This window comes from Channa argus, chromosome 3 (genome assembly GCF_033026475.1).
Source record: "Channa argus isolate prfri chromosome 3, Channa argus male v1.0, whole genome shotgun sequence".
Lineage (NCBI taxonomy): Eukaryota > Metazoa > Chordata > Actinopteri > Anabantiformes > Channidae > Channa > Channa argus.
Window position 1 is genome coordinate 10,960,172 of NC_090199.1, and position 237,611 is coordinate 11,197,782.

At 39.2% G+C, this 237,611-nt stretch overlaps 7 protein-coding genes across 23 annotated transcripts; 4 read left to right on the forward strand and 3 right to left on the reverse strand.

Moving 5' to 3' along the window:
- Positions 1–14,450: 14,450 nt before the first annotated feature.
- si:ch211-194g2.4 (nephronectin) lies at positions 14,451–23,271 on the reverse strand. Of its 2 annotated transcripts, none has more exons than XM_067498331.1 (7): positions 23,184–23,271; positions 22,974–23,108; positions 18,763–22,836; positions 18,546–18,668; positions 17,934–18,114; positions 15,970–16,104; positions 14,451–15,080 (listed from the first exon to the last, which is right to left on the reverse strand). In XM_067498331.1, exons 5-7 carry the CDS (start codon positions 18,007–18,009, stop codon positions 14,839–14,841), a joined length of 453 nt encoding a protein of 150 aa, XP_067354432.1. In that variant the 5' UTR covers positions 18,010–18,114; positions 18,546–18,668; positions 18,763–22,836; positions 22,974–23,108; positions 23,184–23,271; the 3' UTR covers positions 14,451–14,838. The 2 variants fall into 2 exon arrangements, with proteins under 2 accessions (XP_067354432.1, XP_067354431.1); XM_067498330.1 differs by having other exon boundaries at positions 17,934–18,134.
- Positions 23,272–35,346: 12,075 nt separating this feature from the next.
- On the reverse strand, positions 35,347–67,966 carry hhip (hedgehog interacting protein). Of its 3 annotated transcripts, none has more exons than XM_067498327.1 (13): positions 67,105–67,966; positions 62,906–63,098; positions 58,119–58,263; positions 56,366–56,567; positions 50,594–50,745; positions 48,984–49,157; positions 48,718–48,861; positions 48,342–48,460; positions 46,995–47,118; positions 45,968–46,104; positions 44,602–44,683; positions 38,033–38,181; positions 35,347–37,786 (listed from the first exon to the last, which is right to left on the reverse strand). In XM_067498327.1, the coding sequence occupies exons 1-13, from the start codon at positions 67,387–67,389 to the stop codon at positions 37,590–37,592; spliced, it is 2,103 nt and encodes a 700-aa protein (XP_067354428.1). In that variant the 5' UTR covers positions 67,390–67,966; the 3' UTR covers positions 35,347–37,589. The 3 variants fall into 3 exon arrangements, with proteins under 3 accessions (XP_067354428.1, XP_067354430.1, XP_067354429.1); XM_067498329.1 differs by lacking the exon at positions 67,105–67,966 and adding an exon at positions 66,902–67,051; XM_067498328.1 differs by lacking the exon at positions 67,105–67,966 and adding an exon at positions 66,482–66,614.
- Positions 67,967–110,503: 42,537 nt separating this feature from the next.
- Positions 110,504–116,681, forward strand: si:dkey-27h10.2 (uncharacterized). The gene is made up of 9 exons (XM_067499098.1): positions 110,504–110,654; positions 110,996–111,256; positions 111,416–111,502; positions 112,120–112,158; positions 112,291–112,370; positions 113,011–113,107; positions 113,205–113,276; positions 115,662–115,880; positions 116,587–116,681. Exons 1-9 carry the CDS (start codon positions 110,621–110,623, stop codon positions 116,637–116,639), a joined length of 942 nt encoding a protein of 313 aa, XP_067355199.1. The 5' UTR covers positions 110,504–110,620; the 3' UTR covers positions 116,640–116,681.
- A 14,566-nt stretch (positions 116,682–131,247) lies between these two features.
- On the forward strand, positions 131,248–160,313 carry frem3 (Fras1 related extracellular matrix 3). Its single transcript, XM_067498612.1, has 24 exons — positions 131,248–136,435; positions 137,069–137,158; positions 146,413–146,559; positions 147,264–147,494; positions 147,583–147,708; positions 148,066–148,317; positions 151,676–151,825; positions 151,905–152,114; positions 153,002–153,199; positions 153,286–153,450; positions 153,545–153,727; positions 153,823–153,953; positions 154,944–155,102; positions 155,234–155,537; positions 155,625–155,756; positions 155,882–156,213; positions 156,478–156,670; positions 156,770–156,874; positions 157,129–157,256; positions 157,345–157,479; positions 157,744–157,870; positions 157,974–158,161; positions 158,257–158,403; positions 158,491–160,313. The coding sequence occupies exons 1-24, from the start codon at positions 131,407–131,409 to the stop codon at positions 159,055–159,057; spliced, it is 9,429 nt and encodes a 3,142-aa protein (XP_067354713.1). The 5' UTR covers positions 131,248–131,406; the 3' UTR covers positions 159,058–160,313.
- On the reverse strand, positions 160,065–168,660 carry smarca5 (SWI/SNF related, matrix associated, actin dependent regulator of chromatin, subfamily a, member 5). Of its 2 annotated transcripts, none has more exons than XM_067498613.1 (24): positions 168,387–168,660; positions 167,374–167,502; positions 167,097–167,263; positions 166,907–167,007; positions 166,709–166,809; positions 166,408–166,587; positions 164,837–164,992; positions 164,569–164,700; positions 164,181–164,249; positions 163,959–164,068; positions 163,611–163,837; positions 163,382–163,503; positions 163,111–163,263; positions 162,888–163,020; positions 162,557–162,705; positions 162,307–162,429; positions 162,110–162,217; positions 161,857–161,970; positions 161,629–161,760; positions 161,397–161,529; positions 161,186–161,304; positions 160,813–161,025; positions 160,599–160,709; positions 160,065–160,408 (listed from the first exon to the last, which is right to left on the reverse strand). In XM_067498613.1, exons 1-24 carry the CDS (start codon positions 168,456–168,458, stop codon positions 160,343–160,345), a joined length of 3,120 nt encoding a protein of 1,039 aa, XP_067354714.1. In that variant the 5' UTR covers positions 168,459–168,660; the 3' UTR covers positions 160,065–160,342. The 2 variants fall into 2 exon arrangements, with proteins under 2 accessions (XP_067354714.1, XP_067354715.1); XM_067498614.1 differs by having other exon boundaries at positions 161,638–161,760; positions 168,387–168,659.
- Positions 168,661–171,859: 3,199 nt separating this feature from the next.
- usp38 (ubiquitin specific peptidase 38) lies at positions 171,860–183,322 on the forward strand. 2 transcript variants are annotated; one of them, XM_067496616.1, is made up of 11 exons: positions 171,862–172,032; positions 173,458–174,148; positions 175,175–175,310; positions 175,565–175,694; positions 175,905–176,006; positions 176,406–176,564; positions 176,755–176,948; positions 177,025–177,118; positions 177,236–177,342; positions 177,561–178,893; positions 179,551–183,322. In XM_067496616.1, exons 2-11 carry the CDS (start codon positions 173,467–173,469, stop codon positions 179,713–179,715), a joined length of 3,102 nt encoding a protein of 1,033 aa, XP_067352717.1. In that variant the 5' UTR covers positions 171,862–172,032; positions 173,458–173,466; the 3' UTR covers positions 179,716–183,322. The 2 variants fall into 2 exon arrangements, with proteins under 2 accessions (XP_067352718.1, XP_067352717.1); XM_067496617.1 differs by lacking the exons at positions 177,025–177,118; positions 177,236–177,342 and having other exon boundaries at positions 171,860–172,032.
- A 1,227-nt stretch (positions 183,323–184,549) lies between these two features.
- Positions 184,550–235,484, forward strand: gab1 (GRB2-associated binding protein 1). Of its 12 annotated transcripts, none has more exons than XM_067496620.1 (14): positions 184,551–184,998; positions 185,148–185,285; positions 218,730–218,858; positions 219,074–219,239; positions 221,960–222,185; positions 222,356–222,448; positions 222,879–223,564; positions 225,262–225,356; positions 226,042–226,342; positions 228,216–228,308; positions 229,423–229,516; positions 231,154–231,229; positions 233,410–233,538; positions 233,639–235,484. In XM_067496620.1, the coding sequence occupies exons 2-14, from the start codon at positions 185,214–185,216 to the stop codon at positions 233,795–233,797; spliced, it is 2,319 nt and encodes a 772-aa protein (XP_067352721.1). In that variant the 5' UTR covers positions 184,551–184,998; positions 185,148–185,213; the 3' UTR covers positions 233,798–235,484. The 12 variants fall into 12 exon arrangements, 11 of the variants coding, with proteins under 11 accessions (XP_067352721.1, XP_067352729.1, XP_067352720.1 ...); XM_067496619.1 differs by lacking the exon at positions 231,154–231,229 and adding an exon at positions 230,130–230,253 and having other exon boundaries at positions 184,552–185,027; XM_067496618.1 differs by lacking the exon at positions 231,154–231,229 and adding an exon at positions 230,130–230,253 and having other exon boundaries at positions 184,552–184,998.
- Positions 235,485–237,611: the final 2,127 nt, after the last annotated feature.

Sequence of the window (237,611 nt, forward strand, 5' to 3'; positions counted from 1 at the left end):
CTTCAAACTATGAGCGCCCTTTGCAGCGATGCTCATTCATTCTTTCTCAAATAATCTTCTCCAAATCTGAGCCCTGATGTCATGCAGTAGTTTTAACTGATAGGCAGGCAACTTTATCTGTAATGAACTCCTGAACTGCGCTGTATAAATCCTGCCTCTCACTTCCCCTCTTGCTTTGATTCTGATATGATAAGCACTATTTATGTTGTCAAGATTACAAAAGTCTTTAAGAGCAGGGTAAGCACAGGAGCATGCTTACACATGCCAACATCTCAACTTCTCACCTCAAAACAATAACACACACACAGAGAGACATGATACAGGTTTTAACTCTGGTGTGTAGGCCATAGAGAGGCATATTTTTCCAATGTCAAGAGTGAAATTTCCAACAGGTCTTCAAACCATCTCATCAATATTGCATGCTAATGCATGAAAATAGCATTCAGGCAGGGAAGCAGCAGAAATGAAGTGTCATTTGAAGTGAGCTCAATCAAGCCACATTGTGAGTCATGCTTCAGAAGAAATAGATAAGCATGTGGTGTAAACGGTTATATTGTGTTTGATCAATAAGCAGATGAAGAGGTGAATTCCCTGTAACAAAAAATAAAATACTGAAGTCAAGAATAACAATGAAAAACATGCATGCAATTGACTGAGTTATTGTTTAGTTTAGAAAATAGGGAACAAATGTTGTCTAAGATGACACAAGCACAAAGCTCAGAAGTGAGCTCCATCAGTCCACATTGTGTCACACTCAAGAAGAATTTGAATAGCAAGAGGTGTAAACAGTTATATTGTATTTGATCAAAAAGCAGGAAAAGTGGTGAATTTCCTGTGACAAAAATAATCAGTCGATAGCAACAAGTTGCAGTTAACTGATTTATTGTTTAATTCAGATAAAAATATGCTAGTGGAAAATGTTTGTTTTGAAACAAACACGATGTAACGTTTCCATTTCCCTCAGCTACAACTAAGAAATGCATTAAATTCCAACATCTGAAAGGCTTTTTTTTTTTTTTTTTGTCATTTTCAACCATATCTTAACATCAATCATGGTTACCAAAATAGCTGATGATAAATTTCTTGTTAATTGGTTAATCAATAAATGCACTGATTGTTGCTGCTTAACATGTGAGTACAAAATAACATCTAAACAAAACAAAATACCCCAATTACACTATATGCACTATAAATATTCTTTACAGTAGTTATTATGTGACTATTACTGCAATTAATTAACTCAGGTATACATGAGATTAATACAGTAATATCATAAGAGAACACCTATGAAAAAACCCTGTTAAGTAGACACAGAACACAAACAAACTGATCTCGGCTTTTTGCGAGTTCATCAGTCAAGTTCAGGCTTGCCGCTGTGAGGGGAACTAGATTATCTCGAAGACCGGCGGAAGTAAACTGCTCGGAGCGGAGGAGGCCTCCGCCGCAGGTGACGTCACGGCGCTGGCGACAGAATGTCTGAGTGAGGCGGGACAGAGCTGCACGTGCATAAATCTGAGAAAAAGGGGAAAACGGCGCGAGCAGGGGGGAGGCAGGGCGGGTGTGGTTGTGATGATGATGAGGAAGAGGAGGAACAGAATGAAGGCTCACCTAACTTTTAAACTTAAGGATTTCCCTCTAACAAACAGACACATGCGCACAATGGGCAGCTGCACATTCATTAGACCACAGACATTTACGAGCCCACTGTTACAGAAGAGACTCCTGAATTTATAGCCACCCTTCTTTCAGGCTTCGTGGCTTTTTATGGCATCATAACAATGTATAATATTGAATTATTTCTATAAAGACACTACAGGTATACTTTAATATTTGCACAGCACAGCAATACTCAAGGTTTTAATTGTTGGTCTCCTGGGTCAGTTTCCTGATGTAGGAAAAACAAAAGCTTTCTTACATCTGAGAAGGAGAAACATGTGAATACTTTATTTTTAAAAAATAACAAAGAAATGATCACACTAATCATAGAGTACAGTTTGGTTTCTGGTTGGCTGAGGGGATAATAAAACTGCCACATATGGGACACAGGGGCCAAACAACACATTTTTGGTTTGGGACACCATGACAAAGTGCAATACGAGTACACTTTACAAGTAATTACATGTAGTCATTTGGCTTTTATCCAATGTTCATAGCCTGATGGGCAAGGGGTGCCTCACCCAACTTGAGTTTCACTCTCTTGCCCAGGGACACTTCAGCATTTGAAGCGGAGAAGTCAGGGGTCTACTGACGAACCTCCTATGCCTCCTGAGCCACGGCTGCCCACAGGTACTTGAACTTTAATGATCAAAGCATAAAATAGCATGCACTGATTTAAAGCTAACCAGTCTTTTTGCATTAGAGTATTTTTATCATATTGCAATTTCCTCTTGAGTAAATGCTTTACTTAAACACTTGTTTTCTATTGGAGTGGATTTTTTTCCTCAATGGAACTGAAGTGTTGCGCATACCCAGGGCCCTTCTCATGATGCCAAGTCCTGTGTTAAATAATCTCCAGGAATAATATTCTGGTGTAACAATAAATGTTTTATTTGTTTACTTTGTAGCTTGTACATTGAGTCTGCTATATGCTGGAAAAATAATCACATACCCACCAGTTTTATTTATTTGGTTTGTAATATTATAAATTATAACAGTCAGATAAATATCCAGTCTTTAGACTTTCATTTGAGAGCCATTGCAGGAGAAACAAATGCCTTGCAGATGCTCACAACATTTGATATTAAAAGTGATTGCTTGTCTTGGCAGGAGAGTGTTGGCCTTCCACCCTGTACACCACATAAAACCGGCACAATGCAAATATGCAATGCAATTTTAAAGTGGATAACACGAAGCAAATTACATTTTATATTACATTTTCACTAATTCAGTTGGTGCAGTCTGGTTTATATGGAGCACTAAAGTTGGAAATCAAATACTTTTGCGTAGGTTTTTTACTGTGCACCTATTATTGTAATATCAGTGGCAAGGAAGCTGCTCAAATAATCACACAGACAGGCCATGTCCTTTGTAGCAGTAGTGGCTATGACAGCTGATTCTGTAATGGTCATATTTCACTCTGATTATTCATGCTGAAAAAATAACATTGCTATCTTTGTGAAGCAAAAGCAACATACAAATAATGTGCTCATACATATTCTGAACACAGTTGCTATGATTTACTATCCTCAGACTGGTCTGTGGTAAGAACTGGAAGTGCAATTAGATGACAGTCCCCATTCAGGAGACATCACACAGCAAGACTCCGCACACTGAAGGGGAAGAGAAAAGGCCAGCGGAGCGGTCAGCTTATTCCCATCTCTCTGCTGTCTGACAAAATCACTTTTAGCAGACGTCACTTCACGATCCAACTTAGTTCACCAGTAGCTGACAGAGGTAAGCATGCTGTGAGAAAAGCAATAGGGAAAGGTAATAGGTATGTTCCCTACAACCATGTCATTTTAATATTGGCATTTAGGTGTTCCCCCAGAAAAAAATAAATTATAAAATAACTAAATCAATTACAAAATCATTGCAGATGTAGTCTGATCATCTTGAAAATGTGAAAATCCCTTAAAACATCTACTTCTGTCTTAGTTGCATCCTCCATCACACACAGCTGACAAGCCCTTATAGGTCAGTATAAACAATAAAAAAAAAAGGGGTTGAACTGAAACTGTTAAAATTTTACACTTATTTTACTGCACTGAAGGAACACTTCAGTCCCATAAATACATTTTTATTTAACATCCTGTTACCTCTCGCTCTCCCTCTCTTTTCACAGTAAGTCCTGGTTTACTGAAAACAGAATTCACAAGGACACATTGCTTCACCTAAGAGAAGAGCTCTGGATCTTGAAATAGTCAAACACGACCCTGCTCTTTCAACCCAAAAGGGGACAAGAACTACAAGGCCAACATGCTGCCTGTAAAATGTGAAGACAGGACATTAACATCTGAACCACTTAGTAGTAGGCTCTATTAGGTCAGGGTTCAAGCAGAACGGGAGCAATTTAGAAACCTTGGAGCGCTGCCTGTCTCTAACCAGACAGAGGAAGAGTAGACTCACGGGTTAGGATTGATTACAACATTAAATCCATAGACTCCCATGAATTAGCATGGGGTTGAAATGCTTAACGATGACTGACACACATGTTTAGATGACACTCCTTCACACATGCAATTCATTTTGCCATCCCGGGAGATCTTGGCAAGCCCATCAAAATTTTTGCAGCAATGTGAAGCATGGCAGCAGTACATCGGGCCAGCTCACATTTCAAACGGGTGGTTCATTTGGCACAGCTTTTGGCGAGTCCTTCTAGAAATAATGTCTGGGGTGGTAATATTTGAATGCTGTCTCCAGGGGCTCTTGGTTTACCTCTTCTACCTTCATTGCACAGAGACAGAGTATGCACCAATCAGAGGGTGCAGCGAGTGACACCACCTTAAGTTCTATAATCTCACTGCTTTCTCATTTTATGGCCAAGATATGTCTGTTTACAGTACATGCAGTGAGGGGAGCTGATAAGTCACATGCATCCTGGGCTGATTCTGTGATACTTTCTCGTATCTACCAACTGATGTACTTACAGGTCCTTTAGAGATTTGATCAGTTTGCTATCAGCAGACAATGCTGTTTTTTTTAATCTAATCCCACTGTGTAAAATGAGTCTCTCTTGAGAACAGTGACCCCCCCCCACACACACACACACACACACACACACACACACACACACCTACACACACACACACACACACACACACTCTTATCCTACTCATCCAGCAAAGTGACTCCCTGGGCTCTGTACAGAGGGTGGTCTTGCCCTGCTGCACTAGTGTGAATACATGTTCGAATCATGGGGAGGGGAAGTGTCTGACAGCAGCTGTCACAGTCACTTGTTAGATGGGACAGTTAACCCTAGACAGCGCAGCTGTCAGTCAAAGCATTCGTGTCACATTTTTCACAAGGGGGTGGTGACATGTTGAACTTCAACCAACTGCCGCCTCTTATGTGCAGGACAAATGGCGATGCACCTGTATTTTGGCCAGCTGTCCCTCAGTATACAGGTGCCCTCACAAAGGCTTTGTCACTTATTCTTCAAAGGAGTGTTGTTGTTTTTCGTCGTAAGAAAACACAATATTTCATGTTTTCCTATAAATCTCCTTAAATTTTGCCAAGAAATGTGTGTCGAGTGAAATCTGAGCCTCTAAATTGCCAAATGGCAGTTCAAAAAATCCAAATGGCAAAGGGTTAGCGTCCAGTCCAGGATGCTTTCTTGCTGGTACCTGCTAAGCAGTTTTTTTAGAAATCTTTTAAAGCCTGTCACTTTCACATTCACAAGACACAGACATATGAATTTGAAATATGAAAAAATATGAGGTAAAAAATAAATGTTTAGATAACAATTAGCGTGCTTTAACAGCCTGTCTCTCATTTCACCCACCTGCTGATTGAAGCAATCTACTATGTAAGGCTGGCTTGACCATGAGGAGCAATGCGAGTTTCAGTGTTTACCTTTGACATATTGACATGTATACCAAGTACAAAAAGCATTTGAGTATAATAATTTGCTTATACATATTAGTTGAGCCAGCTCATTGATCCTTAATTAGACCAGGACTGTACAGAAATCATGTGATAAATACAGCTTTATTCAAATTCAGCAGGAATAGGCATTCTCATGTTCAGGAGACCCTGGTAAAACACAAATTGAGAAAATAGATTTTCAGGCTTTATTAATGGCTACTAAATGTGTGCGTAGATTGAGTGGAAAAAAAAGGATGGTTAAAATAGAAACTCTATACATAATGCTTTTGTTTGATAGCATTTTTTTATTTTTATTTTTTACAGTGAATTGCATTTTCAATTGGAATGCGGCACTGAAAAACCTCAAGGTCACAGTTTCCATCAGTACCATGGTATTTTAAGATGTTTCCATGTTGTCTGGAACAAAAATATTCCAGCCACTAAAGGTTCCTAATCAGTTAGGGGCATTAATCAGTACACTTAATAATACAAACCAGCCTTATTTCTGTGTCAAGTCTGGTTTCTGATCTATTTGATCACAAATATTTCCCCTCACAACATACAAGAGACGTCTCTCCAGTGTATTGTCCTGCATCAAATCAAACCTGCATCCTGCTAACCAGATCATCAAGCAGATGTTCCCTCTCTACAGCCAGGCTGAGGTCATACCTCAGGAGAGAGGGGGGTCTGTACATCTGGAGCTAGCTGGAGCATTGTAAGTGATAGCCATCATGACATCACCTCTTCCTGGAGTGGCCTCCGAAGACAAATCTGCAGGGCAAAAATAGACCTCCTCAAACAAAGCTGATTACTGATTGTTTGCAGCAAAAATTATTTCTTGACAAACCAGTGCAGTTAAAGTCAAATTTGTTCGGATAATGAGATTTTACATATGTTTAAATCTACTAAATCAATAGTCAAAATCACTGTATCAAATGTGGGACACAGAAAAGCAATTTTTTAACCGTCGGTGGGAGTGCACAATTTTTCAAGGTGTGTGTACAAAAGTTTGGGACAGTTTAGGTTACAAATGCACGGCCAGCTGCTTCATGCCCTACATTATATATCACTGAAGCCCTAAAGAGAGCTTCTCTTCTGTGTATTTCCAGATAAAATTTTGTGGTCAAATTTTAGAAATCCATATATATTTTGCTCATATAATTATGGTACTATTATGGTACACTGGGTTGGCACTAGGAATTGCACCGTTAGTGTCTGTCCCTTCAGTCCTGATGGAAATCTCCCAAAAGCTATCAAGATTGTCATGACATTTTCATACTCTGCATCAGATGAATACTGATGAATACCTTGACTGTTCCTCTCAAGTAAAATGTCCCAAAAGCTATTGATTCAATTGCCATTCAATATAGCAGTTATCCATGTGCCCCTCAGAAGAAATAGTTTCACTCTGGGGATCCCTGGCAGGTTGTAGTTTTTTCCATCCATCCATCCAGCCATCCATCCAACCATCCCTCCCTTATCTTAACCACTTAGTTATCCTGTTCAGGGTCACAGGGGGCTGGAGCCTATCCTCATTGTCATTAGGCAAGAGGCGGGGTATAGCCTGGGCAGGTCGCCAGTCTATCTCAGGGCTAAGACAGGCAGACTGACAACTATTTACACTCACATTCACACCTATGGGCAGTTTGGAGGCACCAATTAACTTTACATGCATGTCTTTGACCTGTGGGAGGAAAACCATGCAACCATGGGGGAACATGCAAATTCAACTCTTAGACTTGTTAATTGTAATATTTTTACCCTGGCTTGATTAAGTTGCTTGTTAACTCATTTAAACATGTATGAAATAAACCTGTTTTCAGAAAAACGTTGTTTACAGAAGAAAGTGAAACCCTTAAATACAGAACAATAGTAGACTAAATTTGTCAGACTCTCTGGGTGGTGAGCTGATAGTGGTGGCCTCCTGCATTATCATGACAACATATGCAATGACTGTTGGCATTATGTTGCAAATTTGGCTACAAACGATGTGCAAATCATGTAATAGAGAAAGAGCCAGTGCTTACTTGAAACTAAAACAAAATCAAGTCACAAAGCGTTAAATGAAGCAAAGCACATATATGGTCAACCGGGGAATTCCTTCCACACTTGCACTTGGGAAGAAACTGTACCCAGACACTATGATGATGTCACCAGTTGTTAATTGATCCCTGTGGTAACAGCTGTCATGTGACCAGGACAGATGTGCATGTTTAATAGGGATAGGGGTTGATAAGTTTACCAGGGACTTGAACAGGATCACGTAGTTACAGAACAAGCTCACTTACAGTAATGACCAAACCTTATTAGATAATCCCCCTTCTCAACTCTCATTCGCTTCATTCCTGAGTAAACTAACAAGGCTTTGCTCGTGTGTGAGCACGATGTCATGTGTTGTGTTCAGCTGGCTAAGCGCACCACCCATCCTCTGTCCCCACCCCCTCCATCTTCAGTTTAAAGATTCTGCCCTTGTGGAGTTGAAGACCCATCGAGCATGACCATTTAAAGCAGTCCTTCCACTCAGGACATCAGAGCAGATTCACAGGCTTGCGCTGCAGTCAGTTGATACATCTTTCTCTCACCTGCTTTTTGTGAGTTCTGAACCTTCAGTTTTTTCTCTTGCCCTTTTTGCTGCCTGATAATTTCTTTGTCTTCACAATAAAAAATAATCTAAACATCACTTACACTATGAAAATAAAAACTATAGGCCACAATGTACATATGCTAACAGCCACCTTTAGAGCTCTGCTTATTTTTCACATATAAAATTACAAAGATCATAAATGCACATAGCGTAAATTAAAAATGGAAATAAAATCATAAAGCATTGCAAGACTGGAGACAAATTTCCTTAGGTGTGTCAAAAATCTTGACCAAAGAACCTCCAGCCATAGGATAGTCTAGAAAATGAGGAAGCTAAAGACTTCTGTAAGGTTATGTACCATATACAATAATTTAATACATGAATGCTAATGTAGCACTAGTAAAACAATCCATATATGGTATGTTTTACATGTTTATGGTTTATTGCATAACCCCAAAATTAATACTCTTTGGCCTATAATTTCTTATAATTAAGCGGCTTTAATAAAAGTGTATTGCTACCATTTTGCATTTGTAGTTAAAGATTTATTAGATAAATACAGAACACTAGCTAAACTAAAAATAGACTCTGACTGCCACCTAGTGGTAACGATTGGTCACTACAGTGTTGTCAAATATTCAGTGAAAACTTGTCTTTGCAAAAGCTAGTTTGTGTGCTTGAGCCCATTTACTATGGCATTGTGTAAAACTTGTTAAAAAGTTTGAACTTTTGAACAGCTGGTGCAGCTGTGTGCTGGTTCACTGACTGAGGCTTCACTACAGTGTTGCAATCATTCTCCCGGATCTTTGTAAATCCGTCCATTATCTGCCACTGATTATCCTATTTGGGTTGTGGTGGGGCTGGAGCTTATCCCAGCTGTCATGAGGCGAGAGGCGGGGTACACCCTGGACAGGTTGCCAGGTTGGTGGTGAACGGCAAAAACAACCTTTTCTCACCTTACCATCCTTTTCAGGTTGTGAAGGTTCAGTCTACACTTCCCTTTTCTCTTTTTATGCTACATATTTTAAATAGAGTTGTGAGGAATGCTCATGTTTCTCAGTCTCCAGCAAAAGTTGTTTTATCTTTCCACAGCATTTCAAAAACCATCAAATGTAATTATAACTTAGGCATGTTTATCCTTGTTTTGCTGAAGCATAGATACAAGGGATAGAATAAAAATTTTCCCCTACATTGATCCAAAAATAATACTGGTTATCAAAATGTGTTGTACATAAAAAAATGTACATATGTTTTTCTGTTTCATTTTGTATGCATGTCTTTTTGTTAACCATAAGATGTCAGTGTTGCACTTCAAACAGTTGCTGTGCAGCAAGAAGATGTATTTAAGGCACATTTGAGTCTATGAGTCACTGGTGCATTTGAATGCAAAATCAGTCTGACTTTTCAAGGAACATTTTAGGACAAATTTTTTCTCGGGAAACATTTTAACCTAAAATATAATTGCAATTTTTAATAATATAGATAGACAAAATAGACAGAGAAAAGCCTTAACTAAAACAGTATCTGAACCAGTGGTTCGTAACATTTCAGCGATGACCGGACTGCCAAAAGTGGTTTCAGTGTGGTCAGTCTGAGGTGAGGTTTTTGGAGTTGTTAGTTACTCTTGATGTTTAGCTTAAGTGGAAATTGAGGTTCGGTTTGGCACACCTATTGTGGGTTTAGAAATGGGGCGTGAACTGGCGAAACGTCTTCAGTAACACATTGTTTCCTTTGCACTGTCAGACGATAGACAGGACAGCAATTAACAGAACATTAAAATTAAAATGTATGTAATCTGTCTGTATGTAAAGACAGTAAATATGAATCGTCTTGTGTCATGTCCCTGTTCTGCACTGTCAGAACAATTAAGCAGCACATCAAATGAAGTACATGAACATGCAATTTGAATACTACAATAATAAAATAATTTCCACCCACTGGAGCTTTTAGCAGACCACACTGTTTGTATTTCACATTTTCACTCTGAAAATTTAGAGTGTGTCCCCGTGGATAGGGTGTGGTGGCGTCTAGGCAGAGTGAATGGGAAGGTATTACACAGCATGACTACAGTCCATCTCTGTGTCTATGTCTATGTTCCCCAAATACTGCCCTTGTGAGATCACCGGCCACTGACAGGGAATTGGCTGCAGTCTGCTCTCAGTGAGTGATTCCCCAGCGGGACAACCTGCCAAGGAACAAGCTTGCCAGCAATCATCTCATACATTCCTCAACATAGCGACTGCTGCCAGCTTGGCGAGTCTGGGTGGGTGCCACCCAGTGCTTCCTTAGCTGCCCCAGACACCTGAACTAGCAGAGGAGTAAAAGAGAAAGAGAGAGAAACAGGGATATCTGGAAGGGTGCAGAGTGAGAGCTCCGTTAAATAGCCAGCAAACAGCCACTGCAGCTGTTGTGGCCTGTTCCACAACGATTCCTCTGTTCGAGCTTCGAGTACAGCACTAATTAAAGCTGTGCCCATCTCTGTCTGTCTTCTTAAAGACTTGCCCACATACATTTAGATACTTGCTGTCTGAGGGAAACGTCCAAGACCTGTAACTAAACGCTGCGTATTTGATGGTGAGGTGATTTATTCAGTTGACGTCATGTTTGTGGCCATTTGCAGACCTACTTTTTAGGATTTTAACAGAGTTAAAATCCCCTTTAACTCTGTTTTGGTTTCTACCGACTCTTAAAGCAAATGTCTTGCTCTTCAGCTGCTGCCATATTGACCTGCTAGACAGCAGACAGATAAAGTTGGACTTTTCTGTCTGCTGTTTGGCGCTTAGCAGATGTTGGACAGTACTGTAGGTTCAGTCGGGCTGTGTCTGAAAGTGACACCCTGAGACGAGGGAAAGTGAATCAAAACAGTAAACGTGTGGTCAGTAAAACAAAACCACATTGAGCTCAAACACTAGAGTAGAAGGAAGTTCTGTGGTTTCATCATCACAGGTGACTTTTTCATCACCCTGATTAATCGTGAGTACATGCAGCTTTAATCTTTCACGTCACTTGACTTTTTCCCCTGATAGTAAATGTTAAAGCTAGTCTTTAACTGGCTTAATTTGCACATTGTAGCTTGAGGTAAGAGTGTTGGAATTTCTTCTTTTGTGTACTAAATAAGCAATAGGAAGAATTTCAGCAACTCTGTTGTAAGATGATTATTATGTAAATGTAAAAACTAAAAAAGCCAATGACATTTCCCTTTTGCTTATAGTGGCCCAACAGTCCAGACTCCAAGGATATTCAACTCACTGTGAGACTAATTGTTTGCTCTAATGGACTAGCACAAAGAAAACGTATCTCTGCACCTTTAAGGACATGCATGTTGTTAAAGAACCTAAATATATTGCTTTTCTCAGTAGTTGGGCCCTAATTGCTGTACAAAAGAATAATAAAAGTGTGTTGGCATCTAAAAGAAACCTTTGGTCCCCACCACTTCCCTTCACCTTCTCCAGAATGGGCATTCCTATATAGATTAGCAGGAAATCTTTCCTGTTCTATCGAGGATAATCCCCCGAACTGGGCTTCCCTGCTCTCATATTAAGAATGATTTAGGCACAGTGAATTCCAGTCAGGTCAACTCCTCACTTTCATGTTATGATTTGGCTGTTCCAGTTGTTACATGTAGCCCGTGGAGAGAATAGGAGCAGACACAAGAAAGGAAAGGAAAAGCGGGCAACTTTTTTTTTTACCGTTCAAACAGAGTTCAAAGTCATCATGTGGATTTGAAACCTGAATTAAGGTCATTGATGCACTGCAGCTCGGGCTGTTTCAAAGTGCATTTGTGTGTGCAGCTCGAACAAGGGTGTGTGGAAGTTAATTTTTTAAGACGTTTGAGGTCGCACGGTTATTTCCACATCAGGTTTTTCTTCAGCCTCACACACACTACCCTCCACATAGCAGAACATTCATAAGGACTGCATTAGTATGAATGAGAATTAAAAGAAAGAGTGGGTATGGGGGGGTGGGGTGCTTTTTTTTCTTCCCAGGGTCACACAGAAAAGAGTGACTCACATGTATTTACTCCACATAATGTGATTTAAAAGTGACAGAGAGGACAGTGCTGCTTTTAAGATTACAGGAAGCTTTAAGTATCCCCATGGCAAAATTGGGTATAGTGGTTTAGTTAGGCTGCTTGATGTGATTCTATTTTCATTTCTAAACTGAAACAAATGAGTCTTTTTTGGGCACCAATTCATGAATAAGGGGAATGATACGGCAACAAAACCAATAAACACAGCTTTATTTAGTTCGGCTGATTTTAGTCACATTCAATAGCGTATAAAAGAAATCTGGATAGATATGCTGTGGGCAATGAGCTGTCACACTTCCTCTACTCTACCGGAGATTTTGTAGGCAGAGGCACGGCAGAAAATGGCTTCCTAACAAGATTTATAATTTTACGCCAAGGTTTCAAGCTTTGGCTCATTCCCCTGAGTGGGATTGGTCAGCATTTATAATTTCAATTCATTCATGGAAATACTGCACTATGTTCTTCCTTATAGTGACTTTGTGTTAGAGGAGATGTGGTTCCCGTAGGAGCACAATACCAGAATTAGCCATGGAAAAGCCTCCTCTGATGGAGCACAGGGAGAAAAGACTGGCTTATTTCAAGCTAAAATGAAAAGGACAGTATGGGCAAGACAGGGGTTTTAGTGGTTTTACAGTTCAGTGGTGGTGTTTGAAAGCATGGTCTTTCAGCAACGTGGGTGGCACAGTTGTTTCTAGCATCTCTGCTATTGTATTGTCATTGGCTCTATGCACTTGTCAGCATCATTGCTCACTTTCTCAGGATAAATGTTGATTTTGCTTTATATAAGAAACGCCAAGGCAGCAGTCCTTTGATTTGTGAAATGGCCAAGGCCTCGGTGTGAGAGCTTGTGTCATTGCAGATGTCCAAATTCCTCTGACATGTTTATTGTTTTCTTTTATTTTGCGGAGGCTCTAGAGCCACTGTTCCTGTAGCTACTCCTCCATGCAAAATCTTGTGTGTGTCATGTAAACAGAGGACCAGAAAATAACAAGCACGAGAAAAGGGAAAATTTCCAGTCCGCCGTCATCCTCCTTTTTCTTCCCTCACTCCCTTCAGTGTACCCACCACTTGTTGTCCTTTATTTGTGGCCTAAGTGCTTTGGCATTAAATCTTATTATTTTTTGGTAAATAAACCAGTTTCTGGTAGGAATTACACACAACTTGGTGTGAGGTCCTTTTCAGAAAGAGGCCTGGATCCTTTTATCTAAAATGTTTTCTATTTCTGCTTTTGTAAGACACTTTTGACTGCTTTGAAAGAGAGAAACCAGGTTTTTCTTGCGTTTCTAGGGGTGAGGTTGGGGATTTTTCTCAGCATTGTGGTGAGATTTATTCGAAGAGGCTGCATTTTTTCCTGATTTCCCTCTTTGTTCTCAGTAAGTAGTTCCAGGTCCCCTCACACACAGATGAGGGTGTGTGTGTGTGTGTGAGTGTGTGTGTGAGTTTGTATGAGGCTCCATGATTTTGAACTGTGTGTGTGTGTGTGTGTGGGTGTGTGTGTGACGAGCACATGTGTGAATGTCTGCATGAGGGTGAGGCGGGGACTTGATGTGACACCTGCTGTTGGGATGAATAGGGTCAGTGGCAGGGCCCTTCAGCAGGCAGCAGCTGCTTGTTCTCACTGCAAGCTCAACTCTCTAAGTGCTCCAAAGCCTGCAGGACTACAACGAAGACCCCGAGACAACGCATAGTGCCCCCTACCATCATCTTCTATCATTACAGTTATTATCTTCAACTATTGCAATTCCCCCTCTCCCGGGGTCACGATCCTAATCGTTCGGAAGGAAACGTGAAATTGACCTGAGGAAAACATCAAAAACGAACTTCAATTTCCATTCTTGCGCTCTCTGAATGCAGGAAGAGCTTTCCAGACAGCTGCTGACAGACAAAGGTCCTTGGTATTTGGTTGGTCTGACCCGTCTCTGCTCTCTTGCTGTGTGGTAGTCTGCCCTGCGTGTGACTTAGTCGGTCTGAAAACATTCCCTGTGGCATAACAGAGGAAGAGGGCAGAAGAGAAACAGTGATGTATAAAAACATCAGGCTGTGTTTTTGCACGGTTTCAAATATCTCCACACTGTCTTTCTGATAGATTTTTAATTTGAAATGGCCTCATGACAAACTCATCACATGGTTGACTCACAAATCACAGTTAATGTCCTTTCACAGCCTTTTGTATGTTGCCATATCCGTCCACCAGAGGTCAGCCTTTTATTAATAAATTTTGATGAAGTAAACAAAACTCCTTTTTACATCAAGAAACGTCAAACTAATTGGAATATCGAAATAATCACAAATGAAGCACAAGCGATGCTTGAATATTTTGTGCAGCGTTTAGTTTTTTCGGACAAACCACATCCCACAATAACAGGGTTGGTGTTTCTGTGACACTAGTGATGCCAGTGCAACGTAAACCCTTCTGGCATCACAGAGCAGAAGCACACAACCAACACAACACAATCCTGTTGCACAGCATTTGCTAAATGAGGTTTATTTTCCAACAGTCATCAAACAGGCAACAAGTTAGATATTTTATGTCTGGCCATGCAGCTAAGGAAAGAAATAACTGGTCCTAATGGACGTAAGATTTTCAGTTTTAAAACTTTTTAACATTACCCCACAAAACATTTGATGACATGGCATGCTAGTGTTCTTAAAAGCTTTCTCAACAGTGAATGTTTTAATCCACAGAACATTAAAATATTTTCTAATGTTGCATGTCCTTTTTTGTGGAGCCATGTAAGTTTGACTGTTGAAAAGCTTTGGTCCTTTTGGAGAGTTTGTATTTCAAGTACATGACAGCCCTGGACTGTGGCGCTCTCCTGGGCCAGCAGGTGCGTCCGTTGCCCAAGTAGTCCTTCAAACACTGACAGGTGTAGGAACCATCTGTGTTGACACACTGAGCGTGGTGGCTGCACCGGTGAGACCCGGTTAAACATTCATCCTTATCTGTGTCGGAGAAGAGAAGCAGATTTGAAATGTTTATTAATGATTAGTTCCTGTCAATTCTCTTGGGGAAGGTAAGCTAAAGATGCTTTATGCGTCATATTAGATCAGTATGGAGAGAACACTTTCAAACCTGCTGAAAAGATAATGTTGCAATGTTCATTACATGGATGAAAACAGAAAACAGCTCGTGGGTGAGCCTACAGCTGAGTGGGTGAGCTATGAGTGCTTATCAAATAAACATGGGTTTTAGATCCTCTGCTGCCAAAGCACATCTTCACATGATCCTTCTGCCAATTAACACAGATGAGGAGAACATGTGGAGCTGTGCTGTGATCCATTTAGCCATTTACAAGGGCTGACATGGAACAGATCTGAATGTGGCTTAAAAAAAATCTCACACATGGGTGTCCCTTTGGCCTAGTGGTCTAAGATACATCCCATGTCGTCTCAAAATCCCTGGTTTGGTTTTGACAGTGAAGTTGTGTTCCAACATACCCTGTTTTTATTTCCCTGTTTTACTGCACTTGCACTGAAGCACATACATGTGCATCCTTGAATCCAGTGACAGGTTTTTAATGATAAACATGTGACAATTTTAGCAACAATGTGGATCTACTGAATATTTAAATGCTCCCAAAACACATTAAATCATCAGCTTTTAGTCCACAAGATTAGTTGTTGGCCTAAACGTTGCGAAGCAAAGGGAAGCTAGTTTGCAGAAAAGTTGCCACCCTGACTGTTCCAGTGGAGCTGTAGTTGGACGTCTTGGTGTGAATGTGTCTGTAAAAAAGAAAGGTGGCCTCTTACTGATTCTCCCCTAAATTAATAAAGGTTACACATTGGACAAGGTTAGAATTAAAGAATTGTAGCTTTTACTTTATTTTTGTACCTCGACACTGTACAGAGCCACAGAGTGTCCCCATCACAAAACCATCTTGACAAACACAGACAAAGCTTCCGGAAGTGTTCCTGCAGGTGCGCCATGGCGGACATGCACTAGCATCCTGCTGACACTCATTTACATCTGCAGCAACAAAAACAAAAGCACACAATGTTTTCACCACTTTTTTACCACCTTATCAACCAACACAACTCGTACACACACACACACACACACACACACACACAGCTGTCAGCAACATACCTCTCAAAGACAAGGTATTTAAATGTCCCAAAACAGTAATTACCTTCAAAAATATACAAGAGCCACAAATGAGTACCTTGACCTTGCTACCACCCCCTTGTACTAAAGCTTTAAAAGCTTCACTGTTGTTAAAAAAAAATATTATTTTACTTCAGGTGCTAAAAACCTCACACCATTCCTCTACATTTCGTCAGGGTACCTGAACTGGCAAAATGAGACGAGGAACAAACGTGATGAAAATAACAGTAAAAGAGTAGAAAAATAGAAACTGTGGAGTGTATCCATTATGATAAGCTGCAGCGATGCTACTATTTGATTTTGTGATTTTCTGTTTTTTGGTATTTAAAATAAAAGAACAATTGCTTTAAAATTTCCTCCTATTTTCATCTGGGTGCCAATAGATTATAATATTGGAATGCTTTGGATGTGTCAAGTGTAATTTTTAACCTTAATGTATGGAATTAAAAAAAAAATACCCAGAATACAGATTTGCCAGTCCACATTTCTTGTATTTGTTCCACTTTGAAGTACAAAGTCTCTCTGCTTGGGAGTCTGAAGTGCTCCCGTACTGGGATAATGTTTCTTAAACAACTGTGAGAGAGGACGGGGGAGACTCGCTTCATTACAGGACAGAGGGTGTCTGCAGCTGAGTTATTGCGGGGGACTTCAGTCATAAAGTTTGACACTGAGAGTCCAGTGTATATTTTTCTTAACATCAGATAGTTAAAGGCTTTTGACCACTGGGTGAATAGACTGAGTGTTGATGTACCATTGGTAAGTTTAGGTACTAACACGATGGGAACATGAGAATCTGTGGGTCTCACCTGCTTCGCACATAGATAAGATATGTGAGGACAGTGTACATAACTGTGCAAGAGCTAAAAACAGATGAGAACTCATTGCCCATTGCTTGTTTGGAGTCACAAGTGAGTAATATAGAGCTTCAGGGATGTCAAATTTATGTGTTAGAGCCTAACAACATCTGTAGCAGCTGTACAGGTTGTTGAAATTGAATTTTTAAAAGAAGTTTATTAAATTGGCATGTTTGTTGATCAGTATGATACACAGCAGTAACTTGTTTTTGACTACTTCATTGAGCAGAAACGCACATTTTATCTTAAAATATATCAAAACATTAAACAATATAGTAAAGTTCTTGCAGTTTCTATATATACATCCATCCAATACAGTGTATCATCATATATTTGGAGTCATGTTTGTGTCTATCTGAGGAGCATAGATGCAATGGTTCCTTTAAGTCCACCAACTCCAGGTATCAGAGGCTTTTTTTCCTAGTGCAGTGTAAGATAAAGTTTAAGTGGTAAGAATAAACCAAAGCAGTAAAACTGTAGGTCATAAATCCAAAACAACGAGCTAAGAGATTCTATACAGATCTAAGATATCTAGTGAAGTAATTCCTTTTACAATACAAGACTTCATTGAAGCCATGCTAATGGGACCTCTGTGTTGGTTTTAAATAACAGGAGCGTAAAACGCTTCTATGGTGTTTGTAAATTATGTTGACGCGTCTAATGCTGTGAATCACACATAATGATTAGTTAGGGGGAAATAAAAACCCCTCCCAAAGGCAAACTCAGTGTCCGATTAAATAGTGAATTACATTCAAATGGCCAAATCCAGAAGAAGAATCCCAGACTAAAACATAAAGAAACAAAAATCATCATAACGATGTTCGATAGAGGCACTACCTTCACAGGTCTTGTTGTCAGCGGCCAGCTTGAGGCCAGGGGGACACAGACAGCACACCGCCTCCCCCCTCTCCATCTGGCAACCAAACTGGCATCGCAGGGAGGAACATGTGGCCTCTCCTCGAAAACAGACAGGAAAACACTGGCTGAGTGTTGGTCAGGGAAATAGGCCACTGGATCGCTGCTGAGACAGCACACACACTGTCATACAGTACCAACACATACACACACAAACAAACCCCCCCAGACACACACACACACACACACACACACACAAGGTTGGTGTCCACAACGCAAAAATACAATTACACTACTTTAAAAAGACAATATCTTGACATGAACTATCACCACAAAGCTTTGTTATGATATCACTTTGTATAATATAAACTGTGATTTTCTGTCATAAACATTTACATTAGCCTAAAAAAAGTGTGTAAACTAAGTATCAAGTCCTTAGGCACTTTAACCTCCTATTATGGTATAAAGTGGGCAGATGGCTTTTTTTTTTGTGCAAAAACAAATCAGAAATGGAATCTGTCAGTACACAGATTTTCTTTATTTGGATTGTAAGATATTGTTTCAAATGTTCTGTTTAAAGAGGAAATTACTCACTGGTGCAGGTGTATCCATCTGCACCGAGTGTGTATCCAGGTTCACAGTAACAGCGATAGCTACCGAGTGTATTCATGCAGCGCTGGGAACATGGTCTCTCCAGCAAACCGCACTCGTTCACATCTGGAGTCAATATGAAACATTATTCAGGCAGCAGATAGAAATCCTTGCAGAAGAACACAGGTAGTGGTTAAGAAGTTACAAACACACTCTATACCTTCATTACACTGTGGTCCTTTATAGCCTCGGGAGCATGAACACTTGTCTGGTCTCACACATTTTCCATTTACACATGACTTGCAGAGTGCTGTGGAAGACAACAGGGACAATACAAACCAAAATACTACATACAACTAAAGTTTAATTACACTCATATACAGTCCCCTTCAAAAGTATTGGAATGGCAAGGGCCAGCCAATTTGTTTTTTGCTGTACAGAGAAGACTTTGGGGTTTAAGACAAAAAAGTGGTTATGAAAATTCCAGCTGGTTTTTCCTGGAATTTACATCCAGAGACAATTTTGTTAGCAAGTGGTTGTTTGCAGATGCAGTAAATCGAGAGCAATATTCAAGCAGTTTCTGGCACATCTGTTGAATGAAATTCTAATGTCAACTAAGAAAAATGAATGTTCAGCAGTTAGTCTGTGAATGTCTCTGTTTACCATTGAATGCTGGTCAGATAGTGTATGCTGGGTTTATTACCTTTTGCTGAAAACTGTTCTGTGTTGCAGCTTTTAAACAATGTTGCAACTCAAAGATGCTAAAATGCGTCATAGATCTGAGGGGAACTACAGAGTCAGTTAGTATGAGAAACATCTTTAACAAGTGTTTATTTGATGCTGTGTCAATATAACATATTGTACTAGCAAGGTAACAGCAAACAGGAGTAAAAGCCTTTAATTAACAAAAGAATTAAATCAAAGAATTAACAATTAAAGGTGTCTGCATTTATGTCCGTCTTTTCTACTGCTTGTTGTTTTTGCTGACATGATGAACTGATAATCTGTGAACTCTGGGTAATGTGTCAGTGTAGCTATGCTGTCACTAAATCCCACAGTGACCTACGCTGACAAATGCCATTAACATTCCTCCATCCTAAACAACAGGAAGTAGTTTGTCCATATCTGCAGAGTCCTGGCTGTGTACGACCCCTACTGTGCTCCAGCTCATCCTCCGCTGACCTGTGGAGGCTGGGACAAAAGGTTACTAGATCATTAAGTATCATCAGGCCTTCAGGGCTTCAGCTTCACAACAGAATCCACACAGACTTATGGCCTGGAGTCAGGCAATGCAGAAAAAGATAGGTGTTGAAAAACTAAAATAGTACAGGAACAACTCCAGTAGACGCTGTAGACACTGCTTAGACACTCTGGTGCTTTGAGCATAAAACATGTAGCTGTGTAGAAGTGTAATTAGGAGGCAGGGGTACGTCTGAGTCGGATCATGAATGGTTTGAGATAAAACTTAATGCAGATTTGAGAAACAGGGTTTTAGAAAGGTACGATTGTGTGAAAATTTCCTATTTCTGTAATTTTTCAGTTGCTTTAAATAACTGGCTTAGCTGGAGCAGAGATACAGTATATTATATTCTTTAGCTGAGTAATAAAGAAACACTGTTAATATCTCTGCTTGTTTAAAATGTTGATCCAGGGTGGTGTTATTATTTGGCCCCACTCTGCTCTGCTGTGTACCCACCCAGCACAGTTCTGGGCAGGAGACAGACTCACTTTAACTTTAACTAACCTAAGAGAGCAGAATAAGAATGTAGTAATTTCACGTGCAAACAGGGGCCCCCACATCACCTTTCTCTAACCAAAGTCTCAAAATTTTGATTTCTGACAACACCCAAATATTTTTTAATATTTGACTTTATTCACCATGAAAAAAGTTTTTTAAACTTATTGTTAGACTTTATATATTGCATTTTTTCAGTTATTTCATTTCAAATGCAGTTTATTTATTTTGTACTGTATCTTGACTCTAACAACTACTGTCTCAGCAATTAACCATTGTCAAATGTGTCGATTGCACAATGTTGTTTTGTTTTATCCGTGTGGTTATTTTTTCCCATGTGACTAAATCTTCTACATCCTCATAACTATCAGAACCACATCCATATAACATTTTGAATCTGTCGAGCACACTGGAGCCCATTTATTGCAGCTGTATATCATAACTACTTATGAAACACCTTCCCTATTCTTTTGAATTCACAAGAAAAATCTTCATAGTCTAAGCAGCAATAATTTCTCCCTCATTAAAATCTGCTGTCTTAGAGAACAGTGCAATAAACTACATGGCATACAGAACCACTAAACAAGCTTCATTCATAGTTGCAGTTAAATCTCCTAACACCCACACTGCAATAAGAGGCTATTAAATGATTAGACACAGGCCAAGTAGGTTCATTTCACATGCTCACACATAGTGGGGGAGGCCACCAACAGTTCATGTGAAAAAGATCCACAACCCCACTTTTTGTTAAAGATGCTGACTGAATCACACTGATTTTTAGTGGCATTGCAGTCTCTAGGTTTCCTATGTTTTCTTAAGTAAGAGAAATGTAAGTTTTTCTTTGTAAAAATCAACCTTACCTTTTCTGACGATAAGCCACAGAGAAAGTAACGAAATGTAGCATTACCACAAAGACCCATCGGCTTATTTCAATCATTTTTATTCCAGTGCGATTTTTATTGTAGGTTTTTAAACTCATATTAGCCCCCTCCCTTAAAAAAATGCCTCTGTAACAAAACACTTGTTTTATGCTGTGTGTTTAAAAGATAATCCCGGAGGTGTCTTCTGTGAAAAGGGTCCTTGAGTGTGTGTTTGTGTATAGGGTGGAGGGTGGGGGGCTGACATGGTGCGATTATAGGGTGCACAGAGTAAGAGGTGTGACAGCACACCTGTGCTTTGTGCAACAACAGATGAGAGGGACACGCAAAGAGACACCGGAAGAAAAACAAAAAGAGTGAAATATTAAACTAATTCAAAAGAATTCCATAAATACATGAATTTTATTATTGGTTCACAAAAATAATCCACGTAGGGTTCTATGTTTTTTCAACAATGCCACCTCCAGCCAATCAGATCATGTCAGCTTCCAGAAACGAAACCCTTTTATACTGTTTTATACATATCATTTAAACAAATTAGTAGTGAGTATTGAAGTGTGTTGCAGGATAGATTTTAAAATCTTTGGGCAGAGGGAGTCTTGGTGTTTATCCTGCTTCCAGTGTGTACATGTGCTAAGCTAGTTGCTAATCATATGGGTTAGCAGACAAGTAAGTACACTATAAAGTTTAAATGGGTTCTATGTAAAAAGAGAAGTCGGAGGGCTGCTTCAAAATTTAGCGTAAAGCAATTTGTTCTAACACACTTAAATGGTGTCCTGAAACTATTGTCTAAATTTGATTGATTTAGATTTGTTTGAGATTGAACAAGTTGATGCTGGTGTTTAAATTCAATCTATGTCAGGTTTATTTCAGAGGTCTGTTGTAAAAATCTGTCTTGTTTTATTGATTTATTATGTGTTTATTTACTGAACATTAATGTTAATGCTGTAAAAGTAAATACCCACTAAGGCAGGAATTATACGTCTGTGATCTGCACATACGTCAAGATATATGCGTTGCATTTAAAGATGCTGGCACATATATTTCAGTTTTACTTGCGCGGCAGATGTACGTGTTCACAAGGGGGCAGTGTCTCCTTCAGTGTATACTGAAAAAGTAGCAATAAAGAAAGTGAAAAGTAAAGTTACTCCAGCGTAGACAAACTACTACATGAAAGTGTAGAGAAGGACAACAAAACGTGCAAGTTGTGTTTATATTTTCTAACCTCTAGTTGCCTCATCTTCCTGTTTGTCATATTCTTGTTTTTGCTTACTTTGCGTTTTGCTCCCACCTTCAGACTCCATGGTGTTGAGCAATCAGCTTGTCAACATTCATCTCTGCACAACGCAGATTTGGACCCAATAAACACAAGCCACACATGCTAAAATTAACCCAACAACACTGCAAAACTGGTGATATGCTTCAAGTCCCTAGTACTGTGTATGTTTACCACTCCGTTTTACCAACATCCAATGAAGAGGATGGTGACATTTCCTTCCTTGGTTTGCCCTTCCAATTTCTACTGGGCTTAGACCAGCAATGCAGAGCTGGGGATGGGAATGGGCTGTTAGGGGTTCAGTGTCTTGCCCAGGGACACTCTGACATATAGCCAGGGATGGGGATCGAAGCACTGAGCCTGTGGTCCATGGACGGCTGCCTTTACCAACTGAGCTACAGCCGCCTGTTCAATATACAAAAAGTACTTTCATTAAAAACATTGCTCAGCTGGACAGTTGGTACCAAATTTCAGCATAAGCAGAACAGCAGACTGACATTAAATCCCAGGGAGAAAAGTATAAGGAGGAGTGTGTATTTTACCTTGGACGAAAATATCCTTCCTAGCATTACCATTTGCTCACATTACCTCCTCAAATGCTTTTTGGCCTAGGTCATGGGACAGGACTGGCTCATTGTAGACTTAAGAGCATCAAATTGCTCTACACAGCAACACACCTAAAAATTAGGTAAGTTATATAATATAAAACTAATCAAACTTTTATTAAAATACCAATGTACAACCAGGCCTACCTGAAGACCAGAGAGTTAAAATAACCATTTAGCAAATGCAGCCAGAGAACAGCTCCTACAATCTGTAGCGTGCCCACACCAAACAGTCTTACCAAGTTAGACACATTTGCCTTAAGAAGGGCAGCCCTACCTCCCTGGAGGTCCCACCCAACAGTGGGTGGTGCTTTCTGTGCTCTATGGGGTATGACCCTTCACATATAAAGATGTATTGTAGTAGAGCAGATACAAAACCCACATTATAGACTGTTCCCGGTCACTAAAATATTTTGTACAGGAATAGGGACCAAATTCACCAACCTTCATCTTGGTTCATACTTGGTTGTTATTGTGAAAATGAGGTGTATATTAGGTGTATAGGTGTATAGTACGGATATAGCAAGTTTCCAAGGCTCAAAAAAGAACAATATAAGAGCTTTGATTCTCAACAATGCATGCTGGGAAGTCTATCAATATTCTAGTTTTATTTTTTCTCATTATTTAAAAAAACTTCATTTGTTGTTTTTAGACATTTTAAGTTGAATTAGCTTGAAAACATAAAACGTAGACATTTATGTTCATTAAAAAATATTAGCTGACACCTCAAACAATCCTGAATGAGAATTTACAGTATGTGATATCATGTGTTCTTATTTACATCATATTATTTTTTTTACTTTTTATTAAAATGTTTTTGCTAATAGATTTTTGAGGTTTTCTTAACATTATACTTGGAAGGTGGGTTTTTTGCACTGGTTGATGGTTAAATATCGTTACAGTACTAAAACCAATCAAGTTTTAAAATGATTATTCATTATAAGATAGATATAAGACAGATAGATACAGAGGAAAGATAAGTATTTTGTGAAGGCTGGGACCACAATCTCCGGGTCGGAAATAACTGCTGGCAGTCTCAGAGGTACTGCCTTTGAAGCCTTAACCATTACCAGTGCTGATCACAGTGCAATCAGTTGTATTAAGCTCAAAGGCGGAGTCCATGTCTGGACGCCTGGTGGTCGGCTCACTAGGCAGAATGTCAACACACACACACAAACACACCGAATGCACACATCTTAATACTCTTTTATAAGGTGAGGTCATGCGTTAACGTCCCTACAGCTTCACTGAAAACCCAGATCAAGCTGATTACATGTCTGTGGAACGAGGCCAATATTATTGTGCTTGTTTAGCCCGTTTACTGCAAACCAAACGTTTCTGCTCTCAATTGACACCTCAATTTGTCTGACCCTAAACAACAAATGGCACATATTTGGAAACTCTCCCAAACCCATTTACCTAATTACTGTGGGCATGAGCCCACAGTGCCACGACTGCAGAGGAGACCATAGCAGAGAAGCACTGAAACTGCAAACCACGCAGTTTATAGATTAATGTATGAGGTGCTGGACGACAGAGAAGAGGGTGTGGGTAAGGGTGAATAAAAAAAATGAAAATTGCTGTGTGTCTCAGTTCATTTTCAACTCTGTCTCTTTCTATAGACACACATATACATACAGCTCCCTGCCCAAACCTCTGTCTTGGATGGGTTTTGTCAGATGTGTCACCACCACACATAAGCAAGCGAGGTGGAAAGAAACCATAAAATGACGGTCTGCCTTGAATTACGGCCAAACCTCACTCTGTATCTGTCATAAACGATACAATTAAACTTAATCCTGCCTGCCAGAAGGAAAAGCAGTGAGGGAAATGGAGAAAGAACGAAAGTGGCCGTCAACAGTCAAAGAGAATGATAAACGTTGTTGGTGCTAGCACAGTGTGTGGCAAGTGCAGGAGCTGATCAGAGAGTTGTGCTGTGCTGTCTTCCATCTGCCAACATGGACTTGGTGGGAGATGATCAAGATTTCAAGTATGCGTCTGCCCCAGATCTGCTGATCCTCCTCCTCGTCCTTCTCTTCTGACCACTTTAGAGGTGTAACACATTGGTGGTCTTTGTTTCCTCATCTTGAGAATGGAAGCCCCACAAAGAGATCAGATGTTATTCCCCACCCCCACCTGCTCAAAAAATATAACATATCCGTCATAAATGATGAGGTTGGAGTGAATCCCCCCAAGTGAAAATAAGATTCCTGGAACAATGTTGGTGGGCAATCACAAAAAAGATATAGACTGCCCTTCTGCTCTTATTAAATTTTACTTATTTATATATAAAAGTGACATGTGGGTTTACTATGTGACAATTAAGATGTATTTTCAAACATTTTTGAAGCTTATTTGAAATAACAAGACCACCAACACACTGGGAAGTGAACTAAAGTTAATCTCATAATGGCTGATAATGATTTTAGGGTTAATCACGGCTATTAATTTGTAATACGTTGTTAAAAGTCTACTTCCAAAATGAACAAGTGAGGTAATTTTCCAATTTTTTTAATGTTTTCTGTATAATGTTTTAGAAATTTGAACCGCTGACATTTTCACATTTATAAAGGTTTTAGTTGCCTTGCATGATAGATATTTATGGGAATAGAGTAGAAGCTGTCGAGTTATTTTAAGATTGTGAAAATGTATAACAACTATAAAATGCTACTTTGGATAAACACTGTTTTAAAAGAGACGCATTTCTGCTCATTTGACAAGCTTTGGCTGAATACTAGTGATCACAATTGTTAGGGAATACTTTATTAAGACCAGGAAATTACCGAAATACCACAGTAGCTATTAAAATAAACATTTAAAAGGTTAATTAAGCATTTTATTTCATGTTGAAAATGAATGTGGTAGTCCTAGTTTGAAAAGGTTACCATTAGGTAATAAATGTTCTGAGAATGAATATCCCTCTCTGCAGAACAACAAAGCTTTCTGTTACTTTGAGTTATTTGGAATGACAAAACCAAAGCACTGCTTCATGTATATCATATAAAATTGTGTGCAGCTGCTCCAGACGCAGGAGCTGCACCCAGTGGAGAAGGTTTTCTGCTTTGCAAACTTTCCATGAATGCTCAGTGCAATAGATTGTGTCCCTCATGGTATGCACAACAAGCACTGTGTTGATACTACAGCGCTTCCTTTTTTGTCTACATTAATGCATTCATATCTATGCATATGGACAAGTGCACATGGAAAGCATCAAAGTACATCTGTTTCTAATACACATGGAAGTGAAGTATGAGTGTACATGTAAAGCAGATATTGCTATAAGCATGTATGCTGTATTTTTTTCTCTTTCTCATGTGAAATGCAAGACATTCACTGCTTTTTAAAACATAAGGTAGTTAAAAAAAGGTAATAAAATTAATCATATTTACATTGCTTGATGTATACTGTGTGCTAGTTACATCCACGTGATTGTTTTTCCTGTGAAGATTATCAAAGCACAATAGAATGAAATATCTTCATTGCTTTAAATGTGCTTCACTGATTTGTGAGTGGCTGTGCCAAGACTTTTTTCCATTGTCTTTGAGTCAGTGGTTTTAGCAGGTCACCCAAGGATGATAAACAGTCTGGGGTCAAAGTTTAGAGTGAGTATGCAAAGTAGTTGCCCAGGTGTGAGGGATTAAAAGACAAAGGTCGGCAATGAGGTCAGCAGACAGGACACCTGCAAGGGCCTGATGAGGACAGCAGCAGGGATGGCTGTGGCAGGCAGGCAGTGAAACAGATTTGAAGGGGAAGATGTGGAGGAAGTCTCATACCATCCATCATCATGTTTCTGATAACCTAGATGTAGATGCACCTGATCCTCAAGTGCAACATAAGGCACATCCACACACTCTGTACTTCTTATTTGAGTCATCCTGTCACCTCAGATTAAACCAATGTGGAGGAATAGCATTAATCTTTGCATCATGAAGATATAGATTTTTCTAAAACTGAAGGAATTAAGTGACGTATGAGAGGATTAATCTGTCACACATGTATAAAGAGGTTTTATTGGTTGTTATTGTTATAGAGCATAATACTGACCAAATAATATTTTTTACACATTTATTTTATCTTAGTAACACATGCTGTTTATGTAGCCACAGTCTGATTAAACTTGAAGTTCTTGAAGAAAGCCACTGTCATCAGCACTGATTTAAGGAAAGAGGAGGTGCACTAATACTGCCAGTTTAGTTTATTTAGATAAATATCTGTTACATATTTCCAGCCTCTGGAGATCAACCCTGTGCATAGCCCATTGTCAGACTCACTATGTCACTGAGCATGATTGGTGACACGCGTCCTTGTTTGGACAAGTTGAGCTTAATAAACTACACTTGACATGTTAATCTCATGCACATCAGTGTGGTTTTGTGTTTTTGGGTCAGTAGTGTGTGAGTCTTGGCAACAGACATAATAATAATAACATGACAGATCAAACTGTGCTACGTCTGTGATTTCTAAATAGGTTTGACATTCTAAATGCTTTTTACTTGACATTTTGTTTCCTAATAGAATGTAAAAGGGCAAATCCATGGCATTTTTTGCAGTATTTCTTACACGTTGTTGTTGCAGCAAAAGTTGAAATCTTGAGGTTACACTGATATCTTTTATGGATTTGAAATCGGAGCCTGACTTAAGCCATAGCAGACAGCTGCAAATGTACAGGGACAGTTTTTTTTAACAGGTTGGTGCTGTGCAACAAACTTTCTACTAAAAAGAAAGCAGTTACTTTCTTGAAACAATTAGTTTTTTCCAAATATAAGGAAAAACCCTTTACTTGTCTAATAAATTGACTGTCAAACAAAAAGGCCAAGAAAGGCCTGGTAAACAAAACAGTTCTGATTATTTATGCATCTGCACACACAACAAATTTCAACAGTGCATGGCCTCTCAGTCAAGCCCACCGAAAAAGAAGGCAGGCCCATAACTTTGATGCACTCACACTCAAAATGAATTATAAATAAATCAAATATGTGGTATTTGTGGAATGGAACATTACAGAGAAAATATTTCTTCAGTAAAATACTGAATAAGAAATATTTTATACTCCTTCTTGGAAAATATTGCTCATTCATTCTCAAACACTCATGCAGTGGTACATAATTTTCCTTGGTGATGGCGTCTTTTTTATGGTTAAATGTTCTGCTGTGGTGCTGCCTCAACATTGGCCCTAATCCTTGTTTTGGTACAGAGACTGCCTGTGGTGGTGGTGGTGTACTGTGTGCATCCTAATCTCTCCAAAGCTCTGTGTCTAATGGGTGCGCTGCCTCTCTGTACACTGTGTACTTCCAGTTTAAATACAGCTTAACAGGGATGGCAAGTGGTATCAAGAGGAGATGGTTACACAAACAGGCTGGGAAGGACATAAGGAAGGGAGCATAGATGGAAAGAAGGAGCACGGGGTAATTATACATAAAATGGTAGTTTGATCGTGACTTTGAAATATGGAGTCACAAAAACGATGAATTTTTGTGTCAAAAGAATTGTTAGTTAACTATTATATAACTAGAATATGTGTTCTTAAACAGCCAAAATGTCTCTTGGAAAGAGTATTTTCTATGAGAAATAAAACAGTGCCTTTGTACAAGGTCAACCTAGAACTAAAGCACTGAGAAAAAGATGGCAGGGGATTTTGCATGGAGCTGCCATTTAGTGGTAAATGGTCTTCTTATATATTTATTTTACCAAAGCGCTTTACAGTGTTGCTTCACATTCACCCAAACTCCCACAGCGATGATGGCGACTGCCATGCAACATGTTCTTAGCCACCAGGAGCAAGTTGCAGTTTGTGTCCATCCTTCCTCAGTGTTGTTTGTGTCAATGGTGTATTATTACTTACTGAGCCTGCAGATAAATACTGGGCCACAAGTATGGTGCTGATAAAAACAGATATCAGCCATTGAATGACATGATAACATCTGAAGCTGGTGCATCATGAGGTTGATAGTCAATGATTTACTGTAGGACGCTAAACAGAAGAGATGGGTGGATAAACTGTTTTGTGTCAAGGAAAGTTAAACTATATAAACTCCCGTAAATTCACTAATAGTTAGTTTATGGTTAGGATATTTTTTAAATATAAGAAAACTTGCTGCTTCCAGTCTTAATATTAAACTACTGTATGTTAATCAGTTTCTCAAGTCTCAAACTTCATATTTATCACACAGACATGAGAATAATATCAAATGTAAACAGATGTATTTTCCAAAACGTTAAACTTATCCTTTACGTTTCTTTAACCAGCTTATGGGGCTTGTTACTTAATATTTCAACCTGGGTTGAAGGATCATGCTTGCAGTAGGATCTATATGCAGAGGTTTGTAATTGCTGACATATCTTTGCCTTCATGCATGACATTCTCTCTCTGGCATGTGTAGTGTGTGTGCTATCACATGTGGAAGACCCCAGTCTCTGTCACTGGTGTATGATAAACTCTGTGGCCCAAACAGCGCAGCAGAATGGCCCGTGCCTGTACAGATAACAAGGCGGCAGGCTTCTGGCAGAGTTCACTAGCCTGTATGCACACACACACACATAGGCAGAGAGCTGATGCAAGCTATGGCCACACTTCAGTCAGGGGAAACCACATCTTTGTACGTAAGAAAACCAGCTTTACTTTATTTTCCTTTTACTGTTCCTTTTTCTATTTATTGTAGGGCAGGAACATTCTGGAGGGAGGTCAGTGTTTGAAGAGCAAATATGAATGAGGACATGGTCATCAGAAAATTAATAGTGGCTACAAGCAGCCAGGAAATTGTTCCAGGCCATTTACTTTGTAAGTGCGAGATACTGAATTGCGGGAAATAGGCGAAGTTTGCCCTGCTGCAGTGGTCAGGTGCCTGTGAATATGCTAACCCTTTCTGGCTTTGCTCTGCCTCTTTGGTGAATGCACACACACACACACACACACACACACACACACAAAAAAAGACATGCCAACAGTGTTTGACCCCAGTGTTAGCTCTAGTGTTAGCAGTACGGCTGTGGCGGATGTCCCTCTGTTGACTCTAAAGTGATGGAGTCAACAGAGTGATGTAAGCTCTAGATGAGCTCTGCAGATTAAGAGTGAAGGCAAACACAGGACCCTGCCAAGATGAGCCACAGTGTATACAGATTAATATAACAATACATCCACACGAGCGCTGCCGTAAACCATTTGCATAACTCTTTTTAATGTGTTTCGGAAAATTTCCATGCTTTGCTTTGAGGAGATACCCCCACATGGAAACTTATACCTAGGTGGTCCATTCCAGCCAACATTAGTTGTTTACCTAGCCCGGCTGAGGATCACAGAGAGGGGAAGCAGACAAAAAGCGATGTGCTGTCATTGACATCCACACGCACAATCATATAGGCCATATACGCAGACAGAAACTTATGATATACGGAAAGTGCAAGGACCTGCATGCTACAGCAAACTCACAGTAGCACATTTCACTCACACACACGAGCTTGTTTTTGATAGTGTTTTCCCCCTCAATCAGCAAAGATACCAAGTTACCCCCGGGTGAACAGCAACGCTTTATATCAGGGGTTTTCAGACTCTTTGGCAGTTGCAGCTGCAGGCACAAAGCAATAGCATATTAAGCAGCAAAGTTTTGTGTCTTTTGAGTCATTGTTCAGAGCAGTAACACTAATAAATAGGAACAGAGTTTTGAAAGGATGAGGGAATTCACAAACCACCAACAATACAACCGACACACTACTGACATGTTCTGAATATCTTCTCCTATCAGTGTTGGACCAAATTTCCTTCCAGTCTTCTCTGTTCCATATCACTGCCTCTTCAACCCAGAACCCCACACACCCCTCATTTCTCAAATACCCCCTTTCGATCTTACCTGTCACCCAACCCTCAAAGCTGCTCCCAGCCCTCTGTCGGGGTTTAGCATGTGTTAACATGACAGATTGAGCCCCAGTGGGAACCTTAATTGCATCATTTCATGGATGCGAGTCAGTGCTGTGGTCAGGGAGAATAAACAAGCTCTCAAGAGGAGCAGTGATGGAATGGAGAGTGAAGGAGAGATAAAGATGAATACTGAAGCTGATGTAAAGAAGCCAAAGAGAAATTTTTCAGGATAGGAACTAAGTCAGATGAATTGAGGAAGTGTGAAATATGAGATAGAGGAGGTGTGACTACAGCACGATAAAACAAAACAAAACAAACAAAAAAACGCTCAGTGAACAGTTCAAATCTACTCAAACCTCCTCCAAGGTGGTCGCTGTGTGCGGTTTGTTTTGTTATGTGATAAACTGAGAGTTTAGTGAAGCAGAAGGAAAAAGGCAGCAGCCGGCTGGTCGGAAAGTGTGTCTTCATTAGTAAGTGATTGGGGCCAGGGAATATGAGATTTCAGCTGCCTCAGTCATGCGTTTTAGCAATAGTACTCACTGAGTAAGCCCAGAGTAAACAAATGAGGACACAAAATACACTACGCAATTAGGGGTGTGACAAAACCAGATACTCAGCTAGGGGATTGACATGCACACAGAAACTAAAAGATGCAGTGACAGGGAAATACTCACTTAAACAATCACCACAAATGTTTACATGGTTCAGATCAGTTCCAATATTCTCACATAAATCTATATGTTGAAGCCCACAGGGGCCACAATTTATATCCACAGTAACAAGAGAGCAGTGGCACTGAGGAGAAACACAGGTGTTAATGTACATAATAAATCAAATGTGTTCATATTTGTTTAGGATCCTTTCCAGACAAGACATCATGACTTCATTTATTAACACATAACTTCAAATGTACAGCACACATTTAACATTTCCACAGGGTCGTTGTATTGTGGTGAAGTTGACACGGTGGAAAGAGTTATTCATGGTGCCGCGAGAGACGTGAAGGGATGTCACAATCATAGTGAACATCAACACGTGTGTCCACAAAGCTGTCAAGAGTGGACATGGGTGGTATCAGAAAAAAATCGAATGATTTGACTCAAAGTTGGAATAATGCGTTATAACTTCTTTGATAAACGAGATGTGCCTGATGAGGAAACAAAATCTTAAAGTAGCAGTCTGGTTGTTAAAGTACTTAAAACATGGTGGGCTTCATTTTATATGATTAAGTTCTTTCAGCTTCACTGAAGCGGAAAATGTGTTTGTGCAAATCAACATTATTTATATCATATAATATGTATAAAATCTTGAAAAGCAATTAGTAAAGAAAATACCTCATTAAAACACAAGGTAGTATTACACAGTGTGTGTGGTTTTTTCCACCGCATAAGTCAACATACTACCTGCACTGGCAGAGTATGTTATGTTTCACTTCCATGTGCTGTCTGAACTTTACACCTGCAACATGGGAAATCTGTGGTGGTGACTATACAGTGACATAACAGGCTGATTGTAATGGATTACAGTATAATGGAGCATTTATCAGCAAAGAAATATATCTCTCAGGAGTTGTCAGTGACTAAAAAGTAATTTTGATGAATAAAGAAATTATTTTTAATGTTTTGTTTTCTTTTAATGTTTGTGAAGCAAAGATTATGTGGCCTAACAAATGTGAGTGCTGCAACATGGGAAATCCGAGAACATGGATGCAGTTATCTTTTTGATGTGACAGGATAATCATCTTTTTCTCATGATAAAGGATAAAATTTTCACATTTTTATTACACACACTTTGCTGACATTTAGAAATAAGTTTGAATAAATCGTCTTTGTATCACAAAAAAATTACGTTCGTTTTTCACGGAAATTCATCTCTTTATCAAAAGATAACAACATAAAAAACATAACTACATCCACGGCTGTTCCCAGCTTCTGTAGCTGGGGTCAAATATTGAGCTACTGTTTGTCATCTCTAAAGTAATTTAATTATGTCAGTGCTTTAGAGAATGCAAAAGGATAAAAAATGTGAAGCTATGTTAGGCTTTGTTAATTGTTGGGGGACCATAGATAGACAGTATGCAGCAGTTTGCTAAGTAAGTGCCACCTTAACTTTGCCCCGTCTTCGTGAGACACAAACATCTTTTTAACCAAACCAAAGATATGCAGGTAGCAGATTGTAACCATCATGATAGCCTGGGCACACCAGATAGCACCTCTGTCCCTCAACGGTTAAAATGGCATGAATGTACTTTATATAATTAGATATTAGAGAACAGATTGATGCATCATACACATTTTTTGCAGGATACTAATTAGCACAAGAGTTAAATGTGTTTTGCTCATACAGAGCACTAGTATTGTTGTGTGTCTCAGTTAATTTATTCCAAGGGTGGTGATATACACAGGAGATGGCAAGTATTGAAATAATTGAAGTTCCCAGAAGTTACTACAGAATAGGAATACAAGTAAACACAATATAAATAACAGTTTGCTTTGTTCTGGTTGAGGAGAACAATGACATATTTCTTCTTAATCACGAGGCTATTCTGTTTTCCTGCTGCGTAGGTCTCCTCCTATTACCCTATAAGTATTGCTTGGGCTGACTCTTTCACTCATGTATACAATATTATAGCATGCACTTCCAGCCATCTCAGTCCTACAAATATTTGGTATACAGGCTCCTCATGTTTATTCAAAGTACCGGGTTACACTGTTTGGGAAAGATAGGCAGACAAGGGCCCTTTGGGAAGGAAAAAGAAAACTATTCCAAATGAAAAGTAATGATTCATGCCACAGATAGTGTATAAACTCAAATATATACACTGGACCACGCAGCACTATTGGACAGTTCCACTTTATGCAATTTTGATTGGATCTGAACAGCACATAGACAACTTAGTATTGCATTACTCTAAATATGGCAGTGTGTGCACTTGTGTGTATGTGTGTGTGACTGAGACCAGAGTGAGGTGGGTGGTCTCCACTTGCTATCATTATACAACACAAAGCCTCATTGGTATTTTGAGAAGGAAATTAATATTGCCATCAGCAGTGGCTTTTGCGTGTGTGCCTCCATGCATGAACGTGTTTGTGTACTTCCGAAACACAGAGTTGAGAATTTCCACTTCACATGAGGAATTTTCACCCTGAACACTGAGTGATGCCATGACGCTGCATGACGACATCGCAGCCATCACTCGGTTCCCTCCTCACTGTCAATCCTTTAGCCAGCTTTTCCATCCAGGCTGGAGTTAAGGGAAAACCCTGGGCCTGTAGCCACATTGGCCCTAGCTTAACCTAAACATTTTCTCAACATCCCTTCTTTCCTCTTTTTACCTGGCTGGAGGAAAAATCATCCGTGGAAAGACTCATTTTCCCAGTATGGAACCATGACTAGTACAGGGAGCTTAATTACCATCCTGTTGTTTAGTGTGTGACTAAGATGTGTCGATAAAAGTTACTAACTGGTGTTAATTATATAAATAAGTACAACAGGACAATCCATGCTAGGCTAAAACAAATGATTTTGCAGTTCATGGTCAGCGTATCAACCCCTAGACTACAGTCCTACAGGACCCTGATTTAGAAGGGGAAGTCTCAAAAAGTCACACATAATCTCTTTCAACAAACTGGTGATCAATATTTTCCAGTAGACATAGATCACACAACCATGTGCAATGTTAAAAAAGGAGTTGCTCGGATGAAACCACAAAGAAAAAAACCTCTGCAGATCTGCAGAGTGTTGCGCCATTAACTAGGTTCTCTCACCTCTCAAATACATTCCCTAGAAAAAGTGATTTGGGACTACTTATACAGGAAATGTCTGTACATTTTTTTCCGCTTCCAATTAAAATCTTGATTCACAGCTGTTCAGCTCAACATTCAAAAACGTGAACTTTATCATCTAAAATTCATTTATTTTATTTATACAGCCAAATATCCAAATCACAAATTACCTATAAGGGGTTTTACAATGTGTACAGCATACGACGACGCCTGTCCCTAAATCTTAAAGCCTAGGATCCGATTAAACAAAACCTTCCCAAAAAACTTTGTAACAGGGAAGAAATATTGAGGAAACCTCAAAAAGCACAAAGGAGAAGGGATCCCTCATCCAGAAAAAGATGTTCTGTGTACACCTGAGACCAACATAGCGGATTAAGACCATGGGCCATTTAGATTTATCTAAAATCAAGCATACAATTTAACATATGTGGCGTACAAAGTTTCCAATAACATTGGAATAATGAACTGATATTTTCTTTAGCTTAAAATTGAGCTACATTTTCAGAAGCTGACTAGTGGTTAAAACAATTGTTTTACTTTTCATTACTACAAAATACAAACCTCTTTCCAGAAAATAACTGCAAACTTACTTAGCAATGCCAACATTTAAAATAAAGCATTACTATAAATTGTGGTCCAAATGACACTGGTAATACCAAAACAAAGGAGAATATTTTAGACATGCTATAAATTTTAATAGACATATTGATAATTCTGAAGAGAAACAAAGTTATCCCTACTTTTATTTACAATACAGGAATAAAAAATTATCACATACAGTACAATGGTAAAAACAACATAGAAACTTAAATAATTATTTATTTGTGTAACTACTTAAATAATGAAAATGGTTATTCTATTCACACCACGCCGTCTCAGCAGCTACAATGCAACTTTCACATTAAGTGCTAAAAAATTTATAATTTTCCATTTTACAGCATGAATTCCATTTTGACTCACTTCGACCAGGTAGAGTTGATTTATTTCAGCACACACAAACGAGGTGAAGACGAACAACAGATACATTTTTTATGCAAACTGAGCGTCAATTAACTAATTGTTGGAAACCGGTTTTTCAAAATCAAAGTTGGGGATGAAGCAAAATTAGCATTAATGTGCACATGCTGTCTGGCACGTTAAGAGGAAACACATTAATGTGGCTCCAGACAATCACAATCTGCCAACTGTTTTTTTAACTATACTTGAATCAGTTGCTCATAGAGCGTAATGTTCCATCTTGACATTTTCTTTTCTGATGTATCTCCATTAGACAGATCCTCGGGTGAATGTTAAATTTGCTCTCCACAGATAAGATCTGTCTCTGTCTGTGATTGACTTGGTGGCCTGACAGGAACTTTGATCATCTCACAACAGACACACATTTCTGACATGGGTGATCCACATGAATCCACGTGAGGGTAAAGAATCAGATGGACTCAATTACTGTATGCAAGCACAGACATGCATTACTTTTAACATTGGCATTAAAAAAGAAACATAATGAGAAATGTGACCTCGTGTGTCTTTCTTAAAAGTTGCATATGTATAAGGACAAAAAACACGAAATGGCATGAACTGACAGGCTTAGTGTAAAACTGCTTTCTATAAACACCATTTTCTCCCATATATTATTAAGCTTAAAAAAATAAAACCTCCTCTATGATAACAATAGTAATGCTATAGTTTTTTTTGCAATGCTAAGTAGTACTTAGGTAAGCTCTATTGGAAATGTACATCACATCATCTCTTCCCTTTGTAGTTTTGAGTTCAGGTTCAGTGTGTGACACAATGAAAGGAGTTTGTTCATCCACAGCTGTGCTGGTGCGATGGGTCTGTGTGAATGTGAAAACGACTTATTGCGCTTTTAATAAATGTGTAGATTTATTTTGAATTAAAAAAGTGAATGAAACTAAAATGAATACAGTGCATGGGAGTCAACAACTCCGTCCAGGTTGTATGAAACTGGCTTTGATAGAAGTACATTGTTCTCAGTCAGTCGTTCCTAATTCTGTGTAAGAGTCCTCTGTTGTAAATCCATTCTGCACACTGATGGAAAATGAGTGCTGCAAAACAAAGTGTACATACTGTAATAGCTTTTTACAACAATGCGCCCACAAACTTAATACAACACCATAAGCAACAAAATGTGTTTTCTTTTTTTATATTATTAGGGCTTTTAGAATAGTTGAGCACAAAGCACTGTGGGCTTTATGTGACTCACAACTTCTCTGTCATTTGTAGCTGAAGCTGAGATGCAGAGTGTCCCTTCAAAGTCTGCGTACTGAATGTAGACATTTATTTTGCTGGGGTTTGAATGGACCATATGATCGCAACTTGGGTCTTCGGCCACACCGCTCCTGACAATTTTGAATTTTTGCAGAACATTTGAAAAATAAACTGTCTCCTGCTGAATTGCCTCCAAAATGCAATTTTTTGGGGGGGTCTTCAGTAAAGTAACAGATCGCCCCTGATAAAATCCAAAGTCTTGGGTAACAATGGTCTGTTCCTGTAGAGTCAGCCTTATTGTGAGTGTTTTCTGAACGAGAGAGTCAATGTCTTAGTGGACCTTCTATAACTCTGCCATGCTTGCAGCTGTCTGTGTCTCCAAAATATGAACACGGCTTGGATGCCAGGCCTGGTGCTCAAGAGCAAGTAGCTTATAGGCAAAAAGAGAAAGAGCTTGGTGATGCGAGTGAAGAGCAGTCTAACGGGGCTCCTGCATGTATATTTGTGTGTGTGTGTGTGTGTGTGTGAGTGTGTGTGTGTGTGTGTGTTTGTGTGTGTACATGCCATTGTGGGCGTGAAGAAGATTAAGAGACCATATTGTGGACACCTCGTTAGAGTCTGCTGATGGTGGTAGGTAGATTTGTGTCAATTTGAGGATGGCATTGGGGAACAGCCCCCCTCTGCGTACCCCTATACAATATAGCTGGTCAGGTCCAGGAGATACGAGGTCATGTCAATGATGTGGTCAAGTATGCCGTCTTTCTCCTGGTCGTTGGGCATACCCCGCTCACTTTTCTCACACTGGGCGCCGGAGTAGCCGCTCTTACACAGGCACTTGTTAGGCTCCATGCACACTCCTCCGTTGCGGCAGGCTGGTTCACATTTGGCTACGTCACAGAGAGGGGAAGAGAGAAAAAACATTAGTGATAAAAAGGAAGGCAAGATGCATTTTGAAACCCAAAAGATCAAATAGGTTTTTGATGATTTATAGGAAAATTTGTTGCAGCCCTACAGAACATGTTGCACACATACTAAATCTCATTTACACATCTGGAAAGCAACACAACATGGATGTTTGTCCAGATGAAGCTACTTTGCATGCAGTAGAAGAAAATCTGGTAAAAGGCACTCACCGACACGGCAGAAGGGTCCCTCCCAGCCGGGGCTGCAGCAGCACTTGCCAGTAGGAGTGCAGTGTCCATTTTTACAGTGTCTGGAACAGGCTGTCATCAGCAGCTCTGGAGGCTCCACCTGACGCTGACACTCCTTAGGGGCATGAGGCCTGCAATGGTTGTCAAAGAGAAGGAAGTCAGTATGTGAAAGACATTAGCTTCACATGACATCAATTGAATATTATTGCTTAGCGCCATTGACTAAAGTCTCAAACAGACAAATAAAGGGAGACAATAGTACTCTTACAATTAACGGCATTTAAAGAATATTATTGGAAAATATCGGTTTTAGGACATTAGGACATTTAGGAGTTTTCCAATAACACAATTTTACATAGAGTATTTGTGATCAGTAGTAACAGAAGCCTATTTAACCCATTCCAAAAGCATAGATCAGTAGTCCCCAACTCCAGTAACTTGGACTCCAAATGCTATTTTAAAAACTAATTGGGTTTTTGGGGAGCAAATACAAAAAATGGCCTTTGCCTCTAAGGTCTCCGGGTTTAGTTATGCCCTCATTCCTTTAAATGAGGTTAAACCTTCAGCTTACATCAGATAGTAATGACTGTACTGGAAAGAGTTATAGATGTAAACACACTTGTATTAATGACAAGCAAAGTGTGGTGGTGTAAAGGGGTGTAGTCAGTCTGTTTGGATGATTGCATATCATGATGTATGAGTTACTGTGTGCCTGTTCAAATTCTACCAACTTATCTGAACTACATCCAATTACACTACATGATCCAAATAGATAAGTTTTCAGGGTTATTGTGCGCATAACACAAATGAGTTTTCCATTGTCCAAACATTGTTTGACAGGAGTAGTAATGAATAGTTTCCTTCTTCTTTTGTCTCTTTTTAGATGTGTTACATGAGTCTGTTTAGAAGTCTCCTTCAGAAGTCAACGTGACACCCACATCATTATATTATTTCCAGTACTTTATTTTCCACAACATTTCGTGCAAAATCCACTCATAACATTTTTGAAATATTCTGCGTACAGAGACACAAAAAGCTGTAAAAGCAAAACAAAACTCTTGTCCGACTTGTACTGGCTAAGTTACAGTTATACAATCCAATAGTTTGTGGTAATAATGTAGAAAATATTTCATGCTTACACTATGTCTAATGCTATGTTTTAATGTATTGTGATATTTGTAGCAAACAGAAGGTGGTTTGAAATTTCAAATTCTAGTCATATGATATGCTGATGATATACAATGCTTGAGAGCAATGTTTGTGAATAACATGTTTGTAAGAATGTATGTTTTTGTTAAATTTCATAAGCGGGATGGCAATTTTGAATAATAGAGATATAATATGAAGTAAACCCCATTAGCTAGTTAAAATGTGTTCAAATCCCCATAACTTGGATTTTTTTTCCATTTAAAGTGGTGATATTGTCATATTCACACTATGTTAATTCTTATTCTACTGTAAAGCAAGGACAAAATCTGTGTAAAGTGTGATGTTTTTATCATTTTGACCTATGTTTTTCCTAAATTCCCTCTATGTGAACAGCAATCCAAGGTATAGAGGGCTTCTGCAGATATAAACATAACTTGAAAAATGCAGACACACTCACACCACAAGCATCTCCACACCATATGTGTAAAGTCCGAACACCAAAGAGACATTTTTTTATTGTTCCATATTAAGACAAACATCCAGACACGCACATCAGCAAATGGGCTAAATCAGAATTATTTCATATCACGCTTTACAAATCTGGAAATAATACAGTGAGTAATAATACAGTGTAATGAAGTTCAAATGTGAAGTGTCTGTTAACGCCTGTTGCCCCCAAATCTCCCTTGAAAAAACACACACACACACATGCACACAGACACAAACACACATATATATTCACACTTGTGTGTGTATGTTTGTAAAAGAGTGAATGGGGGAAATACAGATGTGTAAACATTTCTGCTGTACTGCGTTAAAAGCCAATGAGGCAATGCAATTTGCTGGACACATACAGACACACACACAGGCATCGTCACTGGACTCCTGTGGAATGACGCTGGTATGAGGACAGAGAGGCCTGAGCTGTGAGGTCAGTGTGTGCACGTGTATATAGACTATGTATACGTAATGCTTGGGAGTCCATGGGAGAACTCATCAATCACTATCAGAGAGCAAGTGGTACATCAGCAGTAGAAAACAAAACTAGACTGAAGACAAAAGCTGCAAGCATGGTGATCATTTTATAAGTTGTTCATCAACAAATTACCACATTAGCCTACATCCATCTGTGTAGCTGAGCTGTAAATTCACTCTTAGACACTCTGCTGAGGGTCTCACCTGTTCTGACATTAACAAGTTGAAGGCTGCTGCTATTATATATCACATTATAGTAAAAATGTATGTTATTGGTGATAAATGTATTTCTTTACATTCTAGTTTGAAAAATGCATTGTACGTGTTCTGAACGACATGCTTACTGATAGAAGTGACCGTACTTTGATTGTGTGGGTGTGTTTGTGTGTTAAATTTTGAAGATGCAGGTTAAGGGGGTTGATTCCCATGCTCCCATCAGCAACCTACTCCAGAGTCTATCCGAACTGGCTTTTGTTGTTGCAGGCTGCATGTAGTTAAAAAAAGACTGAAGGAGAGAAGCAAATAGAAAGAGAGGGAGAGAGAGAAAGAGTAAGAGTCCCTAGGGGACTGGGGGGTCTGTAGCTAACACTGTTAATAGCAGGCAGGGGTCAGCAGCACTACTAAACAGTCTGTACGACTGCCAGGGTGGCTGTGAAAACAGCACCTGCTGGTAGCGCCACTTGACAAAGGCAGCTGGGTCAACAGCCACTGTGGGAATTTATCAACTTTGGGAGGGGTGGTGTATGTGTGAAAGTGAAGGAGTGGGAGAAGAAAGTTAGTACTCGCACATGGGTTACATTGACCGAGAGTGAGATGATGATAATGATAAAAATGTGATAGTTGTATGAACTGCAGATTACATAATCATTCAAATTCAAATATAGCAATAGGCGAGTAAAATAAACAGGCGCAGGAGCAACTGCTTGGCTGGAAAGATAAGACACAGAACAAGGATGATTGATGTTGGTTAAGGCTGTCATTCTGTGGTAAAGTCTGTCCTCCCTTCTGTCCTTACATCAGCTAAGCTTTAACATGTCTTAACACTGATGGTCTTTGCCATCAGAGTTGTGTCGATGATCTGCCTCAAACTTGTTGCTGATCTGTTTGATTATAAGGTTTGTATGTGTGTGTGTTTAGCTTGTTGGCTCACAGGGACTGTTTGACTGACATGAGGTATATGTGAGAAAAGGGCGGTGGAGTGGTGTACATTGTGCGTACCAACAATGGCTTAATCAAACTGCCCAGTGTGGTCTCTTTTGCTGTTTTGTCATCTGACTCCATTGTTTGGGGGCTTCTTTTGTAGCTTCATTCCTTGTTTTAATTGTGCAAGAAATTTACTGTGTATTGTAGGAACCAGGGCTATTCAGTGCGACTGGCAAGCAGCTTTGTCAAGGGGAGGACCACAGCGGCGATGTAGGAAGATTTAGAAGGGATAGGAAAATAAAGAAAAGGGCTTTTTTCTGCAGCATGCTGGGAGCTAGTGTACCACACGCTCGCACAGGCTGAAAGATGTGCATGTTTGTGTGTACCCACCACCCACACAGTTTATATCTGTACACACAAAACACTAAGAGACACACATTCAGATTAATATATCCACAAATGAGCATCCGCAGTCTCCTTCCCCTTCACACACAGTGCTTTGTGACTTCCATGGCTAATGCACTTCATAAAGGAGGTCTTAGGACCCCATTTGAAGTTCACTATGTCTTTTTAAAGTCTCTGCTCACTGCAATTCAATTGGTCCACTCTGAAGCTGACAAAAGCTGAACATCTGAAAAGTCGTGCAAATTACAGAATTTTCTTTTTCTCTGTGGAAAGAGACTATAACAAACAAAAGGCAGTTTGCATTTTACACCAGAAATCAGCAGGAGGTCTGTAGGTTAAGCAATTGCAAGATAGACATGCAACTTTACTGTATGCCAGTACCTTTGGTACTGTATGCACACACAGGGGCTGAAACAAAACCTTTGTCTTGCACCATATCATAATGGTTTTGTTTACAAGTTTTATTTCTCAAAAAGAAAAACTCCTTGCAGCATTAGTTGTCCCTGGCATAAACACAATGCTCTCACTGTATACGGAATTATTTTTAAACGCAAAATTAATGGGACAGAAAACTAACCAAATAGGCCAAAACTAGTCTATGGTATATGAGCATAGTCAACCACAATAAAAGTAAAGTTTCACTCAGTGTGCGGGCTACTGCTCTCTGTTTAATGCTCATAGAGGAAGTAAGATTGTTGCTTCTTTTGAGTTTTGACTCAATGACTCAAAGGTCCATTTACTAATGATTCATAGGGTTTCAAACATCTCCAGGTCACCATATAGTGACAGTATTATTGTAGATATTTCTATCCCACTGCTGTACTGTACTGTACCCCGTCACACACCCAGCATGGTTTAAAATGCATGGTGGCCTATTTATTATTGGAGGGGTACTCCAACTGACAAACAAATACCTAGAATCAAGTCATCTGGCCAGGACATGTTTACACAAACACTGCTGAGGGATTTTATGGCTGATGTTACCCTGTAAGCCTTTACCACTCTCCCCAACAATTCCTCTTTTCTCCCTCTATGTTCCCAAACACAAAGTTGATCAAAACACAGCGCTAGATGCTATACTGGACCACAAAAACCACTATACTCTAAATCAAAACTTTTTCTGAGGGAGTTTTAGGCTCCAGATGTCCCCTCATTATGGAAAGAAAAAAGAGGGGAGGACCACCAGACTTGATAACGTACTGAGGTCAGACACGTTAGCTACCCCCTTTACTCCCCTGTCATCCCCTCTCCACCCTCCCTGTAACAAGATCCTAATAATGAAGCCAAAATGTATTAGGAGTTAGGACTCCAACACCACAGGATCTGAACAGACTAAACAAGCCCAGTTGATGGTGGAAAGAATTGTTCTTTGGGAAAAATACATCCAGCAGCCATGCCAGAAAACATAAATATGAAGCAAGCCATCAGGGCCCCTTCAAAACATCTGTGGTGTAATTAATTGCATGGGTGGCACTGTCGTCACCCAGGAATGATCAGCTGCGGATACAATTTAATGTGATTTGGAGACATGCACATCCACTCTTTCTAAGCCTGCTTCTCTTACTTTATCTGCGTCTCATAATCAAATCTAACCTAGCCTAAAGAAATATTATTAGTGTGGAGCCTTTCCTGCGCATTCAGTAAGTTTTAATGTGGACACATGCCATTTATTGACCTTAGGAGACGGGCCTAACTCTGCAGGATCTTCCTCTCTCAATTTCCTTTAAAAGTTCTGATAAGAAGATAGGCAGAAATATGGGGGTTCAGCTTGAAACGTTAAAAGCCATTGGCTTGAATTACAAGGTCTGCTTATGTTTGCAGTGCTTTCTTTACTTCCAGAGTGATATATCAGACAGGGAAGTTTATATATCCATTCAGTGTGGGATAAATTCATACCCTGTCTGCATTTTTTTTCTAATCTTGAGTGACAAATGTTTTTCACATGTACTTGGTTTTGCACAAACAGTTTATCCTTCACTATCTGAATGATTTCTAATACTGAGATGCATATGGTAAGTATTATGACACAGTGACACACACACACACACATCTGAATTATGAAGTTGTACTCACGTGTGCTGCTTACACATAACAGTTGTTCAACATCAAGTAATTAAGCATTACACTGCACAGACACCACTATAAGAAAACCTGATGTGAGCATGTGCTGCAGAATAGTTTTACTCTGTCCACATAATGGCAACTAAAATGTTGACTATGTTATATGTATGGACATGTGCAAATGTTTCTTAATGTGCTTGCATAGAATAAGTGGAGGCCACTTTGCTTGACAACAGGTGCCTTTGTGTTTCCCTTACTCTCAGCGGAATAAACCCTGCTGCCAAAAGCTCTGAAAATAACCAGCAGGCAATAGCTACAAAGGTGAACATTGCCAGCTAGTCAATGTTGCTGTTAGCAATACTTTACACTAACATTTTGAAAAGCTATGGTTATTCTCCAGTTACTGCAGAGCATTTATTTTGGCTGAGGCAGGTGGTGATGTGATGACTTGTTGACGGGCATAAAGGTTCTGGTCACCACAAATGTGTTTGGAGGGGACTTAAGCCGGAAAATGAGAACGAAAATACCTCGCTTCTGTTAAAGGTGATTAACTTTAGATTCATGGTCGCACGAGTCTCTGACTTTGTGTGTTATATGCAGGATTATCTGTGCCTCATCAGACCCACCAAAACAAAACCAGCATGAAATTAGGATTTGAGGCTGAGTTTGTTGGAGTCTCATTTGACAGCATTTACAAGTGGAGGACCATTGAAGTATGACCAATTACATACAACTAAACCCTGAACACATACAACAGCTGCAATATGACACATTCACACCAACTCCTAAGATAAAGAAACTTTACATGTCGATTGTACCTTTTGGGGTCCACCAGCTTGTAGAGTTTCCCACTGTGTGACTGTGCCATGCTTTTACTACTTGCCAATATGTAGACTTCACCTGAAAAAGAAGGAAATTCACATGGAAATGATCACTTAACAAGGCTTGCCCTAAACAAACTAGTACATAGTACAAGTACATAAAATTAACAATGAGAAAAGGAGATAAAAGGACAGGACATGGGATACTACAAGGAAAATTAGTGTGGCTAAAGCTTCTGCAATGTTGCACTTGCCACAGGACTTTAAGAAAGAGTGTAATGGGACAATTGGATACTCATGACTGGGAACCAGGTGGATAATTTAATGAGGAACAAGCCCGCAAGAATATTCCACAAAGGGACAAATTGTAAACATGTGTCTGTGGAGACCCATACTTTGGGACACACGCCCACCCCCTTCCATGATTCTTGCACTGCCTGCAAACCATGATCAAATGCAGGAACCTTTAAATACCTCGTAAGATCTGGCAGAGCTACGATCAAACATTTTTGATGGCTATGTGAGCGATCCAAATCATGTGTTCATTTTAAACAGAAACACCAGAGCTGACAGTTAATAATTCTGCGAGTGTCTGGAGGAGTTCAACTTGTAAAATGTTCTGTATCATATTAGCCCACTCACCTCAGATAACCCTTTATCTTTTCTTTCAGTTCTTCAGTAAACAGTGACACACCTTTATACTCCCGCATATAATATAATACCTAATATTATAAGGGACTCTATGGGATATTGGTACTACTTATTAGAAATGACAATTATATAAATAAACTTCTAAAAAAATCCGGATAATCTGAGAAATGCATTAGAGTCCAGACCATGAGATAAATGCTTGGTAGTTGTAGGGAACCTTCACTTTGACCAATGGGTCTGCAGTTTTTCGAGTCATCTTGTGAGCTGATTACCTCAGCTCACATGAAACCTCAAAGGAAGTGATACCAAACAAATTACCAGGTATGTGGTACAACCCTAAAAAATGACGGAAAACCACAAAAGTGAAGTCAGTCTGAAACGGTACTATGGAATTTAACAACACTATTCGTTTCTCTGAGGTTTCTAATGTCATGTCATTTTGGCTAGAGAATTCTCCCAGATTCTTAAACATTTCTATGTATCACTCTGTGTTAAAGTAAAACATCACAAAAATCCTGTTAAACAGCCAAACAAACCAACACACTGACTCTAAGTCATGACTTTTCTATAGTTTTGACATCCATCAACTGAAGTCAAGGGCTCATGCTTAAAACCCCACACTATGTCCACACATAGTTTTTACTTGTATTTGTAGGTAGGAAGAGCAAAAAGGAAAAAACAAAGGGAAACACAAAATTTGTATCCTACTGACCTAGTTCATCTTCCCCGAAACCCAAGATATGTCCAACAAGCATAGAGCCACAGGGGTTAGCTGAGCCCAGACACAGAGCCTTTTCCAACCATTGTTCATCACTTGTTGAAGTCGACTTCTGGAGTATCCGCAGGTTACTGAGGTAAACAAAAGATGGGTTAGGTCAATTACTCAGAGCCACTGCTTTGTATGGTCTCATAAAGTTTATCAGATTGTGATATATAGCACAATATAATATAGTATAAATCGCTTTGCAGGTGAAAAATAAAATGCAATTTGTTTACAGCTGTATTGTCCAAATTACAGTTGAGATCTGTAAACAAGGATAACGTAATTCCCACAACACGTTTTATTGACCCATCTCCTTTTTTCACCGTGTTCCACATGGTGTTATTTAAGACTTTGGGTTCAACTTTCAAAACATACATCATGCAGGAGCCTTCAATTAGCCACAACAATATGTCCCCAAATTGTAACGAGGCACTGAATTAACCCAACACACGTTGTTTTAAACGCAGCGCCAACTCCTGATAGTGTACTTTCCCCTTCACTATTTACTTCCTTTGTTTACTCGAGTGTCTGTGTTTGACATCAGCAAAGTAGGATGAATTACAAACCAAAGAAAAGTGTGAACAGCATAGAGAAGAATGTCTAATTTCCATGTACACTGAATAGAATGTGCTGTGGTGGTGACAGTAACATAAAACTTGTTTCCCACCGTGTGGATGGAACTCTGTGTTTACTTTGGCACATGCTGATGTAAAAGACACATTTTTCTGTGTGAGAAGAGCAGGAAGAGTTATGTTGATCTTACTAAGAATGAAGATGTTTTTGATAACTCATGAATCAACTGAACTTAAACGCCAGCAGAACGAAGCGGATACAGTGTTTTCAAATATAAGGAGGGTCGAGCTTTTTGACATTGAGTATTTAGGGAGTGTCAAGATTTCACAACATACAGTGATTTAATGTTCCGTTATAGTTTTTATCTGTACAGTCTGAAAAGTCGGTCATTTTTCTTACTTACCCATTTCTGTCCCCAAACACATAACTGCCATACAGTCTTCTAGACTGGCAGCCCCTGTAGATGAACCCTCCCACAGGTGGTGCCCCTCCACTGGACTGCAGGTCATAGACAGAGGGCTCATTTTCTACAGAGTGACAAGGAGGTAAAGATCTGATTTAGAGACTTACTACCCTATGCCCTGTTAATCATAGAAACAGTACATTCTATCTTACCAAAATACAATTCACTACTATTCATCTATCTGTATTCCTCAGGGCTTGTGATTTACTGATTTACTGATTTACTTTAGGTGCTTACTATAACTTTGCTTAAAATAAGTGTTGTTGTGTTTATGGTGGAAAAAGATAAACCATGTTTATTTTCCCAATAGATCTTTCAGACATAATGGTTGCGTGGTTCCTATTAGAGACAACCACTCCAGTAAGAATAAAGAGGACAGAGTTAATCATGATTTAGATGAGAGAGCAATATAATTTTAAACTTCTTCCTTGGCAGCTAACTTAGAATTTATTTAGCCTTTATCAAAATCTTTATCTATTATTCTATGTGATGTTGAAGCACCCATGGCATGTTTTCTGCATTACAGTTGTCTTGGAAAAGGGGAATATGAATGAAGCTTTACTGCTTTTTAAAATTTATTAGCCAAGACTTGATGTGCTCATTTCACAACAGTAATAACTTTAGACTTGGGTAACCTTCTAGAATCAGGCATCTGGCCAGGTGAGAGATGCTCTACGACAAGATCCGGCTCTTCGCAGTGGTTGGAGGCTTTATATGAGTCAGCAAAGCAACACTAACTGTGGCAAAGACAACAAGCCCAATGTAATTGGGAACAATAGTATTTTTATTCTGAAAGGAAGTAGGCAATGCCAAAGTGCTTCTGTTATTCATTATTTTGGCAATAAGAGAAAAACTATACCCCTCCAGCTGTGTTTTCAATAATGCTAAACCATCATCTAGACAGTTATTGTTGTTGACAGCTTTAAATCCTACTTGTGGACACAATTTCACATTTCTTGGCAAATCTACACTCCATAAGGGGGGAATCTTTTTAGATCACATCATTTTTACATTTAACCTTCACTGTCTCTGTACTCAACTGGTGCGTTTTCTGGAATTGTTGCAAAAACACCATGTTCCCACAAAATGAAAGCCATTTGTAAGAACAGATGTCATTTTTTCGAAGAAAAGATATGAAAGGTTATCCAAGAGGTTAATGGATTTTCATTTCTTTCTAAAGATGTAATGCCATCCATCTATTTATTTCTTTATACTTATTTATTATGAGCTAACTTAGCATTGCAAAATAATAAACTCCTTTCAAACTTATAAAAGACTTTAACTGACCATAGTCTTTCCCCTTAGTAATCTCCAGGATTCTTCCTGCTGATTCATTCTTTCCACTTGCATCTGTACAGAGAATAATGAGACTCCCATTGTCTGTCTGAAGTCGATCCACCGCACACCTAAAACACAGAATTAAAAGCAACGGAAGTTATGTCTGGACATCAACTAACTAAAAAATAACAAGTTTGCGTAAGAACACTGAGTTTATGAAACACATTTCCAAAAACGGCAGTGATAAAAAAGCTTAGGACAGGATTAGGTTGTTAAAGTGATGGGAACAGTAAAGGTCTCACTCATAGCCATAGTAGCAGCATTTTAACTAGTGTATCTCTTTTCCCAGTAATAGATGTTAAGTTCTTCGGTTGTTTTCACTCACCTGCCTGGGTCATGTACTCCATGGGCAAAGATTTCAGGTGGCTGGTTGGTGCTGTTGAAGTATGGGTTGTCCCGTGGTATGGAATAGGAGGTCGTACAACAGTCAGTGTCCACATCTACCCTTAAAACGGACCCTGTGAAATCACTGCATTCAAAAACACAAACGAAAAACACCTTCACAATGGTATGAGCTAGGAGAGGATTTAATCTTGGAGAAGACAAAGGTAGTCAATCATTTATACATGATCTACAAACTTATAATCTCACCTGAGTCCATCCATTTCCTCCATGTCATCCAGAGTGATCATGCCATCTCCCAGGATGATGTGCAACAAACCATCTGGGCCGAAGAGCAGTTGGCCTCCGAGGTGCTTCCTGTGCAACTCTGCGACTTCCATTAGCACTCGGACCGTCCTGGTGTCCACCTGGTTTGGGTTTTTCCTGAGAAATACATAAAACATTATCATTTGGTTTATGTCATCATGGTGCAACAATACTGGTTGCTGCACATTAACGTCACTATCTGGAAGTTGAGTCATGTCAACTTGATCTCTTTCTTCTTAGCTGGAAGAATTTAGCTATTCATCCAAGTAGCTTCTTTAGTATTTTTTTTCTGGATTTGTAGCAAAATGTTTTCAACTAAAAAGAAAGAAGTCCAGTTCAAATTACTTAGCTTCCACATAATTACACCTGGATGACAGAAAGTTCACCAACATTAAAGTGACTAATATGTAGATTCTACATTCCAGACAATCTCATAAATATTCAAAGCTACACACTGTAAGATGCACTTGCTAAGTAGCTGTTGTGTGCCAGCTGAAGAACTGGTAGATTTCAAAGGGGAGTACACACCCTGATTATTTGTTATTACTTTAAAGAACCGCTGTGCTCTCATGGATAGGAAATGCTGAAGTGAGACAGAGAGTTTTGTGGTAACAAAATACAACTTTAAATGAGGTGAAATAGTTTGTTGTATGGCGACATTTTATCTAGATCTGTTGCCTTTCCTCACTAAGAAACTGAGTGGAACGCTAAAGATGAAATGCAGGCTATTAAAAGTTGCACAATTTCTAGTGCAAAGTGAGGATTTGGCTTCACGGTTTCAGCAACAAATATTTCATGAGGTGTTATTTTGAGTAGTCCTGTAATTTTTTTAAAAAAAGCTTACAAAAGGAAAAAAAAAATCACTCTGTTTAACTCCCGTCAAATACTTTTAACTGTTGGTGCTCTATTTTACCCTCAAATTAAGGAATATACACTGCAGTCACCACGACAGCCTGGAAACACTAGAATTACTGTATGATTAGACAATGAAGCCAAACATACAACTGTGATTATGCAAGTTAAAATGTAACACTTAAACGCGTTTGTGAGGAAAGACTATTTTCTTAATCACAGGCTATTGTGAAGGGAGTGTGAGGTATGGTATGTATACAGCAAAAGGTAAAATATTGCTGTTATCATGCTGACAATTGCACACATCACATATTCAGCTAAAAAACTTTTTGACTTAGATTCTAAATCTTTGAGCCTTTTATTTGTACTATGGGTAACATGGGTTCTGGCAAAAATGTATCAAATGTTTTAAATAGTTATTGACATCAATCCTCAAGCATTCTGAGATTAGAAATGTTAATTTTTGTTATATTTTTACTTATTCTTCAAAAATCAATCAATTAAAAAACACACTTTAAGAATTTTCTTCAGCTTTCATCACTGCAAATTACAGTACATTGAATGAGTGCATTTAGAATTTCCAGTCTATAATAATCCAAAGTAATTAATAGATAAGTGGGTATAATGTTGAGTTTTTTTGTCCTTTTGGTAAGTGAACAATCCACAATAAAGGTAGATTTGGCACACACTTCACCCATTACCTTGAAACGGTGTATTCAACCACACGGAGAATGTGGTCATGTGGTCCGATGGCCCAGCGCTCTTGGTTGGTGGTGTAAGAGACGTAGAGCTTGCCATTCTTCTTGTAATTGGGGTGGAATGCCAGGCTTAGCAGGCCCCTTTCATCTCCGCCCTGCAGTCAGATGAGAAATACAAAAGATCTAGGAGTTAATTATGTCTCTCTTTGGCTTCTGCTTGGCGGTGTGGGGATGGAATCACCTCCCTTAGCCATCTTTACCATCAACAAGACCGCTACTTACAACGCAGACACACCCATCACCTCTATCCCTTTTAATTCTTCAGCCGCTATAATCTCTTTTTTTTTTTTTCAAATTTATACATCGCATTCCCTTTCACACCCCTGTTGTTCAGTCATTCTTTATTTTTCTACCATTGGCTGTTTTTGTTCACACCTTCACCAACATCCTTATATAGCATTAGCAACCATTATAAAGCATTGACTCTGGGTAGAGTTGCACCTCCTCCACAACACCCCCCCTTCTCTTTCTCTTGCTCACACACACACACACACACACACTTGCCCAGTCTTCTCTCCAGCTTGGTTATGTGCGTCTGTCCTCAGGGTCGGGGGCCCCTGTGACGCCCAGGCCCTCCCGGTGGCCCCCATTGTGCAGTGATTTGTGTGTGTAATCTTTGGGGGATATCCGTGAATGCTACGCTGAGTGGCTGAAAGAATTTATTAGCTCACTCACAGTTCATAGAGAGCACAAAAGTGCAGAGTGCTTCAGTCTATGCTTTTTGCTCCTCGTCCCCTCACTCAAAATCCATGCAAAATTCGAGGCTTGGAGGGGAGGGAGGGACGGGGGAGCACAATAAAAGAGGAAAAAAGAAAACCTAAACAAGGAAGGAGCTGCCAACTCCCACTGTCTTGGCAACATGTTTAGAAAACATCTAAATTGCTTGTGTAATATGTAAACCTTTGTCTCACCCTGGAGGCAGCTACATCAGTTGTCACTACCCTGGTGGTCCTCCCATCATAGTTAGCTGTAGCATTTCATTCCCTAGGCAAGGCACAGCCAGGTTGGCCCTTTTTTATGTTGTACTCTCCCTCACTATTTCTTCTTGACAAAGAAATGAACAGAATGCTAGGCTTAGGTGTTCAGAATGTTTATGAAGTGGTCCCTGTGGGACTGTATCCTGCCCAAACAATTTTGATCAAGAAAGTGAAGATCATGAAAGGTTATCTTATCAAATGAGCACAATATCTACAATTACCAAAGCTGTCACATCTTTCATTCTTCACTCTCAAAATAGTAAAACAAAATACAAAATGAGCTGTCTTATATCTCTGAATAAGCTTAGACTATGTCACCCTCAAAGGGACACACTTAATAAATTGATGTACTGGATCTCCTAGTTCTGTTTGGACTGCATTACATTCAGCCCAGTCAAACATAGCAGTGACACAGGCCACATGCAAATGCAAAAGAGATGAGTCTTTGTGAAGGAATGTAGTTGAAGTAACCACGAGTAACAACAGGGGCCCACATGATAAGCCACAGGGGTTCTATCAATCTGAAAATAAAGTAAAATGTTGTGAAAGTTGACAAATAAATCTTCACCCCAAAAGGCAGAGTTCTTCTGCACACTTTTATGAGTTATAATAAATGACAGAGCATTGAAGTCAAATAAAAAAGGCAATATATGGCATTGGACAGAGCACACTATACAGCTGGATGTTAGTCGGAACAGATGTGACTGTACTTTGCACACAACGTTTCATCTTAGGGAGAGAAATTCTCCTCCTCACCTTGAAATGCTGGACCAATATGCTGGAATTGGGGTTGCAGTGACCCACATCCCCAGATAAAATCACCATAGAGAGTGGGTCATAAACCACAATTTCAAAGAGCCCTAGATCCAGAGCCAAAGGGGGACCACCAAGATACAAAGTGGTTAAATAGGCTGAAATATTAGCTCCCTTGCTAATGACTAGCTCCTTCAGCAGCAGGCGAAACAGCAGAGCTGGCACCAGAGCCACAAGAAACAAACACTGCACCACTGAGCCATTCATTGTTAAGCCTATCAAAAGGGATACCTTGATTGAAAAAAAGACTAAGTGCCAACCTGCAGTTCCTGAGCACTGATTATGGTAAAACTGCTGCCAAAACTGCAGAAGGTAAGATTTTCATGGCTACTCTGAAAAATGATTACACTGTATAAACAAATGGCAAGTTTTGTGTATATTTGTAAAGTTAATCTTTAATGGGTTTTAGGTGAATTGGGCATTTAAAGGCTGCACTTAAATTTAGGAAATGTATTCCACGTTTAATTAACCACTTACACGTAAACAGTTGTATGCTTTGTTATGCTGCATTTTTGTATAATTTAAACATTTGTTTTTCTACTCTTGTACATGAACATAAGGAAAAAAACATTTTGGGGGTATGCTGCAGGATTTGCTTTATTATAAAAAATGTACCTTTGTGTTTTAGCTCCAGGGCTGTTATGGGGACATGGTTTCTAAATTAGTTCTTCGTACATCTTACAAACAATATGCGACTGCTGTGTCAACTTAAAACACATTCCCTCCATTTTTCTTCTAACATATCTGGCTTTTTTATGACTGCCATCATTCTTCTATAGCCAAGACGGTGATTGAATCTCTCATGAGGTATTATCTCTTCATTTTTCACAAACACCTGCCTCTGCATTCCTCTTTTCCCTCCAATTCTGCTCTCTGGGGCTCCAGTTTTGGCACTGTCAAAGTGTAGGCGTTATTCCACAGAACACTGGGAAAGTAAAGTGCAGGGATGAGGAGCGATCGTTATCTCACATCTCATGGTGCATTATATGGAATGCTGAAACTATCTGAGTGGCAGAGGCAATGGCACACACAATGCTAAGGTTTGCACCTCTGCAGAGGAAGCTGTCTTTAAATCACAGTGGTGCATGTTTTGGCTCATGCATTATTACCCTGGCCCTTTTGATCCTCACTTGATTGTGGTCATTCCTCTGCCAAAATACATTCCACATGACTTGATTGGAGCACAACAATGTCTAGATCCTTCAATCAAATATGACCTGAAGCATGTATGCTTGCATGTCCCTCAAAAAAAGACAAAACTCATGTGCTGCTATTCTCTCGTGCAATGACAATCATGAAAAGTCAAAGCACCTCTTTAACCCCCGCACCTGCTGATTCATTAGGTTCTACCACCAACTAATAATATGTCATTCGAGACATATAACTCAAAGAAAGCCATTCTACATTTACAAGTACTTCAACTTTCACATTCCAGTCTCGGAAGATAATAGTAAAATTTACATGAGTACGATCCCATCCTTGCCATTAGGCAGAGTAAACAGTGAAGATGAGCAAAGGCCTGGGCCTCTGATTGCCTCTGAGAGTGCAGAGCAGCTGCCAGTGAAGCAGGGACAGAAACAATGACATCATGTGATTTATTTGTTCGAAAGTGAAATATTCAATGCAGGCCCCCTCACCCTGTTACACAGGTCGGTATACTATATGTCAGTTGACTGTCAGCTTTGGGGTGCCGCCCACAGATGTCTTCATTTATAAACTTACTGTCAATGTCACACATGCTGCACTGAAGTGTCTCTTCTGAATATACTGTGAAAAATATGATTATTGTTAGAGCATCTAAGAGAATTAAAACCACGACACACCACAGCATATAAGGAAGATTAATATGCATATTGAAGAGCATCAGTTCTGGCTTTAACCATTGAATCTTAGAACTAGCGAGCTTGGATATTGGATTTGTTAATGTTAAATGCAATTTTGATTTCTTGTAATCATGTACTCCTGGTGTTGGAGATAATTTGGTCTTCATTAACAACATCTGACTACAAGTTACCATCATGTTCGAGGCAGCTCAAACATGAACCAGTGCTGGAGACAGCATTATGATAATAATGACATTTGGTAGTGTGTGAACTGTATATATATGGTGTATATGGTGTATCATGGAGCCTCAACTATTGAGATTAAATTTTAGGAGAAGAACACCCACAACGCAGCTATGAACACACACCAATACAGCACAGCATTGTTTCTGTGTAGTTCAGCTTAATTGGCACCAGGGGGGATCCATGGAAGGAGGGGGATAGAGGAGCACAAGGAAGTACAGAACATTACAATCAAAGCATTTGCATGGGAATAATGATAAACCAGCTATCTACTCTCTCCCCTGGGTGCCTTGGTTCCTCCTTCTGTATAAAGGCAGCTCCATCCTGTTGATGCTGCCAGTAAACACCTCAGCCCTACCCTGGTCTTGTCCGCCCTATGTGGCTAGGAGAACGATATGGCAGCCAACATCATAGAATAGGACCCTTGGGACCTGCATGGGATCGAACCACATCTAATTGTCATAATGATCACTTTATCCACAATATGTTTGGATTGAACGATGATAAGAGAGCTGAGCAGAGCAAGAAGTGCATCCTGCAGGGGGTAATTGCATATTCAAATGCTGTGCTCCGTTTGACTCCTTGTAAGCAAAGAGTCTTGTCAATGGAGGAACAGGAGGCATGCGTGACAAATAAACTTCCTGTCTGGGAGTGTGCCCCCCAAACATTCCAGTTACTCCATCTCCTTGTGCAATCTCAACTATCTCTAAACATGTTTCAAATTCAAATTCTGAGATGCAGTAACTATTACGGAAAAAACAAACACATTACTGATTACTGATGATCAGAGTGTATTTGCAGTTGAAATGTCCATGGAGAATACTTTGAGCTAGAGTGTATGTTGTATTACAAACAATTTATGTCTATGTCTAGAAATACTTCCAGTCTCACAATGCAGAAATTAGCACTCGCACCACACCACAATATACATTTTGTTGAAAACAAATCTTCTGACACAACTGATGTAACAGTTCAGTGCTTAGAAGATATAAATAACAAAACATGCTTCATGTGTAGCTACTATACAGCCCTGTCTGTGTTTTTCTGTTTTGTTTTAGATAGAGCATTAAGACAAACACAATTAAAACACATGTTTACTTGCCCACTAACACCCCAATATCCAATCATGTCACTTCTTCTCTGCAAAATAATTTCTTTATGGTAGGTGGTTGAACACACAAGGAAAATTCTTGTCTTTTCAGCTCTATACCTGATTCACATTACTAAGCCTTGAGTATTTTACACAAAGAGAGCAAGAAAGCATTAAGGTACTTTAGGCATCTGATAAAAACCCTCATTACACACTAGACCAGGTTATATTTTAAAGCCAATTGTCATTCTTGTCATCTTGTTGGTATTGAGTTAGCTAATATGTAAAATTTTGGGTCAGTCCCCATGATATTAGATCCATTATAGAAACAATATGGGAGAAATTAAGAAAGCTATTAACCCATCTTGTGAGAATCAGCAAATAATTAGCAGTGAGCACAATGTGTGTGCTGTATGTACAGTTAATTAGCAGATAATGGCATAATGATTAGCAGCAATCACTTTTGATGAACGACTGCTTGTAGGATGTAATTATATAATTGAAAGCTAATAGTAAGCAGGCGCCTATTTGAAGGGATTTCTCATGGCTGAAGATGATCCGCACACGTTTACTTAGGTGCAGGCTGTTGACAAGTACTAAAGCTCCTACATCCTTACTTTACATCATTACTCCAGAAATGCATGAAAAAAAAAAACATTTCACAATTCATCAGCTAAGCTCTTTTCCTCTTCTTACATCTGTGCTCAAATGAAATAATTTAAAATACTTAATTCCACAGCTAACACTACATAGGCAGACTCATTCTTACCTTCAGGCCGCTCTGCACCAGCTTGTGGATGTCCAGGAAAGGCTCTTTGATTAGCTCCAGGTCATGGTTGAGTATTCTGACAATTCCCTCCCTCTCCAGGACAAAGAGCCGCTGAGATCCATCCCCACAGTGCACTACGGCCACTGGCTGCCTCAGACCACTCAACACCTCCTGGGCACAGTAGCAGTTGTGTTTGTGTTTCCTGGGAAGATACAAAAGGTTTTGGACTGATGTTAGTTACAAGTTACAAGATACAAGGGACATTAAACAGTATAAAGCATCAGTGCAATGAAGCATAAAATAAATCATTTTTTATGGCAAAGTGATCTTCCATTAACGGTGATATGATAAAGAAAAATCTGAATTAAATTTAGATCGATAGGCTGTCTCAGCCTGCATGTCTGGTTTTAGTTTCAGCTTTAAATTCACCAAGAGGAAGAGAGGAAACAGAGGAGCAAGGGTGTCACTGGAAAATCAAAACACTGTGCTATTTTCATAGTTTGACTTCAGGATATTGCAATCTTAAGAAATTTCTTATTTCACTTTCATTATACATTCTTTTTCTACTTCTGCTGCCATCTGAGGGCATCTGCTACACAGTGTTTTCCATCTGCAGTGTCTAATCTAAGTGACAAGGTCTGATTACATAGCCCATGTACTATGCATATTCAAACATCTGTGTTATAGATAACTCTTTCTTGCAAAAAATTGTCTAACTCAAAAGCCTTCTCACACAAAAAGCTTGATTTTAGTGAAGGGTGGTGCCTGGCCCAAGAATGCATGACCACAACATGACAGAAAAAGTATGAAGCATGAAACACAGTGTTTGTTTACAGCACATTGAAGTCATGCCAGTCAAAAATAAATACTCAGACTTTGTACTACGGGGCTTGCAGGACAATTTCCGGATCATCTGACTCAGACATTTGCCTTCTCACATGCAGTGTATGTGTGAAAGCCACTTCAGACTACAACCTCCATAGTATGAACGACCACATGACATCATCAAAACTGAAAACACCTCCAGTTAGCAGTTTTTCAGCAAAAAGCAAATGGGTATTTAATAGAATGGTAGAATAGATGTAATGTAAAAGGATGATGAATACCATTTATACACATACTCCCAAAACTAGAGCCATTGTATGCAAGTTTAAAATCTGTGAAGTTGCTCTTTACGGCTCTCCTACCTGTGAACATGATCACTTGGATGAAAAGGGCACTCATTTTAAAGAGGGTAAGAGAAGCTAATGTCATTGTACATAGTGGCCTCTGGCCAACAAGCACTTAACACACCCACTTGTAAACAAAAATCTTTTTGTTATTAACAGTTATTTGACTGAATGTTGGTTGATCCGATATAGGTGCACATACTGCCCAGTATTCTTGCCCTAGGGAGAGGGGCAAAGCTGTCTGTGATGTGCAGACCTTTGCAGTGAGGGAAACAAAGAGAAGGATGCAGGATAAGCACTTCCATTATATGTGCATAGCTAAGCAAAATCTAAGTGTACAAACATTAGGACTAGAGATGAAATGGCACAGCGTTTTTCTGTGAAGGTACGGACCAAAACAATATGGACCAATAAAAACCATGTGACACAGGATGAACATACTTCAATAAAAGCCTTTAAGTAATATTGAAGCCTAAAAGGTTCCCTTGCTTAGAACACATTGAAGAATTAGTCAAAACATAATCTAATATATAAACAATAAAATCCAATCCTGAATAAAAGATGATAAAAGTCAGACTACAAACCTGTTGATTTTTGCTATGTGCTCATCTTCAAAGTAGTTGGAATCTTGACTTTGTGGATGCTTTCGTTGAAAATCTGGAAAGCACATACTGGCATCTCTTCTCCCATAGTATTGGCAGAACTCATCCACATCAGCCTGGAACAGTTCTAACAAACACAACAGATACAAACATAGGCAGAAGGTCTTTACTCACTGTAGATACTGGATGTTTAAATAACTTGTTACAGGGGGCTCATGGCTAAATCGCGAAAATACAATTAATATTCTCCTCACACTGGTACAAAGTTTTTTTGTGTGCACAGCAGTACTTGTATTGGGGCAATGCTATGTGTGTGCATGCATGAGTATGCACAAGAAAGGATAAAACAGTGGGAGACCGAGAAGGAATATAATGTACTTGTTACAAGGGAGGGTTGGAGTCTGATGAGCCAAATTCTGGCTAGACTGGGCTGAAATAAACAAGTAAAGAGAAACTACGCCAAACCACATGGATCAAAATTTAGACAGGACTCTGCAGTGAACCATGAATCCACTACATTTTTGTTTATACTCATTATTTTGATTTATGAAATGATGCTAGTGCAAAACTAGACCCCTACTGGATTCATATGGAAAATAATATAAGAAGTGAGTAATAAAGTTACATTCCCATCAAATTGAGGATTCCTTCATTATATTCCCAGTTTAGACTGTCAAAACAACTGTATATTATCAATGTACATGAACTACTTAGGTTTTAAGAATTTTCAGTACCAGCTAATGGTGGAATTTGAAAACCTACTAGGAGTTGAGACTTTTAAATACATCTAGTGCATGACGAGGCCTGACCTGGACTTTAACGTGTTCTGTTTGGCATGAAAACTATATTAGCTGGCTCATGGTTGACATGAAACTTGGCTTGGTGTTTAGTTCATGATAAGGATGATATATCCAGAAAATAGATAATATAATGATAATATAAGCTCCACAGGCAGTATAACATTATTCTGAAAGACTTTAGATACAGAGCAAAAATATGTCTCCCTAGCAGTTTACATACTGTAAATTTAATTTAATTTACTCTAAGTACATTTTTGTATATACATTTTTACAAAAAATCTTATTTTAGAATGTCTGTTTCTTGCTGTGGAGAGGTGATGTTCCTCCTGTGATTCCTCCAGACTCACTGAACAAACCTGGAAGCAGTGCAGAGATAATTTACTACGAAAAGAGAGAGCGTCCTCCTTCTAACAGATCAGACAATTATTTCTACTTAATTAAATGTTTTGGGGTATTCTTAAGCTGGGCAGAGCACACCAAAGTGTAGTAGAGCACAGCAGAGCAGGAAGTTGGAGCACTGTGCAGAGCAGAGTGAATGGATTTTGAGTGGCATGCTAGCACCAACTTTGCATTTAATATTGTAGCTTTAACTGTATATTATGAAGAGAAAATAACTTTTGGCATTGTCGTAGTCATTTTCAGCTAGTCTTGTTTCACTTATATTATTGAGGCATGCATTCAAGTGAAACTCAAACAAATATTTACTCAAATAATTAAAGAGTGAGAAACTTTAGAGACAAATTTTGTCTTCATATTTTGTCATAAATTAGATTCTCACTCTTCACAGACTGTGTCATAGGTTTTTTTTGTTGTCTTACAAGATCACACGGAAGTGAAAAGTTCACTTCAGTGTAGTTAGGTGGGTGGTTTGTTTTTTCTTTTTTTTTTTGCAGAACTGCAAAACCGAAACACTTGTTCTATCCTTCAGGTCTAACTGTTTTGTATTACTGAGGAACACATGGACACAGCATGTAAAATTAAATAATCAACTTGTTAATATGGCATGTAATTCAGATAAACAAAAATATCTTCCGTGTGAGTGTTACTCTTTGCAAGCACTGGCAAGCAAAGACATGATGCTCCCAAATGCCGTCAAACTGCATTCTACTAATTTAACATACAAAATCAACGTAAATTGCAACAACATCATTCCTTTTTCCTCCTTTGACCTGTTGGTTTACCTAAAATGTTCCAGTGCCAGAAAAAAGTGGTCTGCATAAACAAAGCAATCACACACAGCTACACCTCTATTCACTGCAGTCACAACAGTATTCACGGCAAAAAGCAAAGTGTGCAGTGGGTCTCAGAGGCCCTCTGCGACCTAAAAACAATCTTTGCAGTATTGTTTCCTTTAGTCAATCCCTCAGAGGACAGAGGAGAGCAAACCAGTGATAAAAACACAAACAGGAGTCTCCCTGTCCCTCCTTTTCATCTCCCTCCCTTGCCACACACCGACCACAAGGGTTGACCGCACCAAGTACTGGAGGTGATAGGATATCCCCTCAAACATCTAAACACAACATGAAGATCAAACACACATATAAACACACACACAGCTCTTGCTATACCACCCACTCACTTGCTTCTGCAGTTATCTTAACCATGCTGGTTGGGGATCTCGGGTGCAGGGTGGGAGGATGAGTGAAGAGGGGAGGAAGATATAGGAGAAGAGGAGTGCAGAGAAGGTGGAAGGCCTCTCAGCAGACCTGAGCGTTAAGGCAGTAAATGTCTTTATGGAGAAATAGGCGATTACTACCCAGCCTAATCAGGAGCCAGTAGGAAGTTTCATGGGAGGAGGACGACAGTTATGGATGCTTTAAAGGCTTCTGTTTCATTTTAAAACCTTTGCCAGTGATTTTTGTAAATTTTAATGGGTTGTCATCTTGTGAGTTCATAATCCAGATTCATAATTGAAAAAATAAAATAAAATATTGTATATATGTTTACTAAATATTTTTAAATGTATACAAAATGTAAACTGAAATATTATTAAAAATCAATCTTACTAAAGTTGGGTGTATTTAATGTTAAAGTTCATTTTTAGGTATTGCAGATCCATATACTTCAAGAAAAAAAAAACAATATAGTACTGAAAGAATGCAAACGAAAGAAGACAAGAGAAAATGAGAGGAGACTGGAGACTGGAGAACTGGAGAGAAAGAGAGTGAGTAAGAGAGAGACAGAACTCTGTCCATATTCCCGGCTCCCCAGAGCTAAAGTTATACTTCCATCTGGTTATCTTCCAAGGCAACCTGGGTGGCCCACCCAAAGTACTTGACATCTTGATGCACTTCAGCAGTTTTACATACACACAACCTTTGTAGAAAAATAAATGTGTCATTCGTCACCACATATGCTGATCTGTGGAGGGCTGAGGGGGTGGGGGTGGGGGGCAGTGGGGAGGGGGGGATTCTTTTCTGGATTCCTCTCTTGAGCTTTTTTGGTTTGACTCTCTAAGCCCATATGTCTCTCAGCTTATGAGAAAGTAATGTAACTCCAGACAAGCTCAAGTGTTGACCATGATATGCCAGCAGGCCATTAGATGCAAACAAGGATGGACCCCAGGTGGAATGTATGCGTTTGATATTTTACTTAAGTTGCAGTATGTCATGTAGCAGGGTTGCATACAAATACGTTTATAAAATTTCTCTGTTTGCAAATCTCAGCAGATATAATCAGTTTGTGGAGACAGAGATTGGAAGAAGACTTGGCTGCAGGAGAAAAGACAGTCATAAAGTGTTTGATCATGTTTGGTATGCACTTTGGAGGCACAGGTACTTGTGATCTTGCATCGCTTCAAAGAAAACTCTCTTGATCATTAAATGATTTGAGACAGAGAAGGCTTCCTGTCATTTAATAGTAACACATTAACAAGGAAAACTGTAGCATCAATGGGTTTTTTCCCCCTTTTATAGTACAGAGACAACTGGTGCCAGCGAAGTAACATTTCATCTGTGTTTAGATTCATGTGAATGCTACTCAAATGAAAAAATAATAACAGCAGAGCATGAAAGAAAGGTTTTTAAGTGACAGTTTATGTCTGAGCAAGGCAGTGCCGGGCAGTCATGTCTAGACCACAGCTAGGGTGCTTATGCATCCCGAATACAGAATCAACCCCAGGAGTTGAGTCTGGTGAGCTGTATCCAAGAACAGGTCATAAAAGAGTTCATTCTGCTCCAGTCAAGTTTTCTGGTACATTGGTCAGGCCAGGCCTGCTTTTGTTGGTGCATATAAGAAATTTGTTTTCACGCCCACCTTTGCAAATAATAATATTTTCCATTCACATATCAGGAAATGTCTCAAATCTGTGTATTGTTACAACACTCAAGGTCTTCAAAAAGGTCACATTTTTGCAAATTTATGCTGCTTAAAATAAACTTGCCTGATCCAAACAAACTTAACACAGACAAGAGAACAAAACTTTCTGCACCTGGCGCCATAAACACAGCTTGACTCAATATTGCATCACAAAAAGTACAAATATCACTCTACTATTTTTGCTAGGCGAAATGTACTCCATCAGCCTTCAATCTAATCAGCAGACTGGTGTCCATATAGGCAGTGTGAGAAGAGTAATTTTACTGATGCATTAAAGTGCTACAGTAAAGCCATGAGGCAGGCAGCAAGCTAGCAAAAAGAGTGAGACAAGCTAAGCAACAAATGGAGGTGAGGTCAGATGAGGTAAGAACAGGATAAATAAATATTCACAGACCAGACTACTGACGCACCACTTCTTGCATAAGTCCAAAAATCTGCCAGTTCTGCATGTTCAGGCTTAGTCTTAATGAGAAATGAGGCCTGACGAGAATTTTAATTTATCACAATTACAAGTATCAGTTTCATTTCAAGTGTGTGAGAGTAAACTGAGCATCCACCTTCACTTCCTCTAACCATGTGTATATGTTTGGTTGCATATCACCAGGTAACACAGGGGCTGTCACATTCATGGTCATTATTATGTGTAATTACCTGGTATGTGCCCCCTGCAGGTGTAGTAGAACTCACGGCAGAAGTCCTGGCAGAGCCGCGGCAGATCTGGCTCCCTGTGTGGCATCTTATCCATGTCCAAGGAGTGGAACAACACCTGGGCATTGGGGGAGCAGTGAGCACACTTGATCTCCTCAAGGAGACGTCCACATTCAGTGTTGTTGGTGGAGAAAATCTGGAGACCACACACAACAATGACCAATGCCTGATTAAACTGGTAGGTTGTTAACTTTTACCTTTTACTTCACATTGCACAGACAACGTGTAGTTTATTATTAACTTGGTATATTAACATTATAAATCTTAACCTCTGAAGTAGAGAAACTCTAGATCGTATAACATACCCTATTTTCCAATCTTTATTATTGTAAATTCCTTACAGATAAAGACACTGTTGTCAGGTTTTAAGTTCTATAATAAATGAACTGCAGTGAATCAGAGTTACCCAATAAAGTTAAATATTAGTTGCTAAACATTTTTACATTGTTGTTTTAAAATTAGATGTGTACGCATCAGCCCGAATAGTCTGTATGATTAATGGTTTCTAATTAAAGGTTAGAATAGACAGTAAAAAAAAACAACAGAGATGCTTGTCTCATTTAACAGACGTAGTACAGAAGTGTACAGAAGTGTACTGTAAGTCTAGTAAAATGGCACAAAGCAAAACCACTTAGTGCCCAATATTTTACTTCACATGCTTGATTGTATGTTAAAAAATGGAAGCACGTAGTTTGTTTAAACACAACATTAGTTACAGAAAAAGTTTGTTTAGTAATTGGTAAATGGTCTGCACTTATAAAGCATTTTTCCACCTGTTTGGTATCCAAAGCGTTTTACACTGATTATCATTCACAAGGACACTTCAACATGGAAGGAGCTGGGGATGGAACCAACAACCCTGGGGTTGGTGGACAACTGCCTTACCTTGGGCGGCTGTAGCTCAATTGGTAAGGCAGACGTCCATGAACCACAGGGTAAGTGGTTCGATCCTCAGTCCCAGCTACGTGTCAAAGTGTCCTTGGGCAAGACATTGAACCACAAGTTGCGGACCTTGAGCCACAGCCATTGATATGTGTGTGACTGGGAATCAACATTATACATTGCTTTGGAAAATAGCACTTATAAATAAGTGCATCATACCATTTACCTCCTGAGCCACAGTCACCCCCTAATTGTCAGCATTGTGTCAAACTGTTTGTTCTCATTGAAACTTTTTTTTTTTATCTGTAGATTGTTTAATGAGGAGGGAAAAAGTTACTTGCACAGTGTGAAAGTCTGCATCATCTCTACCACAATCTGCTTGAACACACCACCATTCCATTCACACAGCAAAGACACTTCAAAATTTGTAATGTGGTATCACATTTACAGTATATAACATATATAGTATATGCTATGTTATGCTATACCCTATGATACTAATTTGTTAAACATTGAAGTTAGAACACCCTCTGTGTTTGAAGAAATAAACAAAGAAATCTTATCATCATTCACTGCCTACTTACCCAAGTTCACAAACAGTCAAATTACAATTTCTATGTCTGACAGATCTTGGGGCATGAAATAAATGTAGCCAATAAGAGCCTCAAATCCTGACTTGAGGTCATTACACAAAAGTATACAATAAGTTAATCCAAAAGAAATTAGCAGGATTATGTACATAACAAATTAGCTGTTATAAAACACAACATAATCTGTTTTAGGTCAAGAGCTGTGCTGTTTGGGCAGCCATGCAGGAAGGCAGACTGGTAGTGCTTTTCTCTGTGTGAGGTCCATGTGTAAACACCAATTTAGAGATAGACAGGCACATCATTCCCACTCTGGTATCAACAAATTATCAGTCTGTCGAAGTCAATTACACCAACGGACCCAAGGCCAACATATGGACCCCTTACACTGTGTTCTGACAGAACAAACTGCAACTAAGGAAAAGTTTTTGTGTTTACAAGTTGGTAAAAACAGGTGGCAGAACCTCTAGCAAAACCTAAGGGTTTATCTGAAAAACAAACTAAAGGTTTACACAGTAAATCTCTCATCGCAAAAGGCAATTGAAGAGTGACAACTCATTTTATTTGATCAGAGTTTCTATACTGTCTAAACACCTACCTAAATCTCATTTTGTTACACTTTATCCAACTGTTATCCTGACATCCTTGAAAAGGGAGCTCCAGGCTGGCTATGACCCTGTATGTGGGATGTTTCATTGCCTTCTACACTCATGCCATGTAGTGTTGTGGGCATGCCTGCCCTCCTGTTCTAAATTACCCATTGATTCTGTGTGCCATGGGCTGGCACAAGGTCCCGGGAGAGTAGCATTTGTGTGCTCTCAGCCATGCCCTGTGTCCATATGTTGCTGGGATGGGCTCCAATGTTGCCATCATCCAAACCAGAAACAAGTGAACCTTTGTTTGTTGTCTTTTGCTGAATCTCAGTCAATATGTTCCTCAAAAGCTGGAAGAAAATTGCAATGAAGCTCAGCAGTTGCACTTTTTCTGAGGACACACTGAAGAAAGTCAAGAAATTAGCCATAATCAGAAACATGGAGCTATAATGGATTAACTTTATCGCTGGCTATATCAGAACTGAGTGTTACGTTTTCTAAACAAAGCTGCCGTTGACAGCTTCACGTGAGAGAACAGCTGTTAGGGGGTTAAATCCCTCACAATTGACAGAATAAACATAATGTACAAAGCAACACTTGCTAAATGCAAGAAATCTGTGGTGCTCTGCAAACCTTTATGGTCAGAGAGAATGAGAGAGGGAGGGAGAAGGCATGGATGTAGGCCACACTAAGCTTTAACAAAACACTTGTCCTCAGGGAATAGGTGTAAGTTGGTTGGCAGGGGGACATAGTAAAGGACACACACCCTCTCAAAGGCATTAACGTTAACACTTGGACAGGGTTGATGACTGGGGGAGAGTGATGTTCTCCAGCTTCTCCCATTAGCGAAACCAACAAACACAATGGTGTTGTTGTTATTCTTTTGCCATAACCAGAAAGGGCTCCGTGTGTGGGCAGTGTAGTGGGGAGGAGGAGAAGTCGAGTTCGTCCTATTCAGTTTCCCCCCTCTTATTTGCATGACTTGAGCACATTAAATGATGCAATATGGCTTTTTGTCGCAACACAAAGTGAGATACCACCCAGCCACTGAATGATTCGAAGAGTGGTTTACATGAGAATGGCCCGCTGACGATCCAGCGGAATCCGCTACAAGTTTGGCGCATACAGTCGCATTTCCTGGCTTGCCCTACGGAAACTCCGAGTTTAAATCCTCGGAGACATTTTAACACTTATTTTATCACGTCGGTTGATACAATAACAGTCATTAGGTAAATGCGAGTGCCCGGTGCATCTAGTGAAAGTTTTCCGTCAATGCGTCATACGGACAAATTCCTTTACGTTAATTTCCGAAGAAAACACTGACGACGAATGCTGTTGGAGAGACGGCGAGGAAACTGACTGACATCAGCCCCCAGCTGTGGTGGAAAAACAAATAAATAAATAAAGACAGAAAAATATAAAAACATCTACGGTTGATTAAAAAACCATGGTCCTACCTTTTCGGTAGTTTTGTTAGCTCACTGCGCATTTCTCCCGACACTTGTAGCTGACTGTAGCGAGAAGTATCATTAACGTAAATCGTCGAGTGATTACCATGGCAACGCTCAAGCGCATTAGTCAAACTGAATTAGAGATTCACCCAATAATAACACGAACATTCAACATAGAAACTTGGAAATTAACTTAATTTTGAAGCTGGGAACCAAACAAAAAATAGTGATATTAACATAATAATAATGTTTATGTATTTGTAGTCTTGTATAATAAAGGATTGCAGGCTAACAACGATTAATCAACAGAACAGATAAAAGCACAAACGGAGCTTAAATGCAAAGTTTGGGTAATAATTAATAATAAAAATACACACGCACGCACAAACTCACGCACAAACACACAGAACCGTGAATTGCACCTACCGCAGATCTCACAATTTCCCCGTAGGACTGTTAAAACTTTCAGTGGGACAATCAGAGGCAGCATAGCCCAGAGCAATTTCCTCCAACGAATTCAGATGTCGGCACAAATGACAATACAGTGGCTGTAAATGCATCACCTGAGGCGTTTCAGTTGTAAATTCCCAGTCCCTTAAATGCAACGCTGTGGATAAACATTAACCTACCCTGGCATCCCTGCGGTGCAGGATCTGATAGGCGGCTCTCTTGGTGGGACAGCAGGACACACGGGGATACAACCTGTGGCAAATGTCTCCGCTGCTGCTGCTGCTGCTGCTGCTGCCGTCAAGCAACACTTTTCGCTCCCTTTTCTTCAGCCGCTTGGGCAAGCTTCCGTCGTAACATCGTCTCCTCCTGGGGCTTATTTCTCCCCTCTCGCCGAATTTTGCGTCTCCACATTCCCACACGTTGACCGCGATGGCCAGGACGAGAACAAATTGCAAATGCTTCATAGTTTAAAAAATCATAGAATAAAATATAAAAAGAAGTGGGGGCAAAACCAGAAAACACAAGAAATGACTCCCCTAGAAAGAAAAAAACTGGGGCTAACCTGAAATACAATATATATATATATATATATATATATATATGTGTGTGTGTGTTTTTTTATTCGGCCTGTATTAAAAGCCAATTACTAAAAGAAAATAACAATGCTGTGACAAGTGTTTGTCAGAGCAGGTGTCCTAAATTTCATTCACTGCCTCAAAGAAAGGTCTTTTAAAATAAATTATTGTTGCTTCTGTTTTTACAGTATAACTCAGAAATAAAAAAAAATAGCACAGCAATAACACAATTTATCCTGTTGAACAAAAAAGTCAAAACACCGTGAACTGCAAAAGAGCTGTAACGTTCCCTTCAAATGTAATTCCTTTTGAGCACAGCACGGCGGTTTGTGCATGTACGGGGTCCAAAAACATATAAGAAAATAAAAGTTGTCTTTCACTAAAGTCCTCAGACCGCTCACATGTTTTCCCGTGCTCTTTCCTCCTTCTTTTTAACCAGCGCGCGAGAAGAGGAGCGAGCACGGCGACGTCCTCCTCCTTTCGCGGGGGCGCGCATGTCGCCACAGTGGCGTCTATGTCGAGGTAAGCAGTCACCTGGCAGAGGAGGAGGACGGAGAGTAGAAGGGGTGGAAGACTCGCTGCCGTGCTCGATCGAGCGAAAAAGCGCAGAACATGAGTGCCACTCTCATCGTGGCGAAAGTATCTCCAGGATTATGTATTATGTAAACAAAATATTGCGAGTTATTTTCACTGGTCATCAGAAAGTAAAGTCCTGTCAACCGGTCGTTTTTTCCACAGCGTTGCCCTCACAGAAAGTGCAGTTGACAAACCTCAACTTCCAGAGTAGCCTGTTTACTTTCATCATTTTCTCTGACCAGTGTAATATTATTTAATAGACATCCTTTTCCTCTTTGCCCCTGTAGTCTACCTTTTCTCTTTGTATTACTCTGTAGGAGCCGTATGTCCCACATATTAAGTGGTGTAATGTAACTAAGTACATTTAGGCAGAAACTGTATTACCTCTGTACACATCTAAAGTGCTTGAATCAATCCTGAGATCCTGAGCAAATAACTATTTTACTTACATATCATATGGTGGTGTCTTGTACCGTAATAAGCTCCTCTGTGTACATTATTTAAAGTTTATGCATCAGTGCCAATATATAAAAATATGGACTATTGCATGTTCTGTGCTTTTAACTCTTGGAATCTATTTATTTCTATATTACTACACCAATAAGCAAATATAAGCTGATGGTAAATGGTTGCATATTTGACTCTTTTAACCAATAACTGACATTCTGGGAGAGCAAAGGATATTTGTGCAAGATTGTAACATTATGAAAATGGACAATTTGGTGTTACATCACAAACTGTGTCATGGATGTTTGACTTTGTTTCTAAATATGGCCTAAAAGGTTTACTTTGGTAACCGCAGAATGAAGATTTAGATACATTGTGGGCAGTGGAAAATCAGCATGAATCAATCACCTGATGCCCAGCAATTTGTTGCCCTGCATTTGTATACGCTGTAAGGCATCCAGATTTGGCTCCTGACCAAACCAAACATCGGACAAATCCTCCTTCTTTCCGCTCTTCAGAAAAGTCACACGATAGTCATCTGAAAGGGAATGTCCAACCAGGGCAATTACAGGAGAAACAACAGCCCCCTTTTCTGGATACTTAGAGAATCTGAAATCAGTTACATTACCGGCACCTGTTCTTACTTGGGGGTCTCTGGCACTCAACAGAGCCCCGGCTCAGCTTATCTACAGGAATCTGTAGCGGGTGGAATCCAGGAGGGGTTGGTTTGATTGTGGGCAATTATGGAAATGACTCTGTGTGCTATGAAGCTGTGGTAGACCCTGCCAGATCTGACCCCCAACCGCCCACCCCCCCGATTCTACATTCTTTACGTTACCCAACAGGAGACATTTCAGGACCAAGTATAGCCAAAGTGCCACTGCCATAATCTAAAGTAAAGGAGGGAAGGGACAGGACCACATGCACAGAAGTAATCTGCCACCACCACGACCTCCACCGCTGCTACCACCAACACTGGAGCTCCAAGCAAAGAAGCAGAATATAACTGCATTGTTGAACAGCGTGAAAACATGTTGAATGCAGCTGTGGAGCACAGAAGAGTACATCTGCTGGGAGAGATAGACCATTAGAGAGAATCACCGTCCGACCGACCGCAGATCTAAGCTGACATAGTCTTAGTAAGGCATGGGCTCAGACCAGACACACACATTCATGGAGAAATATGCAAACAGCCATAAAAAGTGTCAAGACATTCAAAACTTGCTCTTTGCGTTTTTTCTTTTATTATATTTACTGCAATATAATTAATTTTTTTTCTGAATTCTGATGCTGTCTCTGCTTTAACTTGGCTCATTAGGATCTAGCTTGTAACTCAATATTAATATAAATAAAGTATTTGAATTACAATTCCCTGCAAATAAACCACCTGCTTTGACCTTTTATTTCTGCATGGTCAGTGGGGGAATTCTTTTGCACTCAGCATCTGACCCTCTCAGAGGATATCCCAGAGGATCATGGTTAGGTTTGTGTGTGACCACAGAAGGATCAACAACATGAGTCTGGAGCTGTGTGAGCCGTCATTGCCGCCTCCACCATTTCCCCTAGTGGGGAGATGTTAAAGTTTACTCAGTTTTCTCTGTCCATTCGGTTTCTGCATTGTTTGCTTCATGAGTCAGCACTCATAATCAATTATAACAGGACTGATGACAGAACTCCGTTTGCGCTTTTTCAATTTTTCCATTCCAAGCATGCAAACCACTACCTCACACCTCACAGTTCATAAGTCCACCTAAACTTGTCAGAGTGTTGTTAGAGGTGGCCAATACTTTGGTTCCAGCAGGATTTTTGGCCATTGTTGTCATTATGGCATTATGTACATATGTATATATTATGTTATTATGTCATGTTTCAAAAACATTTGAACCAGAAGTTTGACATCTGTCCATGACCCTTCTGAAGTCAGTGTTATTTTGTCTGCCTATAGTGAATGTAAAATTGACATCATAATGTGCTGAATTTGTTTTCATGCAACATATTGTTAAGATCCCCTGTTTTTCTGCTGGCGAATCAGTCTGTTTTTCACCTCCCATGAAATGCTTCACCACGGTCAGTCAGTAGAGGTGTGCTCCCTCATCTTTCCCCCATTTTCATCAAATGTGAATAATTTAGGTCACTTCTTACCACAAAAGAACAAAAGATATGCCGGTAACCTGTGGTAACAAACATAACAGGCTGAACAAAGTCTACACAAGATGGCATCTCGATCCCCCAAAACATGACACAGTGTGACATACCTTAAAATTCTCTATTGAAATGTAATGAAATGTTTATTACATGTTTATTCATGTTTATTAATGTAATAAATGTGAGTTTTCAAGACATTATAAACTTTTTGTAAACATGGATAAAAAAGCTTTACAAACATATTGTTTAATGTAGTACTAGCTACAAGTACCTAATTATGACCGTAGTGTATTCCTGTCTAGAATTCACATACATAAAAATAAATTGCAGTATGCATGCAGTGTAGTTTTGCAGGGTTGAATTTTTGAAATTTAAATTTATCCTAAACTCCAGTTCTCCAGCCGTGAACTCACCACTATAACATGAAGTCATTAATGTCAGCCACTGCTGACAATGCAGTGCTAACCGTCTTTCAACCATGTGTGTACTTTTCTTTCATTAGTCTCACACCTTCTTTAATGGCCCAGTTTTGGCGATTATACGCCCGTAGGCATGCAGAGCTCAGAAAGTGTTCACAGTATCATTAATAGTCCAGACAACAGCCTAATGAGCCTCTGCCATTGTTTATGAAAGTGTCAGAAGAAACAAAGAGAGAAACAAGAAAATCAGATCCAGTACCAACTTCCACCTGCGTGAGCGCACCTGATTCCCACTGGAACAGATCGAAACACATGAGGACATTTTAAGTGTGGTGACTTATGCAGCGTCATCTACAGTGAGTCAGTAACTGAGCCTGGGCTGTGTGCCCGGTATCAACAGCCTCTAAATCACTGGAGTCAACCATTGGACCACACTACGTCGCCTTTAGCTTCCTTGCCCCCCCCTTCCTCTGTACCACCCTGAAGTGTCCTTAGGCCTTGTTAGGCTGAAGTATACACATGGTATGAGTAACTGGTGCCACCCAAGGCTCCCTGGCGTGGTGGCATGGGACACATACCAGGTTGCACAAGTCAAGAAAACGAAGTGTCCTGTTAACCGTTGATTCTTTATGCCTGATGCATACAAATACAATACAAAGAGGTGGCTTCGGGGAAATAAATACAGCAGCCCTGGCTTCTTTTGATCGTTAGAGGAAATATAGAAAAGTTTTAGTCAGTTTTTCATTATGGCGAGACCTCGTTACAGATGTTTAAGCACCAAAACCCCGCAAAGGGTTCAGAATTATTTGCTGTTAGTGTCAAGTCTCTCACTTACTTTTCCTCATCTTAAAGCAGAAAGAAGTCACCGGTCTGTCCTGTTAGCACTTTGCTAACTGTCCCTACATTCTGCATCGAAAAGGACCCTTTTCTCCCTGTTGCAGTGGCCTTGGTCCTTTCTGAACTCCATAATAGAGAATAGCACAAGCCCCCAAAGGCAAATAAGAGTTTAATGTGCAGATTGATGACTCTTTGTGGTCACTTGTTTGTAAATGTTTCCATCGGGGTTAAACAGATCCCAAAGTAGTACCATGTTAGGCAGTGTACATATGTGTGCAAATTGCAGATTCATTACAGTCGAGGATCTCTGTGCTGCAAATGAATTTGGTGGGATGGGATGAGGGCGGCAGGGTGGTGGTAAGTATAGTCTGGTGTGGGTAGCAATGATGGTGGTCCTTGACTGTCGATGCTCTCTCCCTTTCATTCCCTCCCTTTACTCCTTCGTTCTCAATACCCTGCTGTCCTCAGCCCATCTGTTCTTGCTTGGCCTCCCAGGCTCACCCCATCAGGTATACCCAAGCTATTAAGTGCCCCTCTCCTCTAATGGCATCGGAATGAGGCAGATAGAAAAGTGTGTGTGCGCATGCACACGTTCCCCTACACAAACATTTTTTAAATGTCATAAGCTGGCTATCAACTTGCATCCAAGCAGATCAGCTCAAGTGAAAATATTTAGCATTAAGAAAAAGTGAGCGCATGCTGCACTCTGCAAATACAGACAGGTAAGATAACAAGTCTGTTCTGTTGCAGATTTGCTCATTAAAAGATTCTTTTGGCGCCCTTCATCTAAGCAGTTTCTGCCTTTATCAAGAACAATGTCTGTTAGTTTATGTCCTAAGTCTTACTTGCCTGGTGGATGTGGAAGACATCAATTCTCACTCTAACTCACTTGAACATTTCATCTGAAAAAACTTGCCTGCGGTGTAGCTTTACTGCCACTTACCGTATATTGAACTTTTATCACTCAAACAAATAGGTCAGTCGACACACAGGCCAGATTAATCAATTCCACCTGTATTTAGATTGAGCAAATGGAAAGTATTTTACCTCCGTTGTTTGGACACGTAGCTCACAAGGTGGTCCTCAGCGTGAGTTTGGAGAGATGATTGGTTTGATACTGCAGCGCTGTGCAACTTCTCTCAAAAGTGGACGTTATATGGTTTTCCCAAGGTTTGTGGTCAGTTGTGAAATCCCAGTTCACACAATCTCTTTGCAATGGGATTGTTTTACAACAGAAAAGGAAAGAGGCGAATAGAGAAGGCAGTTAGGTGTGGTGTGGAATCAGATGGAGAGTTTTTCCTTTCATCCATGGATACAAAGGTCACTGTTTGGGAACCAACTGTGTTTTAATGTCCCAGGGAATTGTCCTGAGGTCTCATTTCAGAGTAATATTTCCTAGTCTGGACCTTGTCCTTTTATATCAAAAAGCTGAAGTGAAAACTTCCCTTTTGTCTGGGATCTGATTACCAAGCATGAGTCATTTTTATAATGTGCCAGCCTCTCCTGTCAGGATGTTTTTGTTCTAATCCCTTTCAGATCGTCCAAGGTATGTCTGCTAGAAAAGACTGCCCAATTATTACAGTATACATTTTCATATTGCCTCCCTAAATGTAATTCAAACTGTGATCTCTTTTGTGTTGTTGATTCACATTAGCCGCGGAAGGTATTTGGTGGTAGCTTTGATGCAACAGCTTAATAATTGTAATGTGCCAGATTTGGTAATGCTTTTGTTATCCTCACTCACTCTAAACTCAGTCTGATACCAACAAACCACAACGTATTTCATTAGGCCTATTTATGTCAGGTACATTACCACCTTGCTGCTGCTATTAAATATCATCTAACACCTTAATAGCTACAAGTCTCCAAATTGGACCTGCACAACTGCATGTTAGTTGCATGTGTCTTCATGGCCTTAAGGTTTCCATTAGCACCACAATGAAAGCTGTGCCAGAAGGTGGTCTCTGTTTTAGCCCCAGTGACAGCATATTTGAGTCAGTTCTGATGGTTTTGTGCATACAGGAAAACATTTTACTAGAAAAATCTAATTCTAATGAGGAAATCATTGAAACAGATTTATTAATCGTCTATTAAACGTCTGAAACAGATTTATTAATCTGTCAGTTTTTGTTGAACTTTATTGAATCATTGAATTTTATTGTGTTGGACACAAGAATGCATTGCTACTGGCAACTGTATTTATTTTCTGTCCCATGTTTTTAACACTAGTACTTTCCCAGTACATGGACACTTGTACAAGCAATGGAAATACAAAAATTAATGTAGGCGATACATGGCCAAGAAATTGCATTTATGTAGTAGAAATGGGTCGGTTTTAGCTAGGTGTCGCTTAATCTCCTTATCTGACTGAGAATTCCCATTTAAACACCTTTTACAAAATCAAGATAATCCAGAAATCATCAAAAATGTGGATGTAAACACCCTGAGTGTGACTGAGCAGTTGTGTCCCTGGCCTCAGACCTCTCCCAGCAGGGTTCATTTCTGGACGAACGGGGTCACTGCCCCGTCTGCCACTGTTTGTCCCCCTCCCATTACTCAAACTCTCTGTCACATTGACACATTGAGCCTAGACAGGCTGTGTCCCATATGGTTTGGAACCTGCAGACATCCTGCATACGTGTGCATCTACTTTGCACAAGCATACAAAACATACAAACAGTTGCAGGCCTATTAACACTAAGTTCTCAAAAACATAAACACTGCTTCATTATCTTCATACTGCTCTCATAGCCATTCAAAGCAGACAACAAATTAATAAAAGTCAATGACCATAAACACAAGCTACATGTTTGTACTTTCTTGTGGGAAAGATCATTTTGTAAATAATTTAAGAAACAAAGGATAAATCCAGGCAGTTTAAACCCAAGTTTATCTTCAGCTAATTGCAAAGCTTCAGAACAGAATTTTTTGGTCCAGTCACCACTGTGCTACATTCCAGATGGTGACAGCAGTATTGGACCACCAAAGACTTAAAGTATACTTACATGACTTGAGATGTACAAAGGCGCTGATAAAATGCTTTCCTCTGCTGCTTATCCATCCCCTCCTCATCAGGGAGACAGTGGTTTGTCTTATGTTTAACAGGACTATAAGCAAAGGTTTGAATTCTATGCATGACCATATCCTCAAAGACCCCTGTAACTGATTTTAACTTACGGCATCAGTGCTCTCTTACTCTTACTAGAATAATCAACACAACACACTGTCATAGATTTTCAGTTCAATGATGTTTTTCTGGAAATACATACATTTACATTTAGTCATTTGGTTTATGTTTTTATCCAAAGTAAGATGCAAATCAGAAAAATGACATTAAAAGCAAAGAGATAAAAACTACCCATGAAAAATATTTCATTTCCGTGCAATGGAAGTAACGGATAATGAAAAAAGATTTTGTTGTTTTGTTTTATTTATATTAAATTAACGGAAGGTGCAGAACTCTGCTTAGTGTGCAGAGTTTGGTAGCTCAGTCCACTATCAGATAGTACAGTGAGGTGAACAGCTTTGCTTGGGATATTTTGCTATTTGGAGTGGAAACCATCTGATGCTGTTTGTTGCCAAAGTGTAGAGGGAGACGGATTAGCTGCTGGCTGTTGTCCACTTTGTAGGTGAGAGTCAGAGGTATAAACAGTGGTTGGCACTTGCTCTTTGGCCGCTTAAAAAGGAGATGTGCTACTGCATTTTTAATTTTCTGGAGAGGTTTGATTGTCGATGCAAGTAGCAATGTTAGTAGGCCATTGCCATAGTCAAGATGAGACATGACAACAACACATTGAGGAAGGTAGGGTCTGATCTTCTTATGTTGTAAAGAGCAAGTCTGCATGCTTGAGAGATGGAGGGTTGTGGTCAATTAAGCTTAGCTGGTCATCGGGACTGAAAATCCTGTTGATGCTGATGCTGTAATTCACGGAAGGTCTGGCTCGGAAGACTAGAACTTGAGCTTGGAGTTGTATCTTTCAAATCCAAGCAGAGATGTCAGTGAGACAGGCAGAAATGCACCATAAGACAGTGGAATCTGTTCTTTGGAGTGTTCTGGTGCTGCTCATCACCAAATCAGACAAACAGCCATCTAAATAAATGAACTGTGACCACTCAGTGAGGTAGTCAGTGATCTACTCCACAATCTCACTGTAAACCTGCATTTCCTGCAGCTTTACAGCAAGCAAATGGGGCTTAATGCTGTTAAATGCACTTCAGGAGTCAAAGAACATAACTCTCACAGTTATCCAGGTGGGAGTATGCTCTGTGCATTAGGACGATGATGGCACCTTCCAACTCGAAGTGTGGATACACAAACTGTTCAACTCTGATACCTGGGACCTCAGTTACAGGCAGGAGTAGTGTCGTATGTGTCTTCATGACATGTTATGTTAGTGCTGGAACGGCTCCCTTTTTTTAGTGGGATGATGACCTTCATTACCAGTGTTACAACAATTACAACACATGGAGCATGTTATAAAACAATAACCGTCATGATTAAAACAAAACAACACTAACCACCTAGTGACCTGTTTCAAAATCCAGTTACTTGTCGATCCATTTTTTCCTCCATACAAAGATTTTGTCATGGTATTGTAACATTGCCTGGCTTCCTCCTTTTAGAGTATTTGCTCAAAATACTTACACGACTCTCACCTGTTACATAACATAAAATCTTAATTATCATTGATATTTTAAATACCTTTACACTACTGCCATTCCCATTAGCCTCTAAACAAAGACTGTGAACATAGGGAACATCACACCTGCATTTCATTATCACATGAACCATTGTCACTGTAAGCTTGTTTGCACTCTCATAGCACCACTGTGCCTAAGTACAAACCCACTGGGCTGAAGTTGGGGACAGGCTGTAGACTGTAAATAACCAAAGAAGATATTCTGTTTGCCTTCTTTGCATTACAGTGGGAAATCTGAAATCCAGGCAAATAAAGTCATAGATATACACTATGGTGAGTGAAAATGTTTCGTCTAATTTTCTATTTTCTATTTTTTTCGTCTAATTTTCTAACTTTCACCCTTTTAGAGATCTGTCTTGAACAGGTTTTATATTCAATTACTATAAATCAAAATTGTGAACAGCAGTATCACGGTGGCCTGCATGAGCAGGTGTTTGATGTTGACGCTCAAAGATGTAGAATTTATGTTAATACGCTTTAAAACCTGACTTATTCATTCTGTCTTTGGCAAAAAAGAAATTGAGGGAGTGAGTCTTGCCAACATTGGGTCACAACTGGAATCAGTATTCTTTAGACACAATGTCTTTGATTAGTAAGGTTGTTATGATGTTACAGGCCAAGACGTAAAAGCCATGTGGCATGTTTTTTATTAAGATGCTAAATTGACTGAGCCTTTATGCTCTTGTGGCGTATCGTGGCCCACCAAAAGAGCTCTGTGAATTCTGACGTCCAAGGGAGGGTTGGCCGAACTCTACAATACTGGTGAGATAAACCAGTAAGAAAATCACAGGATAGATTGATCATAAATCATTTGTACACCACAGTGCAACATTCAGATGCATTTCAACACTTGTCTTTCCTTGGCAAAGTGGATTTTTTTCCTTCCATTCTTTCACAACCTGCGGCCTGCATTCTGTTTCAAGAGGAAGGAGACTGCCAAGTATCACTGTGTACTCCAAATATTTGTGTGCTCAACTGGACAGTGCTATTGCGGTTGGATCCCATCAGTAATGTTGCACACTCTTGAACCTGCTTCATGTTTTACACTGTGTTATTTAGTTATTCAATGAATAAAATGTGGACATTAGTCAGGGGAGGAGATGCCTTTCGGTTGTCTGATGATTTCTTTGTCCGGTTTTAACGTAGAAACATGAACATTTGGTTTGCATTACAGCAAATCTGAGTTTAATCACTTAACATTTGTACTGTATATCTGTCAAAGTTCTGATAAGTTGGTGGCTTTATACCAGTCACTAAGTAATTACTTTGAAAGGTACATTTTGAACACATCACGTCAGACGCTCATAATTTAAAATTAGATTTGGTGAAAGGGGCAATCTTACTTACAACAAGCTTTATGCTGAGAATGTGATCACCTCATTACAAATACATTTCGGACTAATAAATCAATAATATCAAGAAGACATTGAGGCAGTGGAGATAAGTAACAGTGAGAAGTGCCAGATTATAATAGATATATGACTGGATGTGACTAACCACACAGCAGCGAATGAGCCAGTGAAGCATGTGTGGAACAACTATTGCCAATTAGCTAATACAAATGTGACTTCAGTGCTTGGCCTGAAATGACACTGCTTCGTTTGCATTACTTCGTTATCCCTATACTTATGGTACATGTATATGTGTTCATAGGCACTGTGGTAAAACACAAAATGTAACAAGTTTGTGGAGGAGGTTGCTTTTTCTTCACAGGCAATACATTTTTTCCTGTAAAACCAAATTTAACAAAAATAAAAATATTACTCTCCATGTTTAAAAGAATAGGCAAATAAAAGGCATTTTAATAATTAAATACACCCCTATTATCACTAAGATACTCTGATGTAAAATCACGCTACTTTCCTTTTACATATGTAACAAAAAATGTTTGATTTTTCTTCTCCACCAGTGTGTTTACCTGTATAATAATCACAGTTGTTTTCTTTGTTTTACTTTAAACATCATCTAGCTAATCCTGGATGGATATAGTGCCACATTATCCTGTGACCAAAATAGTTTGTGACAGTTTGGTCATAGACAGTCGCAGATAGTTGGGGTACAGCTCAGTTACTGTAAACTACATGTTGATTTTTCACTGCTGTGGACCACCGGTGCAGGCAAAAATTTGAGAGCGTAATATAAAAGCTGGAGGAAAATCATTGCATTTATTGTAAAATCAACTGCTAAATGCTGCACATCTTTAAATCACTGTGCCTGGATGCTCATTAGCAAGCAGCAGAGGAGAGAAGGTCGTATTTTAGCAAATGTTTGCATACCCAAGTGTGACAACTTCACCAGTGGCCAAACAGAGAGGTGTCATGTGTTTGTACCTGTCTTTGTTGAATGCTTAGCAACCAGAGGTTTAGTCATTTATGACTGTGATATATCCACACCACCAAATTATTTTCCATCATAACATACAGTGCAGTCTAAAGTCTCTACTTCACAGTTTAAACCTCTAATGACTTGCAAAACACTTTACTTGTGTATAGTGTGTGTACAAACATGATTTTATTAAGTGTTTGATATTATGGTACAAATTGTGCTGAAGTTTAAATCATACATTTAGAAAATTATTTATTGTGCAGCAGCTGTGACTTGTGATCAAATTTTAGAGCTGATGCTGCTTCTGATACCACTATTTTGACATTCTGGGTTTTCAGTCACCTTCTCTGTATTGCATGCGTTATGCACATTTCAGACATGCCTTTGTCTGTGCAATAACTGTATTTTTTGAGTGTTATTTCTAAAATAGTAGTTTACAGCTTGAAATGTGTTTTTTCTTGTTCTGTGATGTCAGAATTATCGTCAGTACACATTCAGTACACTTTGACATTTTAAGTTAACAAAATATCACATTGCATTTGGAAGCCAAATACACATGGACACATGGATACATAAAAGAGGCAGAGCAGTATACAGATAATGCCAATGATAATTGTTTAGCAGGTTGTTTGGACTGGCTGTTTGTCACAGTGAGGAGTCCTGGCTAAATATTTACTAGCTGCTGGGGGGTTAGAAGGCATACTTGGCTGAGCTTCTGTCTCAGGTTCAGGAGCAAAGAGATGGAGGGGGGGGTTAAGATTGTGAAGTCATCCCCGCCGACTGATGTCGTTAGCGAGCCGGTGACGCTCACTCCTGACCCTTTTACCATTTAGGGGGTCCTGGACTGATATGAGTGGTATTGACCCAGAGGCCATGGGTGGCATGTTTGGGGTCTGCAGAATATATCCCAAGTTTTAACCTATACAACAGAGCCAATTATAGCTGCAAAAGGCCAAACAATACAATCCATCAGCCAGGTTTCTCAGGTAAACAGGAATGGGCGGCCCATGTTAGGGTGTAAACTGCAAATCCCAGAGAAGCTAAGGGTCAGAGGAGCTGTTTGATTGTCTAATTGGGGGTGGGACACTGTGTGAGTGTGTGTGTGTCTGACAAAAAAAAACAGAATGAGAGATTTTTTAAAAATAGAGAAAGGGATGTGTGTGTGTGTGTGTGTGTGTGTGTGTGTGTGTGTGTGTGTGTGTGTGTGTGTGTGTGTGTGTGTGTGTGTGTGTGTGTGTGTGTGTGTCACTGCTCATACGCTATGGGTCTGGAGGTACCAAGACACCTAATGAATGTGTGTTTGTTCTACAGACCCCACACACCTCTGTTTATTTGAACATGGGATAGTGTTCCTGAGCTGTTTTATCCTCCCCGTGTTTGCTACTTAACACATGCACCACAGGGTTGGCCTGTGCAGCACTGTGTACTACGATTTAAAAAAATATTAGTCAGTCTGACTTTAATGATAGGCAAACAAACTAGTTTGTGGATACAGTGTTCCTCTTCATTATTGTTCGGTCTTCATTACGAAGCAGGGTGATAATCCAAACAGCTTCAGTGCAGACGGTGCCAAAGGCAATGGGCCAGGGGAAGAATGGTGGTCGGTTTAGTGTCAATGATGTGGTGATGTGGGTCAGGGATAGCAGCATCAGCGGTCATTGCACAGTGGCTAGAGCCTAGCAAGACCACCGGGAAGCAGGCCTTCTCTTCTTTTTTCAGTCATCAATCAATCACATACACATAAGCAAAGATAGATACAAGCTCAACCAGACGCTCATCTTTACACCTTACCATTAGGTACAGTTTACACGTAGTTTCGACCTGAGTCAATTACAGTGAAAAGATGTTGTAATTTGCACTTTGCTGTGTATTATTCATGCCAGATCATGTATTGATTGATGCAATGTGTGTTATTCTTAAATGGCCATTGTGTATTTTCTTTAAACTTTCTCTCTAGATTTTTCAAGGTTTTTTTGGTGTCTTTTGTGACTTAATGAACCCAAGAGTCCTCCCAAAGCTCAAAGCAAACTAGTGACTAGAAGAGCAACATTAAGAAGACAGGATAAAAAGTTCTTAATGTAAAGATGCGAAAATTTGGATGATCTGTCCTCAAAGGCATTAACTCCATTGCTCTCAGTTGTACATACAAAAATGACAGAATTACCTCCACACACCTGCCAAATGGATAAAGTGAGTGTAATTCTCAGGTATATGAGGTTTATAAAAGTTATATTTATTGTCAGACACAGCCCCCAATTCCGATGTCAGAAAGATGTGGGGGAAGGGGTGTCAGACAGGGACTGGCCTTTTGACATGCCCTTCTCCTGAAACATTCTGACAGCTCAAAGCCCCAGGGTCGAATGGGCCTTTAATAATGACTGACCTCCAGCTTTACGCTTGCAGATAAGCAGGTTTACGTCTCCTGCAACAACCCCGACCCTTAATATGCAAAGCCATATCTACTCTACTCTGGAAAGTAGTAAAACTAATCCTCAGAATCTTTCAACAAACAATCACTTAGTACAGAAAGAAAAGTTTCAAAATCAATTTCAGTTCAACACAAAGTTTATGTTTTACATAAAATTTGCATTGTTTAATATAAAATACAACACAGGATACTTCAGGGACGAAGCAATAAGCATTTAGACTCATTGCATTTTTGTCCTTTGGTGTTTTGTGTTAAATGATCCACTTTGCATGATCCATAAGCTCATTGATACATGTGTCATAAATGGTGAAAAGTGCATTGAATGTTTGAGGTCTCACTGTGACTAGTGTGGAGTCCTGCTAATCATCTAGTGCTGCAGTCATGTCAGCTATGTATATGTTTATCTACACTAAACACACTCAAGTGTTCAGACAGTGTTGATGAGAGGGAAAAATAGACAAAATGAGTGAAATCTTGTTATTCATACCACATTGTGATTAAAGTTAGAGAATTAAGATTAAAATGAACTGCATGCATGTATTTTTAATTCAGTTTAGTTGGACAATGGCTATTTGTTCCTAAGTTCACACACATATTGATATGAATGTACAACTACAGATAATACATACACAAAGACACACATATAGAGCCTGCCCTGATGTAGCATCTCTTTAATTCACACCAATTACTGTTCTTTGCTGGTGGTGTGATGTATTCGTGGAGAGTCATTCCTCATGAGGCTTTCAGTTGTCTGAAAAACTCTACTTTAGTAAGGCCTTATTGCCCACCCAAAGAGGTTATAAGGATTCTCGACTGCCCTCTCTCTCCCTAAGTGGGTGGTCCTCTGGGGTATGAGGCACAGGTGGAGCATTGTAGGGGTGCTCACAAAAATAACCCCCCGCACCACCACCACCACTACCACCACTAACAACCCCTCTCTCCACCCGTCTTTTGCCACGCCTGCTCTGCAGAAAGGTGGACTAAATTTTGCAGAACCCTCCATTAGGCCGTTAAGACGCTAAACACTGAAGGTGAAATGTTGACATATACAACCACGTGTGTTAGGCATGCTAGGAAAAGCTGAGCAAATTACACACTGAAACATGTTTAATTTGCACCATGCAGCATTCTCTGGCCATTTCAGCCAACAATTTCTTATTTGATGCTTTCTGAAGTGCCATCATAACAAGGGGCTTGTAAAATATAATCTCTAATAAACTTTTCACCGCAACTGCTGTGGGCAACAAACTTGTGTTGTGTCGAAAAAGACCAAAAAAACCTTCCCCTACTAAAATATTCCCATGATCTGGTTTTGTAAATAATTATAGTTCTGCTGAATGTGTTTTATAACGTTTACATGGTAGGTTCAGTGCACCCTATCTGTTGTTTGGAACCCTGCAAACCACCAGCAAGATGTTGACATATGGCAGCTCTGGTGTAATGCACAAGGCATGGATTACTTGGACCATAATAAACAGGAGCATAAAGAGGGATCTGTGCAGAGGGGGTGCACTGTGAGAGGTGAGATTCCCCGGACCTCCTTGTCCTAATATCAGTGGGTCTGTCTCCAGCTTTCTGAATTACTTCAACCCTCTAGCTACAAAGGAATGCAGAGTGTAATCACACACACTGTTGTCTTGTACTGTACAACTGGACTGTGTGACTTGGTTGGTAAAAGACTGACAGCCACCTGCTCACATGTGTGAACAGTCATTTATTGTTAATGCTCTGGAGGACAGCGATGAGGATACACAATGAACACCTGACGATACAGGGAATTAAAACATAGCAGCTGTATGAAGGTTTAAAAAGAGCTTTTATGTCATGCAGATGATACATTAACTTTTAGTAGAGATATAATTGTGCAGGAATACAGCAGGTGCTCCCCATGGTGAAGCTGCAATGCTAGCATGCACAAAGACTTGGCTGTGTGCTCCATCCACCTGTACTTATGTAAAGAGATGCCAGAATTTCTGATTCAATGAACCATTTATACAGGGTTGAGTAACATAATGATCTGCATGGTTTCCACCTGTACACCAATGCAAAGTGCATTGTGCAACAAACATTAAAAGCTTGTTAACTTTTTGTTGATCATCTTACTGCTAAAAAGCACCATTAATACTGACAACTTTGGCAAGGCTGTTAAAACACACAGTGACAGCTACTCCAGACAATGACGGGAATGTCGAAAAATTAGCCAACTCCGTGTGAGGCTAAATATCCGTTATCAGAGTTCCTATCCTCTGACGTCTCACATAACTTCCTACTCAGATCTTTGCAAAAGCCAGATGGTAACATTGGCCACTGGGGATTGTAAGAAGCCCAGAGAGACAGTTTTACAATGTGCAATTACAGGACAGATAAACTAAACGCTCAATAAAGCAAGGCATTTCCAGATCCCTGGCTTCTAGACTTGATAAGGAGCAAGTAGCTTGGCCAATTTACTGTCTTCAAAATTGAAATACCAGTACTAATGAACATTCTTACTGTAGCTTGAGTGGGAGATTCTTGTCTCAGTTTAAAAATCAGATATACTGTAAAGAATGCTTCACTGATCCAATTGTGGGACCATCAACATGTCCCTAAAAAGGTCTGCAAAGCAGTTAAAACTGTACAGTTGGGTTTGGCCACTGATGCTAAATGGGGTAGTTGATAAACCATGAGCGGTCCTTCACATATTGCTACACTCTTTTGGGCTGGTTTGTTCCACATTAACATTTCACAGAGAGATCAGGCGCCTGCCCTCTGTGCTTTACCCCAGGGAGCAAGAATCCCCCACAAACTGACACTGATACAATCTCCAGGTAATGGCTGGCTGCCTGCAAGCCAGAGGGTGTCTGAGGATATACTTTGTGTGTATGTGCATGTGTTCTTGACTTGTGGAAGTTCCAGCACCGCTGGTGTGGTCACAGGGCAAAGTTCACTCAGAAATGTGTGACCTGGGGTCGAGGGGCAATATGGCGTCCGTTAACGGTGAGGCTAGAGTTTCAACCTCCACCCTTAGCCTCTTCTCTTTCTTCAGGCTACTCTGCCACTTACATTTCTCACCGTGACACGCTTTACGACCGCACCCCCCCACCTTTAGTCAGCTGACAGAGGTTTGATAGAGGTGAAGTGAGTGTAGATAACAGGCCAGGGAGTTTAGGAACAAAGTAAGATAGCAATGGTTTGATGCTTTAGACTTGATGAGTTAAATTTAGATTTAAAAAAAATCAGCAGTGGAAAAGATGGTTAAAATGCTTTGTGAAGTACTTTTATGTTGGAGGGAGTCTGTTGACGGTGCTGTGGTGTGAATGAATGATAAGCATACAGTGTGTAATGACTGGTCTTGCTATTTGGAGCTCAGCTGTGGTGAAATATGCTGTTATTTCAATGATTTTAGTGTAAACACTGTACTTAGGTGTAATTATGAGGTAATCTTTTTCTACTTTACACTTCTATTTCACAATAAATAGCTATTACTCACTACTGGTACATTTAACTGTCATCTGAATCTATCTGTTGCTTTGCAGATTTAAGGAGTTTAAATCTATTTTAAGATTTTAAGATTTATTATTGTTGCATAAAATATACTTTGCCATTGTTATAATAAAAGTTTAATCTCTTGTGACTGCAATTATAAAGTGCTTCTAACACATCAAAGCCTTATAAATAACCTTCACAGCTACGGTGAGTAGTTTTCATATTCTCTGAAACATATTTTACACATGCCGAGGTGCTCTCAAAGACTTCATGCTAACCAATAGAAGATGTTGCTATGACTGGCTCCCAGGTTGGAAGGCTCCAGATTCTTACAATGCTGATCCAATTAATACACTGAACAAGTAGATGAGGTGCCAATTACCTCCTCTGTGGCTGAGCGTGCACTGTCTGCGACAATTCGTATGTTCATATTTGTCAAAACTTTTGCATTGTTGTTCCCCGATAGTGTATTGGATGTTGTGCAGCAGTTTCCAGCAGCACACAGGAAGGCAGCTGCAGAAAGACAGGAAAGTAAATATTTACAATATATGTAAAAGTCACAGAGCATGTGTGTTGAATTCTACCTGTTTTTACTGTTATTTTTGGCCTTTATAAATAAATACAAATATGTTGATTACCTCATCATTGTTATTATTTAATGAAGATAGAAAAGGAAGTGGTTGGATCTGGGCCACATATCAAGCAATGTGCCTCAGCTACAACGCTGTAACGAATGACCTGAGAAAGATGCATCGGCCCTAAAGCCCGGGGCACATTAGGTGATTTTGGGAGAGCGCACACATTAAAACAGATTTAAACGATTTTTATTATTTTAATCTTAGAAAAGCAAACACTAGAATATTCAGTCCGGAATCTGACATGGGATTACAGAGAAACTTGCAAAACAAATATTAAGCTGCCTTTCCCGGTCAACTAGCGTGTGAGCTAGTCACACTTGTGTTTGCTGTTTTTCCCGGGAAACAACAACAGAGAAAAAAACTGTAACTGAAGTTGCGGCTGATCAAACAGAACCAGCATGACTTATATGTTTTTTGCAAGAGGTGCCAAAGCTGAGTTGAAAATACAATTTTATTCTTGTCTCAAATAAGGCTGCTGGAACCTACTGTTACAAGTAAACAATGTCTGCTTGGAGACACATGTCGGTCAGTTTGCTGTTGTTGGTATCTGCATTTATATGCACTTAAATAACCTGAATACTGGAAATCCACGTTTACATGCAGCAGAAGAGTAACCTGATTTCTCCTTCAACTCTAACGCTGCTTTCTGACTTCTTTTGTGTGTGTATGTGTCACAGCAGAGTGACACCGCAGGGGGAGAGAAAGAACAAAAAGACCAAACGGGGGGAGAAACACGAAGCTGAACTGTCTGAATTTTAAAAAATCCGCCGGGACTTAGTTTAAATTTTCTGTTAGATTATAGGCAGACTTTGTGTTTAAAAGAAGGCAGCATCGCCCTGGTAATTATCTCTTTTTTAATTCACCCTGTGTGTTCCGGTCTGTTACACAAATGCTCAGTTGGAAAAAGCTGATTAGAAACCTGGTAACTCGTACACATGGCAAAGAAAGTGGCGTTTTCCGACAAAAATCGAAAAAACATTTTTCTTTAATCCCCGACCCCAATTTCAGAAACCAGCTTTCCTGTTTACGTGACACTTAAAAATCAGCTTTCCTGAGGAAGGCTGGTTACTAACATCCAGGTAAATGCCCTTACTGTCTTGTCGCTCCTTCATTCACACTACAGCATTTTAAATCCGGAATAATCTGAGCTTGTTTGGGGCATTAAGATCATGTCATACACATACCTTCACACTGTAATATATAACAATATAATTTGATCAAGGAGCATTTTGTTGTTGAATGAGTACTTCTAATATTTGGCTTTTGTTATCTAAGAGATTTCCTGATTATACTGAGTTTGGAGTTAATCTTCTGTCCACCTGAGGAACCTATAGTATGTCCACTATTCATTCTCATTTTAGCTTTGTTCTGATCTCTTTGCTCAGACGTGTTCACCAGCAAGCTATTAACTTAGCACATTGATTAAAGTGAATGTATCTTTCTGTATGTTTCTTTGCTGAAAATGATCAGTAAGTTTGCAGGTGATAATAAATAATAAAGAGGAAATGCTCACTATGAGCCGCTTGTTTCACATTAAAACATTAAAACATTATTTTAATTAATAAAAGCTATAAATATCTGATTCAAGTAAAATCTCTGTGGGTTTCTTCCACCAATGGAGAAATCCAGGGTTTTTCCTGGAGTACAAATTAACATGAAAAAATTATTTTTCAGTGTCCACATAGAGGAGGCTTTTCCCTCTTTCAAATCACAATGACAGTTTTATTAGTGATCTGTTCTAGCAATTTATGATATTAGTTTGTGCATCCCGTAGATCAAATCTGCTCACACACGTACTCACATTCTCAGCCCGACCTGTTTAAGTGTTCCCCAGACAGTGTGTGAGCCTCAGACAGGACAGTTCTTCCTTTGCTCGTACTCAGGTCTGGTCGGAAGGATCAGTCTGGAGAGGTCATCCAGTCAGAGGGAGAGAGGATCTCTTTCCGTTATGATGCTCCTGAGCCTGGTCTGAAAGATTTTGTTTTTTCACTTTCTTCCAACCTGATGTTACTAACAAATGTTGTTGACATCTTTTTCATATTCTGTGTTTCGGTTTTGTGCTTCAGCTTAAGATTTTCCTGAACTGTACTCTGAAGCAGTCTTTTCCTTTCTGACTCTTTATTTCCACCTTAGTGTATCTGTACCTATTTAATTTCTGTTTTAGAGGAAGATTTTCCTTCCTTAGCTTTTTATTTCTTTTTACATTTTATAATTACTTTAACATTAATCTCTTTGCAAAGGTCTCTCTCCTGTTTTTTGTGCTTCTGCAGTTTTGCCTCCTCGCCTCTCTCTGTCTCGCTTGCTCTGTCTCACTGCTGGTGTTTTTCTGAAAAATAACAAGGTCTGGGGCTGTGCGTGTGCATGTGTTTTGCGCTGGCTGCATAGGCTGGATGGGCTGGCTGCGCTGGGCTGGCTTCTTGTGTGGTCCTCCGGCAAACTTTATGATTTATTCAGCTAAAGGCAGAGGAGCACGACCCCCAGTGACCACAGAGAGAGAGCTGCACGTGGGTTTAATGATTTCACCACAAAAATGTCTGCTATGGCTGGGCCTGCAAGGAGCTCAGCACCCCACCCCTCCACTAGCTGAATGGTGGTGGGGGGGTTGAAAAGAGAGCTCGGCTGACTGGCCTGAGTCAATACAAACGCTTACCACTACACATTTACTTGGAGGGATTACGAGGGAATGAGAGGACAGAAGCTACATCCGACTGGCATGTTCCAAACCTTCCAAACTCCTGTCTTTCAACAAATGTGCAGTGATTCCTTTATGTGTGCTGTTATTCTTTGTCATGCATTCCTCTGTTTGTCTCTCTCCATCTCAGCCCCTCCTGAGTCTTGTAGCCAGTGGGAGATTTGCGAGGCATTATTGAAATGTGGACACCAAGGATGATGTAACCACGCTTTCAAGAACTGAGAGAGGGGCAGAAATAATAGAAGGGGGGCAAGATTGGGGTGGGGTGGTGTATGGAGGGGAGGAATTTGGCATATTTTTCTCTGCTGGTGTCCAGGTCTGCTGGCTCAAGAGAGTGACTGCTGAGGGCTTGGATCTGGATGCTACACTTGGTGCCGCTTCTCTCCCTGTCTGTTTGGCTACCACTCCCCAGAACAAGATGATGTCATTCAATGGGATTTGTGAACGTTCTTGATAAAGAGACAAAATCATGGGGACCAGCCTAATTATGCTGCCAGAGAGCGTGGCTGAGTCAGCCAGCTCAGGCCTGCTTAAGTAAAGGTGTAAATAATATAATATATTAAAGCGTTAGTGAAAGAAGAAAACCTTCTTCAAAACCAAATCGTCCAGCTCCTTTCCACACTATATTATATGACTGGCTTTGTGTTTAGACTATTGTTGTTTATTCATTATTTATGTTTTCAGCAGCCTTTCCAACATTTTTCCCATAAGCCTATTTATTTAGGCTAAACTTTATCAGAATTTTGACAGAAGTCCATGATTAAGCAGGACAGAAGTGAAGGAACATGTTAGGGAGTTTTATGGATGTGGACAAAATAATGTTGAAATGACATTCTTATGTTTTAACTTCTGAAAATCAGAAAGGCTGGAATTCTTATGGCCAATTCTCTCCTGGGTAGAAGTTTTATTAGAACCTTCTTTGTTTTCAATTTCAGAACTGGGGATGTTTGATCACTGTGTCACTGTTATGGCCTACACGTGCTGGTACATTTGAATTGTTCGAGGTCCAGCTTCTGCATCACAGCAAGAAGGTGCCTGCAGCCTTTCCGTGTGGACTTTGCATGTTCTCCCTATGCCTGCTTAGGTTTCGTCCAGGTACAGTGGTTTCTTCCCACAGTCCAAAGCCATCCATGTTAGGTTAACAGACGACTCTAAATTGTTCAAAGCTGTGAATGTTAGTGTCATGTTGTCCGGGTCTGTCTCTCTGTGTCTGGCCTGGGTTAGACTGATGACCTGTCCTGGCTGTAGGACAGGTGGGATAGGCTCCAGCCCCTGCGAGCATGAGCAGGATAAGGAGGTACAGAGAAAGGATGGATTATAGTCAATATTATAGTCACTAACTATGTAGTTGTTGGTTTTGTGCCGTCTAGCTGAGCAATCATATCACATTCATAAAGTGAAGTTTGCAACAAAGGCTCTTTGAAACAGCTTTGCTTCATTTTTTATGCTCAGCAACGCTCTGGACAGCCCCTCAGTTAGTTGTCTTTATGAAAATAAAATATAAAAATGGAGCAAAACTTACAAATCAAGCAAAATTTACTGACACACTCTGCTAAGTGTCGTGTATTACTACTTCAGTCCGTTGTTGGTTTGAACTATTCAGTTTGTCTCAGTACAAAACAGAGCTCATATTAAGATGTCTAAAAGCTTACAGTAGCACTTCAGCAACCACATACAGTTTTCACATCATGTCTCTGTGCTTTCACAGATGTTCAGTACCATAATGTATATTACAGTTAACCTTACTTTGATGTTGACATTCAATAGTGAGGGGAGCTCGAGTGCAAAAAAGAAACCAACAGACTTTTTTACACTGGAGACACTGTTGTGGCAGGAAAGCACACATGTGCAACAAAAACAAGAGCTTAAATTCTCTGTGGGTTTGTGTCACCTTTCACACTGTTGATAAAACATGTAGATAGGAACAGATGACACAGTGAAATTCACACAAGCTTTGCCTTCAATTAGCAATCTTGTTGGCTTGGTCTATGGAGAAGATGCAGTACCATCGCCTTCTGTGTCTTAACACTTGGAAGAGGTTAAATGTTGGTGACACACAGATGATAAAATACTCACCATGCTCTGAAAGTCACTATTGTCAGTACTACATGTACTTGTACTTTTATCCATTCCATCACTATGTATTTCCTAAGAAAAAGTCAAGCACACAAGCCCTTGAGCTGAGGGCCCTCTGGGGAGAGGGTAGCTGCACCACACAGAGCCCCACACCCCAAACCCACTCTTAGCCCCCTTCTCAAATTAGATCCCAGGTCTAATCAGAGACACATTGGCGTTGTGGGTGGAAACTAGCCACAAACCCCATCTTCAAATGACTTTTGGTTGCTGTGAGAGGCCCCCCTGTTCTGTTGACTGAGCAGGATGGAGCGCTGTACAAGGCACTCAATTCTCCTGGCCACACAATGGAAAATGGGAGAGAGACCACACAACAATGATTTTCAACAGAGCAGCTGACCTAACCCTAGTTTCAAAGTAAGAACCTACGGGAATGTTACCCCTGAAGAGATCATATTCAGTGCTGTATAGTGTAATATCTTCAGGTCAGGATGCCAAACACTAAGGTAGGAGTAAACCTAAGTCTGCTTTGACAGGGAAATACAAAGAGGTGAAAGGATAGTGTACCCGAGTGGTTCAAACAAGACCCTGGACATGGTCTTCAGACCTTTCTCAAACCTTCAATTCAGATAAATAAAACAGATAAATTGCAGCCAAACTTTGATAGTATGGATTAATGTGTCAAGTAACTAACTAATCCATATGACTTAAGACTACAACGAATAGAGGCCAAACTTAAGGTCGATGTTCAACCGATCATAAAAGGGAAAAGACACATCATCCACACAGAGTAGTGATAGATTGGTTACAAAAGGGAAGTTAGGTGAGAAAATAAATCGAGTCATTAGAAAACAAAACACGCACCCTGAATGCTGAATCTTGACATGCCATTAAAAACTGCAAGTATAGTAGCAGCAATTTAACATTGGAAGACTCAGCATTAGTTGATGTCAGCACTAAATGAGACCGCAATCAGCCAACGATGAGCTGTACTAACTCACTTGGATAAAACACAGAAAAAGAAAGCTGCAGTGCCTTTCTGGCAACCTCTCCTTTGGCAAACCTTCATGATTATCACTTTGTGTGGAAGCATTCATTTTGCTCTCAATTGTAAGACAGAAAGAAGCCAGTTCCCCTTATTACACTGGTAATGATAGATTGCTCTGGCTGAGAGCACATGTCCGGCCAGGCAGCCTGCTGCTTTGCTACCTACACCACTGATGCCAGAGCAAATGAGGCCTTATTTAAATCTTGTCAAGGGTAAAATTGGACCCACAGCTAGTCATTACAAAGTGGCACATAAAGTCTAATTTAGGTCATGCTGTGGTGGCCTAAAAACTGTGGTTGCTGTTTTTACTACTGCCTATGAGTCTTTGTGAAATTGACACAAATGTGGTTATTTCCATCAGTGACAAATGGGAATTTTCAATGGCAAGCACTCTCTCCCTAAGGATGTTTTTCTATTCTCCAACCAATAAACATTAAGAAACGGAGAACTCCCACCAGTCAGATGTCTCCTGGTGGATGTGGATATTTTCATAACAAAAGAGTCCTGTGAACAATAGTGTAATGGAGACATGACACTAACATTCAGTGTGGATCTCTTCTAAAAGTAGCCTCTTTCATTTAACACATTTGAGTTGAAACATTACCTAAACCACAAAAAAATAAGCAACTTTTAAAATCTCAATTACTTCTCCATTAATAAAGAATCTATAACCAGCTTTTCTCTGTCCATGGAAACGTTAATGTTGAATGCTCTTTACAGCTGTTCAAACACTGGATGGCCGTATGACCACTGCACCACTCAATCTACTCAGGCATCATGTTCTAAATGAATGGGAAAGAGAACATAATAACATTTGTCATAACTCAAAGAACCCTGAGGACATGCTGAGAACGAGTGTGTATGAAGGTTTGTGAGTATGACACAAACCAAAACAGGCAGCTGTTCACACCAGGACAGCAAACAGGAGAGTGGGTCCAGTCATGGAGGCCCTCCTCAAAGTGTTCGTTTCATCTGTTGAGGAGGTCCAGAGATCAGAGGGACAGAGAGGGGCAGGCACCGAGAGGAAAGTCTCTTATGGGGCCGATGACAGGGGCCAAAAATAGCGGAGAACGCCGGTTTCGCGGTCTCTCTCCCTCTGTGACTCATCAGAAGTGCGGTAATTAACAAGAGACGGTTCGCCACCATCGTGGCTGAAACCACACAGTGCAGGCTGGTGACAGGGCCCAAAACAAACGCTCCTTAAAGAGGGACAGGGTGGCAGAGGGGGGGTTAAGAAGGGGAGGGTAGGAGAGAAGGAGAGTGAGGATATGTCACACTTGGAACTGACTAGTATTACTAAATCCTTCCAAGGAGGAAGCGAGACGGAGGGAGGAGGAAAACAGGACAACAAGAGGTGAGGCAGAGAAAAGGAAGAGATGAACAAGAGCTGTCTCATGCTTACATGTTCATCTCTTCCACATTTTGTCAACTGTACTACCGATGTTTTCTGTTTTGTTTTTTTTTATTCAGTGTCTTGGAGGTAATGTATGTTCAGCAGGAGCTGTGCCACAAAAAAATCCCCCGGTGGATATAATGGGCTCAACACGCCCCTGGACATTAAATTACACTGCCTACGCATCAATTAGTTCACCTCCATTTTCTCTACAAATGGTCCATTCACAGATCATTGCAGTCCTCGCTGAGCCTTCATCATCTATGTGTGTTTTGTGTCAATGTTTTCCTTGCATTTTGAGTCATATTGATTTATGTCTGGACTCTGTAGTGTGTGTGTGTGTGTGTGTGTGTGCGTTTGCATGTGTGTGTGTGTGCGCGCATGTGTGTGTCTTTGTGTGTGTGTCAGAAAAAAGCTGCACAAAAGATACACAAAAGACAGTCAGACAGAGCGTATGTGTGTGTGTCTGTGTATACATTTGTCTGTTTATGGTAGACCTATGAGATCCTACTGCAAATAAGATGTTAAACCTTACATAGCTGCCACATAAAACCACATAATATGTTTTTGGGAGGGATTGCTGAGGATCAAAGACGGAGCAGCAGATATGAGTTTCTGTTCCTGGCTAGTCGAGGAGGGGGGTTGTCATACCAGACATGGTGAGCACATACATTTCCTTGGGCCCTGGGCGTGTACTGAGGTTCTGCAGGGTGGACTCATTACTCACTGTGAGTCCTGTGCCTGGGGTTGATGGAGAAGCGTGTGTCACACCCACCGTGCGCTGACCGTTGTGTAATCCCTCCTGGGGCTGTGGAATGAGCTTGTAATGATGACCAGTTTGATACGGCTTCACCCTCTGACACACATGCAGAGGCGCTCAGGAGGCATTTATGCAAACAGAGACTTAAAACCTGCTGCGATGTAAGTGATACCACCCCACAAGAGCTTCTGTGCAGTGGAGGCTTCCACGCACAAGCACACAGCACTTCAGAGCTTTTACTACTGGAACTGAGCTGTAAAATCCATTCATTCTAATCGAACAAAGTGATCAGTGAATGTTGTGCAGGAAGCAAGATGAAATGCAGAGAAGCGGGACATTTTGTGTGAAATTGTCAAAATTGCCATCAAACACCTTTATATGTGATTTTTGATCACTGAAATAAAAATTTCTCATCTGAGTGTGACTTTGAACTCTTTACTGTGTCCTTTGTAGCTACATACTGTTTGTGTTCAGTTGAGATGTGTGTTAAATACAACTTGATTCCATCTGTGGCAAACTGAACTGATTGGACATGGTCCATAAAGGCACACACCTATGTATGTATATACGGTAAGGTTCCAGGATTCACGCTGCATGTTAAGACAAATACCAAGCCATGAAATCCAAGAAACTCTCAACAGATCACTGTGATAAAATTCTGGTAAAGCACAGATTAGGACAAGAGTGTTCCCAGGAGCACAGTAGCCTCAATAACTGTCAAATGAAAATAGCGGGGAACCACTAAAACTCTTCCTGCAAAGATGGGAGAACCTGCCGTCTCAGTAGCACTCCATTAATCAGCTTTTCGTGGAAAAGTATCTAGATGGAAGTCTTTTTAAGTTTGCCATACTGTATTTATATGACTCTGAAAACATGTAATAATATAATATCTGGTCTTCTGAGACAAGAACTCTAAGCAGTATGTTTGGCAAACACCTGGCTAATAAAAAATCAGAACAATGAAGCATGGTGGTGAAGGCATTGTGCAGTGGGGTGTTTGCCATTGGCAGGAACAGGAAGAGTCAGGCTGACATGCAGAAAGATCCTTTCAGAAACCCTGACGTACTCCGCCAGAGACAGGAGCAACAGTTTCAGCATGACCATAACCTGGGGTGTACAGCCAGTACTGTCAGTGATTGAACTTAAACCTGTCTGTGGAGAGACCTATTCACCTGACCACGGTTAACCAATCAGTTTCCACCACGGCCTCATCAAACCAATGATCTCATAGCTGTCAGTTTTTAAATCTGTTTCCACTTTCTGCTGTCAGCTGTCATTTTAGTGATTACTGGTGCTCCTCCACCCCATTCTTCACCAACTCCTCACATCAGTGTTTCACAGGTTCTCCATCGTGCGCTCTACATCCATCGGCTAAATGACTAAATGGAAATGGAAATGTACATCCCTGCCTGGCTACCTGCTCTGCATCACTGCAACTCCACCTCAGTCCCTTCATGCATCTGTCTCCTGGCCTATGCCTAATCCATGATATCACCATCTCCTTCTCTCACATCAGACTTTAGACTCTTTAGACTTTAGACTCTTGTTTCTCAAACCTCTTGGCAATATCATCTTTGAACCTTCCACCATCTTTTATTTTATTTTTATTATTTGCTATCATTTACTTTATGTAATGTTTTAATTGTTTTCATGACTTTTATAGGTTATAAACATCTTCAGTATTCACTATTACTATTTTGCAAAGTGAAATTCTAATCTTTTCTGTCATGCAGGCCTGGACAATACATTTTCCGTTAAGCCTTTCCGAATCACCATTGTTGTGTCTCTACTAATTGAAATACAGGTGTACAAGCATATAGAAACTAACCAAAATGATGTGAAGCTGAAACTGCTGCCAAAGAACTGGTTGAAGAGTCTAAAACCTTTAGAAAATTAGATATTTCAGTTTTTGGGTTGTCTAAAATTATCATTATGGGTAATGCCCATTAATGCATTAATGGGCAAATTAGTAGCTTTAAATTAGATTAGATTAAATTAGATCCACAACACGTTGTGGATTTAATTCAATTGTTTACTACGTTTACTCTCTTTTTGTTTGCATTCCCACATGTTCTTTTCTCTACAAACATTGCCCAAGATGGTAAGCACACACACACACACACACACACACACACACACACATACACACGCGCGTAGCCTCTCCTGGTCCTGGTAATCATGATGCTAGTCGACCCCCTGACCCGTGTGATGTATTTCTGTGCAGTGTGTCAGCTCCCCAAGTGTGTGTTCTGGCTCCAGTCTGGGTCATGCATTGTCGGGAATGTTGATGAAAAATGACAAGCCATTATTACATGCCATGACTGTCCCCTCCTCTTTCGTCCTGCATTGCCACCAATGGGGGGAATTCTTTTGAAAAATACTCAATCCCACATCAAAACCCTTTATTGCTGCTTAAAGAAAACCTTGCAATGTCCAGCTGGGAGCTACGCAGACCCATTTTTCAAGAATATTGCAGAACATAAACCTGAAAATTTGCTTCCTTTTTTGATCAACTACCCCTCTCTTAGAGCCTGCCTCCCTCATCCTACTCCATTAGGTTTTTATGGACTCGGGTTTCTCTGTGGAGGTCATTGTAGTGCTAATGTTCTGCAGGGTGGGGAACAAAGCGCAGAGCATGTAAAAGAAGCCCGGGTTCCTGAGAGAGGAGATCAGGCAGCTGCAGGCAGGGGGTGTGAAGGTTTAGATTACCTGCTCACTGCCTGAACACACTGACTCTTCTCCTTTACAACACAGGACCACCTGGGTAGACGACACAGCTCTTCGAAGGATCAGATAGTGTGGATACAAGGAGAGAGACACATAAAGAAAGTTCACACGAACAAACACTAATGTGCACACACTGAGGTGATGAACCCACACATCTCCAGCCTCCACTGACCCATATCAACTGAGCACAACTCCCGGGGTCTCGGGTGGATGTCAAGAGTTGTGGTGGTTGTCAGTGACGGTTGACCCTGCTCCAGTTCTCTGATATCTCCTGTCACACATCACTGCCCAGGAAGCACTTTCCTTTCTCTTCTAGTCTCCACACTCTTCATCATGCTGTCTGACTACAACATGGCTCAAACCACAGAGTGCTGACCAGTGTGTGTGTGTGTGTGTGTGTGTTAAGCAGCACAGTATCAATGAATTATTCTTCATATTTTTGCACAGTTTAGGATGAAGCAACATGCTTTAAGATGTTTTTAGGAAAATAAATACAACAATGTACACCAGCATAAATCAACGTCGCAGAAGACGCACAGTTTCATTGATTTGCTCAAGCTTTTCCTTTGTTGTTAACTATTGTTTCAAATGAGTCTGCTTATTATAGCAGCTTTGATCAATGTTTCTTTTGTATGAATTTATGAAATGATTGATTCTCTGCCATCATTGTGCTATTTTCAGCTTCAGCAGGTAGCAGTTTTCAGCACCTGTTCCACACCACACAACAAGGTTAGCAACTAGCCAGTGAACATAGTGGTGCATTTAGAAGCTAAATACATCCCTGTACAGACAAATAGAAACAAGGCTAAATGAGAGAGTCCCTTAAGCTTTAATGAGATGAACACAAACACTTCACCATGTTAATGCTGCTCTGGAACTATTGAAATTGAGAGCAAACAACAGTTTCAACATCTCTAACAAATTAACTTAAAAGGTCATTTTATGCCAATTTTGAGGTCACAATATGTTATTGCTGCAACCATATAACCAGAACAATCAGTGGTTGAGCAAATATTCCTAAGCACAGATCTACACAGATGTTTTCCAGATCTTAAGACAGAGCACGTTTTACACACATAAGGTGTAACTGTTTAATAGGTGTGCACATGCACAATTTCCTCCCAGCTAAATCATATTATGTACAGTGTTTCTTTACTGAGTCATGTTTAAAATAATAAGCAGCTATGGCCATAATTGGTTGGGAATTAAGAAGAGTATAGGAAAATAAATGGAGTAGAACACCACAAAGATTGTATCTGTCCATATTGTAGTCCACATATAGCACATGTGTACATATGAATTATTTTATTTCAGTCAGCCATAATTTCCTCCTTTTTAAAAAGAACAAGTAGATTTAAAAACAAGTCAGAGCAAGCTGAGAATAGTTCTTGACTTAATATCTGGAAGCATTTAGATGTTGTTTTTGCTCAGCAAACACTTCAAAGTGGAAGTAGTGCTGTGGTTGACCACATGGGAATAAATATGGTTTCTGATCAGCTTGCTAATTACCTTCCACAGAGTAAATATGAATAAAAAAAAGAGTAAAGAAAATAACATTGTGAGCCACCCTGGTGTAAATGCTAGCTGTTATACGTAAATGTGGTCTTCAGACAGACACAAACACTGTGTGTGAGCACTGTTTGTGGGTTACTACATGTTTGTAACACTGCTGCAGCTACATAACCCAGCAATAGCATCACCGTTCAGTCCTGCTTGCAGATTAATGCCTTGTTGAACACACCAAAGTGGATGCAGCCTTTTTTGGTGCTTAACGGTGTATCCACAATCAAGGATCATGACAACTTCTGTGCATGCAGAAGATCTGTCACTAGCCTTGGAAACAATCACTCCTAAACAGATATCTGGACAGATGATTTTGACTTCTTGTTCCCGGACGAAGACAAATGCTTAACTTTATGGCTCGTGACGTGCGAATGCAGCATTATATAAAAAATGGTGGTGAGAGCATGACAGGTTTAGTGGTGGATGACAGACGCTTGATCTTGTGTGCACACTATTACACACACACACACACACACACGCATACACACACACACACACAAACAAACACACTTTAACTAGACATTTCTTGCCAAACCCTTTTGCTAATGTTGCTCTTAAGACCAGTTTGGAACATGTGGACTGCGGCTTGACATCCACTTGCACATAGGTCATGATCATGGGTCAGGATGATGATCAGCCTCTCAAGCACCTTCCTCTCTCTGTAATGCAGTGTAAACAGCTTCAAGTGTATTACACTGGGCTGCTTCCTGCTGCTATGTGTGTGGCATGGTGCGTGTGTCAGCTGATGAGACATAAAGTGAGTCTGTTTGCACAGTTATAAATACATGGGACTGTGAATGGAAGCCAAATTACCAAGGACTGTTTGGATTTAGCTGTCGGAGGGTGGTGTGGAAAATCTTCAAGTAACTGATTATGACATGAAGCTGACAATGACATGAAAATGATTTCTGGATAGGTTATTTTTCACTTGGAACATGGGCGCCAGGATTGAACGTGTGTTGCAACGAATTCTTCCTGCAGACTAAGGAAATCAACAAAACTCACACATCCAGACAAGAAAAACCTGTCATTTCTCAGTTACAAATGGACTTCAAGCCATATTAAATTTCATCATTGCTTGTTTCCTCTTTATATGTAAAACACGAAAGCCCGAGTCAACTAACAACAGTAATATGTGGCACATGCTACACTACATAGCGAGCCAAGAAATCACACTTGATGCGAAGCATTAGCAGCAGTGTGCTTCTGTGTCAAGACGATTCCTTGTGTTTTGAGCTGAAATAATAACAGCATCCTAAAAAGTCCAGAACAGCTTCAGTGCTTCTTGCTGTAGCTTCTGCTTCTCTGTAACTTCTCTGCGTCTGAACTTCAAAAAGATGCTCCATCAACTGGTGTTTTGAAGATGGTGGTGGAGGGCGCCATCTAAAGGCATTTCAACAACAAGTTCCCATTTGGCAGTGCGAAACAATAATAATTTCTTATTTCGTGCAACGGAAAAAAAATCTGATTTGTAGTGTTTTTGATCAAAATGAGCCTTTGACCAATGAAGGTGTTCCAATTAAAAAATCTTACGCAATTGATGGGATGATCATGAGGTGAAAGCAGGCCTTTGGCCTTGTTCCTCAATCAGTCCACATTTTATTTTGTAGTATGTCAGCAATCACCAAAAGCACCAGCCTACTCCATCAGACATCCTTATGGGACAGTTGTATCAGAACTGACACAACCTCCTGTCAGAATTTTCCCACCCACGCTGTAACTAACACTTCTCAAACTTCTCCCTCAATCTCTCTAGTTTTCCCTTCTGTTTCAGTCTGTTTCTATTATTCTCATCTTCGCTGTATAACCATGTTTAACATGGATGAACAAGTTCCAGAGGATATAACAATAACCTCCCTCCTCTTTATAATAATCTGCTAAAACACAATATAATGTAAATTTGTTCTCCCCATTATTACATAATTTGCCTCAAATCATGCAGTTACAGTAATGCCCTGTTTACAGGGGCTTATCGAAGAACAGAGCACTCGCATCAATGTTTCAACCATAGGAAATCCATTTTAATTTGAACAAGGCACTGACAAAGAGCAGCATAGCCACTTGCCACTTGCTATCTCATCTAACCAAATTTATCATGACCTATTTACAATATTATTTTAATCTTATTTCATTAATTTTCATCATCAGATGATCATCATCAGATTCTTATTATTATAATAAATATTTCTGTGATATCAACAATAAAGCAACAACATAAAGTGTAAACAAAGGCTTCCAATGTTGTGTCAGTATTAATGTTGGTGTATCATAGTTCATCACTTAACATGGAGTTGATCTAAAAAAAAATAATATGCTTCTCCTTTAACTAAAACTGCCAAAGTTCAAATTAGTGTTACGATCAATAGTATCTTTGTTTTGGAGTCAGCAAGGCCTAAGAACTTGCTGAAGTGTATCTGTGGAAGGACAAAAGCAAAGCAAAGAGAGAAAGTGGCAGAGAGCACAGTGCCATGACCTGGAGGTCATTGGCAGTAGATAATCTGGTATGAGAACAACTGATAGCCTGTCAGTAATGATGGGGCCTAATGTCAGAGAACAAAAGGGGAGCTGCAGAAAAAAGGAAAAAGAAACGTACTGAGAACTCCCCTATGGTTTTTGTCATCTGTGTGCCAAATCAGGGTGAGAGGGGAGAGAAAGGTGGGGTGAGGGGGTGAGGAGAGGGAAAGAGAGAGTGCAGATGGACCACACCGACTGACTGCTTGGACTAATGTGGACAGTTTCTCTCTGGGGTCAGATATTTACTTCTAATTAGCTGGAGGAATGCAACGCATGAGAGCGGAACAGATACGTTACCGTTTTGGCCGGAATTTCCTCTCTTTCCGTGGCATGCGCTGTTTTAACCTGATTAGGTATGGCACTTATCAGAGCAGATGAAAGCACTCGGGGGATCGCTGAAGCATTGCTGGACACCCTTTCCTGCTCCCACTTCACAGCCATTTCCATCATGACCTTCCCTGTAGTCATTAGTGGTTGTAATGAGTGTCATAATACAAAAAAAAAAACTGGAACCGTGATTTACAGTAAGACTGACACTAACACTTGTTGCGGGACTGGATCAAAAGGATGTTGATGGGAAAAAACAAGCAGGGAGACTTTCTATAAAAATTATTTTTATTGACGGAATTTAAATTGAGATAAACAAGTTTTACGAGGTGTAGCGAGGGGCATGTTGTTGTCAGGAAGTGAGACAATCTCCAGTGTGTGCACATGCATGTGTTTCAGTGTGAGTACTGAACCTGGTGGTAACAAGTCGGAGCAGATTTTGCGGTTGCACTCCAGCGCAGCGTAACACTTGTGGCTGCAACAGGCCTCACTTCCTGCTAATGATGGATTAGAAGGCTTTAAATGGCAGATGAAGCTAGTTGCTATTGGCAGGCCTGGTGTAGCTTTAATCTGCTACATTTGTGGGTTTCTTGCGAAAAGGAGCAATTATGACTTTGGCACTGGATATTTTTTTTTCCACATTCATCATGTTTGAAAGCTATTTGGTTTGAATTCAGTCAGAGGTGTTTGCTGTTGGAATACAAGGAATGACAGTCAGAAAATAACACATTCTTTTATTTCTAACATCCACTGGAGCCATGCAGGTAGTTCTGGTTCATTTTATCCGTTTTTTATACATCGGTCACAGAGTGTGAACTGTCCTGGGTTATGGGGACACAGTCTCTGCCAAGACACACTGTTTTTTTAGCTACCTCGGCAGCTTGGCTCTTTAGGTCTGTCCATCAATCGCCTTGGTCCAGGTTAAAATATCTCATCACTGATTAAATGGATTTCCGTAAAAACTGATAGCCATGGTTTCCAGAAAATAAAAGCTGTGATCAACTGTGTTGATTCTCTGCCTTCATCTAGTACAACCCGTACATCAGAATTTGACTTATCAGGTAAAATATAACTATAACTATAACTATAACTATAAGTACATGGTTCCCAGATAATAAATAATGCTCTGATGACCTCTCCTGTAGTGCCACCGTGAGGGTCACATTTGTGGTTTCTTTTGAAGTGTCCATGATAGTATGAAATGTAAAAGGTTTTGTGATCTCCCAACCCTTTATCTCAATAAGTCCTTGAACCATAACACTAATACACATTGTTTGTACCCACAATTTCGTATAACCCACTGGATCGTTTGTTGAAACAGTGCCCCACATAGGAAGGCAGGCATCTCTATTTGGCGGCAGGCACTTGAATGCCGGTTGCATTCTTAAACAATTTCTTTACCCCAAAGCAGCAGTTAGGTTAGGCTTAGTCACAAAGGTATCAGGGTTTCATTAGGATTAGGTACTGAATAAATAAATAACAAATATGGTCATGTGCTGGAAAAATGTTGAGTTTTTGCTCCAATTTACTGGTCTGGCACTTGACGTTCATCAAAGGTTTTGTCACAAAGTTTTCTGCAGGAAATTTCTTGTTTCTATTTTTCTAATCATTTGAATCATGGCCAAGCAATTGTAAAAAAAAAAAAAATAGCGATCAAGTTCTCATCAGCCTCAGCTGTATTTCGTGCCAATTAGCTAATGTTAGCTCTCCATTACACTAACAGCGGTGAACATGGAAAACATTATAGGTTACCTGCTTAACATCAGAATGTTATCATTATCATAGTGAGCATGTTTGCTTGCCAATGTAAGCATTTATCTAAAGGCACTGCTGTATAGGTGGCCCATCACAGCATATAGCACATCTGTAGATTCTTGATTAAATGTCATTTTTCAAGACTGTGAGCACCACAAACCTTGCCCTATTCATTATTTGATACATAAACACCATCTCCAAATCTGGTGATGTTATCGACCACTATAGGTAAAAATGTTTTTTTGGCTTAACAAACCCTTTGATGCTTAGTTTATTGAAGCTGAAGTTTTTTGAAGCTCCTGATATGTGCAAATGTGAGGAGAAAAATGTGTTTAGCTTCATGTTTAGGAAGAAGCTTGCTATCTCCCTTATTCTGAACTAAGGCTAAGAACAAAGAGAATTAATCACCTACTGTCACTCAAACCACCCGAGAAGTGGAACTCCATGATTATGCGTTTGTCTTATCAGTGTCCATCAGTTAAACGTCATGAATAATCCTTTTACACTAAGTAGTGTAACAATCTGTCTTCTTTCTCTGCCCACATATTTCAGATGGTGATGATGTCAGATTTCACTATTACTGCCATATGCCATATGTGAGCTATCACTTCTGAATGCAAGACCTACCTCTGCTTGTAGCCAGAGGCACATCTGTGCACCTTCTGTGGTGGGCTTTACTTCTGTGTGTGTGTGTGTGTGTGTGTGTGTGTGTGTGTGTGTGTGTGTGTGTGTGAAGCAGGCAGACGCACAAAATGCACGTACATGCTTACATGCTTACAAACAGTTGCAGGTGGGTGTGCTGTGATAGCAACAACAAACGTCCCTTAGTCTTTAATGAACAAACTCCATCCAGAGCATATTCTACTGATGTGTGACATATCCGAGCAGACCGTGAGTATTATGGGCGCCTCTGAGCTGAGGGCTGGGCTAATGACCATGATGGCTAATATGTAATGTGTGTTACAGTAAATGACAATGAGGTCATACCCTCTAATTTTCATCATCTACCCCACACAGAGCTCGTTCCCAGACTCTACTACAGCTACCATGTTTCCCTCTTTAGCGCTTTCTTTTTCTCACACACACACACACACACACCAACACACACACTAACTTGTTGATGGTCTGTATTCGCTCAGGAGTTACTGGAATGGGCCACATTGAAGTCTGGGAGCAGAAGAACATTCAGACTCACAGCCTCCAGGGTCTCATGGTTCCACTGATTGACCTGATGAAGAGCAAAGGCTCCAATCACTGAGTTGATGTGTGTGAGTCTGTGTGCATACAGTATGTGTGTGGGCATGGCTCTGTGTGAACATGCTTTTCTGTGTGTCACCACCTGACCACACACACTGTTTGGATGAACTATTTTCACATTAGACTCTTGAAAGTACTCACATTTTTGGGGGCCAAAGTCCATCTTGTCCTTCCTGCTGTCTTCTTTCTTAATCCCACACAAGAAGCATCCACACATCCATGCTCTGTCAAGTGCATGCGTGTTTGTGTACACATTTTGTTGTTTGGACAAGTTTTATTTTGCATTTGCATTTACCTTCATTTGGCAGACACTGTCCAAATTTATTCAAAGAGTCTGTAAATGTGTAGAAATAAGTAGCGTGTTCCATGCCGACCTGTGGTGTAGGGCAACAGGCACCTTTTTTGGGACTGTAGACCTGGATGAGGGTGTTAGGTATGAAGGTGCTTTGTTGAATGTCAGAGCTTTGAACCCAATGTGGGCTGCTAATAGAAACCAGTGTAGAGATATGAACAGTGGTGGGACGTGTCTTTTTGGGAGTTTAGTTAAATTGTGGATCAGATGGAGAGGCCTGATTGCACATGATGGTCTCCCTATTTCTAGGAGACTGCAGTAATCATGACAAGATTTTACAAGGGCCTGCATGAGGGGTTGCTTTTTGTAGGTTTTGGTTGATTTTGGAAACATTTGTGCCTCTCTTCACTACTTCAAAGAATTGTTTAAGACTTGTTTTTAGGGTAAAGGTCAGAATAGGATAGGGTAAGGCTTGTCGTTCGATATTTAGCTGTGATGCTTTAGGTTAGGGTGGAGAAATGCATTTTGTCCAAATGTGTGTGACAGACACCTGGGGCTGTGTTCAAAAAGCATCCTCAGGCAAAGTATGGCTCCTAATTGGCAGTTTTAGGGGAAATGCAGGTCAAACCTAACTTCTGCATTTATTCACAAAGACATTTATTTAGACACTGAGACACTAAGACACTAAGACATCAGAAGAAGTCCAGACAACTTCTTGACTACTAAGACCTAAAGTACTCACAGTGAGCGAGTAATGTGTAAGGAGGAGGATTTATTGTTTATATATATTGAATTTGAAAAGAAACACTCAAGATGTGAGCAAGAGTCAAGACGTTCAGCTTTAATTTAAGGGGTTTGACAAAAGTGTGCCATTAATCATTCAGGAATCTTAGCCATTTTTGTACACACACATCCATTTTTGGTGGCTCATAAATAATGGAACAAACTAACATAATTACAAACATAAGCTTGTCTTTAATACTTTGCAATCATTGACTGCCTAAAGTCTGGAACTCATGCGGAGTTTCATCCTTCAAGAAGCTTTTCCAGGCCTTTACTGCAGCTGCTTTCAGCTGCTGCTTGTTTGTGGGTCTTTTTGCTTTCAATCTTATCTTCAGTAAGTGACAATTTTCTCTATTAGGTTGAGAACAGCTGACTGACTTGGTCATTAAAGAAAGTTCAGTGTCTTTCCCTTTGGGAAACTCTTGAGTAGCTTTTGCTGTATGTTTTGGGTCATTATCTATTTGCAGTAAGAAGTTCCATCCTATCAGGTTTTAAGTATTTGGCTAAATCTGAGCAGAGAGTATGGTCTCTTTAGACTTCACAATACATCCTGCTCCTTTTATCAGCAGTCAGGTCACCAATAAACACCAGTGACATGGTTCCACAGGCAGCCACACAGTACATGCCAATTGACAGTGCACTGCCTCTACCATGTTTGTGATGATGATGCTTTGGATCATGAACTGTTCTATTCACTCTCTGTGCTTTTCTCTTCCCATCATTCTTCTTCAATTTAATATTAGTTTATCACAGAATCTTATTCCAGAACTGGACCTGGCTTTTTTATTTATTTTTTTCTGGCAACTCTAATCTGGCCTTTCTCTTCTTGATCATTACAAAGCCTGTGTATTTACAATCATAAAGCCATCTTTTGACTGTAGACTTTGACAATGATATGCCTACATCCTCAGGAGCTACTCAACTTGGCTAGATGTTGTGAAAGGTTTCTTCTTCACCATGGACAGAATTTTGCAGTCACCCCCTTGTTTTGTCTTCTGTGGTCTTCTAGTCCTTTAGCTGTTGCTGAGCTTTTCAGTTAATTCTGTCTTTTTAAGATGTTCCAAATCATTGTATTGGCCATTATATTTCTCTTTGGTGGTTCTATGTTGTTTTATTTTAGCTTAATGATGGAACTCTTAAACGCCTCTTTAGACTTGTGTTGAGAGTTCCAATGAACAGCTAACAAATGCAAATGTAACACTCAGTACCACCTCCAGGCCTTTTATCTGCTTGATTAAGCGGAGCGGGTCAAACCTGGCCATGCAACTGTTGGTCAGCCATATGCCACATGATAGTAACATCAGCTCAACATCAATTGGAGAGTGCCTCCAGCAGATTCCAGGATCATCATCTGAGATCTCTGTCCAGATAAGACTTTGAGAGTGAGGGTTAGGCTTTTAGTTGGTGGATAGGGTTAGAGTAAGGGCCTGCAGCGCAGTTGGTCCATGAACCACTGGCTATATGCCAGTGGTTCATGAATCCCAAGTTGCCCTTAGTGTTTGCTACTTATTTGTAATTTGCTTTGGATAAAAGCTTCAGCCAAATGGCTAATTGTAATTATCATTGAGGCAAAGGAACACAATATGGCAGTGCAAGTCTTCCCTTTGATGCCATACAAACATGCATATATGTTAAAATAATAATCTGTAACCTCTTGCTGACACCACTGTTTACCTCCTATCTGTGTAATCCCTCTTCACTGCTGACTAACTGGAAGCCAATTTTAGAGCTGTTTTAACCACATACAAACATTTCCACCTCAGTTCTTTATTTTTTACAGTTTTGCGCCAACACTGTCTTTGGCACTTGCATCGCCTTTGTTGCCTGCAAGCAACACATTTCCTTTTGTATTCCCATGGCTAATATGTATTTATTTAAAGGTGTGTGATGTTTTGCTTTCCATCAAAGAAGGAAATGGTGCCAATACTATAAGTCACTTTCATTCATCAAGCATTCCAGCATCAGCTGAGTGATAAATCCACTCAATAGTGTGTGGGTGGTATGTGCTGTGTTTTCTGGGTGGTCGTATTTGGGAAATGTGAAGTCCAATAAAGGTGTATAATTTGGATGCCATTTTCATCCAGATATACACAATATGTCCTGAGGTATGCAACGAGTTTATCACAAGATGTTGTATTTACAGGCATTGGCTTCATATTCCCTTCAGCAGGTAAAATAAATTAAACTAATTCTCTGGGAAATCATTTTAAATAAAAATTGGTTCTTTGGCAAAAGACTTACTTTGTGTTGCGAAAGTGCAGCAGGAAATCAAACTTGTGCCACATGAATTTGTCTTACATATGTTATTTTATTAAGATGCTCAACCCTGAAAGGTTTCCTCAGGATATCACTGTTGCAGCTCAACTGGTGTCACTGTACATAAGCCAGCTTATGGATCAGACAGAACCATTGAGAGAAGTGAGTGACAGAAGGCAGCAGGGAAGAAAGAAAAGAGCGAACGAGTGTTCTGGCTTCTTGACCTCTTAGCATAAGAAGTCTTCTAAGTTCAAACTTCAGTGATTACAAGCTGAGCTGGTATTTAAAGTGGGCCTACTCCCCCCCTGCCCTCACCCTCCCTCCTCTTCTTCCACCCCCCTATTCACGGCAGGCTCGTGTGAGCTGTGTGTCCGTGTGTGACCATGTCTACAACTTGAATATGAGAGTACATACCACATGAGCTGTGTGCGTGAGTGTGTGTGTGTACAAGGGTTTAGCAGAGTAGGTGGGCAGGGTCAGGGGTTGCTTGGTGGGGTTCTGGAGCCAGTGGGCCTTCTCCATTGTTCAGGCTGGAGGAGCCGAAGGGGGCATCAAGTATTGATGCCAAAGGTATTGCCTGCTTACGGTAAGAGGTTAGCAATAGGTGTGTGTGTGTGTGTGTGTGTGTGTGTGTGTGTGTGTCTGTGACTCTGTGTTTGCTAATGTGGGTATGTGGACCTCGCTCCAGGAGGAACCCACAAGGGAATGTAATGGGAATGTAATTACAGATGACATAGTACCAAAGGGAGGAAATTGATTAAAGAAAATGGGTGACCAGGAAGTAAGCAGAATCTTTGTTTCCCCTTCAATTAAACTGAAATGTCTCGGTGGTCTCTCTTTTTGAGCTGCACATGGTGGAGAAGGACAGGACTGTGGGGGGTTCCTTCTGGCTTGGATGGATGGAGGGGCACCACAATCATGATAGTCTCCTTCACTGTATTCAGTGTATTCCAGTTTAAAACAACTTGCATCTTTATTATTATAGTTTGCCATCATAAATAATTGATACAAAAAAAGCAGCATAGTTAAAAGATTCATAGATCAAGAAGGTTTAGGCACTCCCTCCCTCTTTCAACTTTCACCTACTTACCATACTGATACACTTTTACAGTGCAATGGGGGATTATTAGAATTAAAATAATATTTAACCACATCACTTGTTTTTGTAAGCTTACAGGCAAACAGATTTTGTGAGAATACATTCACACTCACTTGTTTCCTTCAAATAAAATAGTTGAGATATTAATAGTAAATTTTTGGCATATTTACAAATTTTGCTGCGCTGTCAAAGCTGCAGTGATCCCATGATCTCAGCAAATAACTGAGTATATTTATACTGTGAATTGTTGGGATTTCCAATACATAAGTTTAGGTACAAAATCTGTTCAAATATAATTAAACAAATGTAATGTATGTCTATTGTGTTACCCTTATACTTGCTACCTAATTTCAACTTTTTTGTATGTAGCTCATCACGTCTCTATCGAAACATTTCTATATTCGTCACTGTGGATCAATCCCATTCACTTCTATACTGGCAATCTGCAGGCTTTCACATGAAAATCAATATTGATATTGATCGGGTTTTCTCAGTGAAATAATGTAAACTAAATTCATTTGGAATGAAAAAGTTATTGGCGTGTTCATAAGCAGATGGAAAAATATGTAAACTTACAGTTTCCAGTTGACTGCATCCTCGGCCAGACTTTTAAGTCACCTCTCATCTCTCTCTCATTTACTATTGCTTCTCTGTTACGTGCTTGGCAAATGCAAGTTTACAGTGTGAATAGTTTTACAAGGCCAAGGGAGAAATAACAGTGAGGGGTGGTGGTGTGTGTGTATGTGTGTGTGTAGGGGGGGGTAACGAAAGAGAAAACAGGTTGTCAGTGTGGTTGAACAGCAAAATAGCATTTTCTCCCTCAGGCTCAGCCTTCACAGATGTTTCATTCAGGCCCCATGGCAGGGCCACTCTAAAAAGTGCTCCAGTCCCGACACAATTTAGCCCTTTTGTGCGCTGAAGGAGAGAAGCTCAGCCCACTGTTTACTGCTCATCCACCCCCCATCCCCCCTTGTCTAACCCCCCTCCTCGTGTTAGCAGGCGGAACAATTGGGGAGGGCCTTGCCCAGAGCTGGGGCGGTGTGGCAGGTCAACAGAATGGGCTGTGAATCCTGTGCCTCTGAATCCTCCGGGTGGGTGGTCCAGCTCTCTCCCCTCTCTGTTTCTCTCTCACACACACATACACATAGAAACACACTTTCTCTTCTCTTCTCCTCCCCTCTCCTCTCCTCTCCTCTCCTCTCCTCTCCTCTCCTCTCCTCTCCACTCCTCTCCTCTCCTCTCCTCTCCTCTCCTCTTCTCTGTTCTCCTCTACTTTCCTCTCCTCTCAGAGATTAGCTCATCCACTGGGCTTGGTCCGGTGCTGGTGCCTGGTCTCTGTGATGTGGTGATAGGTGGCCCAGAGAGGAAGCCAGACAGGGGTCTTTCTGCAGGATTAGCAGACTCCCAGTACTTCGTCACTGATAGCAGGTCCTGGAGAGACACGGTCAGTCCAGTTGGCAGGAGGAGGCTGCAGTGGCCTGCGTTGAGCCTGCCAGTGACTGGGTGGCAGTTAACACTAATCCTGCTGCTGATTACCACTGGCATGGGGAAATACACAGCAATAAATGAACCCACAAAGCGGAGCACACATACACCCTTACAACATCTCCACCCACACATGGGTCATACTGACACACTTGTTCAGTGATACACACACACAGACACATGTGCATTCAACAAGTGGCAGAATAACAGGCAATTGTTTTATTCTTTGTTTTGATTCGGAAGTCCATAAGGCATTTTCAGTCCAAATCTAAAATGTATTCATCTATTTCAAAGCAATTAAATATCATGTTGGAGGATCTGAAACAGTAAAAATTGAACATTTCTGTTGGACAAATGAGTAACTAATCAGTGATGAGATTTGTTGACAATTTTCTGATTTTTCTGATTGACTAAATGACTGATCGTCTCTAAATCTTTCACACTCATCACATCTTCCAGTACCTTAATACCCTCTTTGTAATTTAACAAAGCTGCAGCTTACACATTATTCCGTATATATTAAAGCTTATGTACCTGTTTTTGTTTATAGTGCACCACACAGGATAATAGTTTGGTGAATGTCAGATGTTTTTTGGTCTAACCTTAAACTAAAAAAAAAAAAAAAAAAAAAAAAAAAAAAAAAAGGGCAATTACCCTTCTCCTTAGTCACAGCGACATCTAGTGGGGGGAAATAGAACCGACAGCAGCCGGGAAAAAATGTCTCAAGTAACACATTTTGCAAAGTTCCCACTTAAAGACATACAGTTAGTAATTAAACCTATCATCTGTTGCCTAAAGTTAATAACATGAAAAAGAAATTGCCAAATTAATCTTAAGGTTCACTAAAGGAACAACCAAACCAGTAATGAAAGTAAAATCGCAACTCTAATCTGCTGCAGTCAGAGAAGAGTCTGAAGCAACATAGTCATTTATTTCCTCTCACACTGTTTGAGAAACGCTGCATCCTGCTGTGGTCAGAGACGTTGGTCCTCTTTAACTCCTTTGTGTGAAATGCTGTGAGGCAGTCAAGACGAAAACAAGCACATGAAAGCATCCTCTTGGGACAGTGACGTTTAATATTAAGAATATCCAGACTTTGTAGATTTTCCACCTACAATGGCATCAGTCCGGTTTTCCTTCATGATCCTGGGTAAGGCTCCCTATTCATTTTAGTTTTATTAAAATATCATATTAATGCTTAGTTTTGGTGTAAATATGAATGTAGTTTTATTTTAGAAACCACCTTTTTCAGGCTTTTCTTTCTGACCTCATGTAATCAGTTGTAGACAGTAAAGTAAAATGTAAAAAAAATTATAGAAATTTAAAATATTTTAAGACATTATTACAGATGAATAAACTCATGAAGTCAAATTGCTATATGTTTGCTTGAAACACCGTTTGAGCAAAATATCATCATGCCATGTTTTATTTTCAAAATTTGTATTTTGTGTTCACCTATTGAATAGTGTTAAAAAGTTTCCCTTCCTGCAGGTTTGGTTGTAGCTTCTGCCTTTGGAAATAATAATTCAACAGAGGCCTCTACTGATGAGACAAACCCTAATTCAACTGAAAGTACTGCCAGTGATTCCAACACCACTATTGTTATTAGTAGTACCATCACATCTGCCTGCACCACTCAAAACTGCAGCAGCAATCCCGTTACAATAACCAGTAAACCCACTGCCACCAGTAACAACAGCATTACCAATAACACCGTCAACCCCTCAACAGCAACAACAAAAACAACACACGGTGAGTACCTGAACTATTTATAACCCCTCTTATTTTTCCCCACAACTAATGGTGGATGGTCGTATTGGACCACCCTTTCTATTGTTGGTCTCATTCTTTTACTGTTGTACCTGTTTCCACCGTTGCTTTCTTGTGGAATAACACATTTCTCTGATTCAGGTGGTAAGACCACGATGTCTTCGGCCACACCTAAAACCACTGTTTCCTCTACAACCACAATTTCCACCACTATAACCCAACCCAACAGTAAGTGGGGACTCCTTCTGTATCCTAAGGATTTAACAGTTTAATAATCTTTAGCATCTTTCAGCCCCTATTTTTGGTTTCACAGCTTAAAGTTTTATAATTTCAATTGACTGTCACAGCTGTCAACTTTGACTTCCTGCAACTGTTTTAGAGAAAACCCCTGGATAATTCCTCCATGTCTTTCAAGTAAAGGGCTGGGATACAAAGCTGTCAACCGGCTACTAAATATAGAGCTGTTTAGCACCTGTAAACACCAGTTGTTTTTCTCTAAGCATTCTGTAGTGGCCATGAGAACATTGGGTTCATTGGGAAACTCAACCCAGACATTGCAGCTCAGTTGTGTATGGTACACACACACACATTAGACCAAGCATAGTGACGTCATTGTGTCAGCTTGTTCTGCTGCCCCCCAAGTGGCTAATGCAGTTTCAAACCACTTGAATGTGTAACTGATCAATCTAATGTCGTCTGACTATATTGTGAATAGAAATTTATCATTAATATGTCAGTAGCAAATTATACTAAACCTAAATAGTAACTCATCCTAAATTTAGATTGTTTGTGGTTTATTGGAACCTTTTTTCTCTTAGAAGCAAACTTTTTTCTCTTTCTAATAGAAAATGGTGGCCAAAGTGAGACCGAAGGTAACTCCACTGGTGAGTTACACTGTGCTCCCGCACATCTGGAACTATATTATACCAATAATTGTAAATACTGGTGTATTCACAAAGTACCATTGTGTAAGAAAGTGTCTTCATCTTTTTAAACATGAACTCTACCTCCTTCAGGCATTATCATCCTAATTGTGATCATCTTTTTAATTGCTTTATTTGGAGTTGCTTGCTTCTGTGCAAAGCGGAGATCAAGGGTGAGTAGCCCTTTGCTTACGATACCAAATAAGAATAACCCATCGTAACTTCTACACTTTTGTTCTTAGAGATAAATAAGAACTATAGGCTGGATAGCATAGTTTTCTATGAAGGTTGCTCGTTGTTAGTTTGTTGTCAGCCTGCAGCCTGGATTCACTTATTCGTTGACTCTGTAGACCTTCATTGTTGTCCAAAATTTATGAAAACAGCCAGACACACCTCTCAACTGGATGACACATTCAATTTTTAACAAACCTCACACCATATTCTCTGATTCGGCACTTCCCCGTGTTGCGCATGGTGAACTGTGCACAACATTTAAGGTGGAATTATGGAGACTCCAAAGAATGTGGACAATATTTACAAGGGTCTTAGTTTTTGGATTGATGGAAAATGTCACCCAATGGAGTGATGTTCTTTTATCAGTTTAAGACCACAACAGCAACTCCAGGCTGAAGGCTGACAGCTAATTAAATGTGATTAGAGAAGATTCAATGGCGTAGCTACTCTACCACGCTTGCCGTCATATTTAGCACACACACTTGCATCACGAGAATCTGTTACTTCACAAAATGGCAAATCATTCCACAAATGTTGTGGCACTAATGTTTGTGTGCTTTGAATCCCCTCTTCCTACAGCGCTACTCTGTTGACCCCACTTGCAGACCAGATGAAGCCAACATCCCTCTCAGCACTATTGATCCTGAAATGCCCATTGAGGCTAGTTCTCAGAACGGTCCGCCCAACACACTCACAGATGTCCATAATAAAATAAACATCTTTCGAACTTGAAGCTGATTGTACTGTTGCTAATCCCCGTGTATACATTTCAGGGCTGCAAACATTCCAAAGTACAGAAGCTGCATCGATAGAGCCACAAGAACCAGGGGGGGAAGTGCAGAAAAGTAAGAGCAAATCTGACCTGTATGTTTTATTGTGTTGTGTCTGTGGAGCTCAGAGACACAGGACAAGGCCTTTGTTTTAGCTGTATTAGATCAAGATGCGTATTTACATGTGTTTGTGTAGTCATTGTGTGCTTTTTCCTTCCTGTTTCTTAAGATCAGTTAACTTATTTATAGGGAACTACAGAAACTCTGTCACACTCTGATGCTGTGAAATATTCAGATGTGTTTTTGCATGATCGCAGGCATTGATTGAACTTTTTAATAAAACAGAAAATTTAAGAGTGGTACATTGCAACAATTGTGCGAAATATCAAACACCACTGTGTATTTATAGAGACTGTGTCTATTGCCAAAGTTTGTGTGAATATATAGGAAGGAAATTCGATCTCATGCACACATATGGTTTTGCGTGACTGCAAAAACAGCTTGCATAAATTAGTTCAGATTTTGGTGACTTTGACAGAAAGTTTTGAAATGTCTGTGATGGCAAATGTGCACCGTTGGTTAATGCCAAGTTTGAAAAGAGAAAGAAAGAAAGAAAGAAAGAAAGAAAGAAAGAAAGAAAGAAAGAAAGAAAGAAAGAAAGAAAGAAAGAAAGAAAGAAAGAAATAGACTGCAGTACTCAAATCTACCACTTGATGGAAATGAAGGCCAAGTTAGAAATTAATAGTATATTACTATATCTGATATATTATATTTACAGGGGTTAAAAATTTGATAAAAATATTTATATGCAGCAAGTCAATACATACTTTTGCAAGATAACAAAGCAACATTTAAAAGTCCACACTGTTAATGTAATAAGCTATTTAAAACGTTTCTATTGTAGACACTTGGTGCCATACAGCATGCCGAAAAAACACAGTTGCTTATTCTTTACTATATTTGTGATGTGTTTATTTGCCTGAGAACATATGTGGTTTCTGTTTTACTAAGAGGTGTCCCCAAACTGAGAGGTTAAAGTCATATCTGGGCGTGCTTCTGTGCTAGGCACTGGCACTAGCTTCCTTTCTAATAATTCTGTTCATCCACTCACGGGAAAAACAGCCATCAGAATGGCTGGGCAGTCAGACTGGATTTACCATAATGTCATAAAGAAGAATATGATTTAGCTGATGATGCTTGCTTGATAAAGTGATTATTTTATCTCAAACTGCAGTGAATACTGAGGAAACCAGACACAGGTTTGCTAAATAGTACATTTCACAAATCCAAAAACCTGTGACACAAATTTCCTCAGAGTTACTGTTTGTTTAGTAAGTAAGATGCTAAAATAAACAGAATTCCCTGTTACACACCCTATATTCATTCTCTCAAACTGTCTTTTGGTTTAAAGAAAATAATGGATTTGAGAAGAAAATTTGGATTGGTACATATTTATGGTACATATGTCCCATATTCATGGGACATATGTCACTGTAGATCAGTAATCAGTTTTCTTTTACAAATTGTGTTTTTACTACATTAAAAAGTTTTTTTTTATCAGAGAGGAAGTTAGTTGAGTGTTTGTAACTTGTTGCCTATAGTAACAAAAAACAACTTTAAACCACACAATGATATAAGCATGCTCTGTGTTAGCTGGAAATACAGATTGTGCAAACCGATCAAACAGTGATAATAAAGTTTCACACTGGCACGTCAAATAGTGTAGCAGATAGCACAACTAGCTGACATTCAGTAATTTTACAGGTGCTTACAAAAGTGCAGTTAATAAAAATGTTCAACTGGACTGCTAGACTGGGGGCTGCGTTTTGTCTCTAGCTCAACAACCAGCCACAGGCTTTTTCCTCTCATACACATTCAGCTCCATTTGCAGTTTAACACTGTGCCAACTTCCAATCACATTTCAAGTTTTAGACTATATCCAGTTTATTTGCTCACAGCCAGGTGTCCACCAGTGATGATGAGTCTAATTGTCAACCCTTCATCTCCACTTTCCCTGTACTAAACCCTGGGTCAGATAATGATGGGGCTGCTCTACTTTCCCACAGCCCCCAACAGCTGCATAGGTGTAGTTCATTAGGAGCTGGTCAGTAATCATTTGCCTTGTTACCAACCTGGTGACCCACTCAAAAAGACCCCCCACCCCCACCCCAGGGGAAAAACCACTTCAGGCCATATGAGTTATTACTGTTATTATGTGTTAGCTAAACAAATGTAATGGAAACATGACTCAAGAACATTACACAATTATTTTTTGCAACAGTTTAACTTCCTATTAAACATGCGTGACAGTAAGGGTTGATTTTTCCATCATACACCAATATCAGATGGTCTGTGTTTATTTAATAAAAATTCCTGACTGACTAGACACAGATGTAGAAAAACAGCATTTAACTTCCACTAAAAACAGCTGTGTTGTTTGCTTTTGTTGTTATTTCACAGCTGAGGCTGACAAATCGGAGTCTGCAACTCCGAGCCCACCTGCTGGCAGCTCGGAGGACAAACCCAAAGAGGTCGTCGCTGAGCAGAGCCCCCCTGCCCCTGTGGAGCCAAGTGTGGACGAGAAAACCGATGAAGAAGATCTTGGGTCCAACAAAACCTCAGTGGAATCGCTCAAGGAGACAAACGAGAACAACAGTAACAATTCTGACTTGACAAGAGGTTTGTATTTGATGTTTGTCTCAATGTGAGATGAGATCACAAACATTTTGCAATACACTGTCATCTCCTGATTCTGATGTATGTCTTCACTCAGTCCTAAGAGGAGTCAGGAGTCTATTTAGAGTTTCTATTTTGTATTGTGGTGATTTCACAGTTTCCCTACATTAAGTGGGTCAATGTACGTTTACAAAATAGTGACAGCGTGACAGCTCCTTTCGTATGATTCTTCATATCTTTAACTTAATGCAACACGGGTCGTTTCAACACATCCTCTTTTTTGTACCTAATGTTTTCACTAGTAATTTAGACTGTACACATAAAGAATACTGGCTGTAAAAAGATCCTTTTCCATTGGCACAATCCTGATAGAGATGTCAGTCACAATCTACAGACTACAATGCAGTACACGACAAGCAACAGTATTTCTGCCACAGTGCATTGGTTTAAGCATTTAAAATGAAGTGGGAATCTTCCCAAATATTTGTATCATTAGTATGCATTACCTAGAAAATATATGATATATTTCAAGCTGTATGTATTGGACATTTACAGTATAGTAAGACATTGGAAATCTCCAACTATTTCCTGGAAAGTAAGTACAACAGTTATAATTATATCATCACGTTTCATGTAGATACTGTCTTCACCCAAACAGATCGTTTTCATGTGTTGCATTATGATTCACATTTTTTTGTCTTTTTCACAGGTGTGAAGTTGAGCAACGGGTTCTGGGATGTTCCTCTCAACTGCCCAGTGTGACATTCCTGCTTCTCTGACCCCTTTCGGTTCCTCAGGAACTCGGTAAGATCCCAGTGGACAAGTGCTTGCCTGCAGCTGCTGTGCTGCTCAGCCAGCTCAGGTGTTAGTAAAGGGAAAACTCACTCCCTGAACTACAGGTCCCCAGGCTACATACGACCACTGTAAGTGCTCAGTTACAGCTTCCTGTCCTAAATTAACATATTAAAAATAGAGGGGTCATAACCATTAAATCTAAAATTATAAAATGTGCCTGGTGTCCGGTAGTTTATTAATACACACTATGGAAGCAGCATCCACAGCTGAACCTAATTGCAAAAAGAAAGTATCACAACATACAGTATATCGGTATTCATACCATATCAGTATGAAATCATTTCGATTCACACCGATTCATCAGTGTTTGCTTTTACTTTTGCTCTTAATTTTACAGCAGATCCAGATTTTTGTGTGAACCTTCCATCTAATCTGTAGGTTTTTATGTTGCACATAATACTTAATACTTAAGTCTCTGCTGCTCTATCTCCCTCTGATGGATGAGATTCTTCTCGCACAAGTAACAACATGGGCCTTTTTAGTCTAATCATCGTGTCCTTCAGGATGTGAGGTCCCGATCTGCACCTGCACCCTCTTTCTCTTCCGATCCTCTCAGAAACAGTCAGGGTCGGAGCCCGGGGCCCGAGGAATTCACACTGCTCTGAGCAGCTGATGATTAGCTCACATCTGAGAAGTTAGCCGGGCGAAAGCTCACTGTTTGGAGTTACGGATCATCTCCCCTCTCACAAAAACACCAGCTTCAGAAGCATCTCCATTTCAGCAAATCACTTCTGCTTCTTTATTTATAAAAAGCTGTTCACACAGTAAGAGGACAGCTTTTTACTCTAAATGAAGACAAAGATAATTTCACATGCTACCATAAAAGCCTCAATAAAATAGTGGTTTGCACATGAAAAAATGGGGAGCATCAAAACAAGAAGTGAGTTATTTTTGACTGTTAAATTTACTGTATGTTAATAATATTAATAATAACTTTACCTGATATGTATGGTGACTTGACCAGGGGGTACCTTGGCATTTAATAGATAATGGATAGATGAATCAATGCTGGGCTAAGCATCTTTCACATTAAAATGCTGCTCAAAGCACTTTACACCTGTTAACTTAATTTACCTTTAATACACCAATCTTACCCTTACACTAACCACAGTTCTTTTATAGGTATGCAAAATCGTACGAAACAAAATTATTTGTTTTATAAACTAACCCGATAAAATATAATGTAACTACTGTGCAAACCTCATGCTTTTAATATGACTTCCAGTTCTTTGGTTGTCGTATAAAAAAAGTGGAAATGCTCAAGATGTGTACACTCAGCATATTCTAATATTAAAGAAATATTTCTGTACACAAGACAGATAGTCATGAACACATTTTCTAAACTTCCTCTAAGTTGTCTTCTGTTAAAATGTACAACACATTTTCAGACCAATAGTTTCCCTAAAGAGATATTTGTTTCCATTATCTTAAAGTGATTTTAAAATCTACAGAAAGACAACTGAAGTTTCCCAGATTGTGTTTGGCTCACATGTCTGGCAAACATAACCCAGTGAACACATGTTGTAAAACAGTAAATAACATCATTTGCAAAATCCCCAGACAAAAGAAAAAGTGAACTCGTTCCCACCTGGTTTGGGAAGTGATGAGCAAGCTGGAAACTAAAGTTGAAAGGCTATTTGCCATTCTGCAGCAGAGGATAATGGATATGAACTGACAGGTCATAAACTAAAGCCGCATAATTAGACCTGGGACTTTACTGTGTTATTTTCCAGTCAGAGATCGGCTTTCATGTTTGATGGCCAATGTTGGAGGAAACTGTCTGTGCTGTCTGGGATGAGGCAAATGAGCTTGTAGTTTGCTACAAGCAGCTTGTTTCGTTTACAGAGGTTTTTACTGGAAGAAGCTGCTGCTGCCAGTTTGGAGACATCACAAATATGAGAAGAATAATCTGAGGCTGAAGAGTGTAGTTCATCTCCCACAATTCCTTGTGTGTGATTTCAGAACCAGAATAATATGAAAAAGCATGAAATATTTACGGAATGTTTAACTATTAGACTACTCGTCACTTCCCACTAATAGAAAAAGTTCTTTTCTTGGGCTGCTGGTGTGAACACAGATTTATGGTAGGCAGAATGACAGTGGTGTTAGTGGTGAATGCATGATCTTTAGCTCAGTAATAACAGAGAGGGAAAACTTCCTGGTTGTGAGGTTTGATGTGGTTGAGACTGGCAGGTAAGTCATTACACCTGGCCAGCTTTACATGGGGGAGGGACCGTCGGAAAGCACAGATTGACATACCCCTCACTCTACAAGAAGAAAACAGCTGGTGGAGGCTGGTTCTGCTCCTACCTCCCTGCACTTCCCAGCACAAATCCTCAAGTTTTGGTCATGAAATTAAAAACTAAAACTGTGTAACACAGTGAAGATAGCAATTAGAGTTGCACTGTGAAAGGACTGTGTCGGCAGTATAAGCTAAACATGCAGTTTTGATTCTGTCGTTATTTCTGTTTAGGAATTTGGTGATTTTAATGTTCTAGCTTCAAATTAAGGATCTTTTATGTTTTACTGGATTCACTAAACTTTTTCAAAACCCTTAATATACAGTACAAGGTTTAATGTGAAAATTGCATTTTTCATGTACAAGGTAAAGAAAAACTAACAATGATTGTATTGCTTGTATTAATCAGAATTGATACAAAGGTACTTGAAATGTATTCAAAGCAAGATATTCATCAGTTTTTTTAAGAAAGTGTAAAAAGGTCTCCAAGAGAATTGTCCAGTAACTGGAAAGAACTTTGACTCACTCCTGCCAGTGTTTTGGGTTTTACATAACAATGATCCTTAGACCCACCCTCCTCCTGGCAAACACACATCAGGCGTTCACTTAAGCTTATTTAGTGTTATCACATTATCATTGTAAAATGTATAAAGCCTGAAGCCTGTAGGACCATATTTTTAAAAACAACTACACTACAGCTTCTAGTATAACTTTGGTCATTTTCTAAATGAATTGTATTGTCTATCACTTTTTTTTCCTTTTTTGGATTTTCCCGAAAGTTTGGGTTCGCTACAGTGGATCAGGGGGTCCACACAATATTTACTTTTTTATTCCATGAGCCCTTCCTAATGCTTTTTTGCCTATCTTGTGTAGATTATTACATGAATTGTTTTGGTCTCAGGGCTATATGCTAACACTGGATCATCAGTTCTCTTATGAAAGTATTCTATTTGTCAGCAAATATTAAAAGAAGATGTTGCACACTATTTTAGAAGTTACCTGGCTTAAAAAGTTTTTTGATAGATTTAGTTCCTAATTCAGTAGGATTTTTGTAGTTCGTCCTCACTTTTTGCCAGTGTCTTACCACTGCCACTCATCTTTGTCTAGAGCCAAAGATGATGCCAACAGCCAGTTAGTGAAACTTAAGTAACTTAACTTTAACAGTTGCTAAAGCATCAGTACATAAAGTACGTAAAACATATATACTGTACAGTCTGTCAATAACATTTGACCCTTGACTTTTGAGGATACCATTCCGTTTAGCAACTTGTCAACGTAGTAGAAATTGTCCATCAAACATAATCCATCAAGGAGACAAGGTAGATGATTTCCAAACAATTTTGGTGAGTTTGTGTTGAAATTGATCCTCTTGCAGGGTCATGCTGTGCTTCTGTGAAAATGTCTAGACAATGACAAATGAGGCTTAACCTGATCTGGTCTTTAATCTGAAACCCATGCAGAACACTGCACACGTACAGCAGACTGATTCCTTTCTTTGTATCTGTATACACACTGTATTTGAACTCACATGTCAATTTTCTGTGTCCATGCCTCTTTATCAAAACCTTGTTCAATTCCTTGATCTCTGGAGGTACTAAGTTGAAGATCTTCCCAAAGGTCGAAGGTTAGACAGTCCTAATTAAAGGGTACACCGTGACAGCAGGGGAATAATATGTCCTCACTGTCAGAGTCAACTGTCTCACATTCTTTGCAAGTCATTAAGCAAGTCCCTGCAGAATTGAAAATGTAGTTGCTGTTGTGATTTGAAGTCCACACCAGGACATACTAGTATTTCAACGAAGACCACTGTGCAGGACAGAATTCAATCAATATATGTGAGAAGAGAGAGACATTGAAAGCTGCTTATTAGCAGGCCTTACAGTTATCTTCCAAGTAATATGTTTTTTTTTATCCAACATCCTTTCTAAATGTTATTGATTTAAATTAAAGGAGACCACTGTTATTACAAGACCAGTTTGATTTCTGTCCTGCTGCAGGCAGCACACAAGTCAGGTGTTAAGACGCAAGCAAGCAGTAAGGAGTTTTAAAAGACTTCTCACCTCTGCTTTCTCTGATACCCAAACCTGCATCCTTTTATTTTAAGATGTCCAAGCATGCCAGGCCTTGACCTTCATCATTTACACCACTGACACTTTACGACACAAGTGTCACACTTTCTATATTCTTCCTTTGTACTTTGATACAGACTTTGACAGGTGGCCCGCAAAACATTTATTGGGCTTAATTTAGAGGCACATGTTTCATTACTTTACACAGTGCTTCACGTCACTGAACAAAGGGAAAAGGGGGAAGGCTTCATAGTCCAAAACAATTTGTTGAGAACACGGACATAAAGTCGACACTTGTGTGATCACACCTCTGACATTCTGTTGTCTATTGACCAAGCTGGCCGTTGTTACTTTACTTTGTTTCCTCGTCCAGCTCTCTTTGTAAAGAGGAAGCATCAGTCCAGTTCATGTTGAAATAATGAAAACTTACTGTAGTTTAGAAAATTGGCATGACCGCCATTGCACAGGTCTTTTAGTATGTAGATTGAGTAAATGTTTGCTTAATGTTACAGGAAATGGAGAAACCACTAATATGTTTTGTGTGTACAAAGTGTTGAGCTTCATAACAATTTATATCTTTATCAAATTTAAGTTATTATAATTCATCCTGAGGACCTAATTCCATGACAATTTATTACTGTCCAAATATCTAAGTCTGAAGCAGAACCCGTAGATGCACACAAACAGTGATGCAAAGAGTGTGCTATTTAGGCAACAACAGTTCAACAACAGTTACTTCGTTAGAAACCTTTAATCACAAGAGTTAAAGTTCATCCAAAATGAAAACATTGACAAGAAGCACATTTGCAGTATAATTATTATTTTTTAAAGCTTACATAATCAGGATCTGGTGAGGTCCAGCAGGTTTGGTAAGACCTGAGAGAGAAAACAATGGCCCCACCAAACACATGACCCAAACGAATCCAGTTTAGATCCACTGAAACATCTTTTATCTGTAACTGCTTATCCTGTCCTCCGTCACGGGGGACTGGAGTCGATTCCAGCAGGGTATACCCTAAAATACAAACACACAGACAGACATCCAGTCAACTCACAGTCACACCTATGGGTAATTTAGTCACAGATTAACCTGCATATGTTCATACTCTGCTGTCTTCAATATTCTAATTTAGGAAATGCAATAATAACACAAAATATTACAAGAATGAAATAATAGAATCTGATTAAGGAAGGGGTTTACTGATGTTTGTTAGATGTTTCTTAAAAATTGATCATTTTTTATAGTTAAATATTTCTTTTAAATGGTCAGAAATTCTTATTACTTAAGATTTTATTAACTAGGATGAGTATTATATAACTATTTTTATGACGGATGATAAGTCCAGTGCTGCTGACCATTTCGATGACACCCCACAATGCAAACCCATGAGGGCTACAGTTGTAGGGACAGGGCCCTCACCTGGTGTCCTCTCCAAGCTAGTTTAGACATTCCTGGTATGGCTTTGTGCAGTGGGCAGGGCTGCTGTGATCAGGAGGCTTGTTGACAGATGGACATTCATTCACCTGCTGGTATCGCCTCTGGCATCGGCTTCACATTCCTTAGGCAGTGTCAAACTGTCAGAAGCACACCGTGGCTTTATTATATCTCTGTCTCTCGACATTCACATACAGTTTAAAGACAGCTCAGGTGGAAGTCCCTGACAATGTTACACTTTAAGTTTCCTTTCATGTGATGCTAGTTGATGTGTGGACAAAAACGGGATTGTGGAAACAACCAAGAACTGGAATCTGAGCATCAGGCTTGATGAATATCTTCCAGACAATATTACACCAAAAGGAGTTAATTAAAGTACAGGATGACAGTTGTCATTGTTTATAACCAATCCAATGTGGTATTTGTACATTAGATTTTTACATTAGATAATGTTTTTCTACAAACTCGATTTAAAAAAATTTGGGACAATGTGAAAAATGTAAATAAAAACAGAATGCAATTATTTGCAAAGCTCATCAAACCACATTTTTCACACAAGTATTAGCTCGTTTTGAATTTGATTGCACCAACACATCTTAAAAAAGTTGGAACAGAAGAAACAAATGGCTGGAAAGTACACACACACACAATACACAATTTAACTCCGTGCAAATTATGGTATTGAATTTCAAGTATTGAATTTCTACATTACTTAGGTTCTTTACACCTTGATTCTAAATGTAAATTTGCATGTAAATTTGCATCTTGTTTTAATTTGAAAAGCATCCCCTCTAAAGTCTGCTTCATGTAACCTTGGAGTACTCAGACTGTCAAGTCTGATGTACTTTATCCCTCTAGTTGCTGTAACATCTGTTTTTGTACATGCTTTCTGTTATGTCAGTGGCCTCCATAAAACATTTCACTTTACAAGATAAAAACAAGTTCAGTTCAGACCAGTGCCTCATGATTTAGCATTCAGATGTTTTTTGTCCTCTCAGGTTTGAAATGTTTCTATTTGTGTGACTTAGAAAGATGAACATCTTTGGAGTCAGTTGAACATTTTCTTCCACACCACTAAATCCCCCTTGGAATGTCCAGTCTTTCAGCAGCCACAGTTTACTATACTGGCAAATTGGTCCCCACAGATCCTTGTCTGTGCCTGTGGCTCAACTCAGTATAGCCACAAGCCATAAGATCAATGCAAAGTCTTCTGTGCAACCTGAGCCTCAGTAGTCACATTACTGCTTCAAAACCAAACCCTTCTATATTGGATGCAGTTCAGATAAACTCAGGCCAGATTTTAAAATGTGGAGTTGTGAGAAAATAAAAGCTTTTCCAATGAAGTTTAATTGACTGTCTTTCAAAGCCTGATATCTCTAAAGCCTTTGAGTAATTGCTTCGTTATTGCATATAAATATGGGTAATTCTATCTTTATTTACAAGACAAATATCAGAATAATCCAAAGTGAGTCTAAGATGGGCCAACGCTGGTTACTACAGCCACTTAATGTGGAAGCCTAAATCACGTTACAAGATGTGGACTGGGATTATGTCTCCTTAAACAGATGTTGCTCGATAGAGGTCAAAGGTCATGTCAAAGGCCAAATAAACTTGGCCAAAGCAGAAGTTACAAGTGTGAAAAAACAGGTGATTGCATGACACATGACTGTGGGACAGGTTACATTTTTATTGATCTGTACCTTTTTACTGTGTCTCTTTCAGAGCAAAGAAAAGATTCATCATCATCCACCACTGTGGCAAAGGACAATTCTACTTATAACGTGTGAGAAATGTAGTTTGCTGTTGCCTTCCAGTTGGAAACTAACTTGTTGTACACAGCAGCTTTTTCAAGGGTAAATCTCAGCTGAGCTCAGCTTTTTAGACTTATTGATAACAGGATGTTTATGTGTTTATTGAATTTATACATTAAATGTTAATATTTTGGTACAGTTTTATAATAGGGTATTTAGGATTTTTAATTGCTATGAACTACATTACTTATTATGAAGAACAAACTATATGAGTACATTATTGTTTCATTGAAGTACAAGTGTAAATACAACTATTGTCAACCCATCACTGAAAGAAATTCTCAAATATGGGCAACCTAACAGCTCTTTACATAGTTATTACACTTTGCAAGAATTTATTTTAGATGGTTTCTTTATTTTGGTACAAATTTGTAAAATATAAGAAATATATATATATATATATATATATAAACTCTGTACTTCTGAATTTAAATTACTGTTTTTGTATCAGTTTACTGTAGTTTGCTATGTTATTTTTGTAGATGCTGCATTTTGCTTTTTCCTGTTCTTCCCACTCATTAGAATTATTCATTAGTTACTTTTGTGCTAAAACACTGCTATGATGTGAATGCCTTTTAAATATTTTAAATAAAAATAAGTTTGTCAAACTAGTTTTCTGCTCCGTTACTACCATTGTTCTAGCTGTCTTGGACAGTGTTTTTGTCCATCATTTTCCTTCACCAAATTTCTTTTTACCATAAGTACGAGCAAACACAGTTAGTTCAAAGTGACACTGTTAAAAGACAGGAATCTCCTGAAACTTTGCTGTATGCAGTAGCTGGCATTCTCTTTTTGGAATTGGTGTTCTTTAGAAATGAATGTGTCATTCCATCATTGTAGGTGTCAGGAAAAATAAAATAAAATATATAGTTTGTATTAACTTAGTCAATGTGACTAACTAAAAGCTCAATCAATGCTTTGAGCTCGTCTCACTAAATCAACAGCTGTGTGTATATGCCTTGAGAGTCTTGTTTGATTTCATAAGGCCCATAATATTTTTATAATTTCCATTTACAGTTGCCTAGAGTTTGAGTCTGATCCAGATACTATATCCAGCCTGTTTCCAAGGGCTTCCGCTGTCCTTTAAAGACAAGTAAAAGCCCCAGCCAATAACAATCTGCCTTTAGGATGCTTTAATCCACCATTAAGTAGATGAAATGTTGCACTGAGCCTGCGGTGCAGCAGTGACGGCAGGAGCGGTTCTAAAATTTGTGCACATACCCCCTAAGATCGACCACAGTCATGGACACCCTGCCCCAAACCTTCCAGTGCAGCAGAACACAAAACGCTTCCTACTCGGAACTGGATTCAAATGTCTCCGGTCTCAGTATCCTCTATTTATACGCTGTGTATATTTACAACAGGCCAGATGATTAGGATGCTAGCAAGTAGTGCGAGATCAAAAAGAATGCAGGGGCAAATTTCTTTAGCTATTCTAAGGATAAAACAAGTTCTTCAGGGGTGAACCACCTCTCTGATGTCAAAGCTTGTTTTTATACAACTTACCAAAGCTACTTTCTTGATTTATTGCACACATTTTGCAGGTGATCCTTCAAATTTGTCTAAAAGATTGGCTTTTGTTTAATCATATCATCTCAGTCACACAACCCACTCTCCTGATGTCCTATTTGTATCTCTACCGTCACGTTCCAATAAAAACTAAATAAAAATTATAGAGAAATGTCAAATATAGTTTGAACTAAATACATGAAAAATGTAAAAAATACCAGCGTCTTCGTTTACTGTGCTTCACTATGATTTGTATTTATGTTTTTTCCTGTTCCAAATCAACAACAAAATCCAATGAGATAACATGAGCTACATGTGCAAACATGATGTTTCAATAATCAAGAGAGGACATGATGGAGTATGAATCTTTTTTTTTCTAAACAAGAAAAATATAAAACAAAAACTCTTTAGAGTGGCCTACACCTTCATCTGCAGCAGCTCTGCATTGTCTGTAGACTCACACATTGAATATGATACTCTAAAAATCTTCAACACAGCTGTTTATCAGGTGTATAAATGGCTGAGATGTTCTCATGCTCAGACATGTAGAGACTGATCTCCAGGACCGTTGATTTTCTAAAGTGAAAACATTCATTAAAGCTTCTGTCAGCATGCTCAGTTCAGGTGCTTTGTAATGGTTTTACTTTTTTAAGGCATATTTCCTGACCTGTCACATTTGACACAACTAAACTACCTGAATTACATGTGTATATTCTATATAATTGTTTTTTTTGGTGTGTGTGTCTTAATCGTACACCTAGACTCTTAGTCTATAGCTGTGTTATGTTCATAACTCTTCTTTGGATGTATGATGTTTAATTCTGACAGATATAATCTGTCTGATCAAAAGAAAAAAACAAAAATAACTAACACCAGGGTCGCCATGCGGATGGCTTTGTTGGCTTTGGCTGTTTTGTAAAAAATGCTTTCCTATTTATTATGCAACTGAACTCCAAACACAATCATATTTTACAGAAAGAATAATCTGCATTCTGTCTTATGTTTCCTGCAAAAATATGATTATGGTGAAACTTGCTTTTTGAATAAATGACTGTGCTATATTTATTAAAGTTATGGGAGTCACAAGGATGTGTTTGGGATGGACGCTTGGTGTATAATCAGCAAGGGTGTCACACCTCAGACTTTGTGTTTCAACTTGTGGTTAAGTTAAAGCAAAAGCAATTAAACACAGAAAAATTGTCGTTTTGTTTCAGGAATAATAAACACATTCTGTGTGAAGTGACTGTTAGTTTTTTCTCTATGAAGCCACACCAACATCTTTCCCCATGATTAACCGAGCACAATGAGACTAACTGGAGTTTCTACTGTAACATCAGATATTTTGCCAAAAAAAAAATGTTTAGAAAGATTTTACTATTCTAAGTATCAACAGATTTAATGGATATCCCATTTATGCCAATTTTCAAAATGTCCTTATAATGCAAAATATGTCATCTACAATAGTGCATTTGCTCTTGCAGGTTATTTGTACAGAAACTTATTTTTAGGACACAGTGTTATGAGGCAGTGCAACGCTTCAAGTCAGTATTAGCTAACAGTGATATTATCCCAATATTTTAGATATGTTTACATCGCCCCCTTAGTTTAGCTTACGCTTCCTGCTAGCATAACAGTTCCCACCATTAAGGTCACGAAAGTTTGCTTTCCAAGGTCTATATGACAAAAGTCATGAAATAGTTTAAACAAATCAGCTTCAAGATATTCTACAATGTCTGGATAACTGAATGTCTCTCCTGATCACTAACTGGAGACTTTTACTAAGTACCTGTAGTTTAGTGCTAGTTGTCTGACAAATACAGTAGCTCCTGTGCAGTTGTGCTACATTAAACAGTGTCCATCCATCATATCACGCTGACTAGTTAGCTTCACTTGAGAGACTTATCTAGCAAACTTAGTTAGCATGAATTCATCTAATGTTTAATTTATTGAAAGTTGAAATACTTTACTTTCATCTCATTCTGCTTCTATGAAGGATTGAAATACATGTTAAATACATGTTCTTCAGATTTGCGCAATATATGCATATATATTGCGCAAATCTGAAGAACAAATATATATGTACAGATATGTGCAACACAAACATAAACTGGCCTGATCACAATCAAATTATGTAGACTACGAAAATAATTCTTTGGTAATTATTATAAAACTATACAGTTGAAAATAGATGATTACATACATTGTATGTATAATTGTGGATGTATTTTTAGGGCTACCTCAAACACACTGCTTCTTTTTGTGACACCACGGGAAAATCAAAAGATATCAGCCACGATATCAGGAAGAGAATTGTGGACCTCCACAAGTCTAGTTCAACCTTGGGTACAATTTCCAGATGCCTGAAGGTGCCACATTCATCTGTTCAAACTATTATACGCAAGTATAAGTGCCATGGGAATTTCCAACCATCATGCCGCTCAGGAAGGAAACAAGTTCTGTGTCCCACAGATGAATGTGCTTTGGCGTGAAATGTTTGTATCAGCCCCAGAACAAAAGCAACACAGGATGCTGTGTGAAGATGCTTGGTGAAGCTGGTAAGAGAGTGTCATTAAAGGCCACTTAGCGAGGAAGAGACATTGAGACATGTCATGTGGTTTGATGACGATAAAATTGAACTGTTTGGCCATAATGACCAATGTAACATTTGGAAGAAAAAGGGGGAAGGTTGCAAGTTTTATGTCAATCTGTCAAAGGGTTGCAGATGTATCTGAACTACAGTGGAATACTGAAATACTACTAATGGTATTCATAGACCATAGTTCAAATGACTTATGGCCACAATAACTACATGGAGAAAATATGTGGAAAAAATACTTTGCATACTGTTATTGTTATATTCAAGCAAAATATGTTAAACAAGAGCTCAACAAAAAGTTATAGTCATCTGAATTTGGATACAGCTTAAGCTTGACAGACATAACAACTGCACTGAGAAGAAAGCAAGCAAATCCCATCTTCTCTCTGAGTGGATGCTAAGGATACAGGATGGGATCCACTGGGGCTTTGTTTTCCATCTATCATGAGGTCATTAGTGCCTGCTGTCATCATGAGCTCTCCCCTGGATGAAGAGTTAATCTCAAGTGGCAAGGCCTGGCGTTGGCCCAACTCCTTTTTCTGTTTACCTTAGAACGCTCATTAAAGTCATGTGAAGTCTTTAATGTCTAAATTGGACAAAGGCAATTTATTAGTTCAATAAAGGCCCAGTTGCTGACACATTTAGCATCTGTTATTTTTAGCTTATAAAAGTAGTTATTTTGTGATTTTTTTTAGAAATTTCTCTTAAAAATGTTCATTTAGATGATACCGTAAGATACCATTTTGCATCAATGGGTCTTGTTTTTTTGCGGTACACTTTTTTACAATGATAGAAATCTGAGTGAAATCCAGGAGTATAAAAAGATTGCTGTGTATGTTTCTATAGTTATACCCTCTGGTGTGAGCCCCTTTTTATCCTTGGCTGGTCAAGGGAGGAGGGCAAGATTTATTTGGAGGATGCAATAACGAGCGTGATACAGAATGCCTGGATGCACATGGCATCTCTGCTATTTGACCCACACTTATAGGAAGGTTGCCGAACAGTTTTACTGTGTTTTCTTAAAGGCTTTATCGTGTCCAATAAAAACAGAAGCCTTCACAGAATTATAAATTGTAGTTATAATACCATCAAAAAAAAGTGTCCTTCCAGTTATCTTCAGAAAACAGATTTTGAATTTGACATTTTTCTATATTAGAAACACTTAGAAAGACTGGGAAAGAAAAAAAAAAAAAAAAAAAAAAAAAAAAATATATATATATATATATATATATATATATATATATATATATATATATATATATATATATATATATAAATCAGAACTTTGGTTGAAAGAATAGTGTCAAAATGTTTGAGCAATGTGCACAGATCACTTTATCTAGTGTCAGGCACATCTCAAAAGATGATCCATAAAAGGCTGCTAAGTATTTTTATCTTAACATGACCTTGTGCACCATACTGAGTACACATACTCACATTCTTACTGCATCCAGTGGAACTACGTTATCCTTCATGCTGTACTGTGTCAGTAATACTGCAGAAAAGGCCTGTTTTGTGAGTTTTCTTCACACATTTTAACAATTCTAACACCTACAGTGTGTTGTGTGGTTATAACCACATGGTGCATTTTGTTTATGCAAAATGTAATATATTTATGAATGAAAAACAACATCCTGATTATACTGTATATATCAGAAATACCTACATTTGTACAGTTATATGGAGGAATTCCAAGTTGATGTGTCAGCTCCAGCTTAAACAACACTTGAACACTAAACATCTGAGCAGGAGTTTGAGTTGTCTAGTGACCTCTGAGTGTGACTGTGACCAAAGTGTGTCCATACACCTGTCCTACCAGCTGATGCCAGATTATTGTCCCTCACTGAAGGACTGTGGTGCCGAAGTGTCCCACTGGACACCAGTGACCAGGACTTTAGAGGGAGTCTGAATTAAAAACACTATAATCATCGGAGAATTTCACACAGGTCATATGTACAGTTTCATTTTGTTACTGCTATTAACTAACTTTTTTTGTGCTGATTGTCAAAAAAACTTTGGACAAGAACTCAGGAAGAGCTCAAATCCTTGTCCTGTAGTGCAGATTTTAAGTAATCAAGAGTCTTTCTAAAATAGAGAAAACAATCAAAGCACAATATTTTATTATATATAAATTCTATATATTTTATTCAGTATTACTGTGTTTTACCATTTAACTACTTGTAAGAAGTTTAGCTGTGTTATGCAGAATGAGTTCTGGTACACTGGTTAGTAAAGGATTGCTGTGTAGCCAGATTTGGCCTTGACACTGAGACTTTGATGAAACTATAATGGGGGATTTCTTTCTTCCTTCACATAGTTCCCACCCTTTAAGACCCCTTCATCCCCATTTAAAGTAGTATGTGAAATCACACATGTCACATCATAGCACATAGCTAACTTCAAAGTGACTTTTAAACCACTTCTTAAACTAGTTGAGCTAAGTCAGCGGAATATTTTTAGGAATTTCTGTTTATTGTTTTAATAAATCAAGTTGGTTGGCCAAAGATCCTTAGGGGCTCTGGAATCATGCACTCCACTACCACCATAAATCTTATACAGAATATAGAGATGGAGGCTGTGGAAGCACAGATTTTACAAAGTTAGGTTAAACTTGTTTTTGCACTGGATTTTCTCTGTCCCTCCCCCTCTCTCTCTCTCTCTGAGATAAGGGTAGAAGGGTGGGCTTTGGTTGGTAAAGCACTTTCACAGTCTTGTCCAATGATCTTTCTTAAATTAGCCATGGGGGTAGGAGTTTCCCTCCCTGTGCTGAAAGAAGGAGGAGCCTGCGCCTGTCACTGTCTACTGTTTCATTATTACCTGCAAAGCCCTGCAGCATTCACCACACTTGTGCCTCTGTATGGACACACAGAAACACAGAGTTAGACAGTGGATAGACTCTAAGCCCCAAACCATTAGAGACAAGTTTTGTTTTTGATGCTTTTTCCCCACTTGGGAAAGGAATCTGACTGCAGCTGCTGATTTGTAAAATAAATTGCAAGGCAACTAGCACTGGACATGGCTGGTTGTCTGCAAAGTTGCCAACTTTGGAAAAAGTTGTCATTATTGAAATTCCTGCTTGTGACATTTTCTCTCAAGTTCTGTTTTTCCTCAGTAGATGCAGACCCATTTGATCCAGCTCACCTCCACCAGCACAGACCTGGACCTAATGAAGACAATATCATCATTGCTAACAATGGGATCAGGGTACCTTTTGGAAGGTCAGTGTATCTGGACCCTGTGAAAGACCTGGTAACAGAAGTGCAGCCTGGTGACCGCTGCCACATCACAGTTTTGGAAAATGACCCACTGGCCCAAAAACCTGGGATGCTGACCCCTAAAAAGTTTCCATGTTCATTTGGAACTGATGAAGTGAAATACACTCACTTTGGATCTCGGAGTCCCAGCAAAGATCGTGTGAAGCTGCAGCTTCGTTATGACTCCCAGATGGACACAGTTATCATCCCTTTTATGCTGGAAGTGGAGGTAGTGTTTCAGCAGCTAGAGATCCTCACCAGGAATATGCCTCTAAATGTAGAAAAGCTCAATGGTGATAGCAATCTCATTGACAAAAAGGGTCTGGAGTTTTCCTTTGAGGATGGTGTTACACAGTGTAAGATCACAACACTGGTCGGCGCTGGAAGACTTCCCAGGTATGGCACTCTTTTGAATAACCCCGCCAATGGCCAAATGGTTGACTGTGATGAGTTTGTGAAACAAGGCATTCACTACAAGCACACAGCTAAAACCAAGTCACCAAACAGAGACTATATCCCAATGATGGTGGAGCTGCAGGATAACAGTGGCAACACCTTAATCCAAGAACATTTTCAAATGATGGTTAGAATTAGAGAGGGTGCAGAAAATACCCCTCCTAAACCCAGCTTTGTGTCCATGATGATGATGGAGGTTGATCAGTTTGTAATGACAGCTATTACAAGTGACATGCTGGCTGCTGAAGATGTTGAATCTGACCCAGATGATTTAATCTTCAACATAACTTCACCTCTAAGCCCTCAGCAAGGCTATATCATCAGCACAGATGATCAGAACCTACCTATCACCTCTTTCTACCAGAGAGATATAAAAGATCTTAAAATAGCTTATAAACCACCCTCGGAGGACTCAGAAATAGAGAGGATTTTCCAGCTCGAGTTTGAAATTGTTGACACCGATGGTGCAGTGTCCGATACATTTGCTTTTATGATTGTGGTTAAGCCTATGAATACCATGGCTCCTGTAGCAACCAAAAATACAGGGCAGTTACTGTTTGAAGGGCAGTCCCGAGCACTCTCCAGCTCCCGGAATTTAGAGATTAGTGATGAGGATAACCTAGAAGATGTGAGAATCAGTGTTGTTGATGGCTTAAAGCATGGAGACCTGACTGTGCTAGGCGCTCGCAGAAAGTTCTTTACACCTGCTGATCTAGATGCTGGCATTGTGGTGTACCAGCACGATGGCAGTGACACCTATAGCGACAACATTATTTTTAGAATGACTGATGGCAGTAATGAAGTGGAGTTTTTATTTCCCATTACTATTGCTCCCACTGACGATGAGCCACCTATTATTAATGCTAACACCGGCCTGGTGCTTTTCAAGAATGAAGTTATGCAGATCTCTCCTTTCATTCTGAGTGCCACAGATATTGATTCAGAAGACTCCACTATTAAGTTTATCTTAGAAACACCCTACTCCACTGTAGGGGAACTTCTGCTAAGGCAAGTGGAGCCTCCTGCTGACCTATCTCTCTGGAAGTTCAGTGAGACAGATGAGATGTTTGAGCAGGTGGTGACTGAATGGTTCCAGCAGGATATCCTTGATGGAAAGCTATTTTATCGTCATGTTGGACCACATAGCACCACCACTGTGACTGACCATTTTGTGTTCAGGGTTCAAGATGATAATGACCCTCCTAATCAATCAGTTGAGCACATGTTCACCGTCAAAATCCATCCTGTTGATGACCTTGCTCCAGAACTTTTCCCAGGCACCACCCTTCACATGACAGTCCAGGAATATGAACTGACACACTTCAAAAAGAAATTCCTGTGTTACACTGATTTAGACTCAGATGACAGGGACCTGAAGTACATCATAACTAAATCCCCAACTGACACTGATGAGAACCATCCAGCTCCCTTAGGTGAAATTGTACTGACTGACAACCCTAAAACAGTAATTACAGAGTTCACACAGGCCCAGGTTAATCACCACAAAGTGGCTTACAAGCCTCCAGACCAGGAGCTGGGCATCACTCCAAAAGTGGCGCAGTTCACATTTACTGTGGAAGACACAGCTGGTAATACAGCAGATGGACTGTTTACCATTTTCCTACAGCCAGTTGACAACAAACCCCCAGTTATCACCAACACAGGGTTCGCTGTTTTAGAAAGAAGTACGTATATCATCACTAGAAAGGAGCTGCATGCCACTGACACAGATACTGATGATGAAAACATCATCTTCACTGTGACCCAGATTCCTCTGTATGGACAGCTGCAGTATTTAGGTGTTGACATGTCAAATGGTGAAACTTTTGTACTAGAAGATATTTCAAATGGCCGGCTAACCTACATCCACGGTGGAGAGGAATCCCTCAGTGATGCAATCAAGCTTGATGTCAGTGATGGTTTCCATGAAGTACCAATCATTATTAAGATCACCATTGAGCCAGTTGATGATGAGACTCCCACCATTATGCTTCCAGATGGCCTGCTCGGAGCCTCTATCGACGTGCTGGAAAATGGGGCCACAGAGATCACAAGTAATGTAATTCAGGGTCGCGATGAAGATACAGATGACCTCATGCTTACTTTTATTGTAGAAGAACCTCCTAAGCTTGGTGAAATCTTGGTCAGTGGTGCTCCAGCTGAGAGATTTACCCAGGAGGACATTATCAATGGGGTTGTGGCATATGCTCATACATCAGGTGAAATTGGGCCAGTCAGAATACATGACTCGTTCAATCTTACTCTTTCTGATATGTCAGAGCAGTGGGTCATTGGTGGCAACAAGGTCCAAGGCGTCACAGTTCACGTCACCATCCTTCCTGTTGACAGCATTCCACCAGTTGTCAGCGTTGGAGGGCAGTTTGTTGTTGTGGAAGGTGAAAAAAATGTTATCACTGTGGACCACATCCAAGCTGAAGATATTGATACAGACAATGAGGATATTCTATGTACCATAATCGTCCAACCAACATCTGGTTACGTAGAGAACATTTCCCCAGCTGCAGGCTCAGAGAAATCTAGGGCAGGAGCAGCCATTACTGCCTTTACGATTAAAGACGTTGCCCTTGGTCATATCTACTATGTCCAAAGCATTCACAAAGGCGTCGAACCTCTGGAAGATCGTCTCACCTTCCGCTGTTCAGATGGTATAAACTTCTCTGAACGCCACTTCTTCCCTATTGTTATTCTTCCCGCTAATGATGAAAAGCCTGAGATTTTCATTCGTGAGTTTGTTGTAATGGAGGGAATGAGTCTGGTCATTGACACACCGATCCTTAATGCAGCCGATGCTGACATTCCTGGGGATGAGCTCCACTTTGAGATCATCAAAAACCCCAAGCATGGTAAAATAGTTCACCAGCTCAGCACCGGCAGCATCTCCTTGAATAAATTCAACTTGGAACAGATAAAAGAAGCATCCAACATTGTCTACGAACATGATGACTCGGAGACCACAAAGGACAGCTTTGAAATCAGACTTTCTGATGGGAAACACAAAGTGGAAAAAACTGTTATTATAATGGTTATTCCTGTTGATGATGAGACTCCAAGGATGGCTATAAATGATGGTCTTGATGTTGAGATTGGGGAAACAAAAGTGATCAGCAACAGAGTTCTAAAAGCAACTGATCTTGATTCTGAAGATAAAGAGTTAATATATATTGTGCGTTATGGCCCTGGTCAAGGTTACCTTCAACGCATCAGCAAGTTTGGTGATGTTTTAGGTAATATCACCCTAGGAATGAACTTCACACAGGATGAAATTGACAAACAACTCATCCAGTATGTACACATAGGCCAGGAAGGTATCCGTGACCTGTTGAAATTTGATGTTACAGATGGCATCAATCCCCTTATTGACCGATACTTTTACATCAACATTGGAAGCATTGACATGGTCTTTCCAGAGGTTATTAACAAAGGCGTGACTCTCAGGGAGGGAGGCAAAGTCACTCTTACCACCGACCTCCTCAGCACAACTGATATCAACAGTCCTGATGAATACCTTAGCTTTAGCATCACAAGAGCACCTAGTAGAGGTCATTTAGAGAGTACTGACCACCCAGGTGTTCCCATTTCCACATTCACCCAGCTGCAGCTTGCTGGCAACAAGATCTACTACATCCATACCTCTGATGATGAGATGAAAATGGACAGTTTTGAGTTTGAAGTGACAGATGGTTACAATCCTGTCTTCCGAACCTTCAGAGTGTCCATCACTGATGTAGATAATAAAAAACCTGTCCTGACTATAAACAGGCTGGTTGTGGAAGAGGGAGAAACCAAGCTCATCACACCATTTGAGTTGACAGCTGAGGATCGGGATACACCAGATAATCTGCTGCGCTTTATAGTCACCCAGGTACCTGTTCATGGCCAGCTGCTTTTTAACAATACTCAACCGATTTCAATCTTTACTAAGCAGGACCTGAATGAGAACCTTATCAGCTATAAGCACGATGGTACCGAGACCAGTGAAGACAGCTTCTCCTTCACTGTCACAGATGGCACCCATAATGATTTTTATATTTTTCCTGACACTGTCTATGAGACACGCAAGCCCCAAATGATAACCATTTACATCAACACTGTTGACAATGGGGTGCCGCAAATTGTGGTGAACAAGGCTGCTGCCTCACTGAAAGTCCTTCAAACGGGCCACCTGGGCTTTGTAATCACCAGCAAGGCTCTTCGATCGGAGGATCGCGACAGTCCTGAGAAGATCCTGAAATACAGTGTGTCTGAGGCTCCACTACATGGCTTCATCATGAACACTGCCCTGGGAAATGATAGTATCACAACCTTCACTCAAGGTAAGTTAATGTCACACCATTAGCTCTTTACGTTTAGGTGGCATCAATGAATTGGTTATTTTATCAGTGGATATAAAATGACCATGTGTAATATTAGAAAGTTTGCTCAGTTGTAACCATATATTTTAGTATTTATCTCACATTGTCTCACAGTCCTTAGTACTGTCAGCAGCTAGTTTTCAAATAAAGACGCTAAGGTGAACCCATTGTATCCTACATATCTGGCACATAGTAAAGCCTTTAGCGGCTCTAGGAGAGACAAAAAGGACAGTGAATTTAATTTTATACTGCTTATATTTATTATCTCATAAATCTAATATATAGTCATATTTTTCTGTTGTAATAGAATTTTATGAATTATTGCCTAACAAAATAACTAGTTCTGTAATAAATCTGTATGACTTATGATTGCTCTGACTGGTAGTGGAAGTTATGAGAAGTTAAGATAAGAGACAAGATACTTTTCATATTTAGTTTAAAAAATATGGTCATGGTGAGGATGACTAGAACGTGTTGGTGTTTCCTGTGGCTTTCATTGAAATAACTAAAACTCTTTGATAGTAGATTTGATAGTCATCACTGTTATGTTTCCTAACATTTTCATCTCTCTCTTTACATTTGTTATCCAAACAGCTGATATCAATGACATGAAGATCTGCTATGTGCTGATGGATGGGAGCAATGCTACAAGCGATATCTTCTACTTCACAGTTGAAGACAATGGTAGGGACCCTTTAAAATGTAATACTCATATGCAATTACACCAAACTAGAGCCCGTTACCAAGGGATAATACACATCAAAGCTTTCCTCAGATTTATTTGTCTTTTAATGGCTTCTTAAAATGGAAGCTTCCTGCTCTCTGTGAATGTTTCAAGTGTTTGCATCACAAAGATTTTTAGGCTGTTGGACATGACTGACACCCCGTATAGAGCTACCATCCCTTTTCACCTCTCTGGAAAGGGTGGCAGGTTTAAAGGATAAAGGTCAAAGGGGACTTAAGCCAAACACTAACTATGGGTTGGTAGAAGTAAAAGAGGTGGGGCAACCACATGCTCTGAATTTTATTGTTAATCAACAATAGGGGTCTTTCCCTTAGGGCGCTTCTAAGAGTTTTCAAACGCCGCCCTCTTATTGTCTGCTTGAAGTGTGAAATGTCTAAAGGTATGCATGACAAAATATCTAGTTTATATATTATATTATATATATTAAACACTATTAGAAAGATTAACAAAAAATATTCAATGTTGCACAGAAGTGATAGAAACTAATCAGTGTTTAGTCTCAATTTACTATCTTACAAGTTACTAACTTGAAGTACAGAATGTTGTACTTTTAAAATGACTATAGATCAAGTCCTTTTTCATCACCAAATTCATGTTCTCCTCTGATACTGTTTGGTTCCAATAACACTTTGTTTAAACTGAATAATATACTCACCTTCAAATGATTAGTTTGAGCAGGTACATTATGGCACTCTACTGTTCCTTTCAATTTAAAATATCTGTGATTGTGTACTTATCATGCTTACACTTATGAATTTTCCTAAAAGAATCTGATAAGCATGGTTATATTATAATGTAAAAGCCCCGTGTGTTGTCACGTCTGACATATGTAGCATAAGAAATGTAATGAATGCAAAGCAACAAAATTGAACTTGTATCATTTGGCTTTTCAGTATCAGCTATAAAATACAAAGCTTTGGATGGAGGTCCATGTTAAAGCTAATACTTCCATCACCAATAGGGCTAGTTAGAAGAAAGGACCAGAATATGTGGGTCCAAATAAGTGCTTTTTTTCTCCCCAAAGTAAAGCTTCATAGTACCCTTAGTCAGTTGCCCACAAATTAAGTCTTTTTCCAGTCTGCAAGTGGCGCAAGTGATCATACAATTTTATGAGGGTGAGCAGCCTTGGTTGAAATAGTTATTTGTTATTTGTCTATAATCGCAGCTGTGCATCAGTATTGTTGCCAGTGTTTCTTTATCTTTACCTCTGAGACCTATTAATCTAACTGGAGCAAAGATGGTTGGCGATTGTGTCTTTAAATCCAGGTTGAACCACAGGAAAGAGGCACAAGGGCTTCAATTAGCTCAACAGTCCTTTTTCTGTTTGCTTTCCAACATTATTTAAGCTTCCAGTCAACTCAGCTGAACCAGGTGCAGTGGTGGAGACCGATGCACAAAACAAAACCATGTTTCTGCATGACCACAGTTCACATAGGAAACACACAGTGAGTGCCTTAGTTAGTGTCTTAGGCACAACACACAGTACATGTAATAAAAGAATACGCTAATATTATTCCACACAATAGACCCACTGGTTAACAAATGCTCACCTGCACACTCACCACTGCACATACACATTCACAGTTCACAGACACACAAACAGGCCCATCCAGGAAAAAGATCAAATAACAGATAAAAGCAAAATGAGTCAACTTGTGAATCACTAATGTGAAGTGCTGAAGACGTGACCACTAGGGAAGAACCTGGACATGTAGGGACATGCAAGTGGAGAGCATGCTAATGATCAGGCTATCTGCTAATAAATCTAAGAAGGGGAGCTATTTGTGTGGAAGCAAACCCATGGGACAATGATGATGTGCAAGATAATGCAGCTAAATTGGCCTCCATTAGAATACTTCACAGTTTTAAAATGTACATTCATTGAATGGAATTGAATGACTTTTAAAGGGAAAAGAACTTTAAAGGCTTTGCTCCTATAGTACAAAGTGATTACAATGAATAATTGTTAAGCTTAGAATAATAGCGGCTAATACGTTACATGTTCTCTGTTTCTCAGATTCCTTTCTACGTGGGATTTTAACACAATAATCTAACAGGCTTTGATCCACTTTCATCAATATTGGTTGTTGCTTTTTTAACACTGAATTGAGTTTAGTCTTGTTTTCTACATAGGTAAAACATTTCTAGAGCAATTTAGCAAAGACTGTTTATATGTGAAGCACTGCTTCGTTGTGAGGACGTTTTCTTCAGATGTAATGATATGGGGCAGCTGCTAAAGTGTCTTAACAGCCTTTAAAGGTACCTGCCACTACATGCACTGAAGTGGCACTGCTTTACAACTGGTTCAAGAATACACACAAATCATAATAGACCGTAGCACCATAACAGTTTAACAGTTTAGTATACCATAAAAGCCTATGGGGTCAAATGTTGCCAGCGTGCAAGTAAATTTAGGTGTCTGCAGATACAGTAAGATCTTAATCAGAGATGTAATGTACCGGTTGTGAAGTAACAGCGTGAGAGGCCAGGCACAGCTGACATATGGTTGTCATAACTGTGTAGCAAGTGTGTTTTAGTAACAGGTCAGGAGTGAACATTTAGTTTCATGCCATGAGCCGGGAGTGTGAACATGCTGGTCGGTGGTTAAGTTCTATCCTCTTGAGGAGAAGGTTAGCTCTGTCAAGTCAAGACATATCAAGCAGTCTAAATGTGGCATAGAAATATAAAATAGTATAGGAAATAGGAAAAAACATAAGTGGGCCTACAATAATAAAAAAATTGATTGTTGGGTTCTCAAACTTTTATTTAGTCGGTTCCACTAAAGAAATTTCTAGAAAATGTAGAAATCTAGAAAAGGTGTATTTATATGCACACTGTACACATAAAGACAAAACTACTTCACTCCTTTTTGTATACTGTAACTCTACAGCTTTGATGTGAGTGTTGCAGAGACAGTTAGAGGAACTGTGATCAATGGGTTGAACGGGAGATTTGTTTTGCAGAAATTTGACATTCATGGTTATTTGACAATGATCAGAAAAACAAGTCTCTGAGTGCTGGAGGTTCCTTTTGGAAAAGCAATAACCAGGTGACCTGCTCAGAGACACCCTACAGCCATTCAAAGACCAGGATACTGAGGCTATAAATACTTGTTCTTACAAGTGGCTGCACAACTTGCATATATATTTGTCCATCAGCCCAGTGAGCCACAGGCAAAGAGGAGAAATCCTTATTTACCATCAGACATGATGGGACATCTGTAGGTTTCTGTTCATTTGTAAGAAGTGGGATTGGTAAAGTATTTACAGTATATGTCATATTTGTAGAGTATGGAGTGTATTAATCTTTGGAAACATCGGTTCTTGCTGATCTTAGGTGCAACATAGGCTTAGGATGAACATTTATAAAACCCCAACTACCCTGGTTAAGAAATAAGGTGAAAATTATACTTAACTAATCTCTGTGTAATAAAAACAATATAGTCTCCAGCTTTGCCGAGATATCATAGAAACCAGTGGGTTGAGTGTTATGTGATCATTCAGAGCTCGGACAGGAATGCACTTCCTTGGAGTCTGGAGTCTCCAAGGCCACAGACAGACCAGGGCCTGGAAGTGAGGTAGTATCCCGAGCAAACAGGTGTGTACGTGAGAAGGAAGGCTCCAAAGGGATCCCCTTTCAAAGCCCTCTGTCACCCCACTCTTAGCGCCACAGAAATCTAATTCAATCTCAGATAGCCCGATAACCTGCTCACTTCCACTGTGGAAGTGCTTCCTCTGGAGAGTCCCTTTTCCAGAACAAGTAGCAATGTCAAGAAAGGAATCAAATACCCATTCATTCATTCGTTCATTCATGCATTCCTTGTGTGTAGTTAAAATTTGTCAGTACAGTGGGTTTATTCTGACTGACACAGCCATGTTACACCCCTACTTCCTAACTGTGTTTTGTTCCTACATGTCAAACCATGTCAACAGCCAACAAAAGATTTAGTGGCTGATGGTGCCACAGTCTGGGCCCCCTGTGACCAGAAGAAGCTAAATCCTTTCTCCTTTCCACCTCACCCCACTCTCATCTTGCTCTCTACCCTTCTCTTCTAACACCCCTTCATGATATTGCTATTCTCCTTAATTTTGTTCAACACTTCTTTTTCACATCCCGTCGATTTATGTCTTTTCTTTTTCCTCTCAGGTTTTCCTCTAGTTGCTTTCCCTGGGGCTTGGTTTTTCCTCATTCTCTGTCTGTCTTTCTTTTCTTGTACTTTTTCTTCAGACTTAATTTATGGTGGTTGAAGGGCTGCTGGAGCTCAGAGGTATGATGTATGGTTCCAGTGGTTATTCTTATCTGCTCTCATATGGCAAAGCTGTTGCTGCACCAAGCCAAGCAGTCATTGAGTTACCCGCTTTCCTTTCCTTGTCATTTTTTTAGCCATACTAGTGGCATAGCTCGAGGGATGGCAAATGTTGATTTGTCATATTGTGACTTGGTTCAGTACTTTGATTTAGGCTGAAACATTACAGTATTTGAACTGATCACAGGGATTCCCCACCTCTGTAAGGGTCTTAACTTTGACTTTATGTGAAATGCATCAACATCAATGTTCTGTTGAGTTGTCATGAAATTTGTTAGAAATGAACAGAAAACTTTTTTTTGAAAAGTTTTCACTTTGAATATGTGCACATAATTAATATAAAAATTGTTATCTTTGGGGCAACAGCACCAAGTGGGATCTTACTGCTCCAGTGCTTACTGGTCTTAGACCAGTTATTAGTCAAGCCTTAGATAAAAGAGTTTTAAAGTGAGCGATTGCAACTCCTGTGTTTAATTATAGGTATGGGTTTGGGACGTGTCACAAAAGGTATATTAATGGGTCAACTTGTGTCCGGATTTGATTTAGAGATAATCAGTGGTGTCAACATCTGTGCAGCCATGGTGTGAAACTGGACGGTGAAAATCATGTCCTTTTGGTTTATATCTGTTTTTCTTCCATCAACACTTAGGACTCAGGACATCATTCTTCACATAAAAGTTTGGTAAACAATATTAATGACACACGACAATTCCACATTTGTTCTGTTTTCAGATTTAAGGCAAACAAGGTCAAGAAGGATGTAGTTTGCAGACCCTTATAATATAGAATTTGCAGCATACTGTTGCAATGTGTTGCTTACAGTGGTTTTCCTAAGGTAATACTTACAGTTATCAATGGATTTAAGTGTGCAGCGTTCCTAAGAGGAATTCTTGAGAAAAAAGAGCTTTGCTTTCACATTGTGAAAATCCTTAAAAACTACCAGATAAAGAAGAGAAAGAGTTGATGTTCTTCTGTTTGCATCGCTCTTTGATGTCTCTGTGATTTAATGGAAGTTACTTCAAAAAAATACTTTGATATTTAAATACCCATCATAGCTGACTGGAACCTACCCAGTATTTATATAAACCAGATGATTAATGAGGGAATGCAGTAATGGCTATGCTTGTCATTTGATGAGGATATTCTTAGAAGGTTGCTCTTCCTTGCATCATGTTGGTGAACGTCAAAGCCTCATGTTGACCCACTGCCTCTATGTATGGTGCAGCCAGCACGGCTGTGTAAATATGAGCTGATGAAGAATGTGCTGTCAAAGGACGATGGCAAAGGGAAAATCTGAGGCTGTGATGCTCTGCATATGATTTGATGTGGCTTGTTGATACAAGATATTGGATATTTACATTTTTACATTTTACATTACAACAACAGCTACAGCATTTCTGAGCCATTCTCCTAAGTTGTTCCTATATGTAAAATATTTAGTTCTACAACTTTGTGTTTTCTGATTATGTTTAGTTAAATTCTGCACCAAAATAACCTAGGTGTCACTTTGTAGAAAGCTACTGTGTGACCTAGTGCTCTGAAATATCTGACGCAGCTTTAACCAGGTTTTGGAGAAGATCCTGTTAGTCTCACTCAGTTCCTAAAACAGAAAATGTTTTCATACTCACGGTTCCATCACTGCTTCTGTGTAAGTAATTAGCATCAATCACACTGAAGCTAATAGATTAAATAGCTGCTAACAGGGACATTTAGAAATATGTTTCACCTATAAAACTTTTCATCCCAACAGAAATTATAATGATTGTCAGTTTGAAAAGCTAATGGTAATATGAGCTGAGCCAGGCAGCTACTGTGTGTATTGGATTTGATGACCAGTCTATTATAGTATGTGTGCCATAAAAACTGTAATAAATTACGCCACAAATCATGTTTAATTTCATGTGAGAGCAGCTATTGGACCTGTATGTTTGCTACTATTTTTCTCCTAGGTCTTTACTGTGGGAAGGCTAAGCCGCTCACATCTCCCTCTGAAGCCCTACAGAGTTTCAGGGAAGTCTGGCTTCTTGATTACTTCTTGATTTATTAAGGCTCATACCAACTCCAGCCTCAACGTCTGACAGCATGTACAAAAGAAGTCAAAGAAAGGGAGATTTCTCTCTCTCCTACACTGGTGTGAACAAAGTGGAGGCAGGCAGGGAGGCATGCCATGGTTGTAGATGTGGCCCACCCAGACTGTGGCCTGCTGTCTCTTTCAGTTGTTCATCCCTTGAGCGAACAAAGGCAACACAGAGACAGAGGGGAACATGGAGTTGGAGGAGGGTTTGTGGAGTACAGCTGTCATGCTGCTCCACATAATCTGGGAATCTGGCGGGAAGAGGGCTCCTGTGGAAGCGAGAAGGAAAGAGGGAGATTTTTGCTTTGATGATCTTGATCCAGGTTGTGTGGTGAAACAGCAAAGTAGAGTGAAGCCTGAGGAAGGGATATGAAAAAAGACAAACACATGAAACTAGCATTCTGAACAACGATGGCAGAAGTGAAACTGGACAAATGTAATTTGCTGTGCTGGTGCTACACCAAAGGGAAAGTTCACCAAGCAGATGTCACTTACTCACATTGCTTTTTTCTTTTGGTTAGAACAAACAAGACCATATATTTATTTGGTTATTGGCCTTAAAATATAAAAAAGTAAATGTTTAGTATTTTAGAATAAGCATCTGAGACCTCCAAAACAATTCCAGTAGGTAAGTTTTTGCCAAACAAACAAAAGGAAATTAAATTTAATTAGAGCTCTAAGAATGAGCCAATTGTGATTTCATTAAAAAAAAAAACTCACCTAATAAAAGTCCTTGAAAAAGATGCTACAATATGACCATGGTGGCAGACATACAATGTCCTTAAAAGATTTCACATGTATAATCCTACTTGTGTCTCTAACACATGTCATCTGCTGTTTGTTCCAGTCAGTCACAGCTAAGCCTGTTTCATCATTTCTCCAAACAGTAACTGAACTACCGTTAAGCAGAAGTTCATAAATATTTATGTTTATGCACTGTAAGTGCACAGTACAGACTTTTAGCCTATGAAATGCCAGTGGAAGCTCAAATCTCTCTCATTCATAAAAACTCCATTGTTTTACTCCTCTTATCACTACAGAAACCTAAAGCTGTCTGATTGGCCAATGGCAAAACAGAGGCAGCTTTTTGTCTTGGCCATGTTCATTTGATAATCCCTGCTGATTGCTGCTGACTAAGCTTCTCTTTATATCGTCTCCAAACGGGGCCGGCCGCCAAGACACACTTTCTGTAGCACAGAAACAATCTGATCATTTTAGCTTGTTAAAGACTTTCTTTTGACTGTGACTGTACATCAGGCTGAAATGCGGGCGTTCTTTTGTGCAGACAAGGATTTGATTCCTTCTTGAGTGCAAACTGAGCAAAAATCTAATCAGTCAGAAAATTAACCACTAAGCAGAATTCAGGGATAACAAAGGCATGTGATCTCAGTCATTTTATGTATGTACTGTACAACACATGAAGAATTTCAGGGTAAGTAGAAACAGACATGATATGTGTTTCCTGTATTTTTAGCCATGACTGTTGGAAACCTGAGCATGAAGTATGGTTGAGAGTGACTGTGTCCGACAGGCTCTGCCTCCCCCATGTCGCCTGTTCTAAACCAGTGCAGGCTTCACAAGGGCAATACGTGATTTATGTGTTGGTCTGTGTGTGATAGGTATTTTTTAAACCTAACTTCAGAACTTTTTGAACCATCATCACATTTTCCAAATATTTAATCTCAATAAAGATGATCAACTATTTTCATTATACTTCTAGAAAAGTATAGTATATACTATATACTATAGTATAGTCGGCTTATCACTTCTATCTGAACACACTCCTCCTTAGAGAGTATGGTTTGTCCCTGTAATGAGTGGATCTGGTCTCAGTGTTGACATGTGGGTTTAAGGAAGTAACACCTTCTCTTCCTGTATACTAAGACTCAACCACCAAGTGTTTTCATTCTCAGCTGTCAAATAGCATAAAGGCTGCGGTCTTTTTCTTCCTCACTGAGGCAAAACTGAGCTGAATGCTGGTTTATTGTGTGGACAAGCAGAGGCTCCTTGGCATTGTTCTCTGCACACTGTTTGCTTTTTCTTGTGTCCTTTTCACTGGTATGACATCCAGTTCACCATTCTGTTAAGACTTACATCAGCCCAAGTAATAAATCATTCATTTTAAAATACTATGCCTGTCCTAACAAACTGCAGGATATACATTGTCTGACCTGGTAAAGTGCAGAGGTAAGTCAACATGGCTGCTTTCAGGGTGACCGGCCATGCAAGACTAAAGAGGGACAACCCTCTTTAACCTCCCTGTGTCAAAGAATCCACTATGACTGACCCATTTTACATCACAAGTCCCAGGTCACCAGTCTGAAAAAAATACCTGAAAAAAACATTTGCATCATTCAGCACAACCCTTAATCTTAAATATCTCTGAACCCGTGGGTGGGTATCAAGTCATGACCAAAGCTGAACTCACAATGTGAGTCATGAGATAGTTTGGATTATAGATAAAATTCTAAATAAAGTTCTGAGGTGTTTTAAATTTAAGTTAAATAACAAATTAATATTAAACCTTTGACAGAATCGTCCATAAGCAGATGAAAATTTCCTACAGAAAGAGCAGACAATAAGACAAAGCATTTGGTGGAGGCGGATGAGACAGAACGTCTACAGAAGCCCTGGTATTAAGTTATCGTGTTTCCCTTCCAAAATTAAAATGCTCTTTGACTTTGACTTTTTATCCTTGCAGTTTATATGCCTCGCTGGCTCCTAATGTGAACAAAATAGGCCGCTTTCTTTATTGTACTGTGAAGGTCTTTCGGATAAAGTCCTCTTGCATTCACCCTTTTTTCTGTCTTTAGGTGGAAACAAATTAAAACCTCAGCCTTTCCGGCTCAACTGGGCCTGGATCTCTCTGGAGAGGGAGTACTACTTAGTGGACGAAGATGCCAAATTCCTAGAAGTGACACTGAAACGCAGAGGCTACCTGGGGGAAACCTCTTTCATCAGTAAGAGTTGCCAATTTCTTAAACATCTGTGCTGGTGCTTGGACTTTGGACTGGATAAGATTTTAAATTCAATAAATTAACTTTATTTGTGTATATAGATGTGTATATGCTTAGTGATGTTAGCTAAAGAGTGATGCAATTGCTGTATATATGGATTTTTTATTCTTAAATTTTGAAAAAGAAAACTTGTTTTTGTTTTTTCTTCTTGTTTTCAGCAGAGTCAAAATTTCTGTAGCACTCACTAATAAATTGATCTAAAGGATGATGGTACAAGACAATATGTTCTTATTAAACTGACAATTTAACAAAGAGTTATTGCCATTTAAACTGTTCCCTTAGACTGTACTATATTATTTATGTGCCTATTTAAAGGCTAGTCATGCTATAAAACATCAATATAACCCCTTATTTAAAACGTGTGCAGATTCCTTTAAGGCTGCAGGATTTCCTCAGTTTACCTGTGTAGTTAAACTAAAGAAAAATCTGAAACTCCAGAATTTTGTTTTCTTGTTTGAGTGGACCTCTTGTTTAAGTTCTGATCTTTCCAAGGGGAAAGACAACATGCTGGTCACAATGTTGCAGATTTATAAATTATTTATATTTTAAGTTTTAGGAGAAACGATCCAATCCGAGTGCTCTTAGAGATATACTGAAATCAACCCATTTGTGTCAGATCTCAAAAGCTGCGATTGCCTTCCTCCCAGGTATTGCCACTAAGGATGGTACAGCTGAAAAGGATAAGGACTTCCGAGGAAAATCCCAGAAACAAGTTCAGTTCAACCCTGGTCAGACCACAGCTACCTGGAAAGTGAAGATTTTCACAGACCAGGAATTTGAGACCTCAGAGACCTTTGAGATACAGCTGTCAGACCCAGTCATGGCAGTGCTGGAGTTTCCTGACACCGCAACAGTGGAGATTGTGGACCCAGGAGATGGTAGGAATCTAATATTGGAGTCATCCGAACAAAGCCTTTCCACTAAAGATTATTTTTCTTAATATGTATTCGTCATATCCCAAAACAGAATCAACTGTGTTCATCCCTCAAGATGAGTTTAAGATTGAGGAGGATATTGGCGAGCTGTTAGTGCCGGTGCGACGCTCAGGAGATGCTAGCCAGGAACTCATGGTGGTTTGTTACACTCAGCAAGGTGAGATATGAAGTCAGCATCTTCTTCAAAGAAAGAATTACATATATGTTAATAACACATTTAACAGGGATTAAACAAGCATCAAACACTTCGAAGACATTGATAGAATTAATAATAACTCCATAAAGATAATTACAGTAGTACAGTAGTGAGCTAGTGAATATGGAAATGTTTGTAGGGACTCTCCTAAACTGCCAGTTGCCTATGGTTATAATTGTTTTTCCTTCTGTTTTTACCAGTGTTAATAGTTCTTGTTAACAGGTGCAGCTTTGCCTTGATTTTGTAATGGCCCAGTGACCCTTCAGTAATGGCTAAATGTCACCCAGTATCCTCCCTCTGCTCCCATAATTCCCTCAGCCACTGCCACAGGCACCATACCGAGCACCGTCCTGTCCTACTCTGATTACATCACCCGACCTGAGGATCACACCAGCGTTCTGCGCTTCGACAAGGATGAGCGTGAGAAGCTCTGTCGCATCATCATCATTGATGACTCCCTGTATGAGGAGGAAGAGAGTTTCAATGTCAGCCTCAGTATGCCTATGGGCGGCCAGGTGGGCAGCAACTTTCCGACCGCCAAGGTCACCATCTTGGCAGACAGTGATGATGGTGAGTGCAACAGTTGTTAACCTGCAAACCTAAATGAGTAATCATTAATCACCAGTAATGTCAGATGAGCAGGACAAACCTACAGTTAACACATTTAAAGGTTAGGTGGTGGATTAGATATAGCAAGATATAAAGATGCTGACAAATGCCAGTGAGCAAAAGACTATAGCATTAATATGAAACATTACACTGATTCATTCATCTGATCTGTGACTAATAGCCAACTGCATGAAAACAAACTGATGCCCGTTGCTTGTGACAAAAAAAAGTTTTATTTTGTAATAGCTGCTGATTAACATGCCAACAAAAGCATACATGCAGTAAAACAATGTCACACATGCTGCCTGACAGTGAACATGGTGCTCATATCACTTCTCTTCTGCACAATTACAATTTCACTTCTCAGTTTCAGTATTTCACAGGTTTTCTGCACTGTGTGTGTGCTTTAACAGATAGTTTTAGTTTAGTACTTTTTTCAGCTTCGATCGAGGAGGGACTGCGTCATGTGCTGTATTTACCGTGCTATAGACGTCTGTGGGAGCAGGTGATAGTGATCCTGTTGCCTTTGATGCTCTATTTTACCAATCTGATATTAATCCACAGAAGGCGCGCAGACAGCACCATAACCACAGTCGCCAAAACAAAAGCCCTGGTTACTGCTTTACTGGATTCACAGTATTTGTCAAGCTCATTGCCTTTACCATCCCTAAGTGTAACTTCTATATTTATAGTCTGCTTTATTCAGCCCCCTCACACTGACTCTTAGAAATAAGAACAGGAAAGGAAACAATAGACAGGTGTTGGGATGAACATTGGCCCCCAGAGCCAGAGAGAGACTACTGTGCAGGGAATCCAGATGATTGGCATGTTTTTACTCTGTGCCTATGTTTCATTGTATTTGTTGCATTGTTGCTAAATATATCAGACTGAGTGAATTTTTATTTTTAGATTGAGATAGATGTGGTTTTAACAAATACTATAAATCGGGACAAATCATTGGTTTGATTTGATCGGTCAAATGACTTGCTTGGTAGTTTCTTATTCAAGTTCTTAAAACCTGGAGGCCTATAATTTCTTTTTTCTGTGGCCAGCTGAAATACCAGACACGTTTTCTCTATTGCACTCACAATTCTGCACTCTACCTTTCACCAAGGCAAGTTTCCTGCGCTTGCATGTTGTAGTGACAGGCCTTCTCAAATCCCTCCCATGCAGTTTGCAAAAGGAGTACAATTTACCTTTACATATAAACAACCAGCGTGCATTCCCAGACGTGTGAAGAGACAAGAAGATGTTTCAGTGTAAAGCTCTATTGTGGTTCCGCTTCTTGGTGGGTCCTGAGGTAACACCCCACCATAAATCTGATTCTGTGTGTGTCTGTGTGTGTGTGTGTGTGTGTGTATGTGTGAAAAAGACCATCTGTCTGCCTGAGCAAACTTGAAGTTTGGAGTCTCGCCAGCATCAAGCCTCTATTGTTTTCTGTTTGTCTGGTTCTTCCTCCCACTGATATTTAAAGTTGCCATGTTGGCACTTATTTCTCCTCCTCATTCATCTCACTAGATGGCTTGGAGGGTGGAGGGCATTGAAAGTGTGCCAGAAATCCTTCCCACACTATCAGTTATCTGTAGCAGCATCACTCGGCTTCTAAATAAACTCTAGATCAGCCATTTCTGCTCAAGTACCAATAATTGAGACCTGCTTGCTTGTGAAAATTTAAGTGTTTTGCCGTACAGATTTATCACTTCCAAAAAAAAACCCATTTCAAATCATTAGAATAGACCAGATGTTGTCAGGCTAAAACTGTAAAATTAATTTGTTGTTTTGTGTGATTTATATGCAGTATATAATGTGAATACCATTGTGAACTCACACCTGTCATGTTAACTGTATTAGGAATGTGATTTGTGATTTCCTTTAATGTATTGCTTGATGCATCCAACAAAGGCCTTGAGCTGAGCTGCATTACTTTTAAATTGCTTATGACGTTTGCGGAACAATGAAAATAATTGACACTTAAAGAATAGTGTGCAATACAAATAATGTGAAATCCATAAGACATAAAGTGAACACAAGGCCCAGAAATGTCAGTTTGTTGCTGTTAAAAAATAAACTTCAGATATAATAGGATAAATGAGTTATTTTGGCAATCATAAGATACATATCAGTACTCAGTAGCCCATTTGGTAAGGACCCCATGGACCCCAGGGTCAGTGGTTCCATTCCTGGTCCCTACTGACTTTGTGTGCTTGGACGAGACACAGAACCCCAGAGTTGCTCCCAGTGGCTCGGGTGAGCACCTTGCATGGCAGCCACAGCCACATTGGTGTGTGGGTGTGTAAATAGGTGAATACGAAGAAGCGCCTTGAATAAAAGGCTATATAAGTAGAGTATTTATCATTTACTAATACTGCTGCTTTATCTTTAAAATTTTCATTATGACAGCGCTTGGTGACTTTTCACCTTTATGATCTTTTTTTACAGCAGGTGAATTAAGTACAAGCCTTTATAAAGGGTTACAATGTTACAGTATAACATTGCACAACCGAACGTGAGAAATTCTGCACAGTTATTCAAAAGAAGAGGACTTTATCTTGTTTTCTTGGATGGCTTACAACTAAAGCATTAGTAAATCATTTGCTAAGCATTAAAAGTACTTATAGTCACTTCCATTCACAACCTTACTTGAAACCTGTACCATCATTTACTATTCAAATTTCTCTCTCTACTCTTTCTTTCTTTTACACAAGTTTATAGACAGAATGTGCAGCTCTCTGTTGATGTCTAAGAGCACTGACTGGACATAGTGTGATGAAAACACCTTTATACACAAGTGAAGAGAGATGAATTGACATTGTGTTCTTGCCCTCTGCATTTGCAAAGTGAGTGGTTGCCTCGCTGTCTCTGCCACTCCCCCCCGTACTGCTTATCAGATGCTCTTTCCTCACAACAATCCTTCACTCATGCATCATTCGGTTTTACCACACAAGTACACGCCTTATTCTTCAGGCGTCTCCTCAACCCTCTGGCCTTGAGTTTAGACAGGACTGTCTGGATTTAGGTAGGTGGGGGAGGAAGTTTGAAGGTGAACAGGATAATAAGGATGACAGCTCTCTTCCTGTGCTGAGTCAAAAATGAGGGAGCTTGCTCAGCGATTCATGTCAATCTGTCCTTGCACTTGATGACAAAGTCACAAAATTCAGATCCACTGAAAAATTCACCACAAACATGGAAATCTATGCTTTTTCTGTTCCTAAGAGTCATTACTCTTGTGCTGTCGGCAAAGGGTGTCACAACAAAAAGTGTTGATTAAGAGCATCATTAAATCTATATAATGTCTAATCATTTTCCCCTGATCTCACAGAGCCCTCACTGTATTTTGGGGAACCTGAGTATACTGTGGATGAAAGTGCAGGCTATGTTGAAGTGAAGGTCTGGAGGACAGGGACTGACCTGTCCAAGACGGCTACTGTCACTGTCCGCTCCAGGAAGAATGAGCCTGTTTCTGCAGAAGGTAAAATAAGCAGACAAACATAATTCAGGCTTGATACAGTTATACAGTTTTACTTTATGGCTTCTTCTCAATCCCGCAGCTGGACTGGACTATGTGGGCATTAGTCGCAACCTAGACTTTGCTCCAGGAGTTACAATGCAAACATTCAGGGTGACAATCTTGGATGACCTGGGTCAGCCGGAGCTAGAGGGGCCTGAGACCTTCGACCTTGTACTACGGATGCCTATGAACGCTGTGTTAGGAGAACCAAGCAAGACCACTATCACCATCAATGATACTGTCACTGACTGTGAGTGTCAAACACAGAAACAAAACATATACATATTGCATGTCCGAGCTCCACTGAAATTTCAAACATACACCAATCAGCCACAATATTAATGCTGTCATGCAGAACATGACTATTCTGTGACCACACAGTAAAATGTCATACACTGTGTGCAGAGGTGGTAGAAGTACTAAACTCAATGCTTAAGAAAAAGTGCAAGAATTCTGCCCTAAAAGCACCACTTGAGATATGTTACTCAGGCAGATTATCTATAGTTTTAAGTACAAAGATAAAAGCACCCCACTAAGAAAACAATTCTGATTGTGGTAAATATGACAAAACATGTAACGTAATTTGTATGTTTGGCTGGTGGGTATATATTAGTTAGTTGGTTAGTTTATTTCAGTTTGAGAAGATCAGGGAAAAAATGTGTGTGTGTGTATGTAAAACATTTTTAAAGCTTAAAAACCCTTCATATTATCCATCCCCTCAGTTATTTAGTATAGGAAGTTAATGCAAATAACACACTATTCTGTATGGACATTGCTTACTATTTAATATAATTATTATTTATGTTGTGTTCGTACAAAGTTATTTTTAGGCTGATGTAAAAGTTATTATTTAATTATTTATAAGTAACATCTTTTATACACTAGTATTACCTGTACTGTAATGTTATCAGTGATGGTAGCTTTATAATGCATTTGTTTAACAATATATATTATCCTCTTATCTGCTTAAACACTATGTGATGCAATTTTTGTAATACTGTTATATATTAGTTTATTAGTCAAACAATGTTTACTGATGCTTATAAATTCTATAAATATGGGTTAGTAAATCTTCAATCACTAACTTCACTGAAACCCAATGATACTCACCTCACAGGCTAAATTCTGTCTTTGCAGTGCCAAAGGTTCAGTTCAAGGAAGGCAGCTACAAGGTGGATGAGGCCGATGGGGAGGTGAAAACTATAGTGTATCGTAGCGGAGACATCAGTCTCAGGTCTACAGTGCGCTGTTACACTCGACAGGGTTCTGCTCAGGTCATGATGGACTACAGCGAAAGGCCCAATACTGACACATCAGTCATCACTTTCCTGCCAGGTGAGACAACCCACCCCCTGTTTTTCAGTCTGATTCCCTACATCCCGCAGAACTTATCTGAAGATGCACATCTAACTCTTTGCCAGGTGAAACCGAGAAGCCATGTGTGGTTAGTCTGATGGACGACTCCGTTCATGAAGAGGATGAGGAGTTTCGCTTGATCCTGGGAACTCCAAAGAGCAAATCTCCATATGGAGCCTCTATCGGGGCGCAGAAGGAAGCGCTGATCATCGTCACAGATGAGAAAGACAGTATGTGCTTCACTGCCATAAAGCACTATTTGGAACTGTAAACTCAAACACAAGTTATTTTTGCTAAAAAATGAGAACATGTTTCCTGTTTTAGAGCCCATCATCCGTTTCTCTGAGATCAAGTACAGTGTGCGTGAGCCCCAGGTGAAAGGGGATATAGCAATAGTGAAGATTCCTATTCTGCGTGTTGGAGACACCTCAAAGGTCTCTGTGGTGAGAGTGCACACCAAGGATGGCTCTGCAACCTCTGGTGATGACTATAACCCACTGTCAGAGGGTAAGAACCTAGCTCAGAAGTGCTTTCTGATATAAACTTATGTTAGGGATGTTTATGTTTTGATCATTCCTCACTGAATCCTCTGGGTTTCTAAGATGTGGAGTTCAAGGAGGGGGAGAAGGAACATTATGTGGAGATTGAGATCCTGTATGATGGTGACAGAGAAATGAGAGAGGCCTTCACTGTGCACATGAAGCCTGATGACAACATGGTGGCTGAAATACAGGTGAGACAAACGCCACACACCACAAGTAGCAAGTCCTGTATGTGCACCCGCACTTTACTGTATATCAACACACATGAGTGTGTGCCCTGCAATGTGGACCTGTGTTAAAATAGCCAGGCAGCAGCTGGCATTTCTGTCAGCATGCCTACACCACAGCATCTTATAAAAAGCTTTTCCCTCTGGAATGAGATGCTGAGGGGAATGTCCCAGCAGAGCCAAACAGTAGATGAACTTATAAAAAGAACGGTGACATTCTACCCATGTACTCCACATCAGGCATGCACTGCTCACGTGACAGAAATAGGTTACCTCCCACTAAATTGTTTTGTGTTTACGGGTTTTACTATTAATTAAAAAAAATTATATTGATCTACAACGCACATTGAGAGTACAGCCCTTCGATGAAGCTGCATAATTCCCCTAAATTCATTATTCTAATAACAGAAACTGTATCCAAGTCTTTATTTTAAGTTTGCATCTGAACTCCCGTCAAAACAAACATGGCAACAACATTCAGTACTGATCAGAATCATGAATGTTTAACCCAATACTCATTTCTGTAAGAATTATCTTGTCGACCACATGTGAAATGCTTTTCAAGAGGTTTCATGAGCAACCTATTACCTTTCATAAATCATATGAAAGAATAAGTAAATAACTCTTTTTTTACAAGGTCACTGAACCATGTAGTATACTGTAACCGATGAATACTATATGAAATGTTTGGACAAAATAGTGAAGTGGGTGTTATTGATTTGAACAAATGCATCCACTAAAAAAATTCCATTTAAACTAAACGTTACTGAAACTGATTTGGGAGTTATGTCCTTTATTGAAAGCTATTCAGCAATATCTGCATCAGAAATGTACTAACTTCATCCATTCTTTATAGACTCAGCCAAAAACCTAACCACACTGGCCACGAAGAGTAATGGAATTACACTACAGTTAAGGTTGATAACCAGCTAAGGATGCTTTTTTTTTTACTAGATGAACAAAGCCATTGTGTACATTGAAGAGATGGACAGTGTAGCAGATGTTACCTTTCCTGCAGTGCCCCAGGTGGTTTCCCTGCTCATGTATGATGACACGGCTAAAACCAAAGACAGCCCCCACCCACCCAATGGATACCCTGTTGTGTGTGTGACGGTGAGTGTGATGCTGCTCTAACAGTGACCAATTATACAAAACTATATAACAGAGCGGATTATCATACAGAAACTATTGACATTGAAGCAGGATATACAGTGTAATCGGTCTTTTTTTGCCTTCTCTTAAAGGCCTGCAACCCTAAGTACCACGACTTTGATAAAACAGGTTCCATCTGTTCTGCGGAGAACATCAATGACACTCTCACCCAGTACCGCTGGCTGGTCAGCGCCCCTACAGGCTCAGATGGCGTTACCAGCCCCATGAGGGAGGTGGACACCAACACTTTCTTCACCAACACCAAATCGATCACCTTGGATTCAATCTACTTCCAGGCAGGCTCCCGGGTTCAGTGTGCAGCAAGAGCCTTCAATGCTAACGGAGATGCAGGCCTTGAGTTGTCCAGTCCTTTGGTGGTGATCAGCAAGGATGAGGGTGAGTTGAAGGCAGACAAACGTGAGACAAGTGCAGATTTCAGCTGGTTAAGGAGTTTATTGCTTAGCTGGCTTTAACTCTTTACAGGTATGTGTCAGCCTCGTATCGCAGGTACTGTTGGAGCTGAACCTTTCTCTGCTAAGATCCGCTATACTGGTCCAGATGACCCTGACTTTCCTAACCTCATCAAACTAACTGTCAACATGCCTCACATGGATGGTGAGCGGGAAAATCTTGTCACAACCTTCAAAAAAACTGTATAGTTATTATAGTTAGTTCATATCTACTAGGACCTGTGCAGTTCTTATTTTGTGGGTCAAGAACGAGTTTTTCCCTCTTAACAGGCATGTTGCCAGTGATCTCCACAAGACCTCTGTCTAACTTTGAGCTTACGCTGAGCCCTGACGGCACACGTGTGGGCAATCACCGCTGCTCCAACTTGTTGGACTTCAATGAGATCCAAACGGGCCATGGCTTCATCACAGATGCAACAAAGAACCCTGAAATCATTGGCGAGACTTCACCCTACCAATATAGTGTCATCATGCGTTCAGCAAACTCTCTGCGCTTCTACAGAAACCTCAACTTAGAGGCTTGCCTGTGGGAGTTCACCAGCTACTATGACATGTCGGAGCTACTGAATGACTGTGGAGGCTCCATAGGCACAGACGGACAGGTAGCAAATTCATAACTGCAACTACGGACAAGCACTTACAACTGTTTCAGTTGAATTGCCAGGGAAATCCAGGAAAATTGCTGTCCATTAATTTTTACCTGCAAATGTGCACCACTGACATACTACAAACTATGTGCACAGTGACAATCCAAAATGGAGGAAGTTTGTAACACAAAGTTTGCTGCACCACCTTTTGATTTGACCAGGCCTTTAAACTAAAGAAATAAACTATGCTCTGCAATGTCTGTTTTTCCACCCCTGTAGGTGCTGAACCTCGTCCAGTCCTATGTCACCCTGCGTGTTCCTCTGTTTGTGTCCTACATCTTTCACTCTCCTGTGGCGGTGGGAGGCTGGCAGCACTTTGATCTACAGTCAGAGCTCAAACTCACCTTTGTGTATGATACAGCCATTCTGTGGCAGGATGGAATTGGCAGTCCTCCTGAAGCAGAACTACAAGGTGCGTTCTTGGGCCAATGCTGCTCCCTGCTGGTGAGTAGAGATGGAAACACATAGACTTATGTTTATTTGAAAGGTACTTCTCTCTCTACCATTGTAGGAGCCATGTACCCCACTAGTATGCGAATAAACGAAGAGGGTCGTCTGGTGGTCAACTTCAAGACTGAGGCTCGTTTCAGGGGACAGTTTGTTATGTCTCATCCAGGTAAGAGAGTGGGGCCTTCCTGTGCTCATGCACACACACACACACCCTAAGTGTGTTCTGTGTCATTCTACTGTATACAAGCAGCCTCCTATTGAATTACCCTGGGGCCTGCATCCTTTCTTCATCTATTTCTGAAGTGCCACAAGTTGCAAAAACAATTAAATAAACTATTAATATAAAGGCTGACAGTGCTGCTACTCTAGGTTGGGGAAAAAAATGCAGCTTTAAATATTTATGGCTCTGTTTGTTTTCAGGAACCACTGTGTCATCCATGGTAATGTGTGCCGACCACCCTGGGCTGACGTTCTCTCTCACCCTGGTCCGGACTGAGCCTACATACAACCAGCCCATGCAGCAGTGGAGTTTTGTCTCAGATTTTGCTGTAGGTCATCATTTTAGACAATTACAGTAGAGCAATAAACTTAATTCAAGCGGCTAACATTGTTTCTTTGTTTTTGTGTGGCCTCTAGGTGCGAGACTACTCTGGGACCTACACAGTCAAGTTAGCCCCTTGCATTGCTTCCCCCAATGGGGAGTTCAGCATTCCTCCTGTCTGCCACCCCAGAGAGCCCCTTACCTTTGACATGGACATACGTTTCCAGCAGGTCAGCCTGGACATCCTGAGAAAAATCCCCTGGGATTATTTATAGCTGAGTTCACAATAGTCAGAACGCAGCTTAATTTAAAGAAAAAGTTGTTTCCAATGTTTTGTCAACAAACAAATCAGTAATCTGTTTTACATATTGGCCTACTTTAATAACAGTTTCAATATTTACTGCTAGTTTTTAAGAAAGGTACTTTGTGCCCTATCTGTCAATTTCAGAAACACTTACCAGTGTATGTATGACAAGCCTTGTTCTGTGTTATAGGTGAGTGACCCAGTAGCAGCTGAGTTTAGTCTCAATACTCAGATGTTTCTGCTGTCTAAGAAGGAGTTGTGGTTGTCTGACGGCTCCATGGGCTTTGGAGAAGGGACTGACGCTGCTTTCTCTGAAGGTACTGCACCACTGTCATCTAGTGGTTCTAAGTAGCTACTCCTGGAGAATCCAATGTTGTAATCCCACTCCCACTTACCATCTTTTTTTGTGCTTTGCTCCAGGCTCCATGATCTACGGACGTGTGATGGTGGACCCTGTCCAGAACCTGGGGGACTCCTTCTCCTGCAGCATTGAAAAAGTCTTCCTCTGCACTGGAGCAGATGGCTATGTTCCTAAATACAACCCCACTAACAAGGAGTATGGCTGCCTGGCAGATGCACCTTCTCTCCTCTATAGATTCAAGATCCTGGTAAGATGCAATAAATCCACATTGGGCAGTTTTTTAGTGTAGAGACACCCAGAATCTCATTTCACACACACATTTTTGTGTGTGTTGTTCTATAGGACAAGGCCCAGCCAGAGACTCAAGCTACAGCCTTTGGTGATGTGGCATTTAAGGCCACACTGGCTCAAGACACAGCTGGAGCTCTGCCTTTGGTCAGGCAACCGGGATCAGATGGCTTCACACTGTCTTCATCTCCACTTTTCCAGGTCTTCATTAATTTTTAAAAATATGTCAGTATATTGCATTGACCCATAAACAAAGAAAGACTAGACTCAAATTTCTTTTTTCTCCAGGTGGCTGCTGGTCGAGAATGGTTCATCCACACCATCTACACAGTCCGCTCCAGAGAAAATACCAACCGCAACATTGGCAAGCGCAGCGTGGAGTATCTCCATCACAGCATTTCCTCTGCTGAGTCGCCCGACACCTCCAGCAGAGTCATTCGTCAACGCCGTGCCGCGCCTGCTTTCTCCGGGCCTTCCCTGTCCCAAGACATTGGAGTTGAAAACAACCGGGGCACCAACATCCAGCACATCGCCCTAGATCGAACAGACCGCATGGTGGTCAATCAGCGCCAACCCTGGTCTCCTAACCATGGTACCTCCCTGGAGCACCCACCACTGGAGAGCTCTGGTAGAGAACCAGCTGACACCTCCATCTTGCCCTTGTTAGTGGGCCTCGCAGGTCTGATTTTCCTCATGTGCCTCATTGCCACCATCATCATTTTGCTATTGCGACGCAAGAAGAGGGAAAAGAAGACTCAGTTCCCTGCTTACAGCACCTCTTCCTCTTCTGCCTACAATGGCTACAGCCAAGGCCCAGTGGGCATTTGGAGCAGTTCAGACAGCTCTGAAGTCTAGATGTGGACCTGCCTCCACCTTAAAACACCCTGCCCCTTTACTAGAAAGACTATGATAGTCTCCTTCACCATTGTGCCTTCAAAGCCCAACTCTTGTAGCACTGAATAGAGCCCAGAACAACCTGTGGACAGCAGAATACATCAGTGCTTGGGGCCCACATTCAGAGAATACACCAGTTTTCAGAGCTTTACTGATCTCCAATCAAGTTTTGTTCTTGCTGTACTGTAGGTTTTTTGCCTTGTTTTCTGAATCATGAAGGTAGAGGCCCCTTAAATGTTCACTTGCTTCCTTAGTTAAGTTGTAAAATATCTGTTTGCATATGCATACAAAAATAGTAAATGCAGTTATTTCAAGTAAACCTTTTACATTTATGAAAAAAAAATTATTGCTGTAATTCACTTTTGTTTTTTGGGGGGTGGGGAGATTAGAGCCCCCAAAAAAATTGTATTGAAACTGATGTGATAGAGGATTTTAGTATTTAGCTGTTACGTAACAGCTTACAGTATCCCTGCCCACTTCTGTCATTAAGGGATTGTAAATGTTATTTGTCATATGGATGCAAATATTTACTTACACTGAATGCAGATTTTCTTTCCTTATATATTTTCAGATCAATGTTGCTTGAATCTGAGGCAAAACAATCTATTACACCCTGGTGAAACTTGATAAAAAATCTGTACTAGCTATGATTATTTGTAGATTATTGATCAAGTCCTAAAGAAAGTGCAGTATCAACAATGTAATTATTCTTCTACAGTGACAATTTATTTTTATGAGCCAATTGTTTTTTTCTGTCCTTTTCAAAAGTTTCAATGCTTGTGCACTTGAGCTGCCGTATACAAATGCCATTTTTCTGAAACAGTTTCTTATTGAAAACACTTAAAAAAAGGGTTTATTTGTGATTTTCAAAAAGACATTTTCTACTTCATAGTAGATAAAAAGAACAACAAGTTTTCTCAAAAATAAAAGGGTAGACGTTGTTTCAAGCAATGGAATGTAGTACAACCAACACGCATAAATACATTTATTTCAATTAAGTACAAAACAAAAAACAAAACAAAAAACAAACAATAACAAACAAAAAACTAAACCAGCACAGCTGCAGTGTTTAGGTCGGTGACAGGCTTGTGAAGAAAGGAACACTTCCTAATACCAAATAACACCGGATCAGTCCATCAGGGGGTTTTATACACAGTACATTATTGCAGCCTGCAAAACAAACAGACACTAGGACTAATGATAGCAGAGCTGGCTGCTGCGCTCAAATTCTGATACTTTGGGTGGTTCACAACTTGAGCTTTTTCTTGCGTCCACGACCATCTGGGGTTCCCTCAGACTTACGTTTCTGGGCCTACGAATGAGAAGAAAATCACAACAAGTAGTGACAAAAGGCAATGTCAGTAGATAAAGGAAATACTGGACACTAAGGCTTAATACTTTTTGGATCAAAGGCCATTTTGAAATTTGAAATTGACCGATTTTATTACCAATGATAAATAAATGACTTGCATCTCGTAATATGACAAGTATTCACAACTTACTGAGCCTGTCTTTGGACCACGTTTCTTTTTCTCAGCCTTTTCTCTCTCCTCCAGCTCCATGTTCTCTCTCTCTATCAGAGTAATCAGGGTGTTACATCGCCTCTGGAGTTCCTATACAACATATACAAGTAAAATAACATTATTAATTATAAAGTCACATTTCAAAAACATTAAGTGCAGAAACAAAAATGACACAGTGAAAGCCAAAATTCACCATGGCCGTCCTGGATTTAAGGAACCAGTCGAAGCGGAACTGAGGTGAGTTGCGTATGCACTGACGGAGCTCGTCGTACACGCTCTCCTTGTCGAAGCCCAGTTTGTGGAGCATGCAGATAAGAAAACGGTCCTCTTCTTCTGTGTAGTTCTTCCCTTTGTTAGTTCCGTACGAGATGCGGAGCTGATGGAATGGAGCCTTGTAGCGCCCAATCTGGGCAAGGAAATCAGGGATGATTAATTATCCAGAACAGGAGATAATGTAAGAGACAATTGAAGGATAAGAAAAAGACTTAGATATAAAGTGTTTAACAAAAGCCTAATGATATAAAGCTAAATCAGGACATGAACAGCCAAATGGTCAAGTCAGATACCTTTGAATCCAGTGCTTTCTTGATGCTGATCCTTCTCTGTATCCTGGCCTCTCCCCTCTCTATCTGAGCCATGATCTTCTCAATATCCTGCAGCTCATTGCAGCGCTCCCAGAACACAGCTGGAGAACCAAACAAAAATTCACTGAATACTTTACCAACTCAAAGTTTAGAATTTGCTTTCTGAGTACAAGTAAAAAATATGAAATTTTACCAGAATATTCCATGACTTCTTCAGGAGTCTTCCCCTCCACTTCTCTGGCAATGTTCTCAATATCATCCCGTCCCCACTTTTCATTTGCTTTGATGAACTGGTTGAAGTCACGTTTGTTCCAAATAGTAAATCCCTGCAATGAAGGTAGTGCTTTAAAATATGCTAACATCAAAATGCAAATGAAATAATTCGCTGGATTGGCAGCATAGTCATAAACCAACTGAGTAAATACAATTAGTACTTGTTGCAGCAGGTTCTCCTTCTCCTCCAGTTCCTCCTCTGTAAGAGCATCGGCCTCATCGATCTTAGCTTGCTCCTCTTTCTGCACCTGAGCTGAGTTTGGGATGTCTGGATTGCGAGGAACCTAAAAAAAAAAAAAGAGGCACAAACCAACTTAGATACATTTCTGAATAATAGAAATGTTGCACTAATCTGGAGAAACTCAAAAAAACCATTGTACCTTATAGCCTATGGTCTTCCTGTAGAACAGAATTTCCTTCTCTAGAAGCTCAAACAGACGTGGAGGGAAGAACTGGAAGTCCTGAACATTTGGCTGCTTAGGAGGACGTGGAGCCTGGGAAAAGGAGCCAAACAGACAGATTATGTCACAAACTGGATAAAAAGCCACCTTTCGTAAGAACATTGCAAATAACCATTCTGCTACATTAATTTATCAGATCTGGATGGTGTTCTTCAGAGTTATTCAGGCCTACCTTAGGTGCTTTGGGCTCACTGACTCGCAGGGCTTCTCTAAAGTAGGCATCCACAGCGTAATTGGCTTTCCTTTCTCTCTTGGGTGGCTCAATCCAGTTGGTAATGACCTGAGTAAAGGCAGAAGATAGCAAAGAAGGTGAAGTTTTAACTTGATGGAATGAAGTTAACTGAATACTGAGGCAGTTAGTCTCTTTACCTTTTTCTTCTCTCTGTAGTCTTCTCCTTCAAATGTGTATACACTGCTGTTCTCTGTGTCCATGGTAAAGTTTCTCAGGGAGCTCTCGCCCAGAGATGACAACTTCTGAATTAACTCCTTAGTCTATGATTGACAAGATTTAAGTGTTCATTTTATTGGCCAATTTTAAAATCTGTACAACAAACGAGTATCAAAAAGAGAATCCAGACTCTTATCGTCTTTAGATTCTCTCCAATGCAGCCAAACTCACCTTCCTTTCACCTTTCTCCAGGATTGCATCAATGTCATCATCAGTGATCTCACTCTCTTTAGAAGCAAACACATGTGTGGCACCGTGGCGGATGATGGAAAGCATCTCATCCTTGCCCAGCTTGTTTGCACTTGGATCCACAAGTCTTCCTATTAATCACAAATGTACAATTACACACAAATTACATGATTTGCAGAATTTTGTATTATTAAAAGCTGCAACAGCTTTCTATGCTCTAAAAAAGTTAATCAGCATACATCAAGATAGTAAAAAGCATGCTCTTTGAGCTAGGCTAAATTTAAATTAAAGCTCAACAAGTATGAACAATTACCTTGCTGGATGACAATAGAGTCCAGGCGCAGCTTTACCTCAGCTCGCTCCACAATCCTCTCCTCAACTGTGTTTTCAGTGATGAAACGAAAGACACGAACCTGCTTCACCTGACCAATCCTGTGAGCTCGATCCTGAAAATAACAAATTAAACTTGTTAAGTTTCCTGCCTGTGACACAACCAATGTTCCATTAACCAGTCTCTTCTAAATCTGAATACTAACCATGGCCTGCAGGTCGACTTGAGGGTTCCAGTCTGAGTCGTAGAGGATGACTACATCAGCTGTAGCCAGGTTGATACCCAGCCCTCCAGCTCTGGTGCTCAACATGAATATGAACTTTGAGCTGTTGGGCTCGTTGTATGCATTAATAGAAATCTGAGAAGACACACACAAACAAACTGTGAGTGTCTTCTCGATGAGCATTTCAGGGGACAACACCTGATCTAATCTGCTTAATCACACATCGTACAATATGATAAGAGTTCAATTTTACCTGTCTTTCCTCATGTGGCGTCTGGCCATCCAGGCGACAGTAACCGTAGTTCCTCCACATGCAGTAGTCCTCCAAGATGTCCAGCATCCTGGTCATCTGACTGAAGATGAGCACACGGGAACCTAGAAATAAAGGTCAGTGGCTGTCAATTAAAAGCTTAATTACCGTTACAAACGTCTATTCTGACATACCAAAACGCCCCTAAAGATTCCAGTAATGATCTGCATACCCTGCTGCTTCATTTTGGGTAGCAGTTTGTCCAGCACCGCCATCTTGCCACTGTTGACAACCAGGTGGAGGTCAGTTGTGTAGGGGGGACCTGGCTCAGCTCCATCAAACAGGTAAGGGTGGTTGCAGCATTTTCTCAGCTGCATGAGAACGTTCAGAAGACGCATCTTGTCCATCTTACCCGCTGAGTTCAGAATGTCAATGTCCTTCATTAAAACCTTTGTGTACCTGATGTGAAGCAACATGGATTAAAGTTAATTTCATCATTTTTTCCCAGCAAGTACATAAGTGCTATAAAGTACGCACAAAAACATTTGGGACTAACAGAAGTTAACCTGTGGATGCTTACCACTCTCGCTGCATCTTACTTAGGCCGACATACATCTTGATCTCTTTTTTTGGGAGCAGAGTCTTTTCCACATCAGCTTTTATACGACGAAGCAAGAAAGGACGCAATACCTGGACGCAGAAAATTTAAATAAATGAAAAGAGTGATTTACTCTCAAAGTAAAACAAGTAAACACTTATAGAAATTGGTATGAAGTTGACATTAGGAACATTTAATACGTACAGTGTGAAGACGTTCAACCAACTTCTGATCACCCAGGCAGTTGTTTGTGTCAAACCAAGAGTCAAAGTCCTTAGGGGAAAGAAAAAAAGAAAAAAAATTAAGTTAATGTGAGTAAATCACTGTTTTACTTTAAAATGACTTCCTGGGGGCCTTGTGGATCAGTGGTAGAGCACTGTGTTGGGATACAGAAGGCCACCATGGTGCCAGTTCCAAGCCTTGATAAAAAAAATGGAAGGGTTGTGGCAGGAAGGACATCCAGCATAGAACACAGCGTAGAACACAAGAACACGTTACGCTGTGGTGACCCGTCAAGGAACACGGCCAAAGCCATTTTTTTTTTTTAAATTTAAAGTGACATACAAGAGGACACATCTGTGCAGCTTCTTACCTCTGAAGAGTTGAAGACATCAGGCAGCAGGAAGTTCAGCAGAGCCCACAGCTCATGGAGATTGTTTTGCAGGGGTGTTCCCGTAAGCAGCAAACGATTGGTGGTTTTAAATTCTCGAACAATTTCTGAAAGCTATGGAAAAATCAAATGCATTTTTGCTTTATTACACAATAATAGTGAACATGAGACGACTCTTATTTATCCAAATCCTATTTATCCAAATATTCAATTGAAAGAAATTTTAAACCTAGCTTGGAAACTGCCTTACCTTTGATTTCTCATTCTTAATCCTGTGAGCCTCATCGATAACCAGGTATCTCCAGTTGAACTTTTTAAACACGGCCTTTTCAATGATGAGCATCTCATAAGATGTAACACACACATCCCACTCCCCTGGCAGCAGCACATCTCTGATGAGGGCAGTCTGAAAATGAAACAAAAAATATTTAATCCCTCAAGTCAAATGAATTATTTTCTTAAGTAAGGCTAAATTTATTATTTATTTTTGACAGCTCATCTGTCTCAAAAAGATATTTGGCAACAACAGTCAGAAAAACATTTAACAGTTTTGCTTCTGTGTACGCCAATAACTTCCAATACATATTACAACCAACCATGGACACTAATTAAATGACATCAAATGTTGAATACTGCTGGAAACCATGTTGGTCTAACCTAAAATAAACAATCTTGCATTTATCAATTTAGTTTAGGTCCATATCATCAAATCCAACCCAAAAGCCAATTTTATTGCTTTTAGTGAAGATAAAAAAAATGTGATCAACAGGATTGGAGGTCTAGATGCAGCACATACTGAATCTACACAAAAGGTCAGGAGATTCTGCAAGAATATGCTGTATTGTTGGCCAAGCTGCATTCTTATTGTAAAAGAGGAACAAAGTAAGAAATATCAAAGCACAGTAAAATGCTGTGTAAATTTTCAACCACTTTAAAGTAACTCTCAAATCTCAAGTTACTCATTGGTGCAGTCAATTGGTTTCAGAGGTCACATAATATGTTAAATGGTGATCACATGAGTGCAGCAACTGTGTTGTACCATCATTGCCTAAAACCACATTATAAAAACTAGATCGCAACTGTTGTAGAGCTTTGATTGCATGGAGCCACACAGGAGAACAACAAAGAGGAAAATGCTCATTTCGAAATTAGGCTAAAGTTATGAAGCCATGTGGGAGACTGAAGTAAACTTGAAAAGGTTCTATGACCACCAGATTGGATGCTAAGACTTGTGAAGAATCTGGACAGTTGTTATACATTCAATCTCAGCCACTGAAAGTCATAAATACGTCATGGGGGTCACAGGTGTCTTGGTTGTATTTCCGCAGCAACACTGTTTTTGCACTCATTTAGTTTTTAAAGACAGTCTGCTCTAGGCAGATTTATAGCTGTGACTTCTGATATTAAGTAACCCTTCGCAGAGCTCCTTGTAGTGTTTGTCTTTATGTAATTTTTGGCCAGGATTCTGATTCGCCAGTAACTGGACCTTCTAGATACAGGTGTATCTATACTAGAATCATTTAAACACACGCACACCCAGGTAATCTAAGTTTATTCAGAGGTGTAAATTTGTTTTTTAAATTCAAACCAATTGACTGCACTAGCAATGACTTAAGTGGGCTACTTTAAAAGGGGTGAAGACTTATCTTAAGTTTTACATCTTTTTTGATTAAATTACTTTGTAGAGATGTTTTCACTTTGATAAAACCCAGCTAAAGGGACTTTTATGCAAAAGTTGTAAGTAAAGGCAAAAACGTCCAAGGACATTATATACTTTTTATAGACACTGTCCAGACAATCATATCTTATGACACTGCCTACCCTCTCATCTCTGTCTCCAATCAGGCAGACGGCTCGAAGAGAAGGCACCCATCGCTTGAACTCATTCATCCAGTTGTAGAGGGTGGATTTGGGCACCAGCACCATGTGGGGACCAGGGATGTTTCTGTAGTGCTTCATATAACCCAGCAATGCAATAGTCTGCAGAGTTTTACCCAAACCCTATGAAGAGCAAGTAGAGAGTGTGCATGAGGAAGAGAAGTAAAAGACAATTCAACAATATCACAAAAATATTTTGCATATATTTATGAATGTATGAATTTGACTGTGGAAAAGTACAAACCATTTCATCTGCAAGGATGCCATTAATTCCATTCTCATATAAAGAGATAAGCCAGTTCAGACCACGTATCTGATAGTCTCTCATTTTTCCTGTTTTGACATCTGAATGATAAACACAAAAAAAACACTGTCACTTATATGCATTTTCCACATCCCTGCACTTACTCTCAAGCCTTAATTAAAACGTGGCCTTGCTTACAGGAGGGCGATTCATCAAAGCGAGTGCAGACATTAGTGGTCTTGGTGCTCTCATTCAGAAGCTCTTCATCCTCTTCTTGCTCTGTGCGACGATGGCGGTTGCTGAAAATCACAGAATATACACAATATGTTAAAATCATAATAGGACTATATTTGATTAAAATGTATCTGCTACATCGATGTGTACTTACTCTCCAGCAGACAACAGGTTTTGTTTCTCATCTTTCTTGATGCGAGGACGCCCTGGTTTCATCTTCAGGGGGGAGGTGGGAGTCTTTTGTGCAGCTGGTTGGATGAAATGAGCAAACAACTCTGTTTGCTTCAACAAGTACTCAAATCTGTTGGTCCGGTCCGTTTGCTACAGATGCCCACACCCCGCAAAAAGAAGAACATTTTTTTTGTTAATTTATTTATCCAACAACAGAGAGGCACGGCATGCAATGTGAGCTACAGAACCAGTGTCCTTACCACTTTCTCCTCATAGCCCGGAGTCGAATCTTTAGTTTTGGATGAGGAAGACGAAGAAGATGCATCTTGTCCATCAGGACCAGCATCTGAGGAGGATTCCTTTCCAGCATCCGAAGAGTCAGACTTTTCCTGAGCAAGACAAAAAGTTCACAGAATTTATGTAGTTATACTGTAATTATACTGGATCTCACTATACTGACTATTTCGTCACGTATTATAAGTCTTTATAGTATTTATTGTTATCGTATTTTGTTATAAGTCTTTATAGTATTTATTGTTATCGTATTTTGTGCCTTTATTTTGGTTTTTCCTGCTTCATTCTGATAATGGCAGCAACTCATGTTTTCTTCAAGATTTGATAGGATTTTTTTTTATTTTCTTACAACCTCTCTGTAATCATAACTTTTGAGTGTCATAGAAAGATCTGCCCATCTCTGTATAATGATCAAAATTAATCACAAAGTAGAGAGAGAGATGCAGGCGAGCAGCGCTGAGGTCAACGCTCTTCTCGATAAAAACAAGCACAGCAGCGCTTTTCCCCGGAAAAACAAAAGGACGTGAATGGAACAGCTGAGCGTGGCGCTGCTCTGTACTTGTTTTCACGCGTTTTACAAAAAAAGCACAATCTGTTATACGTTACATTCGCTGCTTAGCATTAAATGTGTTTTGGGTAAAAACAAACAGCATGCCGGGACTTCTAATGGGGCGATGAATGAGTGGCTAACGCGGCTAAGCTAGCAGTGTGAGCGGTTATGAAAGAAGGCTGGCCTCGTTCCTGTAACGTTAGCCTCAGTCCCGTGTGTTTGGGACCGAGCTGCTGTTGTCGTGACGCAGCTAGGGTTAGCTAAATAGCTCAAACCGCCCACATCAACACTGAAGTGAAAGTTTCAACTAGCCAAAAACAATATATTCGCAGGTAAGGGACAGGGACCTTAGAGTTACAGACATGTGTGGGAGGTTTTGTGAAAGATAGGGCGATGATCGGAGACAATGCCCATTAAAAACCATCTTACCTCCGCTCCTCCGGCTTCTTCAACTTCAGCCTGCTCTTCCCGCTGCTCCTCGCAGTTTACGCTTTCGGACATTTTTAATCGACTTTCCTCTTTGATTCAGATTTATCGTCCGGTATTAGGTGCTGTGTGTGATCCCGCGTAAGACCCTCTGAAGATTTTCCGAACTTTCTCCGGCTAAATGAGGAATATCCCGTTGTTTAAAATGAAAGACACACCGGTTGGTCACAGGCAGCACATTCGCGCTAGCAAGCGTTTTATCAGACACCCGCGTTCACACAGACTAACGCGAGACTTTGTTATGCTGCCTTCGAAACCTTTTGGAATTTCAATTGCCAAGATATAGTCAGTTATACTATAACAACCACAATTAACAAAAATAATAATAGTAATAACAATAACTACAAAAAAAAATTCCTGAGTGCAAAGTTTAAGTCAAACAACTGAAGAAAAGTAGAATTTATAAACTACTATGACCATTTCAAAACTGTGTTAACGTTGAAATCTAAGTAGCTCAACGTATCAGATATAAGCTGAGATGTGGCTTTCCTTTCATTCTGGTTAGGCAACATCAAAGCCAGTTAACCTTTAAAACTTCAAAGGCAAACATCTTAAATGTAACTTTGTGACGCAAATAATGATGCAATAATTTTAATAGTATAAAAGTTTTAAAATCTTAAAAAGTAGAAAAGATAAAAAGCCGTATACGCGCACTAATGTCCGCTATAAGCGGAACGTTTTGACGTTTGAACGTTGTTTCTAGCTGAAAGTATGCCGAAGTAATTAGGCTTCCAAAATATATGTAAGACGAAAGTCATAATAATATTATTAATAATATTAATAACAACAACAACAATGATAATAATAATAAAGATTAGGATATCACTAGCAGATAGTAGATAATGATAATATAATGATAACTTCAGTGGAAGATCATCAAAAATATACCTAACTACGAAAATAAGTAGAGATGACATGATTCAATCTTTGGATCATCAAAAATAAAAATAATTGCAATACTGTTCTATTATACCATAATTTTTCCTTCACACCATTTTTGATTATTTCAAACAAAGATGAACTAAACATACTATGTACACAGTGCATATGTTAAGAGGTGGTTTCAGTTTTTTGGCCATCCTATTTAAAATCGATGAAGAAACCAAAACTTTAGAACCACTTCAGTACGACTTCACCACCTGCTATGGCCTTAATAATAAACAAAAAGTAGACATGTTACCTTTCTGCCAGTTTCAACTTCAAATTTAAAAATGTAAAAATTATAACCTTGAAAAAGTAAAATTCATGGCAGAGCTGCTATACTGCATTACATTAGATTGTACAAGTGTACCTAATGAAATGTATATGCTATGTATACTTTACATATATGTCACTTAATGGGGAAACTCAGGAAACTGACAGTTGCTTTTTAAATTCAAAGTAATTGTACTTCAATTGACTTTGAAAAGAAAACAACAAAATACACTACAAGCAACAGGGTATATATAAGTACATAAATACACTACTTAGGGGCATATTAAAACTAACTAGAAGCTTTCTATCATATATGACTTGTTATAAACTTCTGAAGTATTTGGTGTTTTTTTTTAACACTATCTTCATGCCCTGTCAAACCACTTTTTTGTGGTTGATCCTCTGCAAGGGTCAAATGAAGTTGAGCACATAGCATGACTACAGATTTAGATATTAAATATATTATGGGAAATGAATAGTTCACACACACATTTAGCAAAGCCATGGAGGAACTGTAGACATAAACCAACATTTATTTTTCCTCAACCTGTAGACAATATTTCAAGATGCACTGGAATAGGCTTAGAAAAGAGCACTGGGTTAACATCAAGTGGCCGCCTGGGAAGACACACATTTTAGAAAGAGCTGTGTGGTTTTTGTAATGCAGGTGATCCAATGTAACATGCTGTATTAAAGGCAGATAAAACATGTAGTTTAACAGCGTCAAATCATACAAATTAAATTAAATTTTTTCCATTAACAATGATGGAATTTCCAAATGTTCCACAGGTGTTTGACATTGACTCATCTAAACAATCTCTTTAAAGTTTCAGAAGAGACATGGCAGAAGAAATTCTCCAAGAATCAGAGATGGTTGAAATGTGGAAATGAGTTTATTGAGTACATAGTATAAACATAACAGTATTCTCTTAATAATAATGATAATACATTTTATTTATAGGCACCTTGTTCAACACTCAAGGTCACCTTAAAGACATAAGATAAAGAAACAGATTAGCAATAGTAGCATATAAGAAAAACTACCATAAAAATAAACATCTGAAAACAAATAGTGTTTTGATTATTGATTTTAGGTGAAATAAGCAAGACAGAAAAGGTGAGTTTTAAAAAGGGATGTGAACATGGGGAGAGAGTCTATGGATCGAATTGTCTGATGGGAGGGAATTACAGGGGCAGGTTGAGATGAGTAGTTAGGTAATTGAACAAAGTGAGAGCGGCCAGAGATGTATTAAGTGAACCACGTGTGTACAGTGCCTGTGATGCCAATAGAAGTTAAACGGTTAAGGAGGATAGGGTGAGAATTTGTGTCAAATTCTGGTAAGGTCAAGGAGGAGGAGCATAGTGAGTTGTCTGGAATCAGCAACTAACAGGAGATCATTTGTGATTTTTACCAGGGCTGTTTCTGTGCTATGATCAGGGTGGAAACCAGATTGGACTTGTTCATACACTGCCAAGTGCGCAGTGGGTTCTGTTCCTTTTCTGGGAAGGAGGACCCACCCAAAACTACAGTTCATGTTATTTGGGTGAGAAATAATGTTTGTTATAGATAGAAAATCTATATAACTAAGAAACTTCCCATAATTTGGAGAGAAATTACAGGGATTGTATTGTATTATTGTACAGTATACGTTTATCCATTACTGTCTTCCTTAAGTTAACAAAAGAGACTACTAAAAAAGTTTGGGTAATGCTGACATAAGAAGAGTTTAGTTTTGGGGAATGTGAAGCAAGAAAATCAAACCTAATACAAGTAATTAAAGCAGAACATTTGCAATGAAATTAAAGATCTTAATAGCGAAACACTATCGATATGGGAATTGGTTTAGGTGACACTACACCTGATAAGAGTAAAGTTATCCTTTGAATCCTCAAACATTAGGCAAAAGCCACATTTTCTAGAGTAAGTGCTGTAGTATTACCAAGAGGAGACCACTGATGTGTAAAATGATTTTGGGTGAAGCTATTGAATCTTTTTCTACCGTCTTTTTTCAGCGCTACACTTTGCAGACGGTCCCTGCGCACTTGGCACACAACCTGTGAATATTTTTCTAACTTTAATGGACACGGATAGTCTGGCTACATTTAAATCTGGTCAACCACAACGTTCAAAAAGGTTTTCCACGGATAGTCGTCAAATGTATTAGTCAAAACACAACAACTGAGCGACAGGCAACGCACAGACGCCATTTGCTTCACATCGGGGTCCTACCAGTAGTTTTGTCCGTAGTAATGACGCTAGCGGAGCGTTAATCAGCTGATTTTGAGCGATGAAATGAAGCAAAATATTGCCGCGGTTGTATCATATAAGCGACGTTTAAATCTCATCGACAGTTGATGATATTCTGGTTGGACGTTGTTGACATGCTTTATTTGGGTAAGCACAGTTTGTAACATACATGGCGGTGTTTATGCTAAGTCAGTGGCATCCAGCGTTACAGAGCTAACGTTTAGACGTCGGGCCTGGTTGATGCTTTGTTCGTGTTTTCATTGTTGAAGGGTGTTAGTGACAATTGTCGCCATGTCGCTGGGAGAACCGGCTCCGTTTGTTAAGTTTTAGCATCGCTTTAACCATCAGCCATATGTTTTAATGATAGGACTATCTGTTAAAGTTAGTGTTACTGCTAGCATTAGCAAGCTAAACCGCCTGTGTCCATACAGTAAATACAGATGGCGGCTGGTCGATGTTTCCCTGAACTGGCGAGTCATAAAGACCAAAATCAAGAGTTATATATGTGCAATAAAAACAAGGTAATAATATTTTGGATTGCCTGGTTTGCTGTTCTCCCGACATTGTGTTTATAAACTATCGCCTTAAACTATTGTTTGACTGAGACTAGGTTTTCAGTTTTTTCCAAAGGAAAACCTTAAAATGCATTGAAGTTTTACACTTAATCGTCATTACCTACGCTTTGTAGGTTGTCATTAACATTTACAAGTTCTTGTAAATTATTTTGGCCAAATTGGCTGAGAACACGCCAAATGCTGTTAATTCCAAACCTTATGTAAAATTCGCAAGATGACCCCAAAAAACAAGAAGTATTGTCCAAATGATTGATCGGCACGTTGTTGTTTATCTGGGTTCTTTAGTTAAACCCGTTATCGCTTAAAGTGCTGCACACTTTGATCACAAAACATCTACTCTGATTCTAGTATCCCCTTAAAAATATTAATCAACATTGTTTATGTTGAGAAAACCATATTGGCAGATGAGGGAACCTTAACTATTACAATGTGTCTTAAATCTGTTTACAAATTGTTAGCATTTTTTTCCAAATAACTATTTTCATGTTTTTGTTAATTTTCCATCTAGAAAGTTACAAAATATTTGAAAACATCTGTCAATACAATGACTAATATACAAGACATATGTAGAAAATGAATCCACCACAAATGTCAACAAGCAAATATGTTCACTCTTTGAGTTAATTTAAATGAACTGTTTAGAAACTTTGTCGTCCATAATGGTGTGGTTTTTGTTGCCAAATAGAGTAAAGTGTTTTTTTTTGTTTTTTTTTTTGAGCTCAACAGTTTTAGTTGCTGCCCATTCAGCTGAATGCACGTGTTTGTGTGCTGACAGCATTCACTGAACAATTGCAGACTGTTGGAGTAGTTGGGATGAAAAGAGTTCTATACACCAATCAAACAAAGGACCAGCCTCTTTCGTATATTTAATTTGAATTTATCAATGTAGGGTATTACTGACATCACAAATGTGACAACACATTCATGTATATAAATATATTTTCAGACATTGTGTTCACAAGTGTCAACTGATTATTTGTGGAATTGCCTTCTACAGACTGTCATCATGGACAAGATTCTGGAGGGCCTTGTGAGCTCCAATCACTCTGTTCCAGTAAAGCGGGCCATTGTGAAGAAGGTAGTGGAAGCAGCAGAGAGAGAAGTGACAGAGGAGCAGTGTCGGGCACTGTTTACCCTCACCATCCGCCTCATCTTACTTGGTGAAGATAACTTTCAGAAGCAGATTGGCTTACAGGTCTTGGAAGCATATGCACGGTACCACCGGCCAGAGTTTGTGCATTTCTTCAGTAAAGAGTTTGTCCTCGGGCTTCTCCAGCAGGGCTATGGCCATCTGGACCGCAAAGACCCAGTCATAATAGACTGCATTCACTGCTGCCTGCGGCTGCTAATCAGCTGCCCCTCAGTGCTGGAGCTTTTCTGTGTGATCCAGGTGGAGGTTTTAAGGATGGTGTGTGAACGTCCGGAGCCTGCTCTTTGTGCTCACTTGAGCATTTTGCTGTCAGACTTTGTCCAGTGCATACCAAGGGATAAATCAGGCATTTTGTTCTGCCAGCAGCTGGTGAGGACCATCAGTTACTTCCACTGCTTTGCCAGCCAAGAGGAAGAGCTTAGAGAGTATGTAGGTCAGGTAACAAAGGTTAGCACACTTCTGCAGAACATCTGGAAGGCTGACCCTGCCACACTGCTACCCTCATTGCAGGAAGTTTTTGCTATTATTTCTTCCACAGGTAAGAACCTTTTTGTTGCTTCAATCTTTAGCTGGGATACTTGGGACTTTATTTAAGAGGAAAAAAAATCTTGTTTTATGTTACAGCCAAAACTGCTTTTATGTTTCTTCTTTAGGGTAGAGTTTGGGACAAAAATAGTAAAACAATAATATATCAACAAAATGTATAAAAAGTGTGGATGTCTTTATAGACTAATAGATATCTGCCTACAACATTCAGCATTATAGACACACTGATCATTTTAGTTTTGGAAGTAGTTTTTAAAAACTTGGTGTTGCTTTAGGGGATTACTTTTAAATCCACCGATTTAAGGAATTCATCTAAATGACAAAGTAACAGCAGGAAACAGTTTATATTAAATAACCACACTTGACGGCTTGAATCTGCATTAGGTGCGAGAACAGATCCTTAAAGGGATTATAAAAAGGTATCTCTTCCTTTATTTTAGTAGCATTTCAGGTGAAGTTGTGGTTGAACAGTATTTTGGTTATTTTGTTCACATCATGGAAGATGCAGTGAAATTGATTTCCAAACAAATCATCAGATTCATAATCCTGCTCTGAGTAGTACACAAAATGTAATATAACACTATCAATAAAATATTACACAAAGCTCTCAAATGAAATCTAGCAACGTTTAGTTATGTTTATTGAATTTAGGCCTGTTTAAATGTTCTTGTAAAACTGCATCATATAGAAAAAAGTACATATTTATATCAGCATATATTTAGTAGTTAAGGATGTGGATCTGAATTAGTAGCAAAAACTTGCATTTAACTTGATTTAAGGAGATTAATTCAAACTTTTTGAAGCATAGTGTAAAGGCCTTGGTTTATGGGTTGTTACAGTGGACTATCACAGTGTGCTCATTTTCCTATGTATGTACGTAGGAAATACATAGGAATATCTGACTTTTTTGTGGTAAATGCACATTTATACTCCACTCGCTGTCTATTGGAACAGCAGTGGAAAAGACAAGGTACCATTGTTTAATTGACTTCCTCTTGTTGTGATGTCTATCTTGTAGACCCCTCGTTTGACCCATCCATCGCTCTGGCCAGCCTGGTCCAGCATATCCCTGTCCAGATGATCACAGTGCTTATCAAGAGTCTCACCACAGACCAGAATGTCAAAGACGGAAGCATGACTAAAGCACTCTGCAGGTGCCTCACGCACTGAGTCATTAGACACTGGCACAATCAAATGTTCAAATTCAATGTTAATATATACAAATTATGTTATAGATGACAAAATGTCTGTTTACTCTTTGTTTCCATAGATATCTTTATTTATAATGCCTTCCTGTATAACAGCTTTTCAGATTTTCCCTACATGTATATAAATCTGAAGACCAATTTAACAATGTAGTATTGCACACATTATTGAGACTAAACACATCCTCCTTCTGTTTGTCTAGGATGATTGACTGGCTTTCTTGGCCTCTTGCCCAACATGTGGATACTTGGATCATTGCTCTACTGAAAGGACTTGCTGCAGTTCAGAAGTTCACTATCCTTATCGACGTTACTCTGCTCAAGATTGAACTGGTTTGTAGTGAGAACTCGCCACTCGACTTTATTACCAAACAATTAGCTAGAAATGGAAAAAAGGTGTCTTTTAAATGTCTACAGTTATAAAACTCTAGTAATAACTGCCATATGGCACCAGTTTAAAGATAATTTATCTAAGCCTAAGAAAATGCATTACCAGAATTCATGAAATAAACATGTTTTGGGGTTTGTTTTTTTTACTCATAGGTATTCAGTCGTCTCTGGTACCCCTTGGTGAGGCAGGGGGCACTAGCTGTGCTCTCTCATATGCTGCTGAGTTTCCAGCACTCTCCTGAGGCCTTCCATTTGGTAAGGGATCTCCTGTCTCCTCACGGCCCATTTCCCTCTCATATTCCCACTTTATTGGTTTTCTCATTTCTTCTCTTCTGGCTTAAATTACTTCAAAGCTGCATAGACTTCTTTTCCCAGAACCCCAGGCTTGGCCCTCTCCCACTAATGATGTGTGAAGCACTTAAATGCCAAGCAATGGGCCTTGAGTTAGCCAATTTCATTTGTATCTAAAAACACGAATAGTCTCAAAAATACTCAGCAAATGAGACATAACCCTCTGTGGGATTTCTCATGTACAACTATGCTGTGGTTGCCCACGCTGCAGATTTGTATGATTAATATTAACAAAACCTTTTCATGTTTTCAGTGCCACTTTCATGATGTTTTTTCTTTTCACTTAATCCCTCACTCTTTTAGGTTGTTCCACATGTGGTCCCACTAGTTCAGTCTTTAAGGACAGATGGCCTTCCCACCAGTAAAACTTTCTTGGTGCAGTTTACTGAGCTCATACACTGCATGATGTACCAATACTCTGGCTTCCCTGACCTTTATGACCACATAGTAGAGGCCATTAAGGTACAAGTACACGACACATTATGCTAGAAATGTTTTAATGTGTATGGATATTTAAAAAAATTATAATTGTAATGCATCAGATTTATCAGTTCAAATTGACAAAATAATTAATCAATACACCCTTGTCATATTTGTCTGCCATGTGTTTCCTAATATGTATTCTTATCTGATAAATTATTTGTGCTGTCAGGATCTCCCAAAACCTGGAGAAGAAAAGATAAAATTGGTGTTGAACCAAAGTGCCTGGACATCTCAGTCCAACTCATTTGCCTCCGGTCTATTGAGGCAAGCTGGGAAGTCTGAGACAGGCAAGACAGGCCTGGTCAACCTGGGGAACACCTGCTATATGAACAGCATCATTCAGACCCTCTTCATGGCCACAGAGTGAGTCATATACACACATATACATGCAGTGTGCTTTTATGACACCTATATATTAAATCCAAACTTTTTTTGTCAGTTTCAGAAGGCATGTTTTATCATTAAATCTAAACGGTTCCAACACACTAATGAAAAAGCTTCAGCTGCTCTTTGCTTTCCTTGCGCACACTCAGGTAAGCTTTGTTCTGTGTAATGGCATAGTACACCACATAGTATACCACAGTTAATGGTTACTGATACATTACAACAATGGGTGACATCAAGGCTGAGTGTGTGCCTGTGTCCTACAGAGGGCAGCATATGCTCCTAGAAATTTCTTGGAAGCTTCCCGACCTCCCTGGTTTAACGTGGGCTCTCAGCAGGACTGTTCCGAGTACCTCAGATTTCTTTTGGACAGGTATAGTAGTACTCCAAACCAAGTGGATTATTCAGCCGAAAGAGGATTGTGTCAAAACTGAAAAAATGCCTGTAGAATAGGAAAAAAGACATTAGTGCATCAATTCCTATGCAGAATGGAAAATATATTAATTTAAAAAACTTGGCTAGAAGTCAGTGCATGTAAAGCATTGTGAGTGGTGAGTGTAATGTTGAGTGTCACTGTCTCCTGATCTCAAGGCTACACGAAGAGGAGAAAACTCTTCAGGTCCTGGAATCAACTAAGCCAAAGGTTGCCTCCCCTGTTGACACAAGCAGCAAAGATGAAACGGGTCAGACTTTTCCAAAGGAGGCCAAAGAGTTTTCTTTCACTCCTGCTGGAAATGATAGCAGGACTCTAATTGAAAGGACGTTTGGTGGGAAGCTGATCACAGGTATTCGTTGTATGCAGTGCAACTGCATCTCTGAGAAAGAGGAGCCTTTTACAGATCTCTCTTTGGCCTTCTGTCCTTTTGCCACCTCACAGGATGGCCCTCAATGTGAGGGCCCCTCAGAGGAGCCCAAGGTTCTCTGTCAGGGATCTGTCAATGGTGGCAGTGAAGTACCTGATCCAGTCTCAGCCAAAGCCCCAACTAGCAATGTCCATTTTGTGCCAGTAACACATGAGCCTCCGTTGTCTGTGCCTGACCTGGTGAACTATTTTCTGGCTCCAGAAATCTTGGATGAAGACAATGCCTATTTCTGTGAGAAGTGTAATTCCCTCCAGCGGGCAGAGAAGTCAATGAAAGTCGTGTCGGCACCTGAGTACTTGATCCTCACCCTGCTAAGATTCTCATATGATGCCAAATGTCACGTAAGGAGGAAGATTCTTGACAATGTCACCATCCCGGCACTCATGAGACTTCCAGTACACCTCCCTTCAACACCTACACAATGTTTGTCTTCTTCCTCTTCCCCTCTGCAAGTTGATTCTCCTGAGAGCAGCGAGAATCTGGCAAAGAAGCTCAAACCATCTCAGAAGGATGAGGAAGAGGAGGAGGAGGACAGGATAGATGGAACAGAGCAAATAAACAGAGGAAGAGAAATGCCAGTCCAGTCAGTGCCCTATGTCCTCAGTTCAGTGGTGATGCATTCTGGTATATCATCCGAAAGTGGCCACTACTACTCATATGGTCGTAACATCAGTGGAGCAGATGGAACACAGCATCCAGCCAATCACTTTGCTCTCCCGGGATTGGAGAACGGCCAGGCCGAATGCAGCTTCTCCACTTGCTCAGCTCTCACAGTTGCACCTGAACAAGGAGACAACCTCTCTAACAGTGGCCAGGAGGCAAGGGATTGGCTGCTGTTTAATGACAGCAGAGTGACATTCACATCTTTTCAGTCAGTGCAAAACATTACTAATCGCTTCCCCAAGGACACAGCTTATGTGCTCATGTACAGAAAACAGGAGCTACCAGGGCAGAACATAAATGGGGGCCTGATGGCAAATGGAATGAGACTGAGTGCTGAGCCTCCTTTACACAAAGAACTACTGGATGCTATTATCAAGGACAACAAGCTCTATTTACAGGTTAGTTTGGGAAAACACATTCTTCTCCTACATTCACATTCTCCAGCAGTGTGATACCCAAGTTATTTGTACCTATATATTATACCAATAAACACAAACCTAATGTGAAGTGATCCGCAAGTGTTTAATCTGCTGTTAAGAGATTTTGCCGGATTTATTGGTTGATGTTCAGAGCTTTGTAAAAATGTTCGCACACATTTACTGTATTAGATCGTTACCTTTAACCCTTACATGAGCATGAGGTTATTATGAAAGTTGAGGACTGCAGAAGATTCTCTCAGGTGGAAAGTGGCAGAGGGAAAACAGACTATACTCACATGCAGAGCATAGGATTTTGTTTTCACTGCACTTGAAGAGAAATCTGAACTGTCCTTTTATAAAATGTGAGGTGTAATTTCACGAATCACTGAACCGTGCTGAGTTGAGTTGACATTCCACCACACTTGTATAAGCAACCAAAGTATTTCCCCTCTAGAGGGTGCTGTAACAACGTGAAGCAGGAACCCTGCCATGCTGCCACTGACAATACACAGAATTACACCATTGTAAAAATCTTTGTCACTTCACATCTTTAGATATTTGATGTGTTTCTATCTGTTTAGCAGTTAAAATTAATCAGAGGTGTAAGCATTTCTCTTTCCTCTGTAATATCACTAGGAACAGGAACTCAATGCTCGGACCCAAACTCTTCAGGCCCCTTCGTCTTCCTGCTCATTCAGGCCCAACGGTTCAGATGACAATAACCCACCAGGGAGCTGTGGCCCATCTGGTGGAGGAGGAGGGGGTGGTGGCTTCAATACCATTAGTAGACTGGTTTTCTGAAACAAACAAAAAAAAAATATGCAGGAAACTCTGAACTGGCACAAAGGGAGTCCAGAACTACTTCGTCAATGGACCCTGAACTGTCTTACGATACATGTAGATGTGCATATAACCTCCTAAAATGAGCACTGAAATCATCAAGAACACATGCGCAGATCATCTGTCCTGGTTCTGATTCAAGATTTGATTTTGAGTAAATAGCTTTTATACAACTGTTTCAGTCATCATTAATTTTTTTTTTATTTATTGAGATTATTTTTTACAATTTTGACTTTGTAATTATCCTTTACTCCTCCAAATTTCAAAACCTGAAGTGGAAAATTGTGCAAAAGTATTCTCTCCTCTAAATATAAGAAATATAGCTCAAACACAATTTGATATTATAGGAGTAACTTCAGTAACTAGTAGTGTAATAATCTTGACATTTTATATTAATAGAAATGTGTCATTGTTTCAGTCTAGAACATTGTGTTATCTGGCTTGTCTGGGTATTTATATTATTACCTCACACAAAAACATATGCAAACATGTGCAGTGCACAGTACAGATGAAAGCATCCAGCAAGATTCACTTTTCCTTCTTTGAAGGTGTCATACTTCTGAACAAAGAACTCAACTTTGTTTAGTTTTCTGATTTGCATGCAGCTTTTCTTCACAAGATTTGGATTTAAAACTTTTTGATGTGTGCTTTATTGATTTGTGGGTTTATATTCCATGCAATAAATGTATATATTTAAATATGACTTACTAATCATGGAATACTAAATATATATGATAAGTAGAAAAATATATATATGGGAAAATTTCATGATGAAGGCATTTAAATCTGTTCATCACACTGTGAGCTAGTGTGATGTACAGCCATTTAAATTACCAACTGATTCTTTAAACATTTAAAAAAGGTAAGAGTTTGAAAGCATATTTTAATGTATTCCTCTGATCACATCATTCAGGGAGACTTTTGTCTTTGTGCTGATTTATTGTGCCTTTTGATATTTAATGCAGATTTTCAAAGAGGAATTTGTATTTACAACTCAGCTGTACTGTGTTAATATTCATGATGGCTCATATTTCCCTTCAGTAACACAGACCATCATTGTATTTTCTTACTTACCAAGGGAAATTATTAAAGTATGTTGAAGTTATATGCTGGGTGCTAAACACAACCCCAATTCCAAAAAAAGTTGGGAGGACAATTTAAATAAAAACAGAATGCAATGACTGGCAAATCTCAGCAACAAATATTTTATTCACAATAGAACATAAACAACATGACAAACAACAAACTGAGACATTTTACCATTTTATAGAAAATATAAGCTCATTTTAAATTTGACGGTAGCAACACGTCTCAAAAAAGTTTGAGGTGATGTTGACCATTGTGTAGCATCCCCTCTACTTTTAACAACTGTCTGTAAATATCTGTGAAGTGAGGAGTCCAGTTGCTTGTGTTTTAGGGGGGGAGAGGAATGTTGTTCCATCCTTGTCTGATTCAGGATTCTAGCTGCTCAACAGTCCTGGGCCTTTGTTGCTGGATTTTTTGTTTTATGATGCACATAATGTTTTCTATTGGTCAAAGATCTGGACTGCAGACAGGCCAGTTCAGCACCCGGACTCCTGTGAAGCCATGCTGTTGTGATGGATGCAGTATGTGGTTTAGCATTGTCTTGATGAAATATGAAAGGCCTTCTGTGTAAGAGACATTGTCTGGATGGGAGCATATGTTGTTCTAAAACCTCTATGCACTTTTCAGCATTGATGGTGGCCTTCCTGATGTGTAAGCTGCCCACACGTTCAGAGATGCAGGCTTATGAACTGTCCGCTGATACACACAGTACAGTCCCTCTCCTCTTTAATCCACAGGACACAGCTTCCATGGTTTTAATAATCAATATTATAATTTGATTAATCTGACTGCAGGACAGTTTTCCATTTTGCCTCAGACCATTTAAATACAGCAGTGTTTCTGGATCGTGCTCTTCTTTGAATGATGCAGATTTAACTTACATTTGTGGATTGCACGGTGAACTGTGACATTAAATTTCGGAAGTGCTCCTGAGCCCATGCAGTGATGTCCAGTGGAGAATCATGCCTTTTTTTAATGCAGTGCCACAAGAGGGCCCAAAATTCACTTGCATTCAGTTTTGACCTTTGGCCTTTTCCCTAGTGCACAGAGATTCCTCCTGACTCTTTTGTTGAATTACAGTAAGTACTGTAAATGGTGGAATCTTCAAAGTCTTCTCAAGTTTATGTTGAGAAACATTTTTCTGAAATGATTTTTTTAGACGCAGTTTATCACAGATTGGCCAACCTCATTGAAGAGGCTCTGCCTCTCTTAAATGCTCCTTTTATACACAGTCATTTCACATTTCACCAATTAACATAATTAGTTGTCAAATTCTCCATTTGTTTTTGATTGTGGCCATTAATCTTCCAGCCTTTGTTGCCCTTCTCCCATTTCTGGAGATGTGTTGGTGCCATCAAATTCAAAATGAGCTAATATTTTCCATGAAATGCTAAAATTTCTCAGTTTCAAGGTCTGTTATGTTGTTTATGTTCTATTGTGAAGAAAATATAGGTTGATGACATTTGCAAATAATTCTGATTTTACTTATGGTTTTATGTCTTACCATAATTTTTGGAATTGGCGTTGTAATAGGTGGAGTATTAATAAAATGAAAGTAAAATAAAAAATTAAATAAATTAACAATAGCAAGACAAGACATATGGTTTTTAGAAACTGGAAATATGTGTTGATGATCAAACCTCAGTGTCTGACTCAGCTTGTAACATTTCCACATTTTAGAATTTTACTTCAGAAAATATATTAAAACACTTGATTTACTGTGGTTCAAATGACCACTTACTGTACTTACTATCTTATCCAGTCTATAATGACTGTATCATCCCCATTGCAAAATCTGAAGTGTGGCAAAATAGATTTAACACTGCAAATAATACATTTTTATATTAAATTCTTTGAAATGAAAGGGTCAATAATTAAATTCAGCACATTAGTATACAAATACCGCAGACCCTAATGAATTTCATTCAATAACCTACATATTTTAGTATGTAAGGAATTTCCATTTTCATTTAAGAAAATAGAGAACTATATAGAGTTGCAGAAGTCATCAAAACAAGCATATGAATCCTCCCCCTAACTTGTTGCTTTTATTGCAAAACATCTCACAAATGGAAGTGAGCACGGATACAACACTGACTAAAAAGGGAACCAGGAAATCTGTTATCTAGTTACTTTCTATTCCCATTGGCATTTGACATTTGTAGCAAGAACAAATTCATTGTGTAGGTGCTACACTCAGTAATTTGCAATTGATATCCAAAAAACACTTCAAAAGCACCAAAGCTTTCAAAGAGCATTTGGAAAAATCAATGACTCTCAATTATTAATCAACCATTACAATTTTCTTCTCACTTTTGTTGAAATGTTTGTTTTTGGTAATTGCATATAGTATATTCTTTAGCTAATATGTTGTATGTAAGTCTTTCATATAAGCTGTAAGTGATAGTAGTTGTAATTTGGCATGAGCTATTTGATGCTGTGAAATTTAAACTGTAGAGCTAAAATCATTAACTGGAATCAATGTATTGTGTCTGCATCCTTTAATTCCTCCTATTTCTTCATCAATACCAAAGCTGTTGGAACAGGTAATGTGCCTGCACAATGGCAAAGACATTAATCATAGCTTAGCAGGCGAACATCCTTTGGGGGAAGTATTTTCCATTACAATAGCATTCCAATAAGATTCCTAAGATACCATTGTAGGTTTATGGGAAACACATATTTGCCAGTGAATTGGATGAGTTATAGATGCTGTGTTGAGCTCAACAACTGGATAAAATATAGGGAGACAGATAAATATGAGGCTTATGAGGTATGGACTTTTCGAACGGCTGAAGTAGCAATTAAAACATTCATCTTAAATATGGTATCTGTTGCATCTTAGACTACAAATGGGATAAGTGATATGATAAAATCTTTGATGGATATGTTTTTCAGTTTTCAGGTCATATAGATAAGACTTTTAAAAGCTCTATTTGATAGTGTAAACAAGCTTGATGTATAGCCCATTAATAATATTACTCATTGATGATATAGGAGAAGATAAATGCCAGAAAACTACACACATGAGGTCAATGAGTACACCCTGTAGACACTAGGTCTTTAGGGCTTCTAGATAATAGCTTACTGCGCTCATTATGGATGGTGTAGTACAATGATTTGCTGGGACCTCTCGATTCACACTGAGGTGGCTCCTTTCTTTATCTTTTATTCAACTGTCTGAGGCCTTTTTTTTTTTGTTTGGTATTCACACAGTGGTGCATTTATCTCTGTTACATCATGGCTTATGTATCAAACCAACCTACACTTTTTTTTTTGAAGGAACACAATGGATTTTTGAACTACATGTCCCATGGTAAAAGCTAAGCTTTTCACGGCACGCCGCCGCCTCCCTAAGTTCGTCCTCTAAGCGAGTAGTAGTTAAAACGGCACTTTGCACTAATACAACTTCCGGCTGTGCCTTTCAACGCACACATCAAAATATATGTATTCTTTTTTACATATATCGCTTTTGTTATGTAGTATAAATGAGCATAGATGAACAAATAAGTTTAGATTGTTATGGTAGCCACATATGGCCCCACAAATACTAAAAGGGCATATTTAACTTAACTGTGACTTGAAGAGGACAGCGCATCATACATTACCGTTAAAGTGAACTGTGGACGAGCCAAGTGTTTTACTTTGAAAACTTTGACTTTTTCGAACTTCCGGTGCTCTTGGCCGTTTGGTCCGGCAGCTTGACGTCGCCATGTTCCAGAGGAGGGTGAGTTTAGGGAAAGACGGAGCCACCCTGTCAATCACAATTAGGAAACCATGGGAGTAAACTGCTAGGGAAGCTCGGTGGAACCACTGTGTTTACGGTGAAGCCTGTTTTGAATTTGCGCAGAAACTATGCATCGGTGCACCGTGGGACATTTCCATGCGATCTGGCCAAGTGGGAAGCGCTCCACTCTGACGGGAATTAGCGCGAGGCGTCACGTATAACAACAAAAACTTAGCGAGTCTCAGTTGCCTGCGGCTATTTTTGCCTTCGCAGCGTTCAATATTGGACAAAACACACAAGTCAGCGTCGGTATTCGTAGAAAAGGCGGTGCCGCGGAGGGCTATAGTCTCACCAAGCTCAGGATATTCCCGCTTATCTGACTACAACTCGTGGAAAATCTGGCCAGTGCATTTCGCAGAGCTGCCTTGGCGGTGAGTCGACTTTCGAAGGAGGAGTGACGGTATTTAGCGCTCTGTAAAAAACACAACAGTGCTACAATTGAACTTTTTATTATTCAGCTTTACAGTTTAGGCTTTGTGGCACCGTTCATTTTTTTTTATTTTTTTTTGTTTTTTTTCAGGTACAAGGAGACACTCCCAGAAGCAATCTCCGCTCAAACTCCAGGGAGATCACGAAAGGAGCCGATATGAGTGGGGGAGATGTGGTGTGCTCGGGCTGGCTGAGAAAGTCTCCTCCTGAAAAAAAGTTGAGACGTTACGTAAGTCCACTTTATATCCTCTCTGTTACGTTGTAATAAAGTAACCTGTTACACACAATATGCCTGCTTGTCCCTGGACGATTTCATGTGCAAGGTTGGGTGCAGTGTGTAGGCCTCATGCTGTGTCCCTTAAAACAAATAACTTTTGCTGTATTTACTTATCAGGTTTCCCCCGTCTTCTCTTACTAAAACCTGTGTTAGAAGGTAGGAGGCCAGTGTGTTGCTCAAGGGCATCTCAGTGGGGCACATGGCTGTTGTTGTTGTTGTTGTTGTCAAATGTGAGATTTGAACATTATTAGACTGCCTACTCTGTGGCTTGTTTATGCCACCACACAACAATCCAACTTTATTGGATCACCTCAGAGGTTTATATTTACTTGGACCAATACAATACATTGATTACTTTAGGGAAAGCAATGCTCGTCAGGGGGGATCTAGAATGTAATTGTTAGGTTGTGCAGAATGGGGCAGACACTCAAAATAGGGTGGCACGTTTAGAAAATTATTAAAAGATTTTAAATTTAAAAAATATCATACGGTTAAACTGTGTATAAATTGGCTAATAAGTGCATTTATAAATTGTTTGTCAGGTGTTAAATATGCAGCTTCTCTGCCATGTTTTTCTGTCCTCTAAATGGTCATTAAAAATAATTGCTAAAAAAAAATAACTGCTGGGGGGGAGGTAAAAATTCATGCTTTGCATGGATAATCTGCCTGTAAAGAACCACAGAAAATGTATAGAATAAGTAAATGTATTTATAATTGTGATATATTTGAACATGAGATATGGTCAGTTCTCCTTGTGCTGAAAGTATGATATCAGGTACCTACCACCTTGTTAGTCTCGCATGGGGTGGCTCCAGGGGGGCCAATCAGATTTTGGAGGTACCTCTGATGCTTGTGCAGGACCAGCTTTCTCACAGGTTTTCTCTGGGTATGCCAAAGGTTAAACGATTTACAAAACAACTGCACAATACATCAAAGGTTATCCTATTCCTACAAATTATAGAGGTTTAGTGATTATAGAGAACTGTCAGATGTTCATAACGAGATGTTGTCACAACTACTTCAACTGTTAGTGTTTGCAGCCTTACACTGACTGATCATTCATTTGAGTTCACACTCGCGCTAATCACACAGATATTACATGCTTTGATGCAATGTATAATTAGTGAGGGCAACGCTTGTCTATTTTTTTTTTTTTACTTGGCCATTTGCAGTACACTTTGCAGTGTAAATGCCACTGTTTCGTTTGTGATTTTCTCTGCTTATTTGCTGTGCAACTTGGGTATTAAAACAAAAGCTGTGATGCTAAAGCAAATATCTTATGTAGCACATTAGCTGTCAAGTCTACATGCTTTCCTTGTGGAGCAGTGGATATTTCTGTTATTGATGTTTGAATTACAAGGGCTGCAACTTGAGAGGAGGTATGTTTTCACAGAAACCGCATGTCCAATGAAATGTTTTTTCTGAAAGCAATCCTACCACAAAGATATGGTCTTTAAAATGCTGTCTCACATTTATTACAAAATAGATGATCTGATGAAGGCAAAGTCAAAATCCCAGTTCACTGTCAGGCAGTAAGCATTGTCTTCGTGGTAGTGTATTCCTTTTTTGACTGGTAATAACTCATGAATTCAAAACCAATCAGAGACAATACCTCATTTAACATTTGTAGCTTTGTTGTATCTTTCAGATGTACTGTATGTATTTATGAGAACGCAACATTTCAGGATGTTTGTACTTCAACATCACTTGAGGTAATCTCCTAAAACCAAGTGTTAGCCATAATGACCCAAAATTGTTCTTTCTCAACGGTGTAAACAACAAGCTGGTGGAGGACGTAATTGTTCTCTTGGGGATCTGGCAACCAGCTGCTTCAGTTTTATAACTGTTTTCTCAACAGAGTAACATAGAAAAGCCCATAGGCCATCTCTCAGGAAATTCTCTTATTCTGTATTCATGAAAAATAATTTTAGTGGTTTAAAGATTATTAAGAAACAACAATATTGTTTTATTTAATATTTCAAATAGTCATTGTCTGTGATTCAAGTGGTTTGGCATTGGTGAGAAACTCAGTTTTTTTTAATAATGACTAGTCATCACAGGCAAGTAAGGTTAACAGGAAGCCACCTTTCTACTTTTGGGGGTTTTAGAAACTCCCATTACAACCACCCATATGGATTTCCATTTTATTGACTAGATTACTATCAGGTCTATCATAGCAAGCAGTGCCACAGAGAAAAAGGCGCAGGGCCCGGAGCTCCAGCTTGTAGACAGCCGCCCTGATATTGTTCTGTAGGATACCTTGATAAAATCCACAGTGGTAAGCAGTCCAGGTCCAGAGGCACCAAAGCAGCTCCAAATCATGATGCTCTCTACACTGTACATTAACTGTTGGGATGATACTTTTAAGTTGGTACATGGTTCTATTTTACACCATACGTCGTGCTGTGTGTTTTTCTAATAAATCCTTCAAGTATTTAGCTCATTCTGACCTCATAGATTATTCCGGATTGCACCTTTGGTGTGATCTTACCTTGCCATCCACTTTTACAGAGAGTAGCCACAGTACTAAATCTTCTATAATAACAGGCAATATGTCTAGCTGTGAATCCTGAAAGTCTTCAGGATTACTCTGTAACCCTTTCCAGTTACATGCAAATCAACAACTCTTGATTATAGGTAATTTAAGATCTCTTTCTGCAAAGCATGATTCACACCAGCTGATTTATATGTAAAGGTAGTTCTAAAACACAACTTCATTCTCATTTCATTAATTCCAAGTTTCCAGGTTTGACTTGACTGTTGGCGTTAAGTGACATCAAAATTGTTGCCTTTATTTTCCACCATCATTTTCTACATTTATTGGGTGTTTTCCGTAAACGCATGTTTGTGTTTCAAAATATTGAGTTTGTTGATATTTGTGACTTTTGTGAGGATAAGATTTTCATGACAAATTTAACATGCAAAACAAGAAAACTGCAAACAGTGCCAATACTTTTTCTTGTGATATTGTCCAAACTAATGTGAATTTCCATAGTTCCACCAGAGATCTCTTGACCAGCTGCAGTACAAGAAAATGCCCATTTGAGCATGTGGGATAGCATTTGTTAAATAAATGGGATGACACATTTTGGAATTGAAAAAGCATGTAACCATGCTGACCAGTCTGTCTCGCTGATGTGCCTTCAATAGTTTTTGGACAATGAAGGACTATGATACAGATAAAGAAGCTAATCCAGGCTGCAGGCTGACAACCAAACATAAGTAGAGAGGATTCAATGTTGGTTTAAGTGTGTATATGTTGATTGTGGACAATATAAAGGCTTAAGAAAATGAGCAAGTCAAATGGGTAAATCAAGCTTTGGTGTTTGAGTTGAATTAACCTTTTATGTAATTTATTTATTGTGAACATTTATTTGTTTCACCTTTTGTACAGTGTAAGGCAGATGATAAAACATTTTTAATGTCCATTATATTGAAAACAACATGCTTCCCTGACGTGCCTAACAACTGATGTAATTTAAAAATACTCTAAAACAGTCCATGGTTTTGTCACAGTTCTCCTCCGTGTGAAAGAACTTAATGCTTGGTCACATGAGGCTGTGTAATCTGTAGAAGTGCTGACCATCCTTTTTTGGTAAATGACAAAGTGTACAAATCTGGCAGCTCACAGCAAGTCGTTTGAATTATGCCCTAAATAAATAGAGAAGTTAATTCCTGTCAAATTGGCAAATCAAGGAATAATACACTTCCTATAAGTTAACTTCTTTTAATTGAACTTCATTTGACAAACCCTTTATTACTAATAAAATCTAAGGACAATTTGTTTTTAATTTGATATCATTACCACTGCTATATCTAAGCATCAGTACCTATAGTATTTAATTGCCAAGTCAAATAAACAATTTCACAGTTAGACATCGGGGTCGAATGCATATGAAGCAGTGTGTAAAGGTTTGTACACGTACCCTAAAAAAGACAAAAAGACAAGTAACAGCAATCCCTGTTGTCATTCCACTTGCTCCTCCTGAGATTTAAAACTATAGGATATACTCTTCTTTTATACACTTTTTTTATTACCTTAACATACCACAATATTTGTTCTGCCTAATTTGTCTCTCGTTATCTTCTAGTTGGCTGCTCAAAAAGTGGCAACATTACAATTAGATTCCCACATGAATCAAACTGGTTCAAAATGATCAGTTCAGTCTCATGTGGTGGCCAGCAGCCCTGTATACTGAATATTTTGATCAAACAGCCATTCACATTAACCGTACATAAAATTGTTTATCCTTTATAAGAAAAATCCTTTATAATCCTTTATAAGAAAACGATTGAGCAGTTAAACATAATAGAAAGTAAAAATTAGCACGTCTTTTCACATATAAATATATTATATTTCACAGTTTTTGGCCCTGTCCCAGTAATCAGATCACTGTAGTCAATATTTCTAATATGATTAATCTTGTTTGAACACAGATTTTTGTGTAAATTGACTCATTCTTATTTTAACCTATCCCTGTCACTATAAGATGTAATTCTAGGGAATTCAGTATGGTTTGATTTTTTTGCTTTACTTTTTTGCTGTACTTTTTTTTACTTTGTGATTTTTTTTTTTAAGCTACATTTTGATAATATCAGTATTTTAGTTTTATAATAAATTCAAATATATTAGTCTTGGCCCTGTTTTTGGCCCTGTCCCAGTAATCAGATCACTGTAGTCAATATTTCTAATATTATTCGTGTTGTTTGAACACAGACTTTTGTGTAAATTGACTCATTCTTATTTTAACCTATCCCTGTCACTATAAGATGTAATTCTAGGGAATTCAGTATGGTTTGATTTTTTTGCTTTACTTTTTTGCTTTACTTTTTTTTACTTTGTGATTTTTTTTTTAAGCTACATTTTGATAATATCAGTATTTTAGTTTTATAATAAATTCAAATATATTAGTCTTGGGAAAAGTAGTCGAAAGCATGCCTTTTCAACAATGAAATGACCTTGCACCAGGACAAATGCCAAATTTATGCTCTTGAGAACAGTTATGCTATATTCTTCTGCCTGCATTTGATAGTTTTTGACATTTAATAAGTCAAGGCTTTTGTCTCATTGTTGTGAAATACATGTCATACAGTATTAATGATTGTTGAACAGCTAGATTTGTTTGTTGAAATTTAAGAAAAATAAGAAACCCTTTCAGATCACTGCATGTGTTCTGAAACTAGTGGACTCTGTGTTATAGTACACCTTTTAATAAACAAAGAGAATAGGTTATGAGACAGTATTGGGATCAAATTACTGTCATCTCTAGACTGAGCAGCAGTAGACTAGAAGCCGGGGCCTCACCTTCGCTAATAATCCACACAGAGTCAAGTTCATCCCCAGGGCTCTGTTGCTGATTGGTGCAGCTTAAATGTGAAAGCAGCTCAGCAGATGTGCCCCTACCATCATAGGCTGGAACTGTGCAGCATTACCTTTTTGTTCATTACCTTTGAAGCAAGTGTAAATAATCAATAGTCAGGTTATTACAATAACCTTATACTGCCAAGTCACAAGTATACAGGACAAAGTGAATCTTTACTGTATATGCTGTAGCTTTGTAGTTACTATAAATATAATATTTACAGTTTAAAAATACTGCATTCATTTTCATTGTTTATACAAGCATTTGAAAAAACTATGTATTTAATAAACATAAAAGAGGACCACTGTTTTATGCCTTTGTGATTAGTTTTTCCTGTCTCTTGAACAATCTTTTAATAACTCAATATCTAAAGTACATTGGTTTTTGTAGTAGATTAATTCATTGGTACAAGTAGAATTCAGTGGGAAAAAGTCAACACTTCCTTGTCAGTAATGTCAGGGTCGGGGCAAAGGTGTCTAACCACAATGGCTTTTGTAGGACTTTTTCCAGCCAGAATTTGGTATCTTAAGTTATCGCAAGGACTTGATGAAGATGAAGTCCCAGGGTCATTTGCAGCCTCTGTCTGTTATGAGATTGTTTTGCTGTTTCAACACTGAGCCACATCAAGAATATCATAACATAAAATAGAGAAAACTTCATATTATGATCAAAGTCTTCCATCTTTTATAAAAGCATTTCACTGCTGTTCGTCCTTTAGGAACATAAACCACAGACTGTCAGATAATGACAATAAGTCCAGCAACCCAGTTTTGTTTACATGAACTGTTGATTCAATCCAATAATTTTCATGAGTTGTCACCTCAAACCTGCAATGCCAGTTTGTTCACATAGTCACATGTGTCCATTTCATCCTACATTTATTCCCCGTCTTGCTTGATTACAAAACATGCGGCACTATATGGGATACTCCTCATTTTTAAATCGATTGTTGTTTTTGAGTTGGTTACACAGCGCGTTTCATAATTTTCACTAAGTCCTGGCTCTTCAAAAGTTTATCATAACATTGGAGGTTAATATGTAAAATAAAGCACACAGAAAATTACATTGCTCACCCCAAATTTAACCGCCCATTTTCTCAATCCATTCCTCCCACTGCACATATAGACCATTCTAATCCCTGTAGTCTGCTGGCATGTACCCACTGGAAACAGATTTTTATTGTACACCCTAATAGGACCTCAGTGCACAAGGTTACAGGGTAGACCGGATAAAGGAAAATATTGAACTCTGAAAGTCCTCCTCTGGTGGTTGTAAAGTTTTAGAATATATGCTCTATGCTAGTCATAAGTCCTTTAAGCTGTGGGAAAATGCATTCATAGTATACACCATAATTACCATGAGTTTTTATAGTTCTAGTTTTGCATGGCCGCTGTAACGAAATAATTTCCTGGAAAGGATCAAATAAGTATTATTGTATTCTATTCTAATATATTTTAGCTGGTGGCTGACTGGAAAGAGTTGACATTTGCAACCTGCCGAAGAGAAATATGTATGCAACAGATTTGAGAGTGCAGTCAGATAGAAACAAAGCATAGCTCTTTGATTAAGTAGAGGATTCATTAAATCTGCTTAGCAAGAGGAACAGAGAACAGTCACTTTTTGTTAACCTCCTCTCCCCCCCGCCCTCTCCACAACCTTGAAGAAACAAACAAACAAGCAACCCAAACAGTATGCAACAGAGGGGTACTTGTGCAGCATTAGCCTCTTAGGCTAACAAAGAAAAATTATTGGACTGTGTCGTGAACTCCACAGCACTTTGTGGACTACTGTTGTGTGATGTGCCACAGCTTGAAAATGGATTGCATGCACCATTAATTATTTAATGTCCATTACAAACAAATAACCATTAAATATTCATATCTGTGCTAATACGATAGTTACCCTTACCAGCCCACATTTGTCTTAGACATAGACTGTTGTCATTGTCTTATACATAGGCATATCAATTTCATTGTAACCAAATTGGCACCCCCCATACTAAAGTTGGACTGTACAAATACAGTAAAAATGATCACAGGCTATTTATGAATAACAGCTTTCCTCAAATTGATTACATAGTGTTGGTTGTGTGGCAATTGTTAGAAGTTGAGATCTTTTGTTACTTGAGCTTAAACACAATAGATGTGAAGATGATCGTGGCTTGTGGCTCTCTATTTTCTTCTGGATATTTAAAGCGTATACTAAGCCTGAAATCAAGAAAAAGACAATCACAAAGGCAAAACAGGGAGTAAGACTCCCTTTGGACATTTCTGGTCTATGGTAAATACCATACGTTTTTTTGTAGCCTTACATAATTGAGATTATATTTTAAAACTGTAATAAACATTGAGTTGTGTGTTTTTACACTCCTTTTTCATTGTCTTCCATCAAAGGTTTATGTGACAGCCGTTTTTCAGAAACTTGAAAACATGAAATATACCTCATTCCAGGGACTCACGAGAAGTAAATCAACAGAATTGATCTATTTTGGACATGTGATTGTCTCTGTGGTAGTGGAATTCTTTATCCCTAAATTCTAGCTGTGGTGTCTTTGTCCCTGCCTTGATATTCCACTTACCTTATTGTGGAAACCATGCTCCTGGAGCCAGCATATCACCTCCACTGCCATATTTTGCATGGCTGTTGTCTTTCTGATTATATTTACATATAATTAATTTGTTATAACAAATTATTCTAAATTCTGGAGATATAAAGCTGGCTCGGTACAACACAACAGTTAAATTAAAAGCGTTTTTTTTTCTTCAGTTAAATAGTGTTTAATTTATAAGTGGCACTGTGTGGAGGTTATGCACAATTCACCTAGACCTTCTTTAAACTAAGTTTGATTTCGTTGTAACATTGATGTTGTTGAGTTAAATTGCTAGGTCAAGGCTGACATGAAGCATTTTGTAAACAGATGTGTCTCATTTTGCCTGGTGCAGCTGTTTACTGTCCTGTGTGCCAAGTCCACAAAGCAGCTCATGGAGTGACTGTAGAAAACAGTTTTCATGAAGACTTGGTTTTCTTGTTTGAAACGTGGGAACAAATTCTGAGTTGCCTTTTCTGTTGGAATATGATTCTGTTCAGTTGTAAAATTATCCTTCTGTGCTATTTGTCACGGTTCCAAGTGGAACAGTTTCAAGTGCAGCTATTATTAAACACAGATGACAGAAACTATTTGGTAATTGTACATATTGTCACTTTATTATTGAGCTGGATACTTCTCTCATATGTATTGGTTTGCACAGATAAAAGTAAAGATTTTCTTAAATTGAAAGAATCACTTACTTGCTGTTCAGCTAATGACGCTCGACAGTAAAAATAGTTTGTATCATAAGTCTGTTTTGTATTTCCAGAGTGTAGTGTTGGTCTGTTTTGGACATAGAACATGGCTAGCAGGAGAACACTGATGGCCAGAGATGGTCTACACTGTCCAGATGCGAAAGGGTGTAGCGACTTCTGTTCCTATTAAATTGGTGTTTGTATCCTTCGAGGAAATTAAGGAGAAATAGAAGCTGACTGTCTACATTTTCTGAATTTCTGCAAAGCAGGGGAAACATCTCCAAAATTAACTCACTGAGATTATAATGCATGGAAGTGCAGGCAGGGAATATACCAGAATGGCATTTCATCATTTGTTGAGGAAAGGGAAGGGAAGGCAGATGAGATGAGAAAGACTGAAGTGCTTTCTCAGAGCAACAGCATTAGGCAGCCTCCGTTGAGAGTAGTTCACTGTTCTCTCTCTTTCTTTCCTTTCCCAGTGCTTCTTGGCAGGCACAAACAGGAGGAATGTGAAGTTACTCTGTGCTTCTCTTTGCTGGTGTGCAGGGGTGTGAGCTCCTGGTCCTGAGCTGTCACTGGCTGTTCAGCTTAGGCTAGGATGGGCTGGACTGCACTGCACTGCACTGCACAGCAGTGCAATGCACTGGCCGATTGTTGTTTCTGCAGCACCGGGAGGGAAGAGGAGCCGCTCCCTGGCGCCCCAGCAAGGCATGGCCGGCCTTTCCTGTGTGAGGCGCTGATGGCTACCAGATGGCGGCAGAAAGAGGGAGGAGGAGGGGTCCTATACTCTCTCTCTCTCCCTCTCTTATTCTTTCTCTATGCTTTATGACTTTACATTGTTATTTATCAGCTTGTATTTCCTGCTTTTCTTCCTGCATTTAACTCATCTGTCTTTCTCTCTTGTTCCAATAGCTAGGATAAAAAGGACAGTGATTGTGAATCTTAACTTACAAGCATTCAGGCTATATACCATGCTGTGTTTCTCTAAGTCCCTGAGACACAAAAGATGTCACTGACTCATTTTTGATGCCAGTGATTCGTGAGGAATTGTACACTTTGAAAGACTATTCATGATGCATACTCTCTTTAAAGGTCCATAAGTAACATTTCAACATTAAGCTTTATTGCCACTCCAGCTGCAGTCACCTTATAAGTCAGTGATGAACATGTGGTGGCTGATGGTCTTGAAAATGTACTCTGAGATGGGCCTTCTTCTTATGTCCAGGAGGCACTGTACAGTCACAGCATGTAGAGACTACTTTCACCTGTTTAACCAAGTCTCCAGGGTATGTACGTAGACACTAAAGGCCTAATACACTTGCTTGAGGAAGTAGAGCTGTTTATACTTGTATGTGGCCTCTCCCCCAACTAATTTTAAGAGAGACATCAGAAACATTACGTTCTTATAATGAATAGCATATTTTGGCAGCATGCTGTGTTTGATCATCTCAAAAAATTATATCTCATAAAACATCACTGCTAAATATGTTTTAAAAAATATTTTCAATATTGATTTATCCACTGATATTTTCAATTAATTCATTAATCGTATGTACATTCAATTTCCATTAATGGTTGTGTCTATAATGTCAGAAAATGTCAAAATTTCTCAGACTCTGTGGTGACTCCTTCAAATGTATTTTTTTTTGTCTGTGTGATTTCCTTGCTGTAAGGTGTTGACCTGTGTATTTGAAGACCTTTCAGTCAATTTGGAACTGATTGTTAGGTGTAATAGCTTCATCTTCTTAATTTTTATATTTTTGCTGCCTAACATCTTGGGACTCAGACCTTAAAAAAGACTTTTTCTTCAGCAACAAATAGTCTACAAATAGTCTGCTTTTTTGATGGGAACTTTTATTTTATTTTATTTTACAAATCTTAGATACTGACAATTGAGGAAAGCATGAAGAACTCCCACATGCAGTCATGGTTAGGCTCCAGTATTGATTATTATTATAAATATACAGCATTTCAGTCAAGTCAACCTTCTTTAGGTGTTTGAATAAACATCCTGTCATTCCACTTACATACACCAAAGTCGACTGTAATTATACACTTAGAGAAACAGAAATCAGTAACCAAGATAAGCTGGTCTTCACATTCAGTATAAAGAAACTGGTAAAATTCCACAAACACAAATAACATTTAATTAAAAGTTGCACAACACATCTTGAAGTACTTTAGGTACAATATTTAAATAAAAGAAGACGTCAGATAAATCAGGCTTTAAGGAGTATACCCCCTCAACAATCTAGACAAGTCCTCTAGAAAAATCAAATAAAGAGTCAAAAAATGGAATAACCCTTTGGCACCTCATTTTAAACATCACATGATGGCCTCCCTCCATTTTGTGGCACTGAACAGATTAAAATGCCAGCCAGAGGTGGAGACCCGGCCCTTTTTCTTAAAAGAAGGGAAGCATTTGGGATATTTAGCTTACAGAGTTTGCCTCTAAAGTGACTACACAATGAAATACTTTTATAAGTGATTTGATTACTGTTCTGATTAGGGTTAGCTGATTGGCCATTGCCATCATGAGCCTTCAATTGACAACATACACTTTTGTACTCCTTTATTCCTGGGGATCTAGGTTACTCAGCTGAAGAAACAGACAAATTCAGAGGCGTTCCAAACATGATGTTTTGATAGTTGTTTGGATTCATAGAAAATGTAATTCTTTTTGCTTTGATGAAAAGTGACGGACATTACAAAACATGTCTACTAATGCTTTCTTTGTGAATTGGACTTGAGCGACTCAGTATTCAGAAGTTTTTCATGTTTTAGTAAGTTGTTTTGTCCTCTAACACACCTGTAGCATACTCAGGTGTGCAGGCATTGCCAGTTATAATGACTACCTGTTGTCTTTTGTGTCATACCAGCAGTTATTTGCCAGAATAACAGCTGATGTTACAATTAGTTGCAGAGTACCAAATAATTCCCAGAAGGTGGTACAGAGCGTTGGACATGTGTTGTCTATTTGCAGACTCTCTAGGCTGTTTATTAAAAGAGACCAGGAAGCTTTTGTCGTATTCCTTTGCATAATCTTAGCCCTTCAAAAGTTTAGCCATTTAATATGCTAAATGATCAGCACTGACAGCAGCTTTTACAGGTAGACATATGTGTGACCGTGTCTGTTTACCTCAAAATGTTCACCTGTCACTTCTCTCTCTCTCTATCTCTCTCTCTATCTCTATCTGTCTCTCTCTCGTGCATGCGCACGTTTACACACACACACACATACACACACATACACACACAGATGCAGCTGGCACTTCAGTTATGTGATGCTGTGTGATCTGACCCTAGTCGCTGTGTCTGCAGCCCCTTAATATAGCCCACTGCTGTCATGGTAGTTTTTGCCCTTCTTCCCTTGCTCTGTGGTGTGTTAGCACCAGTTTGTTGTTTGTTCCAGCTTGTGGACAGGCAAGGTTAGACAGAGGGTGTTGGGGTGTAAGCCTTGAGACTAGATGTGAAATATTGCTACTGACTTGTGTAATTTCCCAAGTAAGTGTGAGACAGACAGTCCCTCAATAAAATTTAAATTGTGTTTATCTAATCCATTATTTGTCATTTTGTTTGGCTTTGAAATAGTTTCAGTACAAATTCTTACAGCAAACTGAAGCAGACAGAGAAAGACAGATGTCTCTATGCTATTCACCAGTGGCCCTGTTGTGGCCACTGTTCCTGATTGCATTAGAGTTACTATGGTGCTGCCTGGTATCTTTGGCCTGGCCTCAAGCCAGAGGGCATGGTTAAATTTGCACACATGTACACACACACACACACACACACACACACACACACACACACACACACACACACACACACACACACACACACACACACACACACACACACACAGAGAGAGAGAGAGAGAGACAGACACTGAGACGGACACAGAGATGCAGCAGAGACCCCTGCTCTCAGAGAGTATTCATTTCCAGGCTGAAAGGAAGCTGAGAGTCTGGAGAACCTACACCTCGTACCCACCTACTTTCTTAGCATTTTTCTGGGCTTTCCCTGGCTTTTCTCTTTTTTTACGCATATTGCTGGTGATTTTTCAAAAAACTGTGGAATACCTCTGCTCTTTTTGTCTTATCTCTAAGTAGATGGCACTGGGATGACCAACTAGTGTTTCAAGCAGAGCTCAAGGTTGGTCATTATGTTATTAGACATTAAATACCAATTTTGCAATATCTAAAGACAGCCAGTTCCCTAGTGCTTTTTGGTTAGGGATACAGTCAACTCATTGAACATTTTGTCCTTATGTGGTATGCTGTACTGGTGCATTTCTGCCTAACACAGTGTTAAGTGGGGATTTCCAACATTAGTCTATTATGATGTTAAACTTTAGCTACAGCTGTTTGCCTAACAGACATATTTGCAGTTCAGCTCAGATTTAAGGAAACTGTTTGCTTCTTGAATATTAGCTTTTTAAACATCCCTGTTGCGTATAATAATGTATTTATTGGTAAAACGTTGCCTTAGCTGATGTGGTAAAATTAAAATCTGTTCCTGTTTCAGATTATTTAAGCCATGGAGATCCCCTAAAACAAAAATGATGTTGTCAGTTCTTACTTCTTTTTTCATTTGATTTGATAGAAAGTACACTGCCATGTACACATTTTGCTTGGCTGTGTACAAGCAAATAGAGAGTGAAAACAGTATTGTTTAAGCCCCTCTCGTCAGCAGTCAAAGAACAGTGTGATCATGTGAACCAAGCCTGCCATGCCAAAGGAATGTGTTGAATTCTAACAATGCAGTTTTGACAAGTGCATGTGACTCTGTCCAAGAGCTTAGATTGGCCAGGGGAGGAGAAGCAAAGGTAGACAGGATGAAAACAGAGAGGGAGAATCAGCAGGTAATAAGGAAAAGAATGCCATGAATAAAAATGTCAAGGTTGTGGTGTAGAACATTTTAACCTCTTCTGTTAAAAAAATAAAACAGTCAGACCAAACAAACAGGAGATACTGTGGTAATGTGATAAACTTGTGTTTTGGGGAGTTACATATCCTGAAGTCAGATGAGGCAGTCATTATCTCTAATAAAGCTTTGGTTCTCATGGCTGACGATGGGATCGCATCTGCACTGACAAACAGTTCTCAGAGTATGCATATTGAATAGGGCACTGTATGACCAAGAGTATTTAAGTACATTAAGTCTGGGAATCATTTTTAACAAATGTTCCCATTTGGTTTTATAAAGGAGCCATAGTTTTTGCGGTGCCGATGCATTACTTGGGATGTAACACTTCACGTCAGAATGTGTCTCTATTAGATGAGGATCTAAGCATAAAGACTGTTTGATACTTGTTTCTTTCATACACAGGTTATGATTTTTGAACCAAGACCGCATGATCATTAGAAGCTATTTTGTCATGGATCAATATGAAAAGCTGAAAATGTAACAGGAATGAGAACATTTTCACAAATTACTAAAACCTCACCCGAAGGTTTAAGCACAATGTACGTAAAGCATGCACCCATTTCTACATGTACTACGCTTAATGTTGCTTCTTACTTGGCAGAGTAATAGTTATTGATTATTGACCTGTATTTTGCGTCTGTCACCAGAAGCTTATGTGAGTGCATTTTCACCACGCTGAAGAAGCAGTGACTATGTACTGTATTGCAAAAAAGATATTTAAGTTACAGAGCAATTGCTGGCTGGCCATGATTTGTGGTTAGTGATCTTGTGACATACACACCTACTACATTCACATTCCTGTTGTGGAGAAGCCTTATTTGAACCTGCTTTGTGTGACTGCTAAATATTTTCAGTTTTTATCATTTGTGTTTTTATTCCCCTATTAATCAGATGAAAAGCCGGGTAAGAATTTGAACATATTTGTTTTATGTATTCAAATTGTGTTTAGCAGGTGAATGTCTATCACACACTGTACCTGCTCACATAGAGCACCTTTAGGACCTTTAGATTTTGTTTTCTTTTTTGTTATTATTGAACTTTCAAGTTGAACCACTGGGTTTACAAAGCCCTTTCTGTTTTGTGTAGTTGGTCAGTAACATGAGCTCTGCAATGTTAGCCGTGTCTCTCCCACAAGAACCAGTTCTGTTAGGGTGATGGGTACTATTTTGTTTCATTGCTCAGTTTTTATTTTTTCACTTAGCAGTTGTAGCATATCCTAAAAACCCAGTTTCTTAAACAAATGGCAGCAACAGTAGAACTAAGATCTTACTGGAGGATTATATTTTTGAAGTAATTCAGAGAGAATGTCAGTTGAGTTCATATTTTATTATGGTATCATACTGAGCGCACACATGCAGCACACAACCTCTGAGGTATTTGTTCACAGCATGCACATTTCCTTTCAATTGAAAGTGAAGCAGTATCATCTGAATGTGGCAGCAGAGATTGGAGGTGTGTACAAGTTTCAGAGGACTGGCTTAAAGAGGAGGTGTGTCTCTAAGTTGGCTAAGTAACAAGTCTAAGCATGCTCAACAGCTCAGCAAGAAGAACAGGACACAAAACATGGTTAATAAAGATGCCAAGTCAGAATGTTGTATTCTCTCTAGGAAAGGCTGCTTATTAAATCTGCAGCCACAAAGACATCATTCACTAATTTCTTATTCTCCAAATTTTTATTAATTGACGGGAAATTATGGAAACTAAATTATCTTGACTCTTGTTTCTTTATCTGAGTAAACTGGACTCCAGTTTTTGAAAGCAACACCACTTGTGACACAAAAGTGTATATCAGAGTCCATTTCCTTATCTCTATATGCTGCATCTCAAGCCATTTCCTGGTGGATGAACTCAAGCAAGAGAGGAACTAATTAAATCATGTCTAAGGCAACCTCTCACTGGCCACTAAATGTGATTTGGAATAATTTTCATTGGACTGATTGGATTAGACTGCTAATGCTCACTGCATAGGTAAGTATTACGTTAGATGCACACACAAAAGTATTAACATAATGTCTTTTAAGCTGCATTTTTAATATTATTGCATTGTAATCAATCAATTTAATATTATTGCATTGTACTTGTGCATGTGTAATGACAATATAGTTGAATCTAATCTAATCTAATCACTTATAAAGGAATAAATACACTATCTAGTTTAAAGTGGATAAAAACAAAACTACCAAACACATGGCCTCATTTAACTAAGGAAAACATTAGCACATCTATATACCCACAATAATGCAAAGATGATTTTGGGTCTGACTATCGAGAAGTCATCCATCTCACCAAGCAGTGGTCCCCTGCAGGAAGCAATGGAACTGTCATTCGTCTAACTGCTCAACCCACAACCTGCTGTAGTGTGAAACGCACTGTTTCAATGAGAGAGCTGCCAAGCTGTGCCAAAGCAAGTTCTTGTTTTATCTCAGAATGCCCATAATATCAGTCTGTAATGTCATATATGTGCCTTTTTCTATAAAGTTATATATGTACAGGAGTGCACAAAGAGCCTTGTTGGGATTGCAAAGTGCAATGGTGCAGTTTTTGGCATGTGCACAGGTTGTTGAGTAGTGGCTGATATCTTTGGTTGTATCCACCTATCTTGAGCCAGTGCTTTGTAGGTGTACTTTAGAAGCGATGTGCAGTGGGGTTGGGGTGGGCAGTTGTTGCCAGGGGAGGTGATGTGTTATTTTCAGTCCATTGTGTCTATTTCCTGTGGGTCAGGGGTTATTGGAGCAGGGTGTTGCAGACTTTATGGAGTAAGAGGAGGGGAGGGAAGTCAGCAGCATAGGCAGGAAAGTGGCCAGACTCACTCTACAACAGTGGCTGGTTTGCAGCTCGGGTCTCTCCTAACCCTTTCATCTGTGTAAAGTGTGGACTCTTCAGAACCAGGTAAACAGAAAAAAATTGCATATTATTAAGATTTTGTTTTTACTTTGATCATTTGATCGCTGCTGTTATCAGTATTTTACAAGCATCGTTATGGTAGTTACTAAAGATTCAACATTAGCATGGAGATGATTGTTTGCTGCCAAAATATGGGAAGACAGGATGTGTATGAAAGCTTGATGACTCTTTTGTAACCTAAACGCCGCATTGATACTTTTCTTTGGGGATATTTTAGTTTGTCAATAACTATCAGAGTTGCAGCACCAGTAATCTTTCAATTAATCATATAGAAATAGTAGAGCTCATAAAATAACAGCTTTAATTAAATGCTTATAAATAAGTGTATCAGTGATTCCAACCCAAAAACAAAATTATGATTAGTTAGCGTTAGGGATGTCTCGATGTTGAAACTTGTATCAGGTATGTGGTCTGATACTGCCCTTGTGTACTTGTACTCGTAAAACTTATATAATACCACACCTTATACATGGTTAACCTTCATAGGTAAGAGGAGATGCAAAACTGTCTGTGGCTTAGAGCAAATTTAAGATAACTGACGACTACAAAAGCAATGCAGACTGCTCAGCTAAAGTCTATAGCATAGCCAGTGTGTGATCCAGTTCTCAGTCATTCTCATGTTTCTCAAGACTATATAACTGACATTGGTGACAGCTATGAAAGATCTATGTAACTACAGCTTTCCCTGAAGTTCAGTTTGTTTTACAAAGTTATTTTAACTGATATTCTTCTAGTTACTCTACAGTTTATGCGTCTGCGTGTCCCCATTCCAGGATTTCACATAAATCTGTGCTTTGTTCGTCAGTTTTTCTTTTTGTTTTTGTTGTTTTTGCCCTGTTTAAAAAGCCACAGTTACCACCATATTTGTTTTGGCAGAAAAATGCAAGAAATTATGTTCTTGCATGATTCGCGGGTTTGTCTATCTTAGAGAATCCAGTTGTCAAGTATGTGCTCCTTTTAGACTGACAGTGACTAGACATATGTGACAGTTCATTGAAACAGCTGTCCAGTCATTGAAAGTTTTCAGTTGTGTCCCCACTTCTATTTGCCCTAGTACTGTCTGCCAATGTCTCTCATCACCTTAACTGTGCAGTGGATTGATAAGGATTTTATTTTACAGCAACTCATACTAGAAGCAAAACAGTTTAGTACTAGTATCGGTACTCAGTATCAGCAATCACTCAAATGTAAGTACAATCCCAATTCAAAAAGTTGTGATGATGTGTAAAACGTAAATAAAGGCAGAACGTTATGATTTGAAAATCTCATCAACCCATATTTTATTCACAATAGAACATAAAAATATCAGATGTTGAAACTGAGATATTTTACCATTTCATGGAAAATATTAGTTCATTTTAAAGTTAATGGCACCAACACATCTCAAAAAAGTTGGAACAAAAGGCTGGAAAAGTAATTGCCACAAAACAAAAACAAATGAAAGAGCATTTTACAACTGATTAGCTTAATTGACAACAGGTCAGTACCATGACTGGGCATAAAACAAGCATTTCAGAGAGGCAGAGCCTCTCCAATGTAAAGATGAGCAGAGGTTCACCAATCTGTGACAAACTGTGTATCAGAATTGTGGAACAAGTTCAGAAAAATGTTCAATGTGAAATTTAGAAGACTTTAAAGATCCCACTATCTACAGTATATATTATCATCAGAAGATACAGAGAATCAGGAGGAATCTCTGTGCACAAGAGAGAAGGCCAAAGGTCAAAAATGGATGCATGTGATTTTCGGGTCCTCAGGCTGCACTGCATTAAAAAGAGCCATGATTCTCTACTAGACATCACTGCATGGGCTGAGGAATACTTCCAGAATTTACTGTCTGTGAACTCAGTTAAGTGTGCAATCCACAAATGTAAATTAAAGCTGTATCATGCAAAAAAGAACACGATCCAGAAACACTGCCGTGTTCTCTGGGCCGAAGCTCATTTAACATGGTCGGAGGCAAAATGGAAAACTGTCCTGCAGTCACATGAATCAAATTATAATATTGATTATTAATACCATTGAAGCTGTGTCCTGTGGATTAAAGAGGAAAGGGACTTTCCGGTTTGTTTTTACCGGATATTTCAAAAGCCTGCATCTCTGATGGTATGGGGGTGCATTAGTGTCTATGGCGTGGGCAGCTTACACATCTGGAAAGACACAATCAATGCTGAAAAGTACATAGAGGGTTTAGAGCAACATATGCTCCCATCCAGACAATTTCTCTTACAGGGAAGGCCTGTCATATTTCATCAAGACAATGCTAAACCACACACTGCATCCATCACAACAGGATGGCTTCACAGGACAAGAGTCCAGGTGCTGAACTGACCTGCCTGCAGTCCAGACCTTTCACCAATAGAAAACTCTAGCAATTAGTCTCCTCAGACGTTTACATACGGTTGCTAAAAGAATAGGGGAGGATTCACAATAGTCAACATTGCCCTGTTCCAACTTTTTTAAGATGTGTTGCTGCCATCAAATTCAAAATGAGCTAATATTTTGCATGAAATAGTAAAATTTCTCTGTTTCAACATCTTGTATATTGTTTATTTTCAACTGTGATTAAAATATGGGTTGTAGAGATTTTCAAATCATTGCATTCTGTTTTTATTTACATTTTAGACATCATCCCAACTTTTTTTTAATAGGGATTGTACATTCTCAGTCTAGGTATAAGTGGTATCAGGACATCCCTAGGTTGCGTGCATGTCAAGATACGACGCATCTTGTTGTTTTATTATATTCTATAAAAATGACAGAGCCTTGTCCATGCCAGGAAATGGCCATCATTAGAGTCGTCAACTTCAGTGAGATCAGTGACAGCTCTTGTATGAGGGGCAACTTATTAAAGTGTTATTATTTAAGCAATATTGTAATTCACCAAGAAATAGAAAGGTCATAGGAACTTTAAAGTAAGCAACATTCCTTCCATAAGCAATGTCTCATTTTGTCCACAGCTTGCATACACTTATTCGTGTTGTACATAAGTACTCTACAACACTACTTTACAACATTTTTTTTCATTCACAAATTGTAAATATTGCAAACGTTGGCATTGATCCCTACAGTTATTGTCACCAGTACTTACTGTTTTACGAAAATTTGTTTCTTTGAACTTTGGGCCAAGGTATATATTAACAAACATCATATTGACACACTGGTGAAGCATTGGTTTAATGTTCATCATTTCCAACCCTTGCAGTCGAATCTCAGCTTGGTCCTTCGTTTCAGTAAACACATAGTCTGCAGATGGGATGCCAGTGCAAGCATGACCTTGCTGCTTTCTGCCTTTTAGTTATTAAATAGGCTAATGGGGTAGTTATTTCCTTTCTCCTTTGATTCACTTCAAACATGTTTCTTGCTGTAAACCAAGATGTTTTATAGTTGTTTAATTTGAGCTAGAGACCTGCTGTTGTCTATCATGCTGTGTTATTTCAGATCAAGACGGATTGATCTCTTACTCATAAGCTCAACACAAAAATAGCAATTCCTAACTACATCCTCTGGTGCAGGTCAAACATTTTGCAAAACTTTGTTGTCTAATTCCAGCAAATCATCAACTTTGGTTATTGAATTTGACCAGTGCAGATGTAATTCTCTCTATGTTTGTTCAGTTTAAACTGCATTAACAATAATTTAGACCAGCATGTGTATGATTCCTGTCACTGTCTTGTTGCATTATTTGGAGGTCCAATAGCAATACCTACATTTCTGAATAAAATATGAGACATTAGCTTTTGAAGCAAAAGGTTAATATTATTGTAGAAGAGGTTCTAAAGTTAGCATCTGACAAACTGCTAAACACAACCACAGTGACAAAAGGAGGCACAACAGGAAATCTTTTTGCCCAGAGTGTGTGTTGGGAACAGATGACCAGGAAGATAAAAAACGCTAACAAAGTGGAAACTTCCACTAAGGGATGTTATTTTGCCTTGTGTGTGTTTTTTCTCTCCTTTTCTCTGTTTCACAAAGCCACGTTTCCTGGAAAACACAGTAAGAGGTAGTTGGCTTAGTTATTGATGAAAAGGCTAATAGTGTGAGTGCTGAAGAGTTTCCTACATTATATACAACTAGGTATTGACGCCTCTGTGCTCCCTTAGTCGCTCATGATGTGAGGTTGTGTTAATGTTTAAACTTGGTTCCTGAGAGTTAATGCTTTACCCTGTGAGCACAGTCTGAAGCTAACCTGTCTAAAAGCTGTGCAGGGAGGCGGGGTAACTGCATTTTGGGGGAGTGGAGGGGTTCATTACTATTTGAAGTGGCAGATGTCATTTCTGGCCATTCTTAGTTTATGAATAAGACCCACCACACAGTACCGAACTACTTCATTTCCTGAAGCTATCTTCTGTTATATCTTCCCACCATCTCCCTTTATTCTCTTGGTCCTTTTTCCCTCCCTCTGTCTCTGGATACTCCAGTGAATGATATGGAAGGATTATTTGACTGAGAGTTCCTGTCCCCGCCCTACAAGAAAGAGTTAGTTCAGCAACAGCAGCAATTAAGCAGTTGCCTATCTAAGCCCTTGAAGTAAGAGTGGTACAGTGGTCTTGAGTGTGTGGATAATGTACAATGGAGCAAAGAATTAGTTGATACCTCTTAAACAAAACCTCAGAGAATCTAACATCTGCTTTTGAAAACTTTGGTAAGCATCACTGTTTCTATGTCGGTATTTTTTTTAATTAAAGTATTTTGCAAAAAAGAGTTTGATAATAGCTTTAAGTTTAAACCTTGCTTTTATTTTTTTCCAGAAATGCTTCTATATAGTGAACCTAATGAACTAGTGTTTGAGGTTTTCCTGTGAGATTATGAAGTTCTTGATATAAATAAATTTGAAGGATGTGTCTTATTGTTTTGTCGCCTGTTAAAGTTCATTATTTAAAAACACCTGTTTGCCCTTCAGATGGTCTTTCATGAGAATGTTAGTCTTTGTGTGCACTGTTTGCAAAGATAGCAGTATGAGTACCAGGGTCTGTGTTCTTTGGACAGTTATCGTGGATTGTTGGAGCTAGGGTCAGATAGCGCCTGGCTGGGTGAGAATTTCACAGCTGCACATGAAAGCAGAGCGGCTGTGGGATGGTAAATTGAGGGAGGGAGCAATTTTGTAGTTGCTGTCAGGAGACCTACTAGCTTGTTTTGATCATACAGTAGGTGCACCTTATGGATCAATATGTTCTTGATGAGCATGCATATAGGATGCTGTCTAACTGATGTACTGTACACTCTGTAAGAGCTTCTTTAATAGGCATGGCGGCTGAAACGTAGTGTTTAGATGAGTCTGACTTAAAGCATTAAGTGATATCAGTTAGTATCCACATAATGGCATAGACAAAGCTATTTTTATAACACATCAACAGACATGCTCACTGTCTTTATGTTATACAGCAGACATCATTTTACAATTTTATTTCTGCCAAAGCAGGAATGCACAAATGTTACTTCCATAGTATATGCCCAGCTGCATAAAGCAACTGCTCTGTGTTTTTGGCGAGGAGCCAGCTTGTTGGGCCTCGTAGCCTGTACAAAAGCGGGTGCTGGCTCACATTACTGAGCCCGTTTCACAGAGTTAAACGAGTACAGAGCTTGTTTAACATGTTAAGCAATACTCCCGTATTATCGTGTATAATTCTTATATTGCATGTGGGTTTGAGGTTATCGTTTGGCTTTCTTGTGATAAACTTGTTGTGATAATTTATTCACAGCATAACTTGAACATGAAAATGTTTTTTATTTCATGTAGTATACGATTTTGGGTTGTAAGTAGTTTGGTCATTTGTATTGTTTAAATCGATGTTTAGTTTCTGAGCATTTCTGTATTTTAGCTTTGGTTCTTCTGGAAGAATTGAGACTTGAGATTCTCTCTGTTGTGTCTCTGACCTGTGTGGGAAGATGGGGCGCTCACACACAAAGCAAGGATGTGATGTTTCACTTTACCAAAGATTTGCTCTTGTTTTTTCTGGGAGTGAAATGAAGAGGTTGACTCTCACATGGGAGCAGCACTATGCTTTGGACATGGATGATAATTGATACCTTCAGAGCCAGTTACATCTTTTTGTTGTGGGTGTTTCTAAGATGGACATATGAGGGTTCCAAAGAATGCACTCAGGGACATATAAGCTAGTGTTGCTGATACTTCATTCAGTCTCTTTGCCTGGGTGGTCCTATTTAGTTAGTTAGTTATAGTTGATACGATATTTCATTTTTGTTCATTTCCTTTGTTGTCTCTGGCCACAGGCCTACTTAAGGTGCAGGGAAAATTACTTTATTATTCTCTACTAGTTTAATCGGACAGTCAAACTGTCAGTAGTTCACTTGGACACAGTTTGACCAAATAGGAAAGTGGGGTGCGATTGTAGGATCTACTCAGGATTATAAAGGTAAAACAACTTTGTAAAGCAAAGTTTTTTCAGTACAGTTATAGTGACAATATATAACCCTGATTTCTGCCGATGTCAGTTGCAAATTTTAAACGTTTCTAAAATATTCTGGAGAAACGTGAGTAAGACTCTTAGTAGCTAGATCTTAAGATTTTAGCACAGCAGAGCTTTCAGTCGGTTTCACTTTTGTCATCATCCATTATTTATTACAGCTCTAAACCACAGGCATTTTTCCCACTCTGCCTAACTGTGGAGGTTAACATCAGGCTCAGTATAGAACTGCTTCATACACAAGTACATAATGGCAGGATCAGGCCCAATGCCCAATACTGCTATTGGCATCGGAAAATCACTAATAATTATAATTAAGAAATTTAACATATATAATTATGAGATGTACTATACAACAGGTAATACAGAGTAGTATTACTTGTAGTAGTAGTAGTACTTTTCCAGTCACTAGTGTTTTGACAGTTAAATGTTGCAGGGGGCTATCTCACCCTGTGTAAGAGGCTAGGTACAGCCTATCTCAGGGCCAATACAGATAGACATACTCAGAAAGACAACCATTCACACTCACATTCACATCTAACATGCGTGTCACTTGACTGAGAGGGGAGGGAAATCAAAGAAAATCAAAAAGTGGTATTTATCTAACATAAATACCACTTTTTAAACACTAAACAGACACATCTAAAACAATATACTGTAGCTCCAGTTATCAGATGGTCTTAAAGTCGCAGCTAAAGCAAGCACTATTACTACGGTTAACACGGTAATTTCACCGTGAATGTTGTAGTTAAAAGTTGTGATCAGATGCAGACAGGAGAATGTGCACACTGCAGAAATACAGATATAGTGGAACACCAAGGGAAGTACAATAACAAAGAACTTACTAAATATTCTTTTTTGATAGCTTTATTAATTTTAGACACATTTTCTACCGAATTTGGTTTAAATCTGTGGTTTTCAACTGATACAACCAGATCTCTTACTTTTGTTTTAATTTTCATTCGTATCGGTTGACCTTTTACAGCCTTGCAGAACATTGTAGGGTACTATTACAGTGGCTTTCACAGTAACACGCAATGGTTTTTCATTTTTGCATTTTACTGTTGCCTATGTTTGGTAAAGAATTAACAGAGAATGAAATTGAAATAAAGTTTAATATTTCATGGACAAGATAAACCTATAGTCACTGATTTGCATAGTTGATTTTTATAAAATTCATACCCATCTGTAGTTCTATTTTTGAGAGCTTGATTGACACTATTGTTAGAGGTTAAAAGTAGTTTAAAGTAGTTTAAAGTTTTATACATAAGGGTGCAGTGTTCAAAGCTCTCATCCATGACTTAACTTGCTTAGAGCTAGCGAGCATCATCACTTGTGTTTGCGCTAAAGAGTGGGCACTTTATTACAGTACAGCATAACAAAAAAGTACATCTTTGTCTCCAACATTGTGATTTTCAAAAGGTCTTGTGACAAATTAAACTACTAGCATAAAATATAAAGGACTGGATTTCAGAGCAAGGTCTTAATGTTGATTGGAAATCTGAACAATTCCACTCTTAAATTATTATGCCCCATATAAATTCTTCGTATCTCTTTACTTAGAAGACAGTAGACTGATGAGGTATTTTTTGCGGTGTTTAGAAGACGGGAGAGCATTTGTGAAAGAGGCTTCTAGAGGAAGCTGTCCATGCTGTGGCATTTCTGACCTCTTTTGTTGGGAGTGCAGATGGGAAACAGAATCATAAAGTCTCTACAGGAAGCAGGGGAAGGCTCAGATCCAGGGAAGAAGATGGAGCCCTCAGCTGCAGCACTGGAAACAGAAATGCAAGGAAAGTGACTTGTCGATAATTATGAGCTATGCGTAGACCTTAGCAATGTAAATGAAGAAGTTAATATTCCACCGGTTGAATAGGCTGCATTAGGAAAAGCTAACATAAGGGGGGAGAATGGGATGTAATTTAGAAATGGAACATCAGTTCTAGGTAACCATAGTGCTACATTTATTTCCTTTTTGTTATTCAGAAAACAAAACTTATTAATGTCTCATTATTGTAAAAAGAATTAAATGAATATTGGTAAATAGAATGATCTTGCAGTTTTTTGCTGTTTGAATATGTTTGTAAAATAATACATAATCTCTAGTAATCCACCCCCCCAAACCCCCACCCTTTTTTGCTGTGGCAGTTAAGACGATCTGGGACAACCTGATTAAATAGAACAGGAAGTCAGAGGAGGGAGAGGTCACAAACTGCGGACCTTCATGCACACTGCACTACACGATAAATCCAGAAGGCACAAACAACTTCAACAACACTACTACACCAACAACACTTGCTTTCTGTTTATCAATAACATAATTAGATCAAGTCAGATTGACAACAGCTCCTGTGGATATACATTGTGAAAGGTAGGCTTGCAGTTGGGAGTCGCACTTTCTGGTTGGTGTATTTCTCAACATTTATCAGTTATATTGTGTGAATGAAAACATGCACGCTATGGAACATATGAATTATTTTATGTAACTAATATTGAAGGATCATGTCAAAGTGCTGATTAGTTCAGCAAACCTGATTTCAGAGTTTGTGGTATCAGTTCCATTATTGTTTCAGTTACACAATTTCTAAGCTCTATAGTTGACAGGTTTTGAAATTCAATGACTGTTGTATTTACTCTGCCATGGTCTAGTTTACATTTACATGCAAACTGACAAGATTTTTGACTGTACTAATTGCTTCTTAAATGGTCTGAATGGAGATGGTTAGATGCAGATATATAAAACTTCACAGTGCTGTTTCTGCTGCCACTTTGAACTACAACTAATGCTGTTTATTTTTAATAGAAACTTGCTACTTTTTTCTGTATTTTTAAAATAATTTTCATCTCAGCTACATGCAGTATGCTTGAAGTGTCATATCTGAAACAGGCTGTTGGCAACAGAGTGATTATTAGCTTTAAAGGATAACTTTGGTCATTTTCTAAATTATTTGTATTGTATATATTATTTGTATTTGTATGCATCATGATTGTGGACAATAACCATAAAGATGCTAAAGCCAAAGCTGAATCTTCTCACTTTTGGTTAGTTCTTAAACTGCGGGCTGGTTTTCAGACCCCCTTCACGTTTTCCAATTTTGTTATGTTGCAGCCCGATGCTACAGTTGTTTAAATAAATTTGTTTTTCTCATTAATTTACACTCAGTAGGCCATAATGACAAGGTGAAAACCGAATTTTAGAAATGTCTGTAAATGGATTTATTTTTTATCATGTCTGTAAATGTATGATAAAAAAACTGAAATATCACATGTACATAAGTATTCGCTTTGCAACAACACTTCAGTCCCCAGCCAACCTAACTCAGCTTAAAAGCATTTGCAAAGAAGAAAAGCAGAAAATTCCCCAAAGCAGCTTGTTGTGTCATACCCCAAAAGACTTTGGACAGTATTTACAAAGGGTTTGGTTTTTGCTATGAAGAAACATGTCAGCTAGTGGAGGAGTGTGTCTGCTAGAGGGCTGTGGTGTCAACAAATGAGTGAATCCAGGTTGCAGTCTAACAACAAACTAAATGTGAATAGAGAAGATTCAGTGTTGGCTTTAGCATCCGTATGGTGATTGTTGACATTATAATTAACTAAGAAAGTTTTCAACGTGATCCTTTTAAATGCCTTTTAAAGCCTTTTAAACTATGGACGTTTTAGGATCTGTAGAGCTACAGGCCAACAGTTCAGTACCACATACACATAAAAACATCTGGAATCGACTACAGGTGAAACACAATAAATGAATAGATCAGCCTGTTTGGTCCTATTAACCAGATGGGTCTTTCCCACCTGCTGTGGCAGCTGTAGTTCACATCAGGTTGACCATTTATGGGATTAATGAAGGAGACCCCATCATGCATGGATATGATCTCAACTTAATAAATCAAGATTATTTACCTTGAGGTGGTACAATTTGCTGACTATTAACCATTGTCAAGGATGCTAGAGTTGAGGCATGCACATCTTTCATGGAAGTCCCCTTTCCTTCCAGCAGGCAGAGGGCTGATGACGTTTGCTGAAGAGCCTCACTTAGCCAAAGGCCATGCACTCTTGCCTGTACGTTAACTGCCCTCTGTAGTGCTCAAGGATGTAAAAATAGCTGTTTAGCAAGAATCCCAGCCATGCCTCGCTAACAAAGACGGATTTATACAAGTTGCGGCACTAAGCATAGAGGAGCTTTTGTCCTCCGCTCCTTCTCCTTCTGCAGACCTCGTCACCAATGCCATGAGCGCCAAAACCTCTGACGCTCTTGACACTCCTCTCTTAGAACAGCTTTTGTTCAGCACAGTTGTAGGGTCCTGATAGCGAGGCTCAGGGAAGCACTGTGGTCTACGAGATTGCGTATTTGTTTACTGCATTTGTGTCAGATTGCAGCATCATGGAAATATTTTGTATTTTTGTGGGTTTCTGCGTCAACAGATGCAGTTATTTTATATTCAGGCATTTTGCTCAAATATTTGAAAATGTCAACTGCATCTTCTGAAATTCACCACCCCCCCAAAGTATATGTCCAAAGTTGACAAGACACGATACACGGTGACCATTTCACAGCACAATAGGAAAGATGGTTAATTAGTTTTTACTTTGATTCCTCTAAAAACTGCAATGGTGATTAGCAAAATATATAAAAAAATTTTTTACAGTAATACTGGTTCCTGTTGCTGCAGTGTAACCTTTCACTGACTCATCCTTAATCATCATCATTTTCAGATTTTTTATGAATATTGACGCCTGAAGAAGAAATATTTGCTCAGCTACATGACATTACCAGAAGCAATTTTAACACTGTGGATAAAGGCAAAAATCAGTGAAACATATTAAATTGAAATGCCCTCTGATCTAAGTTATATATTTCACAGGAAGGCAAAGTAAGATTATAGCACCTGAGGTTTCATTTACAGTTTTCTAATCACACTTTAGGTGTCCTTATTCCTTTTGATGAGACTTGCTTGAAGAGTAATATTGCACAGTGATTACTGTAGTACATTTAATTTCCTGCTTGGGACAGAAACACTCTGAGTGTGAGCTAATACAATAAAGGTGTTTCTTTATGTCCCTATATCATCTCAACTGCACATAAAATGTGGTCTGTTTTCTGCATGGCCATTAAATGTTGTCTGGTGGTGACCTCTTGCACATTAAATGATAGCACATACTAATTTGTTCTGTTATCACCAAAAATCTTGAACTTCCTTCCCTTGACTTCACCCTCTGCTCATCTTCCACCCTGTCTCTCCCTCGCTCTACTCCTTGCACTGTGTTTTTGCGAGGAACAAACAGAGAAGCTGTCCTAGTCAGGATGAGTCAGTGCAGCTGGGGTGCAGGTCATTTACCCACAGCCCACTCAGATGGGACAGATGGCCTGGCTGCTTGTATGGTGCTAAGTGCTAAGTATGCATCCAGAGTCTTTGAGTTAAGCTAATGCTAACACTTAATGAGCACAACACTGATTTACTGTATGTAGAGGTAAAAATTGCACCAGCACAGACGGGCAAAAATAATATCTCTATTTCTATTAATTAGACAGAGATGTTTCAGGAAGTTGGAATGCTTGCCTCCTTCTATCCCTCTCTAATTTTGAAACAGTGTGTATTAAAATCTTTAACTTCAAATCCAACTCTAAACTGTGATGTTTTCAATTCAATTCATTTATCTTAATTCTGCTCAATTTATTTATTTATATGCTTTATACACTTTACATTGTAAATTGTAAAGAATTGTGGAGTGATCTATTTAGTGTCCTTTTAATTGCCTGAAAATGTGCATTGCATTTGCACTTATTGGCAGACATGAATTAGTTAAATCACTGAAAAATGGTGTCAATTTTCACATATTGTCCAGCAATCTTGTCATAGAAACAGCACACTTGTCCATGTACTGAAGAGACACTCTAGTGTAATGTCCCAGTCAACTACCGCTGAAATACAGAAAGCCAATAGCTTGCCTCACTATCCTTTGCCATTAGAATGTTATAGAGATTAGCTTAAGTATGCAATTTAACAGTCTGTGTGGACAACTCATTCACATTAGCAATTAGTGCACTTAAAGGCTTTTTATTACAGTCATTTGTCTAAAACATGAAGCTCAATTAGTCTTTTTAGGCTTAGTAAAACTGGAGTTGATGAAGCTTGAGTGGCATTGACAGGATGTGTTCACTAGGAACTAGTTTCAATAATTTAAACTAATAAAACATATTAAACTACTGTAGAAGATACCGATTTAGCCACATAACCACTTTATTACCAGCAGCAGGTTGAAGACTATGTGCCCTGTACACAAATCAGCCAAGACATTAAATGCACTTGGTGATTTTATTTCTTTAGGCAGACAGGAAAAAGCATGAAAAAATGTAATGCTGCCTTGATCGATGGGTGTCAGAACAGAGTGGAGTGTACCACACCTGTCCAGCATCAGGCAGACTAGTGCATGTTAAAAGCAATGTTTGGGAGTCTTGTCATGTCTGTAATCAAGACAGTGAAATTTATTTCTTTACATTTCTTTATCTAGGATTGATTTTGGCTAGCTGTATTACTTTACAGAACTTATGTGATATGAGAGTGTGACAGAGTTGTCTAAAACTTGTCTAATAGGCATGATGTTGGTGCTTGTGTATGTAGTTATTTTATGTCTGTTTTTTTATGCCCTTGTATTTCTCTCTCTCACCTTTACCTTTGACATTCTCTAGTGATGTTGGATCAGGAGCCCTTTGATGACAGGGTGTCTTCACTTACTTGGCGTCTCCTCCCACCCTCCCTTCCTCTGTCATCCCCTTAGTTGGACACTCAATGCCCTCTCTGTCCCCATGCACCCACAGGCTGTAGGACCTGGGTGGGCAATTGGAGGGTGCCTTCTTGTGTCTCTCCCTATCAGAAGACACTACAATGGCTGGAGAAAAGGGGGTGGGGGATAAAAAGGACAGCTGGCATGCCAGGGGAGTCCTCCCCATCCCATTTCAGTATCGTCCCATGCCGTCCCATTCCCAACCCTTGGACAGCAAACACTACACACGGCTGAAGTGGGCTTTGTGATTATTGAGTGAGCTAAATGGTTCAGAAACTTTTGGCGTCTATAGAAGGTTAGGATGGACAGAGATATATCCAGCAGTCTGGCAGTTAGTCTTTAATTCAACATAACTGGCTACAATGGCAAATACAAATCGAAAAGCTTATCAGGAGGCCTCATTATACTCTCCATGAGTCTCTACAGGAGGTATGTAAATTTGAACAGCTACTGGGTGAAGATCATTAGGCCATACTACTGCAATATGTGTTTCAATTTGTGATATTGGGCTCAAAGTACTCTGGTGAGGTTTGTCTTCTGCCATGTGATATTAGGCTTGTGTAGATACATGTAAAGTAGATACATGTACAGTTAGTAGAATGCTATGTGTTTATATTTTATTTCAGTATGCACTGTTGGGATAATGTTTTGTTGGTTATTATCTTGTAACGCCATGTAAAAAAATAACCTAATTTACCATGTTGCCAAAAACATTTCTGCTCTGATATTCACTAAATCAAGGTTTTCAACAGCATATATGCATGACTAATTTCATATTGTGTGAATCTTGCAGTGTCAGCAATGCAGTGAAAATTTGGCATCACAACATTGTATATGTATAGGAAAATCTATAATCCCAATACATGCGTGCAAAAAGTGAAGCAAATAATACAAAAGATTAATCTGTGTAAGTTTCTTTGGCTAAACTGTAAATGTTTTAATTCAGGGATATTCACACATTAGAAAAAAAGTGTTTTCTCTCTACAAGGGGCTGTTCTCCCACTGTGCTGCAAGTCCAAATGCTCCTAAAATAAAAATAGAAAAAGCGAACACTTAAAGCTGCAGTACATATCACTAACAAACTTTTAAATGCAGTATGGGTTCAGAAATATGCATACATTTTATTACTGAATATGCAGCAACCACATAATATGCAGTGCATGCAGATGTCAAGTTTTTATTTTTATCTTTTACTTTAACCTGATTTATCCAACTTACTTGGTGTATTGCATGCATGTAAATATATTAATGGAACCTATTTATCAGGAAAATATGTGTTTCCTTGCGCCTTTGGACAGAGTTTCCACTTATTTGTAACAATATGTGGCTAAACTTATGCACAATTATAGTGCTGAATGGATTTGGCCGTAGTAAAAATCATTGGTGGAAAGAAGTGCAAGTGGTGCATATCTGTGCTTAAGGAAAGTTGTGTAAAAAGCCCACAGATGGAGGAGCGATGCTCCAGCTACTGCCCAGCTTGTCATACTAAATCTACTAGTGTAACTCTGTTAATGTAGCACTGGTTGCAGATTCTCTGTAGGGCAAGTGTTAACACTGTGTTGCATTCATTGTTGCATTTTGAGTGTCTCAGGAGCCCTGTTGATACATCCAGTGTCTGTGATAAGATCCTTAACGTAATCTGGCCTGTTACATCTTTTCAATATCTGTGTTATATATTTATATTTTGTCATTAATTCTTTCTGCAATTCTTTCTTTCTTTCTTTCTTTCGTTGAAACTGGGAATTGTTTTTGTGTTAAGTGTCGTCAAGTTCTGTTTGTGCAGTTTTTTTATTATTTGTGCAGATTGCTCATCTGCTAAGGTGTTATCAGTTTTAACTCTTAAGTTGGAGGTTTTTTTTTTTTGCAGCTGTAAACTTGCTGTTTCATTTGACATTTTTACTGCACTCTGTGGCTGTTTAGCAGTTTTGTTAAACATGTCTCATTTGCCTCAGACTTGAGCTTGTTCATCTCACTCAATTGTCCACAGTCTAACCCTGGCCAGGCCTTAGTTGCTGTAACCTAAGCTCTTGGTCTTTCTGTTCCCCACTGGGTAATTTGACCCACAATTGCTTTGTCATTTTCTAAAGAGAAAGGTTCCCCCCTCCACACCCTCTGTCTTTGTCTGTCCGACACAACACAGACACATGAGTGTTGTCTTTTTGCATTCACTTTAGCTTGTATGGTTGAATTTGTTATTTAAGTGGGCCTACCTCAAAGGATGTGGGTTGGATAGGTTTAAACCTCATTTGGACTCTGTGGTTGCTTTGTGATTATATAATGCAGACCTTTTAAACTACAGTGTGTGTGAAACACCGGCTGTGTGTGTGTGGAGTATGCCAGTGTGGGATGTGAATGATGCTCTGAATGTTTTTATATGAAACTGCATGTTTAATGTTTTTGTCCATGTGATTTCTGTGTGTCAATGTGCCTGCAGTGTAAAATCCCGGGGTTTTGCAGAGCTGCTTGTTTCTTCATCTTGTTTGTAGAGTGAAAGGTCTGATTCTCTTCATGCTGTCTCTGTCTGTGGCTTGGCCCTCTAACAAAGGACACCCTTTGGATGAAAAACAGCTAAAGGATGAAAAACCCAAGCCCACAGCATTGTTAATACGGTCAAAACCTTACCTCAAAACAACAACAACAACAACAACAATGCTTTAGTTTGCATTCCTCACACTCTGCTGGTATGCTTCCTGATCTGTCTGGTCTATGTAGTGGTTGTCCACTCAGTCTTGATTATCATTTTAAACAGTACTAGGAATGATTCTAGCATTCAGTTGATCATCTCGTTTTGGTTTGCTTTAGTACTACGCTATTTGGTTGGTCAAATTTGTAAAATAAAAAGGTACCTAAAGTAGTTGTTTTTGCTTAGGCAACAGAAGCAGAAGAAACATTGTGGAATAAATCCCTTATCCTGCACCAAAATCATGTGATTGCTCAGACAAGTTCTGCTAGTGTTTTGTGGGGAGGTTATTTTCAGCACTAAACAAAGTGTTCAGTCTAACTGCCATGAGTCAGCAGAAACAAGAGTTTGTGACCCTTTGAGTCTGCCTTTAAATGAATCACTGTGATATGTTGTCTAAATAAAACTACAAACACCATGAGGAGACAAACACAACCTAGAAGCAGGACACAGCAGCTGTACAGTGTTTAAATTTTGCCAGCTTAAAATAGGTCTGTATTTTGAACAAAAGTCTGGAATTTTTTTATGTTTCTTTTGTGTGGCCTTAGTTCTTCATTATTGCTATATTAAATTATTCCGGATAAGAAGAAAAGCAAGTGGTCTCTGATGGTCTCTCTATTTAATGTACTTTACTTTTAAGACAGATTTTATTACTGAACTGTCCATTTATTTATTTATTTATTTATTTATTGGCTTATGCTTCTTTCTGCTCTGGCTGAATTGAAACTCTTCTGTCTGCTTTATGGTTGCTTTTATTACAGTCTCATTTGCAAAAAAATGGACCTAATGGCCTGTTTCTCTTTATAGATTTAGTTATTTGTCCTAGTCACGGTTGTAGACCCAAACTATGTGGCTTTTGTTCTGGTTATCCTAGACACATACTATGTCTGGTTGTGGGCCTCTTCCCTTTGGCTCTCAGTTTTCTTCAGCAGTGCAGCTGGTGGACAATATACACAGAGACAGAAGCTATGCTAGTATATATGGGCCAAAATGAAAAAATAACCTCTTTCCTGATTGTGTGCTCACCCTGCAGGCATGGAAGAAGCGGTGGTTTGTACTTCGCAGTGGCCGTATGACAGGCGACCCAGACGTGTTGGAATACTACAAGAATGACCATGCTAAGAAACCCATCCGTGTGATTGATCTCAACTTGTGTGAGCAGGTAATGTTTGTTTTTATTACCAGCCTCATGCCACTCTAATGCCAATATTTTGAAAATGCTCACTTTATCTAGAATAAAGGTAGTGATCATGATTTTAAATGCAAACGGTGATGCACTTATGAGGGTACAGGATAAAATACTTTGGATTTTTGAGGTGCAACTGTTTGTCTCGATTAATGCCATATTAAGCCAGAGCTTGTCGGCTGCTCACTCAGGTGGATGCTGGGCTGACGTTCAACAAGAAGGACTTGGAGCACAGCTTCATATTTGACATAAAGACCATTGACCGTGTCTTCTACTTGGTGGCTGATACAGAAGAGGATATGAATAAGTGGGTTCGCTGCATCTGCGACATATGTGGTTTTAACCCCACCGATGACGGTAAGAATAGGCCTTAGCTAGTTAGGCATAAATCAGCACTGAGCTGAGGTATGCAAATAAGGACAGCTACATTTCGGTTTACCAGCTTTTTAGTAAGCAAATACACTGCAATGCTAGAATTAAAATAGTATTAGCTCAAAGGCTTAATACTATACTTTTGATTGACTATTGTGCCTCTCAAAAAGCTACCTCTAATAAAGTTAGGTGAGCCAGCTGAATATGCCAGAAGTCTTAATTCAAGTTAGTTCTCAGCTATGTTCTAACGATCCAGGTGTTGAGCCTGTGTTGTGTGTGCACATTACCCCTCTTCCCAGGACTTCATTATAAAAGCCTTGTGTTCCTGTTGATGTCACAGTACCGCTTTCGTTCTTTCCCTCTTATCTGGTTCTGGTTCTCATTCTCCTTCGTTTGCATACTCTATTTCCCTTCTCTGTCTCTCCGTGTTTAAGCCTAATTGCAAGTTGTGCTGTTTGCATCTCAGTTTTGGTCTTTTGTGGTTTCTTCCTCTCCTCACCTAGATGATAAGCATTTTACTGTGATGACAGTTGGCATGAAAGTTACATTAGTTCAGTGCCTGACATATAACGGCACTAAGGCTCTTTTAGGAGACCATACTTTTTAAACCTGGCAAATGAGTCACTGATGATGCTGCTCCAAGGTCGTCCTCTCCACAATATTGTGACTATACCTCCACTTCAGGTACACAGCTAGTGTTGCAGAACAACAATGATAACCGCATTCATGGTACTTCTGCTATAGAATTATTGGAACTGGCTGTTAAAACTCTGATGTGCAAAAAAGCAATAGGACTAATTAAGGAGAAAGTGAGTATTCTAGGCAATATCCTTGAAGATAACTGTCTTCCCAGTTTGTCTTGTCCCTGGCTCTTTCTTTTGCACCCTCTTGCTTTACCCTGTTTGTGAGAACCAACACCCACTCTCGTGTCATGTGTGGCCACGCTGGTGTGTTTCATGGCTGGACAGATATTAGAGGAGAGAACATCAGGAGTGATGGGAATTATGGCTCTGAGAGGATAGATAGTATGAGCAGAGGAGATTTTCCTTTTTTCCTGTATGAATCAGCTTTAAGTGCTGATTCATACAGGAAGATAGCAGGGGAGTAGAGAGGAGAAAATGATGCACTGTAAAGAGAGAAATTGACTTTAAAAAGAAGAGAAAGGGGGGACCTTGCATGAGATAGAACCTTGGTAGTGATAGAGAAGAGTGGGAGGTGAACTGTGAAAAAAGGAGAGAAACAGTAGAAAGATGTGGAATGAAAGCATAGATTTACTTCACCCAGCATACACATCAGCCATCTTGGCTTTCAGTGCAGTACAACAATCAGCTCAAGCAGAAGGATTTGAAAAGGATATTTTAAAACTGAGTGTGACAAAACAAAGCCCTTGAGGAAATGCTGTCTGAGAGGGAGTTAGTGGGATTCTGAAGGCAAAATCATTATTCAGACTCTTTAAGAACAAATTAAACTTTTAATTGTGTTTCATGTGTGTGTATGTTGGGCATGGAAAGAATGATCAAAGTATTAGCTTGTGATGGTGTTTTTTGTGTAAATTCACAATATACAAGTTATTACTGTGAGGTTAAATTTGATAGGATGCTATTCTTATATATGGAACCTTTGGTCAGTATACTTAATCTAATTTATTTCTCCAAAATATCTGTCCAAGTAGGAAATTAGGTTATAGATTGTAATTTGGGGTTGAGTTAAATAAAAATAGTATGGGGAATTTCTCCAAAGACATATCTGACATTAATTCTCAAGTAGCTTTTTCATCTGAGTGTGCCTACAAACATGCATTCAGCTTTGGTCATTATATAGAGGTAAACTTGATGGTTGATTCAGTGAAAAGATGACTGAATGAAAACTATAGACTATTACATTGAAATTCAGTTGCTAAGTAACAGCTTGAATCTAAGTTTACCATCAAAACTATATTGATTTTGTCATTGCCTCCATGTTTAGAAATTACCCATCAACTACAGAGTACCCCAGTCATCCACTTGACCCAAAAATAGATGCTAATGTAAGAAGAGGTGCTAAAGATTAGTGATAAGGGATGTCTGAATATAACTTTAGGTTACCAACAATGACTGTGCTGTGATGGTTTAACATGACTGTTTGAATTAAGAAAAAAGTGCAGCAATATGATGATAATCCAACATTATTATGAAAGGATCGACACACATCTAGTTAATCTGATAATGGAAGTCTAAGAAGAAAAACGTCCATTAGGTTCACATGATTTAATGAAGCACATTATTGGAATTAGTTCCTCAGAAGTGAATAAAAGAACTGATTCTTTCAAAATAAGTTACACAAGTCCAGTGGTGTAATGTGTAACTTCAAACTTACTTGAACCTGATACTTTACATAAAGAAAGCTGGTGATAGTCTGATTAGTGCTTTATGCTACTGTGATCATGTATTTACTGATGTGCTGAGTTAAGCCATTTGTGATCAGTTTAATTACTGCATAAAGATCTAAACACCCATCCAACATATGGTCTTTGTTGTGCAAATTTGCATGGTAGCTTTTTTTCCCACTTGAATGTCACAGGTATATTTGATAAAAGTCACTTAATTTCGTCTGTTATTGAGCCTGCAGTGACCCAACCCTGTGGTTCTGTTTGACCTTTAGTTTGTTGTGACACATAAAAAGTCTTGAAGTGTGTTAACCCCAGCTTTTTCATTTCTCTCCTGCAGAGGCAGCAAAAGCTGCTCACCAGTCAGCCATTCGAGGCCTGGTGGTGGATACTCCCCCACATCCAGCACTGGGTAATATTGTTGGTCCAGCGGCAGTGCTGTCTAGTATGCCTCCTCCATATCAACCAGTCAATGTGCGGCACCTGGATTCTCAGTCAAGTTCAGATGAGCCCCAGGATTACTTGTGGCTGGTTAACTGTGAGAGCAAAAAGCCTGAACCCAACAGGTGTGTTTGTTTGCGTCAGTATATGCTTATATATAAGAATTTCAGTGTTTTGGAGAGCTACACTGTGATGTATGCTTTACTCTCTACATTTTTCCAGCTCATTCATTGCTTTTGTACGCTTCACCTGTACTGCCACTCTTTTCCTTGTCTGTGCCGTGTGGTGTATGTAGCTCAGTGCAGCTTCACTCTCCACTGGGGGGAGATCAGGAGTACTTGCTCCTGGAGGAATGTGAGAGCAAGACTCGTACTCCACAGACTAGTCTGTGAGTGGCCAGCCATCCAGTTGGAACTGCCTGCTTGTGTGGAGTGCTACACATGTATAGAAAAAAGAAAACTAGACACCAGCACAGAAACACAGTTAATGTTCTGTAGATACACATTGCTTTTGTACATGAGCAACTAGCCCTTGTTCTAGATCAAAACAGACACGTAATCAAGTTTGTCATGGCCTGCATGAAATTACCCAAACATCTACGGAGAACTCAATTATTCAATTTAACCCAAAAAGTCATGCTAGATGGCAAGAGGTACCTAAGATTAGTGATAAAAGATGAATAATTTTGACCTACTAACTATGGCTTGCAAACAGTGCTGTGGAGGCCTCCTATAACTGTGTGAATTTATTAACTTCTCTAAATCAAAATTAGTATTATGGATATTTAATTACCTGGTGTGTACGTGTTCTCTTTTTAGAGCCCATGCTGAGTGTTCCAAGTCTACCTCATCTGAGACAGACCTGAATGACAACCTCCCTTCTCACCGCACGCCTACATCCTCCACCTCCTCAGCTAAACACACCTCACACAACGGCTTCTTCCCACAGCACCCAGCCCCTGCTTCCGCCTCTTCCATCTATGACTCGCCTCCATCACGCGGTGCCTCGCTTTCAACTGACGGTGGTATTTACCACCTCCCTCGCAGCTACTCCCAGGACACTGTGCTGCTCCCTAAGTCCGCTTCCTCCCCTCCTGCTCATCCAGACGCCGGTGATGCCTCTGAGCTTTATGTCTTCAACACACCATCAAGGAAGCCCTCAATGGAGACGCAGATGCGCAACCTTTCCATAAGTTATGATATTCCACCAACACCTGGCACAAACTGTACCTACCAGGTGCCCCGCACAGTGTCATCATCCACAGGACTGGGAGGATCAGAGGGTGGGGGAGATGTAGTCCCCCCTCCCAGGCCACCCAAGCCTTCGCTCAGTTCCACCTCAGGACCCCCACCACCCCCTGCTGAGCGCTCCCCTACAGACACTTATCATGTGCCCCGCTCAGCCTCAGAGACAGATGGAAACTACTGTGTGCCTACTAGTGCTGGGAACAAGGCTTTACGCAGCAACACTATTGGCACTGTGGACTGCTCACGCCTCCGTAAAGGTTTGTGTTGTGGAATTTCGTTGTTGCTGTTTTACTTTTGTTCTTTTTTTGATAATAGAGATTTCTTATGCAGTGGAAAAATGCTAGGAATTGAGAAAGTATACTTTATCCAAATAACATGTTAAGTAGGACATAAACTTTCATAAAGCTACTATATTTTGTATAATTTTGACCTTTATGTGCAGTGATATTTTTCATCAACTAACACAAGCATCCTGTAAAGGGTTTTGCACAGCTTTTTCCATCATCTGGTACCCTTCTAATTTTCTTTTGATGTACGTTTTCTTCCGGCTATAGTCGCTATTTTTACCTTTACTTTTCTGTTTTGTGTATAATCTGTTCACTTTGTTTAAACCTTATTAGACCTGAACAGTGTTCTGAGGATGCGTTTGAGGATTAAGGAATGTGACAGTGGTTTGTGCAACAATTCTTATACATCTAACATTGAAAAGCAAACATGATACATAAAAAGTCAGGATACATTAAGAATTATCCTCATATTTCCTCACTGCCATCACTCAGGCCACAAATATATTTGGTTAGTTATCAGCAGAGCTTTGTTTTTTGTACATTTACTAATCTGAATAAGGGAAAATTCCACTAAACTCTGGTACAAATATCTGAGAAGATCTTTTTCATTAAACATAACATGTCAACAAAAATTGGCTAAAATGAGAAATTAAAGTAGAACTAATAATAATTTCCTTACGTTTAAAGCACCAGTATTTATTCACTGCACAACATAATTTACAGGAATGCTGTTATTAGAACAAAATTTTATAGCAAAAAGAAACAAAAATCATAGACTAAGAATAGGAACAACATATTTCACCCTCTCGTGGTGGCACTTGTCATTACAGAAGTATTCATTGAAGGTAATTTTTTTAAGGAAACTCAGTAGCCAGTCGTATATGTTCAAAACACCTGTAAAAACTGTCAAACTAGCAGTCATTCCATAAACAGTGAATATCCCTTGATATGGTGTATAATGTCACACTTAGTGATGTTGAGGCTGTGTTAAATATACTTTCAAATATTTCTGTATGTACTCCTCATCATGATGAACAGTTTAGGATATCCAAAGGTGTGAGGGGGACCAAAAACAAATACACTATAAGCAAGGTCTAACAACCCAGCAGAGGTGAATTTACACAGTAATGTGAATGGGACTTCATGTGATGCATTTGAAACATATTTGTGCAAATTTAATTGGCATTTGTAAAGAAGTGATTCGTCTCATTGTAATTATTAACTGTCACTGTCTTCCCCTGCTTGGCCTTCCACAGCTCACATTTGCATTTGCTGCATAAGCCATTTCTAGCAGTACTGTTGTTCTTGTGGCCTTAAGTGAAATGCATTAGTGACTGCATTAGTGCCTACTGAGAATGCAAAACCAATAATGATGTGGCCACAGCAGGGTCCTTGCACGGCATTGTGGAGCTACTGTATATTCCACAGAATAAATTCGTCTTGGCAGATAAACAATGACACATTGTATTTAGGCCTTTAATGTGTAGGTCATTACTGTAGGATTATTTTATGGCATAGAATTGTGTTGATATAAAGGCACTTAACCCTTGTATAGAAAGTCAAGTATAGTATATGTGGTGATATGCAGAGAAGACCATTATATAACCATTCGCTCATGATATACATTGCAAAAATGTGTGTGATAATTTCATGCATTTGTTTTGCAGACTTTGGATCCCAGGACTGCTATGACATTCCTAGATCATTCCCCTCTGACAAAAGCTGTTCATTTGACTTCAATGAAAGCTTCAACAGCTACTTCGTAAGTGTTGTTCCAAGGTTCACTGCTTGATAAGCTTGTGGATGTGTCTGACAGTTTTTGCTTTATGGCTTTACAGATAAATGTTCAAACATACCCAAAGTTAAATGCAAAAATACAGTTTCCATTTCTCCCTGTGCACCCTGCTAAAGCTGCATTTCTTTACATGTACCCTGACATTGGGTAGTGCCAAGAACAAACATGACATGACACTACTAAATAAATATACTGTGCACTTAATTTTACTCACTTACAGAGGGAAAATGTTTTAGTCGGCTGTTACTTCTGTGAATTGCCTAATGATTGCATACATTTTTTGAAATGGACAGTTAAAGGAAAGCCTTTGTTCACGTGTGAAGGAGAAGAAGCTGACCTCCAGGCCCTCAGTAGAATGTTGGTTCACACAAATACTAAAGCCTGCGCTGCAGCTTTACTCTTTGTTTTGGTGGTGTAATCTATTCTGGCTAATATCAAACACCCATCAGTTTGTTTTAGTACAGGGTGGTGTTTGAATTACTTTTTGGTTTAATATGTTGTGCCTTTCAGAAGTTTAGATTCTTTTGTCGGAACCAATATTTTAGCTGTTTGTTAAGATTTTAAAAATCATTACTGACCTAAGCTTAGAGGTGCTTTCATACTAGTTTTGTCCTAATCTTTGGAACATACATTTGTGACTTTTCACCCTCAGAAAAACAAAGGTATGATGCCAGTGGGTAGCCAGTCCGCAGAAGAAGTAGACCAGAACTACGTACCCATGAGTGCCAACTCCCCATCGCATCATCACTCAGGCAGTTTGCCAGAGCCAATGCACGAACCTAACTATGTGCCCATGACCCCAAGCACCATGGAGTTTTCCTCTCTGGGAAAGCAGGTCCCACCTCCTGCCCACATGGGTTTTCGCTCAAGTCCTAAGACCCCTCCTCGCAGACCAATGATCACTGACTGTCAGCCCCCACCTGTGGATCGAAATCTTAAACCTGATCGCAAAGGTGAGAAAATATTTGGTGGTAATGCATGTGTAGCTGAGACTTGGTTAGCAAATAATCAGTTTATCACATTCTAGCTGTAGGGTTGATACGTGCTGAACTTGCACTTAACTTGCTTCAGTATGCTCAATGTTCACTAATGCAACTGACCCAGCTTTCTCTCACAGTGCTGGCTCACGGTCATAAAGCCACTTATATAAAAGTTATTATTTTCCAAACATTCTCAAAGCCAATGTCCTTCTTTATCACACTTTAATTGACATTGTTAATGTCAAACTAAATTTTCTCCCATTTTATGTCTCTTGGTTTGTCTGGTATAGTAAGTACACCAGCTTCCTTGACGCCTGTCCTTGATCACTTTTTTTCATGTCTTGATGAATTAATTTAGTGCCTTCTACATCTTCTTACTTCCAACACACTTAACTTCTTGTCAAAGGAACTTTTGTAGTGAGTTCAAGAGACCCTGTAGTCCGGCGGGGGCTGGTGACTGCGCCATGGAGTGACTGAAGCCTGGAATGGTCACCTCCATCCCCTTTGTTCCCTTCTTCTGAATGGAGCTCTTTGATGACAGACCTAATAGCAAGGGGAATTACAATCTGGGCAGATTGAAAGAATGAATAATGATCAGAGAGAAGAAGAGAGTTGAAGAATGTCATGGAGACAGGGAGTCATTACATAGGCAAATTAAAAGGAAGGATTGTTATTGTCATTAAGAAAAATAGGACATTTTATGGAGTTTTTCATTTCCCATTGGGGAATCTGCCAATCATTTAATTATTTTGACACAGGGGACACTGTAGTAGTAACCCATGAATTCTGTATGTTAGTTTTTGGTATACAGCGTATTAAACAAAGTTTGAAATAGTGCCAGTTATATGAGGGTAAAAAATATTGGCCCTTTTGTCAATCGCCTGTCGTTTTTAGTTTTTATTACCATGTGCCATTTTCTCTCACTTATCCATGTATTCCTGATTTCTATGTGTAGTTTGAATTGAAATCTAGCACTGCTCCCTACACCATTATATTTAACTGTCTGATTTGTTTTGGCTATATGTAGGGCAGCTAAGAGAAGTGTTAGAAGTTATTTTTTATTATTGTAGTGCAGATCCAACTCTTTCCCGCTGCTGGTGCCAAAAAATGTAATCTGCTTGGGTTCTTGTTGATTATGTTAACTAATACCATGACCGTAGTAGAGAGGTCGGTTTAATTCATTTTAGGAAAAAAACATAAATTGCCTGCTCTTTTCCTTTTTCCTCACATGTATTATTTTATTTACCATGAGCCATGCAAAATTCCTCTTTACTGTGAACTAATTGAATTTACTATCAGCTTCACTTCTTTCTATGATTTGGTTGTCTCTTGGATATGACATCTGTGATCAACACCAGAACTCAGTTTTATTTATTAACACTGTATGTGATTCCATTTAGTTGAATTGTCTTAGAGACTGTGGCAAATTTAGGGTATTGCACTTTTCAGCACTGCAAAAATGTGATCAGTATGTTAAGGGGCTTATTTGCCTCATCAGTAAGTTACTCTGTACTGCATATTTGTTTGTGTTTTTCTCAACATGATTTCTCACTGTACTGTCAGTGCTTATACACAGCTCATCATGCATGCACAGCTGTGATGTCAGGCTTTGTGTGGGAAGCTGTGGTGCATGGAGTGAGGTGCATGTTGGGCAGTATGGGTCTGCTGTTGTCATGACAATCATCCTCTTGATAACTTTGCTGCACAAAAAGGTGATTGGGTGTATGTGAGGGTGTAGTTTTGTTGTTCAGCATAGTCTCATCTTTTGCTTTGCATGGCAGAGCAGTTGTTAATGAATTCATCACCAAAAATTTTATAATAAGTAAAGTCTTCTTTCACCAATCAGGTCAGAGTCCTAAAATAATAAGAGCAAAAGGTGTCGGTTTAGAGCGAACCGACTCTCAAACCATAGGTGAATTCCCGAGGGGACGACGTAAGGGTAGGTACTTCACACTGAATTGCCATTGTGTATCTGAAAACTTTCCAGTTTTTGACTTTAACTTGGCTCTGTCCAAACTCTACTTCATCTTAAACCTTTAATGTTGAATTTCGTGTACTATGGGATTTCTCTTGTTTCTCAGGCTGGTCGTTTCTTTTAAGAGCTTAACTGACCCTAACTTAGAATCAGTTAAAGTATATCTTTTTGTTTGCTGTCTGTCATGAGCACATTAATCCAAAGGTATTAAAAAAAAGGTTTCATATAAATATCAAATGGCTCTTGTATTAATCCAGTCTTAAATCCCAGCAGGAGTTGGATGAGTGTGCAATTCATGCATAGTGGATTGCACATACAGAGTATTTGGAGCGCATCAACAGTTATACCGTGCCTTCAAAAATAAAACGTTTGTACCTGATTAGACTACTTTAAAGCAGTCAGCCAAAGGCCCTAAATTACTAACATTTCTCTTCTTAAAATGTTGTGTTTTTGTTGAGCATATTGTTCTTCCAGCACACACATTCAGATGTAGCTGCCACAACAGCATCATTGTTCTAAAGAACACACTCACAATGCTGCAGAAAGTAGCAGATAGCTTTCAGGAGGAAATTGAATAATGATATCATCTAATGAAAGAAAAAACCCAATAAATGGCCATATCCACTCTACTGCTTGTGTACATATTGTATGTACTTGCAGCCGCTACTTTCTCTATTATGTATGTAGTTTACAATGTTTTAGTCTCTGACTCCGACTGAAAACATTGGTAATGAGCAATTAATGTTAACAACTATATAGTTTATAAATTTTAAAATTTGGTTCAGATTGTTTATAAAAATACAAGCTGAAAAAAAGATTGTTATGAAAATAAGTTATACTTGTGTTTATCTGTAAATTTATTATGTAATCAATTTCTTGATCTGTGTTAAAAGGAAAACCATATGATACACATCCACAACCACATACCAGTTGACGTCCACTGTGTTTATCCTGTGTTTTGACCTTAAGACATCAGTAATTCAAAATTTTAATAAATAAATGCATAAAACACATCCATTATTCACACAAAGTCTGATTAACTGAGAGCAGTGACTGACAGGTGTATACCTTGCTCCAGGAAAACCTGCTCCACTGGAGATCAAACCTCTGCCAGAATGGGAGGAGCCCTGTACGCCTGTCCGGTCGCCTGTCACGCGGTCATTCGCACGGGAGTAAGTTTCTAAAACATTCTCAATAAGTTAATACGTCTACATTTTGCTAACTAAGGGCATGTCCACACTACTCTGCTTTCCTGCTGTATTAGAAGAGCTACTGTGCCTCACTTGTTGATAGGAAGCAGGAAGACTGGAGTGCTTTTCAAAGTTGTGAAAATGCTACTTTTTAGCGAAACACAAGGCACAAGAAATTAAAATTGCTGCACTTGGCGAATAAAGCTGATGATGTTGTTATGGAAATGGTGTGCAATTTTTTACCTGCACCTGAGTTTTTCTCTGCTATTGTAGGAAAGGGGTTATTCAGTGTATACATGCCCTTTTGTAGTGGATCCAGTTAACTAAAGAAGTAGGCACTAACATCCATGCATTACTGTAGTCACATTGTGACCACTGTAGCACTGCTCATACAAACAGGGTTCGGGTCTGCATCAAAACTACATTATACTAAGTGCACTTTGTTTCCCAGTCTGGGATGAGGTGTATTTCTGTGCTTATGGCTACAGGGCTTTTGCAGTGTTTTATAGCTTTGGCTCTTAATTCTGTGTTATATATTGTGCTCAGAGACTATTTGCCTGGACGTTGGTGTGTAAATCTTGTGAATGCTGCTCAGTCTCTCTAGGTTTCCAATGCCAACAAGACCACCGTCAGTGCATAGCACGGCCTCCAGCACTGACTCCGAGGACTGTGATGAGAATTATGTAGCCATGGTCTCTAGTATGTCCACAGATGAACCAGTATGTAACACACAACTGATAAAAGAAGTTGCATGACTACTTTTTTCTTTTTTATTCCTAGAATCACAGATAATGAAAGCTACAGATAACTAAATATATAAATTGATGTCTGATTAGTTTTTTGTGTGATGTTTGTTTTGCGGCTTTCCTCATTCATATGAACTACATGAAACAGTTTTCAAAACAAATTCACTACATATCCAGTACATTTTGACACAAAGTGTTTTGTCAGAGTTGAACACCATGCAGACTAGATTGTTACGCTATAATTGTTGTGTAACTGAATGGATGTATTAGAAAATCCCATTTCCAGGTATTGCCCCTCTCTCTAAGCCATACAAAGTGGACAAATTGCTAGTTGCTGCAGACGGACTCCTCACAACTTCAACTCTTTGCTTTTCAGCCTCTCTCCTGCTGTTTTTTTATTTTGAGTTTTTTTTCTTTTGCTTTTCAGGTTCTTTAAAATGCTTGTTTTTGTCAAATCAGTACCCTTACTGTTGTTCAAAAGATCCTTTTTTGTTATTTGAATTGTTTAAAATTGTGCAAAAAACGGCTCTTCTGTGAAGAACATTATGGGGAAATCGGCTTTATACTGATGGGATAATATTTCTGCCAATAGAAATACTTTCTTTTGCAGTTTGGGTATTAGAAGCACAATTTTTTCCCCTGTTTTCTTGCTCTAACAGTTTTCTTTTTTCTAACTTTTCCTTTTAAATTGTCTCACTAGTGATTTCCTGTTTTTTCATCACTCATGTTAATTTCTGTTTCTAGTTTCTAATTTCTGTGTCTTCACCAGACTCTTGCTTGCAGACTCTCCATTTCGTTTTCCTACACTTCAGTCTTGACCATTTTCTGTTCTCTTTTTTCCCCTTTGCAACTACTTCCTTCATATGTGTATAGAGAGGAGTCCTTCTACTGCACTGTCCCCATCACCCCTGTAAAGAGGGAGGTGGAGGAACTTGACACCATAGAGGAGGTGAGGAGGGTTGCCAGGTTAGATATGCATGGCCTGCCCTGTCAGAACATCAGGGATCGCCAGTTTCAGGTGTTATCGTTAGCTAGGAAATTCAGCAAGCGCATATTATAAACATTGGTTTGCTGTTATCAACCTACAACAATAGTTCTGAACACCAGCTAGAAACTGCAGCTTGGATACACAAATTGCACTGGTTTTAGAAGCTTTATGCTCTCACTCTCCTTACAGTCAGTATAATCTAGTTCTGTCACCACTATAGATCTTATAACTCCACCTCATTTTTAGTTAAAATTAACACTATCTCTTGGTACAACATAAATGTATTTGTTGTCACAATACCAGAATTTTGACATTTTCTACTTACTATTAAAGCTCTTTATCTTAAGAGTCTATGTACAAATATTGCAAAAAAAGAGAGATGAATGCACAAAGTATTGTCTTTGACCCACTGCTTTATTTGTTATAAAAATATGTATCAACATAAGGTACATAAAAAAGAACAACAATTTAACATCTCCAATTTGAACAAGCATTAATAACCTTTTAGAATTTACAGTCAGGTGCATAAATAATGAAACAATGATAGGTTTGAATTTCAACTGAAACACTCAAGTAGTGAGCAAGACTTTAAGCTTTATTTCAAGCGGGGTTTGACAAAAGTGTGGCATTAACCATTCAGGAATTACATACATCTTCATATACACACACCTATTTTTGATTGCTCATAATTAATGGAACAAATATCAGACCATCAACGTGCATGGCCAGGTTTGGCCAGTTCCTTAACTACTCAATCAAGCACATAAAACGCCTGGTGTTGGAGTGTGCATTTGCATTTGATAGCTGTTCACTGGAACTCTCTGTGATGTCGAAAGAGGTAGCTATGCAAGTAAAGAGACTATCATTAGGCGCCAAAAACCCAAACAAACACTAAAATACACCTGCTGGAAAGAGCAAATACAACCAAGGAGTGGCCAATACAACAGTAATGAACATTCTAAAAAAGATGGAATTAACTGGGAAGCCCAGAAACACCAATGGGACTGGGAGACCACAGAATACAACAGAATAATCCCAGAAGAACCCTTTCACAACATCTAGTCAGGTCAAGATCACTCCTGAGGACCTAGGCATATCATTGTCAAAGTCTACAGTTAAAAGATGGCTTTATAACAAGGTGCAGACCACTGGTAACGATGTAGAAGAGAAAGATTAGATTTTGCCAGAAAACACAAAAAAAGCCAGGCCCAGTTCTGAATTAAGACTCTTTGGACTGATAATCCTAATCTTTGATCTCATGATCAAGTTAACTGATGATCTGAAGTATACCATATCAGCTTTCAAACATGGTGGAGGCAGTGTTGTGGCAGGGGCCATATACTGTATGGCTGCCTATAGAAACAGGTCACTGGTGCTTATTGCTGACCTGCTAAACAATTGGCAGGATGAATTCTGAAGTGTATATGGTCATAGTCTCTGCCTCAAACAAGCAGCAACTGATGGTAGCTGCAATAATGTGACTGTGCTCACATCTTGAGTGTTTTACCTGCTTGGGTGTACAAAGGCCAAATGCCAATAAACATATTTTAATACAATATTTATGGAACTGACTGTAGATTACAAGATGTAAACATAATAGTTGCTTTTCAAAGTTATTTCCCTTTTTGGACAGCTTTTAAACAGCAAGAGTCCTAGCATGTTGGTTTGGTGCCTGCTTAGTTGGCAGTCTTGGTGAATGCTGTATTCCAGCTTCACTAAACCCTTCCCATCATGTGCTTTTCAGAAATGGGGCCAGCAAAAAATAAATAAAAATCATCTAATTTAAAAAATCTGTTCTCAAACCATTGATCAACTTGATCCAAGTAGCACCATATTTCACTGGTTGCTCCAGTTTAAAAACTAGTTTACATTAATTTTAAGTTACCTTTGTGTTGCAGATTTTTCCAATTCATCCTTTAAATGATCTGATGCAAAAATGATCTGTTTACACATATGCAGACTTACTAAAGACAGTACTGTGTGCAAAACAAGCTTTGATAAACACCATCAAATATTTGTCAAATTTTGGTTGTGGTTATTGTGACAACTGGAGTGCATTTTAATGTGACTTCTGTTTACCTCTGACACTGCTTTAGCCTTCGTATTCTGTCAATAAAACCATTCCTTCCTGGGTTATGTAGAACATGAAGCTTGGTCCACCAATGACTGCAGATGGCGGGAGCAGCCCCATGGTGAAGCCAAAGGGAGACAAACAGGTGGAGTACCTGGATTTGGATCTTGACCCTGGCAAGTCTACCCCACCTAGAAAGGTAGAAAGGAATTTGCCTTAATTCCTCCTTCCCTATGATCTATATGATAAAGTCTGCTAAAAGGATTTTTTAAATATTGAACTTTTGTGTTTTTCTTAAGATGAAAAGCAATGGAACTGGCATGGCAGTATCAGATGAGCGTGTTGACTATGTGGTTGTGGACCAGCAACGGACGCAGGCTCTTAAGAGTACTCGGGAGGCCTGGAATGATGGCCGCCAATCAACAGAGACAGACACACCTTCCAAAGGAACCAAGTGACCCATGTCACATCTGCTATCCATCTTTCCAAACCCCCAAACCGTTCCGCCTTTTACAGAAGTGTAGGCTTTGGTTTGTGCTTTGGGATGATCCAACAGTCATGTTCCCCATCAACGAGATCCTTGGTCTGTTGGGACCAGTGGGGCTCCATAGATACTCAACAGTTTTTAGTTTACACTGCTGTCAGGCGTAGGACAGCTCTCTGTGTACAGTCGAAGAAAGGGGGAGGGCCAGGAATAAGCTGTATGCAGTATGAAAGCAAGATGGAATGACTGGACTTGTCTTTGGGGTTTGAATTAAGCAGACTAGTGAACTTTGAACATTCACTGCCTCTCCTTTATTGGATTAATTTGTTTTTTGTTCTGTTGTTCACCTTTAGGAGGCCTGTTGGCTGATCCAGAGTTAACATTACTTTAAATTTAATGATGTTGTTTTGGCATGTAAGTGAAATCAATTAAAAACATGATTACAAAACTTTTTCAGCACAACACTCTACTAGTGTTGATTATTTTTATTTTTTTCAGTTTGTCCTGTTTCAGCAAGGCATTTCCATGGGCAGTGTTCATGTCTTTTTTTTTTTTTTTTTTTTTTTTTTTTGATACCTGAAACTTACTCTGATCAATGTCTTAGGCAAACTTCAATCCGGATCTCGGAGAATAACAGAATTTTAAAGTTTTAAACTTTTTTTTCCCCCCCAATTCCTAGGCAGGTGAACTTGTTTATTTTACATGTGACAAAGTGCTCACTTTAAGCTTTGGATCCGCTCAAGGTTTAATCCACTGAAACTGATTTGATTTCCATTTACTTTGTAAGTGGAGATCCTTCAATCTGTTATTTTGGAAGTTTGAAGACTGTACAAAAGTGTTATGTATATAAACAAGAAAAGTGTCCTTTATTTGTTTGAAATATCCAGCATGTTTGACTTGAAGGTATGTGGATTCTGCAGGGTAGAATCCTGTGCCTGTCTTAGGTGGTATCAGGACTTGTGATAAATGAATGAATTACTGTGAGCTTTTAAAAGAACGTGACAAGTTTTCTATAAGTTATGCAAAGGTATCAAACTTAGGCTAGTGAGAGAGAAAATCAGGTACTCTTTATAAATGCATACTAATACAACTATCCATTTCTAATTTATTCTCAAGTTATTTCATCGGGTGGATATTTTGTCCACTTTTAGTTCAGTATTGTTGATTCACATGGAGAAACACTTCTAAAGTCTGTTAAAAAGCTTAGTTTTTCAAGCGTTGGTCAATTAGTTTCACATGTTCATTGATATTCCTCATTTCTCTCTCCTCTTAGGCTTAATTTATTTCAAATTGAACTGGCACAGTTTGGGAAAATTTGACTGACTCATAATCATATTTTATAGACAGTGAAAAAGTCTGTGTTTGCATAGATCTGTACTTTACTAATTTGTGAACTCTCATCCAAAATTCCCAAGCACGTCATACTACAAGTTAAAATCATTGCTGTACATATTTTGCTATTAATTAGATTAACATGTATCATTGGGAAAATGTGCCTACAAAGTCATCTTCATTCAAGTCTTCGTCATTCACCTTTGTTCCTTATTGCAGTCTTTGTGAGACGAATTGCAAAGCTGACAATGCTTTTTTCCTTTTTTTAAAATGAATTTCGACAGAAAATGTAAATTTTAAAAGTGGACTAAATAAAATCCAATATTGTACGCATGTTTTGTCTTTTTTTTCAGTGAATGCCATTATAAATCTGGGAAATCAGAATGGAAAATTTAGAAGAACAAAGTAGGAAGGAAAATATCCTGTTAGCTGTCCTGCACACGTGGACTGTTTGTTTTCTTTGTGTTCCTTTCAAAAGCAAATAGGAGAATTGATGACACAGTTCCACATGTGCATTCTTTGCTCTGTCAATTTCAAGAGGTTAATAAAAACAAACACAGCATACTTTTTCAAAACAAATTTGAGACCTTCTGTCCAATTCTAGCCTGCAAATCTGACCTTATTTAAATATGCTTACTGAGCATGAAACAAGTATATATTACTATTCATTAAAGAAATTACAGTGTTGAAATCTCATAATTTCACACAACCTGTAAAGTTAACAGAAGAATGTATTCATTTTTCTGTTCTTTAAAGATTTGTGTACACTTGCTGTTGCAATGAAAATATCTGGCTAGCTGCACTTTTTTTATTTTAATAGATTTCTTGCTTTTATTGTTAGACCAAACAAAGATAGCAGCGGTTTAATTGTAGCAGAAGCACTATACTGCATGTAAACGGATCAGTTACAAGAATAGCAGTGGTGGCCTTACTGTTACAGAGGACAAAGGGTCAGCATGGCCACTATGACCAGTCCATGGCTATGCAGGCACACATCCAGCAAAATGTAATCATCTGTGTGCAGAGGTGCTAGAAGTATACAAACCTATTAATCAAGTAAAAGTATTGACCTGAAATAATTCTCCACTATAATTACCAGTGCTAAGCAGATTATTTGCATTTTACTTAGAAAATGTATTGTAAACAACACTTATTATGGTAATTATAATCAAATTATACAGTCATTAAATTTTATTTATTTTTTTTGTCCTTTCAGCTTATCCCGTGAGTTCAGGGTCACCACAGCAGATCATTGTCCGCATGTTGATTTGGCACAGTTTTTTATTTCTACCGGGCTTGGACCGACACTGCACAGCTGGGGATGGGAATGGGCTGTTAGGGGATCGAACCACTGACTCTGTGGTCTGTGGATGACTGCTTTGCCATCTGAGCTAATTTAAAAAACAAATAAGGGTCAAAAATTACTTTTGAAAATTTATGGGCTGACAGGCTGTTCAGCTATAATGATACAACTGCATTAATCAGTTTATTTGTAAAAAACGTAATATTTTATATTGAAACAAGCAGGTGGCGTTAGTGTTGTGACTGATGTGCACACGGCGGGTCAGGAGCCAAATGTCCTACTTATGCCACTTCCGGTTGCCATGTTCGTTAGTTGAGTGATGAAGTCGCAACTTCGTGGGGATTAAAGTTGATATACACGACGCAACAAAAGCACAACTTTATGTTCTATTTGAATATAAAGCATGATTGAAATCGTAAATGTCTTCAAATAAAGCGGTAAGTTTATTAATGTTTTGCTAGCATCCATGCTGTTTCTTTTGCTCAAGGTTCATGCAAATGCATTCGTGTGAAAAACTATGAAGATAAATTTAACGTAAATTAACCCAGTAAAAGTCAGACTTCAAAGGCCAATGCAAAAGTCTGCTTTTACCGCAAAATAAATCTCAAAAAGGGGTTTCATTGTTTTTTGCACTAGCGTTAACTTTTTGCTATCGCTAGCTTGAACAGTTAGCGTTAGCACTCTTGGGGAGAAACTACAGCAGAGGCCCAATCTGAACCGGCATCGTAGGGTTATTAGGTTAAGAAGCCTTCAGACTCAAGGTGCATATTCTCTAAATTGCTAGGGCTGTTTATCGAAAGGTGCTCATTTTAATAACCGTTAATGTTTAGATTTACAAAGCAATACTAAATTAAATATTATTTTAAAGAACTAATTAATATACACATTGAGAAAGGCCATACGTGTCTGTTCTGTTGACCTTGCTATTCTTCCGTAGGCCAAACATCCAACCCAACCTTATGTAGCAAAAGGATGAAAATGAACCTGTGGTTGTGTATTTCACGATCTTAAAACAGCTAATGGATTGTCAGAGTTGTTTAGCTGATGACAAATACTGACTGTTCCTGTTTCTGCTAGGCAGAGTGGGAAAGCAAAAAAAAAAGAAGCTTCATTTAAATGCAATAAATTATGAGAAGCTTTAGCTGATAGAGCA

What these genes read in the sequence shown, in the direction of transcription:
- si:ch211-194g2.4 (XM_067498331.1), bottom strand. Translation starts at nt 18,009, where the DNA reads ATGGAGAGGGGGGAGGCGGTGTGCTGTCTGTGTCCCCCTGGCCTCAAG. An exon ending in TGACAACAAGACCTGTGAAG is followed by an intron (nt 16,105 to 17,933) that starts GTAGTGCCTCTA and finishes TTGTTGCTGCAG; the next exon opens with ATGTAAATGAGTGTCAGCAG. An exon ending in TGGCTCTGTACAGTGTCGAG is followed by an intron (nt 15,081 to 15,969) that starts GTACAAAAATAA and finishes TCTCCGACACAG; the next exon opens with ATAAGGATGAATGTTTAACC.
- hhip (XM_067498327.1), bottom strand. Translation starts at nt 67,389, where the DNA reads ATGAAGCATTTGCAATTTGTTCTCGTCCTGGCCATCGCGGTCAACGTG. An exon ending in TGGTGCAGAGCGGCCTGAAG is followed by an intron (nt 50,746 to 56,365) that starts GTAAGAATGAGT and finishes ATCTGACTGCAG; the next exon opens with GGCGGAGATGAAAGGGGCCT. An exon ending in AAGCTGGTGGACCCCAAAAG is followed by an intron (nt 38,182 to 44,601) that starts GTACAATCGACA and finishes CAACCATTGCAG; the next exon opens with GCCTCATGCCCCTAAGGAGT.
- si:dkey-27h10.2 (XM_067499098.1), top strand. Translation starts at nt 110,621, where the DNA reads ATGGCATCAGTCCGGTTTTCCTTCATGATCCTGG. An exon ending in GTTTTCCTTCATGATCCTGG is followed by an intron (nt 110,655 to 110,995) that starts GTAAGGCTCCCT and finishes CCCTTCCTGCAG; the next exon opens with GTTTGGTTGTAGCTTCTGCC. An exon ending in CACTATAACCCAACCCAACA is followed by an intron (nt 111,503 to 112,119) that starts GTAAGTGGGGAC and finishes TCTTTCTAATAG; the next exon opens with AAAATGGTGGCCAAAGTGAG.
- frem3 (XM_067498612.1), top strand. Translation starts at nt 131,407, where the DNA reads ATGGCTGGTTGTCTGCAAAGTTGCCAACTTTGGAAAAAGTTGTCATTA. An exon ending in GGTGATCAGCAAGGATGAGG is followed by an intron (nt 155,538 to 155,624) that starts GTGAGTTGAAGG and finishes AACTCTTTACAG; the next exon opens with GTATGTGTCAGCCTCGTATC. An exon ending in TCCTGAAGCAGAACTACAAG is followed by an intron (nt 156,671 to 156,769) that starts GTGCGTTCTTGG and finishes CTACCATTGTAG; the next exon opens with GAGCCATGTACCCCACTAGT.
- smarca5 (XM_067498613.1), bottom strand. Translation starts at nt 168,458, where the DNA reads ATGTCCGAAAGCGTAAACTGCGAGGAGCAGCGGGAAGAGCAGGCTGAA. An exon ending in GCATCCTTGCAGATGAAATG is followed by an intron (nt 166,588 to 166,708) that starts GTTTGTACTTTT and finishes TGCTCTTCATAG; the next exon opens with GGTTTGGGTAAAACTCTGCA. An exon ending in GTGAGCCCAAAGCACCTAAG is followed by an intron (nt 161,971 to 162,109) that starts GTAGGCCTGAAT and finishes TCCTTTTCCCAG; the next exon opens with GCTCCACGTCCTCCTAAGCA.
- usp38 (XM_067496616.1), top strand. Translation starts at nt 173,467, where the DNA reads ATGGACAAGATTCTGGAGGGCCTTGTGAGCTCCAATCACTCTGTTCCA. An exon ending in CTCCTGAGGCCTTCCATTTG is followed by an intron (nt 176,007 to 176,405) that starts GTAAGGGATCTC and finishes TCACTCTTTTAG; the next exon opens with GTTGTTCCACATGTGGTCCC. An exon ending in ACCCTCTTCATGGCCACAGA is followed by an intron (nt 176,949 to 177,024) that starts GTGAGTCATATA and finishes TTTTTTTGTCAG; the next exon opens with TTTCAGAAGGCATGTTTTAT.
- gab1 (XM_067496619.1), top strand. Translation starts at nt 185,214, where the DNA reads ATGAGTGGGGGAGATGTGGTGTGCTCGGGCTGGCTGAGAAAGTCTCCT. An exon ending in ATCTCAACTTGTGTGAGCAG is followed by an intron (nt 218,859 to 219,073) that starts GTAATGTTTGTT and finishes CTGCTCACTCAG; the next exon opens with GTGGATGCTGGGCTGACGTT. An exon ending in TCTTAAACCTGATCGCAAAG is followed by an intron (nt 226,343 to 228,215) that starts GTGAGAAAATAT and finishes TTCACCAATCAG; the next exon opens with GTCAGAGTCCTAAAATAATA.